The sequence below is a fragment of the Schistocerca nitens genome, chromosome 5 (assembly GCF_023898315.1).
Source record: "Schistocerca nitens isolate TAMUIC-IGC-003100 chromosome 5, iqSchNite1.1, whole genome shotgun sequence".
Classification (NCBI taxonomy): Eukaryota; Metazoa; Arthropoda; class Insecta; order Orthoptera; family Acrididae; genus Schistocerca; species Schistocerca nitens.
The window spans coordinates 192,733,356-193,021,713 of record NC_064618.1 but is presented as its reverse complement, the minus strand read 5'-3'; the positions used below and the strand labels follow the sequence as shown (position 1 = coordinate 193,021,713).

Genomic DNA, 288,358 nt, shown 5'->3' with positions numbered 1-288,358 from the left:
TTTATTACTTTTTTCTTCGAAATTACATTCTTCCTGAAATTTTCTCCATAGTAAGTCGTCTTAACGTCGGACACGCACAGAATTTACTGAAGGTCTTAAATATTTTATACAACCATATCCTGAAAAATACTGAACGTTAATAACATAATTCATCAAGTCACTATAGCTTTATACTGAATTTAATCCGAGAAATTAGACTGTGTATTTGTTTACGTATGTCAGTGCATTCGCACTGAGCGCTCGATCAGCTGTAGACGCGTGACGTAGAAAGTGATTGTTCGCGGTCAACGACTGCCTTGTGCGGCGCGCAGACCTCACTGTTGCTTTGAGTACGCGCCGCCGCCAGAACACAGCGCGGTATCCTTGCATTCTCCGCATGTTTACATGTAGCTGTTAGTTTCTCTAAAGTATGTCATTCCACAAAAATTTTTACGTTCGATATATGATCTATTCCCTTAGAGCGCCGAGATTTAAGAGTTTCTACTTCAACAGTGTTATCATGAATAATTTTGCGAATTCTATATGGACCGTTATAAAGCAGAAAAAATTTGCGACATAAGCCTTTTCCTTTATGAGACAAACGATGAGACTTAATTAACACCTTTTGACCAACTGACAAAATTTTTAAACGACCAGGACGTTTAGCTGATTTCTCTCTTCTAGCAGCCGCAGATGCAATATTTTGCAGAGCCAGGTTCACAACTTCAGAATGCCGCAGTTTCCGTGTAGGCGGAAAAGGAACGATTTCAGAAATGCGATTTGTTGGTACTTTATTTTTTAATATCAATGGAGGCGGTAAAGAAGTTGAGTCATTAGGAAGTTCATTCAGAATGTTTTGAAAAATATGAAGATACTGATCCCAAGTTCTGTGATTCTGATGACAATAAAGACGGCACAATTTATTGATTTCCTTCATCCATCTCTCTGAAGCATTAGATTGAGGGTGAAAAAGTGAAATAAAAATTGGTTTAATCTTACGACGCCGTAGAGTACGAAGCCAAATTTTAGAACGAAACTGTGATCCATTATCTGATATAACTTTATCAACATGACCAACTTCTTTAAGAAAATGTTTGATGAAAGCATTAGATACTGAACGAGCTGTTGCTTTGCGTAAAGGTGTAAAACACACATATTTTGATGTCAGTTCCACTGTTACGAAAATGTACGCAAAACCATTAGTAGAACGAACCACTGGACCGAACAAATCGACTGCAGCCATGTCCTTTAATTTCGCTGGAATGATAGGAAACAACAGTGCTCTGTGAGAAACCGTTGGCGGCTTAGCCTTTTGACATAATTTGCATTTGGCAAGAACAGATCGAATACGTTTTTCCATATTACTGAAGTAGCAATTTTCTCGTAATTTATGAAAGCATTTTCTGGGACCAAAGTGCGCATAACTGAAATGTGTGTACCAAATCAATTTATTGACCCACTCATCAGGAATACAAACTAACCAAACAGAGTTGTCGACCGATTTTCGTTTGAAAAGAATATCATTGCGAACTAAATAATACTGTCTGATCGCTACGCTTTCCTTTCTCCTCCACTTCTCCTTAATGTCCTTCCAGATTGGATCCTTATTTTGCTCCTTAGCGATGTCCTGGAGCGAAGACGAAATAAAATTCTCAAACGCAACACCTTGAATGTACATCAAACAATAATGTTTTTCTTTGCAGTCCTCTTCACCACTTTGTTTCAAACCCATAGGTGCACGTGATAAAGCATCAACAACAATATTTGAAGAACCCTGTATGTAAACAATACTAAAATCAAATTCCTGTAGGTACAACGCCCATCGTGACAATCTTCCATGAGTTAATTTTGTTGACATAAGAAATTCCAGAGCTCGATGATCGGTGTAAACCTTAGTATGTCTGCCAAACAAAAATGTGCGAAATTTTGTGAAAGCCCAAACAACAGCCAAAGCTTCAAGTTCCGTAATCGAATAATTCTTCTCTGATTTAGAGAGAACACGACTTCCAAAGGCAATAGTTTTCTGTACTACAACACCGTCTTCTTCTATCTCTTGAAATGAGTGTGCACCTAGGCCCTTGTATGATGAGTCCGTCGCCAAACAAAAATCTTTAGATAAATCCGGATGTGAAAGAAGTGGAGCAGCAACTAAAGCATCACGAAGTTGTTCAAATTCTGACTGAGCTTCTTCATCCCAACACCAGTTAGATTTCTTTCCAGATAGTTCACATAAACGAGGTGTGGCCAAATTGTCCAATCTAACAAAGCGTCTAAGAAAATTACAAACACCAAGGAAATACGAACATCACGTTTTGTGGTAGGAACAGCATAATTACGAATTGCGTCTAGCTTCTCTGGATCAGGGAGAATACCTTCTGTAGAAATAATGTGACCGAGAAATTTCACCTGAGAACGACCAAATTCAGATTTTTCTAAGTTCACAGTAATGCCAACTCTCGCAAAAATACGTAATAATGAATCCAAAATTTTGTTGTGTTCACTCCAAGAACGTTTAGCAATAAGAATGTCGTCAACATATGAAGTAATATTGTCACGAATATAAACAGGTAAAATTTCATTTAAACTACGAATGAATGCTGCAGAAGATACAGTAAGTCCAAACGGTAATTTCCGAAACTGGTAACAGTTACCAAAGGCTAAAAAGGCAGTGTATTTTCTACAATCAGGGTGGAGTTCTATTTGCCAAAAACTTGCGCGCATATCAATCGTGGATAAAACTTTAATTCCATGGAAATGTTGAAGAAGTTCATCTAAATTTTGTGGACGGTCAGTTTCAGGAATAATAATATTATTTATCTGTCTGGAATCCAGAACCAAACGAATTGACCCATCCTTTTTAAGAACAACGTGTAATGGGCTGGTATAAGGGCTGACTGCTGGCTCAATAATGCCCTGATCTAACATGTATTGAAGTTCATTCTTAACCTTGTCTCTGTAAGCCAAAGGAATAGCGTACGTTTTTCCGCGAAATGGTGTGTGTTCTTTTACTTTAAATAAATATTGTAAGCCTTTTATAGTTCCTGTGTGATGACTAAAACACTGTAGCATGTGAAGTCAAAATATGGTGCAGCTCTTCTCTTGCAACGTCATCTGGCACTTCAGCTTTTTTAACCTTTTCATTAATTAATTCTTCGCTACTAATTATATCCTCCATCGCGTCTCTGTATCTATTGTCATTTTCATGAATAAACACACTGTCGTCATAATGCTCAACGAAAACATCAGAAGTAAGAAACCTTAAACATTTTGTATCTGATTCAGATCTTGCTAAACACCTGAAAAATTTCAAACATTTCGGCATTCCGGCAACAGTCAAATACACACTTCCTTCTTTAAAGTTCAAAATTGCCTTATGTGTGTTAAGAAACTTCATACCTAATATAATCTGTGTACTAAGTAATGGAACAATAATAAAATTAGCAGACAATTCGTATCCTTGACAAATGAAATTTAGGTTGGTCTGTTGTTTGACTTCCACACCTTTTCCAGAAATCGCTCCTCGAATTGTAGTTTTAGAAATAGGTAACACAGGACATGCAATAGTTCTTTCACATGTGCGAAAAACTGATTCACTAATGACGTTCAATGGGCTCCCAGAATCTAGAACTGCAGTGAACTTATTCTTACCCACACATACTTCTATAACAGGATGTAAAAATGCGTCTACATTACTTTCCTTTTCGTCTAACAAAATGTCTCTCATGTCTTCCAGGCGTACGTAGTGTAAAGTCGTAGTGTCATTACTTTCTGAACCGTCTATATTGCTGCCAGAAGCCGAAGCTGCAAGTCATGGTCGATTGTTTGCGTCACGTCTTTGATTATTCCCGTCATTTCGCGGATCAATTTCTACTATTTCCACTTGTCTCTCTGAATTTCTGTCACGCGGAGGATGCCAATTAGATCCTTCCTGTCTGTTAGATGCAAATTCTTGGTTGTGTCTATTATTAAAATTTCTATTTTCCTATCTTTCTGCATAACTACTTCTTGTATAATTTCGACTGTCACTTCTGAAATTACTGTTAGACCTACTACCCTGGTTATTTCTGTAGTAAGAATTTCTATTACTGTATGAATAATTTCTGTCTTGATGATACCGATTACTGTTTCCGTATGATTGATCATTCCGGTACGAATTACCGTTATTATAATTGCCTGTGTAATTTATGTTAGAACGTCTGTTATTGTCATAAGGCTGGTATCTATTGTCTTGTCTGTTACGTCTGTCATTCTCAAAATTACCCATATAACGCCCGTTCCGATCACTATCCCTTTTCTCTGAAAATCTATCGTAATTACTGTTACTGAAAAAGTTACAAGAAGTCCCGTCGTCGTTGTCATACTCAAGTTCTTGTAACAAAGTCTTAAAAGTCTCTAAGTCGTCTTTACATCTTCCAGCTAAAGCAATTTGTCTTATGGATTGTGGCAGCTTAGTTAAACAAATGCGAATTAATTCAGTCGGGCTATAAGGGTTGGACAGGAACTGATTCTTTCGAATCATGTCTTCAAAGTATTCTGCCGGTGTGCGGAACTCAGACTGTTTAAAATTACGCTGCATAATCAGACTATGTTTGACTCTGTCTTGTGTGTTTTCGGACCAATATGCCGATAGAAATGCATGATAAAAATCATTCAGATTATTACAATCTCTAATGAGTGCGCGCATCCGCGTCGCCGGTTCGTTTTCTAAATATCCACACATAAATTCCAGTTTGTGACTTAGTGGCCAATTTGGTGGGAGTGCATACATAAATTGATCTAACCATGTACATGGATGTATGTCATTCTTAGAATTGCGGAAGATCTTAAATTTCCGAACAGTCAAAAAGTGTTTATAGTCAAAGTTTTCGCCTCGTGGCGACAAAGACCTACCGCGTCTGTCCCAGTCCCAATGTTGATTTTTGTCAAGTTCGCGCGCCTGGCGCTCTCTTGTTGCATCCCGTAAATGAAACAAATTACTTTCTTCAAACCCCCCTGGTATCTGTGATTCTAAATTTCTTTTGCTGTCTTTTCCTACGATTTCGCCTTCAATTTGTTTGACTTGCTTCCGTAATGCCTCAACTTCCCTTTTAACGCGTTCATTAAATTTTCCCTGATTTTCAACATGTTTATTTATGTTCTGGTACTCTTCAGTTTCCGCAAATGGCGATGGAGCTGTATCATCCGAATATCTGTCCCCATGTAAACTAAGATTTGTCAATTTATCAGAAATCTCCTCAACTCTTTCCGATAAGTCACCTATTTTTTCTTTCTGTTTACTTACGTCTCCCGTAAGTGTCGCGACTCGGGTTTCAGTGTCGACACATTTGGTAGTTAACTGTTCATATTGTTGTGTTAGATTATTTATTCTGTCATTTGGTACGGATTCCTCGATTCTCTCAAATATTTCTTCCTTATCGTGTGCACGTTGTAAATTTAACTCTGAAAATTTTTGTACTATCACGCGATCTCTTTCTTCCTGTTCTCTATCCTGTTCCCTTTGTCTAATCTCTACTGCAATTAATCTATTATTGTGAGCATTCAAAATCGGTTGTACTTCCTCTCTAATCTCTTTCTTTAATTCATCCTTCATGTTTTTGAAACATGTCCCTATTCGCGAATCTAACCGTGTTTCCATTGTTTTTAATTCAGATCCTAACTGTGATCCCAGTGAGTCAAAACGTGTTTCCATTGTTCCCATATCAGTTTTAATTGTTCCTATATCAGTTTTAATTTCATATCGCAAAGTTCCCATCTCTGTTTTAAATTCAGATCCTAACCGTGTTTCCATTGTTCCCATCCGTGTTTCCAGATTTAATATTGCACCCATCAACTGCTCCATAATAGCCGGTTCGAAATTCTTTTCGCCCCTAACATTTCCCGCGAAACCAACTTCTTTCGTCATAGCTGTAAAGCTATCTGTGTTCGATACTATTCCAGAATCTTCTGTCGTTAATCTCGAATTCTGAAAATTTTCTCATTGCCAAAAATTTTGAAATGGTTCCGGACTATTTTCCCGACTTATTAAATTGTTTTCCACTTCATTATTCATGATACTGTTTTCCTCTGTTTTCGAGTTCGCCATGTTAACAATTTCGTCATTCTGACTATCCATCATTTTTGCCTTTTTCATTGATCGCGTAAACATTTACAACATATACAAAATTCGTCACTGTACGAAAATTACACACAATGCCTCCTTATTTCCAACAATACCATTCACACGAAATGCTTCCCTCAACCACGATTAACGAACAATTGAAATCTTCCTAACTGCACAAAATTGTCAAATCCGTATACAAGACAACAAAAAAATAAATTTTGCAAAATACCATTAGAAGAATGCCAATTACCAAATCTACACATGCAATATAGACTACAATTACTAAACTACAAATTACTACAACAATACTACTGTCTACAATTTTTACAATCAGAAGATTCCAAGGGACGATCCGAAGCAGCGGTCGCCACGTGCATGGGGGCTTAGTTAAAATAAAATGCAAATAATTTTAATTTTTAGTATTTGAATGTTCGTTTACAAAGTCTCGTAAACGGTTGGCCCTGACTAGTTTTTGTTACGCAATCTGACTGCATAGAACAACAACAAAGAATGAAATGAAAATTTTCATTAACACAATTAATTAATTAAGTCCCCAGCAACTATAAAACCTACGAGACCAAAGCACAAGTGTCACTGTTCTGTGTGTGGAAGTGTAACTCAACGTACGCATCTGGCACGGTTCCTCTTCAATAACACAAGAAATTTTAAATATAATTTATACTGAATTAATTAAAGAAAATAAAAATACCATAATTACTCAAGAGAACCAGAATTATACTCTAATCCAAGAACACAAGCCAGATGCTTTGTTGACTGAACCTGTAATGACGCATTATTTAAGACACTACAATAATGAAAAAAAGACACGGAATATTTTACCTTCATATATATTGACGAAAAGCACTCTGATCATTACAGTATTTCCATTCGAACCATCTGCTGTCTAGCCCATCAACAACTGCATAAAACATGGAACAACATCTCGACAAACACTGCCCACTAGCACATCTCAACACACACTGACTACTACGAGTCCTCGACAAGCACTGCCCACTACGACATTTCAATAATCACTGCCTACCACGAGTTCTCAAGAATCACAGCCATTGGAGGCGGCCAAACAAAACTCTCTGGCGCGATCTCTGGCGCTGTGGCTCAGTGTAGCCACCTTTCAAGCTTTAGACGTCTTCCCTAGAACTCGACGAAAAAAATAAGGAAGAGAATAAAAAAGCACATACGTAAAACACACAGACGAAAGAAATGGGAGCACGTTACGTATTATTTGTCTCGCTCGACAAAAATATGGTCCAATAGAATCCACAAACCCAACAAAGCGTCAACAGCTTTTCTCCCAACTTTACCTTGTAGTTAGGTATGCCACCCTGACTTTATATATAGGACGTTAAAGTGCTTTATTTCACATAGTTCGAGTTTTTCCTGGGAGTCATTTTACGAGTATGTAAATTATTACGAGGCCACAAAAGTTGATCGTAATTTTACGAATAGCGTATCAGCTTCATAACTAAACCACGAACTGAGCACTGATTTTTAAATGTAAACTAACTTCAAATGTCAATACTGTCAAAGTATGAGTTGAAAAAGTGTGAGAAACCATTAATTTCAAATTCTCTGCAATTAGTAAGTACCACATCTGAGTCTTCTAGACTGAGAGAAGTAAACACCTCTATGTGGATTATTTACTAACGAAAACTTAGGGACTCCTCCATAGTACTACTCGTTACACATCGGCAACATTCCATATCCGTAAAAGACGACTGCAACTAATCTCAGCTATCTAAAACTTGTGGCACTATTGCATTGCGGCAAAGCCTTATGTTGTATGTTTCATTTTGTTTTGTGTGAGGTGGATTGAGTGCCACAGCCTTATGTTTTTCGGTTTTACAGCCGTATGTAATAGTGAGTAAGGATTGATGGCAATTTGAGAAAAGTGAGTACTTCCTGTAGAACCTCAAAATGTTATCTCAATCGCGAAACGGATGAAATACGTCGAGATTATACTACGCCGAAAGGATTCACCGAAGAGATTGATTCGAATTGTATAAGACAAAGCAATTGCTGAAGTATCAAAGTCAATGGTAAATCGAACATAGTGATCGATTAACTAATGATCCACGAAACGAATGTAATGAAAAATGCGACTAATGTAGAGTTATTTTCATAATTGATTATGTGGAATAAGACAGGTGACTGTAAAAATCTTTTTACATGCATATGTCGTGTACATGTGTAAGTACGATTTGGTATGGTTTGTTACGGACTAGTGGTGGGTGTCGGCTGAGACAATTGGTCTATTCTTGTTATTTTCCGACTCACCAACACCTGGAAGCAAAACATCACAAATCTGAATCAGATATGACAAAAAAAAAATCTGGACTGCTTCAGAAACTTCTGGACTCTGTTTCTGCAGCCATATATAAAATTTGAAATTCCAGCTATGTAGAAAACGTTACTGCAGCTGAACTAGCCTTAACCTACCATCCAATAAAGGTATGGACTGTATTGCAAAAGAAAAATAAATTATTTGTTTTAATTCAAATACAACTTGAAGCATTCGTCTGGCTAGAACCAGAATCGTAGCTCTAGCGACAGAGTGCTAGGACTGTATGCGATTCTATGTTGAATAGATGAGCTAAACGCAGAGAACTTACTTAACTCTTTACGAACTGATGCTTCTGATGAGAAAACATAACACTGTTCCTTTTTTACAGGTAAAACAGCATCCATAGTAAGTCAACTGATTTTTATAAAACTAGTGATTAGTCGGCATGTTTCAGGCAGTTTAAAAATCTGTGGAAAAATACATAACCAAATTTTCAAATTTTTAATATTTTTTTTTTTTTTTTTTTTTTTTTTTTTTGTCATCAGTCTACTGACTGGTCTGATGCGGCCCGCCACGAATTCCTTTCCTGTGCTAACCTCTTCATCTCAGAGTAGCACTTGCAACCTACGTCCTCAAGTATTTGCTTGACGTATTCCAATCTCTGTCTTCCTCTACAGTTTTTGCCCTCTACAGCTCCCTCTAGTACCATGGAAGTCATTCCCTCATGTCTTAGCTGATGTCCTATCATCCTGTCCCTTCTCCTTATCGGTGTTTTCCACATATTCCTTTCCTCTCCGATTCTGCATAGAACCTCCTCATACCTTACCTTATCAGTCCACCTAATTTTCAACATTCGTCTACAGCACCACATCTCAAATGCTTCGATTCTCTTCTGTTCCGGTTTTCCCACAGTCCATGTTTCACTACCGTACAATGCTGTACTCCAGACGTACATCCTCAGAAATTTCTTCCTCAAATTAAGGCCGGTATTTGATATTAGTAGACTTCTCTTGACCAGAAATGCCTTGTTTTGCCATAGCGAGTCTGCTTTTGATGTCCTCCTTGCTCCGTCCGTCACTGGTTATTTTACCGCCTAGGTAGCAGAATTCCTTAACTTCATTGACTTCGTGACCATCAATCCTGATGTTCTGATCGCTGTACTCATTTCTACTACTTCTCATTACCATCGTCTTTCTCCGATTTACTCTCAAACCATACTGTGTACTCATTAGACTGTTCATTCCGTTCAGCAGATCATTTAATTCTTCTTCACTTTCACTCAGGATAGCAATGTCATCAGCGAATCGTATCATTGATATCCTTTCACCTTGTATTTTAATTCCACTCCTGAACCTTTCTTTTATTTCCATCATTGCTTCCTCGATGTACACATTGAAGAGTAGAGGCGAAAGGCTACAGCCCTGTCTTACACCCTTCTTAATATTGGCACTTCGCTCTAGATCGTCCACTCTTATTATTCCCTCTTGGTTGTTGTACATATTGTATATGAGCCGTCTCTCCCTATAGCTTACCCCTACTTTTTTCAGAATCTCGAACAGCTTGCACCATTTTATATTGTCGAACGCTTTTTCCAGATCGACAAATCCTATGGAAGTGTCTTGATTTTTCTTTAGCCTTGCTTCCATTATTAGCCGTAACGTCAGAATTGCCTCTCTCGTCCCTTTACTTTTCCTAAAGCCAAACTGATCGTCACCTAGAGCATTCTCAATTTTCTTTTCCATTCTTCTGTATATTATTCTTGTAAGCAGCTTCGATGCATGAGCTGTTAAGCTGATTGTGCGATAATTCTCGCACTTGTCAGCTCTTGCCGTCTTCGGAATTGTGTGGATGATGCTTTTCCGAAAGTCAGATGGTATGTCGCCAGACTCATATATTCTACACACCAACGTGACTAGTCGTTTTGTTGCCACTTCCCCCAATGATTTTAGAAATTCTGATGGAATGTTATCAATCCCTTTTGCCTTATTTGACCGTAAGTACTCCAAAAAAAAAAAAAAAACGAACTCCGTCTACAGGCCGCAAGCGACCCATCGGGACCATCCGACCGCCGTATCATCCTCAGGTGAGGATGCGGATAGGAGGGGCATGGGGTCAGCACACCGCTCTCCCGGTCGTTAAGACGGTTTGCTTTGACCGGAGCCGCTACTATTCGGTCGAGTAGCTCCTCAATTGGCATCACGAGGCTGAGTGCACCCCGAAAAATGGCAACAGCACGTGGCGGCGGGATGGTGACCCATCCAAGCGCCGGCCACGCCCGACAGCGCTTAACTTCGGTGATCGCACGGGAACCGGTGTATCTACTGTGGCAAGGCCGTTGCCGTAAGTACTCCAAAGCTCTATTAAATTCCGATTCTAATACTGGATCCCCTATCTCTTCTAAATCGACTCCTGTTTCTTCTTCTATCACATCAGACAAATCTTCACCCTCATAGAGGCTTTCAATGTATTCTTTCCACCTATCTGCTCTCTTCTCTCCATTTAACAGTGGAATTCCCGTTGCACTCTTAATGTTACCACCGTTGCTTTTAATGTCACCAAAGGTTGTTTTGACTTTCCTGTATGCTGAGTCTGTCCTTCCGACAATCATATCTTTTTCGATGTCTTCACATTTTTCCTGCAGCCATTTCGTCTTAGCTTCCCTGCACTTCCTATTTCTTTCATTCCTCAGCGACTTGTATTTCTGTATTCCTGATTTTCCCGGAACATGTTTGTACTTCCTCCTTTCATCAATCAGCTGAAGTACTTCTTCTGTTACCCATGGTTTCTTCGCAGCTACCTTCTTTGTACCTATGTTTCCCTTCCCAACCTCTGTGATGGCCCTTTTGAGAGATGTCCATTCCTCTTCAACTGTACTGCCTACTGCGCTATTCCTTATTGCTGTATCTATAGCGTTAAAGAACTTCAAACGTATCTCGTCATTCCTTAGTACTTCCGTATTCCACTTCTTTGCGTATTGATTCTTCCTGACTAATGTCTTGAACTTCAGCCTACTCTTCATCACTACTGTATTGTGATCTGAGTCTATATCTGCTCCTGGGAACGCCTTACAGTCCAGTATCTGATTTCGGTATCTCTGTCTGACCATGATGTAATCTAATTGAAATCTTCCCGTATCTCCCGGCCTTTTCCAAGTATACCTCCTCCTCTTGTGATTCTTGAACAGGGTATTCGTTATTACTAGCTGAAACTTGTTAGAGAACTCAATTAGTCTTTCTCCTCTTTCATTCCTTGTCCCAAGCCCATATTCTCCTGTAACCTTTTCTTCTACTCCTTCCCCTACAACTGCATTCCAGTCGCCCATGACTATTAGATTTTCGTCCCCCTTTACATAGTGCATTACCCTTTCAATATCGTCATACACTTTCTCTATCTGTTCAGCTTGCGACGTCGGCATGTATACCTGAACTATCGTTGTCGGTGTTGGTCTGCTGTCAATTCTGATTAGAACAACCCGGTCACTGAACTGTTCGCAGTAACACACCCTCTGCCCTACCTTCCTATTCATAACGAATCCTACACCTGTTATAACATTTTCTGCTGCTGTTGATATTACCCGATACTCATCTGACCAGAAATCCTTGTCTTCCTTCCACTTCACTTCACTGACCCCTACTATATCTAGATTGAGCCTTTGCATTTCCCTTTTCAGATTTTATAGTTTCCCTACCACGTTCAAGCTTCTGATATTCCACGCCCCGACTCGTAGAACGTTATCCTTTCGTTGATTATTCAATCTTTTTCTCATGGTAACCTCCCCCTTGGCAGTCCCCTCCCGGAGATCCGAATGGGGGACTATTCCGGAATCTTTTGCCAATGGAGAGATCATCATGACACTTCATCAATTACAGGCCACATGTCCTGTGGATACACGTTACGTGTCTTTAATGCAGTGGTTTCCGTTGCCTTCAGCATCCTCATGTCGTTGCTCATTGCTGATTCCTCCGCCTTTAGGGGCAATTTCCCACCCCTAGGACAAGAGAGTGCCCTGAACCTCTATCCACTCCTCCGCCCTCTTTGACAAGGCCGTTGGCAGAATGAGGCTGACTTCTTATGCCGGAAGTCTTCGGCCGCCAATGCTGATTATTTATCAAAATTTAGGCAGTGGCGGGGATCTAACCCGGGACCGAAGGCGTTTTGATTATGAATCAAAGTCGCTACCCCCTTTTTTTTAAATCTCATTTTGCTCTATATTGTTCGTTGAATTTGTTCGTGACGGACGTCCGATTATACTTGATCAGGTTGTTCGTTGATCCGTTTACTCAGTTTTTTATTAAAGAGGGTAGCTAAACCCTCTGACCGAACACGCTGAGCTACCGTGCCGGCATCCTAGACCACGGGTACAGGTGTAACTGTGCTATATGCTGACAACACAGATAAAATTGTCATTTTGGAGTTAATAATTCTTTATTTATAGATATGTAAGATCTTGTACCAGATTTGATTAGGGGAAACTGTCTTGCTCTCATAGAACATAACTGCGTGAGACAGGGTATGAGTTTTTAATCATATGACATCGTAACTTTAGTTTTGAAAATTTGTGCTCATAATTAGTCTGCTGCAGAAAGAGAGGAGATGAAAAAATCACAGAATCAGTGATTGGAACACTGATAATTTGAAGCAAATTTATTTTCGTTTTTGTAGTCACATTTTTTAGCAGTTTAATAAAAACAATCTCAAGAATGGATTATCAAAAAGAAAATAAGAGCCCTTTCTTGGATATGAAACACGTTGAAAAGTGAAACTGTTATCTTCACCTTAAGTGACTAGTGGATTTCTCAAAATTATTTCATTGTTTGCTGGAAAAGCTTTAGAGTACATAATAAGTTGTTTTATTTTAGTGACACAAAGCAGTTATTTACACTAAGCACTCCGTCTTCAGGCCACATGTGGCCCATTGGAACAATCCGACCTCCGTGTCATCCTCAGTTGAGGATGCGGAGAGGAGAGGCGTGTGGTCAGCACACCGCTCACCCGGTCGTTATGATGGTTTTCTTTGACCGGAGGCGCTACTATTCGATCGAATAGCTCCTCAATTGGCATCACGAGGATGAGTGCACCCCGAAGAATGGCTACAGCAAATGGCGGCATGGATGGTCACCCATTCAAGTGCCGACCAAACCCGACAGCGCTTAACTTCGGTGATTTAGCGGGAACCGTTGTATCCACTGTGGCAAGGCCGGCGCGTTATTTACACTAAGCAATATAAATTTAAAAATCAGATTTGAATTGGGTCATTTTGTCAAGGTATTTGAAAATTTAAAGCTGCAAGAACACAGTTTAAATACATTCGTAATTATGCTATGTGTGATGTGTCTTCAAAGAGGGCACCAAAGATGTTAGTAGATGGAAGTAAACGCAAGCGAACTTTTGCATGCTGTATTACTGAAATACCGTGTACAGCCACGGTCTTGATGGTCTCACGAATGCATGACGTGCCACAGTTGCATGGGATGCGGCAATACCCGCCTTATACAAAGCGAGATCAATCTCTACAAACTCTAAGAGTATCCAGGTGTGTCGAAAAACGTGCTTCCCACCATACATCCGCAAAATGCAACAAATCCCTTTGGAAACGATACATCTGTAAGGCAAAAAGGCGGTAGAACTAGGTGCCACTTTGTTATTTTCGTCTCTAATCCGATTCACGGTAGGTCGACAGCACAGCCCGCGTCTGATTATCATCCACTGGAACCGTGCTGGTGATAATTGGCCTTGAGGTGTGCTAACTGAGTTGAAAAACTTTCAGTGTCCGAGATGCCGTGAGCCCTATGCTCAAGGTATGAAGTATGGCTTCACGCTCAACCAGACGGTACCAATTATCAGCCTGAAGATATATTTAGCCGGACTGCTAATTTTGAATAGATTTACTCAATCGCGTGTTTTGAATTGTATGTTAGTAATCAGTTAAAGACAGTTTACTGCGAGATCTATCTTAAATGAGATTAAACTAAAAAACAATCAGTAAACATCCACATAATTTAGCAATTAAGACAGAAATTAAGTTTTCAGTTTTCTTAATAGCTCATTCTGCTTCCTGAGGCAATCTTATGTCAAAATAAGCTAAAAGGCTTACTATTAAGCAATTAACAATTCGTCTGGGTCATCTGGGACGGGAAACGAAAAGATATTCAGTGACCTTGGTTATTTCAGTCAGACTTACAGCGTAAAGTAATAAGAGCAATCAGTACTCTACAAAACCCGCATTACCAAGAACGTTATTTTTCTTAAAAATAATTTCGTAGAACTCTTGATGGGATGATTTTAAATTATGCAACATCATTGTGTTTGCGACTTTGTCGGTTCGCAATTTACTGTGTTTCTTTGTTCATCTGGCGTTTGTGAAAGAGAACATCCATTCGACTTTGGCATTGTGGCTTAGAATTGCAAAGTAATGTTCTAATGGTTTCAATTTGAAGTATCCCGTTCATTTTTTACTCGCCAAAACATTTTTAATAGTAGAATTATCTAATTTTTTCCACGAATTACGTGAAATTTTGACACTTATCCAAGAATATACTAAACATCGAACTTTACTCATTTTCTAGACAAGTAAATCTATAGCCTGCTTCTTGCTCCATTGTTGGAACATAAGGTAACGTCATCCAATGAAAGTGCTTCAGTCGGGTGCTAATTTCATAAGTCCAGGACTTTAGCACAGTAAGGCTGTTACATATTATGTTTGCTCTAAATTGTTCCAACAGATTTTGATGATTCTCTTATAATCGTTTTAAAATTCCGAGAACTTTGACTGGAGAGAAGTTTTCGGTTACGTTATCCACGTTTTATCAACATGTCATTAACTTGGAACGAGCTTTAGTTGGGCGTTCTCAATTTCACTTCTAAATAGCCTAACAAAAGACGGATGGGTCGAACTTGTATACGGAATAATTCACCCGGCCCTACCGATGTCATTTTACGCAACCCACAATGTATACCAGGGCTTCAAAAACCATGTGCGAGATTTTCATTTTCTCTTGCTCCTGCGCGCCAACTATTTATCGTACAGAAAATGAACAGGACCATGCTGAAGGAAATTTGGTGTAGTTAGATTTTGTACTGGGATACGTTTTTACTCGAATCCGTAGGTTTCGAGTTATTCAAGAAAATTTGCAACAGTGATCTTCGAACGCACCCCCCGTCCAACACTCAGACCCACACCGGTATACATTTGTAGTACTGTTGTTCATGCCACTTCCTCCTACTACTGTACAATTTTTTTTTTTTTTTCACATTCGACCTTTGTTGGTGTTCATAGACTGGCCTTGTCACGCCACCGGCTTAGTCGAGCACATACAAATTGTAAAACTGACGGTTGTGTAACTTTCACCGAAACGTTTTGTGAATTTTAACAGCATTAAATAAAAAATTACTGTGTCGTATTTGTCACACTTTGTGGCTATGAAATTACTGTGCTTGTACATTTAGATCGAATTGTCAAGTAATTAGTTTTTGCGTAACGTTTACGGGCACGTTTTTGTTGTATCGTGCCTACTCGTCAAATATCGGGTTCCTAGAAAACCTGCTTTCTCGGATCACTAGACAACAATTCAAGCAAATCGTATTAATGTATTTTATGGCTCTGAGCACAATGGGACTTAACTTCTGAGGTCATCAGTCCCCTAGAACTTAGAACTACTTAAACCCAATTAACCTAAGGACATCACACACATCCATGTCCGAGGTAGGAATCGAACCTGCGACCGTAACCGTCGCGCGGTTCCAGACTGTGGCGCCTAGAACTGCTCGGCCACTTAGGCCGGCTAATGTATTTTATTACAAAAAATATATGACAATGCTTAACTCGGAGAAATACATGTGTGTCGCAAGCAAAGGGCGACAAACAAACAAGAAGCAGCCGAATATTCTGGTGGCGTAATAGACCTACCAATAAAGACGAAAATAAGCTGAACACGGGAATACTTCGTGTAATCGGAAATATTTGTACAGCTGTAGGAGGGAGTGCCATGAACAGGATAGTAGATATCAAGACTTGTGGGTGATGAGTGTGGGGTGGAAGTGCGTTTGAAGGTCACTTTCGTACGTTTCTCTTGAGTAAGTCGAAAGCCGTGACCTCCAGCGAAAACGTATCCCAGTACAGAATGTAACTACATTAAATTCTTTCTGTAGGACTAATTTTGCGCTTAGCGAGCGAGAGAATATCTATGGCATTGTTTTTAAAGGCCAGATATATTATTGTAGGCTGCATAAAACAATTCCGGTAGGGGCAGCTAAATCACCGCCTATATTTGGCCGGACACGACTGTAAAAAGCCGTACATGACCAGCTGAAAATTGACAATTGGCAACCCTAGTCTCGACGCTCCAGCAGTCTCCCTCTTGACCAATGAAGGGAAGGCGGTCACGCTTTTCTTCTGCACAGTGAAGCGAATATTCTTCTTTATTTAATTAACAAGCTCGAAAACTCTGGAAAATCTCACTGCCTTTGTGCCTTGAAAATGACGAGGTGTTTACATATTGACATAATGGCGGTAGCCATAGACGTTACCCGGCTTCATACCTTTAAGTTATTCGAAGACAATATTTGAGGAGATGACATGCAGAGGTGAACATATCCACAATTTAAAATAAAAGAGCTATAAAACAGAACGGTACGAATAGAGTAAAGAACTTCTAAATACATTAGGCAACTTACGTGAATTCAAACGTGTCCGACGATACAAGCACGTGAAAATACAAGGTTCAGAGCAAACACGAGTCTGTAAATACATACATTTCGTGGAAAGACGAAATAGTCCATGACGGCCAATAGGAGGCGCTGATTCGCGTTACGTGATTTCCATTCCAATCACGGCCAGACGTGCACATGCAGAGCAACTGTTAGCATCAGTTAGTGTTTCTGTGCTCCCTTATAACAATAATTTGGCATAGGACTTAGCAAAAATGACTTAAGTTTAGTTGAATTTTATAAATCTGTTGATTTTAAAGATAGGAGTGTGGGAAAAATTTTCTGTGGTGGGTGTCGTGCCCAAAACAAGAACTATATTGTGCTTCATATCCTCATGTATTATTTGGTATACTTAACTGTTGTGTTAAAGAAATTGATGTCACTTGTCCATATCGAGGGTTCAATTACGTAGCTGCTGATAGCATTTCCGGTAGAACAGAGAAACCCCCACGAAAAAGACCGACGATTGTAACAAGTGAGTAGGTGAAGATTGAAGAGTGAGAGACGTGAAACGCCGACCCATAGCCCTACGAAATTTAGATCGCATAATTGAAAGGAAATGAATTTCATACAGAATTACCAAACTATGAGACACACTCATACTGATGTGGAGGCAACTGCATTCTACAGGTACCAGCAAGATGTAGGGGCAGCGGAAGTCTCTTATGAAACGAGGATTTCCGTTACGAAACTCTTTTCGCAATTACGAAATGAAGTACTTCTCAGTCATCCAATCTCGGACGACAAGAAGTCGATGGTTTACTGAAAACTAACTTAGGACAGGACTGACGAAATCAAGAGAGCTTTAGTTAGTACGCATCCATCATTGCCGACATACCAGCGTTGTGCAGCACAGAGGTAAAGGAAACTGCCAGTAACGATTTAGAAGATGATCCTGTTTTCTATGTTCCAGTGTTACACTTACCTGAAAGTACCTTTCTAATACTTAGTAATATCACTGTACATTATTGTGTTCTGCCATGGTGATTTTAAATATTTTAAATAATTGTGAAACAATTATAAAATCAGAACTTTTGGTGAAACACTAAAAGACAATATCAAGTTTACAGTTGTCCATGGTATCACATACCAAAATATTACAAACATGTAATGTGATATAGTGCATCGAACGTTACACAATAATATGTAAGTTATTTCAAGAAAAGAAAATATATTTGCTTTTGAAAAATCATTCAAAGCCGGACATATTCAAATGGTTCATGCAAATGAGAACACGACCAGATTTAAATAAACATTTTAAGGAATATTTTTATGTAGATTTAATTTACAGATGCGAACTGCCTTTTTGGACAAAAGTAAAGATAAAGTTTTATTTCCTCACTCATATACATATTATGTACATCCATAGTAGCGCCCCAGATCACAGCACGAATAATATCTAGACGGAATTCCATGTCTCTCCTGGTACGATAAAGGATCTACTCCATGGCATATTCAAATGCATTGCGAATGCGTACCTCCAAAGTTCTGTAGGTCTCTAACCTCGGTTCGGTATATCAGATGCATTATAAAACTGGTGGTGTCAGGTCAGGGAATCGTGGCGGCCATCAAACTTTGCGTAAATCTTGCGTAGTATATCCACTGCAAACAGTTCGCAGTGAGGTTTGTCCGTATGCTTTAATGCTGCACCTTGTTGGGATATAGCCGTAGCCTCTTGTGCAAGACATTGTGCACTGTTGATCGTCTCAATTGCAACTCTCTGCCCCGGTTTTGTCGGACTCCTTGCAAAAGCCCGCCGTACCTTGACCACGTTGGTGTCTGAAATGGATGAACTACCCGCCCCCATTTTATGTTCCCTGATTCCGTAAATGGCATACACCAATTCTAAACAGTTGGTCGGAACGGTGGTCGCCTTACACACCATGTTTGAAACTTTCCTTGCTGTTGGGTGTCGGACGTCGTCTGTATGAACCAGCCCTTACTTTGAGCTTTCTCCAGTGATGTCCACAAACTGCAGGTTCTGAAGTTCGATTTTGCGACAGCATTGCATCACCTGGAAGGTAAAAAAGAACTTTATTATTTATCTATCACATGTTGAACAGCATTTGTTAATATCCAGCATAGTTTGAAAGTTACTGAAGTCTTAAGTTGTAAAAGTTATTTATGGACATCCCGTATATGCCAGAAATAAGTTTTATCTTGACTGCGAAAAACTTAATTTAGTGGACATGTTCGTCTTTGCTTGTCACTTCATATGACGAGCATCGTTTCAAATCGTATAACGTGCACAGACCGCCATTTTACAGGAAGCGAAAAATACGTTTAGTTTCTTAAGGGGTGATTTAATGTCTGTGGCCGGAAAAAGCATGTTTTTTGAGAATTGCTTTCTCGGGATGTATTATAGGTATCAATGTCAAACTTGATCAAAATGTTTATTGATACTACCTTTACAAACTGTAATTTTTTCAACCGGAAATGTCGAAGAGCAAAGGCGGAAGTGCCGTTGGAACGAAACAAAATTTCGATGTAGACCTCCACGCTCGGTATGTCACAGGTCAGCCGGCTTGTCTGAAATCAAAATTGAGTTGACTTTAGCGAAGTATATAACATTCCTTAGGAGTTGTACCTCGCTTAAATTATGTGGACCATAGAAAACAAAATGGCGGCCTTTAGAAACAAAATAGGGTTTTTTTCATCGATTTTTCGACTTCGTCGGCCAAGTAAAAATATTTATAGATGATGGATGTGAATAAAATGGTACAACTCCTAGACAATTTAGGTTAGCTTCGTCTGAAACAAAGAATCATGCCAATCGGTTCAGTAGATTTGAAGTTACCATACCGCGCGATAAAAAAAAGGTCATTTCGAGAAGTTTTGACTACATATAAATGCCATATTATGCAACTTACGTTCAATCTGCTATTCAGGATCCATAAACTAGTCCTTCCTCTTCCTCATAGAGGGCGTTCTGCTCGATGTGGGCCATCCTGCGCTGTTCCAGAGCCGCTCGTACGGCCGGTGACAAGGCGTTTTCGGCCGCTTGAATCCGGTGGTCGAATGCTAGGTGACGTCCATCGTTGTCATGGTCTTCAGAATTGCTGAGTATCCTTCGTTGAAGCTGCTCACTGCCACGAAATTCGCAATCTCCACAGTCTTCGCTCCAGAATGCAATTGCTTGGGGGCTAACTTCCAAACACACGCGTTCAACCTTTCATTTGAATTTTGTGTGTTTTCTCCCAAGCACCGGTACAATAACTCGTCCTCCGAAAGGGCCTCGTAGATCGGATGAATCACTTTTTGAACTTCTTTGGAGAGCAGCTGGTCGTGTTGATATTCGTCGAGATGTGTGGTAGCCTCTGCAATGCGCCACTTGCACCAACTAGTTTCCCCAGCCGGACAATTTTGGTGTTGTGGGTGGTCATCCGTCGAACATTTTTGGAAATACGTTGCCCACATTGCCTTCTTCATCTCTTCCACAGGATTGGAATGCCGTCGGATTGCCAAGCCGTAGTACGTCGTAAGCTCCTTGATCACTTGATCCTTGGGCAAGCACATAGAATAATTTTTCGCGGCTACAAAGTCGAAATTCCCGAAAAAAACTGGTGCGTATAAAAGGCCGATTTCAGGCAGGTGCATTTTTTTAGTTCAACCGCGAATAACAAACATTTACGTTCCATATTCGGAAAAACCGTTTCACGGGCGGATTCTAAACACTTTAATGAATCCAAAAATTCAATTAAAAAAATCTATTCTTTGAACCAATAGATAGTAAACCTCCCTTAACGAAATGGAATATGTCAAAATTCTCGACGGCAGAACTTAGGTATTTAGACTATGTTCCGCAATTACTCATGACTGAAATCTTGTGCCAATACATAAAGGCACCATTTTAATTTTTAAATTGTGCTTAACACGTTTTGAACCAATTCAGTGAACAAATGCCTTTTGATCCAATCATATTTTCACGTAAGAAGATTTGAAAATGTTAATTTAAATTATTTACTTTTATTTTTATGTACCGTAATCAATGATTGACTTTATTCGGTGTACTGTAAACTTTATTTTTTGCTTTCGTCAGGTAGAATACTGTGATATCTTCTTTGTGATTACAAGGATGCCGGGCGAAGCACCTAAAAAGAAATATATTTCCTCTCGCCATAACTACAGAAAGTAAAGCTCAATCAAAGCATAAAAAATGCATTTATGCAGTCTTTCCCACACCAACAACACATAAATACACCGACATTACAAATGCCATTGAAAATGATTATTCGTAGAATACATAAGGTGTTACTACTTTCTGAGCTATCTGTTTAAGCCATCTTTAGTTTTCTTAGCTGTAATTCTCGTTGTGGTTCCTCTAGATCGCTCTGCCACTGGTAAATAGTCCTCCGTGGTGATCGAAAGCGCATAGTCATGCTATCAACACCACACGGTGGGCACAGCCAACAAAAGAGGAGGCTAATAACACAGGACAGGCTGGAAAACATGCTTCGAACGCTTTGAATCGTTGGCTGTGGTGTACATAACACGATTGGATCCATGTTTTTTCAGCAATAATTTACTGAGGGAAAAGAGAACGAAATGACTGCTCTGACTCAACAGCATTAAGAGCAAACCATAATTGGGATGGAAAAGCATCAAACTGGATTTTGACCGCGTCTGCATCTAATACGTTTTGAAGCAATGCTCCTCATATATTCCCTCCGTCTGGTGAAGCACTGTGTACATTGCCGGCAGTTTGCCAGCTCATGTTGCGACACGTATTTGTGCCGGGCCCAATGCCCACAGTGTTGATTGCTGCCTGCAGTGCCCTAGCCCCCGGGTCACGCCACACAGTGCCAGCTCACCGCCCTCCTCCCCTGCTTACAACCCTCCACCCCCCCCCCCCCCTAGCGCCCTCGTGTAATTGTGCCTCGGCGTCTAATGGGGCCCGCCATAGTCAGCTGAGCTTTGTAGAGCGCCGGATGAGCGAGCTTCCCTCCCAGCCGCCCGGCGCGTCCCTTCCCTCGCCTGACGACTCGCAATTTAGGGCGTCGGCCCGCTGACGGCGACAGTTGAGGAGCGGGCAGTCCCTTCGTTATGCGGCGGCTGCAAGCCGAGAGGCACAAGAAACGCGCCCTGCGCGCTCCCAGACCAACTTCTGTTTCGCAACGGCCTCCCTTGTCGCTCCTGGCCCTCGCCAAAGCCGATTTATTGTTCTATTCCGTCCAGTTTCTCTCTAATTACTCGCACTGCGAAACAAGAAATCTCTTCCCTGTGTTTCTCTTCACGGAAACAAAACCGGCATCAAGTTATCATGTCTGGAGCGACAGAATAATTTCAAGTTCTCGTCAGCGCTCATCTGCGTGCCTCACGCTTCTGTACTCTCCTGTAACAGTTTACAGGCAGGAATGTTCTCAATGTTTCGTAGAGTGCTTTGGTTTAACGCTTATGTGTCAAGCAGTGTGCGATTTGCAGGGGGGGGATGGGGGCGATTTCCCCCCCTGCACCAGACCATCCCCTCCTCTAGTTTTAGTTTATGTATCCCAACCTGCTATGTTTATTTCCCACGCACTGGAGTAAAACTTTACATATAATTTAAATTTGTGGAGCCGAACACAAAGTTTTTAATACAGTCTTACTATTAATACTATTAATATGTTTGTTTATTAATTTTGAAAAAGTGTTATGTAGTAGGTAAGCATTTCAAAACATTTAGAACTAAAGGACAAGCCGACGCACGCAACATTTCCGTAGCATGCCACAATATTGCAAGACGTCGCCCCAGCGTAAACGAGGCTTTAGAGCCAGGTCTGTATTGTATGGTGGATGTGATGTGTTGCGTACGAAACTAAAACCTGCAATCAGATCCATACGTCGTGGAAAACTGTGAAGAGGTGTCATCCTGCAGAAAGATAACGCTCGCCCACATTCTGCCAAACGGACAGCAGACGCAATAAAGGAATTGAGATTCGAGGTGCTGGAACATCCACCATACAGTCCAGACCTGGCTCCAAGCGATTTTTACATGTTTGGACCCTTAACGGAAGCACTACAGGGAAGAAGATTTGAAAGTGATGAAGACGTCATTGCTGCGGTGCATAATTGGTTACAGATGCAACCGATAAACGTATTTTCTGATGAAATAAAAAAAAAAACTCGTAAAATGTCGGGAAAACTGCATTGAAGTCCAGGGGGGTTACGTAGAAAAATAACGCATGTTTCAGTTTTCTATCATCAGAATAAGTACAGCTTTTCACAAATGTACATTTACTTTTTGGATTCCCCTCGTGTACCTGTATGTAGATGATTTTGTAAATAGGCTTTACCTATAATGTACTTTTAAAGATATAACAAGGGATGGCTTTTCTGATCGTGCTTACGCGTGAATAGTGAGTTTCGGCATTAACATCTCCACGGTCCAAGCTAGTAACATATATAACTATACTAACGCCCTAAGACATCCCCCCCCCCCCCTCACTGGTAAAAGCACAAATCGAACACTGGACTGTCGAGTGATGAACCGAAGAACAACAAATATAGAATGTAGCACTTTTCTGGTCATGACCATCTTTTTTGCTGAAGCAGCTGTCACAAACGCAAATGAGCCATAATATTGTGACTACAGCCCACTGCGAGCTTCACTACTGCTTAGCGGAGTTGTGGGTACATTACGTTGGCTGGTTGATTTGGGTGAAGCGAGTTCATCGGTTCCATCGGATTAGATAAGGATTGGTAAGGCAATCCGCCATGCACTTACAGAGGAACCATCCCGGCATTTGCCTGATGTGGTTTAGGGAAATCATGGAGAATCAAAATCAGGATGGCCGGACGCGGGTTTCAACCGCCGGCCTCTCGAATACAGTATGTTAACCACTGCGCCACCTCCCTCAGTGGTAAATTACGTGGAAAGGAAAGCTGAGCAGGGACGAATGATTCTAGAGAAGAAACGGATCGATAAATGCGAAATCTACTGACTGAAGCTACGTTGACAAAAGACAAATTGTTATGGCCCGGCTACTGGGAACAAACATCTCGTAATTCACTGATATATTGCCATCAACCACGAGGTCCGCCCCGCTAGCTGAATGGCACCTACCCCTCCTCCCCCAGCGGTGTCTAAGCCGCCTATGATGGATTCCACCTCTGACCTCTGCGGACGGGAGAGCGCGTCGCAGATTGCGCGGATTTTATTTCTTTTTTCTCTTCCTTTTTCTTTTCTTTTTCTTTACCCAGCATTTCTATTTTTTTTTCTCTGTCGCCTATGTGTTCCACATAATTTCATAACAATAGTGAATATTACCAAAAAATTGCAAATAAATAAACAACAACAACGCCTTCCACATCTGTTGATTCCTGTATCTCCTACATCCCTACGTCCCACAGGCTCGGTGGTGGCGAGGGGGACATTGTGGCCGGGCCTCGGGTTTCGACCCCTGCCCACTTTGCTCCCCGAGCCCCCACCGGTCCACTATCCAAAAAAATTTTTAAAAAGTTGTCAGCGTAACGGACTGCCGTCCTAAGGGGTCAGGGTTCGATTCCCGTCTGGGTCGGGGATTTTCTCCGCTCAGGGACTGGGTGTTGTGTTGTCTTCATCATCATTTCATCCCCATCCGGCGCGCAGGTCGCCCAATGTGGCGTCGAATGTAATGAGACCTGCACCAAGGCGGCCGGACCTGCCCCGTAAGGGGCCTCCCGGCCAATGACGCCAAACGCTCATTTCCATTTTTTTGTAAAGCGGGCAGACGATGCGATTCGGCCAGACGGGTATGGTCAGGCCCCGCATATGTGTGTCAGCTGTCAGTGCTCTTGTTGCTCTTTGTCAGGTGGCCACGCCGATATACTTCTACCGCTTGATTGTAACAGACCGTCTGTAGCGCTGTTGTTCAGAACGCTGGTCGGTTGTGCTGACGACTCCACCGCGGGGAAGTCGTGCTTACGTGCATCATATGGTCACTGTTGTTATTAAGCAAGAAGTCGCTATACAGTTCTTAGAGCTTTACACTGAGGAGACAAAAGTCATTGGTTAGCGATATGCACGTATACAGTGGCGGTAGTATCGCGTACAGAAGATATAAAAGGGTCAGTGCGTTGGAGGAGTTGTCATTTGTACTCAGGTGATTCATAAGAGAAGGTTACCAACGTAATTGTGGCCTCACGACGGGAGCTAACAGACGTCGAAAACGGAATGGTAGTTGGAGCAAGATTCATGGGACATTCCGTTTCGTAAATCATTATAAAATTCAATACCCACGATCCACAGTATTAAGAGTGGGCTGCCAATACCAAATTTCAGGCATAACGTCTCACCACAGGCAACGCAGTGCCCGACAGCCTTCACTTAGCGACCGTGAGCAGCGGCATTTGCGTAGACTTGTCAGTGTCAACAGAGAAGCATCACTGCGTGAGATAACCCCCAGAAATCAAAGTGGGACGTACGACGAACGTATCTGTTAGGACAGTGCGGCGGAAGTAGGTGTTATGGCAGCGGTTATGCGGTTATGGCAGCAGACTACTGACGCGAGTGCCTTTGCTAACACCGCCTCACCTGCAGCGCCTCCACTTGGCTAGGTTGCACACTAAGGCCGGTATTACACTATCAAATTTCTTTGTCAAATATCTTTGCCAAAGATATTTGATGGTGTAATAGGAACTTTGTCAAATGTCGTCCAATATTTGATCAAATCCAGGGCCTCGCTGTAGATTTGATCAAAGAAATCGCTTGTCTTCTGTTCACTACAATGGGACATGTTACCGCACGGAGCGCTAGCATCGCTGCAGCGTTTTGTCGTCTGTAGTGTTTTTATAAACATTGCCGGTAAATACAATTTGTGTGTGCCGACGACTACAAAATTAATAGTTGAGCCGGCCGAAGTGGCCGTGCGGTTGAAGGCGCTGCAGTCTGGAACCGCAAGACCGCTACGGTCGCAGGTTCGAATCCTGCCTCGGGCATGGATGTTTGTGATGTCCTTAGGTTAGTTAGGTTTAAGTAGTTCTGAGTTCTAGGGGACTAATGACAGCAGTTGAGTCCCATAGTGCTCAGAGCCATTTGAACCATTTGAAAATTAATAGAGATGTACGAAGCTGATGAGGCGCTTTACAAAGTAAGGCACCCTGAATACAAAAGTAGATTAAAAAGATTGGAGACCAGACCTGACCTGACCTGACCTAACCTAACCTAACATAACATAACCCTCTCCTGTAGCAAGGAATCGGAGTGTTACAGTGAGCCTGTCTTCTGAAGATGTAGCAGTTCTTAAGCGAATATTGTGCTTTGTGATATGAGAATACACTTCACTGACCACGTACAGAAATGTATGCTCATCCATTCTTAAGTAATTGATGTGCGACTTGACGTCTTCCATTGTAAGCTCACGTAACAAGTTTTGTTGAATGCTTTTATCGTGTCGTCGGAAAACCCACGGCTTCACCCGGATTAGATTAGCTTTTCGTTCCATAGATCCATGCTGAGGAGATCCTCGTGGATGTGGAACATGTCAATTTTTTTAAGCTGAAATAACAATACTAATAGTATGAATAAATACAATACATCATTTGTTTCTATTAAAAATTTCGTCAATGGAGTAGGAGTTGGCCTCTAGTAAGGCTTTCAGGCTCCTTTTAAACTGATCTTTATTTGTAACTAAAAGTTTGCTGGCAAACTATTGAAGATGAGTATTCCTGAGTAGTGGACACCTTTTTGAACTGAAGTAAGTGCTTTTAAGTCCTTGTGCAGATCATTTTTGTTCCTGGTATTGTATGTATGAACTGAGTTGTTTGTTGAAAAAAGAGATATATCATTCAGGATATATAGATACATTATTTAGGACAAATTTCATTAAGGACTAAATATACTGTTAGTATACCCAGTTCTTTGAAGAGATTTCTGCAGGACGTCAGTGTATTTACTCCACAAATAATACGTATTACACGCTTTTGGACTCTGAAAACTTTTGTTTGACTTGAAGAGTTGCTCCAAAATATTATACCATTTGACATTATGGAATGAAAGTAGGCAAAGCATGCAAGCTTTTTCATTTTTATGTTGTCTATGTCTGCTAACACTTGAATTGCAAATACAGATTTATTAAGGCGTTTCTGCAGTTCTGTGGTGTGCTCCTCCCAACTGAATTTATTATCAAGTTGTAATCCCAGGAATTTAAGACTGTGAACCTCGTATGTATGGTTCCTTTTCTTCCCCCCACTTCTTTTCCGCATGTGCACACAATGCAACTGCGGTACGTGCAACTGCTGCGGTTAATAACAAGTTGTTGTCAGCCATCTTGAACTTTGACGAAAAATTTGATGACAGTGTAATACCCCTTATAGCGCTACGTCAAGGATCTTTGTCAAATATATTTGACGGAATATTTGATCACATCTTTGATCAAATCTTTGACAAAGAAATTTGATAGTGTAATACAGGCCTAACCGACTTGAAAACCTTCGCCTGGTTAGATGAGTCCCGATTTCAATTGATAAGAGGTGAGGATAGGGTTCGAGTGTGACGCAGACCAAGCGAAGCAATCGACCTAAATTGTCAATACGGCTCTGTGCAGTCTGATGGTGGCTTCATAAAGATATGGTCCGTGTTCACACTGATGGATTAGGTGATCTGGACCAACTGAACCCCTCACTGACTGGGAATGTTTATGTTCGGGTGCTCAGAGACCATTTTCAGCCATTCATGGGCTTCATTTTTAAGGATGTTAATGCGTCATGCCACCGGGCCACAATTTTTCACGATTGGTTTGAAGAACAGTTTAGATAATTCGAGCAAATGATTTGGGCAACAAGATCTCTCGACATGAATTCCAGCCAACATTCATGAGACATAATCCAAATTTGAGTTTGTGCACAAAATCCTGCGCTGGTAACACTTTCGCAGTTATGAACGGTAGCATAGCTCCACATTTTCGCAGGGACTTCCAACGAGTTTCTGAGTCGATGCAACGTCGAGCTGTTTGCAGTACTCCAGGCCAAGAAAGGTTCGACGATGTTAGGAAATATCCCATGACTCTTGTGACCTCATTGTACAAGGACTTCAAATGTTTGTGGTATACTTCTGACAAGCGGTATTGCAACAGGGATGTTAGAAAACAAGCATTAGAAATCCTTCAAGAGAAATTAACAACAGCTGCAAGTATCTGAAACACAGATGAAGGAAGCAAGCTGTGTTACATTCAGGAAAAGACGTGCTACAGGTAACATAAGAAAACAAGAAAGATTAATGGGGACGTCACAGTCATTACTTTTAGCTATGGGCAAAAAAAAGAAAACATCTGAGACGCAGGGGCGTGCTCATCGCCTACATTTGAATGATGTTCAACGATACACTGCAGAAAAAATAATATCTGAATTTATTTGTTACAGAATATAAGGAAAGATGATTGTATAAACATCTATAGCGTATTAAAATGTTCAAATGAATGTGAAATCTTATGGGACTTAACTGCTAAGGTCATCAGTCCCTAAGCTTACACACAATTTAACCTAAATTATCCTAAGGACAAACACACACACCCATGCCCGAGGGAGGACTCGAACCTCCGCCGGGACCAGCCGCACAGTCCATGACTGCAGCGCCCGAGACCGCTCGGCTAATCCCGCGAGGTTATAGCGTCATAAAGTGATACCATCCTGTGCCCTCGTCGTCACCTTTATCGTCATTCAGTTGTTCCTCCAGCACGTGCATTTCACCTGTTCCTGTGACTATTCTGCTGCATAGTGTGAAGCAGAAGGGCAAGAAACCTAAAGCAGTGCTTACACTGTGAATGGGTTCCCTGCAATTAAATATACTCGTACACAACAGAACGTCTCTTCACGCGAAATAAATTCTAAATAAATAATTTACATTTTGAGAATCTATTCGGTATGTAGTTTGTCAGAAGTTTGCGTATTGATTCGCATGTTTCCGGCGTTGTTTAGGAACTGCTGAGAGATTGGAATATTGTACGAGGGCAGTTCAATAAGTAATGCAACACATTTTTTTTTCTCGGCCAATTTTGGTTGAAAAAACCGGAAATTTCTTGTGGAATATTTTCAAACATTCCCGCTTCGTCTCGTATAGTTTCATTGACTTCCGGCAGGTGGCAGCGCTGTACGGAGCTGTTAAAATGGCGTCTGTAACGGATGTGCGTTGCAAACAACGGGCAGTGATCGAGTTTCTTTTGGCGGAAAACCAGGGCATCTCAGATATTCATAGGCGCTTGCAGAATGTCTACGGTGATCTGGCAGTGGACAAAAGCACGGTGAGTCGTTGGGCAAAGCGTGTGTCATCATCGCCGCAAGGTCAAGCAAGACTGTCTATCTCCCGCGTGCGGGCCGGCCGTGCACAGCTGTGACTCCTGCAATGGCGGAGCGTGCGAACACACTCGTTCGAGATGATCAACGGATCACCATCAAACAACTCAGTGCTCAACTTGACATCTCTGTTGGTAGTGCTGTCACAATTGTTCACCAGTTGGGATATTCAAAGGTTTGTTCCCGCTGGGTCCCTCGTTGTCTAACCGAACACCATAAAGAGCAAAGGAGAACCATCTGTGCGGATTGCTTGCTCGTCATGTGGCTGAGGGTGACAATTTCTTGTCAAAGATTGTTACAGGCGATGAAACATGGGTTCATCACTTCGAACCTGAAACAAAACGGCAATCAATGGAGTGGCGCCACACCCACTCCCCTACCAAGAATAAGTTTAAAGCCATACCCTCAGCCGGTAAAGTCATGGTTACAGTCTTCTGTGACGCTGAAGGGGTTATTCTGTTCGATGTCCTTCCCCATGGTCAAACGATCAACTCTGAAGTGTATTGTGCTACTCTTCAGAAATTGAAGAAACGACTTCAGCGTGTTTGTAGGCACAAAAATCTGAACGAACTTCTCCTTCTTCATGACAACGCAAGACCTCACACAAGTCTTCGCACCCGAGAGGAGCTCACAAAACTTCAGTGGACTGTTCTTCCTCATGCACCCTACAGCCCCGATCTCGCACCGTCGGATTTCCATATGTTTGGCCCAATGAAGGACACAATCCGTGGGAGGCACTACGCGGATGATGAAGAAGTTATTGATGCAGTACGACGTTGGCTCCGACATCGACGAGTGGAATGGTACCGTGCAGGCATACAGGCCCTCATTTCAAGGTGGCGTAAGGCCGTAGCATTGAATGGAGATTACGTTGAAAAATAGTGTTGTGTAGCTAAAAGATTGGGGAATAACCTGGTGTATTTCAATGCTGAATAAAACAACCCCTGTTTCAGAAAAAAAATGTGTTGCATTACTTATTGAACTGCCCTCGTATTTAAGATCTGCATAGTCTCCTCCAGTAGTCAAAAACTTTAGTGGCAACCAGTCTTTTTTTTTTTTCAGCAGTAATTGCTCCTCTCATGACAGTGTTTTGCTTCGAAATCAACGCAGTCACCAAATACAGCAGTTTAATGACTCTCGTTGTCCATTCTCAAATAATTGCGAAAATCATCATTATCCAATTCTCTCGTTAGCATCATACGATGAAACTGTTTTCTTTCCAGTAACCAACTTTTTGGCACACATCGTTCCTTATATTAGACGAGCAGTATCTAGCAATGCTGTCAGAGCAATGCCAACTTCCTTTTGAGGCAAGGTGCGCACGTGCGTGTATTCTCGACAGAAGCCAAGAACCAATCGACAAACTCATGCGTTACGTCATGCCGCGTGGATGCCGCACCTCACTTCGTCCGTTCCGCTGTCTGTCTGACAGATCTGGTCGTTTGTAGCGGCCTTTGAGGTGGACCATCTCGTCATTAAGCAGGCTGTCGTGCATCTACTCCGCAGTCTACCTAATGGCGTGTATCGGAATTTGTACCGGCGGAGGTTCGAGTCCTCCCTCGGGCATGGGTGTGTGTGTTTGTCCTTAGGATAATTTAGGTTAAATTGTGTGTAAGCTTAGGGACTGATGACCTTAGCAGTTAAGTCCCATAAGATTTCACATACATTTGAACATTTTAATACGCTATAGATGTTTATACAATCATCTTTCCTCATATTCTGTAACAAATAAATTCAGATTTGTACCAGTAACTGAGCCCTCCAACCCTGTTCCACTGGCGAATAGCGCATGGGAAGAATGATGGTCGGTAAGCCTCTCTGTATTGGCTCTCGAATTTTCTCCTCGCGGTGATTACGCGAGAGGTATGTGTGTGTGGGTGTGTGTGCGGGGGGGGGGGGGGGGGGGCAAAATGTTGTCCGAGTCTTCCCGGAAAGTTCTCTCTCAAAATTTCTGTAGCAAACCTGTCCGTGATGCACAGTGCCTCTCTTCTAACGTCTGCCAATGGAGTTTGTTGAGCATCTTCGTAACAACCTCACGCCGCCTAAACAATCCCGCGCCGAAACGCGCCGCTCCTCTTTAGATCGTCTCGATCTCCTCTATCAGTCCTACCTGGTAGGAGTCCCAGATAAATGAACAAGAGTCAAGAATCGGTCGAACAAGCATCTTATAAGCCACTTCCTTAAGCTATTTCCTTAAGACTCATCCTATAAATCATAGTCTGGTATTTGCTTCTCCCACTATTAGTTTTATGTGGTTATTCCACCTATGATCGATCTGGATAATTATTCCTTGATGTTTTACCATACATACTGTTTACAGCGGTTTGTCATCAATAGTGTAGCTGTAAAGTAGTGGATTTCTTTTCCTACGTATGCGCATTATGTTACATTATTTAAGTTCAGGGTCAATGGCCAGTGTCTGCATCATTCATTAATTATCTCGAGGTCATTCTGCAAATCTTTACTATCTTCAGGCGTTGCAACTTTGTTATAGACAACCGCATAATCTGCGAACAACCTTAAAGAGCATCCGACGCTTTCTATTGGAGCATTTACTTTCGTATTGTACACAATAACTGTCCTGTCACATTTCCTTGGGATATTCGAGAGATTACCTGCACATCTGACGGCTTCGATCCATTAAGAACGACGTGTTAAGTTGTATCTGCAAGGAAGTCTTGAATGCTGTCTCAAATCTGCTCCAATACTCGCCAAGTCCGTATTTTTTTCGATAAATGGCAATGCGGGGCGGTGTCAAGTGCCTTCCTGAAGTCAAGGAACAAAGCATCAACTTGAATGCCCGTTTGTCTCAGCAGAGTATATTAATAGATTTTCCATTACGCAGGGTAAAAGGCATATACGAGGTTTCTCCAGAATGTAATTTCAGATCGCTCGCGAAATGGACACTCTAGTATGATAAAACTAATTATTATTATTTGCTTAAATATATTTCAGTTCTTTCAATTTAAATCTGTGTTTCATACTAGAATGTCGTGTTCCTAGTTTGGCACAGCTTTGCCACAGGAGACACGAAAGCGGTCGAAGACGTCCGTCTTCTGGTCGGCTCCTGATCGTTGTCAGAAGGAGGCTAGTTTTTGATTACGCAAAGACTTCTATTATTTGGAAAAGAACAACCCGGATTTCTTTACGTAATCAGTATGAATTTTACAGTTACCTAAGGGGCTTTTAACAATGAACAGTAAGAAAAAATTGCAATTGCAAATGAAATCATTAATAAATAGGGCAACTATGAGTTTTATAGAAGACAAGGAGCGGCCTTCTGTCTACGACCAGGATGCCGCAGTATTCCCTGCTGTAGTAAAGGCCGTTTGACATTTATAAAAATAATATGGCATGGAGGATAAAAAAGTATAAATGAAAAGAACAGAATAAGAAGTCTGGTAAACACTAAATATATTCAAACAATTCTCACTAGCAAATTAGGGCTTATTTATAAACAATATAACTTACATAAGTACTTTTCTAACTGTATGGTGCGATCAGATTTCAGCCTGTCCTGTGCTGTCTCCTTGGTTCACGTTTTTGTCACAAATTACAGTCATTACTTTTCTCCTTCGTTAAAGACAATTCTTGCACTGTTCAACACCTTCATAACAATAACTTGCCGATTTACAGTTTCGAACATAAATTACTTGAATTTTATTAATTAATAGTGTTGTCTGCACGCTGGCAAGACCGCTCACTTTTCTAGCTTAAAGTCGACCACCTTTACGTTTTCACATAACAAGCAGAAGTAGATTAAAATCTGAAGATCTACAAAAGTTTTTTTTTTACTGTCATCTATTATTTAGATCGAAGCGGAACGACAGTTCAGCTTCTGTTAAAATGTGTCTTTGACTGCGCAATCGATGTATTAGCGTCCGCGCTAGATGCGCTTCTTTACAGTTCGTAAATTATATAAAACAAATGTCTTTCAAAGAATAGATCTCATCTTATAAGTTGTTCATTTAATTCACAGATAGGTGAAGGCCTTTCCAAGGGTACTCACAGCTTTCATATGACGGAAATCCCAATAATATTACAACACCACAGTGAAAACCCGATGAAGCTTTGCACAGATGTGTTGGGTAGTGTCTCTAGTATGACCATCGATCGCATCAAGACCCTCTTTTCAGTTGTGAGCGCAGTGTGAGTGAGTATAAGTGCCTTCATCAACGATGCCTCCCGCCAAGTCTGAGTGCCCGCTGAGAGGCTTCGCCTTAATGAATGCAGCCCACCTTACACATCTGCCACGCACTTCCATCTTCATGGCAATTCTCAGGCGCACTCTGCACTTTTCGATGGGAAGTCTTCGATCATCCACAACACAGCCCTAATAGGCTCGTCTTGAATATCATCTCTGTTCACATGAAACGCTGGATACGAAGACAATACTTGGACGCAGGTTATGTGCTATAGACCAGCGTAGAGAATTATCAGAGAGCACAGGCGGCTGCCTACTATGACGATGGTGTTGGAAATATGGTATAACGCTCCGACAAATGTCGAAGTCGGAGCGGCAATTATGTAGAGAAGCTTCTGGAAAATGTAGGTAGCTCTTGCAAATAAAATATTTCTTATTTTCGCTGTGGTCTCCATGTAGCGACCGATCGGAACTTAGTTTCTGGACAACCCTCGTATGTCTTTTTACATCAACACAAAAACATTCAAATGTTATGCCTTTATTTTGTTTGGCAAACAATTATGACAACCACACAAGGAACATATGTTTGCAATGCCTGAGATATGGGACTTAGGGAAAGCAGGAAAAGGTGTGGATGGGGCCTAATCAGTTACCATTGGTTGTACAAAGAGCACTACACTTTATTTAAGGAAATAATTTTTTAAAAACAATCATTTAGAAAAAATTGACTGCAGCACAAGCTACACTGACGGCTGAAGGCATTACTAACAAGGGAACCTCCCCATCGCACCCCCCTCAGATTTAGTTACAAGTTTGCACAGTGGATAGGCCTTGAAAAACTGAACATAGATCAATCGAGAAAACAGGAAGAAGTTGTGTAGAACTATGAAAAAAATAAGCAAAAATATACAAACTGAGTAGTCCATGCGCAAGATAAGCAACATTCAAGGAGAATGTGAGCACAGGCGCGTCGTGGTCCCGTGGTTAGCGTGAGCAGCTGCGGAGCCAAAGGTCCTTAGTTCAAGTCTTCCCTTGAGTCAAAAATTTACTCCTTTTTTTCGCAAAGTTATGATCTGTCCGTTCGTTCATTGACGTATCTGTTCACTGTAATAAGTTTAGTGTCTGTGTTTTGCGACCGTACCGCAAAACCGTGCGATTAGTAGACAAAAGGACGTGCCTCTCCAATGGGAACCGATAACATTAGATCGCAAGGTCATAGGTCAACCGATTCCTCCACAGGAAAACACTTCTGATATATTCTATACGACACTGGTGACGGCATGTGCGTCACATAATTGTCTGAAAATAAAAAATTAAAATATTCACTCAAAGGAAGACTTGAACCAAGGACCTTTCGTTCCGCAGTTGCTCACGCTAACCACGAGACCACGGCGCTCTTGACCTTCGGTTCTCCTTGATGTTATATATCTTTCACATGGACTACTCAGTTTGTATATTTTGCCTTTTTTTTCATAGTTCCACACAACTTCTTCCTGTTTTCTCGATTGATCTGTGTTCAGTTTTTCAAGGCCTATCCACTGTGCCAACTTATAACTAAATCTGAGGGGGGGGTGGGATGGGGAAGTTCACTCGTAAGAGAGATTTCAGAATTATTTGTCGGCTGAAGGCCACAAGCAATACTTCAGAACGGTTAATGGCTGAAGGCCTGAATCATAAATGAGGAAAGACAATTACACGTTAAAAATCCCAAAATAACTTTATAAACAATCTTTTTTAAAAACAATTGACTAACACAAGCTACACTGACGGCTGAAGGCCTTATTAAGGAGAATTAAAATTTGTCGGCTGAAGGCCACAAAGGAATAATTTAAACAAAATATTATTTTTAAACAATTGACACAATCAGACCAAATAAAAAAAGGAGTGATCCACAGACAGTGCTCCAAGGATCGAACTGAGAAAAGTTCCTACAGCTGCGTAAGCGGTGACACAGGCAGCCAAGAGTTATGCTCACCTAACAGGATGGCAACTCAAACTAGGGACAGTTTAAACGCCGATCAACCTCTTAGCAAATCCACTAAAGTGAGATACCCAGTACAATGATGGAATAATTCAGGTGAGGGCAAAGTGACGGACAGCAGTGCGTTTTCAGAATACGCTGTTTAACACATCGAATGGCAGAAGGAACCACTACAACCAAGGTAGACAAAAGAAACCACAATCCACACCGCAATCAAGAAGGCTGTCGAACTACACGTGAGGCCGGACAGCATCGGCAATACGAGGAAAAGTACCCTGCCGCAAAAATATGCTAGCCCTCAGGGCAGATAACTGAGGCGTTAGCGGCCACTAGGCAGTAAAATATCGCTGGTTGCTCTTCACCAAATAATAACGCACAATTAAAAAAATAATAACAGGCAGTAGAAGACGGCTAATAGATTCTGCCAACTCGACACGCTCCACTTGCTGCCGTTCGTCTCACGGCGATCCTCGAGCAGTAACGGATGAACAAACGGCGTGATCACAGAATAGTGGAGGTTTCACAAATGGAATAATGTTCACTCAACTCAACATGCTGGGTCTAATGGATAACGAGGTTGTGGCCCTCGAAACTACAGCCCCTCGATCCGGCAATGCCTGCGTGCCGCCAGCGGTCCTGGCATGTCCACGCGCTGCCGGACCTGACTACTGCTCCATCCCAACCGAACTACCGACACACCCGACTCGGAAAACACTTCACATCCTTCAAAAGATAGTACGGGTACTATTTATCGATAAACAATGCTGTTGCCACTCGCAGACAGACAACGCTAGCAAATGTAGTGGCGCCAGTGAACAGAAGAAGAAAACGAGACGCCACTATCCCTGTTACACTACGCCTACCTACCAACCGCACAACGCGAGGCGCACATGGCCTCAAACACTTGGCCGGGGATAACCCAACAAGTGGTCTAACCAAACTTAATTTGATTAAGATGGACCCAGTATTGCTTACCGGCGCGGTTGTCATTAACCAGAATATTAACTGGGCTTAAAAGACGCATAATAATACACGGACCCAGGAAACGGGTAATGAACTTACCAAAGTTTCCAACACGCACCTCCCTCCCGGGAAAATTACGAGCGTACACCCGGTCTCGTGGTTTACCCTAAAGACTCGTCGATTACGGCTGTAACGGTAAAATTGTTTGTTGTGGGCACTGAGAGTATTTCGCTTGGCCCGACTGCAATTTTCTTTGACGATGTGAGAGGTAATATCCACAGGGATGAGATCTTGAATTCCCCATAAGTTCGAAAGTGGGGAACTAACAGGATAAGCAAAGATCAAGGAAACCAGAGTAGCCTTCAGAGCCTCATGGCTGGCGGTATTGAAGGCAAAACTAAGCCAAGGGAGACTAGAATCCCACTTACTGGCGTCTTCTGATGGAAGATAATGAGTGCGGATTTGAGATTACGATTGACCCTCTCTGCGATAGAGCCCTGAGGGTAATGTGGAGTGGTCGTCACGTGCTTCACACCGATTTTAAAACAGAAAGCCTTGAAGGGAGCCGAAAGAAAGGCCGCCGCATTATCACTAACGATTTGCTTAGGAGGTCCAAAAACATTAAATACGTTAGTTAAATGCGCGATGGCAGTAGCAGCAGTCACGTTACGAATCGGAAGAAGCAAGGTAAATCCCGAAAACGCGTCAATAACAACCAATACGTACCGATGGCCTCTTTTGGTGCGAGGTAAGTGCCCCACATAATCGATACAGAGTTTGTCCATGGGGCAAGACTCGCGCTCAGAACTAAGGAACCCCTGCCGAAGAGCGTTATTCTATTTGGCCACACGACACAACTGATACCGAGACACCATTTCTCTAACGTCTCGATCAATAGACGGCTAAGTTAGAAGCTCCTTTATCTTCTGCAATGTCTTGTATGTTCCGAAATGCCCGCCAATCAACAAGTTGTGAAAATGAAACTTCCTGGCAGATTAAAACTGTGTGCCGGACCGAGACTCGAACTCGGGACCTTTGCCTTTCGCGGGCAAGTGCTCTACCAACTGAGCTACCGAAGCACGACTCACGCCCGGTACTCACAGCTTTACTTCTGCCAGTACCTCGTCTCCTACCTTCCAAACTTTACAGAAGCTCTCCTGCGAACCAGCAGAACTAGCACTCCTGAAAGAAAGGATATTGCGTAGACATGGCTTAGCCACAGCCTGGGGGATGTTTCCAGAATGAGATTTTCACTCTGCAGCGGAGTGTGCGCTGATATGAAACTTCCTGGCAGATTAAAACTGTGTGCCCGACCGAGACTCGAACTCGGGACCTTTGCCTTTCGCGGGCAAGTGCAGGAGAGCTTCTGTAAAGTTTGGAAGGTGGGAGACGAGGTACTGGCAGAAGTAAAGCTGTGAGTAGCGGGCGTGAGTCGTGCTTCGGTAGCTCAGTTGGTAGAGCACTTGCCCGCGAAAACCAAAGGTCCCGAGTTCGAGTCTCGGTCGGGCACACAGTTTTAATCTGCCAGGAAGTTTCATATCAGCGCACACTCCGCTGCAGAGTGAAAATCTCATTCTGGAAGTTGTGGAAATGATGGAAACCCGGATGAATTAGGGTGCTCGGTAGACAGCTTTTAGCCGCCTTGTACGTCCCACCCTTTTACACAAAATAGCCTTTCTGACAATATATCCATCCAAATGCTCACCCGTGAAAGTCGTTTCTTAACCGGCCCCCAAGTGGGGTCTTGATCCTGATGGTCGGCAATGTCACTAAATGCCTGGCCTGACAGAATCCGGCCTGCCGCTGCGACGGACGGCGCAGCAGTGGGCCGGGCCCGTCAGCTGCCAGGGACGCCACACAGGCAATGGCCGGCCGGCCGGCCGCAGCGACTCTTGATGCGTCAGCTGTTACACTGTGGAAGGGGCCGAAACCCATTATTAAGCTTGCATGCGTAGCGCGATTGTCTTGCGTTAGACGATTTGGAATCTTCACGCGGGACACGTTATCTTTGTGCAAGTTCTCTCTCTCTCTTTTTTTAATTGCAGAAATGAGTAGCTTGCACTAGCGATACGAAATGGCACCAAGAAGAGAAGATGTTGGGTGCACGACATTAATAGCAAGAGAGAAAGCGTAGGAGAATACCATCGTCTGTGTACTGATCTAGAGTCTGACGAAGATAGGTTCTTCAAATATTTTCGTATATCGCGAGAATGTTTCGAGGAAATGCATCGCCTGATAAAAAGGTAGCACCCAGAAGTGCAGAAGGAACTGGAGAAAGCCAATTGACACAAGGCACAGACTATCCATTTGTTTGAGGTAAGTTTTACCGTTTGTGGCCTCTTTGTGCTTCAAATAGAAGTCATATAAATTATTCCATTTCAGTTTTGCTGTATCATATGAAAGGTTCGGCGAAAGAAAGTGCTATCCCACAACGTAGTTACGAGTGGAGTGATAAATTTATCTGCAGTGTTTACGAATACAGCAAACGATAGTAACATCTAGTTCCGTATGTCCCGCTAGAGAGAACTTTGTACTTAATAGATTGTTTTGTTTCATTGTATTCATAACATTGTCTTTGAATTTAAACAAACATATCTGTGGTCGTTAACTTATCTATTCGTTCTATCGGCATAATTGATTTTAATCTTTTCGAGATACTTGACTACAGGCGACAGTCACCAGACCATAGCTTTTTCTTTTCGGTTAGGACGTTCAACAGTCTCAGATATTGTGAAACAAGTGTGCCAGGCAATATGGACTGTTCTACAGCTCAAGTATTTACCTACTCCTACAACAGAGATGTGGAAGAAATCTGAAGAAGGATTTGTAGAACTTTGGGGGTTTGCGGGCTGCCTTGGAAGCATACACGGAAAGCCTATCAGATTAAAATGCCCGAAGGATAGTGGATCCCAGTTCTTCTGTTATAAACAATTCTTTTAGCTAGTTCTCCTGGCGATCGTTGATCCATACTACCGAGTTTACAGTAGTTGATATTGGAAGTTATGGACGTCACAGTGACAGCACTATTTCTGAGAATTCAGCTTTCTATCAACAGTATATCGAGGGCAAAAGTATTCTACCTCCAAATCAGGATCGCGTGTATCATACAAAAAGTTGTATTCCCTCACCTCCTCTATAAGTCTTTCTGTGTCCATGATGCATGCACTACGAGCTGCAAGACAAAAACCGCCTCGCGCCGCTGCTTCCAGTGTGACCACAGAGCAGTCGAGTGCGCCAACAGAGCCAAGCAGCCGCTCCGGCTTGCGGCGAATCTGTAATCTGTGACAACCCGGCGGCGGCCGGTGCGGCAGGTCGCATGCCGGTGCGTCAAAGCCGCACCCTGTGTGACCGCCGCCATACAACAAAGAGCGATTCAACAGTGCGGCCTGCCGGCTGCGGTTCAAGGCCACACGCCGGACGGCCAGGCCGCGGTCTGTCTGGCCAGGCCTTAAATGAGGAATATCGCCTAACACGACGCAACGGAGATTCCATTCCGCAGCTTCTTGGGCGTCCTCACATGATGGTTGTTAGTTAACATACGGCTAAGGACATCCGCGAGCGCATTCTCAGTGCCTCTAATGTGCTTCACCTCAAACTGAAACGCCGAAATGCGTACTGCCCACCTATCGATACGGCCAGTTTCACGCGGCCTGGCTAGTACGCAGCTCAATGCTTGATTGTCGGTTTCTAGCGGAAATACTCTATGCTCGAGATAAAAGCGATACTTCTCCAGCGCGAACAAGACAGCCATTGCTTCACATTCGTTAACGGAATATGTAATTTCGGCACTGGTTAACCGAAGAGACGCGTACGCTAATGGCTGCCTTTGACCCTCGGACTCCTGTAGGAGGACGGCCGAAATTCCCGCATTAGATGCGTCGGTTCGTACAATAAATTTTTTATTAAAATCAGGCACTCCGAAACGGGAGGAACGGCTATAGCTACTTTAATGTGATCAAACGCGGCCTGTTGGGCAGGTCCCCATTGAAAACGCACCCCTTTTCGACGCAGTTCATTTAAAGGAGCCACAAACTGACCAAAATTAGGGACAAAACGTCTAAAATAATTCGCCAGGCCTATGAACCTAGGAATCTCACATTTGTCAGCAGTGGGTGGGAGAGCTCTCAATGCCTTAGTCCGCTCCTGGTTAATGCGACCGCTCTCGCCTGATACTAAGTAACTTAAGAAGGATACCTGCAGCCTGTCTAATGTCACCTTACTGGATTTAACACTCAAACCGGCCCCTTGCAACCTAGCAAAGACTTGATGGATATGTTCCAAATGCTCCTGAAATGAACGCCTATAAATCACCAATTAGTCTAATTAATTATAAACACAGACTAATTTCAAGTCTCCAAGATTATTATCCAACAAACGAGTGAGAACGGCTGCGCCAGTAACCAAACCAAAGGGAACCCTGTTAAACTCACACATATTCCAATCAGTACAAAACGCTGTAACGTGTTTACACTCTTTGGCTAAGGGAATCTGATAACAGTCTTGGATCAGATCGAGCACAGTGAACCAATTAGCCTCGGCACACCAAGTAAAAGAGTTATGAAAATTAGATAAAGGAACTGATTCAGGAGTACCTTGGTGTTCAGCACTCGGTAGTCAACAACAGTCCGAAAGTCCTGCCCCTGATCCTTAGGAACAGTGAATATGGGGAAAGCATAAGGAGATATAGAAAGCTTAATAACACCTTGCTGGAGCATTTTAGAGATCTTTCCTCTTAGTATCTTCATCTTAGGTGGTGTGAGATGATATGGGGACTATCTGACGGGAATATGGTCAGATGGACGAATATGGTATTCAAGAACATTAGTAACCCCCAGTCTATTACAGAGAACTTCGGGGAACCTGTGCAACAAGTCCCCTAGTTCAAAGGCCTGCTGTGAAGAGAGATGAGTAAGATCAAACTCATTAACCTTAGCATCAACCGCCAGCATGCCGGCATTTCTATGCCTTATTAAGAAAGAATTCAAAATTATTTGTCAGCTGAAGGCCACAAGCAATACTTCAGACCAATTAGCGGCTGAAGGCCTGAATTACAAGTGAGGAAGAGAACTACATATTGAAAATACCAAATAATTTCTAAAACAATCATTAAGAAAATTGATTGTAACACAAGCTACGCTGATGGCTGAGTCTTTATTAAGAAGAATTTAAATTATTTGTCGGCTGAAGGCCACAAGCAATAGGAAAAATTTAAACAAAATATTATTTTTAAGCAATTCACACAATCATATCAAATAAAGAAGGGAGTGATCCACAGACAGTGCTCCAAGGATCGACCTGAGAAAAGTCCTTACAGCTGCGTAAGCAGTGAGACAGTCAGCCAAGAGTTGTGCTCACCTAACAGGATGGCAACTCAAACTAGGGACAGTTTAAATGCCTATCATTCCTCTTACCAAATCCACCTAACGTGTGATAACCAGTACAACGATGGAATAATTCAAGCGAGGGGTAAGTGACAAACAGTAGTGCGTCTTCAGAATACGCTGTTTGAAACATCGAATGGCAGAAGGAGCCACTACAACCAAGGTAGACAAAAGAAACCACAATCCACACCGCAATCAAGGATGCTGTCGAAATATACGTCATGCCAGACAGCATCGGCAAGACGAGGAAAAGTACACTGCTGCAAAAATACGCTAACCTCCAGTGCAGGTAACTGCGGCGTTAGTGGCCGCTAGGCAGTAAAATAGCGCTGGTTGCACGTCACCAAATAATAACGCAAAATCCAAAAACTATTAACAGGTAGTAGAAGGCGGCTAAAGGATTCCACCAACTCCACATGCTCCACTTGCTGCTGTTCGTCTCATGGCGACCCTCGAGCAGCAACGCAGGAACAAACGCCGTGATCACAAATTGTAGGCTTCACTACTGGATTAATGTTCAATCAATTCAACGTGTGGGGTCTGGTGGACAACGAGGCTGTGGCCCTCGCAACTACAGTCCCTCGATCCGGCAATGCCTGCGTGCTAGCCCGTGGCCCTGGCATGTCCATCCGCTGCCGGACCTCTCTGCTGCTCCGTCCCAACTGAACTACCGACACAGCCGACCCGGAAAACACTTCGCGTCCTTCCAAAGATAGCACGGGTACTAGATATCGACAAACGCTTCTGCCGCCACTTGCAGACAGACAACGATAGCAAACGTAGTGGCGCCAGTAAACACAAGAAGAAAACGAGACGCCACTGTCCCTACTACACGACGCTAACCTACCAACGGCACCAACGCGAGCCGCACACGGCTCAATGCCGCCGCTGTTTTTCCGGAAACGAGCAATTTTGCCCCACTATATGAAGATAGCCGTTGGACATTTAAGGTAAGACCGCACTGGGTGCAACTGTGCTGCTGCAGAGCGGCGAGACACGACGCGACCGAACACTGTATATATGAAATCGTATGGGACAGGACGCACTTTGTGGCAGGAGAACTGCACAGTGCACCACTTCATGGCCAATTTGATCAGCTGTCCAACTATGCTGCGCCGTATGGCGTCACATAGTTCCATTGTCGCTAGTGCGATATAGCAAGCGTCGCGACCGTGTGCATCATGACTCAACGTGCTAAACGGAAGTTTGTTTACCGAAATAGGCTTAGGCGAGAAAAAGTTAAATGTATGTATAAATGAATATTCATAGTTACATTACCTTGAAATTGAGCATTATATTAATAGGATTAGAAAAAGTAACTTTTGAAAAGAAATTTCCAAGGAAATGGGATTAAACGTAACGCACAAATATATACAAATTGTATATATTTTTTTTAATTTTCTGAAACCGATGATTAGGTCTTTATTTTTTTACGGCCACATTCTCATTATTATATTTTTTAACTACTTACTTTCTCTTCGAGGACATTACTCGTCTGCCGTGTCGTTTTGCCAAACTGAATACCTCTGCAAGATATTGAAATAATTTTTGAATCTGTCTGTATCTGTACAGTATTAGTTACGAAATTGTCTCCTGTATGAGGAAGGTCTCGCAATTGTATCTCTTCAGTGTCTCTATTGCCAAGCATTTTATCGTTCTGAGACACTGGTGCAAGACACAAGTGGCAAGAATCAAGTTCTCTACAACTTCCAGACTGAGACACTACCTGCTTCATGTATTCCAAAAGCGTTTCCTAAAACTCTTCAGGCTTTGTTACGTCTGTAACCACACACTTTTTTCAATTAGTCCTCTAATCGTCTATCAGGATATGGTCAAATCAAATAGGTTTTTAATGGAACAGCTTTGTCTCAAACAATCACGTGATGCAGTCTGCCTCTTGTGGTGGCTAATTCTTCTGGGCCTGCTATATTCAAGATAATTGTTTCATGTTTTGTTGCAAAATCTGACCGTGAAAAGACACCCACATATCTATTTCTTTCTAAAGTAATCGACGTTTACATATATAAATTTACAGTCTTCACCCTCATATAACAAAGAAATTCTGGAAACAAATTATTATCAGAGACATGTTACTCTCGTCCAGTTTCCTCGCATGTTGCCGAACGATGATACAAAATTTGTTACGAACTGTCGCGCCGTCGCAGTTCATATTACGGTTGTTGATAAAATATCTATATCTCGATGTGTCAGTACTTTTTCCAAAGGTGGCAATATATAACGTCGATATTCTTTTCACTGATATGCCAGTATTTTATTTTATATTATATTTACTTCATTATTTTCGGTAGATGTTTGAAATTGTTCTTTTGAAATTGTAGTAGAACATAATTTTGCTTTCGTCACGTCAAGTCGTTTTCTTTGCCAGTGTGAAGGAAGTACAGGTGGCACAAAGAAGTTATCCGATTGCACTGGGGACTGGCTGTGTGAATAGAATAACGAGATTTCCGTTGTGAAGAAGTAGCACACCATTTGCGTTAAAAAACTGTTTCTAAGTCAACTACTGTGCGATGTCATCATATAGGCATTCTTCAAAGACAGTTCCTGAAATTGATAAACAAACGTCTAAATGACAAGACTGGTCTTTCCGGTAGGCGGAGATACCCGAGGAGAAATTCTGATGTGAGTGGCAGTTGACGTTACCCACAGAAACTGCAATATTGAATTTAACAACGCAATTTTGACACTTTTTTTTTGTCATCAGTCTACTGACTGGTTTGATGCGGCCCGCCACGAATTCCTTTCCTGTACTAACCTCTTCATCTCAGAGTAGCACTTGCAACCTACGTCCTGATCTATTTGCTTGACTTATTCCAATCTCTGTCTTCCTCTACAATTTTTGCCCTCTACAGCTCCCTCTAGTACCATGGAAGTCATTCCCTCATGTCTTAGCACATGTCCTATCATCCTGTCCCTTCTCCTTATCAGTGTTTTCCACATATTCCTTTCCTCTCCGATTCTGCGTAGAACCTCCTCATTCCTTACCTTATCAGTCCACCTAATTTTCAACATTCGTCTATAGCACCACATCTCAAATGCTTCGATTCTCTTCTTTTCCGGTTTTCCCACAGTCCATGTTTCACTACCGTACAATGCTGTGCTCCAGACGTACATCCTCAGAAATTTCTTCCTCAAATTAAGGCCGGTATTTGATATTAGTACACCTCTCTTGGCCAGAAATGCCTTTTTTGCCATAGCGACTCTGCTTTTGATGTCCTCCTTGCTCCGTCCGTCATTGGTTATTTTACTGCCTAGGTAGCAGAATTCCTTAACTTCATTGTCTTCGTGACCATCGATCCTGATGTTAAGTTTCTCGCTGTTCTCATTTCTACTACTTCTCATTACCTTCGTATTTCTCCGATTTACTCACAAACCATACTGTGTACTCATTAGACTGTTCATTCCGTTCAGCAGATCATTTAATTCTTCTTCACTTTCACTCAGGATAGCAATGTCATAAGCGAATCGTATCATTGATATCCTTTCACCTTGTATTTTAATTCCACTCCTGAACCTTTCTTTTATTTCCATCATTGCTTCCTCGATGTACAGATTGAAGAGTAGGGGCGAAAGGCTAGAGCCTTGTCTTACACCCTTCTTAATATTGGCACTTCGCTCTAGATTGTCCACTCTTATTATTCCCTCTTGGTTGTTGTACATATTGTATATGAGCCGTCTCTCCCTATAGCTTACCCCTACTTTTTTCAGAATCTCGAACAGCTTGCACCATTTTATATTGTCGAACGCTTTTTCCAGGTCGACAAATCCTATGAAAGTGTCTTGATTTTCCTTTAGCCTTGCTTCCATTATTAGCCGTAACGTCAGAATTGCCTCTCTCGTCCTTTTACTTTTCCTAAAGCCAAACTGATCGTCACCTAGCGCATTCTCATTTTTCTTTTCCATTCTTCTGTATATTATTCTTGTAAGCAGCTTCGATGCATGAGCTGTTAAGCTGATTGTGCGATAATTCTCGCACTTACCAGCTCTTGCCGTCTTCAGAATTGTGTGGATGATGCTTTTCCGAAAGTCAGATGGTATGTCGCCAGATTCATATATTCTACACACCAACGTGTCTAGTCGTTTTGTTGCCACTTCCCCCAATGATTTTAGAAATTCTGATGGAATGTTATCTATCCCTTCTGCCTTATTTGACCGTAAGTCCTCCAAAGCTAATTCCGATTCTAATACTGGATCCCCTATCTCTTCTAAATCGACTCCTGTTCCTTCTTCTATCACATCAGACAAATCTTCACCCTCATAGAGGCTTTCAATGTATTCTTTCCACCTATCTGCTCTCTCCTCTGCGTTTAACAGTGGAATTACCGTTGCACTCTTAATGTTACCACCGTTGCTTTTAATGTCACGAAAGGTTGTTTTGACTTTCCTGTATGCTGAGTCTGTCCTTCCGACAATCATATCTTTTTCGATGTCTTCACATTTTTCCTGCAGCCATTTCGTGTTAGCTTCCCTGCACTTCCTATTTATTTCATTCCTCAGCGACTTGTATTTCTGTATTCCTGATTTTCCCGGAACATGTTTGTACTTCCTCCTTTCATCAATCAGCTGAAGTACTTCTTCTGTTACCCATGGTTTCTTCACAGCTACCTTCTTTGTACCTATATTTTCCTTCCCAACTTCTGTGATGGCCCTTTTTAGAGATGTCCATTCCTCTTCAACTGTACTGCTAGTTCGCTGGCGCTTGCGGACATGAAAAAACATAGAAGTCGACATGTAGTATTCCTGACAAATCCTATATTTGACGAAACCTAACGACGGACCTATCGGACACACTTACAAGCAGTTACTATTGTTAGCAAAGTTGTTATCACTGAGCTTGAACGTGCATCGTTTTCCTTTCAGTTATTGTTGATGTACGGAGTATCTAATAATAAATCAATAATTTAACATACAGCTCCAAAAATGACTGCATATTTACAATGCGCCGTCGATACTTTTATAGGATTTTCCGTGGATATTTTTTCCGTCGATATATCAAGACTTCGATATATTTTTCAGTTTATCGATGGCCAATAATGATAATTTTATAAATATCGATGTATGAGATTCCCGAGATTTTTAAAAATATCAACAGTGCTAGTTCATACATATTTAATAGCGCAGCGCCTTGGCACGCAGTTCTGCTACAGTGCAGTTCCGCTCAGTGCGGTGTTCTCTGTTAGGTGGCGCCATGTCGGTTGCAGCACCGGGACTTCTACACGGCATGAGGTATACAAGTCCAAGCACCACAATACTGCAATCACAGTGTTAAGACAGAGCTGTTGCCGGATGAGGCAAACCGTATGCACACTCCCATGCCATAAATTTGTGGTGGCGAGCGCAGCTGCAAACAGCGCATTGGCACAAGTGAACCTTGAACGATGATAAATCATAAAATTAATCCGTGAACATCGAAAACAGAATTACTGGTTTTTAATGGTAATCATACGAGGAGGCCAATGAACATCGCATAAGTCGAAAGGTGCTTTGCCATTGATATCCACAAAAACTGTGTGTCCGCAGCCTTCAGAAAAGGTAAAATGAAGCAGACGTATAAATATAAAAATGTTTTCCTCTGTCTCTCACACTGCTACCTACTTCTACCACCTGTAGCAAACAGGTGCTTTAGTAGAAATTACAACAACGTATCGTGAAATCGCATTCTGAGGACGTTCATGTTCAAATGTTGCATATGGTTCATTTGCAGTAACACACGCATACCCAACAGCTACATTGCGACAATCGCTAGGTCGTTAATATCGTTAGCAGTGGAAAACAAAACATCACAGTAACGAAGCCTTTGGGGCCAACATAGACTATACACAAGGTTGTTTATTGACGTCGTTTTTCGCTGACTTTTGTCTAAGAGTAAACGGAACTAACTTGATTTGCCGCCATTACCACAATTTTTAATTTCTTCAGTTCGAGTAGCTACGCTTTCCTTCATTATATGGAATGTATATTTGTTTTAGATTGTCCTCGAAGAAGATCAGTAATAGATCAGACTGAAGGTGAAGACCTAAACACACAGTTTATGGCGTAGACATAGCAGTAGGAGTAATGTGGACATTGACAGTGGTAATGCAATTGTTGTTTTTAAACATGCAGTGAAATGTGCAATGACCGTAACGAAAAATATTTTTAAGGGCTGTAATTACGATTTGGGAATTTACAGGGTAGGACTTGAAATACAAATATTTCGCGTCTGAGGCTGCTTCACGTGATAAAACGGCATACACGCCGAGTTGTGCCGCTGACTCTGACCGCGAGTGGCCATGTACTGCCGATCAGGTGGCAAGCTGCTGCGTAATTCTCCAGGGTCTTCATGCCTGGATGCCGAGGTCACAGCACAGTAGCTTTCAGCAAGATGTCGCCACGCATTGTCCTCACCAAGTGGTGCGAGGCGGTGTGGCCACCACCTCCACTGAGATCCTGCCAATGAGGTCGAATGAGTACCATGTACTGCGAAACAGTTGGCAAGCTGCTGCGTAATCTTCCAGGGTCAGCATGTCTGGATGCCAATGTTAGAGCGTGGTAGCCGACAGCACGATGTCGCCACGCACTGTCCTCACCAAGTGGTGTGAGGGGGTTTGACCACCACCTCCACTGAGACCCTGCTAATGTAGTCGAATGAGTACCATGTACTGCCGACCAGGTGGCAAGCTGCTATGTAATTTTCCAGAGTCAGCATGCCTGGATGCCAATGTTAGAGCGTGGTAGCTGTCAGCAAGATGTCGCCACGCATTGTCCTCACCAAGTGGTGCGAGGAGGTGTGGCCACCACCTCCACTGAGATCCTGCCAATGTATTCGAATGAGTGCCGTGTACTGCCAACCAGATGGCAAGCTGCTGGGTCAGCATGCCTGGATGCCAATGTTACAGCGCGGTAGCCGTCAGCACGATGTCGTCACGCACTGTCCTCACCAAGTGGTGCGAGGAGATGTGGCACCACCTCCACTGAGACCTTGCCAATGTAGTCGAAGAGTACCATGTACTGCCAAACAGTTGGCAAGCTGCTGTGTAATCTTCCAGGGTCAGCATGCCTGGATGCCAATGTTAGAGCGTGGTAGCCGTCAGCACGTTGTCGTCACGCACTGTCCTCACCACGTGGTGTGAGGAGGTGTGGCCACCACCTCCACTGACACCCTGCCAATGTAGTCGAAGAGTACCATGTACTGCCAAACAGTTGGCAAGCTGCTGTGTAATCTTCCAGGGTCAGCATGCCTGGATGCCAATGTTAGAGCGTGGTAGCCGTCAGCACGATGTCGTCACGCACTGTCCTCACCAAGTGGTGCGAGGAGATGTGGCACCACCTCCACTGAGATCCTGCCAATGAGGTCGAATGAGTACCATGTACTGCAAAACAGTTGGCAAGCTGCTGCGTAATCTTCCAGGGTCAGCATGTCTGGATGCCAATGTTAGAGCGTGGTAGCCGACAGCACGATGTCGCCACGCACTGTCCTCACCAAGTGGTGTGAGGAGGTTTGACCACCACCTCCACTGAGACCCTGCTAATGTAGTCGAATGAGTACCATGTACTGCCGACCAGGTGGCAAGCTGCTATGTAATTTTCCAGAGTCAGCATGCCTGGATGCCAATGTTAGAGCGTGGTAGCTGTCAGCAAGATGTCGCCACGCATTGTCCTCACCAAGTGGTGCGAGGAGGTGTGGCCACCACCTCCACTGAGATCCTGCCAATGTATTCGAATGAGTGCCGTGTACTGCCAACCAGATGGCAAGCTGCTGGGTCAGCATGCATGGATGCCAATGTTACAGCGCGGTAGCCGTCAGCACGATGTCGTCACGCACTGTCCTCACCAAGTGGTGCGAGGAGATGTGGCACCACCTCCACTGAGACCTTGCCAATGTAGTCGAAGAGTACCATGTACTGCCAAACAGTTGGCAAGCTGCTGTGTAATCTTCCAGGGTCAGCATGCCTGGATGCCAATGTTAGAGCGTGGTAGCCGTCAGCACGTTGTCGTCACGCACTGTCCTCACCACGTGGTGTGAGGAGGTGTGGCCACCACCTCCACTGACACCCTGCCAATGTAGTCGAAGAGTACCATGTACTGCCAAACAGTTGGCAAGCTGCTGTGTAATCTTCCAGGGTCAGCATGCCTGGATGCCAATGTTAGAGCGTGGTAGCCGTCAGCACGATGTCGTCACGCACTGTCCTCACCAAGTGGTGCGAGGAGATGTGGCACCACCTCCACTGAGACCTTGCCAATGTAGTCGAAGAGTACCATGTACTGCCAAACAGTTGGCAAGCTGCTATGTAATTTTCTAGAGTCAGCATGCCTGGATGCCAATGTTAGAGCGTGGTAGCTGTCAGCAAGATGTCGCCACGCACTGTCCTCACCAAGTGGTGTGAGGAGGTGTGGCCACCACCTCCACTGACACCCTGCCAATCTAGTCGAATGAGTGGTAATAATATTTGTAACTTTTGATGCTCACTGCATAAGCTATCAAATGCCTGCTCCCAGAGCGCCTCGACCTAACGCCACACAGAAACATGGCAGCTAAACAGCAGGACCATATATTCTGCACCCGCCGCCGCACACGTGTCTTTGAAGCCAGAAGAACTCGGGTCCTAGTGAGACAGAGCTCTTAATCATGATGATTATTTCAATCTTCAGTTTTCGAAGAAAAAACTGAGGCACGGTGGTAACAACGTTTCGTAGCCAACCTAACGGTGGTCATTTGCACAGTTTTGGGCAAGCTGCTTAGTTTCGTCAAGTTGCCAGAGGCTTTCTTGTAATGGCCAGAACCAGTTTCCTGGAGCCCCTCTGGTGTGTTCATGCGTGAAGGACCGCTAAAAAATCGTTCAAATGACTATGAACACTATGGGACTTAACATCGGAGGTCATCCGTCCCCTATAACTAGAACTACTTAAATCTGACTAACCTAAGGACATCACACACATCCATGCCCGAGGCAGGACTCGAACCTGCGACCGTTGCAACAGCGCGGTTCCGCACTGAGGCTCCTAGAACCTCTCGGCCACATCGGGCGGCTAAAGGACTGTTAAAACTTGGCATAAGGGATGCCTTCCAAAGGAAAACGTCATCTTAGCTGAAAATGCTAACTTTGTAACTGACTGCAATTACTACCAGCAAAAGTATGGCCGATTCCGTGTCAGCGTCACTGTTCCTTTGGTATGCATTGTCTGCCCTCGTAACATACACAGTCACGAATCAAATTCTAATCGAAACTAATTTCTATAAGGGACAGACAAATGAATATGAGACAGATAGAGTAAAAGTAAGTCAACTGCCTATTAATTCGAAAGTAATGGCCATAACTATTAACACAGTTATCCCACTGTGAGACAGTATAGTCAGTGCCTTCATGAACAATGTTTACAGTTGCCTACAGAGCCATGATTTAACCCAGGTGTGCCCCATGTCGTCAGAAGCAAATCGACGGCCACGAAGGTCTTCGGGCTCCAGAAATATGGAAATCGCATGGAGAGAGTTCAGCACTGTATATAGTATGTGTAAGAGCGTTCCAGCAAAACTTGTGGCAAAGTTACATGGTTAAGTTCTTTTCCCTTTCCGATACGATTGTACAATCAACCACGCCTACGTTGTGCTAAATTAATAATGTCAGGAAGTTCATTGCTCCCACCACATTTCCTTGCTACATAGCTCTGCCCAGCTTATAGGTGTTTATTATAATTTTTGTTCATGTTTCAGTTAAGTGTTCTCCATCGTGTGCTCATCTAAATTCTATGCTATGACCTTATTAATGTGTCCACACCAAGTATTTTGTAGCAAAAATTGAGTTCACTTGGGCTAAGGTTTTGCTTTCATAGTTAGTAAATCCAGTTTTCACGCAATTTATTAGTACTGAATTATGGAAGTGTCAGTATCCAAGACTCAGTACTAGGGTCAGCACTTTTTTAAATAGCGTTATATAGAATACGTTGCATAATATTTTATTGAGTAGCCTATCTTAGTACTTCATGCAGCAATTTGCAGCAGTCCAACTGATGCAGATTATGATACCATTCCAGGAGGAAGGTTTCTCTGAGAAACTCCAGGTTGGTCACGGATGCGGAGACAGGCATCGATTACGCGTTCCTATAATATTTGCACATCATTAATGAGACTTGCATGCACCAGGGATTTTGAGTATTCCCACAACCAAAAAACCAAGGTATCAAGGTCGAGATAAGGTGCTGGCCAATGTGCTGGACGTCCCCAGTCAATATAATGCCCATTAAATATCCATGTGAAGTGTTCCGAACATTCCTGAGACAATGGGCAGCCGCTCCATCATGCGTGAACCACATCTCCAACCCTTGTTGGAGTGGTACTTCTTGGAGCAGGAAAGAGAAGTTCTTTGATAGGAACTTACGATACCTTGCATGAGTCAACCTGCTTGGCAGTGCGTAAGGTCCTACTAGTCTGTCGCCAGTAATTCCTTCCCACACTTTAACTGAAGATCGGAATTAATGCCTGGCTTCTTCAACCTCGTGTGGATTTGCATCAGCCGACTCATGTAGCGTACGTAAATTGACAATCCCATCTAACGCGCACCCAACCTCGTTTGTGCTGTTGAAATGTAGCTGTCTTATTTGCCATTACAATTTTCAAGAAGCTTTGACCATAAATGTAAGGGAATTGTCAATCTGATAAATGTACTCAACCTCTATAACATCTATATAACCATTGTCTCTGTAATTCTGTTCCTGAGACCACAGATTTTGTCAAGAAGATTACTTCTTTTGAAGAGAGTTGCAGGTAGTGTAAGTTGGATAGTCTGGCTATGTACTTGCTATGAGACGGGTGGAAGCTGGCCTGGCGAGGAGTGGAGATAACATTATTTGAAAAAAGATTTTCTAATAATATCTTCTGAGAAAAGTTTTGTGGAAATGAGATTATATGAATCCAGAAATGTCAAAAGAGGGGTATTTAGGTTAATATATATAAAATGTATAAATTCTTATTGTTGCAAATTGCTTATGGTTAAAGTTTGCTATATAAATTTTATAGTAGAGCACATGGAATCGTCTGACAGTTGAAATTAATATCGAGGAAGGCAATTATACACAAGAAAGTTATTAAGAAATGTGTTTTCTAGTTCTGAGAACTTTATGAAAGCGTGTATTGTTGTTATGGCTTAACTTGTTAACTTTGTTACAGGAAATGTTCAAAATGTCCTCCGTTAGCGAGGATACATGCATCCACCCTCCGTGGATGGGCATCTGCCAACTCCGCATTTGTAAACACTGCACTAACTGCAAAACCACGTTCGTGATGAACACTAACCTGTTGATGCTACGTACTGATGTGCTTGATGCTAGCTAGTACTGTAGAGCAATGAGTCGCTTGTCAACAAAAGCACCGAAGTCAACATTACCTTCCTTCAATTGGGCCAACTGGCGGTGAATCGAGGAAGTACAGTACATACTGACGAAATTAAAATGAGCTCTAACATGGAAATTAAGCGTTTCCGGACACATGTCCACATAACATCTTTTCTTTATTTGTGTCTGAGGAATGTTTCCTGAAAGTTTGGCCGTACCTTTTTGTAACACCATGTATTGGCTAGTCTGGATTTCGCACTGTGTGGCCTGCGCTTCAGGTAATTCCGTTCAAAATTTAATTTTAAGACAGGTCTGTTACCCTATGTGAGATTTACGTATTTCGATATCAAAATAAGTTTTATCCATTAGTCAGAGACCAATATGACACAAACACTGGTTTAGATGTTTTTAGCAATGAACTTTCAATCTTCATTGTGAAAAGTGGATCTTCACCAGATTTTCACAACAGCCGCTGGCAGTACAGCATTCCGGCTGGATAATCTTGTGGCCAAAGTGCTTGGACACGCTGTGTAGCTTAATGATGACTAACCCAGCTAAATGCTGAAATTCTACATACATCAGTTCCAAGACCTTCTTCCACTAGTTGCAATACCCACTTACCTCAAAATAAGAGCGAGTAGCGTGAGGTCTGCCACGATCAGCTACAGAGTCCACTAGTCACTGGTGTGCACGATAGGTCGTTGTTGGAGCTGCTGACTCCACTAGATGTTGGTCTGCCACGATCCACCGTTGTTGGAGTTGAGTCCAGAGTCACTGTTCCGCTATGATCCGACTTTGTTGGAGCTACAGAGACCACTAGTCACTGGTCTGCCACGATCCGCCGTTGTTGGAGTTACACAGTCCAGTAGTCGCTTGTCTGCTATGATCCGCCACTGTTGGACCTACAGAGCCCACTAGTTGCGGGTCTTCCAGGATCCGCCATTGTTGCTGCTACAGGGTCCGCAAGTGGCTGCTCTGTCACGATCCACCGTTGTTGGAGCTACAGAGTCCACTAGTCGCTGGTCTGCCACGATCCGCAGTTGTTGCAGCTACAGGGTCCACAAGTGGCTGCTAAAGGTGGGTGACTAATTGTGCAGATGGTACTCTGCATAGCAGGTGTTTTTCAGGGTGGAGCACACAGGCTCGACGGTTGGTTCCATTTGCAAGGAAATGACTGAAGATCATGTCTGCTGTTCCCGTGTGGAATAAAATGCTTGCATTAAGCTGGTAAGTGCAAAGATAAAAATATAACGCCAAAATTCTTTCACAGACTTATCACAACATTAGAACATATGCATGCAATGCACGTATCGAGACATTTTAATCGGTTTATAGTAACAACACGAACAGATCTTTACTCCATTCTATATCCATGGCCAATAACAGAGCATTGTGTCTTCAATTGCTTACACCGTTCTGTAGGTCGTAACAGCAAAGAGCATTCAGTGAACCTAGTAGTAACTTGAAAGTTTCGTAACGAACTATTCATTTCAACAAAATATCGCCAACAAAAATCATTTATTGCATCTTTCCTGCCGCATGTCTCACAGTTGGTATCTACGTCTCATTTTCTTAGAAAGTCAACATCAGATTACCTGTTTAAAGAGAAGGAAAAGGGAATAGAAAAACATTATGAAGTTAAATTATAAAAATCAAACCAACTTCTTCATGCAGCTACGCGTGAATACGTCATAGTATGACTCGTCAGAGAATGCGTTTTGCACTTCTGTGAAAGTACAAGTGAAGAGGCCAGGAGATGCGGTCAAATCTCACAGGTATCTGAGCTCCGATTTGTGAAACTGAAAGCTGCAGTTAACGGCGTAAGAGAATAAAGATTGCTACTCAGTGATCGCAAATGTAAGACAAAGAATACTGACAACATTGTCTTTTTCAAATAACTTCCGGGAATTCAGCCAGGTAACACTTTCAGCAACCGCCGATATTTCGGCGGGAGAACACCCCGCCATTTTCAAGGCAAACTGCAACGGACAGGCGGCGTACATGCAAATTTAATACCTCGGTTCTCCGACAGAAGCAGGAAAGATAACAAACACACACACTGAACACTAGTGCCACCAAAGATGACCAAAGTCAGAGCTATCGATAGTGAGACTATGAATTCGCGGGTGATGCAGCATTGACCCTGATCCTCTGTTTTTTGACAAGGGAGAGAGCCGGATTCCAAACAGAGTTTAAACAGAAACCTCCATCCCTGTTAACGAGGTTGCTCGCTAATTTATTCTCAACTGCCTCCCTAATGACACTGTCCCAATAGCTGGACGTGCATGCCAATATCTCGGTGTTATTATATAACATGGGGTGACCAGTATCCAAGCAATGTTCGGCAATAGCAGATCTATTTGGCTGCTGTAATCGTGTGTGCCGTTTATGCTCAGTACATCTGTCCTCCACGGTCCTGATAGTTTGACCAATATATGCCATGCCGCAGCTACAAGGAATACGATATACACCCGCCTTACGCAGTCCAAGATAATCCTTAACGGAACTCAAAAGTAGTATACTTCGCATATTTTCATACGCTTATGTCATATGGTATTATTTTTTGGGGTAATTCTTCTGATTCAAAAAGGGTATTTTTGGCTCAAAAACGGGCTGTTCGAGCTATGTATGGTGTAAGTTCGAAAACCTCTTGTCGACCCCTATTCAATAGTCTGGGAATTTTGACATTGCCCTCACAGTATGTATTTTCTTTAATGTCGTTTGTTGTTAGCAATATTAGCTTATTCCCAAGAGTTAGCAGCTTTCACTCAGTTAATACTAGGCAGAAATCAATCTGCATGTGGAATGAACTTCCTTGACGCTTGTGCAGAAAGGAGTGCAGTATTCTGCTGCATCCATTTTCAATAAGCTACCACAAGAACTCAAAAACCTTAGCAGTAGCACAAACACTTTTAAGTCTAAACTGAAGAGTTTCCTCTTGGCTCACTCCTTCTATTCTGTCGAGGAGCTCCTGGAAGAGCTAACAAATTAAGGAAATTCCAGTGTTACATTCTTGATTTTCTTTATTTAAACTAACGACTTGTCGCCTGAATATGTTTCTTATATTTCATTTCATCTGTTTCTACAATCGTGTTATAATTTCATGTATTGACTCGTTCCATGACCATGGAGACTTCTCCTAAATGTGGTCCCACGGAACAATAAAAAAAAAAAGTGCTCTAATTTTAGATGGAGGTCGGAAAACACATTTCACATCGTATTTCCGTAAAATACGACCGATCTTATTGGACGTGTTTCCTACGTAAGGCAAAAAGGCAGTAGACGTAGGTGTTGACTCAGAATTATCATCAATCACCCTATGTACAGTTGGTCGATAGCGCAACGCACGTTCAATCTGTCTATCACTATAACCATTTTGACGAAATGTAACTTCAAGATGGGACAGCTCAGCTGGCAAAGTCTCAGCGTCAGAAACGACATGTGCCCTGTGTACCAAGGTACGAAGTACCCCTTCACGCTGAGCCGAATGGTGACAACTATTAGCTTGTAAGTACAAGTCGGTGTGAGTACGTTTCCTGTAGACTGCATGTCCCAATGATCCATCATCCTTCCTCCTAACCAACACGTCGAGAAAGGGAAGGCAACCATCCTCTTCCACCTCCATCGTAAAACGAATGTTCGGGTGGATCGAGTTCAGATGTTCTAGAAAGACATTCAAATTCTCCCTACCGTGAGGCCAAACAACGAAGGTATCGTCAACGTATCTAAAGAAACAGGCGGGTTTTAAAGGCGCCGACTCCAATGCACGTTCCTCGAAGTCTTCCATAAATAAATTTGCGATCACAGGAGACAACGGACTACCCATCGCAACTCCATCTGTCTGCTCGTAATACTGGTCATTAAATAAAAAGTAAGTGGATGTCAACACATGCCTAAAGAGATTGGTTAAATCAGCAGCAAACCTGGCTTCAATTAACCGCAACGAATCAGACAGAGGAACACGAGTGAGGAGAGAGACCACATCGAAACTCACTAAAATATCAGAGTCATTCAGCCTCAGTCCCTCCAAACGACGTAAAAAATCAGCTGAGTTCCTGATATGATGTTCACACCGTCCTACTTGTGGTCTCAACAAAGAAGCAAGATGCTTGGATACACGATATGTCGGAGCGCCGATGTTAGTCACTATAGGACGGAAAGGAACCCCTTTCTTATGAACCTTTGGAAGGCCATATAACCTAGGGGGAACGGCACTATAGGTGTTAAGCCTCTTGATTGTGTCCTTCGACAAACCACTTTTCTTCAGGAGGCTGTTGGTCTTTCTCTCAACACTTTTCGTGGGGTCAGCATCGATTCTGCGATACGCTGAATCAGATAGTAAACGTTGCATCTTTTGTACATAATCACGTTTATTTAAAACAACGGTGGCATTGCCCTTGTCAGCAGGTAAAATAACAATACTGGGATCAACTTTGAGAGAGCGTAACGCAGCCCTCTCTGCTGGTGTTACATTACTCTTGGGTGGACGAGCCCTAGTCAAAACACGGCATGCCTCCCTCCTAACTTCCTCTGCAGCGTCAGGAGGTAGTTTGCAAACTGCCTGTTCAATTGAACTAATAAAATCAACTACCGGCAAATTCTTCGGAGTGGGTGCGAAATTTAAACCCTTCCCCAACACGGAAAAGGTTGCGTCGTCAAAAGATTTCTCTGTGAGATTTATCACAGAACGTCGAGATATAACATTCGACTCCGCGCGATGAAAACGTTCAAACTTTGCCAAATGCCGGGCAGTAACGGAGTTGTACTCCCAGTCGGCTTGGGTCCATGAGGCACCGTCCAACCAATCCCAAGTGAAATCAGACACTTCAGATGCAACCATTAAATGAAAACGATACAATTCTTTGGAAACAGAATCCAAACGTCGACGAGTAAAACGAATCCTTTCGCGAACAAGAGCCAAGCCAGCACGTTGCTTGATACGATTGGCGGCAGGAGAATTAATATGGTGCACAACCTTAGCAAATGTTGAGTTTCGGTTGCTGAAAGTGTTACCTTCTGAATTCCCGGAAGTTATTTGAAAGTTGTATACGCCAGGAGAAACTCAGGTCTCACATTGTTTACCTCTACGGGGAGGAAATGTATCGGTGTTTACGTAAGTTGGATAAACTTCGTAGCTGTCGAGTTAGAGTGCAATGTGCTTTGTCGTTTTTATTGAGGTGTCGTGATGAAAATCATGTCCCAACATTTGCTAAGGTTGTGCACCATATTAATTCTCCTGCCGCCAATCGTATCAAGCAACGTGCTGGCTTGGCTCTTGTTCGCGAAAGGATTCGTTTTACTCGTCGACGTTTGGATTCTGTTTCCAAAGAATTGTATCGTTTTCATTTAATGGTTGCATCTGAAGTGTCTGATTTCACTTGGGATTGGTTGGACGGTGCCTCATGGACCCAAGCCGACTGGGAGTACAACTCCGTTACTGCCCGGCATTTGGCAAAGTTTGAACGTTCTCATCGCGCGGAGTCGGATGTTATATCTCGACGTTCTGTGATAAATCTCACAGAGAAATCTTTTGACGACGCAAACTTTTCCGTGTTAGGGAAGGGTTTAAATTTCGCACCCACTCCGAAGAATTTGCTGGTAGTTGATTTTATTAGTTCAATTGAACAGGCAGTTTGCAAACTACCTCCTGACGCTGCAGAGGAAGTTAGGAGGGAGGCATGCCGTGTTTTGACTAGGGCTCGTCCACCCAAGAGTAATGTAACAGCAGCAGAGAGGGCTGCGTTACACTCTCTCAAAGTTGATCCCAGTATTGTTATTTTACCTGCTGACAAGAGCAATGTCACCGTTGTTTTAAATAAACGTGATTATGTACAAAAGATGCAACGTTTACTATCTGATTCAGCGTATCGCAGAATCGATGCTGACCCCACGAAAAGTGTTGAGAGAAAGACCAACAGCCTCCTGAAGAAAAGTGGTTTGTCGCAGGACACAATCAAGAGGCTTAACACCTATAGTGCCGTTCCCCCTAGGTTATATGGCCTTCCAAAGGTTCATAAGGAAGGGGTTCCTTTCCGTCCTATAGTGACTAACATCGGCGCTCCGACATATCGTGTATCCAAGCATCTTGCTTCTCTGTTGAGTCCACAAGTAGGACGGTGTGAACATCATATCAGGAACTCAGCTGATTTTTTACGTCGTTTGGAGGGACTGAGGCTGAATGACTCTGATATTTTAGTGAGTTTCGATGTGGTCTCTCTCCTCACTCGTGTTCCTCTGTCTGATTCGTTGCGGTTAATTGAAGCCAGGTTTGCTGCTGATTTAACCAATCTCTTTAGGCATGTGTTGACATCCACTTACTTTTTATTTAATGACCAGTATTACGAGCAGACAGATGGAGTTGCGATGGGTAGTCCGTTGTCTCCTGTGATCGCAAATTTATTTATGGAAGACTTCGAGGAACGTGCATTGGAGTCGGCGCCTTTAAAACCCGCCTGTTTCTTTAGATACGTTGACGATACCTTCGTTGTTTGGCCTCACGGTAGGGAGAATTTGAATGTCTTTCTAGAACATCTGAACTCGATCCACCCGAACATTCGTTTTACGATGGAGGTGGAAGAGGATGGTTGCCTTCCCTTTCTCGACGTGTTGGTTAGGAGGAAGGATGATGGATCATTGGGACATGCAGTCTACAGGAAACGTACTCACACCGACTTGTACTTACAAGCTAATAGTTGTCACCATTCGGCTCAGCGTGAAGGGGTACTTCGTACCTTGGTACACAGGGCACATGTCGTTTCTGACGCTGAGACTTTGCCAGCTGAGCTGTCCCATCTTGAAGTTACATTTCGTCAAAATGGTTATAGTGATAGACAGATTGAACGTGCGTTGCGCTATCGACCAACTGTACATAGGGTGATTGATGATAATTCTGAGTCAACACCTACGTCTACTGCCTTTTTGCCTTACGTAGGAAACACGTCCAATAAGATCGGTCGTATTTTACGGAAATACGATGTGAAATGTGTTTTCCGACCTCCATCTAAAATTAGAGCACTTTTGAGTTCCGTTAAGGATTATCTTGGACTGCGTAAGGCGGGTGTATATCGTATTCCTTGTAGCTGCGGCAAGGCATATATTGGTCAAACTATCAGGACCGTGGAGGACAGATGTACTGAGCATAAACGGCACACACGATTACAGCAGCCAAATAGATCTGCTATTGCCGAACATTGCTTGGATACTGGTCACCCCACGTTATATAATAACACCGAGATATTGGCATGCACGTCCAGCTATTGGGACAGTGTCATTAGGGAGGCAGTTGAGATTAAATTAGCGAGCAACCTCGTTAACAGGGATGGAGGTTTCTGTTTAAACTCTGTTTGGAATCCGGCTCTCTCCCTTGTCAAAAAACAGAGGATCAGAGTCAATGCTGCCTCACCTGCGAATTCATAGTCTCACTATCGATAGCTCTGACTTTGGTCATCTTTGGTGGCACTAGTGTTCAGTGTGTGCGTGTGTTATCTTTCCTGCTTCTGTCGGAGAACCGAGGTATTAAATTTGCATGTACGCCGCCTATCCGTTGCAGTTTGCCTTGAAAATGGCGGGGTGTTCTCCCGCCGAAATATCGGCGGTTGCTGAAAGTGTTACCTGGCTGAATTCCCGGAAGTTATTTGAAAGTTGTATACGCCAGGAGAAACTCAGGTCTAACATTGTCTTTCTTGTAACATACAGCCAACACAAAGTAGAAACAAGTTTAAATTGCGTAACTATCGGTGTAATTGCACAGGTATCAAATTAAAAAAAAAATGGTTCAAATGGCTCTGAGCACTATAGCACTCAACTTCTGAGGTCATCAGTCCCCTAGAACTTAGAACGACTTAAATCTAACTAACCTAAAGACATCCACACATCCATGCCCGTGGCAGGATTCGAACCTGCGACCGTAGCGGTCGCTCAGTTCCAGACTGTAGCGCGGGCACTACGGCCGGCTTAACCAATAAAGCAATTTGTTAAAAATAGCTACTACGAAGCGAGTGCAAACCGGCAAGGTGCAGGAAATCCAACGAGAGAGAAAAGAAGAGAGAGAAAGGCTATCATAAGAGATTACAAAACTGTTTGAAAAAGACTTTGTAAAGGAAATGATGTGCGTCCCTTTTTTCTCAATCTGTACAAATTTCAGCGCTAGAATTCTATCCATATAGCTTCCTCCAGTAACAAGCCAGACAACATGAATGTGATCCGTGTGTCCTGCTTTACGGATCCTTTTCTTCCAAACAAGAAATAATAGCTGTTTAGCTCACAGTTATGAAATTTGTATTATTTTTATTCTTGGAAATCATACAGGGTGCCCCAGGAGGAATGCTCAATATTCAGGGATATTAAGGAACGATCATTCGGAGCAAAATAGTCTGGTAAGCATGGGCTCTAAGATGCATACTTGAAGAGCTATCCTTCATCATGGATACTGTGAAGCAAATCTCTTTTATGGCAAGCCCTTTGCTCTGAGAGGGGGTACAATAGACCAATACACGAAAAAAATATCCAGTAATTATCGGCTCTAGTGGATACGCTAAGAGCTATAGGCACTTGTTCATCTTCGCTACTGTGAAACGCTTCCTTCCAATTGAACATGTGCCCATTGTTCTTAACTATGCATCTTAGAGCCTATGTTTAATAGAGAATTTCTTCTTTTTCCGGTCCATAATACCTCCTCCCAAAATAAGGAAAGCAAAGAGCTTGTAGTTATAGAAATTTGCTTCACAGTATCGAAGATGAAGAAGTGTTCAGAGCTCTTAAGGTATTCCCATGTTTACTTGTTTTTAGCTCCAAATGTCGTTCCTGTCATATCCTTGACTATTGACCTATCGTCGTGGGTAAAACGTAGTTTTTGTGACATCAGGGACGATTGTTACTGTGCATTTATCTCCATCTGGCGGTAAAATTGTTACCAAAAGTTCAGCTTCTCTCTGTAAGATGTTACTCAGGATAACGCATCTCTTTCCGTAATACGTAGTAAATTGAAAAAGAAAGAAAAAAAGGTATTATTACGGTCTTATAAACATAAATTCGTACGTACTATAAAAACTGATGGACTTGTGTGTGTTTGTGTGTGTATGTTCCACATATCATCCTAAACCACTGAAGCAATTTCAGCCAAACTTGGTAAACATATCTTTCACTGTCACAACAATCGGTGTGGAGGTAACAGCTTCCTACCTGACATGGTTCAAGAGATATTACGTTATAACAATGTGGTGTATGAAAAACTACCACATGATGTTTAAATGTAATACTTCTGTGCTACTAACTCTATTCGCAGTACATTCTTCCGAAAATGTCTATAACAGACATTTTCAGCGATTCATTAATCACAAGTGTTTTCCCTGAGGCCTGGAAACTGGGACAAATTAAGCCACTGCCTAAAATGGACATCGCCACAGCACCCTCTAACTACCGCCCCATCTGCCTTCTTCCTGCACTATCAAAGGCCTTAGAATATATATTTCATGACCAGCTCACCAACTACCTAACTACTAACAACCTACTAGACGAATACCAATCAGGTTTCCGTAAACATCGAAGCACAACATCCGCTCTGATAAAGGTGACAGATGACCTGAAACTTGCCATGGACAGACAAGAAGCGACTATTATTTGCTTCTTAGATTTCAGCAAAGCATTTGATACTGTCGACTTCGACATCTTACTAGCCAAACTTAGCGGTCTAAATTTCTCACCAAGCGCAGTGCAATGGTTTCGCTCATACATGACGTCTCGTCAGCAACGCGTCCTGTCTGGGAATATAAAATCACAATGGTGGCAGGTAGTGTCAGGCGTTCCCCAAGGCTCAGTATTAGGTCTTATACTCTTCTCTCTTTATGTCAATGATGTGTCATCTGTCCTGCCCTATTGCAAATACCATATGTATGCTGATGACCTTTAGTTGTATCTAAGTGCGAAACCAAGTAATCTCAAGAAATCTATTGAAAATTTCAATACTGACCTCGATGCACTGTCAAAATGGGCACAGGACATAGGTCTAAAACTAAACCCATCTAAAACCCAAGCGGTACTTGTTGGTCACTCTAAGCTCATTAGCCCAAAACATCGGGAATCCGTACCACCTCTTATCCTAAATGGAACAAATATTAACTTCTCTCCCTCAGCAAAGAGTTTGGGAGTAATAATAGATGAAAATCTAAATTGGACAGAGCACGTAACTGCAGTGTGCAAAAAAGCATCAGCATCCCTTCATGTCCTACAAAAATATAAAAAACTTTTCCCTTTCGATCTGAAAAAGAAATTAGTACAAACGCTTATACTCCCAATCATTGACTACAGCGATATTATCCTACAAGACCTCTCTCAGGAAAATTCCCGACGTCTAGAACTGGTCACGAATGCCTGCGTCCGATATATCTGTGACGTTCGACTTTTTGATCACATTTCACCAGCATATGCAAAATTGTCCTGGCTGCGTGCAGACAAACGCAGAGATTTCCATACTCTCTGTCTCTCTACTGCCTTATAAATGTATACTGTCCCTCATATCTCTCATCGTCCCTAACGCTCATGTCGGAACAACATGACAGAAACACACGTTCCCATTATAATAAAATCCTCTCCGTTCCACTGCATCGCTCAGTCACCTTCTCCAAGTCCTTTACAGTAGCGGGAACCCGACTCTGGAATAACCTCCCTCGTTATGTTGGAGAACTTAAAAACATGACCAGCTTCAAAAAACAGTTAATGACGTATCTACTTAAGCAACAGTAATGCCTTCCTCTGTACATGAGTGCACTTCACATCATTACTTCCCTCTTTCCCCCTCCTCAAATCTCCCTTACCCAAAACTCGCTATACTAGTAAACATCTACTTTACACACCAAGATATTAATGTACATCTGCACAAATCTTCATTACTATTGCCAATCTTCCTCATGTTTGTCATTATTATTTGTTTTTTTACTGTTATTATTATTGCTTTCACCATAATCTGTATGTATAGCACCTGATGTAAAAATACTGCCAGCATTTACTTTATTAAGTCTTAGTCATGTTTATCATTATTATTTGATTTTTTGTTTTACTGTTATTATTATTGCTTTTATCATAATCTGTATGTATAGCACCTGTTGTAAAAATACTTCCCCATTTACTTTATTAGGTCTTAGTCACTAGTCTTTATTCATATTGTCACTAGAGTAAGCTAATTTTCTCATTTAAACTATGTTCATGATGTAACTCTGATGTGTGAAATGCTGCATGTGTGGAACTCTGGTCCAATGTAAGAGAGGGCCTGATGGCCCTAATCTGATCAGGTTAAATAAATAAATAAATAAATAAAAATAAAATAAATATCCATATACGCCGCTAAAGGCACATGCAGAAGTATATCATGGTACCAGAAATAATTCATGAGCTACGACATCATGAACACTGAGAAGCATGAAAACCTGAAGCATTTGGCACAAAGTTTAAATTTATTTCCTCTTTTGTACTAACGCTATTCTCAACAAATTTTGCAGACATTATACATATATACCGCTGAATGTACCTACAAAATTATATCATTGCATCACATATACAGTAGATCAGGAGGTATGACCTCGTGAACACTGAGATACGTGAACTGACACATCGTGATTAAATTTAAACTCCTTTCTACTAACTCTTTTCTACTATCTCTATTCGCAGCATATTCCATAGACAGTATCCACGCAATGCGCTGGATGTACCTACACAATTCTATCATTGTATGACGCAGAGTTCAAGAGAGAACGCGTTATGAACAATGAAATGCGTAAAATTTCTAGCATCACCCATGAAGTTTTAATATATTTAATAAATGAAAAGCACCAGTTTGCTTTTGCTCTACAATATTACTTTTATTGTGTTAACCGGTTTTCGGCTTACAAGGCAATTTTCAGACATTTACTGAGTGTTGTTACCAACGAAGTTACAATGTTTGCAAACAAAACTGGAAGAGAAGTAACACTTCTAGACTGAAGCAGAAACATAAAGTAAGTAACATATTTGACAGTGTGGTGGTAATGCAATGTACAAGTAAAAAATTGAAACAGTAAATAAATAAAAATGGAGTAGACAGGGACAGCATGCCAACATAACAGTTCCTATTAATAAACAAAACTAATAAAATAAAATAAAATTAGTAGGTTGACAAGGCTACATCAGGAGGTACCAACATGGAGAATGAAACACAAACTAATTAAAAGAAGAAACAATTATCAATGTACATACGGAACATAAGCAATATCAGTAAGATAAATAGAAATAAATAAATACAGGAAAAGTTAGGCGTTTGAGGGAACATACAGTAAACGCAATCTTTGAAAGTGTGGTGGTACTGCATTTTAACATGAACATTATATTCAAAACAATCGCTATGTAACAGTTTGCATTAAGTAAATGAACAAAGTCTATATGGAATACATAGACAACTTCGATAAAACAAAAGAACTTAATGAATACAGGGAAATGGGAATACGTAGGAACAGACTGTGTGGGAAGTAATGAACAACAAACATCTCTTCCCACACTCTCTGTTACTTCCAACACTGTCCGTTCTATCTGTAAATCGTCTGAATCTTGTTCAACAAAAATGGTTCAAATGGCTCTAAGCGCTATGGGACTTAACATCTGAGGTCATCAGTCCCCTAGACTTATAACTACTTAAACCTAACTAACCAAAGGACATCACACACATCCATGCCCGAGGCAGGATTCGAACCTGCGACCGCAGCAGCAGCACGGTTCCGGACTGAAGCGCCTAGAACCGCTCGGCCGCAGCGGCTGGCTGAATCTAGTTCTGTGTGATATCGTATCTGTTTGTGTAGTGTAACCTCTGAGGCAGAATTTGACGACCAACCCAGCATTTGTCTAAAAGAGCGTGGGAAGCAGCCTAAACATTACACTCAAGACTGGCCAGTGTAGCAGCCCACGGTCATCAATCCGCCGTTCGGATACGATCGTCTTCTTCTTCCCCTCCCAATCCCGAAAACTGCCCGCCCCCGATAGCTGAGTGGTGCGATACGCAACGCTCACGCTCCCTACGGACAAGGGGGAAGGGGGGGGGGGGGACTCAGACTTACGAATGTTCACTGTCGAGTGACGGCGCTCCTTCTAGCCACGATGTACAAGCAATGGCGTAGCGGGGGTGATTCCCTTACATCCCGCCTATTGGATCTCATGGTTCCAGCGTCCCTCACATCTCCGGTGGCGGTGGGAAACATTACGCCACATTTTGCGCATGTATCAACATTTATCGTGTAACTTAGTTATATCAGAGACGAGCTTCCGCGCACGAGACCGCCATGCGCGAAGGACTTTTATGTTCGGCTGCTACGACGGATAAATCGTAATGTCATTGAACTGAAACACCCCAGGTTGCATTGGCCGAAGATTTGGAGACATGTGCACCAAAAATTACTTCCTACCTTCGTTCGGGCACTGTGGTTCTCTGTCGCCTGTGACAAGTTCAACACCAACCAACAGCTCCATGCAATTGGACTAGTGGACACTCCACTATGCCCGAAATGTCGCCAAGTGGATGACGACCATCACCGCTTAACTTGTATCGCGGTGGAGGACGTCTGGCTCCTAGGAAGACAGATGGTGGCTTGCTACCTCCATGAGACCCCGCAACATATTACACCTGCTTCCTTCTTACATCCGGAGAGTGACTACTTTCCGACGACTAAATCACAGTCGATCATCTGGATCAAAGGTTGGACGATCGCGTACCTCTATGGGGAAGCTGTCAAGACATGACTTGGCTTTTGGTATTTCTTGCAGCAAGCCCACAATGAGGTTCATAGATGGTCACACAATCCTAAAACCTCTGCCAACTATCTTCAGGCAGTCTTCCTCGACCCTCCACGCAGTTGGGATGTGCCAGGTGCAGTCGGTGTGCACATTTGACAGCTGATAATGTACCTCACGCTTCTCTCACCACTCAATATGTAATGCACATCCTATACCATGAAATGATCTACATGTTCCTTTTAACAGAGTGATCTTTATTTAAAATAAATAAATGAATAAAAAAAACAACATCCCTGTTCCTTTAAATTTGTGATTTGTTTTACACAGTTTTTTTTTTTTTTTTTTTTTTTTTTTTTTTTTTTTTTTTTTTTTGCAGAGGATGAATTTCATTTAGTGTTTGTGAACGCCTGATTTTGTATCCAAATAGAATACCAATAAATAAATGTTCAAAATAAAAAAAAACAGTGGTCAGCGCGACAGAACGTCAATCCTAAGGGCCCGGGTTCGATTCCCGGCTGGGTCGGAGATTTTCTCCGCTCAGGGACTGGGTGGTGTGTTGTCCTGATCATCATCATTTCATCCCCATCGATACGCAAGTCGCCGAAGTGCCGTCAAATCAAAAGATTTGCACCAGGCGAACCGTCTACCCGACGGGAGGCCCTAGTCACACGAGATTTTTTTTTTTTTTTTAATCTCGAAAACTAACGCGCTACGAGCTGCTGACCTTAAATACATGCCAACGGTATTTATTTTACATTTTGCATCCTATGCAAAGGTACCACCATTAGTCACATCGCCGTGTGTAAATAACAACCAAAATTCCTCCCTGCCGACATCTGGGGTGTACCGCAGAGGTTTCTACGGGAAACGCGCATCTGGCGAAGCCTCACCCTTCTTTCGGATTCCGCCACGGTCTCGCTCATTCGTTATGCACGCCCGACGCTAGCGTGAGGGATGCAGCCAGTGTAAGTCGTGTCCTCGGCGCGAACGAGCCCGGTGGCCACGGCGGAACGAATATGCATGAGAGCCGGCGGCTGGTGGGCGTCCCGAGCCACGAGCCACTCATTATTCGACGGAAACCCCACGCAGAGGCTTAGCGCGTGACTCACCGCGGGGATAGGCCCATCGGATTGGTTCTCCGCTGTAAACACGGCGTCAGTGACGTCATGCTTACCTGCCGACTCAGCACAGCCTGGGCGTGAGCGAGAAAGATATTGCTCTAATGTAATCAGTGGGAAATGAACACACCCTGTCTTGGGAGCTATTGATTTCTCATTCTCGCGAAGCACATCGGGAGACCTTCATTTCAGATCTTTTTGCGTGCAATGGCTGTTACTTCGATAAATATGTAGTGACGAACGGACTTATTCCAAAATGTATTCAAAAAGGGTAACTGGCGCATGCAGCTAGCGAAGCAGTATCATACTCTAAGTCACACAGGAAACAGTTACCATTAATTCCTTAGTATATTCATAATAGCGTCGTAACATTTTTCAAACCAATAGGTACATTGCCAGTTCACTGTCATTAAACTTTGAAAAGACTCACTATATGCAGTTCAGAACTTCCAAGAGATTACCTTCTGATGTGTGTATAAAATTTGATGATATGGAAATAGGAGAAGTTGAGAGGGTAAAATTCTTGGGATTACAACTTGATAGTAAATTCAGTTGGGAGCAACATACAAACGAACTGCTAAAGCGCCTAAACAAGTCAGCGTTTTCAATGCGAATGATGCCAGACATAGGAGATATAACTATAAAAAAAGTGGCACATTTTGCTTATTTTCACTCAATTATGTCATGTGGCATAATATTTTGGGGTAACTCCACAAACAGAGAAAAAAGTTTTTGAGTACAGAAGCATATAATAAGAGTAATGAGAAGTGCAAATCCAAGAACATCATGTCGAAACCTATTCAAAGAATTGGGCACGTTAACCACAGCTTCGCAGTATATTTATTCCTTAATGAAGTTTGTTGTAAATAATGCATCTCTTTTTCTAACTAACTGCTTAGTACAAAGTATCAATACTAGGAATAAGAACAATATACATAAAGATTTAAAATCACTTACTCATGCTCAGAAAGGAGTCCAGTATTCAGCAACTCATATTTTCAATAAGTTACCAGCAACCATTAAGAGTTTAGTTTCAGACAAGGCACAATTTAAACATAAATTAAAAGAATTTTTGGTGGTCAACTCCTCTGTTTCTTGGTGGCCAACTCCATGAGTTTCTGAACAAGTGCAGTAGACCGTTCTAATGAAAATTTATTATACTTTAATTTTTGACAATACTTGGTTGTAACAGCCAAGTAACTACCTACTGTATGAATGATGGATGTATGGAAAACAGATGTAAGACTTAATTCAGTAAATAGTGGGAGTTTAATTTTGAACCTTGTACATAATCTGACTGTTCTTAACTGAGGATCACTGAAACGAATAATTTATTTTTAAGTTTTGACAATACTTGGTTGTAAAAGCCAAGAAACTAGCAAATGTCTGAATGATAGATCTAATGAAAGCAGATGTAAGTATTAAACCAGTAAATATTAGAAGTTTAAATTTAATTCATGTACATAATTTTACTGTTTATCGACTGAAGATCAGTAAATTAATGAAACTCAAATTTTTCTAATTACATTTTTGCAATGTGTTTATCTGACATGTTCCACACCCAGGAGATTTCCCTCTTTTATGGGTCTATGGAATGAATAATTAATCTAATCTAATCTAATCTCATCATTTTTTCATTGGTTTCAGACAAAGCACATTGCACCACGTATGCTTATTGTTCTGTGATGATTTTTTTTATAAAGTGTAAAAGAATATATCACATAGTCAAACTATATCAATGTAATTCGTCTATACAGTACATTAGTATGACTTCATCAAATTTTAATAAAAACCAATTATAACTATATACAAAAATATCTGTAATGAACGATAGACAATTTGACAAGTTAGAAATTCAAGCATTTGAAATTAGGGGTTACAGAAGTTTGCAGACCATTAGATGGGTACTGTAGATCAATACACTAATAAGTAGACTGCGAATCAAATTATGGAAAAAGTTATCTATGAATTCTTTACATATATATTCCTTTCCTCACCGTTTCTTCGGCGAAGATCCTCACCCCTCACCTATCAGTTCATCTTATTTCTAACACTCTTCAATAGCATCACACCTGAAGTGTTTCGATTCTCTTCTGTTCTCATTGTCCACATTTCACTGCAATACAATGTAGTACTCCAAACGTACGTTGTCAAAAATTTTTTCCTCAAATTAAGGCTTATGTTTTATGATACTACTAGGCTTCTCTTGACGAGGAATCCTCTTTTTGCAAGAGCTAGTTTGTTTTGTATGTCGTCGTTGCTCCCACCGCCATGCTTTATTTTGCTGCCTAGGTAGCAGAAGTCTTTCACTTCATCTACTTTGTGATCAATTCTGATGTTAAGGTTATCGCTGTTCTCGTTTCAGCTACTTCTCAATACTTTCGTCTTTCTCCGATTTACTCTCAGTCCATATTCTGTACTCATCAGACTGTTAATTCCATTCAGCAGACCCTGTAATTCTCCTTCACTTCCACTGAGGATAGAAATGCCATCAGTGAATCTTAGTATTGATATTCTTTCACTCTGAATTTGAATCCCGCTCTTCAACCTTTCTTTTATTTCTGTCATTGCTTCTTCAGTGTATAATGTATAGGGGCGGAAGACTAAATCCCCGTCTCGCATCCTTTTTAATCCGAGCACTTCGTTCTTTGTGTCCAGTATTATTGTTCCCTCTACGTTATTGTACCCGTCTTTCCCTCTAGCATACCTCTATCTTCTCATAATTTCGAACATCTTGTCCAATTTTAAACTGCCAAACACTTTCTCCAGGTCGACAGATCCTATGCACGTGTCTTGATTTTCCTTCAGTCTCGTTTCCATTATAAACCGCAACGTCAAAACTATCTCTCTAATGCCTTTAACTTTCTTAAAGCCAAACTGATCGTCATCTGACACATCCTCGATTGCCTTTTCGATTCATCTGTGTGCCTGAATGAATGAGCTGGTAAACTAAGTGTGCGATAATTCTCTTGCTATGTGCGCGATAATTCTGTTGCAATGTTCCCAATTGTGTAGATGGCGGTTTTCCGAAAGTGTGATGGTATATCGCCTGATTTGTACATTCTACACACCAACGTGAATAGTCGTTTTGTTTCCACTTTCCTCAGTGACTTAGAAATTCCAATGGAATATTATGTATCCTTTCTGCCATATTTCATCTTAAGTTTCTAAAGCTCTTTTAAATTCAGATTATAACAGTGGATCCACTGCCCCTTTCTTACTGAATTCTGTTGCTTCTTCTATCACGTTATCAGACAAAACCTCCCCATCATAGAGGTCCTCAGTGTTCTCTTTCCACCTGTCCGCTCTCTCCCCTGCATTTAACACTAAAATTCTCATTACACGCTTGCTGTTATTACACTTGCTTTTAATTGTACCGAAGGTTATTTTGACTTTTTTATATGCTGAGTCAGTCTTTATGACAGTTATTTCTTTTTCGACTTTTTCACAGTTTTCATGCAGCTATTTCGCCTTAGCTTTCCTGCACTTCTTATCTATTTCTGTACTCTTGAATTACCTTGAAACATTTTTGTATTTCCTTTTCTTCGTATAGCAGCTGACGTGTTTCTTCTGTTACCTATGCTTTCCTCGTAGTTTTTATTTTCGACTTCTGTGACTGCTCCATTCGGAGATGTCCATCTTCTACAACTGGTACAAGTTGACTAAAAGAAGGAGTCGTTTGATCGGATATATCTTTCGGTATTAAAGAATAGTTGATGTAGCGATAGAAGTTTGGGAAGTAAAAAGTTCTTGGAGATAGAGGCTTCAATTTAGTAAGCAAATGGATGCAGGTTGCTTTAGATAGGCAGAGATGGAAGAGATTTTCATAGCGTATATTAGTGTCGAAATTGTGTCTAATCAGTCTTCGGACAAGATCACAACAGCAGCAACCTGATACTAGAAAATTGTCTGAGTATCAATAAATACACATACCTATTCGTGCATAAGCGCATTTCAGAATACCTTTCTCATAATAGAACAGAACGGGAGTAGAATATTAATTCGACACAAGATAAATGGCATTGATTCAACTACCGAGAATCAGCAGTGGTTCTCGACATTTAATGTTGCTTTATGCTGTTACATGTTCAATACACATCGACTGGCCTAGTGGCAGCTGATAAGCAGTTAAAGCAGACATATCTCGAACTCAATGGGAAACTGAAGGCTCCTACGCATCCTCACGGAAATATCGTGCACAAATTTTTTGATTGCGGTTAGCAATTAATGCAGTCATATGCGAACTCCCATGTGGCAAGCTTTGAAAACGACCACCACCACTTGTCATTTGTAGAGTCGGTATCATTCCTTTACTTTTCACAGCACAAGGATACAGCTTAAGGTCTAAAAGTAGCCAGACCCTAATACGCTGCGACAGTTAAGTTCTTAGGACCGCAAAAGAGTCTTACTGTATTTCTAAAGATGGATTAGATAGAACTTTTGAAGAATTAGTGTTTCTTTTCCTCTCCCTTACGTGTACGTGTGTGTGTGTGTGTGTGTGTGTGTGTGTATTGGGTAATATATGTAAATGCATTTTAATAAAATATATTTGAAAAATTCACGTGAAGAGGTCCCCTGTCACTTGTTCCTTCTTTTGCGACTCCCAAAGATTTGTGTTAGTGAAAAATGTCAGCATATATCGAAATGTGAGGGCCATTTCATAACGTCGCTCCCTGTGTAACTGGCTCAGTAAGTTAAGTCAATAGTCGGAGGAAGGAAACGGTAATAGAAAAATAAGGTAATGTCTAGTAATGCGCTGATGTTGAAACCAACCGTCCTGTTGAGGATAGCTTTAATCAGTTATAAATCTATGTAAGTGATCCACGATATGCAGTGCAGTGAATTATTTACAAAGAATTTGACGTTCTCGTGAACTTGATCACTGCTGTAAGGAAATGAACACTGTTGTTGTTGTGGTCTTCAGCCCTGAGACTGGTTTGATGCAGCTCTCCATTCAACTATGCAGCTCTATCCTGTGCAAGCTTCTTCATCTCCCAGTACTTACTGCAACCTACATCCTCCTGAATCTGCTTAGTGTATTCATCTCTTGGTCTCCCTCTACGATTTTTACCTCCACACTGCCCTCCAATGCTCAATTTGTGATCCCTTGATGCCTCAGAACATGGCCTACCAACTGGTCCCTTCTTCTTGTCAAGTTGTGCCACAAACTCCTCTTCTCCCCAATACTAATCAATACCTCCTCATTACTTGTCTGATCTTCCCATCTAATCTTCAGTATTCTTCTGTAGCACCACATTTCGAAAGCTTCTATTCTCTTCTTGTCCAAACTAGTTATCGTCCATGTTTCACTTCCATACATGGCTACACTCCACACAAATACTTTCAGAAACGACTTCCTGACACTTAAATCTATAGTTGATGTTAACAAATTTCTCTTCTTCAGAAACGTTTTCCTTGCCATTGCCAGACTCCATTTTATATCCTTTCTACTTTGAGAATCATCAGTTATTTTGCTTCCCAAATAGCAAAATTCCTTTACTATTTTAAGTGTTTCATTTCCTAATCTAATTCCCTCAGCATAACCTGACTTGATTCGACTACATTCCATTATCCTCGTTTTGCTTTTGTTGATGTTATGTCCTCCTTTCAAGACACTGTCCATTCCGTTCAACTGTTCTTCCAAGTCCTTTGCTGTCTTTGACAGAATTACAATGTCATCGGCGAACCTCAAAGTTTTTACTTTTTCTCCGTGGATTTTTATACCTACTCGGAATTTTGCTTTTGTTTCCTTTACTGGTTGCTCAATATACAGATTGAATAACATCGGGGAGAGGCTAAAACCCTGTCTCACTCCCTTCCCAACCGCTGCTTCCCTTTCATGCCCCTCAACTCTTATAACTGCCATCTGGTTTCTGTACAAATTGTAAATAGCCTTTCGCTCCCTGTATTTTACCCCTGCCACCCTTAGAATTTGAAAGAGAGTATTCCAGTTAACGTTGTCAAAAGCTTTCTCTAAGTCTACAAATGCCAGAAACGTAGGTTTGCCTTTTCTTAATCTTTCTTCTAAGATAAGTCGTAAGGTTAGTATTGCCTCACGTGTTCCAACATTTCTACGGAATCCAAACTGATCTTCCCCGAGGTCCGCTTCTACTAGTTTTTCCATTCGTCTGTAAAGAATTCGCGTTAGTATTTTGCAGCTGTGACTTATTAAACTGATAGTTCGGTAATTTTCACATCTGTCAACACCTGCTTTCTTTGGCATTGGAATTATTATATTCTTCTTGAAGTCTGTGGGTATTTCGCCTGTCTCATACATCTTGCTCACCAGATCGTAGAGTTTTGTCATGACTGGCTCTCCCAAGGCCATCAGTAGTTCTAATGGAATGTTGTCTACTCCCGGGGCCTTGTTTCGACTCAGGTCTTTCAGTGCTCTGTCAAACTCTTCATGCAGTATCTTATCTCCCATTTCATCTTCATCTACATCCTCTTCCATTTCCAAAATATTGTCCTCAAGTACATCGCCCTTGTATAAACCCTCTATATACTCCTTCCACCTTTCTGCTTTCCCTTCTTTGCTTAGAACTGGGTTTCCATCTGAGCTCTTGATATTCATACAAGTCATTCTCTTGTCTCCAAAGGTCTCTTTAATTTTCCTGTAGGCAGTATCTATCTTATCTTAGTGAGATAAGCCTGTACATCCTTACATTTGTCCTCTAGCCATCCCTGCTTAGCCTTTTTGCACTTCTTGTAGATCTCATTTTTGAGACGTCTGTATTCCTTTTTACCTGCTTCATTTACTGCATTTTTATATTTTCTCCTTTCACCAATCAAATTCAACATTTCTTCTGTTACCCAAAGATTTCTACTAACCCTCGTCTTTTTACCTACTTGATCCTGTGCTGCCTTCACTACTTCATCCCTCAGAGCCACCCATTCTTCTTCTATTGTATTGCTTTCCCCCATTCCTGCCAATTTTTACCCAATGCTCTCCATGAAACTCTGTACAACCTCTGGTTTAGTCAGTTTATCCAGGTCACATATCCTTAAATTGCCACATTTTTGCAGTTTCTTCAGTTTTAATCTACAGTTCATAACCAATAGATTGTGGCCAGAGTCCACATCTGCCCCTGGAAATGTCTTACAATTTAAAACCTGGTTCCTAAGTCTCTGTCTTAACATTAAATACTCTATCTGATACCTCCTAGTGTCACCAGGATTCTTCCATGTATACAACCTTCTATTATGATTCTTGAACCAAGTGTTAGCTATGATTAATTTATGCTCTGTGCAAAATTCTACCAGACGGCTTCCTCTTTCATTTCTCACTCCCAATTCATGTTCACCTACTATGTTTCTTTGTCTCCCTTTTCCTACTCTCGAATTCCAGTCACCCATGAATATTAAATTTTCGTCTCCCTTCACTACCTGAATAATTTCTTTTATCTCATAATACATTTCATCAATATCTTCATCATCTGCAGAGCTAGTTGGCATATAAACCTGTACTACTGTAGTAAGCATGGCCTTCGTGTCTATCTTGGCCACAATAATGCGTTCAATATGCTGTTTGTAGTAGCTTACCCGCATTCCTATTTTTTTATTCATTATTAAACCTACTCCTGTTTGATTTTGTATTTATAACCCTGTATTCACCTGACCAAATATCTTGTTCCTCCTTCCACCGAACTTCACTAATTCCCACTACATCTAACTTTAACCTAGCCATTTCCCTTTTTAAATTTTCTAACCTACCTGCCAGATTTAGCGATCTGACATTCCACGCTCCGATCCGTAGAACGCCAGTTTTCTTTCTCCTGATAACGACGTCCTCTTGAGTAGTCCCCGCCCGGAGATCCGAATGGGGGACTATTTTACCTCCGGAATATTTTACCCAAGAGGACACCATCACCATTTAACCATACAGTAAAGCTGCATTCCCTCGGGAAAAATTATGGCTGTAGTTTCCACTTGCTTTCAGCCGTTCGCAGTACCAGCACAGCAAGGCCTTTTGGTTAGTGTTACAAGGCCAGATCAGTCAATCATCCAGAGTGTTGCCCCTGCAACTACTGAAAAGGCTGCTGCCCCTCTCCAGGAACCACACGTTTTTCTGGCCTCTCACCAGATACCCCTCCGTTGTGGTTGCACCTACGGTACGGTCATCTGTATCGTTGAGGCACGCAAGCCTCCCCACCAAAGGCAAGGTCAATGGTTCATGGTAATACATAAACGTAGAGTATCTCAATCTGTGTATTAAAACACTCGTCCTTCTCTAAAAATAAAGTGAAGCAGGGAATACAACAGTGACATGACCAGACGGTACGTATGTTAGCCACCAGAAACTTAACTAACAGTGTCATTGCCGGCAGACAAATGCCATTAAGTTTTCTACCGTTTAAGCAGACAGCTGTTCTTCTTTCACTTACGAGTAATTATTGCGCGGGTGTGGACGTAACACCGCGTAACGTTTGAGGGGGTGAATCTCATTAGCCCATTGCAGAGGAGGAGTGCCACAGGGATGGTGTAGAGGGAAACAGCGAACGATAACAGGTCCAGGTTTCACACTGGCGAAAGCAACAATAGTTCTGAGTATCCCTTGTATGGAAACGAAACGAAGCTAAATGGCAATTATTCTATTCTCAGTAGAGCAAAGCCAAGCAGTGGATGTTGCTAAATGTGATCTGTTCCAGAGGAACTGGTTTCGGACAGTTCATCTGTGACAGTTCTGCTGAGCTTTACATACATACCTGCTCCCTATTGGTCATCAATGCAATTCCAGAGTTACACTTTCGTTAACCAACATTGATTACTTCCTGCTCTTAAACTGATCGGTGGTGGGAATGATAACTGGTTAAGCAAGGCGCAGAATTATTAGCTAACATTTACTAAGGAAGCGTTATAGTTTTTAGAATCAAACTTAAATAACTTCATGCCACAATAAATATTTATTAATAAAGTACATATGCTGACTTGACGGTTTACACTAACAAACAACCCTGTTGGAAGAACATCCGCAACTGAGCATTTTAGCAGATGTTGAAAATACCGCTTCAGTTGTAAATTTCTTTATTCTCACACGACCGGTTTCCGACTGTTATAAGTCCATCTTCAGGTGTCGTAGCTGTGCTATGGTCCCTGAACTCCGCGTGTACCAGGCGCGATGTGCTGCTTATGAGCACAAAACTAAATATAATGAGTAGCTCTATTTACTCAATGTAAATGAACTTTGCTCCGTTGAATACAGATACTCACATATGATATTTGCTGACCACTGACTTACATACCGTACGTAGTGGACACTCTGCTCACCTGGAAAACAGATTACATAAATTCTTCCAAGGTATAAGGTATCATGATCTCAGGCATGAGGCAGTTAAATTCCTTCTCCATGCACAAAAATAGATCTGTTCTAATAACACGCTTCCGATTCAGAGGTAAAACTACACAGTCTTGATGGTGAAAAAGCTTAAAACAACGTATGCTAAAGTAACTAATTTGTGCAGCATCACATCAACTTTAAAACGCTAACGATCAGAGATAACCAAGACTTATCAACAGCAAAAGTCTTGCTTGAAATACGTAATTATGAGAGTTATGTTAACATTTACTACCCACCTCTGTGGCCAAAAATTTTAACACAGGAAGCGTAAGCGTTGATTCTTGCCCAGTATATAATTAATTAGAAATGGGCAATGTAACACTCACACAAGACACCCATAGTGACAACAAGATTCATCACACAGACGACCCGAACGCACAGCTATTCTCGTTCGAGCTGATTATAACCAATCTGGAGTGGCGCAGCCAGAGAGCCCTGTTCTGTGCCACGTGTACAAGTAAAGATGATGATTTTTGGCGGAGGGCGCTAAACAGCAAGGTCATCAGTGTGTGTGGAAACAAAACCCGGTGTCTGCCTCACAGAGAAAAGTCCGGGAGCTGTGAAGAAGGGACGCGCCGAAAGCATAGGTGGAAAGCAGTCAGAACGTACCACTTTCAGTCCATATGTGGCTGATTGTAGTGCACCTATCCACGACATATTCCCTGCTTGAAATTCGAGTTTTCTCAAAATGATTCCCCAAGGTATTCGTTCAAAAACTTGATTTCGCACATCCACGGCACAGCGTGTCATGACGAATTCCAGACCAGATGAAAACAGGCGGCGTGCTGCAGTTACCATCGCAGTCAGAAAGACGACTACACCGTCCCTTCTTCTCGTACAGTACAACTGCGTTCTGGGCTTTCACTCACTAACAAATTGCAGCAGTCCGTTTACTGTGACGCCGAGCAAACTTCCCTTTCGGACATTCATACTAGACCAACCCCCCCCCCCCCCCGCACAACGCTCGCTCCCCCCGCCCCCCCCCTCACACAGTCACCACTACGTTCCGACCTTCTTCGTCGTCTTAGCCATACGGGAGCGCGACGCCTCGGAGGCAAATATTGCAATCGGCTCGCGACAACCAAAATGTATTACTGACGGTAAATGTCTCGCTTAACCTCCTCCGTTACATGTTCTTGATATGATCAAGTTCAGTCCTTCCAATTTAACAAACTGGTTGGCAATCCATCCACACTCAGAGGTAACAAAAGTCGTGAGACACCTCCTAATAATGTGTCAGACCTCCCTCAGTCCGGCGCAGTGCAACAATTCGACGTAGCATGGACTCGACAAGTCGCTGGACGTCCCCTGCAGAAATATTCAGCCCCTGTAGCCTTCTATAATTGCGAAAGCGTTTTCGGTGCAGGATTTTATTCATATACTGACATTTCCATGCAGTCAGATCATGAACTTACGATCATGATCAAAGTATTGGGCGACGGAAAATGTTATGATTCTTTTCATCACGTAGCGCACTTTGTCTTTCTACGGTATATTGATAATTTTCACTTATGGACCGTCTGACAGCAACTGAATAAAACACAATTTTAGTGCCATACGCGTTTCGCCTTTATTTTCTGCAAGGCATCATCAGTGGCAGGTTGCGTAGACAGTTTCTTACATATTACACTCCTGTTGCATTTTTGGTGTTGTTCTTCTTCCTATGAGCGCCAATGTCTCTTCAGGATGTTTGCAACTCTGTGTGTTAGTTTATGTGTGTAGGTCATGGTGTACCATCTGGTTCTTTTCTGTGTGGTGTTGTCATTGTGTGTGTTTGTTGAGTGTGTTTGTAAGTTTTCAGCTTGTGAATTCTTTTGTATTGTGGACATGTTGTGTTTGTTTTTTATTTGTGTTTTTATTTTTTGATTGAGCCTGTGTACCACATGTGTGTCATATCCGTTGTTCCTAGCTATTTGTATGATCGTGTTCATTTCTTGTTCATAGTTTCTCTTGCTGAGTGGGATTCTGTTTAATCTATGTAACATGTGTCTTAGTGCTGCAAGTTTCTGGCTTTGGGGGTGGTTGGATGTGGAATGTATTATTGTGTCTGTGGCTGTTGGTTTTCTAAAGATGTTAAATGTATGTTTTCCATTTTCTTTTTTAATTGTAATGTCAAGAAAATTTATTTGATTTTCTTTTTCTTTTTCAAGTGTGAATTTTATGTTCTTATGAGCTTTGTTTATTTCTGAATGGAGTTTATCTATTTTTTCACTTGGCTCGTCTACCAGACAAATAATGTCATCCACGTATCTGTACCAATATATGATTTTGAAACTTTCATTTGTGGTTATTTTATCAAATATCTGATTTTCAAGGTGACTGATGAAAATTTTTGCTAGTGTTCCTGATATTGGGGATCCCATGGGCAGTCCACCAGTTTGTAGATAATATTCTTCCTCAAACTGAAAGTAGTTTTGTTCAGTTGTCAGTCTGAGCATGTCTGTTATTTCTTTTATTGCGTCTGTGGTGAGGTTGCTGTGGGATGAGAGATTTTGTTCTATGATTTCTATTGTTTCTGTGATAGGGATGGAGGTATACATATTTTCTATATCGAATGAAATCAGTGATGCTGTGTGTGGTACCTGTATGTTCTGTATGTTTTCTATTAGGTTTCCTGTGTTTATCACTGTTGTGTTGTTTTCTACTTTATAGTGTTTTGTAACTAACTTTTGGAGGTGTTTGGCTATGCGGTATGTTGGGGCTTTCTTGAAGTTGATAACAGGTCTCATTGGCATTCCGTCTTTATGTACTTTCGGTTGACTGCGGAGTGTTGGTGCTTGTGGGTTTTTCTGTGTTAAGTAGTTAGTTAGTAGTTAGTATTACGCGCAACTGAGGAGGACAGGACCACAAAAGTTGAAGATGTCACTTTGTCTTTTTTTCTGGGTCATTTGTCATATGACTGGTTTGTTGAAGCCCGCTACGAATTCCTCTTCTGTATTACCCTCTTCATCTCAGAGTAGCAATTGCAACCTACATCCTCAATTATTTGCCGGATTCCATTCTCTGTCTTGCACTGCGATTTTTACCGTCTACAGCTCCCTTTAGTACCATGGAAATTGTTCCCCGTTGTCTTAACTAATGTCCTATTATCCTGTTCCTTTTTCTTGTCAGTGTTTTCCATATATTGCTTTCCTCGCCTATTCTGAGTAGTCCATTTAATTTTCGTCTTTCATCTGTAGCACCACATCTCATCCGCTCCGATTCTCTTCTGTTCCGGTTTTACAACAGTCAGTCTTTCGCTACCGTACAATACTGTGCTTCAAACCCACATTCTCAGAAATTCGTTCCTGAAAGGCCATGGCAAGTTCAAGCACAGTCCCTGGGATCAGTCGACAGAGAAAATCAAGACTTTGAAAATATTTTATCAATGTGGAGGGAAACGAGCGAAACTTCAAAACGGTCTGAAGGATTATGGTTTGTGGAAGTAACGAAAAATAGGGCTTATCATGAGAAGATCGTATGTTCGCCGTATGAGCCATATTTCGTATTACAATGAAAATTGGCACTGCCAGCTGTTTTTTCATGTCATTTAATAAATAACGTACACACCGAAGAAGATAACAGTGTTAAACACTACAACGACTGACTCACAAGAAAGGGAAGGTGACAGTCAAAGAATTGATTCCAGTGAATCAAATACTGGAACAGAAGGAACGTTGATAGGAAGTATAGTTGCAGCAGATGAAGACGCAGCTCACGAGCGGGATATGACGGCAGTTGACATCGAGACACCGACACCAACTGGTGGTTACGACGAGACGCAGTCTACTTCCAAAAGTGTTAAGAAAGTGAAGCGGGTCCAAGAAGCTGCCAGAGGAGATATTCAGTTGCAAACCAAGAAAACTGAGACACTCTCATGTAACGAATTTTCAAAACCTTCAGTTGAAGGGAGTGTGAGAATAAAGGTAGCGAATGTAGACTGGGAAAAAAAATTATGCAAAATCAAATAATAGCAGTGTGATAAATATTCAGGCTGACGAATTTCACCAACTTGGTACCAGAGCTGCAAACTGAAGTCATTGTACACTAGGAACGAATTTTCACTGAGCAAGGAACATTTTATCAGCGTCGAAGAAGTAGGAAGAGCAGAAGTGTGAAGGGAGTGGTTGCCAAACTATCGTTCGGTGGAGGAAAATAATGGTTCAAATGGCTCCGAGCACTATGGGACTTAACTTCTGAGGTCATCAGTCCCCTAGAACTTAGAACTACTTAAACCTAACTAAACTAAGGACATCACACACATCCATGCCCGAGGCAGGATTCGAACCTGCGACAGTAGCGGTCTCGCGGTTCCAGACTGTAGTGCGTAGAACCGCTCGGCCACCCAGGACGGCTCGTTGGAGGACAAGGGTTCACAAAGTACCATTGGTTAAAAAGGGTTTAACTAAAAAATACTTGTACAAATCGTCTTCTGTGTTATGTAATTCTAAATGCCACAACACTCAACCATGTCAACAAAAATAGACATTCACAATATAACATTTTTCCATTTATGTTGATCTGTATTCCAATTATCTATGAAGGGGTCCGGAACTCTCGGAACCGAGGTGATGCAAAACATTTTTTGATGTGCGTAAATATTGAGAATATCTGAAAATGCAAACACACATGAAAAACATGTGGACCTACAAGTTTAAAAAAAATGAAAATCGGGGATATAAAGGCTGCGGATTTAAAAAATTTCTGGTTGTTCTTAATCACACCTCGTGAAATCTCAGAGAACTTCAAGCGTATCTCTTCATTTCTTAGTGATTCCGTATCTCATTGCGCACTGATTCTTCCAGATTACTCTCTTAAAATTGAGCCTACTCTTCATCATTACTAAATTATGCTCTGAGTTTATGTCTGATCATGGGTACGCGTTACATATCAGAATTCGGAATCTCTGCCTCACACTGATCTAATCTAACTGAAATCTTCCAATGTCTTGTGGCGTTTTACAAGTATACCTCCTCTTGTGATTCGTGAACAGAATATTCGGTATTACTATCTGAAATTTATAGCATTACTCACTTTGTCTTTCTCTTGTCTTATTCCTACTACAAAGTCCATATTCTCCCGTAACACCCTCTTGTACTCCTTCCTGTAAAACCGCATTGCAATCAACCAAGACTACTATATTTTTAGTTCCCTTTACGTACTGAATCACCAGTTCAATATCCTCATAAACTTCCGCTATCTCTTCAACTTCTGGTTGCGATGATGGTATGAATACCTGAACTTATGTTTTTGATGTTGGTTTGTTGTCAATTCTTATGAGAGAACCCTGTCACTCAACAGTTCACAGTAACTCACTCTCTGTCCTATCTTCCTATTCATAACGAATCCTGCTCACGTTATACCGTTTCCTGCTGCTGTTGATATTACACTATGCTCGCCTGACCAGAAATTCTCGCCGGCCGCGTTGGCCGAGCGCCTCTAGGCACTTCAGTCGGAAACCGCGCGACTGCTACGGTCGCAGGTTCGAATCCTGCCTCGGTCATGGATGTGTGTGCTGTCCTTAGGTTAGTTAGGTTTAAGTAGTTCTAAGTTCTAGGGGACTGATGACCTCAGATGTTAAGTCCCATAGTGCTCAGAGCCATTTGAACCATTTTTTTGAACCAGAAACTCTTGTCTTCTTTCCGTTTCACGTCAATGACCTCCACAATATCTAGAATGAGCATTAGTATTTCCCTTTTCAGATTTTCTAGCTTCTTTACTACATCCAAACTTCTGACATTCTATGTCACGATTCGTAGAGTCTTTTTGTCATGGTCACATCCTCCTTGGCAGCCCCCTTCCAAAGATCCGTATGGGGGGCCATTCCGGAATCTTTCTTTCACTACAGGCCTCATATGCTGTGGATATACATTATGTGCCTTAAATCCAGTTGTTTCCACGTTTTCTGCATCGTCAAGCCGTTCATCATTGGAGATTGTTCCACCATTTAGGGTAGTTTTCCACCCCAAATGCATAAAGGTGCCCTGAATCTCTGTCCGTTTCTCTGCTCTCTTTGGCAAAACCATTGACAAAACGAGAGTGACTTCTTACACCGAACTGTGGTCGGGATCTTGCAAATTCTGGCCAAAAACAGGGATAAGCTTTAGATATAAATGTATATAACGATTATCGAGCTCGCTCATTACAAATTTGGTATCGTGATTTCAAAATGCAAAATACTAAATCCAATATGGCCGACCACTCCATTCAAAATTGCTTGGAATTTCATTTAAATCAGTCTGATTACAAATTCCATATATTGTTTCAAAATTAAAAATAGCAAATGATGATTATAATATTACGATCATGAAATAAAATGCTATTTGCTCTTCTTTGATTTTTATTTTGGGAACTTGTTGAGGTACTGGCTATGGACCGGTTATTCTTCAGTTTAAAAAAATTGTAAATAAGGAAATACTACAAAAATCAGTCGCTCTCACTGTCGGGATAGTTGTCATGTTTGAAGCCGAAGTCAGCATCGCGCTTATCAGGGAGTTTTAGAAAATTTTCAGACTCGTCCTCAGGAAAAAATAAAAGCTCTAGGCCTTCCACTGTCTAATTTTTACATTTTCTCAGTTTCATTTTTCTGAGGCTAGAAATAAGTGGGTCTGAAGATACAAGGAGCCAATAAAATACGTTTTACATTGTATTTGATCCTGAACTCTTCCTGGAAAAGAATTCCATATATTTCTTGACATCTTTATTTCTGGCTTCCTGAGCATCTTCACATAATTGTAGTATTGGTAATTTAGCTGATTCTAGTGTCTGAGCGCCGTGCGTAAAGGCTTTATGAATCTCTGTAGACATGTAAGACCAGGGAAACGTTTCGCCAGTACCATAACAATATTTTCCAAATTTTTCAGTCTTCAGATTATAGCCACGTGACGTGACTTGCAAGATAACGTGAAATCGATGAATGAAATCTCCGTCCAGCCACGGAATTTGAGCAGACACTGATGATTTATTAAATGTACGAAGAGCAGTATTGCCATCATTGGAGTTCCAGTATGCAACTTTTGAGCGATTAACAAGAAGTCCTAGCTGCGGTTGAAACTCCTTTTTAATTGTGTTTTTCCGCATCTCAAAACGCTTTCTGTCTCCAGTTTATCGCGACCACCGTTTTATTATACACTCCTGGAAATTGAAATAAGAACACCGTGAATTCATTGTCCCAGGAAGGGGAAACTTTATTGACACATTCCTGGGGTCAGATACATCACATGATCACACTGACAGAACCACAGGCACATAGACACAGGCAACAGAGCATGCACAATGTCGGCACTAGTACAGTGTATATCCACCTTTCGCAGCAATGCAGGCTGCTATTCTCCCATGGAGACGATCGTAGAGATGCTGGATGTAGTCCTGTGGAACGGCTTGCCATGCCATTTCCACCTGGCGCCTCAGTTGGACCAGCGTTCGTGCTGGACGTGCAGACCGCGTGAGACGACGCTTCATCCAGTCCCAAACATGCTCAATGGGGGACAGATCCGGAGATCTTGCTGGCCAGGGTAGTTGACTTACACCTTCTAGAGCACGTTGGGTGGCACGGGATACATGCGGACGTGCATTGTCCTGTTGGAACAGCAAGTTCCCTTGCCGGTCTAGGAATGGTAGAACGATGGGTTCGATGACGGTTTGGATGTACCGTGCACTATTCAGTGTCCCCTCGACGATCATCAGTGGTGTACGGCCAGTGTAGGAGATCGCTCCCCACACCATGATGCCGGGTGTTGGCCCTGTGTGCCTTGGTCGTATGCAGTCCTGATTGTGGCGCTCACCTGCACGGCGCCAAACACGCATACGACCATCATTGGCACCAAGGCAGAAGCGACTCTCATCGCTGAAGACGACACGTCTCCATTCGTCCCTCCATTCACGCCTGTCGCGACACCACTGGAGGCGGGCTGCACGATGTTGGGGCGTGAGCGGAAGACGGCCTAACGGTGTGCGGGACCGTAGCCCAGCTTCATGGAGACGGTTGCGAATGGTCCTCGCCGATACCCCAGGAGCAACAGTGTCCCTAATTTGCTGGGAAGTGGCGGTGCGGTCCCCTACGGCACTGCGTAGGATCCTACGGTCTTGGCGTGCATCCGTGCGTCGCTGCGGTCCGGTCCCAGGTCGACGGGCACGTGCACCTTCCGCCGACCACTGGCGACAACATCGATGTGCTGTGGAGATCTCACGCCCCACGTGTTGAGCAATTCGGCGGTACGTCCACCCGGCCTCCCGCATGCCCACTATACGCCCTCGCTCAAAGTCCGTCAACTGCACATACGGTTCACGTCCACGCTGTCGCGGCATGCTACCAGTGTTAAAGACTGCGATGGAGCTCCGTATGCCACGGCAAACTGGCTGACACTGACGGCGGCGGTGCACAAATGCTGCGCAGCTAGCGCCATTCGACGGCCAACACCGCGGTTCCTGGTGTGTCCGCTGTGCCGTGCGTGTGATCATTGCTTGTACAGCCCTCTCGCAGTGTCCGGAGCAAGTATGGTGGGTCTGACACACCGGTGTCAATGTGTTCTTTTTTCCTTTTCCAGGAGTGTACTTTCAAATACGTCTCCAAGGTGAAGTAAATACTCAAAGCAATAAATCCATGCGTTTAAGGTTGATAATCTGTAACTTCTATTGGAAACATTAATCTTTTTTGTTATTTTTTTACGAAATCGAGATCATGAAACTGTTTTGACGTTGCTCCGCACAAATAGCAGTGACAAGATGACGTTTTATGTGTTATAGCTTTACAGAGCTTTCCATCACACATTGCAAAAACCATTTGAAAGTATCTTTTTATTTCTTTTCCTCCGAAACGGTTTAACAAGGACTTAGAGGATCACTTTGGTGGTAAATATATTTCTTCTCGTTTGCTTTAGATTTTCATACAAAAATTGTAGCCTTATATGTCTACCAAAACGCGGTGTTGAAGGTGTTGGGTTTTCCATACTATGATGAGAGATGATAGTTGCAATGGAACCAAAAAAGTAATAAAAACACTAGCGTCTGCATCACTCCCACCCGAAAACTTTTGTTTGTGTCACTGTGCCCCGAAGAACTATCAGAAACCCATTCAATATCGTACTTGTGTTTTTTTAAGTTCCAGCTGATAATGTTTTCATACTGTCGTTTTCAACATGTAAAAATTCTTTATGACGTATAATTGAAGAATTCCTGTACGCTGATTACCGCAAGAGTCACAGTTATGTGTACATACACTCCTGGAAATGTAAAAAAGAACACATTGACACCGGTGTGTCAGACCCACCACACTTGCTCCGGACACTGCGAGAGGGCTGTACAAGCAATGATCACACGCACGGCACAGCGGACACACCAGGAACCGCGGTGTTGGCCGTCGAATGGCGCTAGCTGCGCAGCATTTGTGCACCGCCGCCGTCAGTGTCAGCCAGTTTGCCGTGGCATACGGAGCTCCATCGCAGTCTTTAACACTGGTAGCATGCCGCGACAGCGTGGACGTGAACCGTATGTGCAGTTGACGGACATTGAGCGAGGGCGTATAGTGGGCATGCGGGAGGCCGGGTGGACGTACCGCCGAATTGTTCAACACGTGGGGCGTGAGGTCTCCACAGTACATCAATGTTGTCGCCAGTGGTCGGCGGAAGGTGCACGTGCCCGTCGACCTGGGACCGGACCGCAGCGACGCACGGATGCACGCCAAGACCGTAGGATCCTACGCAGTGCCGTAGGGTACCGCACCGCCACTTCCCAGCAAATTAGGGACACTGTTGCTCCTGGGGTATCGGCGAGGACCATTCGCAACCGTCTCCATGAAGCTGGGCTACGGTCCCGCACACCGCTAGGCCGTCTTCCGCTCACGCCCCAACATCGTGCAGCCCGCCTCCAGTGGTGTCGCGACAGGCGTGAATGGAGGGACGAATGGAGACGTGTCGTCTTCAGCGATGAGAGTCGCTTCTGCCTTGGTGCCAATGATGGTCGTATGCGTGTTTGGCGCCGTGCAGGTGAGCGCCACAATCAGGACTGCATACGACCGAGGCACACAGGGCCAACACCCGGCATCATGGTGTGGGGAGCGATCTCCTACACTGGCCGTACACCACTGGTGATCGTCGAGGGGACACTGAATAGTGCACGGTACATCCAAACCGTCATCGAACCCATCGTTCTACCATTCCTAGACCGGCAAGGGAACTTGCTGTTCCAACAGGACAATGCACGTCCACATGTATCCCGTGTCACCCAACGTGCTCTAGAAGGTGTAAGTCAACTACCCTGGCCAGCAAGATCTCCGGATCTGTCCCCCATTGAGCATGTTTGGGACTGGATGAAGCATCGTCTCATGCGGTTTGCACGTCCAGCACGAACGCTGGTCCAACTGAGGCGCCAGGTGGAAATGGCATGGCAAGCCATTCCACAGGACTACATCCAGCATCTCTACGATCGTCTCCATGGGAGAATAGCAGCCTGCATTGCTGCGAAAGGTGGATATACACTGTACTAGTGCCGACATTGTGCATGCTCTGTTGCCTGTGTCTATGTGCCTGTGGTTCTGTCAGTGTGATCATGTGATGTATCTGACCCCAGGAAAGTGTCAATAAAGTTTCCCCTTCCTGGGACAATGAATTCACGGTGTTCTTATTTCAATTTCCAGGAGTGTATGATGGGTATCAGCTACCTTTGGCTTCTACTATCTTTTCGTTAACTGAAGAAATACGAGCATTGTCATTATCCACTGAATTTCTAATAAGCATGTGCTGATATTTAGGTAACGTTCCGTCAGTGGCATCAGACAATGCCTCTTCAGCACACATTTCAATGATTGGACAGGCTGATGATAATAGTGACGCTGCCCTTTAGTTATTAGTCTTGTCGCGATTTCTTTGACAGTACTGGCACCAGAAGAGGCACCAGAAGAGCAAAGGCACATCTTTGTGGCCAATGATAATTTCAATTTGCTTACCGTGTTACGTAAGTCAGTGGCTTTTCTTCTTTTGCTGCGACCACTTATTTTATCTGACTCCACATTTGGTCGATCATGCTTCTTTGATTGCTATTACTTTGATTACTAGGTAGTGGTTGTCGCTGTACTCGAATTTGCAGATTTTTCATCAGGTGTCCAAACGATCTGTAGAGTACATAGTGGAATTATTCTGCGGAATTTGGATGTTATTTTAGGTTCAAAAATGATTCAAATGGCTCTGAGCACTATGGGACTCAACTGCTGTGGTCATCAGTCCCCTAGAACTTAGAACTACTTAAACCTAACTAACCTAAGGACATCACACACACCCATGCCCGAGGCAGGATTCGAACCTGCGACCGTAGCAGCAGCGCGGCTCCGGACTGGAGCGCCTAGAAACGCACGGCCACCGCGGCCGGCTTAGGTTTCACTGCTAATTACAATTATATATCCGTATTTTTGTCTTAAATTTGAATACTCACGTTAATAATCGTGGAAGAAGAAAGCAATTCTTTATTGTTTTGAAGTAACCGTTCAGTTGTAATTTGACATTATTGCTATTGCCATTCAAGTGTTGATAACAACGCCTTCAAAGACTGTCTATTCTCTTCAACCATTTGACAACAGGTTTCATCTTCGACGCAAAATGTTGCTCTAAACATTCAAGTTGCTTGTTTAAGCCGAGTTGAAATTGTTATCTAAAACATTGAACAGTTCTAAAAAAAAAAAATGGTTCAAATGGCTCTGAGCACTATGGGACTTAACATCTGTGGTCATCAGTCCCCTAACATAAGGACATCACACACATCCATGCCCGAGGCAGGATTCGAACCTGCGACCGTAGCAGTCGCGCGGTTCCGGACTGAGCGCCTAGAACCGCTAGACCACCGCGGCCGGCGAACAGTTCTCGATGAGTGCAGATTATTTTATCAATATGCGAATCCATAATACAGACATAATGCGGTGTAATATTAGTAAGTGCTCTCTACCGGGGAAAATAAAAACTATTACAACTATTTCCAAATCCCGCTGAGGTGTAGCATTCTAGAGGGCAGATACTACTCATTTTCACATTACCAATACGCTTCGAGTAAGGCACTTCTTTTACATATTGAGCGGGGCAGTGCAGTGGTTAGCGGCCTGGACCTGCATTCCTGAGGACGACGGTTCAAACCTGCGTCCGGCCATTCTGAATTAGATTTTCTGTGAGCTCCTTCAATCGCTTAAAGCAAATGCCGACGGTTCCTCCAAAAGGGTTAGGCCGCTTTTGTTTTTCATCCTTCCCTAATCCGAACTTGTGTTCCGACTCTAACGACGTAGTTGTTTTCAACGAGACCTTAAATGTTAATCTCATCGTTACTCGTTTTTATACAACTTATAACGCAACAGTGGCAGTGGCGGTCGGCCCTAGTCTATCAAAACAATTGCCCACCTTGGTTCGGCATCGATAATTTCTAACCTTAAAAGTACAGGGGCAGAGAAAGGCAGAATTTTCTTTCACAAGACATCATAATACAGGGTGAGTCACATAACGTTACCGCTGGATATATTTCGTAAACCACATCAAATACTGACGAACCGATTCCACAGACCGAACGTGAGGAGAGGGGCTAGTGTAATTGGTTACTACAAACCATAAAAAATGCACGGAAGTATGTTTTTTAACGCAAACCTACGTTTTTTTAAATGGAACCACGTTAGTTTTGTTAGCACATCTGAACATATAAACAAATATGTAATCAATGCCATTTGTTGCATTGTAAAATGTTAATTACATCCGGAGATATTGTAACCTAAAGTTGACGCTTGAGTACCACTCCTCCTCTGTTCGATCGTGTGTATCGGAGAGCACCGAATTACGTAGGTATCCAAGGGGAACGGTGATGGACCTTAGGTACAGAAGAGACTGGAACAGCACACTACATCCACATGCTAACACCTTTTTATTGGTCTTTTTCAGTGACGCACATGTACATTACCATGAGGGGTGAGGTACACGTACACACGTGGTTTCCGTTTTCAATTACGTAGTGGAATAGAGTGTGTCCCGACATGTGAGGCCAATAGATGTTCAATGTAGTGGTCATCATTTGCTGTACATAATTGCAATCTCTGGCATAATGAATGTCGTACACGCCGCAGTACATCTGGTGTAATGTCGCCGCAGGCTGCCCCCAATACGTTGTTTCATATCCTCTGGGGTTGTAGGCACATCACGGTACACATTCTCCTTTAACGTACCCCACAGAAAGAAGACCAGAGGTGTATGATCAGGAGAACGGGCTGGCCAATTTATGCGTCCTCCACGTCATGGTAATGTACATGTGCGTCACTGAAAAAAAACAATAAAAAGGTGTTAGCATGTGGACGTAATGTGCTGTTCCAGTCTCTTCTGTACCTAAGGTCCATCACCGTTCCCTTTGGATCCCTACGTAATTCGGTGCTCTACGATACACACGATCGAACAGCGGAGGAGTGGTACTCAAGCGTCAACTTTAGGTTACAATATCTCCGGATGTAATTAACATTTTACAATGCAACAAACGGCACTGATTACGTATTTGTTAATATGTTCAGATGTGCTAACAACACTAACGGGTTTCCATTTAAAAAACGTGGGTGTTAAAAAACATACTTCCGTGCATATTTTTATGGTTTGTATTAACCAATTACACTAGCCCCTCTCCTCGCGTTCGGTCTGTGGAATCGATTCGTCAGTATTTGATGTGTTTTACGAAATATATCCAGCTGTAATATTAGGTGACTCACTCTGTATATATTCCCCACGTCGGAAAATCATGAATAACGCTGAATGCATAAAGTTTTTGGTAATATTCGGTAGAAATTATTACGAGGAAAACCATTACGTATACACAACTTTGACATTGGTTGGTACTCAGCAGTATAAATTAATGGAAACATTACATGCACTAATATTCTTCATGCCATCTTTGATATCCTACATCAAACAGAACCAACACTCCAGTGAAAACCTAAACGCAGCTGCTAAACATCGTTAATGCTAAACCTAAAACAGTAATTATCAACCCATGTAGCGTCTCAGGTATCAAATATATTCCACTTTCATTTCGAAGTAACATGTATCAAAGCCTCCTCTCCAGGATTATGTAGCAACCAGCTTATTCGACGGCTATCACTTTTTCCATTTTTGGCCACCTTTTTTCAGTTCCAGACCACTGTGCGCCGGATGTTTTCGCCACTGACTATATGATTTGTATTCCAAAGGATAAAAGGGGGTGATGAATGACACATCAAAATAGTCGCTTCTTCGTCGATTTCTACTTGTATGTTACAGACACGTCCTTGTAAAAAAGATGTCCTTGTGATTTCATGTTCGTGTTCACTACTACATTTCTGTTTAGTAGAACTATTTACCAAATCTCGAAGTACCTCAATTACTTTCCAAGATAAATCTCACCGTTTTTTTAGATTTAACCGACTGTCCTTTCCGTTTCCAGAAATAAGTGAGTGCAGGGCGATGGATAATACATCTGTAAACAGAAAAATATTAATGCTAAATTTACATACCTGACCCTGTTACGATTTCCATAAATCATTATCAAGTGCTGAGAGAGGACATTCTGTTATTCTTGGTGCACGGAAAATACTTTAAGTAAGGATAGAAGACAACAATGAGGCTTGCACCTGCGGGTAGGTAAGCGATATCCACACCAGTGTCTAACCTCGAGCAATTCACTACACTTTTGCGCTTTTACGGTTCGCAGCTGGAGACAGTTTGTAGCGATTGTTTCCACCACTTTCGTCATTTAATGCTACTGGAAAAGAGTGGATCACTCTCGTATTTTGTTATGAGTATCTTTTTAATGAAGTAGAATCATTCTTCATATCGGTATAATTCCGTTTTCTGAATGTATTCTGCAGCTTGTGAGACAGTGGGGGATTTTCGAGATCTTGGTGGATCTCTTTCGAGATCTCGGTGGATAGCTGTTGATTGAAAGTATTATAGATTTATTCCTTGAGTAAAATATCCTGAATATCTGTTTGTGAGTAAGCAGTGGCGGCTCGTAGGTATAGGTTCTGGTTGTTCACAGATTTTTAGATTCAGATAAAGATGAGGGTGCGGAAATGTACAAAATACCTAATTCATGTATTAGCTAACGATTTAACTTCTCTGCTGAAAATCATCCATTCTTACGTTGCACCCACACAACAACTTACGCATATTATACAATCTGATTTCTTCACTTTGTCGATTAACACATATGATCTGGAATACCCTAGTTCCTTTGCGGCTAACTTTTCCTGGTTATTTTCTTTTCCGTTCGCACTTAAAAGAGATTCAACCGAGTTCATATGGACACTGCACACAAAAGCCGATTCCTGCACAGTAAGCAAGCTACTCTAAATACGAACTGCTTTTTATGGAAATGACTAAATTGAAGTAGTTCTTTCTACCAACAAAGTCATTTGACTAGAATACAAATGGGGCTCCGACAGCCATAAGGGCCAAAAACACACCGTATTCGACCCCCCCCCCCTCCCCATATTTAAGTGAATATTAGAGAAACCAGTGAGACAGGTTTCCGCCAGTGTTCAGATGTATGTATAGTGTAGCCCTACAGCACAGATAAACCTGATCGCTCATAACATCAACAGACGTCAGAATCACAAATAAATTATACAGTCTCAGAATCGACGATGATGGTTCTCAGCGCCTCAAATGGATTACTCTATGATAACATCCGAAACTTAAAGTACTATATCTCATTCAGAATCCCACAAAACAGGTTTTCCTATCAGTATAACTATAACATATTGTGATGTGTGATCTAATTTTACTATATAGCGAGTGAATTCGGATACCTGTGGAGTAAATAAACGTTTGCTGCAGCGTGCCACCAGGTGGTGACACTGACATACACTTGCAGTTGAGTGGTAAGGTCTTAGCAGTGCACGCCGTGCACTGTTCATATTGTTCATCAAATCCGTACGTATTTTGCCCATAAGAAAATTACGTCAAGCAAGTTGCGCATGCGCAGAAGCTCCTTAAAACGTGGATTAGTGAAGCTGTGCTCGCGACCCTGATGCCAAATTTAACTGAGTCTAGAGGAGCAATATGTAGCACAGCGCGCTAGATTTAGTGCCATGTATTTCGGATTACCGCATGTACATTACGTGTAACAGCATTCGAAGGAAAATTAACAATAAATCTGCAAGGTGTCAAAAGAGAGGGTGTTCACCTGCCCTTGTGCTCTTATATAGCAGCCTCCACTGTCGGTGACTTGCTACCGTTGCAACTACCGCTGTAAACGGCAGCTGAATACACCGCGACAAGTGGTAGTGTACCTGATGGGATCTGTGCTGGAGGGAGTCTTTAGTACTGGAATTTGCCTACACAACCGAAGAAAACTTCCCTAAAATCTTTGACGGATGTGAAACTTTGAAGTACTTTACATTATTTCTGAGAGTTTGCAACACAGACGAAGATATGAAGGCTTAGTGTGTGTCTAATTACTTACTTTTATAAGAAAGTATGAATGATAACCTGCCTGCCATGTACAGTGAATCCAATTGCAGGCCTAAGCCGACACTTCTTTTTACATTTAATTCTCTTGTGATAGGTTCACCAACTTGCTGGAGCAAATGTAATCTGGATATATTGCTCACTTGCTTGAACGACAATTCACAGGCGCTGCCTGAGACATAAAATATCTTTGCTTCTGTCAAAAGAGAGCTGCAATAAAGTCGCAGGTCAGAGCCGTCTCTGCCTCAGTTACAGTCGGTCACTGCTACAGTGTAGTTGTAGTCTGTCGCTGGTACAGCGCAGTTTATACTTAGTAGTTGTTAAAGTCTCTGTGCAGAACAAATTGTAAAACTTTATTATATGGAACTGAACAATAATTGTGATCAACCGCAAAAGGCACCATGGAATGAGGTGATGATAAACAAATGAATGTTTGTTAATATAATGAAAAATCAACAGTGTTATTAAGTCAACCATCAATTGCAAGGTAAATTTTATTATTTTTATTGGCATGCGTGCACTTAAGTCACTTGTCTGAGATGTTAATATGAATATGTTTCAATCTTTTCTTTTGTGATTCGTCAGCACCAGTTGACCCAGATTTGTAATGGACTGTAGAACTTTATCAATAACGTACAAAATTTTCAGAATATTGTTGTTTTTACCAGTCAACTATAAAAGTATAATTTCCCCTTAAGTCATTGCCAGTCCCGATCCAGTCATTTAGCTAAATTAAAATATTCCAGAGTTTTTGTCAGATCATAGTCATGTGCTCTTTAGTAATCAGACAACCAGTTCTGCAGCTGTGCCACTAAGTAAGGTCAGTTTTTCTAGTAATTCAGATCTCAGACAAATGTTATCCAGTATTAGTAGATAGGGCATTGGTGTAAGCTGTGCTATTTACGAGCAGATATACAGACAGCGTTATTCGGCGACACCATCACGAGGTAAGAATTTTTCAGTTTGTTTCTCACAGACAGATTCAGGTGGATTTCACAGGGCCATGGCGTAGCGCTGCTGACGTCAAAATTTATCAATTTTTCGTGAGTTAAGATTAATCAATTTTCATACTTCAGAATTTAATCATCCAAATTTAATTATTTTTATTTTTATTTTCTGTTTGGGAAGGTTACACATTATTATTTTATATTATTTTATTTATAGGGGAAGGTTACACACAATCTGAAAGACAAGAGAGAGCTGTTAGAAATGAGACCTACTACGCCGTGAACTGCTATTTTCCGGCCGAAGTGGCCGTGCGGTTCTAGGCGCTGCATTCTGGAACCGCGAGACCGCTACGGTCGCAGGTTCGAATCCCGCCTCGGGCATGGATGTGTGTGATGTCCTTAGGTTAGTTAGGTTTAACTAGTTCTAAGTTCTAGGGGACTAATGACCTCAGAAGTTGAGTCCCATAGTACTCAGAGCCATTTGAACCATTTTTTTGAACTGCTATTTGGGAAGGGTTTTCTAGTTCTGGAATATGTACGAGTATTAGAATTTGTGGAACCTCCCGGAGATGGTTCAAATGGCTCTGAGCACTATGGGACTTAACATCTATGGTCATCAGTCCCCTAGAACTTAGAACTACTTAAACCTAACTAACCTAAGGACAGCACACAACACCCAGCCATCACGAGGCAGAGAAAATCCCTGACCCCGCCGGGAATCGAACCCGGGAACCCGGGCGCGGGAAGCGAGAACGCTACCGCACGACCACGAGATGCGGGCCCTCCCGGAGAGATTATCAGGACCAGGCGTTCGTAACAATTATTAATTCCTTGACAATATCTTCAATACAATAATGTGCATCTATATAAGAGTTAATAACTGGCTGATGTCGATGATTCACTCAAAATATGCAGCGTAACTACAGTTTGATCCCTTTCGTTATCTACCGCTGAAGTCAGAACTGGTTGCTTCGATTGTGATCCTATGAGCAGTCGGGTTCTTTACGGACAAATACAATGTCTGATCAGATGTCCCCGGACACCTATTACTCGACGTAAATATCCTGTGTGTCCACCCTTCGCCTTTATGATGACCTGAACGCTGCTACGGATACATTCAGTGAGGTATCTGACTGTCTCTGTAGAAATGACAGCCAATTTTTCAGATACCCAGAAGGCTATGACAATGGCACTGCAGACAGTTTCGAAGGATGAACACCAGAATTGTTTCGAACAACTTTTCGAACGCTACCATTTGCTAATACCTCGTACAGACAATGTGTAGTAACTCACAAGAAACCTACTATGAATAGAAAGTTATGTAAACCAAAAATAAGTATTTTATTTTATTTTATATGAGTCACTTTTCCTTTGAAAGAAACTGTTTATACACCACTGGCCATTAAAATTAGTACACCACGAAGACGACGTGTTAAAGACGCGAAATTTAACCGACAGGAAGAAGATGCTGTGATATGCAAATGATTAGCTTTTCAGAGCATTCACACAAGGTTGGCGCCGGTGACGACACCTACAACGTGCTGACATGAGGAAAGTTTCCATCCGATTTCTCATACACAAACATCAGTTGACCGGCGTTGCCTGGTGAAACGTTGTTGTGATGCCTCGTGTAAGAAGGAGAAATGCGCACCATAACGTTTCCGACTTTGATGAAGGCCGGATTGTAGCCTATCGCGATTGCGGTTTATCGTATCGCGACATTGCTGTCACGTTGGTCGAGATCCAATGACTGTTAGCAGAATATGGAATCTGTGGGTTCAGGACGGTTATACGGAACGCCGTGCTGGATCCCAACGCCCTCATATCACTAGCAGTCGAGATGACAGTCATCTTATCCGCATGGTTGTAACGGATCGTTCCACCACGTCTCGATCCCTGAGACAACAGATGGGGACGTTTACAAGACAACCATTTGCACGAACAGTTCGACGACGTTCGCAGCAGCATGGACTATCAGCTCGGAGGTTTTGGCTGCGGTTACCCTTGATGCTGCATCAGAGACAGGAGCGTCTGCGATGGTGTAATCAACGACGAACGTGGGTGCACGAATGGCAAAACGTCATTTTTTCGGATGAATCCAGGTTCTGTTTACAGCTTCATGATGGTCGCATCCGTGTTTGGCGACATCGCGGTGAACGCACATTGGAAGCGTGTATTTGTCATCGCCATACTGGCGTATCACGCGGCGTGATGGTATGGGCTGCCATTGGTTACACGTCTCGGTCACCTCTCGTTCGCATTGACAGCACTTTGAACAGTGGACGTTACATTTCAGTTGTGCTACGACCCGCGGCTGTACCCTTCATTCGATCCCTGCGAAACCCTACATTTCAGCAAGATAATGCACTACCGCATGTTGCAGGTCCTGTACGAGCCTTTCTGGATACAGAACATGTTCGACTGCTTCCCTGGCCAGCACAATCTCCAGATCTCTCACCAATTGAAAACGTCTGGTCAATGGTGGCCGAGGAACTGGCTCGTCACAATACGCCAGTCAGTCTGCGTAGAAACGATGAACTGTGGTATCGTGTTGAATCTGCAAGGGCAGCTGTGCCTGTACACGCCATCCAAGCTCTGTTTGACTCAATGCCCAGGCGTATGAAGGCCGTTATTAGGGCCAGAGGTGGTTGTTCTGGGTACTGATTTCTCAGGATCTATGCTCCCAAATTGCGTGGAAATGTAATCACATGTCAGTTCTAGTATAGTATATTTGTCCAATGAATACCCGTTTATCATCTGCATTTCTTCTTGGTGTAGCAATTTTAATGGCCAGTAGTGTAATTTAACTCAGGGACGTCATACCAAAAGCTGAATAACTAATGTAGGACACAATGTACATAATTTGCTATGTATGTAGCCTCCTGTGCCGTATTTATTTCCGAGCTGAGTAGGCAGGCTTCAGATCCCACTCAGAGCGTCGCCGAAACTCGTAAGTTCACCGGGGTTAATCTAATCGCAGGGTGGTGATTCACGGCTCGACACGTTCTCCAGTGGTGGCGGCAACCCTGACTTCCGTGGAAGGGCGGGTCGCCAAGTCATGCGTCCCCAGGTAAGCCCCCAACGCCAGCCCCAACCCCTGCTGACTCACGCGCGCACGCAGGTGCCGGTGACGGCAGCACGCGTCCACGCTCAGCTGAATCAGCGGCAGCGTACGTGCTCCCAGCTCCCAGCGTGGCTGAAGGGGCGGAGGGGGCGGTCGCCGCCCCCCGCCCCCGCCGCATCCCTCTGGCCGCGTGGCGTCGCGTTGCGACCGCACTCAATCGCCGCCCGCTCCCACCCCACGCACAGTGGTTTGCTTTGCCCGTCAGCCTGCGGCAGCACACAGCCGGTCGCGTGGTGCCCGCGTGCTCTTATAGCCGACTAAACTCCGAGCGTTCCAGTGCGTAGGCCACCCAGCGGCACAGTGCTACTCAAACTCAAGTTTGTATCCGGTACAGAACAGGCTTACTGTGAATCCCTCGAGCCGATAAAGTGTTAACCGGTGACGCATTTACAGAATCACTGCACACACGAATACATAAAATACGTTTCACCTGTTTATCGGTTAGGCAATGAGATTTATTCGTCGAAAATGTCATTGTCTCATGTTTCAGTTGCTTTATCGAAGTCGATAACTTAGACGTCGTCATTTTTTTCACAGAGTGCTACTGTGTCAGTGATTTCGTCCGCGTGAATTATGCCGAAGGAGTAGGATGGCTTTATCGTCGGTAACGTTGAGTGCAATGCGCAGCAGCAAAATCATGATTGGAGCGAGTGTTCTGTTGGCAGCACTGGCGCTGAACCAGGCATCTGTTATAGCCCAAGGTATGCAACAAATTCCCTATATGTAAGTCCTTAAGTATATAAGTAATGTACACTTTTGTTGTACGTGTGATCTCTGAGGTCTTGGGCGGAATTCAGAGATTATTTCTTCCATAATTTCTGTAGCTACAAGGTTATGTTGGTATAATGTATGAGTACTTGTGGCACGCTGCATCTTCGGCAAGTACGGTATTCTACTCGCGCATGGATTTCATTAGGTTCTTCTTATTGTATAATGCTGCAAACACGTTTGTTTACAGAATTGGGTGTAATCTTCCTCTCTTTAACTGAAAACATATTATTTTATGAACGAGTAAAGATAACTGAGACTGTAATAACATCATTACGTATCACCGCTAACACCTACCTGCAGTATGCGCGTGAGCATAAACAGTCTGAAAAGCTTGCAAGGGCGTGGCGGGGTAGGTTGTGCTGAGATATAATTATTAAGAAACAACTTCCATACGAAGTTTGGAAGGTAGCAGACACGATACTGGCAGAAATAAAGCTGTGAGGAAGGGGCGTGAGTCGTGCTTGGGTAGCTCAGATGGTAGAGCACTTGCCTGCGAAAGGCAAGGGTCCAGAGTTTGAGTCTCGGTCCGCCACACAGTTCTAATATGCCAGGAAGTTTCAATTTCGATACGTTGTGCAACTTCCGAATTAATTAGGGTTGAAGTTAGACAATTAGGCCGTTGCGTGCACAAATACAAGCAGAACGCTAGAGACGCTGTCGTCAAAACATGTTCTTCATTCCATTTCTTCAAACCGAACAAGAGAGCGAACAAAAATTCGGCGTGGGACAGCAGTAAGGATCGAACCCGAGTGAAAGACTGAGCAATCTCGTGGTCTGTTGTCTACGCTATGAGAGCAACTGACACCAATTGTGTCTGGCGTACCGCTTGAATCTGCGCGCACAACAGACTGATTGGCTAACTTCATTGCTAATTAACCCGGAAACGGTGCAACGTATTGAACACTTTTCTGAACAATTATTTCCCAGCACAACTTACCCTGCAACACATTTACAAGTTTTTCAGTCTATATTTGACCATCTTGAACACACCGGGTGTATCTTCTAAGAGACGTCAGACGCGTTTTTTGTGGTGTTTCGGCAGATATTTGCAATTTCGTTTTTGCCTTGTGTAGCTCAGTCAGCCCGCAGAATTACTGTTCCCCACGTGTGTCATGCGACCCCCTATGTCTACAGAATGCGTCGGTTTGTTTCCTGTTTCAAACAAAATTATTTTTAAATCGCTGTTTTACGGGCCCATTCTACATAGCGCTCGTAAATTATTCTAGGCCAGTACTCGTTTTATCGACGTATTAACAGGTGCAGTAAAACGCGAAGAACGACCAGCACTCCTGCAACTAGACAATAGCGGTGCATGTTTGGCGGTATTAGTCTGCAAGGGTCATGGCAGTGACGTAGCTGCTAGATTACTGGTTAAGTTCAAGTTTATCTGTCCCTTTCAATTGATATCGATAAAACAAATATCTCTCTAGATTAATATGGGCACGTAAAATTCAGCTTTAAAAATCATTTTTCTGTAGCGGAACACAAACCGACGCTTCACCGACACGGAGCGTCGTACTGGCACTATAGACTCCATCTTCATAATGCGAAAACGAAATGGGTAAAACTTTCATATCTCCTGAGAGTCGTCAAACAAATTTTCTGTGGTAGAGTGTGTGTGTGTGTGTGTGTGTGTGTGTGTTTGTGTGTGTGTGTGTTTGCTTTCGTCGATATGGTATAGTCAGGAGCAACGTTTTGCTAGACATAATGCACATCTGTAAAGAAATCAATAACTTGCCACTAGGTTTTCGTTGAGGTATAATGATTTTCTTAATTTGTTGGATTACTGACTTACATGAACGGCGTAATTATTTGCACAGAGACTAAAGGCTTCCATAAAACTGTTTATTTAAATCACTACTGACCAGAAGGAGAGTTTCACTCTCCGGCAGAGTGTGATCTGAAATGAAACTTCCTGGTAGATTAAAATTGTGTGCTGGACCGAGACTCGAACTCGGGACCTTTGCCTTTCACCGGCAAGTGCTCTGCCGACTGAATTACCCAAGCACGTCTCAGTACCGGAGAAGAGCTTCTGTGGAGTTTGGAAGGTAGGAGACGAGGTACTGGCAGAATTGAAGCTCTGAGGACAGGTCATGAATCTTGTTTGGGTAGCTCAGCCGGTAGAGCACTTGCCTGCGAAAGGCAAAGGTCTCGAGTTCGAGTCTCGGTGCGGGACACACATTTAATCTGCCAGGAAGTTTCACTACTAACCAACTTCTACTATACAGAGTGGTCCATTGATAGTGACCGGGCCAAATATCTCACGAAATAAGCATCAAACGAAACAACTACAAAGAACGAAACTCGTCTAGTTTGAAGGAGGAAACCAGATGGCGCTACGGTTGGCCCGCTAGATGGCGCTGCCATGGGTCAAACGGACATCAACTGCGTTTTTTTATATAGGAACCCCCATTTTTTATTACATATTCGTGTAGCACGCAAGGAATATGAATGTTTTAGTTTGACCACTTTTTTCGCTTTGTTATAGATAGCGCTGTAATAGTCACAAACGTATATGTACGTGGTATCACGTAACATTCCGCCAGTGCTGACAGTATTTGCTTCGTGATACATTACCCGTGTTAAAATGGACCGTTTACCAATTGCGGAATAGGTCGATATCGTTTTGATATGTGGCTATTGTGATCAAAATGCCCAATGGGCGCGTGGTATGTATGCTGCTCTGTATCCTGGACGGCATCATCCAAGTGTCCGGACCGTTTGCCGTATAGTTACGTTATTTAAGGAAACAGGAAGTGTTCAGTCACATGTGAAATGTCAACCACGACCTGCAACAAATGATGATGCCCAAGTAGGTGTTTTAACTGCTGTCGCGGCAGATCCACACATAAGTAGCAGACAAATTGCTCGAGAATCGGGAATCTCAATAACGTCGGTGTTGAGAATGCTACATCAACATCGATTGCACCCGTACCATATTTCTGTGCACGAGGAATTGCATGGTGACGACTTTGAACGTCATGTACAGTTCTGTCACTGGGCACAAGAGCAATTACGGGACGATGACAGATTTTTTGCACGCGTTCTATTTAGCTACGAAGCGGCATTCACCAACAGCGGTAACGTAAACCGGCATAATATGCACTATTGGGCAACGGAAAATCCACGATTGCTGCGGCATGTGGAACATCAGCGACCTTGGCGGGTTAATGTATGGTGCGGCATTATGGGAGGAAGGATAATTGACACCCTTTTTATCGATGGCAATCTAAATGATTCAATGTATGCTGATTTCGTACGTAATGTTCTACCGATGTTACAAGATGTTTCACTGCATGACAGAATGGCGATGTACTTCCAACATGATGGATGTCTGGCACGTAGCTCGGGTGCGGTTGAATCGGTATTGAATTGCATATTTCGTGACAGGTGGATTAGTCGTCGAAGCACCATACCATGGCCCGCAGGTTCATCGGATCTGACGTCCCCGGATTTCTTTCTGTGGGGAAAGTTGAAGGATATTTGCTACCGTGATCCACCGACAACGCCTGTGAACATCCGACAACGCCTGTGGACATGCGTCAGCGCATTGTCAAGGCATGTGCGAACCTTACAGAAGGCGAACTACTCGCTGTTGAGAGGAATGACGTTATACGTATTGCCAAATGCATTGGGGTTGACGGACAACATTTTGAGCATTTATTGCATTAATGTGGTATTTCCAGGAAATCACGCTATAACAGCATGCGTTCTCAGAAATATTAAGTTCACAAAGGTACATGTATCACATTGGAACAACCGAAACAAAATGTTCAACGTACCTACGTTATGTATATTAATTTAAAATACCTACCTGTTACCAACTGTTCGTCTAAAATTGTGAGCCATATGTTTATGACTATTACAGCGCTATCTATCAAAAAGCGAAAAAAGTGGTCTAACTAAAACATTCCTATTTCTTTACGTACTACACGAATATGTAATAAAAAATGGGGGTTCCTATTTTAAAAAAACGCAGTTGATGTCCGTTTGACCTGTGGCAGCGCCATCTATCTACATCTACATCTACATCTATACTCCGCGAGCCACCTTACGGTGTGTGGCGGAGGGTACTTATTGTACCACTATCTGATCCCCCCTTCCCTGTTCCATTCACGAATTGTGCGTGGGAAGAACGACTGCTTGTAAGTCTCCGTATTTGCTCTAATTTCTTGGATCTTTTCGTTGTGATCATTACGCGAGATATATGTGGGCGGTAGTAATATGTTGCCCATCTCTTCCCGGAATGTGCTCTCTCGTAATTTCGATAATAAACCTCTCCGTATTGCGTAACGCCTTTCTTGAAGTGTCCGCCACTGGAGCTTGTTCAGCATCTCCGTAACGCTCTCGCGCTGACTAAATGTCCCCATGACGAATCGCGCTGCTTTTCGCTGGATCATGTCTATCTCTTCTATTAATCCAACCTGGTAAGGGTCCCATACTGATGAGCAATACTCAAGAATCGGACGAACAAGCGTTTTGTAAGCTACTTCTTTCGTCGATGAGTCACATTTTCTTAGAATTCTTCCTATGAATCTCAACCTGGCGCCTGCTTTTCCCACTATTTGTTTTATGTGATCATTCCACTTCAGATCGCTCCGGATAGTAACTCCTAAGTATTTTACGGTCGTTACCGCTTCCAATGATTTACCACCTATGGCATAATCGTACTGGAATGGATTTCTGCCCCTATGTATGCGCATTATATTACATTTATCTACGTTTAGGGAAAGCTGCCAGCTGTCGCACCATTCATTAATCCTCTGCAGGTCTTCCTGGAGTACGTACGAGTCTTCTGATGTTGCTACTTTCTTGTAGACAACCGTGTCATCTGCAAATAGCCTCACGGAGCTACCGATGTTGTCAACTAAGTCATTTATGTATATTGTAAACAATAAAGGTCCTATCACGCTTCCTTGCGGTACTCCCGAAATTACCTCTACATCTGCAGATTTTGAACCGTTAAGAATGACATGTTGTGTTCTTTCTTCTAGGAAATCCTGAATCCAATCACAAACCTGGTCCGATATTCCGTAAGCTCGTATTTTTTTCACTAAACGTAAGTGCGGAACCGTATCAAATGCCTTCCTGAAGTCCAGGAATACGGCATCAATCTGCTCGCCAGTGTCTACGGCACTGTGAATTTCTATTGGGCCAACCATAGTGCCATCTGGTTTCCCCCTTCAAGCTAGACAAGTTTCGTTCTTTGTAGTTTTTTTGTTTGACGTTTATTTCGTGAGATATTTGGCCCGGTCACGACTAATGGACCACCCTGTATTGCCAATTGAAAGTAGGTAAGTCCATCAATATACGTTATATGAAACTCAGTTATCAATCAGGGCAAGTAATGTAACCAAAACTGGCCGACAGTGTTTTAAATAAATTACATTTACTGGAAATATAATAATAATGTTGTCAAGACAATTAACGGAAATGTCTAGCTGTACTTCAAAAAACTAACTTGTTTTGTTGTAATTGTCGCTTGAAATCTTTTACGTGTGATATATGTAAGAATTATGGCGAATGTCGTTTTCGCTTGATATTAAACAATGGAAATTGAGGAATTGAGGACGTCAAACTTCAGACTTTAACTTTGCTACACTGGCTGAGCTCTTGAGAGCTGCAGTTATCATAAAGTGAATTCCAACACCTTCTCAAACTTCATACGTTTATCACCAGATAGACTTACCCAGAGAATAAGCCACCGTCTGTTATTACAGAGTAAGAACAAGTTTCATTCCTACTCAGGAATAGATTTCCACTTTTCTACGTTAGTCAAACAAAGCAATGATCAGTTTCTATCGCTGTTGCATCCTGCTCGTATTTCAGAATGTTTTTTAAACTTCGGGGACAGAAACTATACTTCGACAAATATTTGTACATACTACCCCTAGCAGTGCATTTGTTAAATTCAATTGCAGAAGTATATCAGAGACAGACCTTCTTTTGGATATTGTCTATAATATTTGCATACGGTCGCCACTAACTACGCACGTAACTAGCAGCCTTCCTTCCATCCTGAAAGTTTTTATAACTGCTGAAAACGTTTGTATACTTGCTACAGTATCGCATGGACTTCAGTCCCCGTTTCTCGCAATGTGTAACTAAAACTTATATTTGGTAGTTGTTGCTTTGTATAACGGCACGAGCACACACGCTGCAACTGATCGCAACCAACAGATATGCTTCAGGGTGATTATAATTGAACTTTGCTAACTGAGCAGGTGTAGACGGAAACCTATTTACCGCATGTGTGCTCAGCTTTATAGGAATGATGTTCAAACTGTGCTCTGTAGTATTTCTATTACTAGTGGTGTTGGTGTAATGACATGCCGTTACAGCTACATCTACATCCATACTCCGCAAGCCACCAGACGGCGTGTGGCGGAGGGTACCCTGAGTACCGCTATCGGTTCTCCCTTCTATTCCAGTCTCGTGTTGTTCGTGGAAAGGAAGATTGTTGGTATGCCTCTGTGTAGGCTCTAATCTCTCTGATTTTATCCTCATGGTCTCTTCGCGAGATGTACAAGCTTCAGTGCTCTTTACAGTTGCAGACACTCAACCTGGGCCTGGACAACATGATCACGGCTGTACTCAAAAACCTGTTTTACCAAAACAACATCAATGATGCTGCTGCTCCTGTCGCGTAACGACGCATTGCGGGAATACGGAGAGGTCCTCTTTTTGCACCGGGCTCGAAGTTCGAATTAACGGGCGATTTGAGAATTGCTCCTGGTAGAGGTCAACGTCAAATTGCACCACAAATTGTTCAGACAGTTACTGTTTACAAGAGATTGATGGACGCACTATGCAGTGTTCAAGCAGTGAACGACAGTTGAACATTCCATAGGCGACCGTTCGAAAAGTGCTGCGAACAGTTGTGAAATGGTATCTCTATAACTGTTCCAGGCTGTCGTGGATGCAGATGGTCGTCACGTTGGGCAACGTTTGTAACGTGGAACGTAAACAAGCTATGCAGCTGACAAATGTTACCCTCTCATGAGAAAATTAAAATGTGTTTTTTTCATTGCTATACGAGTACATTCGTTAGTTCCCTTCCGCACGTCCGTCGCAATGTTTACGCAAAGTTCAGTGTCTTACGATCGTTCATTTTCATTGGGACCCCGTCAAGTAGCGAAAATTTAACTATAAACAAGTACATTTGTGAATCGTGAATTTCCGAATTATGTACATTTCGTTCGTGGATTCGTGCGATCTAAGAAAGAGGAACTCAAGTGTTACGTGACTGTTATTTCTGGAAGTGTCCCATCGGAACACTAATTTCACTAACTCTCTCGCGCTCAACAGAACTATGGCATCCAAAAGCGCAACACTGATTTCTCTTTCTGTGTATCCTCTATCCTTTATACCTTAGGAGGGTCCCAAACGAACGAGAAATATTCCTTCACGTAGGAAATATGTTCACTTAGCGTACTTGCAGTGAATCTAATAGTAACGTACATCTTACATACGATCACATTTAAATTATTCGCGCAACGTAAATATACCCTACAGGTATTCATGCATTTCGTTACAGTTTTCTAGAAATCCACCTACGCTATACGACACTGCATCCATGAACACCCTCATCGTGTGGCTACGAAGGGGTTGCACCGCACGGTATCTGTTAAAAAAGAAATAGAAAGTACTCCCTTTGTCCGTCCATCGTCCGACCACTACGTTACATGTCCCACCTACCTTCTCTTCGTTCTCTTTATAGTCACAACTATGTCTTCCGATTCAGTCTATTCCGATGTTTGTCTAAGGTACAACCATTAGGCTCAAGAGTTAATTAGTAATATCTGACAGTTTCAGCGATCTTAAGTAATTTCAAAAAAAATATTTTAGTGATTTCCCTACATTTATTATCGTCTAGATCGCAAAGAGACAAGTTCAGTAATCGATAGTTGTCTCTTATTCGAGAATATACCAGGATAAGCAGACGATGCGGTAGCACTATTGTATACTTTGACACTTTAGTGTGGTTTTATCGTGATTGGTCTGAAGATGTTGCATGAGTTACCGAAACCAGTTTTCAAATTTAATATTGTATATTGTTTGCGATGCAAACAGTTAAAAATTGTGCACAATGCTTTAAATTTTTTAAATCAAGAGTTAATATTTCTTCATCTTGCGCCATTCGCAGTGTGAGTGCTCGCTAGTATTTTCTATTGCATGAAAAAATTTTCTGAAAATTGTCTCATGTCTTCTTTGAATGCATCCTGCTATCGTCTGCTCCGGTGCCGACAAGCTTCGGCTGCTAAGGAGAAACACTGCGGGATCGACATAGTTTCCGGAAGCTTCGGAAAAAATCTATCTTTTCTCTTTTCTCCGTTATACGCCCCATACCAGCGAGCTCCCAAATTGTTTGTAATAAACTGATCTGGTAGAATGTAATTCACAAATACAGCACAAATCTTCGGGTGTAGTGAGAGTACTACTCCATCGATTTGAAAACTTCCAAAAGCTAGTAGACAATTTTTATCAAATCGTGCCTTATTACAATTTTTATCAAGTCCTGGCCATGTGCTAGATAGTAACTTTTTTTATCGCTCAAGGTACTGGAGCTATCCTGTATTCCGGTGTCGTGCACTTACTGAAATAGTTTGGGAACTACGTTGTAGTGAATCTCTTACTCGTCGTATCTGGTTCTTTGTGAAATATTTCCCTTCAACTGTTAACTGATATAATGTAAATGTGATTCACTTTACGTGCATTCTTTAACTGTTTCCAATATAGTTAAGCTTGCGACAGCCATAATTTTTCAACTTATCTATCGATAAAAGAAGAAGTTAGTGATATAATAATACAGCAACATACTGACTCCCTTTCGTACTGTCTTATGCAAAACATATTTTGGCTTTATTTACTTGACGGTATCAGGCACTGCATTTGTAGAGCTAAACCCTCTGGTGTGGGCCATAATATAGGCAGAAAACATGGAAATTTTCGATTTATTATTGCATTTATTTTCAGTGGCCACTCTACGACGGACTTTACAGTGATACAGAAGTCTGCAGAGGACTCTAAATATATTCTTGGTACTTAGTTCCGTTCAAAAACAGTACCAGTAACAGGTACATATAGTGCCAATGGAATCTCGTAGCTCCTCTGAACACTTCACGTAGTATCACTATGTTACATCTTCACAGAGAAATAATGTTTTACGACTTTAGTGCTTGGATAGCAGTATTCCTATTGGCCAATGACGCGCATACCTAGAGAGGAATTCCTGAGACAAAGATAACCATCTGAAGGTTTCTTCTTCTGTTAATTTGTATGCCGTATACATCTGAACTACGAGAAATGCTCTGTACTCCGACGTCCTTCACCAATGCAACACTCATCGCCGGACGTACGAATACTGTTGATTAATGAGGAAATAGATACGTTTCCTGAAACTGTCATGGCATAGGGAAGAGCTGGAAATTGCTTGTAACTTGGTAACATGTGGAAAATATGATAGGCACAGCCCCACCAAAGACTAAATAAGTTGCTAAGTTGTCAATAACGTAAGCTAAGAAACCTGTAGAACAAGGAATCGTCTCCTTCGAATTGTCTTCACCGGATTGTTTCGAGTCGATTGACATAGCAGCAAATCTAATGAAATATCGTTCATATGTAGTTTCCTGATCGTTGTGCAAATCAATTCCGCTCATGGTCCTCAAGCACAAATTTTTCACTATTTCTTCAGACTATGCAGCAAATTGATAGTCTTTTTTTACACAGGGTGTTCCAGGAGGAATGATCAATATTTAGAGGTATGGTAGGAACGATCACTCGGAGCAAAAGTCAAGTAAACATGGGCTGTAGAATGCATACCTTAAGAGCTATGAGCATTTGTCTATCTTAGCTACAATGAAACACATCTCTTCCACTGAACAAGTGCTCACATAGGAGCAGCTCTTTAGGTACTCGTTTTAGAGTCCATGTCTACTACAGTCTAGACAATCTTTTCCTGTTTTCTCCGTACTGCCTCCTCCCAAAATATAGAAAGCGAAGAACTTGGAGTAGAAAATATTAATTTCAGTGCGTGGAAGATGAAGAAGTTGTCACAGTTCTTAAGATATTCATGTCAGAGCCCATGTTGACTAGAAGTTTTGACTTCAAATGCCTCTCATGTCCCTGAATGTTAACCATTCCTCTTGGCACACTATGTGGGTGAGATGTGGTTGCAATGGATTTATGTTCCACTTTTCCTGATCGTTGCGAGATGATTCTGCGATTGGTATCTTTCAACTGTCCAAGGTGATTGTCGTCATTTATATCCTCCTTTTTATAGAGGGAGCGATTTCATGGACGCTATCGTTCATATAAAAGGTGATTCCTAGATGATGTTGCAGGCTTTGAGGGATAATGCAGAAGAGCAAACATATCACGTCTGAAGTAAGAGTCCCGAATCGAAAGCTGTAAGTGAAATTGGTTCAGATGCCTTTGACAGTGGATCTCTTGTACTTTAAGATTTTTCCTTTCAGTATTTTGGGAACTGCTGATATTGACCAATATAAGAAAGAATTGCCAGGTAAACGTGTGTTCTAAAATCCATACCCTAAGAGCTCTTAGCACTTGCTCGGTAAAAGGTAAGTGTTTCACAGCAGCAAAAAAGAACAAGTGCTCATAGCTTTTAAGACAGGCATTTTAGAGCCATGATTAATGGACATTTTTTTCTTGTTTTGATCCATACTACCTCCTCCAAAAATTAGGAAAGCGGAGAGCTTTCGGTAGAAGAGGCCCGTCTGTCAGTAGTATCAAATCGATTTTCGCTTGTAACATTCGACTGGGTCATTTCCGGATCAGAGACTCTCACCTCAAATTGATACGTTGACAACGCAACATCATCCATTTAAATTTAAAACTTCATATTGGAATCACCCCGTGTATCGTTTTCATTGCTCAGAGCATCATACGGGTCTATGTAACCATTGAAATGTCATTGACCATATTGATTCAGGCTCGAGGAAAAAGACCAAAGATGTATCAGGGGGCCAGCATCCTATTCTTCCGAGACGGGACTCGTGAACTGCGTCCAGGTATTACGTGTAGTATAAAAAGCAGAGCTCGGGCCTTATTTCCTGTTGTGTCCACTAGTTTCCACCTCATCCTCCAAGTGTCTCCAATAAGAAACGCCGTAGTAGCGACCATGTTTCCGCACCAGGCTTTTTTCACATTTTTCACGGTTCTCAGCATAACTAGCGCTAATGCATTTGGTAAAATCAATTAGAAACGCTTAACTTATCCAAGAAAGTCATCAGTATAACGGACTTCATATTTAAGATTCTGGTTAGTAATGACATTATTACCTGCATATAATCTCATATTCTGCAAAATGCTGTGAATTGCGTGTCAAAGGTACTTTCCACAGCACTAGTTGTTAGGACTTCATTCTGTACCATTCACGCATGGATCGCGGGAAAATGATCGCTTAAATGCCTCTGTGTGCACTGTAATTGGTAGGAGGTTGCAGTATCACTTAAAGTTTGCACTTGAAGTTTTATAAGGAGGTTTCTCCATTTAGCTGACGCCTATCTTGAAGTGATTGCCAGTTTAGTTTCCTCGGCACTTCTGTTACACTCCCCTATGGGTCACAAAAACCTGTGATCATTCGTGGAAACTTGGAAATTTGTGCTAAGTTTCTATGGGACCACTTACTTCAACTAACTTACGCTAACGACAACACACGCACCCATGCCCGAGGGAGGACACGATCCTCCGACAGGGAGGGGGCGGGGGCGTGACAATTCGTGGTAGCCTTTTTTGGATACGTTCAGTATCCGCTGATAGTACTACTTGTATATACTACGCGTCCAAACACTTGAGCAGTGTTCTGTAATAGGTCTCACGACTTATTTATAAGCGATTTCCCTTTTTTCGTTTTGGAAAGTGCCCTGTATTTCATTTCTGAGCAATTACATGATAATCTTCGCACCACTTTGGAAACTTATCCAAATATGAATATATGTGAAGCTTTATTCAGAAAATACTTCAATACTGCAAAAAGTCTGACTGTTTTGTTAAAATTGCCTGCTTGGTGCTAAATACAACATGAACAGCAAGTGTCCCAACACAGTTCCCCGAGGCACACCTGAATTTAATTCCACATCCTTAGATGACGCTCCATCCAAGATCACGTGCTCTGCTCTCCCTACAAAGATCTCTTCAATCCACCCATAAATTTCTCCTGAAACACCATGCTATTGCACTTTCTAGAATAACTGTAGGAGTAGGTGCACTACTGGCTAAAATGGCAAAGCCCTTGCCTCGCTGAATACACCGGTTCCCGTCACAGCACAGAAGTTAAGCAACGTTGTGGGTAACTGGATATGGGACCCCTTGTACACCACGAGAGGAAGGTTGGTGAATTTCTGATCACCAGCCATTGTGCTGGATTAAATTCCAAACCTCTCCGCAGTGCCTAATGAAGTGAAGGCATGTGACGCTATTGGTGCCGATCTGTCCATCGGAAGGAGGCGATTAACTCGGCGGTCCCCATTTTCGGAATGCATGTTGGTTGTCATGGAGGAGGCCATTCAGTCATGTTTTTTCTCAGAATATGTTATCAAATTGTACAGTAAATGAATGTCAAGCATACTGGACGGTTGTTTTGTGAATCATATCTGCTACTCCTCTTCAAGACAAGGGTCAGTGGTGCTTTCTTCCAACTACTGGCTAAGGGTTTTTACTCGAAGGATCCACTGCATATTATGACTAAAAGAGTGGCTAACTTAATCGCATCATCCAATATAAACATGATACTACACTGCATGCACCACCATTACAGTTACCTACACTAGCCAAAGACAAACACGCAACTCGCACACATCGCGAAAGGAACGAGCGACTGCGCACGAAAAAAATCTTGTTGCGGGTGTCTTGCAGCTGTCACCGCATCTCAATAGCCAAACGCTTCGATACCGCCTTCTTCCGTTTCCTCTTCTATTCCTGTTGTCTCCATCGCTTCTTGGATACCACTTTACAACATTTTCTGTGCTCTTACTCTTGCCCTCCTTCCAGGAGATTACCATAAAAATGTCAAAAATACTGGACCGTTGTTTTGTGTATCACATCTGCCACCCTTCTTGAGGACGAGGCTGACTTCCGCTTTCTTCCGGCTTCTGGTAAATGGTTTTTGTTCGGAGGATCCTCGGTATATTATACTGAAATAAGCAGATTACTCAGTCGCAAATTCGAAAAAGCTGAAATGATGTGGTATAGTGACGAACTGAGCTGGTAAATAGATTCAGAGCCCCGCTACATCCTCTTCCCCATTTCGAATGACGACACATAATTGGACTGGATTGTTAGGGGGAAGAGATCAAACAGTGAGTTCATCATCAGATTAGGAAAGGACGGGGAAGGCAGTCGGCCGTGCCCTTTGAAAGGAACCATCCCGGCATTTGCCTGGAGTGATTTAGGGAAATCACGGAAAACCTAAATCAGGATGGCTAGACGCGGGATTGAACCGTCGTCCTCCCGAATGTGAGTCCAATGTGCTAACCACTGCTCCACCTCGCTCGGTACGACATGTAAAATCTGTGATTCTGTTCACGGCGAATTCATTTCTGCACTTTATATAGATATGGATTCGATTAGAAACTGATTTCGTATTTACTTTGTGTGTCTTTTTAACAGGAGGAGCAGTCCACATACGTTTGTAAAGTCATGTAGGCGGTTGCTTGGTATAGCTCAACCTGCTTTCGAGCAGTACCACAAATTACGTCATCCATTGAGCAAGTGGAATAACATCATAAATTACTAGCTGGAAAGAGGTAAGATTAATATTTAGCATCCACCGGAGATGAATTCAACACGAGCTCGTATTGAGGATTGTGCTAGGAAATCAGAGTAACTCCTATCCGCAGGTAACTAAATCCGCGCACTCTACCGTTGAACTAAAGGACTACTGATGTAAACTTCTCGGGATATCAGCCGAGTAATAACTTCGTTTCCGAGTGACGTTTGTACAGAGGTCTTAATCATCATCTTCTGGTGACAACGTCAAGAAATGGGAAGTAAAAAACCTGTCGGGACCTGGAGCCGGAAATAAAATATTACTTGCCTGATTTCCCGAAAGAGTTCATGAATGCAGTTCGCCGAGAAAACCTAGATTTCCATATAGTGAATAACTGTTTATTTTACAATGGAATATCTCTCATAGAAACAAAATGTAATAATTTATACCGGGTATGATCAACGCTCCTTCGTTGTCCCAGACAGGGCCTTAGCCATTGTAACACCTCGCAAGCTTCTTTGCGCCTTGTGATAAATTATGACGACACCCCATAAGGGTGTAAACGGCACGTTCCGTATCACCTCACTGCTCAGTAGTTGCTGAGCACCAAGACGTCACATCTGTACTGAACAAAAGCTATCGAAATAAATTGATAGACTGCAGCCATTTTCTGGTTCAAACAGTATTACTAGATCAGCAATCCAAATCAGAAATACTGCTCTTTCGTGCCCTAATTTGTATTCCATTGTGTAGATTGACTTTTCGATGTATGCAGGTGTGTCACCCTCGGAAAGTGAGATACTTTGCAGATGAAAATTCCTCTCCCATTCTTTTTCTTTGACCACCAGTTTGGTCAGGGAATAACGCCAAATTTATCTTTTTATAGGAACGACCCTCAGAAAAGCGGACAGCCCCTCGAATATGTCGAGAGAGACACTCGCGAAGCAAATGTCTATGAAGAAGCATACTGCATTCACGTGTCGTCATTTGCACATTAGCGATGGTCATCAAAGCCAAGACCAGAGGAAGTATCATCTTTCTCTTGGATCACGACGAAACAGTTAGTATATTTTGCGAACAACTTGCGTCCTTTAGATGAAGCAGCGGCATTGAATCTTTACCATGTCATCAGTTTTCGTATGAATTGGGGAAGTCATATTGCCAGCGCCTGCCTCCCTCCAACCTTCGCCTCCCCTCCTCCCCACTCCTCCCGAGTCAGTAAAGAATCGAACTTCCTCGCATAAAAGAGTTGGATTTCGTAACAGAAAACTTGGTCCGTTGTAGGCTGCAGTGTAAACGTTCTTTATTTAAATCGTGTGATTAGCTAACATTCTGAAGTAAACTAATGTGAAAGAACATCACACTGTCTGCATACATCGCTACATGCCGGTAGCTAAAAACGAATACCGACAAATTTCGAGGGGCTCTAGAACGTGTCTTGACGAACAAATTGAGGATAGGAACTCGTGTCCGGAAACGTCCAACGAGGCTACAGAGCGTCGAAGATGTGGCTTTCTAGGCTGACGGATCGTAGGTGGCACGTCGTGCAGTGTTGTTTGTTGTTCATTGACCGCGACTGAGCGCCACGATCGCCGTTAAGATGGATATAGCAACTGGGAAGACAGGCCTTGTCTGCTATGAATGCGATGTTCTGTTGCCTCGGTGGATGATGGTTTCGGACACGGGTTTTCATCCGCAGTTCATATTTCTCTTATTTAACGGGTTACAGGAGAAAAATAAACTACGGTTGGAAGTCCACGTCCGAAACCGTTGTCCACAGAGGCAATAAAGCATTGCATTCATTGGAGGCAAGGGCTACGAACGCAGCACTTAGCTCAAACTTCTCCACTAGCGATCGTGAATAGCAAATAACATTGCGAGACATTCCGCCTACGGTTCGTCAGCGTAATAAGCCTCATTTATTATAGAAGGAGTGGCCTTGAGGCAGGCCGGCCAGAGTGGCCGGGCGGTTCTAGGCGCTACAGTCTGGAACCGCGCGACCGCTACGGTCGCAGGTTCGAATCCTGCCTCGGGCATGGATGTGTGTGATGTACTTAGGTTAGTTAGGTTTAAGTAGTTCTAAGTTCTAGGGGACTGATGACCACGGAAGTTAAGTCCCATACTGCTCAGAGCCATTTGAACCTTGAGGCAGGCGTCGGCGCCTTCATCTTCGACGGTCTGTAGCATCGTTTGATAGCCTTTACAGACACTGTTTCCTATCCTTAGTTTGTTCAAGACATCCTCTACATCCCCTCGACGTTAGTCTGTAGCTATTCGTAACACGCTGTAAAAATAAAATGTTACACAGCTCACATTAACCTAACCACATTACAGTGCAATAATTCCACTCAGAAATGAGATATCACTTATTACATAGTGTAATTAACGGATTATTTTACTTTACACATGTAAAACCAGACGTCATATTCCATAATTACGTTAATATTGAGTCCAAAAAATGGTTCAAATGGCTCTGAGCACTATGGGACTTAACATCTGAGGTCATCAGTTCCCTAGAACTTAGAACTTCCTAAACCTAACTAACCTAAGGACATCACACACATCCATGCCCGAGGCAGGATCCGAACCTGCGTCCGTAGCAGTCGCGCGGTTCCGGACTGAAGCGCCTAGAACCGCTTGGCCACCGCGGCCGGCTATTGAGTCCACATAAAAAGGTTTACAACATTATATGTCACATATTGGTAACTGTACTCTAGGTACCGCAGCTTCACGACTAACAACAACTGCTATGATGTCGTCAAAGATACACTTACATTACATTTTAGAACTATCGATAGCAAAACGTAAAAGGGCATTACATGCATTGCTGGTGTGTCAGACTTAGTTTATGTATTGTATATCAAATACACCACATAACGGCATACAGACAGAAGTAATAAAGTATTTTATGTTAATTTGATCCACTGTTTTTCAGTGTTTCGTCCGCGACTGTTTTACTTTCGTAAAATGAAGAACAAACCGCCTTCAGTCACAAGTTTCGTTTACTTACTGCACTATGCATTTCGAGCCCTGGAGGCTCATCTTCAGGTGCTTTTTAGTGATTTACATCAGGGTTTTTAGTTCTTTGCCTGTTGATATTACATTTTTGTGTTACAACATGTTATATTGTAGATGTAAGTTTAACAGCGTTAATAATATGAAACTAACTTACAGTTTAACATTGTATGATGTCAGCTTCTGTTGTGCAGTTGGTATACACAATACACATCTTAAATTTTGCTGTACATACTGGGATATATACATTGTCATACACTTATTCGCACTTTTTAGGAGCATAACGTAAACATATCTACACTATACCATGTTGTAACACAAAAATGTAATATCAACAGGCAGACAACTAAAAACCCTCATGTAAATCACTAAAAAGCACCTGAAGAAGAGCCTCCAGGGCTCGAAATCCATAGTGCAGTAAATAAACGCAACTTGTGACTGAAGGCGGTTTGTTCTTCATTTTACGAAAGTATTTTATGCAGCACAAGAAAAGTAATACAAGAAACAAGTAGAAATTTCACAAAATATTTTAAGAGGACAAGCTATTAACTGCTTTCTTACCAGACTTAACGAATGTATTGTTTCGTTGGTCATCAGGTACTTATATGTCCTCCTTATATTTCACAAAAATGGGTCAGTAGTCTGTAAGACCTGAAAAGAGAAACACTGCGTCTACAATCAACATTCCTTGTAGAATACATTATTGGATATATAATGATTCCGAAAGAGTCCTCTTAAAATCATGTATATGCGTCTTACATTAATCAGAATTCATGGTAAGACATTGAATTATTTGAAAAAAAGTCTACGGAACCAAGTTGGGTTTTAGGTTTGGACACATCTCAATGTTTATGACATCATACCTCTTGAACTATTCGTCGCACAATAATACAATTTAGCAGCTACATGCAGTTGTATAAGCGGATACTGCTTGCAAACTGTGTTAGTTTGCAGCCGGCCGGGTTGGCCGGGCGGTTCTAGGCGCTACGGTCTGAAACCACGCGACCGCTGCGGTCGCAGGTTCGAATCCTGCCTCGGGCATGGATGTGTGTGATGTAATTTGGTTAGTTAGGTTTAAATAGTTCTAAGTTCTAGGGGACTGATGACCTCAGAAGTTAAGTCCCATAGTGCTCAGAGCCATTTGAACCATTTGTAGTTTGCAATGAGGAAGTAATAAATTAAAGCGTCAATCTGATGCTGAAGTTTTACTGGATAAAGAGTGAAAATGTAGTAACAGATATAGTTTTTCCTTTCGTTCTTGTGTAACAGGTGCAAGCGAAATAAAAGTTGGAAGTCGGTAACTGCTCTGATATTCAAATACTGAGTGAACATAGTCTGAGTAATTTGTGTGCTATGCGTTACGTTGCCTTAAAGTATATATAATGTTCTAAAATTTAATACTTGAGTTATTGTGTTAAATAATTCACGTGAGATCGTACTTCTTAACGATTAGAGGATGTCGACATTTTATAGTTTTAAATTTGGTCAGTAATTACATGAAATATTGAAAATGAAATATTTGTTGATAGGCAGTCTGCAACAGTGATAAGGTAACTGGATCACGTGGTAACCGTTTCAGCCGTTTTGTCTGCAGATTCTGATTTGTCGTTTGTGAGTTACGGAAAAGCAGAGAAAGCTCCTTAAATCCATACATGTTTTAAAAACGGATTTTATGTATCTATGTATGATTTCCATCTTCTCCTAAACCACTGAATTGACTGTAAGCCAACTCGGTGCACATATGAATTGCTCTCTCGAACGAATCGCTGTGGGAATAACAACCACTTACTTTGTATTGGGGACGAAAAAGCAATGTAGGCAAATGACAAGCGAATACTCATACTTTATTCGTTAAGGACCCACACCAAAAAAGGTTTTGCATCATCCTGGTTCCCAGATCTCCTGAAAACAGACGTTGACTGTGGATATTGTATCACAGACACAGTATCTTTGACTGTTCAGAGATGTCACTAAACCCACCCAAAGATGTAAACAACCACACATGAGCAGTGCCTATTAGACAGAGGGGGTCCGACAGCTAATCAGTTCTAGTCATTCCACCAGGAAGGAGGTATACGGCTCGTCTTGTCTGTAGTTCAACCACGCCTAGACGGTCGATATCGCCGTTCGATCGCGTCCGCATTGTTACTTTGTGCCAGGAAGAGCTGTCAACAAGGGAAGTGTCCAGGCGTCTCGGAGTGAACCAAAGCGATGTTGTTCGGCCATGGAGGAGATAAAGAGAGACAGGAACTGTCAATGACATGCCTCGCTCAGGCCGCCCAAGGGCTACTACTGCAGTGGATGACCCCTACCTACGGGTTATGGCTCGGAGGAACCCTGACAGCAACGCCACCATGTTCAATAATGCTTTTCGTTCAGCCACAGGACGTCGTGTTACGACTCAAACTGTTCGCTATACGCTGCATGATGCGATACTTCACTCCCGACATCCATGGCGTGGTCCATCTTTTAATCACTAGACCATGCAGCGCGGTGCAGATGGGCCCAACAACATGCCGAATTGTCTGCTCAGGATTGGCATCACGTTTTTTTCACCGATGAGTGTAGCGAATGCATAAAACCATACAATCGTTTGGAGATGTGTTTGGAGGCAACCCGGCCAGGCAGAACGCCTTGGACACATTGTCCAGCGAGTGCAGCAAGGTGCAGGTTCCCTGATGTTTTGGGATAGCATTATGTGGGGCCTACGTACGCCGCTGGTGGTCATGGAAGGAGTGGTAACGGCTGTACGATACGTGAATGCCATCCTCCAACCGATAGCGCAACCATATCGGCAGCATATGGACATCAATTCGCGCCCCCATTGTGCACATCTTGTGAATGACTTCCTTCAGGATAAGGACATCGCTCGACTAGAGTGGCCAGCATTTTCTCCAGAGATGCTCCCTATCGAACATGCCTGGGATAGATAGAAAAGGGCTGTTTGAGGACGAAGTGACCCACCAACCACTCTGAGTTATCTACGCTGAATCGTCGTTGGGGAGTGGGACAATCTGGACCAACAGTGCCTTGATGAACTTGTGGATAGTATGTCAGGACGAATACAGGCATGCATCAATGCAAGAAGACGTGCTATTCAGTATTAGAGGTACAGCAGTCTGGACCACCACCTCTGAACGTCTCGCTGTATGGTGGTATAACATAAAATGTGTGGTTTTCATGAGCAGTAAAAATGGTGCAAACGATGCTTAGGTTGATCTCTATTCCAACTTTCTATACAGGTTCCGAAACTCTCGGAACCGAGGTGATGTAAAACTTTTTTTGACGTGTGAATATAAGAATACTACCGCTTAGTGACTAGCAACAAACGTTTCCTCACTGACAACCTTCACAACATGAAGAAAAGAAGAAAAGTTTATCGTTTACTACGTTTTCAGTGTTCATGCAGTAATATTGCACACATGATGCGTCACGTTTCAATTTACTATATCTTTATTACAAATTGTATTTGTAACATTTTTACACCCAGTATTCACATATACCACTGAATGTTGTAGTAAAATTATATCACTGTACGAAACGTAGTTCAACAGATATGAGGTCATAAACATTGACATGCTTAAAAAACTGTCTCATCAAGCATGAGGTTTCCGTTTATTACTGCTTTGCTACTGACTCTATTCGCAACACATGTCGCACGCAGTATCCTCATGTGCTTGTGAATGTACCCTCAAAATTATACCATTGTACTACACACAGTTCAGGAGTTACGACGTGCTAAGCATTGAGTTTCGTGAAAATAGAACTGCAAAGCAAAATTCGCTAGGGATACAAATGATATATGTGTACAAATGCGTTAAATGTAAGTGAAATACGTTCGATATGTGTGTATGTAAGCAAGGCCAGAGAAGTTCATCCTAAACCTTTGAAACGATTTCAGTCTAATTTGTTACACGTATTAGCTACACTTGAAACGTCCCCTTAGAAAAACTATAAATGACTGTGCTTAGACTGACAATATTTTTAGCGCAACGCAATCTGACTTTTAATAATCCCTACAAAAGAATGGCCCTGACTAGCAATAACCTATACCTTTCATGAATCACTTACCTCACAAAAATCTTCGTTACTCAAACTACTGCAATACAGCGAGCGCCAATACTGTCAGCTAAATAAAAGATTCTAACTATTGAAGGCACTAACTACTGATAGGCATAGTTAGCAAATGAAAGATTTTGATAAAGAACAAACAATGTATTTACCTTAACAGTGTTCAAAAGTCATAATATATATCAGGTCATGACATCCAGTCTTACAAATTTACTGTCTCTGATGGACATACGTCCAGATCATCCGCTCTCAAAACTCCGCGATCTCTCTCCTCACATCCACCACTGCTGGCTGCTCACCTCCAACTGCGCAACGATACGCGCTTTTAACAGCCAACTGCCCAACACTACAATGGCGAATATTACTCCAGCAATGCAAACGAACCACAGCCTTCACACAGCACAGTTAGTGATTTTCATACAGAGCGCTACATGGCGTTACCAACATAAAAACCTAAACAGCCTACTTACACACTCTGTAAAGAAGTACTGTGGGTGTAAGAACCACCAGTCTCCTATTGTGAAGGAGATGGTAACGCGGAGGGGGAGGAGGAAATGGACAGGAAAGAGGAGGAGACTGACAGAGACTAGCAGAGGAGCAGACGAGCAGAGTTGGGGGGATGGGGAGACGCACAAAGAGATGGAAATGAGTAGATGGTGAGACAGAGGAAGGAGGAGGTGGAGATGAACAGCGAGATGGACAAAGAGGGGTGGGGGAAGTAGGGGATGGACAAATGGGGAAAGAGCAGATCGATAGAGGAGAAGGAGCAAATGGATAGAAAGGGGTGGGGGTGGGGGGGGGAAGAGCAGATGGACAGAGAGAGAGAAGGAAGAGATGGACAGGCTGGGGGTGGAAGAGGTGATTAGAGAGACGGAGTGGAGGAGTTGAATGGGGAGGAGGAGGAGGAGGTGGACAGAGAGTGGGGAGAGAAGAGATGGACTAATAGAAGACTGGAATAAATGCATACCCAGAGGACACCGGGTACTCAGCTAGAGTTGATACATAAAAATAATCGCTCTGCATATCTGCTACCGTTTATGCCCATTGCTTCCCTTGATACTCTCAAATTATGAATCTCTCTGAGGTCTGACAAACAGAAGTAAAGCCACGGATCGCATGACAAGAGGAGTAAAATGCGGCTATTTTGCGGTTTACGTGCATTCTAAATCACCGCCGACGCAGCATACATTAACATACAGAATGGGTAAAAACAGAACAAACATCGAACTCGTCCACTGGCACGCGTGCTCGTGTGGGGACGAACATACACGGCGTTGCGTGTGACGTGTTTAATGGGGGGCCGGCGCTTGGGCTAATATGCGTTTGTATCGCCACTATGACTGTCCGGCTTGGCAAGAGACATGGTTTACGACGGGCATGACGGCACACAGTAAATTAGCAGCGCCAGCTGCTTGTTATCCGCCCGTCGTGTAAGTGCTACTCAGGATAATGTGGGTTTATCGGGCCAGGGTGAGTAACGCTCTGCGCCCTCGTGTTCTGCCTGTTTATTTCAAGTGTTCCTGGAAGGTCTGCTATCGACGGTGTGACTTTCGCTGATTGTAGCAAAATGACTATGTGTAGACGAAGAAAGATACGACTAGTTTCAGAATTTAAGAGCGGAATGTGGATAATGTTCACAAATATTACTTTCACTAATCAGCCAAAACAATACGAAGACCTGTGTAGTAACGTGTTGCCCCATCTTTGGAACGCTAGAGGACTGAGATTATGCGCCGTTTGGATTCCAGAAGTTCTTGGTAGTTTACCAGAGCTATGTGTCGCCGAATGCCTACATATAGATTACCCTGTGGTTTGTGATCGCCGGTCTGGGACCCTATTGCGTCGCAGATATCTTCCGTGAGCTTTATATCAACTTAGTTTGTTGGTTAAGGTATCAATTTAAGCTCAATATTATGCTTCTCAAACCTCTATATCATGTTTCCGGCTTAATGGGACCGACCGTTATCCTCCTGGAAAAAAACTATTTTTGTCGGGTAAGACAAGCATGGAAGAATGCAGGTGATCCAAAAACTGTTTATAGTTCACAGCTGTCATCGTTTAGTCGGTTATCAGACGGATTTCCTGCATCGCATAACAACCCCTCCCCCCCCCCCCGGTCTATCCGCATCGCGGTGCATCTTTCTAGTGGTCGCTGGCCTGTGAGACGCAGTATCCGGGACGACAGTCGACTAGTGCAATAAGAAAATGTGATTCTGCCAAGTAGGCGACACGTTTGCACTGATACACGGTCGAATCTCGGTGATGCCGTAAATGCTACAATTGTATTTTTACGGGAGGCCATGTGGTGCTGAGCACCATGTTGAATAGTTCACGCTGAACGGTGTGTTCCAGACACATGTGCCTGCATCAGCACTGTATTCTCATGACACAGCAGTATGTATTCTAACAATCTGTCATAAATAACCTTTTTTTCTGTTTTTGATGTTATTTTCAATTCGTTTGTCAACTGGCATGTGACATTTATATGAACATCTCGAGTTTTTATTTAGACTACATTTCACTTGAATTTATTGATCAGATTCTCGTTCTGGTTCTTCGTTTTCCATTGGAATAATTAACTTTCATTAACGCTCACATAAATGAAATCGTGAATATAACAGGGGTAAAATACATGGATAAAATTTTATTTACAACTTGTATAGAACACGGACGGAAGTTATTAGAGGGGCAGGACATGAAAGGAAACATTAACTGACAGGGGAGCAATACAGCGCTGCAGCCTATCGCCGATGTTATTCAATCTGTACACTGAACAAGCAGTAAAGCAAACCAATCAACAATGTGGAGTAATAATTAAAGTTGAAGGAGAAGAAATAAGAGCTTTGATGTTTGCCAATGCCACGCTAATTGCATAAGGTACAGCAAAAGACTTGGAAGAGGAATCAAGTAGAATGGACGGTGTATTGAAAGGCGGACATAAGATGAACATCAACAAAAGCAAAACAAACAAGGATAATGGAATCTAGTCAAATCAAATCAGGTGACACTGAGGGAATTACATTAGAAAGAGAGAAACTTAAGGTCTTAAATGTGTTTTGTTATCTCGGCACCAAAATAACTGATTATGGCCGAAGTAGAAAGTATATAAAATGTAGACTGGCAATGGCAAGAAAAGCGATTCTGAAGAAAAAAAATGCAGTATAGATTTGTGTGTTAGGAAGCCTTTTCTGAAAGTATTTGTATGGAGTGATAGAAAAAATTCTGAGACGTCGAGGGATAATCAATTTATTATTGGTTGGATATGGGAGGGGGGGGGGGAGATAAAAGTTGTAGACGGAGGCCAAGAGGTGAATACGGTAAGTAGTTTCAGAAGGACATAGTCGCAATAGTTATCAGGATATGAAGGGCCATACACATGATAAGAGCAGCGTGGAGAGCTACATCAAACCAGTCTTCGGGCAAGATCACATCAACAACACATTTAGAGAATTTATGACCCATACCAGTAGGTAGGCTGACAGTCCCACTTTCCTGTGGAGTATTTTCAATTGCCAGAAACTGATTAATTGAAGAGTTAATTAGCATTCAAGTTCATAAGTAGCCCCATTTTCCATTGCAGATTTCGCCATAATCACTTTGACTACCTACTTCCGTTACCTTAATTTTCTATACAGTACTATATGTAGCACTAATTAATTAACTCTCTTATCAACAGATTCACGTAATTTACCCTAGTTTTCACTATGATTCACATACAGGTAAACGAGGCAGTCCACAATGAGTAAGTACAATAATGTCCACGTACTGTTCCAAATTTCTAACCAGCAAGATTTCCTACAAGCATTAGTTATTGTAGTCCATCCAAAACAATAAAATCCGGCTAGCCTAATTTCAAAGAATAATTTAGGTTACGAAATAACAATATATTCTGATGACTGTCCTTAAGTAGTCGGACGTAAACTGAAATTGTCAGTTCGTGTTTACGAAGCCCATGAGTAAGTCGAGTGCACTCTCAGTGTTCGCTCACCCCGCAGCCATGCACATTCTGTATGTGGAAATACGCGCAACGATATCAGCAAAACTCAAGATCTTTAATGCTTAAACCCTTTCGAGTGGCTTCAGGAACCTAAATTAATGAACGCTGTAGCCGAACTATGTTGTGATTAACAAGTGGCCTGGGAAGTCATTGTCATTCAAACGAGTGATCATTGGACACGGTAATGCTCATAAGGGACTGACTTAATTCAATCGCAAAACTCTCGCCCAGCACAGAGCCTAGTTCTAGTGGGAAAAAAAACGCACATCACTTCTGTATATAAGAAGGAAGAAACAATGGACCAAATGGACCAATATCCTTAACATCGGTTTGGAACATATTCTCAGCTCGAATATAAAAAATTTCATTGAGACGGAGGAGCATATGTCCACGAATTGGCACGGTTATAAAAAGCATCGCTCAAGCAAAACTCAGCCTGCCCTTTTCTCACATGATACCCTGCGAACCATAGACGAAGGGCGACAGACTGATTCTATAGTCCTAGATTTCCAAAAAGCATTTGACACGGAGCGCCACTGCAGGCTGATAACCAAGCTGTGTACATAAAGAAGAGGTTCTCAGATATGTGAGTGATTCGAAGACTTCTTAACACGTTATCTTTGAATGTGAGTGTCTATCGTCAGTAGTGGCTCAGGGAAGTATGATAGAGCAGCCCTTTACGTACGTAAGTGATCTGGCGTTAGGGTGAACAGCAATTCATGGCTGTTTGCTGAAGATGCTGTGGCGTACAGGAAGGTGTCGTCGTTGAGGGACTGTAGGAGGCTGTGGGATCACTTAGACAAAATTTCTACCCTGATCAGCCAGAAAATTATGACCACCGACCTACTATCGATATAAACCCGTCCAGGTGACTGCAGCGTTATCTGGTGAGGAATGAGTGCCAGTCAGAATCACGTACGGTTGATGCATTATCAGTGGGAGTGCCGTCCTTGTGTAGAGTGGGGAAGGCTCGCGATCTATCTGAGTTTGAACGACAGCAGCTGTTATGGCCCGGAGGCCCGGCAAGAGCATTTCGGAAACTGCGTGACTTGTCGTGTGTTCGAGGGGTGCTGTGGTGAGTGTCTTTAAAATGTAGGGAAACCAAGGTGAAACAAGGACCAGACGTGGCTTTGGGCGGCCACCCCTCGGACCTCGTAGGTTGGGCAGACTGTTAAAATAGCACAGGCGGCGAACTGTAGCGGAACTAACTTCAGACTTTAATTGTGGGCAAAATACAAGTGTGTCAGAACACACAATTCACCGAACACTCCTAACGATGGGCCTCCGCAGCCGACGACCTTTGCATGTGCCAAACCACGACATCTTCAACAGCGACTGACATGGGTACACACCATCGGCACTGGACATTTGTGAAGTGGCGGGGCGCTGTATGGTGTGAGGAATCCCGGTAGCTTCTTCATGATGCCAATGGGAGCACGCGAATCCTCCATCTTCGAGGTGAACAGATCCTTGACACCTCCCCTGTGGGAAGAAGACAAGCTGGGGAACATTCACTTGGGCACCCACGGGTCTAGTGCAGTTCGTGCAAGGCACCTTGTTGACCAAGGAGTATCTTACAATGGTTGCAAACAGCGTACAGTCCTTCACATCGATCATGTTTCTCGACGGCAGTGTCATTTTCCAGCAAGATAATGCGCCATGTCATAAGACCAGAAGCGTGATGGAGTGGGTCGATGAGCACGATGGTGAGTTCCAATTGATGTGTTGGGCCGCCCAACCAGATCTGAACCCGATCGAAGACATCTGGGATGTGACTGAACGTGGCGCCAGAGGTAATCGCCTCCTCCCCGGAATTTACGAGAATTAGGAGACTTGTTTATGCGGATGTGGTGCCAGCTCCTTCCAGCGACCTACCAAGGCCTCATTGCTTCGATGCCACAACGCGTCGCCGCTTTCTACCTGTTAGATAGGTGGTCACAGTGTTTTGTCAGATCGGTGTAGTTGGTGTCAATATAGAATAATTGAAGTTAATGCAGATGAGTAGGGGAAATAAACTCATAACGTTCGAATACGGCATTAGTAGAGTGATGTGTGACACAGTCAGGCTGATTAAATATCCAGGCCTGGCGTTCCTAAGCAATAAGAAATAGAACGAGCATGCAGGGATTGTAGTAGGGAAGGCGAATCGTCGCCTTCGAATTACTGGAGAATTTTAGGAATGTGTGCTTGGTCTGTAAAGGAGATCGGATATAGGACAGTAGTGAGACGCATTCTTGAATAGTGATGCAGTGTTTGGGATCAGTTCCCGGTCAAACTGAAAGACGACGTCAAAGCAATTAAGATGCGGACAACTAATTTTGTTACCGGGAGGTTCGAACAACACGCAAATAATACGGAGATACTTCGGGAACTCAGATGGGAAACTGACTTCAGAACAATTCTACTGCCGCGCCAACATACGTTTTGCGTAAGGATCATGAAGATAGGGTACGAGAAATTAGGCTCATATGGAGGCATATGTTCCGTCGTTTTTCCCTCGCTCTATTTGCGAGTGGAAAGGGAAATGAGATGACCTGTAGTGGTACAGGGTACTCTCCGCCACACACCTTAGGTGGCTTGCGGATTATTTGTGTAGACGTAGATGTGGAATTAGCACAGTGTATTTCTCCTCTAATAAATTACTGCAGTATTATGCTACGTGTGGACTGTGACGGCTTCGCTGTTTGTCTTACTGCTATCAGTTCGAATCATTTTAGATTTGCATTGTAAATTTCTTTCACGGGTAGTACCTTGTTGCCAATGTCTACCAACTTGCTTCAACTATGTTTGAAAACTACTTTTATGTTTTAGTTTTATGATGTTCTGTCGTAGTGATGGTGCCATATAGTAGAGAAAATGTAAAGCCGTTAGTCGTGGGCGCATAACCCATAACCTTACAACAAATGTAACATATTTTACTTCACTCTGAACATTATCGTTTTTCTCAGGTTCATCACCAGCAATTTGCAGTCGAATATAAAATGGATTCGTAGCTTGAAAAAGCCGATTCTTTACTTTACACTCCTTTTATAGATCTGCCCAGGATTTAACTTTAGGTATATCAGTACTTTGATCAGGCTTAGAATACGTTACAAACTTAAATCTATTCCTTCTAGTGGTCGATCACTACGGACGGGGAATCCGAATTCGAGTTCCGGTCAGCACAAACTTTCACTGTCGTCATTCCGTTATACAGCTGATGGTTGTCCATATTAGCAATTGCGAATACATTTAATGTAATTCTGAGTAATGTCAACAAGAGTGGGATTTGTTATGACGTGGAATATTGCACAGAAAGGTTATTACTGTGAACAATTCAGTAACTCAGTACGTAAAGGGAAATACAATAGAAGACAGTGGTACAGGAGAAGACAGCCTCGTTATTATAACAGAGGGGAAAGTCTGCTTGAGTCCTGCAACTAATTTCACCTTAATAATAGCAATCACATAATCCAAGAATCGCAATAGGAAAGAAAAGACCTGGAAACAAGGGAGTGTTCCACAAATAGAGCTTTATTACGAGTCCACATATTTTTGATTAAATATGATAAAATGCTCATTTGTAATGCATCTGATGCAGTCGTAATGCTTCCAATACTATCACTAATGACAGACGTAATGAACAACACTAGTATGGCAAGATTGTAAATAAATAATCATACTATGCGGTTTCTGCCGACATTATATGAAAAGTGGACTTACGCCACACATTAAAGCCTCCGAGCACCAGCGCTACAAAATCAAGTTCCAAAAATTGCGACACAGCACACTGCAGAACGCTCCACCCTTAACTGACCTCAGCTCGTGTCGAGCGAGAATGAGGCGACGGGAAACAATATCACATTTCCTTGGAAATGTTATTTGCTTTTAATAACGTAATGGGGAAATGTTATTGCCGTCTGCTGGCCGGAGCCGAGGGCGCGTTAAATCCCGAAAAGGCAATCTGGAGGCCCTTTTTACGGCGGCGGCGAATTTTATTAGCGTCGGCCGCAGCCCCCGTCCCTCAGGCTACCCTGACTCTTCCCAGCGAGTCTGCGCCGAGGCAAAGAGGGACGACACACATGACTGCAGGCCTCGAGGCTCCAAGGAAGCTTTCGCAGCGCTCCGACGATGTCTTCCCACACGATTACCGCTTGACGCAATAACATCTGTGAACAAATATTCTTGATACAGCCCAAGTCACTGTCTTGTTTCTTTCCGTGACACATTTCGGCTAATTCATCTCCAGACTAAAGCGATACGTTTTAATTTTAGCATTCAAAAAATGTCTCTAAGCATTATGGGACTTAACAGCTGTCATCAGCCCCTAGAACTTAGAACTACTTAAACCTAATTAACCTAGGGACACCACACACATCCATGCACGAGGCAGGATTCGAACCTGCGACCGTAGTAGCGGCTTGGTTCCGGACTGAAGCGCCTTGAAGCGCTCGGCCTCCGCGGCCGGCAATCTTAGCATTACCAAAACATTTGTCATAATGAGACTACCATGCGCAGGGGTTGGTGGGAGGGCTACTTTGTGCCCACCACAAGAGAAAAAAATTAATAAAAATAAAAGAATTTCGTTAATTGTTGTCATCTTTTATTTACAACATCCTTTTTAAATAGGTACTGGTGTAGGCTTAAGAAAGTGAAAATATGTTTTAGTGAAATTTAGGAACACCAACACATTTTCCATAATGTGTACACAGAGAGAAGGTGTACTTTACGACGACCGTACAAAAATTTTAACAAATAGAAATTTCGTTAACTGTCGTTGAGGTGTGTGTGTGTATGTGTGTGCGCGTGTGTGCGTGTCCGCTCGCAAGTGCAAGAAGAGCTCTGAAATTGAAAATATGAATATGACAGTTGATGCGAAAAGTTGCGTCACTAATAAGACATAAGTCTTGGGTTGGATTCAACTGAAAAATTCGAAACATTTATAGAATATTGTACAAGAAATTGTTAAAAATTGTAAATAATTTTTTTCTAAATTTTGAAATACAAAGTACATTAATACATTACTAAATTTTGAGAAGATGTTCATAAAGTATCCTCCTCACCTTGTTTTTAATGCGAGGATTACTTTGTCATTGGCACACAGCTGCTAAATGAACCTTGATAAATGTGGCAGCTAACAGGCCACCATGGCAGAGAAGGGTAATGCCTTTGGCATGACAAATGATTTGTTTATTATGGTTACTGCTTCTCAAGCTACTTGCTTGAAAACGATGTTGTTCTGGCGTGCACGTTCTGACATCATATACACAAACTCTTAATGCTCGGTGTATCGAGGAATTCATACCACATACACCCTTTAACAACCGATAAACTGAAACGTAGGGTTCCCGCAGAATTCGGTGGATATCGTCATGATGTCATATATGCTAAAATCTGATGCTATACTTATCTACACTGTGGCGTAAACCATGGGATACCTTCCAAAAACGTGTCAGATGTCCTTTTGCCCGGCTAGTGCAGCAACGCGTCGTGGCATGGAGTCAATAATCGTTGGAAGTCCCTTGCAGAAATATTGAGCCATATTGCCTCTATTGCCTTCCATCATTGTAAAAAGTGTTGCCGGTGCAGGATTTTGTGCACGAACTGAGATCTCGATTTTGTCCCAATAATGTTCGATGGGATTCATGTCGGGGCATCTTGGTGGCCATATCATTCGCTCGAATTTTCAGATGAATTGTGGCTGGGCGACATGGTGCACGGTCATCCATTAAAATTCCATCGTTGTTCTGGAATACGAAGTCCACAGATGGCTGGAAATGGTTGAAATGTTCGAATGGCTCTGAGCACTATGGGACTTAAGATTATAGATCACCAGTCCCCTAGAACTAAGAACTACTTAAACCTAACTAGCCTAAGGACATCACACACATCCATACCCGAGGCAGGATTCGAATCTGCGACCGTAGCGGTCGCACGGTTCCAGACTGGAGCGCCAAGAACCGCTCGGCCTCAATGGTTGGCCGGCTGGAAATGGTCTCCAGGTGGACGAACATAAGCATTTCCATTTAATAATCCGTTCTGTTGGACCAGAGGATCCAGTCCATTCTATGCAGACACAGCCCACACCATTACGGATCCAACATCAGCTTGCACAGTGCCTGAAACGCGGCATTCCCGGCTCACTGTTGACACTGTGGATCTCGGAATATTGAACGATTTCCGAAATGGAGAATCCTATGGGTGTAGCTCCAACTACGATTCAGCGTGTTAATTCCCATCATGCAGCCGTAACTACACCAGAAATCTTCTAACATGAATCGCCTTACTAGAAAAGACAGCTCCTCCTATGCCCTGCCGTTTTACTCCTCCTCTACCCAGAACTACCGCCTTTTGTGTATGTGAATATCACTGTCCCGTGGCCATTATCGCGTCAGTGTGTGTTATTAAGCCACTATCCCGGAACCCTCAACCCGGAGTCCAGAACACGCTACCAGTTGGAGTTTGGCTATCTAACAGCTTTCAGAAGCAACAAAAATGTGATTATCAATACGTCTCGTAATCATTGAACGTATTTAAAAATTTAAAATGCTTTCATAATCTGCTCACTGGGAGGTATAGGCGGGTGGTAAAAATTTAACACACTTTTACAAATATTACATTACAGTGTAATTGATGGCACACAAATTCCAGGTATTTATTCATACATTATCTGAGAATCAGAGAAATTAGTGACTTCCTACTAATATTATACATAGCCTTTACGAAACTTTTGTGACACTCACCACGAAATAATAAGAGGAAAATACTTTATTGCTTACTAAATTTTCGCTGTTCGTGCAGTAAAATAGTAATGTCAGACATATCGTTTTAAATTATTACTTGTTTACTACCGACTCTATTCGCAACACAGTTTGCAGGCAGTGTCTACTTATATCAATGAACGTGCAAAATTATATAGCTGTACCATACATCAGGACATATGACGTCATGAACATTTACATGCTAAAAACCGGATTTTGCAAAAAAATAAATAAATAAAATAAAAAAGGTCCTGCAGTCAAACCTCCGAACCAGGCTTAACGTTTCAATTTATTACTTCTTGTTTACTATTAACTCTATTCGCAACAAATTTTTGTGACATTATTAATATATATCGCCGAATGTACCTGCAAAATTACATCACTGTATGACGCATGGTCTGGAGATATGACGTCATGACTACTGAACGCGTGAAGAACTTATTTTTGTATATCATGGAGCGCAAATTACCCAGACTATTTCCATCTAGTGTTTCGTAATAAGAGCACTTAGGACTTCCAACAAACATTAAGCATAATTTAAAATATTTTTCAAGCTTTTTTTTCGCTTGGATGCTTGACGTCGAATTTTTAACACATTAACTCATTTGTAAAGTAGTCAGACGTTTTAAGCTCTCTTATTCATCGGCGTTCCAGTCTTTAAGGAGTTGGGGATTCATTGTATATAATTAAGAGTGTTAGTCGTAATAAATACACCACCGATGCAAGGGGCATTACCCCGTCATTGCCTGTTTTCGTGTACTACAGTTTTGACATGGGCGCATATGACCCTAGTTTTTCTTGCGCCCTAAACCAAAAAAAAAAACAAACCCAGTCTTTTGATCATAGAATGAAGGCATTCACGACCGGATGACAGCTCATCCTCAGAGGCGCTCCTCCGATGAGTCTTGCCGACTGACCGTTCGGACGTCCGAGAGCCACACACGAGGACTACTCGGAAAGTAAGGAGCGATAGGTCACGAAATGGAAACCATAGTGAAAATCAAAACTGTTTTATATGCAACAGATACCTACCACTTCAAGCTACTTATCTCCATAGTCGCCGATCCGACTTACACGTTTGTCGTAGCGTTGTACCAACTTTCCAATACCCTCGTTATAGAAGGCAGCCGCCAGTGCTTTCCGCCAATTCTCTACACTGGTCTACAGCTCGTTGTCTGTGCCAAAATGTTGTCTTCATAGCCAGCGGTTCACGTGAGAAGAGATGAATCTCAGAGGGAGACAATTACGGACTGTATTGTGGGTAATCAAACATTTCTAACTGTAAACGATGCAGAAGCACTTTCATTGCCCCTGCAGAATATGGCTGAGAATTGTCTTGAAGAAGAAAACGCACGACAGTTATTTAATGTTGGCTGCACAGCTTCAGGTGGAATTTCTCATTAGGCCCTCGTACTTGGCTGGAGACACTGTTGTTCCAGGTATGTTTATGTTCTCCCTGTGTGCTCAGAACTAAAGTGAACGACGCGGCCGGCCGAAGTGGCCGTGCGGTTAAAGGCGCTGCAGTCTGGAACCGCGAGACCGCTACGGTCGCAGGTTCGAATCCTGCCTCGGGCATGGATGTTCGTGATGTCCTTAAGTTAGTTAGGTTTAACTAGTTCTAATGACCTCAGCAGTTGAGTCCCATAGTGGTCAGAGCCATTTGAACTATTTGAAAGACGCGATGCGATCGATGCGCATACTAGAGACACTGCCCGAGACACCTGTTCAAAACGTCATCGCATTTTCACTGTAGTTTCCATTTTGCGGCCGAACGTTCCTTAGTTTCGGAATAACCCTCACATATACTGTAGGAAAGGGGGCGTGGTCGTAGTAACATGTGATGAGCAGAGATAAACCTTGTAGATTAAACTATCTATCGACTGTCGTCAATGATAAAATTGTCTAGCGATTCGGCAGAGCTCCTGTCCTTATACCGCTAAGTTTCATTGCCTCCTCCTTCCTATTAAAATTATCCTTATGCTTATAAATTTCCATGGCTTCTCTACAAAGTCGTGGATAATAATTTGACGTTGTAGATAAAATTTCTGTTTCAGAAAACTTCAATTCGTGGTTTTATAACTGAAGAGCATGCTCTGCTACAGCTGATTTCTCTATTTCTCCTGGTCGGCAAAGACTTCTGTGCTCTTTTAACCGAGTATTTACGCTCCTCTTGGTACTTCCAATACAAATTTTACCACACGTACATGGAATTTTGTATACACCACATGCCGATAGTGGAGGGCGTTTATCCTTCACAGGTCGGAGTACTTGACTTATTTTCTTTGTTGGTTTATAGATCGGTCTGATGTCATGTTTGTGTAAAATCTTACCGATCTGTTCCGTTACTTTTTTAATAAAAGGGAGAGAAACTGTATTTTTCCGTCGTTGTGGTTCATCCTCGTCTTTCGGTCTTCTTTTCCTTGGTGGCAAAATTCTTTTTACCTCTTTCCCTGAGTAGCCATTTTTCTCGAAGGCCTGCCTCAGATGTTTCATTTCAGCGTCCAGGTTTTCCGATGTGCATATCGGTTCGGCTCTATCGACAAGAGTTTTAATGATACTTCTCTTTTGTTGTGGATGGCGAATGGAGATTTTATGCAAATATCTGACGGTATGTGCACTTTCCGAAAAACTTGCATTGTACCGTCTCGTAACTAAAAGATCTAAGAAAGATATTCTGTCATAATTTTCCATTTCCACGGTGAACTGGATTTTTGGCTTAATTTTATTTAGATGATCAAAGAATTCGTCCAAAGCCTCTCTACCACTGGACAAAACTGAAAATGTGTCATCTACAAACAGATACCAGCGAAATGGTTTTCTTGTTTGCTTTGTCCGGAGCCGATTGTTCTTATTTCTCCATATAGAAATTAGCGATCGCAGGAACTAATGGGTTATCCAACACGATCGACCACCTGTTCGTAATGTACGGCCTGTGGCGGAGTGGATTACACGACAATAACATTCCTGCAATAGTCTGGCCTGCACAGAGTGCTGAACTTAATCCTATCGAACACAATTCGGATGTTTTGGGACGCCGACTTTGTGCCAGGCCTCACCGACCGACATGCATGCCTCTCCTAGTGCAGCACTCCGTAAAGAGCGGGCTGCCATTCCCCAAGAATCCTTCCAGCACCTGACTGAACGTATACCTGCGAGAGTGGCAGCTGTCATCATTGCTAAGAGTGGGCCAACACCATACTGAATTCCAGCACTACCGAAGGGTGGCCCCACGAACTTGTAAGTCATTTTCAGCCAGGTGTCCGGATACTTTTGATCACATAGTATATTCTTGAAGGCAATAAAGTTTATATCCTCTTAATACCAAGTCCCAGAAATCGATATGGCATTCTGTGTACGACCTACATAAATTCAGGTAATATCTATTTGATACGTTCCGTTGTTTCTATGATCGATTCGTTCGATCTATCCTCAATCAGTCTATCGAGTCAATATTTGCGCAGAAGAGAAATTGAAGAATGAAGACAACGACCGTTCTCTCCTCACAACTCTATGTTCAATGAAGCGAGCTTCATACGTACACATAATGCCGTTTTTTCGGAAATCTAGTGAATAAATAAATAAGTATAGATATAATTTTAACAAAATGAAGAAAATATATAGACGGTGTTGAAACAGCTCTAATTTTTCGTGGCCACACTCTCGTTAATAGGCATTCTCAAGATTATTGGTAGCCACTGAAACGAAACCGTAATTAAAACTCCACGGACAGCCAGAGAATCTTATTGCCTTCGTGGTGCTTTACAACACGACGTGAGAGGCTTCACTGATTTGTATAGCAGTATATTGAGCTTTCTGCACGATACCGAATCAAATCTGTACATTGCCCCAAATAAGCCGAGGCAGTCATCAGCACAAAGGCTTGCTTAGTACAGAGCTGTACTTTATGAGCAAGATTTTATTGGAGGCGAAAAGACTTTGCTTATCACCAACTGGAACAGACGTAGTTTTTAACTGGAGTCATATCGATGGATGTACTCCACATTTGTCATAATATGTGAAGCATTCGTTTCAGTGTGGAAGTTGTCGTCAGCGTGTGCGGAAGTGAAATGCTCTAAGCCCAGAGACGTATGAGTGAATAATGTAAACCAATTCGAAGAAATATAAGATCGAAAAATTATTGGCGATGTTAAGAACGATGGGAAGCAAGGTCGTAACGTACCAGGCAGCTTTGTTTAACTTTTGTGCAGAAGAAGCAATACACAAAATGCAAGAACTATCGGAACTGGAATAGAACTAGAAAAAGGATATCAATAATAAGTTTAGCATAAGGTACATCGCTTGTGATTGGAACTGATGAAGTCTTTGTAAAGTTCCCTGAATGGAACGAGCATACCAGAGTACGTGAGTTACAGAAACATATATAAGGATGGTGGAATGGAAAGTGACACCCCGTTTAACATCAGATTTAAGAATGTTGGTCTTGTAGAAAACCTGGTAGAAATTTTCTATTGAGGAACCAAAACTGCACAAACAGTGTAAAAGATGTTAGAAGTAGACTGGCGACGGCAAAGAAATATTTCGAGAAAAGATCTCTGCTGCTGTTAAATACATATGAAATTGAGAATTAACTTATTAGAACGGTATATAAGTAGCACAGAATTGTGTGGAAGTGAGACTGAACAACGAGAAAATCTGAAAGAAAATACGTTCCAAAAGTACATTATTGCACCTAATTATAAGAACAGGTCATTGGTCTGAATGCATTACAAAATATAAAACATAATTAAACGAGATAAGGAGTCAACAAAGGATATTGGATGGGACACTTCAAACATATACTCTGAAACTGTGGTGAAAACGTGTAACATCAGTCAACATCAGTTGCGAAAGAAAATCTGAACCTATTAATATCCTGCATTTGTAATCGGTGCGTATCTACAAGGACAGCGAGGGACAGCCAAGGAGTGTCATTTCTGATAAATATTCTTACTTGGTGTGAAATTATATCTACGATACCCTATCTGTATCTAGGGTCGTAGGTTTGTTGTACCCACTGATGAACTTCAAGAAGATGCTGAAAAACTGTCCTGGCAAACAATTCAAGATAGGTGAAAGTTATCCAGTGAAAGCCTTCTTACAAAATTTCAAGAACCAACTTTAACTGATGAACTAAGAAATACAATACAGCTCCCCAAAGTACCGCTGCCGTGGTGATTGCAAACATAAGATTCATTAGATTAATAAATTACAGCGCAGGGGTGGCGTTTAAGCATTTTTTTCGTTCCGTGCTCCATGCTTGAATGGAATGGAAAGCAGCCCTTATGTCAAAACAGAATGCATTGCACAGTGATTTGCAGAGTATGGATGTAGATGTAGAGCACGAACATGCTTACGGCTTAAAAAGAACAGAAGGAATAGCTATTTGCATAATATGCGAACCTAATTTCCCAAAGCACTTGTAAATGATTTACATCACCCCTTCCTATTGCCTGTGACACAATGCAGAATGATTTTGGAAAATGTGGACGAATGAGATTTAAAATGGATAGGAAAATGCGGAAAAGTTTGCTTAATGATTGTGTGAGACTGATTTCGTTTTCATAAACATTTAATTTGAGATTCGATTGCCTGCTGATAAGTAAAACAGAACTAATAACTGGCTTAGGAAAGAGTAACAACGAAGTTACAATACACGACCTCTATTGGCGAGGAACTTTGACACGGCCGGCGCTGGCGCATGTGTTCCAGGTCCTGTAGTTCCACTGACGGCCGTCGAGGGTCGCGAAGCGCTGCTGCCTTGCAACGTGACGCCATCCATCGCCGGCGACGATGTATTCCTCGTCCTCTGGTCCAAAGACGCCGACCACATCTACAGGTGAGACGACGATAGACAGTAAGCTCATAAACCTACACCAAAACTGTTGTCATGCAGCGTGAAAATTTTCTCATTTGAATATTTAGATAAATTAGCAGCTCGTTTGTCTTATTATGTGCTTTGTGCAGTTTTGTGTCAGTTTTCTGTTTCTTCCCTTGGCGCAGTAGTTACTACAAGAAAAGTTTTGGCGATATTTTTGTTCACATCTTACAACTTCCCTGAGAAGACGGGGTTTTAACAGTTACAGTATAAGTACAGTACTGTCTTTCCACAATAGATTTTGAATGGCAACTAATTTGTTTAAATATACTTTACGAAGTACGCCAAACCTGCGCTGTAGATAAACATGGTACAACACTTAGAGTTATTATTCGTTTCACAAGTAGTTTCAGTTAACTTGTAAGATTCCGAAGAAATTTCTTTCGTAACGGTACATCTGCTTCTGTATTCGAAAGCCAACTTTTAATTTGTAACGGAGACCACTTTCACTACAGCTGTTAAGAACCATATTTCCTGATTCACTCGAATAAGGTGTGTTTGTCAATCCGGGTGGTTACTGCTATGTACTCCAAGTATTTTACTCTTTCTAGTGATTCATTACTAGTAACCTAATTGAACCTTACTTAATCTCTTCGCGCATTTACACTCAATACGTCACATTTATTGACATTGAGTTTCAACCGCCAGTACCAGCACAAATCGTTACCATTTTGCAAGTTATCCTTTATTAAACGGAAGAGAGAGTAACAGCTTATGATATATAGCCAGTTGCTCTATGTTTGGCCCAAATCAACCCCTTTAATAACTACAGTGACATCTTAAGTAGCAGGAACAGAAACTGTTACAAGACTTATCATCTTGAAAATAAATAAATAAATGAAATTCTGTCGCCCCTACAGAGAATGAACATGCCTGTGCTGTGGAAGATTCGTTTGTCTTCTTAGATACGCCATTAATGCAAAGAAGTTGTAGCTAATAGAACATCGTGTGTTGTGCTCAGCGGCAAAAGTAAGACACAAGTAAAAGTCAAGTCAGGTGATATACAGAGAAGTGTAAATATGACGGCTAATGTTCTCAATATACGTGTGCCAGTATTAGGTATCATCGTCAGCAGTCTGCGTAATTATTCTCCTTGAGTGATGGAAGTGTAGAATTGTACAAATTTCCACTACGTACACTGAAAAACGCATGAAACTGACGACTCGATGCCTCTGAGATGTGTCACAAGCGGATGCTGAAAATGACGAGGACTACTAAACGTTAAAGAATGAGAAAATTATCCGCAGAATCGGTGAAGAAAGGAACATACTGAAAATATTCACAAGAAGAGGGAACAGGATGACAGGACGTGTTACGATATCAGGGAATAACAATTTCCGTGGTACTAGAGGAAGCTGTCGAGGGTAAGAACTGTAGGGGAAATAAGAGACCGCCATACGTCTAGCAAATAATCGACGGCACTTGGGTTAAGTGCACAACAGTAGAGGATGGCCGGGTCAATCAAGTCAGAGCACTATTTACCCAAAAACGCTGTATATCGTGATCTGCTCTCAGGATTTAAGGGAAGTGCAGAACATCTTCTTAAGAGACTGCTTTTTCAGAGCAACTAACCGAGAATCTTGGTCACAAAGACTATGTTGTTCTCCAGAAACCATGATCGGTAAAATTTTATAATCAGTATCCACGACGGCGCATTTCAGTAGTACCACCGTGCAGTTCACACAGGATCATGAAAAAAAAAAGGCCGGACAGTGTTGCCGAGCGGTTCTAGGCACTTCAATCTGGAACCGCGCGACCGCTACGGTCGCAAGTTCGAATCCTGCCTCAGGCATGGATGTGTGTCATTTCCTTAGGTTAGTTAGGTTTAAGTAGTTCTCAGTTCTAGGGGACTGGTGAACTCAGATGTTAAGTCCCATCGTGCTCAGAGCCATCTGAACCATCTGAAAAAAAGGGCGTGTAGGGGAATCTTTGAAGGCACAAAAAAAAATTTTCCCTCACTCCTATAGAGCGGAATGATGTAGGTTGAAAGCTCTCTCGACCACTCGTAGCTCAATATCCTGAAAATTATATGTGTGAGGGATAGTTATAATTAAATCTTTGCTACTTGAGAGGTCCCCCATGAAAAACAAGTGATCGCAGGACAATGAAACTTCGTTTAAACATTTGTAAACACATGCGGAAGAGGAATTACGAATAAACCATACAGATAAACACACTTTAATCTCTACACGACAGGTAATGCTTGGCAATTGCATACAATGTTTATGTTCCAAGTTGCAAATTTTAGTGTGACGACCATCTGACGACAACCAGGATAGAGGTTTCTCTACTGCTGCCCGAAAGCACAGTGGATCATTGAACGTTCGGCTGTCGTGACACACCTCGTGATCTGCTTAATAATTGCACATTGCGTCCAGCATTCTCAGTCGTGGCAACGGTAACTTTTGCAACAATTTGTGGTGCAATTGGCAGTCGGTGTCTCCGAGAAGCAGTTACCAAATCGCTGGTTATTTCGAACTTCCGAATACTGTTCCTCAAACCCGGTGTGGAAAGAGGACCTCTCTGTATTCCTTTAATGCATCGATACTCACGAAGAGCAACAGTGCTGTTGATGTTGTTTTGATAAAACAGCTTTACCTGTGAAGCTCTGGTCTCCTTGTCCAGACCATGTTGACTGTCTGCAAATGTAATGTACACCAATATTTGTGTTTGAACGCCATCGACGTGCCAATATTGGCGCCTAACGGCGGGTCATGACACTAACACTACTTACAGCACAAATCCTACAGCGCAGTCTTAATAGCATTCCTATAAATTTGGGTATTCGCACGGTAAATAGTTCTTCGTCTATACTGTAGGAAGTTTAACTATAACCACTCTATACAATTACGCTTATCCATTACGGATATTTTAGAACCGTGACTGTATATTGAATGTAAATAAGTTATACACAACTGCAACCAGTCACTTTCCTTTGAATAATAAAGCTTTATTACATGAACCGGTTTTCGAACCTTTTCAGGTTCATCTTCAGATGGTTTCGGGAGGATCCGGGAACCAATAATGTAATTATGCTACTACCAGTAATGATGTAACTTCCCGGATCCTCCCGAAACCATCTGAAAATGAACCTGAAAAGGTTCGAAAACCAGTTCATGTAATAAAGCATTATTATTCAAAAAAAGTGACTGGTTGCAGTTGTGTATAACTTATTTACACTCTATACAATGTATGTAGCTATTCACCAGTGTACAGTATTTAGTATCTTCCTTACTCAATACTGCAGCCATCTGCATATGTGCATATTACTATCCCATGATTTTTGTCACCTCAGTGTACATTCCCTGTTGGTTAAACCTCTTGCCCTGTGGCCGTAGCCATATTTTCACCACGAACACACTCCAATGCTTACCGATAACTATAGAGACAATTTTCGAGGTGCGATGCGACTGTATACGTGAGTAATAAAGTCGTCTCCATTCACATGTCGGTAACACCGTCTGTGGCAAGAGATCCCGAACATGGTCGAATGTGGAGCTGAGTTTCTGCATTTCCTGACGCTTTAAGTTCCTTTAGCTACAGCTCGACATTACCTCTATTACCTGAATCTTTCCCAAATTGTACACAGACGTTTACATTCACCACGGTTTATTGTTCCGCAAACCAAGAATTTGGTTGCAATATATCATTTGTAACGAATATTTTATATACGAGTAGATGCCATTTTGGGGGTTAACTACGGCTATACCATCTAACGGATTCTTTGAAACTTTGCACGCATTCAGAAGAAACATCAAATTTAAAGCACCTTTTCCAAGTGTAAGTAACACTGCTAGACTAACTTTCTTACATGCGATTTACGGCAAAAAAAAAAAAAAACCTACGTCTAAGCACCTGTGCCCCATCAGTTATTGTAATAATTGCAGTTCTTCATCTATGCTGCTACCACTATTGCCGCCTTCGGCGCACAGTTCACTGGGCATCTCATCTCTGTTCCACCACCGGCAGGTCAAGCACTGACGCCGAAATACGGACACCAACTTTCGAACGAGTTCCTAAGCAGTCTCCCTGCAAAAACCACACCAGTCTCCCAGTACCACAGACCAAGGTTGTACGAGAGTCGTCGTCGGTGACGGGGCAGGAGGATACCGAAGTAATACCATGTGGAGCACGTGTTGGTCTCACCGCGGACTTCTAGGCTGAGCTACACACGACTGATTTCGTGAAAGTGTACGGGCCTGAAAATGGCGTTGAAGCAACGCCGAGACTAGTAACGAAGTAAATATAAAATCTTAAGTACAGTTGGAGGAATTACATTTAAAAAAAAACAAAAAAAACAAACAAAAACATACCAGCTGTGTCCCACCTTCATCCAGTTTAAATATGGATGTACGAAGACACAAGCCCTTGTTTTGTCGTTTGGGCCCACTTATGGCTCTTTGGAGTCCAGTGGTTATCGCCAGATGACGCTACGTCGAGCCATGTGGTATGTCCACTGCCTGAAACGCCGCTCTCAGTGTAGGTAAGGGCTGTGACGCAAGTAGTGCCATCTGAAGAACCTTGTGTGCGTCGCGCTCGCTGTCATTGGCGGATATAACACTTGCAGTTTCGGTCGTTTGCTTGCTGGTGCCACCTGACGTACGCTGAACACTCTGCCCGCAGCTACGACGCCCGCGACCGGTCCATGCAGGCAGGCGCGCACTGGCGGGACATGGCGCTGGTGGGGGACCGCGTCTTCTTCCGCACGGCGACGTCGCCACCCGAGTTGGCCATCGGCGAAGTGCGTGAGAGTGACAAGGGGCTGTACCGCTGCAGGGTCGACTTTCGGGAGTCGCCCTCCAGGACCACCCGCATCAGGCTCGACGTCGTTGGTGAGTGTCGCCGAACCATCTCGTGCTCTTCAAATTAGCTTAATGCACTCTACGTTGCTGATGTCTCGTATTGTATAATATGTGAACGAAGGTCCGTGCAGTGCCCTAATATCTATCAAAATCATTTACACGATCTTCACTTTTTAGTATAGTCCGTGTGTATACGCACATGTCGGTCTTCACCGTTCTACAGAAGCGCTCTTTTTGGATGGTACAGCCGATTAATCGGCATTGTCCAGATACTTATTTTTTCCAAGCTCAAAATTTTTACATTTCACTGGTGCAAGAGATAATTAACCATAGTGTTTATCCAGATAGTAACTGACTCGTGCACTATACGGGGTGTTACAAAAAGGTACGGCCGTACTTTCAGAAAACATTCCTCACACACAAAGAAAGAAGATATGTTATGTGGACATGTGTCCGGAAACGCTTACTTTCCATCTTAGAGCTCATTTTATTACTTCTCTTCAAATAACATTAATCATGGAATGGAAACACAGCAACAGAACGTACCAGCGTGACTTCAAACACTTTGTTACAGGAAATGTTCAAAATGTCCTCCGTTAGCGAGGATACATGCATCCACCCTCCTTGGCATGGAATCCCTGATGCGCTGATGCAGCCCTGGAGAATGGCGTATTGTATCACAGCCGTCCATAAACGAGCACGAAGAGTCTCTACATTTGGTACCGGGGTTGCGTAGACGAGAGCTTTCAAATGCCCCCATAAATGAAAGTCAACATTACCTTCCTTCAATTGGGCCAACTGGCGGTGAATCGAGGAAGTACAGTACATACTGACGAAACTAAAATGAGCTCTAACATGGAAATTAAGCGTTTCCGGACACATGTCCACAGAACATCTTTTCTTTATTTGTGTGTGAGGAATGTTTCCTGAAAGTTTGGCCGTATATTTTTGTAACATCCTGTATATGTTAGAAATTACTTCAGAAATTGTATACTTACGCTTTCTATGTCATAGAGAAAGATGTATCTAAGTCAATATGTAAACTGAAGTTCGAGAGGGCGGGGGAGAGGGAGAAAGGAAAGTGAGGGATTACTGATGTGAGTTGTATCAGGACATTACGCGGTATCGGCGGCAACGAGCGAATATGTGTACCAGACCTGGATTCGAACCTGGGATCTCCTGATTACTAGGCGGGTTCGTGAACCAAAGCGCCATCTGGGACATAGTGTTACCACAACTTCGCAGACTATCTGGGCACGCCTCACGGCCGACACACAGAGCGCCACCTACCCTCAGTCCCTGTCAATTTCCTCCGTGCTCGAAAAAATGGCTCTAAGCACTATGGGACTTAACATCTGGGGACATCAATCCCCTAGACTTAGAACTACTTAAAACTAGCTAACCAAAGCACATCACACACGTACATGCCTGAGGCAGGATTCGAACCTGCGACCGTAGCAGTCGCGCGGTTTCGGACTGAAGGCGCCTAGAACCGCTCGGCCACCAAAGCCGGCCTCCTCCATGCTCACTACTACGACGTAACCGCAGGAGCTTGTATGTATTTGTGCATCCGCACTGAACGAGATGGATCCATTGCCCATCTAGGTGAATCAATTACACGAATGCATGGTGTCTGTCTTTCGGACTTGTGTCTTTATATTTTAGCATGTTCGAAAGAACAAACACCACGAATTCGTACAACTATCTGAGATGAACTGAGAGCAGTTTGTGATGGCCCAGAGGCTCGGCACGAGCATTACGGGAACTGCACGACTTGTCAGTGTTCGAGGAATGCTGTGGTGAGTGTCTTCAACACGTAACGACACGAAGATGAAACCGCATCCAGACCTTGTGGGATTGCGCGGCCACTGCTCATTGCGGATGCCGGACGCCGTAGCCTGGGCAGACTGGTAAAACAGGACAGCCCGGGAATTGTGGCGGAACTGACATCAGACTTTAGTGCTGGCCAGAGCACAAGTGTGTCTCAACACACAGTGCACCAAACAATACTAACGATGGACCTCCGCAGCGGACGATTCATGCATGTGCCAATGTGAACACTACGAAATCGGCAACTGTGACTTAAATGGTTACTTTACCATCGGCACTGGACGTTGGCACGGTGGCAGAACGTTGCGTGGTCTGATGAACCCCAATACCTTCTTCATTGTGCTGGTGGGAGCGTGTGAATCCATCTTCCAGGGGGAACAGCTCCTTGACATTGTACTGTGGAACAGAGACAAGCTGGCACCGGATCCAGTATGCACTGGGGAACAATCATGTGGCCATCTGTGTGTACAGTGGAGCTCGTGCAAGACAGCATGACGGCCAAGGAGTATCGTACACTGGTTGCATACCACGTACACCCCTTCTTGTTTCCTGACAACAGTGACATTTTTCAAAAAGATAATGTGCCATGCCACAAGGCAAGGAGTATGATGGAGCTGTTCGGGGAAAATAGTGCCGAGTTCCAATTGATGTGCTGGCCTCGCATCTCGCCAGATCTGTACCCGATCGAACACATTTGGGATGTGATTGAAAGTGATGACTCTGCTTATCGCCGCCCTCTCCGAGGTTTACGGGAAATAGGGGATTTGTGTATGCGGATGTGGTACCAATGCCTGCACCGACCTACCAAGGCCTGATTGCTTCCATGCCACGAAGCGTCGCAGCTGCTATACGTACCAAAGGTGGACATACCGCCTACTAGGTGGGTGGTCAAAACGTTCTAGCTGATCACTGTATATGGTGTTTCAAACCCATTGCATCAAACGTCTAGGCATAAATGGAAGTTTCTCACAAACCTGTAATTGTACATACATTAAAATACGTGAGATTATTCCAAGACTATTGTCCACTATAGTGTATTTAAAAATTTCTGGAGCATTTAACAATAATTTCCTGAAAGAGGTATATAAAAGAAACGAATTTGCGATGTTATTTTACAATTATACAATGCAGACTCGATTATCCGACCCCGAGTTACATTTATTCGCGATTGTCTGGATTGTCAACGGCGAGCAAATGTCGTTGTTGTACAGTCCGTGCATGCACGCAGTTGTCTAGCTGGCACTACTAGTTCAGTAACGGGGCACTTCTTTTTTTCAAAAAACGAGGTAGAACGGTTTTCGTTTTCTAGTGCATAGTCAGATTTTCAGAGGTTAAATTCTACTTCACAGTTTCTGCTCCAGATTCCCGTCTGTCATGCACTCGTTGATGAAATCCTTTTCATAAGGAAACTGGGCTACTGAAACTACGCTCACTTTGATTAATTGTTGCTTTCGGTAGAAAAAAAAACCATGCTTTTCCGTTCGAAGTGATTTTGAGATACTTTCCCACTTGTTTTTTTAAAAAAAATTTTTTTTATTGACGGAATATAATGCAAACCCTTTTCCTGAAAACATAGCCCTCCTTGTTTTTCCACAGGTGCAACCTGCTGCTCAATTTTTCTAACTCAGTATTTCATGTTTCTTGGTCCTGAGGCCCAGTCAATGGACCGTAGTGGTGTGATCTTCCTCTCTTAGCAATTATACGAGAAAAGCTATGAGCATACAAAAACAAAGATATATGTAACAAGACGGTTATCTTCAACTAAGCATGAAGCGTTGATTCATGTGGAAGCAGCTCTGCTAACAGTAACGAAATAAATTTGAATTTCAGCATTTGGAGACCTATTTAGAAGCTTCCTCTCTGATAACGCAGAACTGACGCACTGAAGCGCTTAAATTAATCATTCTCTTCAATGTTTCTGAATTATTGAACGACGAAAAGTGGTTAGTTACTGAATTAAAGCCAAATAGAGTCATTGCTAGGCCATGTGAGAACCATATTAGTGTCTTAGCGCCTTAGACGTCTTGGCTGGTATGATGTCTCCTGCTAATAAGGAATATCGCGTTATACACATGTGTTCTGAACAAAAGAAAAGCAGAAGAGGAAGCACATACAGGAATAGCTGAAAATGATATCGAGAATACGAGTAGCGAAATGAGAATGTCAGAGTGTGATCAAGCGTGATCTTCCTTCTCGAGACGGCATACGAATGAGGTATTAGGGGAAAGAGAATGATATTTTGAAATCTACAAGACACGAAACTAAGTAATGCAAAGGAATCTAATGTGAAGGTGACAACCGAGAGTCGGATAGGAATGTTGACAACGGACTCTGGACACACAGGAATACAGTGGCGCTAAAAGTAGTTGATAATGGAAATTCCTATAAGGTCATCCTGAAAGGACAGATGCAGCACATATGACACATTCATTTAAATTTTTGTTATTTTTGTATGGCAGAAAAGCAGAAAATAACCTGTTATTCTCTCGGTGAGTTACCAGAGATTTATTAAGAATTTGTTTCAGACATGAAATAATGTTCACAGATACCGACTCAGCAGTTGTTCTAGTGTTTTCATATTTTTGACTATGCATAATGTCACACCACTTTAAAGAAATTCATAATGGGATCATATCTTCGCGGAACATGTGTTTCTAAATTAAATAAATGACACATTTGGTTAACTAGTGCTTCATAATCTCCGTTTTGACATCTTTATAGGGTTGCGTTATGGATTCAAGACGGAAAATCTTCATATGAATATTCGTATATTGACACAGTAGCATCTCAGATCCATGAACCACATTAAAGTTATCCTTTCTTAAATACATAATTTGTACGACTACTCTCACAGCTGTCAAGAGTTTTAAATTACCGGAAAATTTCATCATATACCTGACGAAGAATATGCTGTGATAGAAACAATTTTGGGGCACAGATTTAACATTTATCATGCATGATTAACTGTGACATGAAATTAGCTTAGGCACCATGCGAACATAATGGCAAGAAAAAGATTGATGGGTCTCAGAGAAGACGAATATAAAATACCATAAAAACAAAATGAAGTTATTATTCTTGTACTATTTCCGTCAAGCGGAGGAAAGCGGCGCATATATGTTACCTACATTCCTAGATGATAGAAAAGGGTCAAATAACCAGTTATTCTCTCGCTATGTTTCGCGCAATTTGTTGTGAATTTGTGTCGCACAGTAAAAATACATCTATCACTTGTGTGAGAAGCAGTTATAATATCTTTCATGAAACTCAAGACATTTGGCTGCACTGCCATAATTTATTCATTCACTACCTGTTTTGGTCATCGACCATCATCTAGTACATGAATCAACGTTAAACAGATAAAAATGGCAATTGAACAATAATGTACAAAACTTCATTAGGACACGAAAATACGATGTTCAACCATGAAATCGCATTAGCCGCTAAGCTCATGAATGATAACAATAATTTCCTCACATCAGCAACCTTCATCATGCAAACATACGAAACTGGTCGCACATAGTCGGCCGGCCGAAGTGGCCGCGCGGTTCTGGCGCTGCAGTCTGGAACCGCGAGACCGCTACGGTCGCAGGTTCGAATCCTGCCTCGGGCATGGATGTGTGTGATGTCCTTAGGTTAGTTAGGTTTAACTAGTTCTAAGTTCTAGGGGACTAATGACCTCAGCAGTTGAGTCCCATAGTGCTCAGAGCCATTTGAACCATTCGTACATAGTCTGGACATAATATGAATAGAGAAAGTACCCGTAACTCAAAGATAATACTACAAAAATATCTAGTTAATAAATTAATTAATTAATTTTAATATAAAAATAACATTGACAACAACGATTACAGTAAAGCCTTAAGTAATATTTGCAGAAAAGGGGATAACAGGGTGGGTACTTAATCACAGTTATCAAAAATACGTTCATTTTTATTTTTTTGAGTACAATTAACATTAGATACAGATCACAATGTGTTATCTAAATAATCGGTATTAAATGACAATAATTTCAACAATGTAACATGTGACAAAACCACTGAAGTATACTTAATGCACATGTGTCAGTAGCATACACTATACACAATTTCTGAGTACGATACACAGTTCAATGTTATCACATGTGCCAACAGGCAGGGACTCACGAACAAATGATATCTGAGTAAATGATTATACCTGAGGTCTCCAGTATAGTACTGAAAAGCTATATGATCACAGATATAAGAGAAAATTAAGCAGGGCTAGCAACACAAAGTAGATAGTGTTAAATTTCAATGGCGTAATGAAGAGTACCTTAGTGGCAGCATTGCAGAAATATTGTCAATAAAAGCATTATTTCATGTCCATATGTGAAGGTAAAGTAATTTAGCACACGGTATAAGATACAGCCAAGCAGGAATTATACGAACTACATTTCCCAAGACAAATCAGTACGCAATTCCAGAATGTATCAAATCAATATGGTATATCAGAGAAATAGTAAATGAGCTTATAATAGTTGTTAAAAAACAAGGGAGAATGGGCGTGATCTTCTTTAGGCAAGTGAACATTGTACAGAATGGGGCGAAGCGTTTGGCCAACAAATGATTGTCTAAAGTTGTATATTTTGGGAAGTGACTATAAATTAAAGTAACTAAACCAACTCACGAGTTCGTACGTGTTTTGATCGAAATTCGTGGCATTTTTTAGATGCTATTCATGCATGAATAACGGAAGTTCCAGTAATAGTTACTTATTGTATGTCGAATACAATCACGCGCTCGAAATGCGGACCGATCCCCGTACTGGTGTACGTCAGATTCACAGACTCATACTCCGTGGCGAACGTTGATAAGCTTGAACGTTACATTTAGCTTATCAAAATACTCAGATACCTTCAAGTGAACACACAATCAGAAATCAGTTGAATTTGAGCTGGCCAGCCTACACCAAAACACAGAAACCACTTATTAATAAGGATCTATGAGTGCAACTGAGTTTGTCTGTACACTACTGTGCACATGCTGAGGTAATACTCCTGTAAGAAAGCCGCAACTTTATCACAAATGGTGCGGATGTTGCCTCCGTCGGTAATATTTATTCAGGAATATTAGGGTTTAAGCTCTCTCGTAACACATGCTTCGATTCGGGAATTATGGAGAACCAATTTGAACGTGTTCGTTTCAAATTAAACATACCCGTATTTTCTCTAAGCGATTTAGGGAATCCACGAAAAACTTAAATACGGATGGACAGACGGTGATTAGACGAACCACCATTCTCGCGAATGGGAACATAGCGTTTTCCCAGTGCGCCACTTCATCCAGTTAGAATGTGAGGCCTATAACAATTTTTCTTTCTCGATGGGGTAATTTCTTACGTTTCCATTCTTCATTCCACAACGTAAATATACCTTCAGGACTGTACTACCACTGGTGCGTGTTCGCAGTTCCTCCGCAGGCGATGAGGATAATCGACACACACGGCAACGAGCTGCAGCGCCTGACGATGCCGTACGTGGAAGGCGACACCATGAGGCTGACGTGTATGGTGTCCGGAGGTATGTACTGCTGCAGTAATATGCACGTATGCTAACAGCAGTGAAAAATTACAAATATAGGGCGATTTATACAAAGGAGGACGAACTGCAGGAAACAGATGAGGAGCAAAAGAGGTGAAATGGACATATGGCCAGAACTGCGTTCGAAGGGTGGTCAGTGCACTCCAAGGTGTAAATAATAGACCTCTGACAGTCCATACGACCATTTTGCTTCTTATATTCTCAAGGATGGTTTCCTGTAGTTTGTCCCAATTTAACAAAATGACACTTTGTAATGCTGTAGTGATAACCAACAGACTTTACTTGAGTCGGACCTCAATTTGTAACTACCTATTATAGGAAATAATCTGTATCAAGTCCACCTAAATCTGTATATAGTTTTCTACATTTTCATAATTATATTACGATTGCCATTTATTTTTCTGCTTTTACTATATTTCATAAATTTTGCACTATGGCTACAGTCTAATGTTTTCTATCCATCTTGGACTCCCCACCCATCCCACACACCTACCACCTCCCAAACCCTTCCTCCCCGTGTCTTCTAGTCTCTCCCCCATTACCTCATCCCATGCTCTCCACCCTGCCAGCATTCTATACCAACCTAATCTAATGGATCACTCTCGTTCCCCACCGAGCCCTCTCCCCCATTTCCTCGACGCTTTGTCATTATATAACAGAGTGTCTTTTAACCACATCAGCTTACTTTGAGCCTTCAACCACTCGCTTATGGGTAGGTCCGTTGAAGTTTCGTGCCCCTCCCCATCCAATACCCCATCTTTCTCCCACCTCTTCACTCTCATTTTGATTTTTCCTGCTTTAACATTTAATCAAATATGCTCTCATATCCCTACTGCTCTCATATCCCCACTATCATTTTATTCAGCCCCACCTAACCAACTTCTACACATAACCACCTGTGACATTGTTTTTCCCACATTTCCATTTTGCCATTATCCTTTGACATTGCCGTCTGCCCCCCCCCCCCCCCCCCCCCGCTGCATTTGATTCCAAAACCATCTTTCTTTCTTAATTACACTGTTAACCATCTTAATTTTGTTAATTTTATAAGTCTTGGCACAACAATGTATATTCCTATCTCTCTCCCATTCCTCTTCACCAAGCATCCATTTACCCGTCCACCCCCCGCCACCGAGTTTTTAACTCCTATTGTAACTTTCGTATTTTGTATGATCAATGGCACTTACTATATTCTTATATGTGATTCACTGCCTTTGAGTTTTATTTCGTTTTGTTCCTTCTAGACTTTAGTTCCTTATCCAACTTAATGTAGGTTGAAGTATACAAGTTTATCAAAGATGATGACGCACAGTGCCACCCCAAAGATAATTATATATAGCTTGAAGATATTTAACATTAACAGTCATATCTATGACACTTAGTCCTTTTAGTATTCAGTTGCTCTATTACTGACACTCTGTGATTTCACTGCCCTTACGTTTTAAGGAAATGTGCTCATCTTTTATTTACCAGCGTAAGCCTGTTTTTACTAAGTATGACGTGATCCCATGATTATTTACTGATCTGTTAGAAGATGGTGATTTTACTTCTGGCATTTCATGGGGAACAAGTATTTTTCTTAATTTATGGGCAAATTTGAGCTTAAGTGTCCTGCAATATACGTTAAAGATATAAAATGTATGCTCATATTTCTCAATTATACGCTAATTTACATTTATTGCTTAACACAATGTACATATTTTGAAATTTTACGTGAGCTTACTGTGTGCAGTTTTTGCTTTTAGCAAATACTTGAAAATGCCATACAAGGCCGAAACCTGGTTTGTACATAAATAAACAATGAAACAGTCAAACGGCCGTGTGTTCCTTTAAAAAATCAATCTGTATAGTTCGTGATGTTCGGAATCTCTCTTATAAACTGGTCTGCATTCTGCCTTCACTCTATATTTATGGATGAAAATGCGCAACCGCATCGAAGAGGTGGAGGAATTCTTATGACGAGAGGATGTTCAGTGAATGGACTGGCCCAGTTGTGCGCTGTTGGGGTTTCCTGCAGCACGTCCACATGGATCAACAACCATTTAAGGGATGTCAAACTCGTTGGTGGAGGAATCTAATGCCCTGTCACGAAAACTCCTTACCAACTTTGTGGCCAACATGCAAGCATGTTGAAGTTTTATCTGAACCACAATTTTCATAATTTCACTGAAATAAAGTGACTGAAATGAATGGTGGCAATGAAGACAACATGCATAAAACAAAATGGTGTCCTTGAAATGTGTTCGAAAATTTAATGCTTGTAATGTAATGTATACATGTCTTGATCAATGAAAAATTTTCTCACACTCGCATTAGAACTATCATCATCAATTATATCAAGAGGAGCCCCTATGATCTAATTAAACTGCATTCCTTTTTATTTGTCTTACGTGAGCTCATCTTTCTTTTGATTAGTTTGATATGACCTACTGTGGTTTCTCTCCTGTGCCAGCCTCTTCACCTCAAGGGTTTTAATTAATTAAAATATATGTTTTACCTCATGATTTTTACTTTCTGCGGCTACCCCTAGTATCATGGAATTTATTTATGTCTTAACATGTGTGCCATCATCTCGTACGTATTCTACCCAGCACTTTCACATATTAGTTTCCTAATAGATACTGCAGAGAATTTTATTGTTTTATCAATTTATTTAATTATCAGTATCCTTCCGTAACGTTACATTTGATGCAGTACCGGGCTATACCCTCAGAAATTTTTTTCTCAAGTTCAGGCTCTTGTTTGACAAGAATTTTTAATTTTTATTTAATTTTCCACCTGTGCCTATTTTTACTTCTTCAATTTCGAACTAACGTAGTAAATAAAAGAAAGACATAAATAATATACATTTTTCGAAACAGGTTTCTTTGTGTTACCAAAGAATAAAATATAATGCTAGAAGTGCCGTTAAAACCCACACGCATGGAAGTCAAACGCAGGCCTAGTAGCCATTAGACACCGCCACAGTTACAAATAGCTCTATCGTCATGTATCTGCAGTCGATCAAAGTTCCTAATTCTTCGATTCATTAGAAGTATTACTATAACGGCCTGATACATAATAAAATATTCTTATTTTCGTATTTTTTCAATTTCACCTGGTCTGGTATGGGTCTTGCACAGTGAGATACGACTTCCACTTTTTCGCAAATGGAGACAAAGCGACACACACACACGCTGTCAAAGTAGTTACTAACGAGCGGTCGTCGTCTGGTATTCCTACGTTCGTTGCAGTAAGTTGGTTTGCAGGCTGTGGCATCTCCGTACAAGTGTAGTGTCAAAATTGTGTCTCTAGTAGTTTGCTTGTTTTTGAGATCAAACTGAGCTTTGCCTAGTATTATTTGGAATTCGGTCCCATGAAGTACACACAAGGAACGCTCTCCATTGTCCCCTCTCACGTGGTACTTCCTTCATTTTCTGGTAATAACGATTTTTCATATCATCCATCATTTCAAGCTTTCCTCTTCCTCTCCTTCTCTTCATTAAAAATATTGTTTCTCGCAACATATGTCTCAGCAAATATATTATTTGTTTCATTATAGTAACACTTTGGAGAAATCTCCAGATTTGCTGATTTTAATGACTTTATTACAGCCCACTCTCACTCTATAGATTTTTCTCACTTCAGTGATCATTAACAGTTGTAATTCTTATTCTCAGTGCGCCAATGGTGCGTATTCCTCTTTATACTTCCGTTCCCAATATTGTTTCTCTTGCTTTACCTAATGATTTCACTTTTAGTTACTCATTATAAATATGGAAAAACGCTGGTGACAAACAACATCCAATTCTCATCTCATTTGTTCCAAATCATCAGTCATTATTATCACTTTCTCTAGGGCATAGTTCATTTATGGGTCTTCTATCCATCCCGTCTATACCAGCTTGTTTTAAAGTCTTCAGAAGTGTACCTGTCGAACGCCTGTGTTTTGCAGTATGTAAATTTTTTCTGTTCGTTTTTCGTGTGTCAGTCTGGTCTCAAATTTAGGGGCATGACGTACTACACTCCTGGAAATTGAAATAAGAACACCGTGAATTCATTGTCCCAGGAAGGGGAAACTTTATTGACACATTCCTGGGGTCAGATACATCACATGATCACACTGACAGAACCACAGGCACATAGACACAGGCAACAGAGCATGCACAATGTCGGCACTAGTACAGTGTATATCCACCTTTCGCAGCAATGCAGGCTGCTATTCTCCCATGGAGACGATCGTAGAGATGCTGGATGTAGTCCTGTGGAACGGCTTGCCATGCCATTTCCACCTGGCGCCTCAGTTGGACCAGCGTTCGTGCTGGACGTGCAGACCGCGTGAGACGACGCTTCATCCAGTCCCAAACATGCTCAATGGGGGACAGATCCGGAGATCTTGCTGGCCAGGGTAGTTGACTTACACCTTCTAGAGCACGTTGGGTGGCACGGGATACATGCGGACGTGCATTGTCCTGTTGGAACAGCAAGTTCCCTTGCCGGTCTAGGAATGGTAGAACGATGGGTTCGATGACGGTTTGGATGTACCGTGCACTATTCAGTGTCCCCTCGACGATCACCAGTGGTGTACGGCCAGTGTAGGAGATCGCTCCCCACACCATGATGCCGGGTGTTGGCCCTGTGTGCCTCGGTCGTATGCAGTCCTGATTGTGGCGCTCACCTGCACGGCGCCAAACACGCATACGACCATCATTGGCACCAAGGCAGAAGCGACTCTCATCGCTGAAGACGACACGTCTCCATTCGTCCCTCCATTCACGCCTGTCGCGACACCACTGGAGGCGGGCTGCACGATGTTGGGGCGTGAGCGAAAGACGGCCTAACGGTGTGCGGGACCGTAGCCTAGCTTCATGGAGACGGTTGCGAATGGTCCTCGCCGATACCCCAGGAGCAACAGTGTCCCTAATTTGCTGGGAAGTGGCGGTGCGGTCCCCTACGGCACTGCGTAGGATCCTACGGTCTTGGCGTGCATCCGTACGTCGCTGCGGTCCGGTCCCAGGTCGACGGGCACGTGCACCTTCCGCCGACCACTGGCGACAACATCGATGTGCTGTGGAGACCTCACGCCCCACGTGTTGAGCAATTCGGCAGTACGTCCACCCGGCCTCCCGCATGCCCACTATACGCCCTCGCTCAAAGTCCGTCAACTGCACATACGGTTCACGTCCACGCTGTCGCGGCATGCTACCAGTGTTAAAGACTGCGATGGAGCTCCGTATGCCACGGCAAACTGGCTGACACTGACGGCGGCGGTGCACAAATGCTGCGCAGCTAGCGCCATTCGACGGCCAACACCGCGGTTCCTGGTGTGTCCGCTGTGCCGTGCGTGTGATCATTGCTTGTACAGCCCTCTCGCAGTGTCCGGAGCAAGTATGGTGGGTCTGACACACCGGTGTCAATGTGTTCTTTTTTCTATTTCCAGGTGTGTATATTAATTGTCCGGTAGTTTTTCATACTTCATTACGTACTGGATCTAAATATAAACATAGCAATGTCCCGGTTCACTAGGTGCTGTCAATCCGTGGATAATTCGTTTTTTTAAAAAAAAAAGAACAGGGGAACCTTCCAGTTAACTGTTAGAATAAGAACGAATATTTTCATTTAGAAATTATTGGTATGAACATGACTAATGTTTCCCCACCGGAAGATGACCTTCACACATCCCTGAAATATGTCCATTATTCAATTAAATTTGGGGAGTGTGCCCTCGTATCACATTTGCGATTGATTTCATTTCTAAGCGTTGGCCTACCCATTTCCCTAGTAGCTAAACACAGATATTCCCTACGGTTTGTTGCCGGTGAGTTACCCGTAAGCAACACCGTGATCTTTCAAATGCGACGTCCACGAGTTTTGTAAATACAACATGCAGCTGTTGTATTTTGAATTACTGTTGGGTTTCGTTACTAACTCAGATTATCAGGAGCACCTGTATGTAATTATTTACCAAAGAAAAATCACCAAACAGCCATATATTTTCAGAAGCTGGTATTTTGTTTACATGACCACTTTCAGCCTCTCATTAATGCCATCTTCAAGCCCCTATACACTCCACGTATACAGAATCAGGTATATCGATGCAAGCATAACCGGAGCCACCAATGCCTGGTTTTCGCGAATTTTTTTATGGAGTGTGTAGTTCGAAGACTTGACAATAACAAAGGCATGCAGCGATGTATCTGATTCTCTATACATAGAGTGCATACGGGCCAGAAGATGGCTTTACTGAGATGCCGAAACTGGTCGTGTAAATAAAACAACTTCTCAAAACATAGGGTTGTTTGGTGATTTATCATTGGTAAATATCCGACCGGCCGCCGTCCCATAACCAAGATGGATCAACAGCGAACTCAATGTAATTGTATTCAACCGGCGAGAGTTGGTCTATGCCTGAAACAATTCTTGGTACAGATATGGTTGGAAAGGGTGGATGCCTCCAGTACTTGTGCAAGTAACGCCCACAACTCGTGCGTGATCACAGGGAGGCCGCCGCCCACGCTGCGCTGGTGGCGAGAGGACAGCGTGCTGGAGTCCAGGGCGCTGGAGACGGCGTTCCCCAGCGTGCGCGAGCAGATGCTCATCCTGCCGCGGCTTTCGCGCGCAGACCTGCACGCCTCCTTCACGTGCCAGGCTGTGAACAGCGACCTCATCCCGCCCATGACGGCCACCGTGCGTCTCGAGATGAACCGTGAGTACCGGCTACCCAGACCGTATCACTATTTATTTATTTTATTTATTTACATGTCAAGTTCGGTAAGACCAAATTGAGGAGCAAATCTCCAAGGTCATGGAACGTGTCAGTAGATGAAATTACAACATAAAAGTAATAACAGATAAAAATAAATTTTCATGAACCTGAAAAAAGTCAGTCTATAAGTTTAAGTAAACTATATCAACGTTACAATAATAAGCTTAATTTTTCAAGGAACTCCTCGATAGAATAGAAGGACTGACTCATGAGGTAATTCTTCAGTTTCGATTTGGAAGCGCGTGGATTACTGCTAAGATTTTTGAATTCGAGTGGCAGCTTATTGGAAATGGATGCACACCTGTCTTGGCCTCATGTGTGACCATCGTGTCTTTGGACTTACTGGATATCTTCTTCTCTCCGGAATGTACGGGAGGTGGACAAATTTATGGAAAAACCATCCCTAATATGGTGGAGAAAAACCGTTGATATTCAGAGCAGCGCCCAGACGTCTCAGAATGGATAAATGCAGCGCCTGTACGGGATACAAGGGAATCGTGTACTATTCTTCCAGCAATAAAGTGGCAAATTCAGTTATCGATGATGGAACTGGAACCACACACCCTTCTCTCCAGAGAAGACCACAAGGGAATGCTAATATTGAGATCTGGTAACTGTTGTGGCCAGGGGAGTTGCGACAATTCATCGTCGTGCTCACAAAACTAGACTTGAACTACGCGAGCTGTGAGAACAGGGCCCCTTTCGTCTTGGAACACAGGATTACCATTACGAAACAAACATTGTACCATGGATGGACCAGGTCATCCAGAACATCACATAACCCTTGGACGTAATGCGACCTTGCACAGTACCCATGGGTCCCATGAAATACCACGATGTAGATGCCCAAATCATCACCAAACCCTGACTCTATTTCACTGTTGGGACGTACATTTGGCCGGAAATTGTAAACAGTGTGCAACGAGACTTGTATGACCAAATGATTTTCTTCCAAAGCTCCATAGTACAGCTTGTATTGTTTCGGCGCCATGTTTTCCCGTTACCGGCATTTGCATTACGGACTCATGGAGAAAAGCAGCCATATCCATTATTTTATAGAACTTTATTAGTCTCTCTTTTACAGTTTTGGTGTGTAGGCTTTTATTTATTGAACTTAATGTTCCTGGAAGGTGCTTAGTTCTTAAAAAACTCCTTTTGATACAAATAGCTGACATATGTTCCCAGGGAATTAAAACCTGTGACTCGCTACAATAAAGTATTACTGATTAAAGTTTCGGTTCTAACAGTATAACTATCTTTGAAGGCCATTGTCTCTGTTTTAATAATAGTAATTTTAAAACTATAATTCTCACGTAACATCGGTCTGTCGTAATCACGACGGTGATTACGCTATTAGATAGCGCTAAATTCCTTTGTGTCTTTTGCACCCTGTCTTTATTTTTATTTATAATAATCTGATCATCAACAAACAGCATCGTGTTAAGAATAAAATTTAGTGCATTACAAATCCCTCCCTTAATTTTAAACATGCATTCTCTAATCAGACCGCATATAAAAATTGTAAACAACGTACGAGACAAGCTACATCCCTACAACCGTACCTTTCACTTTGGTCTGAGTGTATTCTTTTACTACACTTTCCATTTCGGGGCACAATACCACATAATTTTTCCCTGCTTATTCCGTCGAATGCTTCTTAATAAACAAAAACAGCTATATTTAATTTTCAAAGTTTTATTCCTTTTACTTTTCTGCTTAACTGTAAATGTGGCAAGTGTACAGAATCGTCCCTTTCTAAAGCTATTTTGTTCTTCTAATAATAAAATGTCTGAGATGGCTCGTACTCTTTTACTTAATATTTTTACATATGTTTCATATTCTCTATTCGAAATACTTATTCCATTGCAAATTTCACACCTCTTTGTAGCACATTTTTTAAATATAGGCATAACTTGCCATGCGAACAGGATCTTGAAATCTTACGTCTATTAATTAAATTCAGAATTCTCTCATTTAATATTGAGCCCTCATGTGTCCATAATTCTGCATTTAGCCCTTCTCCTGTAGCCTTCCTATACTTCATTTGATTTAATTTCTAATTCCTCGAAGGTAATGTGATCTACATTTACAAATATCGGTTCATTGTTTTCGACTTTTTTTTCGTGGGAGTGATTAACTCACAAATTTCTAAAATTTTATATACAGTGTTCATCTTCGATTGCATATATATTTACTACATAGCTTTCTTCATTATGTAGATGATTAAGCACTTTTTAGGTCGTCATTTGTCTTTTGAGTTTAGTTCTTGTGGGGATCCACAGAATGAAAACGTACTCGTAGTTCACACAGACTGTGATCTACCTATTTTCTGTGATATTAGCTGATTTCGATCGTCTGTCATTCTTAGGCACTTGTGACGAACCTCAAACCTCAATCTTTAGCAGAAAAATGGGGGATTAAAACATCTCAGAAGCTAGGCAGAAGCGCTCCAGGACGACAAGACGCAGATATTGGGCAATTTCACTAAGTTAAAACTGCTCAGAGAGTACCCTCTTCTTCTGTCAATCCTGCAATAGCAAACTTAATAACATCTTTTTGTGGCAGGAAAATGTTGAACGTAAATGTATTTTGGCTTCGGTCAAGCTGGGTGGTTGGTCTGACGAAACAAGCCTTCATATGCGCAATTCATAACAAGATTTGGGCAGCTAAAGCGTGTCACCTGCCATGAACTCTTGCATGGTGTACAGTCGACTGAATAGTCAGCTGCGGTGTTACTGCAGGACTCCTACTAAAATATTGCCGAGTTTTAAGCCGCGGAAAGTGGTTCACTGCCCTCGAGATTTCGTCAGAGATCTCCTCTGCCGTTGTAAACTACTTGACAATGTCAGAGGAGATCTCTGCCGAAAGCTCGTGTGCATTTAAACACTTGACGCCGCTTGAAACCCGAGAGTATTTCGTTAGTCATATCGCCACGAGAGCATGCATTAGAACAGTACTCCTTTGTTTAGCGAAAAATTAAACACGGTATACAATGAAAGCTTTCGCTGATGAATATTCCGGGGTGTATTGCCGTGGTCGAAGAAACTCTTCCGCTCCTGACGTTTCATCCAGCGTTGCACTAGACATCATCGGAGGTGCTCCTGGCACCGCTGAGTCTTGCCGACTGGCGAGTCGGACGTCGGAGAGCGCCATAAATACTGTGTAAAGTGGGTTTGCTCGAGTTTACATGTGGTCAACCGAGATAATTTTTGTCAGAGATAAAACTTAACTATCGATTGGCATCTGCCAAGGATAAAATAACTATTGATTATCATCTGTCAAGGACAAAAACTTATCTAAAGATTCTGCAAAGCCACTTTCCATAGATCTCTGAATTTCATGGTTTCTTCCTTTCTGTTCGAATTACCACTACCCTTAAAGATTTTGTTAGCTCCTTCATACAGTCATACCGAGCGAGGTGGCGCAATGGTTAACGCACTGGACTCGCATCCTGATTTAGGTTTCTCGTGATTTCCCTAAATCACTTCAGGCAAATGCCGGCAGGACTCCTTTGAAGCGGCACGGCCGATTTCCGTCCTTTTCTTTGTATATCCATCCTTTTCACTGTAGTTCATTCGGGGGCACGGCCGTTCACTATTGTGAGAAAATGAAACACCTACGGCCGTCCTTATGATCTTACTGATTGTGCAGTTACTAGTTTCGACGCTTCAGTGCGCCATCTTCAGGCCTTAGTTGATACTGAAGGGTTTGTCACGATCCATATACCTACTCCGCATCAGTGGCCAACATAACTGGCTTACGCAGACTATCTGTAACTGTGATGTCAGCACTCCAAACAACTGTCAAGTTGGCAGTTGATGGTTGGAGTGATGACATCTTTGTTACAGATAGTCTGCGTAAACCAGTTATGCTGGCCGCTGATGCAGTGTATATACGGACGAATCTAGCTTCACTCAACCTCCACAATATCCATTACTGATCAGAACAAAACTCGCATGTCATCCGTCAATATGGTTTCCGGGAACACTTTGGCATAAATCTGTGGGCTGGAATCGTGGGAAGAGTGCTTTTCGCCCCATACTTATTCCCATACAATCTGAATGCGTCCATTTATCGTATACGTTGCCAGGCGCAGCAGAAAGCATTTCACTTGGTGTTCGGCGACAGCTTAGGTTCAAATGGCTCTGAGCACTATGGGACTCAACTGCTGAGGTCATTAGTCCCCTAGAACTTAGAACTAGTTAAACCTAACTAACCTAAGGACATCACAAACATCCATGCCCGAGGCAGGATTCGAACCTGCGACCGTAGCGGTCTTGCGGTTCCAGACTGCAGCGCCTTTAACCGCACGGCCACTTCGGCCGGCGACAGCTTAGGCTGATCATTATGGTGCACCACTACACATTGGAATGAATGTGCATAACTTTTTAAATGATGCGTTTCCATGGAAACAGATTGGTCGTGGAGGTACCATGTTTCGGCCTCCACGTTCCATGGACCTTAATCAAAGAGGTTTTATCTGTGGGGGCACTTAAAAAAAAGTTTTTAGTATTCCACCAATGGATGTACACGAATTTATAGCTCGCGTGCATGCCGCTTCAGCAGAAGTGGGTGCAGGTGCGTAGCGTAGGGTCCAGCAAAGTACGATCGAGAGAGTGACGAAGTGAAACTTCCTGGCAGATTAAAACTGTGTGCCGGGAAGTTTCATATCAGCGCACACTCCGCTGCAGAGTGAAAATTTCATTCTCGAGTGACGAAGTGTTTGCAAATGCAAGGTGGTCGCTTTCAAAAATCTTCTCTAAAGTGAACATTGATCGCACATGTACATACCGGCTCTGTGTAGACAAGCCTGGACGTCAAAATACAGAATGGAATTATTGTGCGTAGCATAATGTCAGTCTAGTGTAGCCTACTTGTTGTGTGTGTGTGTGTGTTTTGTTGTATCTCGTTGGATACAGAAAAGGTTACCGTATTCAATGTTATTTTATGTTAGCTTCATTTGTGTCATGGACGAAACGTAGTGACCGTTTACGTCTCTAAGAATTTCATGGAATGTTTTAATATTAAAATAAATGTAACATTGACAGGGAGAAATACGCAAGATATAGCATTGTGAATGTGCGTATTGATAAAGTTTGATGCTTTACCCACAAACAAAAATAGTGCAAAAGCGACTCGCACATGTCATTGTCTCGTCTCGCTGAGCTAATGGAACAGTTAGTTTAGAGTTCATATTACCTGTTTATGGTCATGTGGCCTGCAGTTACAACGTTGCCAGAGCCTCGTTTTTTAAATCGAATTTCTATTATACCTGTTGGTAGGACTAGGTTTTGCTAGGTAAAAATGGTTCAAATGGGTGTGAGCACTATGGGACTTAACTTCTGAGGTCATCAGTCCCCTAGAACTTAGAACTACTTAAACCTAACGAACCTAAGGGCATCACACACATCCATGTCCGAGGCAGGATTCGAACCTGCGATCGTAGCGGTCGCGCGGTTCCAGACTGTAGCGCCTAGAACCGTTCGGCTTTGCTAGATACACTTTTGTCTTAAATTGGGATGAAATATCGCATGCCATATAATATATATATATATATATATATATATATATATATATATATATATATATATATATATATATATATATGAGGTTCTTAGCTTTGCAACAGCCTTGGAGTGAAATGGGAGCTGGAAGGAGGTGACATTTCAAAATAAAGTGGGTGATTTTGGCTACAGGAACGTCAGAATCGAAATGCACAAAGATTCACGAAGTAATGACTGGGAACGATCCTTATCGTAATTAAATATAACATACTGCGCATAAGTAGTGAGAAACATCCATTAGTTTTCGATTACGTGGTCGGCGATACCTTTTTGGAAACAGTAACAATCGTAGTTTCTTATAGCAGCAGGCCACAGCAACCTAAAATGAAATATTCCTTGAACTCAGCTTTGTGTTCATCTTATGCGAACGAGATATACATGTGATGGCGGCTACGCGTGAACCTATAAAGAAGGTAGATGTGTTTCTGGTGACGATTGCTTACCAGATGAAGCGGGTAGACTATTATCTATGCTACAGAGTCAGCACTACTGAAGACATTAAAAGTGCACGCTGTAGTTCACCCTTATCAGATCCGTTCACTGGCAAATAAAATCCCCTACTTACTAATAATAAGTCTGTAAATAAAAAAAGGAAGCAACGTTTCTGTGCACTACCTACTTGGGGCGTGGTAACCACTGTTTCAGATTTTTGCCATCTCTAGAATTACGGACATGCAGAGCTGAAAACTACCCGCCGTTGAGGGCGGATTTGTGCAAATGGTCACCAAACTGGTTATTAACTGTTACAGCACACCTTATAAGTGGTGGAAAGTTATATCAACAAACCAGTTTAATTTGCCCACTGTTAACGATGTAAAACAAATAAACTCTATGGCCAATATTGTAGCACACGTACCTTGTACAGAGACTAAAGTGCAACAGGATTATGTCAGCAAAACCCTCGTGTCAATTTGTACTGCGTAAAATGTGGTTTGATAAAACAGAATAGCTACGAATATGTTCCTCCAGTCTTCGAAATACAATTTTATGGCAGTAGGCCTAATGTCCTCATCTTATTTATAGCGTTATTTTTATACTGCACTAACATATGAAAATGGTTGTTAAGTGTTATTTTCTGATACGACAATATTTCCGCTAGCTATTGCAATCGAAGAGTGAAAATGTCAAACGTCCCAACGTCACAAACCCTTTACAGTGCTGTTGGGTTTCCTGTATCCTGCTGCGTGTCCCAAGAGTTGTTCCAGTTGCCACATCATGGAGGAAATCGTGCAAACATTCACTACTGGTCTTTGGCGTCAAGCAGTCCTTTCGTATGGAGTTCTAAGTGCCACGTGTCAATGACTTTTATTCGCAAGATTTACGTAAGATTGTTTAGTCAGTAAAGCTATGAACACATTCCATGTAATTCTAAGGCATACAGTTAATTTTAAAAATGCTGGTGGAACATTGTTCTCAACGCAGGTGTATAATACACTCCTGGAAATGGACAAAAGAACACATTGACACCGGTGTGTCAGACCCACCATACTTGCTCCGGACACTGCGAGAGGGCTGTACAAGCAATGATCACACGCACGGCACAGCGGAGACACCAGGAACCGCGGTGTTGGCCGTCGAATGGCGCTAGCTGCGCAGCATTTGTGCACCGCCGCCGTCAGTGTCAGCCAGTTTGCCGTGGCATACGGAGCTCCATCGCAGTCTTTAACACTGGTAGCATGCCGCGACAGCGTGGACGTGAACCGTATGTGCAGTTGACGGACTTTGAGCGAGGGCGTATAGTGGGCATGCGGGAGACCGGGTGGACGTACCGCCGAATTGCTCAACACGTAGGGCGTGAGGTCTCCACAGTATATCGATGTTGTCGCCAGTGGTCGGCGGAAGGTGCACGTGCCCGTCGACCTGGGACCGGACCGCAGCGACGTACGGATGCACGCCAAGACCGTAGGATCCTACGCAGTGCCGTAGGGGACCGCACCGCCACTTCCCAGCAAATTAGGGACACTGTTGCTCCTGCGGTATCGGCGCGGACCATTCGCAACCGTCTCCATGAAGCTGGGCTACGGTCCCGCACACCGTTAGGCCGTCTTCCGCTCACGCCCCAACATCGTGCAGCCCGCCTCCAGTGGTGTCGCGACAGGCGTGAATGGAGGGACGAATGGAGACGTGTCGTCTTCAGCGATGAGAGTCGCTTCTGCCTTGGTGCCAATGATGGTCGTACGCGTGTTTGGCGCCGTGCAGGTGAGCGCCACAATCAGGACTGCATACGACCGAGGCACACAGGGCCAACACCCGGCATCATGGTGTGGGGAGCGATCTCCTACACTGGCCGTACACCACTGGTGATCGTCGAGGGGACACTGAATAGTGCGCGGTACATCCAAACCGTCATCGAACCCATCGTTCTACCATTCCTAGACCGGCAAGGGAACTTGCTGTTCCAACAGGACAATGCACGTCCGCATGTATCCCGTGCCACCCAACGTGCTCTAGAAGGTGTAAGTCAACTACCCTGGCCAGCAAGATCTCCGGATCTGTCCCACATTGAGCATGTTTGGGACTGGATGAAGCGTCGTCTCACGCGGTTTGCACGTCCAGCACGAACGCTGGTCCAACTGAGGCGCCAGGTGGAAATGGCATGGCAAGCCGTTCCACAGGACTACATCCAGCATCTCTACGATCGTCTCCATGGGAGAATAGCAGCCTGCATTGCTGCGAAAGGTGGATATACACTGTACTAGTGCCGACATTGTGCATGCTCTGTTGCCTGTGTCTATGTGCCTGTGGTTCTGTCAGTGTGATCATGTGATGTATCTGACCCCAGGAATGTGTCAATAAAGTTTCCCCTTCCTGGGACAATGAATTCACGGTGTTCTTATTTCAATTTCCAGGAGTGTATCTCCAGATTAAGTAAGATCAAAGTGTCTCACACTAATGCGTTTCTAATAGCTATTAAGAAATTCTCGCTCTGAAACAGAAGAACAGAAAAATGTGTCCGAAAGACCATTGCTGATCTATGTCTTGCCATACTTCATCCGAAGACCGAGCCATTTTTTCAGTTGCAGAACAGAAAGGCCAGTTGAAGATGCTGACATTCCATTTACAATGGCACAGTGAGTTCTAGGGTAAACTTCGTAGTATCTGGTCACAAGAATCTAGTTGTGTAAGAAACAAAATACAGAGAGAGATTTCTTCACTTAAATTTTGTAATTCCCTTCTAAAAATTTGGGATATGACTAATTCTTGTTGTCTACAGTTTTATTGCTTAAAATATTTCCGCAGTATTTCTGTGATTGTAGTATCACAAGCACAACTTATTGTCTCAGTCTTAATGGCATTTTGAAACACAAATTTTCGAATATTCGTAGTAAATCATTCCTTTGCAGATGTGTCGCATTACTTTATTGCAGCATAATTCTGAGGTATCAGAATACCTTCTCATTTTTCTGGGTACAAATAAGTTACCGGTATTTACAAAATGAGATACATTGTTTTAAGATTTTTCTGACAAATGTTAGATTTGGAACTTAAGATTGGCATCTCCACTAATCAGTTTTCCTTGATTAACCACTGTTGGCTTATTTCGTCTATGATGCCACTACAATGACATAATAGCTAAAATTTGCACACACGAGTGTAATAAAAATAATTACAGACGATAATTTGAATTAAGGTCTTATGGGACCAAACTGCTGAGGTCATTGGTCCCTAAGCCTGCACACTGCTTAATCTAACTTAAACTAATTTAGGCTATGGACAACAACACACCCATGCCCGAAGGAGGATTCGAACCTCCGACTTGGGGAGCCGCACCGACCGTACCAGGCGCCCGAGACCGTGCGGCTACCCCGCGCGGCAGTTACGGACGAGGATGGAAACGTTGTCATGTTAGAAATTCTGATGAACTGCTGTACCTGCGTGAAGGAATTTAAGTTTCATCTTGGTTTCAGAACTGGTAACGGTTAATTTTCTCCAGTAATACAGGACTTTGCAAGGCAGTTGATAGCGGGGGAGCCCCGGGCACGTGCAACATATACTGTATACGAAAGGCATTGAATAAATAATCCAATGTACTTTTTCTCCGCCAATTTCGATTGAAAAACTAAAGACTTTGTTGTGGGACATTGTGGAAATTTTCCGTTTCACCCCCTACAGTTCCAAACGGTTCCGATAGGTGGAGTCGTTATAAGTATCGGCCAAAATAGCTTCCGCAACGGAGGTGTGTTCCAAAGAGGGAGATTTATTTAGACAAAACCGGAGCATTGCAGATATTCATAGCGTAGAATGTGTATAGAGACTTAGCAGTGAACAAAAGCACGGTGAGCGGTAGGACGAGCCGTCCCTCATCATCGCAACAAGGTCGCGCAAACTCGTTCCACCTCGCGCCTGCCGGCTGGCCGCACACAGCTGTGACACCTGCAGTGCTGGAACGTGTGGACACTCTCATTCTAGGTGATGGACGGATCACAATTATACCTAAGGATTCACGCAAGTCCGCATACGAGACCGGAGATCACAAAACTTCATTGGACTGTACTTCCTAGTTCATCCAACAGCACGTATCTCGCACCTCCTGCCTTCCATCTATTTGTCCCAATGAAGGATGCATTTCACGGGAAGCAGTACGCGAATGATGAGAAGGTTGCTGATGTCGCAAGACGTTGGCTCTGACGTCGACCAGTAGTGGAATTCCGAATAATACCAACTGTTTTCATAAAAAAGTGTGCTGCATTACGTATTGAAAGCCTCTCTTAGTTAAATCGTTGGGCTTTCCTCCTCAAACACCTTTTGTGAGTAGCAATGGAAATCGTGGACATGATAGAGCTGTGAGACTCACCCTTCCCCACTAACCACAACCTGCCTCACTGAGTGTAGCTGCGTGCTGGAGTAGTGTGCTAGTTTACCGTGTCTGTTCGACGAGAGTCTGCATCGTAGTGTGTGTGTGTTTTGTTCCGACAGTGCGGGTGACCAACGTCCGACTTGAGCCACCAGAGGAGCCGCTGTCGGCCGGTCGCGTGCACAGCATAGAGTGCCGAGCCGAGGGGTCCAGGCCGGCTGCTCTTATCACCTGGTGGCTGGGGGATCGACCCTTGCCCGACACTCTCTCCTTCCAGCAGGTACGGGCCACATTCCAACGTGTCAGTGTAGATAGTCTGACTATAATTATTTAATACTTACAATTTGATATCTCCATTGAAAGCCCTCAACGGCCCTCAGCAGTGCCGTTGCTAGTGCGCCAAAAGGAAGCGTCAGTTCACTGGCAGTTTTTCTATATTCTGTCTACAGTAAGTTCAATCCTAAAGTAAATCAACACCCGCCCAGCATACTCAGGAAACGGTCGTCGTGGGCAGTGAACAAACGCCTACGCCTGTTGGAAATCGGCTTCTTATTCTAGTGCGAATGACACAATAAGACACGCTGTTTTTGCCTCTCCAGTTTTACCATAACCAATTTTCTTCTGGCAAATAGCAAAACTCATCTATCACTTTCAGTGCCAAATCAAATGGCTCTAAGCACTATGGGAATTAACATCTGAGGTCATCAGTCCCCTAGAACTTAGAACTACTTAAACCTAACTATTCTAAGGACACCATACACATCCATGCCCGAGGCAGTATTGGAACCTGTGACCGTAGCGGTCGCGCGGTTCCAGACTGAAGTGCCTAGAACCACTCGGCCACTGCGGCCGGCCTTTCAGTGCCATTTTCCAATCTAATCCCGTCAGCATTGCCTGTTTTCATTCGACTACATACCGTTACCCTTGGTTTACTTCGTTGATGCTGGTTTTATAATCTAAGACTCTGGCGATACTGTCTAACCACCCTTCCATGTCTCGGTAGAATTATAATGTCATTGGAAAACCTTAAACGTTTTAATTCTTCTCCCTGAATATTAATTTCCTTTTCAAATTGTTCCATGGTTTCCTCTACAGCTTGTTGAATGTACAGATTGAACAGTGGATGGGCTGCACCGTTGGCAGATTCCCTTCTCATTCTGAACTACCGCTTCCCGTTCATATCTTTCATCTGTCATAACGGATAACTGCTGTCTTATTCCTCGTTTTTGATTTTTTTTGTTTTCAGTCATCAGTCTTCTAACTGGTTTGATGTGGCTCGCCACGAATTTCTCTCCTGTGCTAATCTCTTCACCTCAGAGTAGCACTTGTAATCTAGTTCCTCAATTATCTGCTGCATGTATTCCGATCTTTGCCCTCTACAGCTCCCTCTAGAACCATGGACGTCATTCATTCCCTGATGTCTTAACAGATGTCCCATTATCCTGTCTCTTCTCCTTGTTAGTGTTTTCCCCATATTCCTTTCCTCTCCGATTCTGGGCAGTACTTCCTCATTCCTTACCTTATCAGGCCACCTAATTTTCTACCTTTGTCTGTAGCACCACATCTCAAATGCTTCGATTCTCTTCTGTTCCGGTCTTCCCACAGTCCATTTTTCACTACCACACAATGCTGCGCTGCAAATGTATATTCTCAGAAATTTCTTCCACAAATCAAGGCTTGTGTTTGATACTAGTACACTTCTCTTGAGCAGGAATGCTCTTTTTTCCAATGCTAGTCTGCTTTTGATGTCCTCCTTGCTCCATCCGTCATTGGTTATTTTGCTGCCTAGGTAGTAGAATTCCTTAACTTCATCTACTTCGTGAACATCAGTCCTGATGTTAACTTCCTCGCTATTCTCATTTCTCCTACTTCTCATTAGTCTTTCTTCGATTTACTCTCAATCGATATTCTGTACTCATTAGACTCTCCGCTCCATTCACTAGATCATGTATTTCTTCTTCAGATTCACACAGGATAGCAGTGTCATCAGTGAACCGCATCATTGATATCCTTTCTCCTTGAACTGTAATCCCACTCCTGAACCTTTCTTTTATTTCCATCATTGCCTTTTCGATGCACAGATTGAACAGTATACTTGAAATATTAAATCTCTGTCTTACACCCTTTTCAATCCAAGCGTTTCGTTCTTGGTGGTCCGCTCTTACTATTCCCTCTTGGTTCTTGTGCATATTGTATATTACCCGTCTTTCCCTATAGATTACCCCTATTTCTCGCAGAATTTCAAACATATTGCACCATTTTACATCGTCGAACGTCTTTTCTCTGTCAAGAAATACCACAAACTTGTTCGAATCAAAACCAAAGTCGACCTTTGACTAATAACCTAAACATATGGCACAACATATAAGTAGTTGAAGTCAATGGAATTAAGGTGCACATTATCCGATGTAACTTCTGAAGAGAGAACATTTGATCAAATCCCGTCGCTCTGAATTCATGCATTCCTTTGGTTATCCGTACAATAGGAGCCAGCCTAACCTCTACGAAGTGTGCTGTCCGAATGCGGCAACTATAAATTTGTCATCTTGAGACGCACGGTGATTGATTGTCTTCAAAATAATTTATTATCCGGAACAGTCACACTGATTTCAGTATAAATACCGCTAACTGCAACCTCACACGTTATCAAAATTAGTTTATTACGTTAACTTGTTTTCGAAACTGTTCAGGGTCATCTTCAGACGGAACGGATTTCCATCTGTGATTTCCATATCATGGCGGTTAATGCCTTGCGACAGTATGGGTGCCTTTGTAATTGATATCCACCCGGCAGTTTCCATTGCGATTGACAACTAGCCATAGATCACTCAATTTTCATGTGAAGACAAATACACACCGACTGCCAAGATAGATTTACAGTTTCAAAGGAAATAGTCGGTTTCGGTGGCGTTGGCAATTCTCAGCACTGTCAATGAGGTTTCCGCAGAGATGAGACTAAACCACGACATATGTCTTAAGAGGACAGCTGATGGTGGTCCAATCTGATTCTTTCAAGTTATTACGATTGTATCGGACAATAGATTTCATTTGTAAGTTTGCAGGGTGAAAATTATTTGTTCACAGAACTGTTATTGCCAGCAGTGTCAGCTGACTTTGATAGAAACCGCTAAAATTTAGAAGAAACGTCAGATTGTAAAAGGACTCTGTGAAAGTACTCTCTGGCAGTACTGCTTTCGACGGCTCTAACGGCAGTGGGACGCTTTCCTCAGCAGACGCGCACTTCAGCTATCTGCAGGTTGCCCGCTCGCTTTCTTCCTTCCCTTTATCCCTTAGCGCAGACACACGAACAAAGCCCGTATTTCGACAGAAAAGCACGCGGCCCACTTCTCAACTAAAAGCTTCCTTTTGAGACAGAGCCAGAAGAGGCGCACAGAAGGCGACCAGACAGTGCCGTGGCAGCTGCACACGGAGTGACCGTGTCCCTTCCTCACTTTGCGTTTTCAACTTCTCTTGCCGATGCTACAAAAGTTTCAGTTCTACGTCCCTTATTAAAAAGTGTATTACTGCCAACGAATTCATTAAATAATAACAAGGATCTTCAAGACACAATAATAAACGAGTTCTTTCACCGTAAGTAGCTCGTCCTTCAGTCTCTCCGGACACTGGTTGCTACTAAGTCACTTGATAAAGTTTTCCGCCGGTGGGTAGCACTGTATTAGAATTAATATTCCAATTACTAAGTATTCCATGAATACACTATTAAGTAACCCGACGTAAATTTTCAACTACTATATGATTAACTCTTGTAAAAACTTGGTAGTGAATATCTGCAAAAAGTTTATAGGCAGCCATAACAGAGGTTGCAAACACCTGTTACATGTTATCTCTAATGGACAGTGCAGTGTGAGTAAATACACATCATTGAGACCTTTTTTGAGTCCTGAAAATTTCTCTGGTCGTTACAAGGACTACCTTTGAAAATTACGTGCTGTCTTCTTTGATTTATGTTAGCTAAGCAAACAAAAAAAAAATGTGCTTTACCTGTAACTGATTACAGCCATTTTCTCAGCAAGCTCTAATGAAATGAACTCTGACTAAATTTATGAGGCGAACAGTTACCCTTTGCAGGAGCGAAAATTAAGGGGCTACAAAGATGTAATTCTTAGCGTAACGATGGTCGCCGTCTACAATCATCCGTTCAATACACATTTTTGTATACTCTGAAACGGTCCTGAACTTTAAGTTCTTAGCAACAAAATGAGATTTAATCTGAAAATTAGGTGCATATGCTGGCTCCACTGCTACGTTTACACTGTCCAGGCACGTTAATGTCACCATCTGTCTAAGCCTGCATGGTCACTGGACCGCTGCGAGATGTTCTCTAGGAGTCAATAAGGCTCTGGAAGGTATTGAAGGGGATAATGAGCCAGTGCCAATGACTGCAGCCCTCGGTTTCTGGGTTGAGGATCCACGGTGCGTACAGCCCGATCGAGCTGGTCCCACAGATTGATTGTCGATTGGGTTTACATGCGGAATACTGGGTGGCCAGAGGAGTGCGGTAAACTTACCCTTCACAAAGTGAAGAGACCGCACAGAAATACAATCTAAAAACATTCTACGCTCTGTTTTGTCGCCTTCATGGCAAGCCGTCCTGGGATTACATTTCAGCAAGATAATATCCGCCTGCACACAGCGAGAGTTTCTGCTTCTGTCCTTCGTTCTTTCCTTGGCCAACCATGTCGCCAGATCTCTCCCCAACTGACACCGTTTGGAATATCATTGGCAGGGCACTCCAGTCACTTTGGGAGTTTTACGATCTAAAGTGCCAATTGGACAGAATATGGCACGACGTCCATAAGGAGGATATCCAACAACTCTGTCAACTCAATCAGTTCGAAGCCGAAAAACTGCTCGAATAAGGGCCAGAGGTAACCAACGCATTATTGACTTGCTTAGTTTGTAATGCTCCGTCTCTTGAGTAAACCATACATTATTCCTGAAACTGTACTCATTTATTTATCTGGGTATGCACATCATATCTGCCGATTTCCGTCCCATTTGCACGATTCCTTCGTTTTTTTCTTCTTTTTGTCATCCAGTGTATTCTTGTGCAGTCTCTTCTCCTAACTGTTTCTCAAAGATTCTGGTCTGCCGCTGTGTGTGCCATTCGTTACTATTCACAAAATTAAGGAGAATAAAGCCATTCCTATGAGTCGCCACTGGAAGTTACCAATTGGTTATTCGTTACTTGTAATCACTATAAAGCTCACGTGTAAAACTGAAATGAATTTAAAGTTACACTTTTCTCAAAGTGAGTGTTCCGCAAACGGAATATTAGAAATCTGACTGGTGAGTGTAATTCTTCTTAAGCCTATAATATCAAAAACGACAAGCGCAAAACTGTTAAGGCCAGAAGAACCCAAAGTAACTGCTGTCTGACAAATTCGAACGAATACAAAATCACAAATCTGACAATAATCTTATAATATGTATTTCTGTTAATATGAAAGAATTCTTGTACATACGATCATGAACAAGTTATTGAGCGCCAGAAAAGGGAATGCATCTTCACGAACGTGGCGCTTTAAGGGAATGAAACCCGGCTGCTCAACCACCTTTCCGTTCCGATCTGAATCTGTTCTCACTACTGCAAAAACTGCTTTACTGGTACCACCGACTCCCAGTTGAAATAAAGAGTAGTGTCATGCATGCCTTGCCTGCCGTTGTGGCCGAGAGGTTCTAGGCACTTCAGTCTGGAACCGCGCGACCGCAACGGTCGCAGGTTCGAATCCTACCTCGGGCATGTATGTGTGTGATGTCCTTAGGTTAGTTAGGTTTAAGTAGTTCTAAGTTGTAGGAGACTGATGACCTCAGATGTGAAGTCCCATAGTGCTCTGAGCCATTTGAACCGTATATGCCTTTTTGGACTGGGATGTGTATTTGAAGACTTGAGTTCTGTCATCCAATAAGACGCATCAGAATGTCCTGTAGTCAATTTCAGACCTTAATAATTAAATGGAAAAACAAAGCATAGAGCCATTTAAAATGCTTAAACAGGTATAACCTCCGCGACTGAATGACCAACAGGGTTTTTAAGGAGTAATTTAGCTGATATCGACAGACATTACTTAATACAATATATTCAGTAGTTGATCTAGGACTTGTAGACTATGTAGTTTTGGAAAACAAATTTTGACTGATTGAGAACAATAGCGAACAGTGAAGACAAACGTTGACAACAAAATCTTAACACCATCAGGACTCGTGGTGTTGAATGAGCTCCCATTCACCCAAACACTGGTAGAACCACCGAAATTCTCAACGATCGATGTGTTATTCTGAAAGAAACCCACGCTTGTTTAGGAAGAGCATTCACTCTACATAACTAATAATTTCTCAGAAGTTACAAGCACGCTTTCCGACGCTACATACAAACGTGACCCGGAAGGCCGTGTCTTGGTAGGGTCTCAGTGGCTGAAAGTGAAGAGCAAAACGCTGTGGTCAATGAAACCCCTAGAGAGGTCGTCAAATTGCGGCTCACGGGCTGCATGTGGATCGAACCCAGTGTTTGTGTTGATCGCATTGCTCAGCCGTATTTTATAATAATGTGTTTCTAGCAACTAACAGTGGGATCCTAAGATGTCAAGTGATGTTAAGAGCTTCTTAAAAGAGTAGTTTTGTGCTTAGTAACATACAAAGATACTTAGAGATACAAAAATATTTTAAGATGTGCTTAATTTAATTTGACGTTGGTGAATTCGGTCGTGAGCTAGGTAAAGGTTGCTTCTTACGTCAGGGGCAGAGCGTATGTACGCGGCCACTACGGGATTAACAGTAGTGAGAGGGGTAATATTTTATTGTTGAGCTTCCAATGCTGACAATCACCCAGCGTGGGCAACTGGCGTCGACCACCTAGTATTGTAAAAATGTCAAACGGAAGTAACATGTATTCGTGGCTGTGCAGTATAGAGAAGGCCGTCTTCAAATGTGGTACATGTTTGGAGCAAGTAATATGAAATTAAGTTAAGGCTGTTGTTATAAAGTGCAACGAGTAAAAGGAAAATATCAAAAATATTTTCTAAACATTTGTGTTCGTGTCTCATATTGCAATTACTGTTATTAATTAATACAACGCTCTAATATATGCACTGTAACTTACCACTGAATAGTAAGATCGCTCTGGGAAGGTGAGGTAACGTGGCCAGAACGGGTAAAGTGGCCGATGCAAAAAAAAAGGCTATAAGCACTATGGGTCTTAACATCTGAGGTCATCAGTCCCCTATACTTAGAAACTACTTAAACCTAACTAACCTAAGGACATCACACACATCCATGCCCGAGGCAGGATTCGAATCTGCGACCGTAGCAGCAGCGCGGTTCCGGACTGAAGCGCCTAGAACCGCTCGGCCACAGCGGCCGGCTGGACGTTTTTTTTCCCTGAACAGTTCTGCTGCCTGCCGAGAACTGGTTACACTAGTTCTGATATACACTGCTAGTATTGTCAGTGAGAGTGATACAGGAAGTTTCTTCAGTTATTTTTTAGAAAAAACGTTTTTGTTTATGGGCCGTTTGATATAAATCATTGATTTTATTCTCTTTATGTCACTTGTTTAGGGAGTATTAAGTTTACAATATCTATGTCTAAACAGTGCCTTTTCGTGGCTTTTGGTCTACAAATGTAGGTCCTTGTACTTTACTTCAGCCTCATTGTTTCTTCTGTGCATCACTGTTGCCAACATTGCGTGCGGTGGGAAAAGTGGCCACACTACTCGTTAGGAAAATAAATATTTTAATATCGGCCAGAAATATTTTAAATCCTTTTGGAAAGTAATTCCAGTAAGAGTTACTTACTTCCAAAAAACAGACATAATACAACAGGTAAAACTGACTTTCAAACCCACTTACTTACAAAACTATCTTCTATCCCTTTGTGACAAATTTGAATTTGAATTAATTAAATTATATTACTTAAAATCATCACTGTTCTGCCTTATTTGGCCTAATGCAAAAGTCTGATTGAAATCGGTTTGCTGGAGCCACGTAGTATTATCTCAGATACTAGGAACAAGCGATGTGGCGCAGTGGTTAGCACAATGGACTCCCATTCCTGAGGACGACGGTTCAAGCCCGCTTACGGCCATCAAGGTTTAGGTTTTCCGTGATTTCCCCAGATGGGTCCAGGCAAATTCCGGGATGGTTGCTTTGAAAGCGCACGGCCGATTTCCGTCCCTATCCTTGACAAAATTCGAGCTTGCGCTCCATCTGTAATGACCTCGATGTGGACAGGATGTTAAACCCAGTCTTTCTTCCTTCCTTCAGACACTAGGGTGTGAAGATGCTTAGAAAACGAGCTCGGAAATCAGAAACACAAACATGAGACCTGTTGCGACGGCATGGGACCACAGAATCCGCTTAGGTACGAAAAATTGATCATCGGCAAGCCTTCAGAAAAATGCCTGTAGTTTCTATATATTATTTTGCTTTTTGACTTTAAAATAACTGGTGTAATACCCTATAACACGAAGATTCAAAATGTGTAAGTGGTAAGCCTCTATCAACAACAATGGTTCAGTGAAAATTGAATTTCTCTTTGGGTGGCCACCATTCTCCCCAACCCCCTCCCCACGCTTCAGTGCGTCCCGAGATGTCTCCCTACAGCGCCAATATTGGCTCTTAAGCTAAGAAATTTTGACAAACATTACTCTATTACGACTGTGGCTTACCTCCTCCTGACCGCGGCGAGCCGAGGATGTAACCATTGCAAGGCTAAGAGTGGAACATTGCACATGACTATCTCTTGCCGCGGGAGGACTTACCAGTTTATCAAAGATGTGGAACAAGGATGTCGACACAAATTTTAACTGTTTTCTGTGACGACCTGAGAGTAGACCTAAGTTTATAATGGATCTGCTCGCTATTTCAAACGACGACGAGACGAGTGTGGCAAATATTTTAAGGTTTAGTGTTGCCAGAGCTCCTTCTCAAAGTAATATGTTGGAGAGTGGCTGGGTGACACATCGTATCTAAGTAGTCGAGCAGCCACAGTAAAATGCACCCTATGAGTATCTCTACTCGTATTTTATAAATGTTATTGCCTGCAGTTATTCTACTTAGTTTTATCTGTATTTTATGTATTGCCTTTTACGATTTTCACTATACCAGTGTGGTAGTTCACAATTCTTAACTGTAGACACAGCTCGGTGTTTGAATTTATTATTGTTTTAGTAGATTTTAACCACCATCGTCTACATTTATTTCATGCAAGAGGGCTGGTGACCTCGCCATATCAACTTCTAAAACACTAAACAGCAACGAATCGACCAAGCGGACTCTGAGTGGAAAGTTGCCTAAAAGCCACAGAACGCAAAAAATCCGCTCCTCTCCAAAATGGTTTAGACCAGTTCCTAGAAACAATGTGAATACACCACTAGTACGTATATGCGTTGCAGTATCCACAGGTACGGAGAAAAAGACCACATGAATGCTCGCTAAGCAACTCGGTAAGCACTCCTACGTTAAACAAGTGACGCAGGTATAGAAGGTAAAAACTAACGTAAGATAAAATAGGCCATCGGCTAGCCAACAGCTGAAATAATTAATTTGGCTAAAAGCAGCCTGGTTTTCAGAAAGAAAACAGCGTTTAGAATTTGCACACTAAATACGTAATTTCTATTGCCGGTGTAAGTGTGCCTTTACATTTCTTATGCCTTGGAGTTGAAACGATATTTTACTTCTTGATTGGAAAGATACCACCACAAGTCATACCCTATCATCGAATTGGAAAGAAAAGTGTTTTGTGAGATTAAGCTTAATAAGGATGACACTTCCTTATGCCGCGCGGGGTAGCCGACCGGTCAGGGGCGCCTTGTCACGGTCCGTGCGGCTTCTCCCCGTCGGAGGTTCGAGTCCTCCCTCGGGCATGGGTATGTGTTGTCCTTAGCGTAAGTTAGTTTAAGTTTGATTAAGTAAGATTAGGGACCGATGACCTCAGCAGTTTGGTCCCATAAGACCTCACCACAAATTTCCAAACACCTGCTTATCTTTCATTTTTATCATTACGAAACAATACTCATGATTATACAGAGCAGTATTTAACTGTTATCAATTCTACTAATTGATATCCAGCTCCATTTGTTGCTCTTAACTGATACAAGACACAGTAGTTATAAAGAAAAGTTTTATCGCAGTAATTTCAATTTATTTTCACATGTTCCTTTTTAGACCTGAACCGTTACATATACCTCGTCGGTTCTGAAAACTCTTTGATACTAGAAACATAAGCAACAGTATTAACTGGAAAGCATCTTGGTCTCTCAAATGAAATGTAAATGTGCTTCTTTATAGATCGACCCTTTGCTGCGCATGATTGGTTTTCTTCACTTTTTGTTACCTGGACGTGTTATGTAAATCTACACTCCATCTATTGCTCGTATCAACTTATTTTGGCAAAAGTATAGCCGAGTTATAAATGTTTTCGTTATTGCGTAAAATATTACCTTAATCTTTATTTGTGCTCTCTATTTTCAGCTTAATTTCCTCAAAAATAATTGTTTCTCGATCAACAAAACGATGGTTTCCTACTTGCTCTACCGTTAACGTGTTATCAGTGTACCAAACAGATCCGTCTCGTGAAAATAAAGTATTACACTGCACAAATTACAAAGAACTACGACAGTAGACAAGAAGTTTTTCTATTAGCTTAGGCCTGAAACAGTAATGTCAGGACATTATCGATATCTATAGTTTTACAGAAATAAAACGAAACACTTGCATGAGAGAACAGATGTGCTGAAACATTACAGCAGAGAAAAGCGTTGGTGATTTCCAGGAAACAGACCCATAAAGGAATATTACGTAGCAAATACACAATGAAATATGAATATGAACATCCAACAAGTTCCTACTTTCCTGTTCCTATGGCAATTTTAATGGTTGCTAATTTAACTAACTGGACATTAACCATTAACAGATTTTCCTACTGCATCATTTGAAGAAGGGTTACCGTCAAGTCAGCTACAAGATTGTAGGACTTTTTGTTTTGTTTTGTTTTGTTTAGAGAGAATCCGTGTTCCCTCGCAGCGAGTGTAATACTGCAGGCTGCCTCTTAAACGACCCATTTAAAGCACAACAACATAGAACGAAATTAAAGCAGTGCCGTTTACGACAATTAAGACTAAAGTGGAAATCGCTTGAATTCTTTCGACCGACCAGTTCACCGCTCGTGCGAGATAGTACCGTGGTAAGACGTATAAGATTTTTGTATGAAACACAGACGCCTTACTCTGTTATCTAATGTAGGCACTTAAAAATCGTTTCCTATTGTAAAGCTATTTCCCCAACTCTACCTTTGCTTCTCTCAAACGGCGCGAATTCGTTTGCAACGTGCGTTGGTTAGCAAATGAATCAGTTATTTTGAATACGGAAATAGGTGTTACTTTCAGGGCTAAGCAGTAAGGAATTTCATTTCGCTAACTACTAACTAATTACCACTCCAAAAGACCCTTTTTGTGTATTAAATACATTCAGTTTTACTATCAACAGGTTGCCACGCAGTTTTAAAATGGAACCTTCTCGAAGATTTTTGGCTTCCTACTTTTTGAACATTTTGTGATACGCTCTACATCTCTGTACTTTTATGTGAGAAATTCTGGGGTTCTGTGTGAAGAAGCATTCCGTTACATAATCATGTGAATTGGACAGAATGAAGGTAGTTCCAGTAACGTAAAAACGTTGGTAGTTCCGATGCACAGCATTTACTTACTTTCCCTATAAATTTAATCTGGAAATAGTAAACGAAGCACCCGATGTACATTATTTATACTACCTCTACCTTCACTATCGCATTTTTCCGCTGTAGAGGAAAGAAAGCAAGTCAACGCGCTACACGTTGTTAACCTAATCATAACGCGGTGTACTATACAGTAGTTATATGATAAGCTTATAAAACGACAATAAGAAATTAAATAAATAACGGCACCGATATTAGATAGGTCTTAGATTCGACGCAATATTACATTCAAGTTACATTCATCTACAGGAGAACCATCACAGTATTTCTTATTAATAACGGCACCGATATTCGATAGGTCTTAGATTCGACGCAATATTACATTAAAGTGACATTCATCTACAGGAGAACCATCACAGTATTTCTTAATATTTGTATCGTGCGTATATCCAACAATATTAAAAAAAAATCTGTGATTTGGCATCCGCTTACTTTTGACTTAGCAGTATATGGATATTATTTTGTGATTTTTACCTCATTTAGTTATTTGTAATCACGAGGTCACAAACTATTGGAGAAAAAACGATTTCAGCTATTAAATTTCAGTGAGTGTTAAGTGATGAGCGGAAAAAACTACGTATAATTTTTAACTTACGTTTTCTCTTCTTTTCCATCTAGATGATAGACATACTTATTTCACTGATATATGAAGAGCAGGAAATATTTCGTTATGAAGAAAAACAGGTGCTAACCGGGAATCACATATGTTGCTCGAAAAATTCTCGTGAAAATCTGCAGAAACTTAAGAGGTAAGTTTTAAACAATCGAGTAGCAGAAAGTATTACATTTTCCTAGTGAATGTAATTTCAGTCTAGGTTTGTGAATGAATTGAAAAGTTTTTTAGCATATCGAACACACCATGTCGTTAACGGAGAGAATTCTTCAGATGGAGTATCTTCGGTCATATCCAAAGGGAATGATAGGAACTGCTACTGTTCATAATACAGATACAGCGTCTAGTCCATAACACCAGAAGCCACATGACGCTGATGCTGCTATTGCATACATACTAACCTCATCGATAGAAAACTGGAGCGAAATGCAGGGAGATCAGGAGAGGATCAACGTCTTTTGGATGGATTCGTAGTTAACCCTCATCATAACCCAGTGTATTGTATTAAGCATAAATAGGTGGTTTATTCGCTGTTCAGATTAAATGACAGTTTCAGGGACAGATATGGTTTTATATATATAGACTGAAGGCCTGGAATGGAACCCAGGTCACTTGCTTGTAGGACAGATGCTTTAGCCACTAAGCCACTGAGACACAGGTGTTCACACCACTGCACGAATTACCATAACATGCCTCCCTCCTCGATCCAAATTCTCATGCCACAACAGTCCACTTTAAATTCCACCTTACTCACGAACAGAACTGTCGAGGCTCTCCAAGTTCTATAATAGTACCTCAGTGTAGAACGCAAATGGGGGTTCCAGCCTGAAACCCAGGAGCAGGTACTTATAGAAATGAGGCAGTTTCAAAGACTTTATTGGTTTCATACAGCTGTGATTTCATTTGTATAAGTACCTGCACCTTAGTTTCAGGCTGGATGCCCCATTTAAGTTCAATGCTGAGGTGCTGTTCCAGAACATGGGGAGACTCGGCAATCCTGCTCGTGTATAAGTTTAGAGTAGACTGCGGCGGCACTGAGATTTGGATCTAGTAGGGAGGCGTGAACCGCTGTGCCAAGGTGGCTTAGTGGCTAACGCTCCTGCCTAGTAACTAGGAGACCCAGGTTCGATACCCATCCTTGGTACAAATTTTCACTAGCCGCTTCAGTCTATGTACATAAAATCATTACTCTTTATTGTGTGATTATACGCTTGCCGGAAAAATACTGGATACAGTCACACCTATAGTTGCCTGGTAGTATACGTACGAAGCAATTTAAATTAGAACGAACATATTACACTGTTTACAGGAAAGGTAGATGCCAGACTGATGTTCATCAGAAGAACCCTCAGGATGTTTAATGCACTCGATGAAGAGAAGCTTACAAAAATCGCGTTCGCTCTATTCTCGAGTACAACTCCCGTGTCTAAGCTGGTCAAATTCATAGAGCAAACTCAGAAGATCCAACAATAATGCATTTAGTTCTCTCGAAGACTTCACAGAAATGCTCATCCAATACAGCAGCAGATGCTACAAGAAAGGCGATGTTCATCTTGGCGTGGGTTACTGTCGAAATTCCAAGAGAAGATTTAACAAACATATTCCATCGACTTGCATATTATATTTCACGACAATAGTATGAAGGTAAAATTGGATATATCGTGCTTACACAAACGATTACCAAAAGTCGATCTTCCCGAGCCCCATTCGCGCCTGGAAGAAGAAATAAGGTGGTGGCTGAATATAGGTGCAAATTAAAATACAACATGCTTGTGAGCTCACGATGAGCTTCAGCAGAGAAAACGCTAGCTCGGTTAGTGTCGTAGCAGGTATAGTATTCAGTAGAGAAAGAAGGTAATCCGGGTGTGCTGCAATAGTAGCAGTAAACAGACTTAGGTGTTGTAATCGGTGGCTTAACCATTAATAGTAGAAGTATTTTTGGGGAAGGCAAGTAGTACTTTAAGTTAGCTGTAATAGTAAATGTAATTTCCAATAGACATGAAAACATTAACTACTGTTAGTAGAATATGACTACAAGTGACCGTAACCTATCTTCAAATTTTAGGTGACAGGCTACAACGTAGCAATAAGTAAATATATCGATGTCATAACTGTTGAACATTCACAATCAAAGTTGCAATTGTAATATGTTATAATGTTCCAAGGCATCATGACTGCATCCTGTACAGATGTTCTACATTTAAAACAGGGTCGGAGAATTTAACAGAAATTGACCTGAGAGATCACCGCTCCTGAAATTTTCTTGAAATGTTCGATGCATGTAGAAAATTGGATCCAATACGTTTTAAACTTCGACGATAAAATTACCAAGAATTTAGCAACGCTCATACATCGGAGAAAAATAGCCTTGCGACATGATTTTCGTGTCTTATTATAAAGACATAATAAAATAATAAAAAATAATAATAATACAATTTAGAAATAAATACGCTTTTTGCCGACGAATATATAATCAAATGGTTCAAATGGCTCTGAGCACTATGGGACTTCTGAGGTCATCAGTCCCCTAGAACTTAGAACTACTTAAACCTAACTAACCTAAGGACATCACACACATCCATGCCCTAGGCAGGATTCGAACCTGCGACCGTAGCGGTCGCACGGTTCCAGACTGCAGCGCGTAGAACCCCTCGGCCACTTCGGCCGGCCCAACATATAATCCTACAGGACACTGAAGATAAGCTAGAAATTGCGGTAGGTGGATTAAACGACCTAAGCCTCAATTGTAATCTAACGATGTCAACAACAAAAACAACAATGTCCTATCTAGTAAAATATCCGATGAGGACCAAGATAAAGAACACTATGGTAATATAAATGGTGTCCCATTTCCAGTATCTAGGATGTGACATAACTTTCGAAGAAGAAGAGATAGGTATAAACAAGAAAATTAGCACCTATCAACATATTATATGTGGCATGATAAGAAGAACATTGAAGAGTAAAATGAGAAGAGAAACCCAAACTCAATTATGTGTGAAGCAGGAATTTGGACATTAAGATTAAAACACCTAACACGAATTGAAATATCAGAAATGAAGTTCCTTATATCAGTGAAAGGTTGCATAAGAAAAGGGAGAATAAGTAATTAAGAAATAACGAAAGAACTGGGGGACCAGCCTGAGAATCCCTCGACAAGCCATGGAATACAATCCTATTGGAACAAGGAGTGCGGGAAGACCGAGGGAGGACATTGTGACAGAAACAGATGACAAAGCCAAATCCTGGCTTGGCAGAAGAAGAAAAAGAAGAATACATACATTTCTTACAAATATTTTTTTCACGCTTTACTCTAGGTACGCCAGTCAACATTTAGTGAAGAAGACAAACTTCGTTTGTTCCACCTGAGTTATTTCTTTACGGAATCGATTTTAGTTTGTTCATACATTATGAAACATTTCATGCCAGTTACTGCATATGCCTAATAGGACTTTGGAATTATGTATCTGACATACACGATGACTTTCATGACACGCTTGTAAATTGCTTAGCAGCCCTAAAACAGATGTGAAAATAAACAGACCGTGCACAATCTAAGAATTAATTCAAAAACTAAATTCGTGTTCTACATTACTTAGCCCTTGCAAAAATTTAATTTGTGTAAACCTTTGTTTTTATTCCCTTTTCTTTTCTCCCTCCTTTTTCTCCTCCTCCTCGTCATCCCTGTCCTTGTCCTCCTTCTTTCTCCCCCCCCCTCTCTCTCTCTCTCTCTCTGTGTGTGTGTGTGTGTGTGTGTGTGTGTGTGTCTGCGGTTTTAGCACACATATTAATTATTTCTCTATAATAAATAGTCCAAAGTATTTCAGAGAACCTCTCTTGAAGCACTTAAAACAGAAACGAATTGCCAATAAAGTAGTGTTCTTCGCTTGGTAGCTACAGTTGTAGTGCATCAAGGGTCACCAACACAAGTAAGGACTAGTTTCAGACACTCAGACACGTAATTTAGCTTGCGGAGCTTCCCAGGATGTGGATGGGAGCAACGACTCTTCTTTGTCTGCTGTAATATTGGGAGTTAACCGGGATATGTTAAGAACCGTACTACTGAAAATTTGTGGAGGACGCTTCTGAACCTATTGTGGAGTATTTAATTGTTCTACAGACGAGTTTACTATTTTATCAAAATAGCAGGAGGTGAGGCCCATTGTTTGACAAAGCCGGGAGAAAGAATAAATCCGACTTCAACAGACAATAGATAATTAAATAATGAATGCCAGATCAGCATTTCAGCAGCTAATTCCTTATCTTTAGTTTAAATCGCTGATAGACCATATGTTTAAATTCTATTTTGTAGCCTCCACATGATATGTAATTAATATCAACAAATATTTCAGGTCCCTGAAAGGATTCATGTAGTCCCACACTGCAATAAGCTTCAAATAGCACTAATCCTTAATGCCTTGTATGTGGACTGAAAGACGATGAATATCTTTTTTTTTTAAATAGCATTCGAGTTCTCACTATTACGACAGTGTTACATCATTGTTACTGTCATTTGTTCTGTTGTCTGAAGCCTCGCCCTTCATTGGCCGAACCCTCTGTGGCGTCTTCATCCAAAAATGAGCAGTATAGAAGCAGCTATGTTGTAGAAAACTAGATATATCAGTGAGCGACGCTGATTTTCATAGGTGTCACTGGATGGCAGCGAGACCACATCGACGCTGACGTGGACGCCGTCGCAGGCGGATCACGACCAGCTGTTGCGCTGCCTGGCGTCGAACCCGCGCCTCAACGTGCCGGCCATGGAGGACACCCTGGTGCTGAACGTGCACTGTGAGTACCACACTCCTTAACTGATGTCTAAGGCAAAGATCTTACGCTTTTTTAAAAAATGAATACGTTCCACGGTTTCGTTATTTGTTTTCTGAAGTCTAAAGCTATATCTGTTGCTCTTTTACAAGTGTACAAAATGGTTCAAATGGCTCTGAGCACTATGGGACTTAACTTCTAAGGTCATCGTCATCAGTCCCTTAGAACGCAGAACTACTTAAACTTAACTACCCTAAGGACATCACACACATCCATGCCCGAGGCAGGATTCGAATCGGCGACCGTAGCAGTCGCGCGGTTCCAGACTGTAGCGCCTTTAACCGCTTGGCCACCACGGCCGGCCACAAGTGTACAAGTCTGTTTTAATAAGCAGAAGACTGTTTTTCTCCAACGGATGTATTGTGACGTGACACTCAAGTTGACAGTGAAAGGTTTCCAGGACAACATACGAGAGTTGTCGCTTCAGAGTCTGTTAAAAAGACCAGGTTGGACATAAAAAGTAGTGCCACTCTGATCAGTCAATAGTATCTCTCTGGGCCTGCGGTTTTAAATAGGACCACAGAAGGGCAATCGTCTTTACTGTTAATTGTGTCCAAGCAAGAGTATCGGTTTAATTGCAACTGCCAGTAGACAATTACGTCTGGAGCCTAGATCATGGCGTATAAATACAGTAGTTCGTGAGGAAGTGACAGCACAGGGGGGAAGGGTTCATAGCGACGAGTTCACCGTGATCTAGAGGTACCATCTTTGTCTAGTAATGAAAACGTCCTCCGCCCCGGGACCGATCCGCGCCACTGCTTAAACGTGAGATAAAAATCATCAGTAATGGCGGCCGACGACTTTCAGCGTAAGAAGTCAACCTTGGCCTTGTCAAAGAGGGCGGAGGAGCGGACAGAAGTTCAGGGCACTCTCGTGTCCTTGGGATGGAAAACTGCCAATAAAAGGCCGAAGAATCACCAGTGACAAACTGCTTGAGGATGCAGAAGGCAAAGCAAACCACTGCATTAAATATATTTAACGAGTATCCACGGGACACGTGGCCTGTAAATGAAAAAGTGTCATGATGATCTCTCCATTGGCAAAAAGATTCTGGACTAATATCCCATTCGCGTCTCCGTGAGGGGACAGCCAAGGGAATAGGGGGTGGGGGAGAGGGTGAGGGGTGATCATAAGAAAGACATTGAGTAATCAACGAAGGGTAACATTTTACGAATGTGAGCGTTGAATGTCAGAAGCTTAAATGTGGAGGGAAGCTAGGAAATCTCAAAAGAGATGTGGTAAGGCTCAGTCTAGACAGAGTGGGGGCCAGTTAAGTGAAATGAAAAGCAGACAATGATTTCTGGTCAGATGAGTATCGGGTAGTACCTACAGTAGCATAAAAAATGGGAGTAGAATTCGTTATGAATAAGAAGGTAGGACAGAGAGTGTGTTACTGTGAACAGTTCAATGATAGGTTTGTCATCATCAGAATCGAGAGGGGGCCCACAGTGACAACGATATTCAGGGATACATGACGACGTCGCAAGCTGAAGATGAAGAGATAGAGAAAGTATGTGAAGATACTGGAAGGGTAATACACTCCTGGAAATGGAAAAAAGAACAAATTGACACCGGTGTGTCAGACCCACCATACTTGCTCCGGACACTGCGAGAGGGCTGTACAAGCAATGATCACACGCACGGCACAGCGGACACACCAGGAACCGCGGTGTTGGCCGTCGAATGGCGCTAGCTGCGCAGCATTTGTGCACCGCCGCCGTCAGTGTCAGCCAGTTTGCCGTGGCATACGGAGCTCCATCGCAGTCTTTAACACTGGTAGCATGCCGCGACAGCGTGGACGTGAACCGTATGTGCAGTTGACGGACTTTGAGCGAGGGCGTATAGTTGGCATGCGGGAGGCCGGGTGGACGTACCGCCGAATTGATCAACACGTGGGGCGTGAGGTCTCCACAGTACATCGATGTTGTCGCCAGTGGTCGGCGGAAGGTGCACGTGCCCGTCGACCTGGGACCGGACCGCAGCGACGCACGGATGCACGCCAAGACCGTAGGATCCTACGCAGTGCCGTAGGGGACCGCACCGCCACTTCCCAGCAAATTAGGGACACTGTTGCTCCTAGGGTATCGGCGAGGACCATTCGCAACCGTCTCCATGAAGCTGGGCTACGGTCCCGCACACCGTTAGGCCGTCTTCCGCTCACGCCCCAACATCGTGCAGCCCGCCTCCAGTGGTGTCGCGACAGGCGTGAATGGAGGGACGAATGGAGACGTGTCGTCTTCAGCGATGAGAGTCGCTTCTGCCTTGGTGCCAATGATGGTCGTATGCGTGTTTGGCGCCGTGCAGGTGAGCGCCACAATCAGGACTGCATACGACCGAGGCACACAGGGCCAACACCCGGCATCATGGTGTGGGGAGCGATCTCCTACACTGGCCGTACACCACTGGTGATCGTCGAGGGGACACTGAATAGTGCACGGTACATCCAAACCGTCATCGAACCCATCGTTCAACCATTCCTAGACCGGCAAGGGAACTTGCTGTTCCAACAGGACAATGCACGTCCGCATGTATCCCGTGCCACCCAACGTGCTCTAGAAGGTGTAAGTCAACTACCCTGGCCAGCAAGATCTCCGGATCTGTCCCCCATTGAGCATGTTTGGGACTGGATGAAGCGTCGTCTCACGCGGTCTGCAGGTCCAGCACGAACGCTGGTCCAACTGAGGCGCCAGGTGGAAATGGCATGGCAAGCCGTTCCACAGGACTACATCCAGCATCTCTACGATCGTCTCCATGGGAGAATAGCAGCCTGCATTGCTGCCAAAGGTGGATATACACTGTACCAGTGCCGACATTGTGCATGCTTTGTTGCCTGTGTCTATGCGCCTGTGGTTCTGTCAGTGTGATCATGTGATGTATCTGACCGCAGGAATGTGTCAATAAAGTTTCCCCTTCCTGGGACAATGAATTCACGGTGTTCTTATTTCAATTTCCAGGAGTGTACAATACGTAATAGTGCTGGAGGATTGGAAAACGGCTTTAGGTGAAGGAGCAGAAGAACAGATTATGGGAGAATATGGGCTTAGTATTAGAAATGAGAGAGAATTTCTGCAATAAGTTTCAACAAGTAATAGCGAATACTCTGTTCAAGAATCACAAGAGGAGGAGGTATACTTGGAAAAAGCCACGAGATACTGGTTGATTTCAGTTAGATTACAACCATGGTCAAACAGAGATTCAGAATTCAGATACTGAATAGTAAGGCGTACCCAGGAGCAGATATAGACTCCGATCACAATTTAGTAGTGATGAAGAGTTGGCTGAAGTTTAGGAGACTAGTCAGGAATAAAAAAATGCGCAAAGAAGTGAGATACGGAAGTACTAAAGGATGTTGAGATAAGCTTGAAGTTCTCTAGGGCAATAAGGAATAGTTATGCTCTGAGTTACCTGAGGCTATAGATACTCCGATAATAAAATCACAGAGGCCGGAAAGAACAATTCAAGTACAGGGAAGGGAACTGCAAAAGAACTTAGGGACTACAATTACAAATAACCTGATTTGGAATGATCACATAGATACTGTTGTGGGTAGAGCAAACCAAAGACTGCGATTCATTGGCAGAACTCTTAGAAGGTGCAACAGGTCTACTAAAGAGAATGCTTGCACCTCGCTTGTCCGCCCTATTCTGGAGTATTGCTGTGCAGTGTGGGAACCGCATCAGGTGGGACTCACGGATAAACAACGAAAAAGTAGAAAGAAGGGCAGCTCGTTTTGCACTATCGAAAAATAGGGGAGACAGTGCCACAGACAGGATATGTGAACTTATTAAAACAAAGGCGTTTTCGGTTGCGACGGGATCTCCTGATGAAATTTCAATCACCATATTTCTTCTCCCACTGCGAAAACATTCTGTTGTCACCCACCTACATAGGGAGCAATGAGCATCACGATAAAATAAAGAGAAATCAGGACTCGCACAGAAAAATTTAAGTGCTCGTTTTTCCCGCGCGCCGTTCGAGAGTGGAACGGTAGAGAAACATCTTGAAGGTGGTTCATTGAACCCTCCTCCAGCACTTTATTGTGAATAACAGAGCAGTCACTTAGATGTAGAACCATGGGCAGGAGAAGGAATATTTTAACTGATCGACGAAAGAAGTGTGTACAAAAATGTTCAGGGAGTTCAGGAGTACAGAAATAAATAAATAGCAAGTGCAGGAAGGCTAAAGCGAAATGGTTACATGACAAATTTGAAGAAATCGAAAAAGAAATAGTTGTCGAAAGGACTGACTCATCATATAGAAAAGTAATAACTACTTTCGAAGAAATAAAATGTGAGTGTGGCAACATTAATAGTGCAATGAGAATTCCTCTGTTAACTACAGAGGAGAGAGGGGGTAGATGGAAAGAGCACGCTGAAGGTCTTTATGAGGGAGAGCGACATGTCTGATGAGGTGACAGAAGAGGAAAGGGAAGTCGACAGGTAAGAGATATAACATTCCATTGGAATTTCTAAAATCATTGGGGGATTTGACACAAAACGACAATTCACGTCATTGTGTAGAATGTACGTGATGGCTTTATATAAATACCATAAAACTTTTGGGAAAACATCATCCACACAATTCTGAAGATTGCAAGAGCCAAAAAGTGAGAGAATTGTCGCAGAATGAGCTTAATCGCTCTTGCATCCAAAAATAATATACAGAAGAATGGAAAAGAAAATTGAGGATCTGTTAGATAACGACCCCTTGGCCTTAAGAGAGATAAAGGCACCAGAGAGTCCACTCTGACGTTGTTGTTGATAATGAAAGCAAGACTAAAGACACGTTGGCAAGATCTGTACAACTGGAGAAGGTGTTCTGAAATCTCAAGTGATGCAAGATGTTCGAAATTCAGAGAAAAACAGGCATAAACTATAGGTAAGGGTGGGTAATATACATGTAGAAGAACCAAGGAACAATATGAGTGGAAGATCAAGATCGAATTGCTCGGATTAAACAGCGTGTAGGACAGAGATGTCAACTTTAAACCTTACTGTTAAATCTGCACATCTTAGAAGCAATGACGAAAATGAAAGAAATCTTCAGGAGTGGAATTAAAATTCAATGTGAAAGGATATCAACGAAAGTTTCGCTGACAACATTGCCATACTCGGTGGAAGTGAAGAAGAATTACAGGATTTGTGGGGAATGGTACGAATATTCTGAGCACTACAGAATACGTACGTTTCTAGCATTTGTAGACTTAGAGAAAGCTTTTGACAATGTTGACTGGAATACTCTCTTCGAAATTCTAAAGGTGGCAGGGATAAAATACAGGGAGCGAAAGGCTATTTAGAATTTATACAGAAACAAGATGGCAGTTATAAGAGTCGAGGGACATGATAGGGAAGCATTGGTTGGGAAGGGAGTGAGACATGGCTGTAGCCTCTCCCCAATGTTATTCAATCTGTACATTGAGCAAGCAGTAAAGGAAACAAAAGAAAAATTCGGAGTAGGTATTAAAATCCATGGAGAAGAAATAAAAACTTTGAGGTTCGCCGATGACATTGTAATTCTGTCAGAGACAGCAAAGGACTTTGAAAAGCAGTTGAACGGAATGGACATAGACTTGAAAGGAGGATATAAGATGAACATCAACAAAAGCAAAACAAGGATTATGGAATGTAGTCGAATTAAGTCAGGTGATGCTGAGGGAATTAGATTAGGAAATGAGACACTTAAAGTAGTAAAGGAGTTTGCTATTTGGGGAGCAACATAACTGATGATGGTCGAAGTAGAGAGGATGTAAAATGTAGACTGGCAATGGCAAGGAAAGCGTTTCAGAAGAAGAGAAATTTGTTAACATCGAGTATAGATTTAAGTGTCAGGAAGTCGTTTCTGAAAGTATTTGTGTGGAGTGTAGCCATGTATGGAAGTGAAACATGGACGATAAATAGTTTGGACAGGAAGACAATAGAAGCTTTCGAAATGTGGTGCTACAGAAGAATGCTGAAGATTAGATGGGTAGATCACATAACTAATGAGAGGTATTGAATAGAACTGGGGAGAAGAGGAGTTTGTGGCACAACTTGACGAGAAGAAGGGACCGGTTGGTAGGACATGTTCTGAGGCATCAAGGGATCACAAATTTAGCTTTGGAGGGCAGCGTGGAGGGTAAAAATCGTAGAGGGAGACCAAGAGATGAATACACTGAGCAGATTCAGAAGGATGTAGGTTGCAGTAGGTACTGGGAGATGAATAAACTTGCACAGGATAGGGTAGCATGGAGAGCTGCATCAAACCAGTCTCAGGACTGAAGACCACAACAACAATAACAATACAGAATATGGACTGATAGTAAATCGAAGAAAGACGCCAGTAATGAGAAGCAGCAAAAATAATATTACCGATAAACTTAGCATCAAAATTGGAGACCACTTAATGAACGAAGCTAAGGAAGTCCGCTACATTCGAAGCAAAATAAAGCTTGACGGAGACCAGTACTGACCAAGAAGGCATTCCTGGCCAAAAGGATCCTACTAATGTAAAACCTCTATCTCTACGAAAAAAGTTCGGAGGGTGAACGTTTAGAGCACATCACTGTATGGTAGTGAGACACGAACTGTGAGGAAACCGGTAAGGAAGAGAATTATGCATTTGAGATGTGGTACTACGCTGAATCGTCGAAGAATGGAAAATATGATACTTGTTTTGCCAGTTACTAAGAGACGTAAATGGCAATCGACTTCACATCAAATTCACGGAAGGGTGGTTTTATTGATTTTACTGACTGACTTATTCACAGTACTGAGAGAAGATGACAGTAATGTAAATTAATATTCATGTATTACACTAACATTTGTGATTATCAAAGTCGTTCTGCAGGTGGACTCGTCGACAGTGTGACAGCTTTCTGTGCAACGCAAAATGCTGTATATAGCAAAAGTATATACCTATTTTCCATAATCTGCTCTCTATGGCCTAGATGGGCATTTTATCGTCCTTATTTGAAAATGGATTTCGAGGCTGATTCTGTTAGATATACATTGACGAAAGAAAATCGCAACACTCAAAAGTAGTGGATGTGATGTGATGGAATTTCGATAATACATTTCTCCAAATGGTTCAAATTGCTCTGAGCACTAGGGGACTTAAGTTCTGAGGTCATCAGTCCCGTAGGACTTAGAACTACTGAAACATAACTAATAAGGACATCACACAAATCCATGCCCGACGCAGGATTCGAACTTACGACCGTAGCGGTCTCGCGGTTCCAGGCTGTAGCGCCTAGAACCGCTCGGCCACTCCGGCTGGCTCATTTGTCTAGGTAACATAAATTATTTAAATGGCTAATACTGCAAGATCACAGTTTAATGTAAGCACGAGATAAGCCATTGAAAATGCGAAATGCTCTTACATTAATAACCAGTGTAACCGCCAATCTGTTGACTGCAAGCATGCGTTGTGTTGTCAGACGGCGGTAGTCAGCTTGTGGGATGGAGTTCCAAGCCTCTTGCCCTTGGTCGGTCGATACAGGGACGGTTAATGCTGTTTGTGGATGACGCTGGAGTTATCGTCCGATGACGTCCCACATTTTCTCGAATGGGGACAGATCTGTTGATCGAACAGGCCAAGGCAACATGTAGACACTTTGTAGAGCATGATGGACTACTCATCGGTATGAGGGCGAACGCTGTCAGGAATGCTGTTCATGAATGTCAGCACAATAGGTCGCGTCACCAGGCCGACGTACAAATTTTTCGTCAGCGTGCTTGGGATAACTACGAGAGTGCTCCTACTGCGATACAAAATCGCACCCCAGGCCCGCTGTGGCTGGCACGCAGACAGGTTGGTTGCAAGGCCCTCAACTGGCTTCCTCCTAACCAACATACGGACATCACCGAGGCAGAACCACTTTTCATCATAACTCACAACAGTCTTCCACCCTGCCCTCCAGTGAGTTCTCACTTGTCATCACTGAAGTCAAAAATGGTTGTGCCTTAGGGGTCGGTAGAATGCACGCTACAGGGCGTCTGGCTCGTAGCTGTACTTGAAGTAACCGATTTGTAACAGTTCTCTGTGTCACTTTGATGCCAGCTGTTGATCAAATTGCTGCTGCAGATGCAGTGCGATGAACCACAGCCATACGCCGTACGCGATGGTCTTCCGTGTCGGAAGAACCGGGTGGCCGTGCGGAGCGCCGTCTTCTTGCGATCGTACATCCTCGTGACCACGGGTGGCATCAGCCATGTACAGTGAGCTACATACGCGCCAAGTCTTTCTGCAGTATCCAGCTTCTCGTGGCGATTCGAAAATCTGCAATAGGCAGTTTAAGCAGTTACAGTTGGTTGTTGGTAAATATTCCACAAAACCACGAGTTCCCTCACGAAGAGGTCGGTGTATAAAGAAACAATGAATTTACTCGATTATTTAGTTCACGGTGCGAGCGCCGGTTTCAAATAATTACTAAAGACTAAATGAACATCTGTTAGAAGCTGAAACTTTATTACATGACCTACACTACGGCGCTGACTGTTGTCTTTGATTCGCTAAGTTAATCTTCTCTAGACTAAGTCACTGAAGATCATTAAGTGCTGATTAAGATTATTAAACTGCAAATCAATAAAGACTGTTGTAGAGATCTGTTCAAGTTCCTACAGTGGGCCGAGACACAAAGAGACTTAAAGAAACAGATATTTTTTGATAGCAATTTCTCTTTGTTGGACACGCGGTTTGGTGGCTCGTAGGGCTGAACATATTACCAAAACGGCGTCGTAGAATTCTGCATGCTTCAAGGCGCTGCAGCTGCTGTTTCTTGTGATGCTGGAATTTCAAAAAGGGATTCAGCGGAGCATTTCAGGCGGATTGGAGATTACCATGAATGTAGCGCCGTACATGGAGTAGTGATCACTGGTGCGCATAAGACGAAAATTTATACGACGATTGCCCAGAAAGTAACGCACCGCATTTTTTTTCTCAGCCGATAACAATGCTGCAAATGCGAAACGTTACGTAAGTATTATTTAAAGTCTCCTGAGGGAGCGCGCCATGTTTCCGTCACTTCCGACAGATAGCGTAGCTGCAGGACAGTTCCAAAATGGCGTCTGTAGGTGATGTACGTTACAAGCAACGTGCCGTCATTGAATTTCTAAATTCAGGGAAAGAAACTTTACGAAATATTCACAAACGCTTGTTCAAAGTCTGTCGACAGACGTATAGTTAGTCGCTGGACACGGAGGGTGAGGTCTACGATTTGCAGCGGTGGGGGAGACCATCCACAGCTGTCATAGCTGACATGTTGCAGCGAGCTGACGCTGTCATTCGCGAGAACAAACGCATTACGACTCGGCAGTTGGCGCTGCATCTATCAATCAGCAAACGAAGTGTGGTTGCAACTATCCGCGCTCTTGGATATTCAAAAATATGTGCAGTATGGGTCCCTTGGTGTCTAACCGTGGATCACAAACCGCACGGAAAAAAACATTTGTCTTGATTTGTTGCAACGTTTTGAAGCTGACGGGGAGGCCTTCCTGTACTGGATTGTGACAGGTGATGAGACCTGGGTACACCATTTTGAGCCCAACGCAGTCGATGGAATGGCCCCATTCCCACTCTCCACAGAAGAAAAAATTGAAAGCAACTGCTTCCGCCAGTAAGGTCATGATCGTTCATTTACAATTGTTGCGCGAAAGATGCCGCAAATAAGAGTTAATTAAATTGTCTCTCAGGTCTGCTATCTGTATTAACACTATTTTATGTCATTACGTTTTAAATAATGACTAATTAATACACGCGAGTCGCATCAATATATTTGAACTACTGTAATGTAGTGGTGGCTTGTGAAATATATTCGTATATGTAGATGTAAAAATAATACTATCCTTAGACATTTGTATGTATACCATGATTTTTTTATTACACTAAACATGTCAGCATTCACGGCGATGAAACAAACGTATGAGCGCCTACATTGACTGGCGATCTCAGATACCTCTGCTTGACTGCCGCCTCTTTTTACACTTAAAGATATGCACATTCCAATGGCAAATTTTGGATCTCTCCTTACTGTGAGACGCTTACAAGTGTCTGCCGAATGAGATCACCCAGCTTGTGTTAGGCTCTGATACGCACATGTGTTTCAATCAAGTTGACTGCTGAAAATATATTTTTGTCTGAAACACGTTTAGTGTCAGAAATAAAAGCTTACAGCAAATCAACAAGTGTCTGGAGGTGGTGTTATTTGAAGAGTGTGCAGTGTAGAAGGAAGAGAGAGGAGAAAGTAGTATTTTTTTCTGTTTTTTTAACTTCTTAATTTGGCCAGCAGTGGACCGCAAAGGACTTAGGACTTCCTCGCTTTTCTTTTCTTCTCCCTGAACCTCTCCATTCTTTCACTTTTTTTCTGCCCTCCTCGGACATGGTCCATTTGGGCTTCCTGTTTGATGGTTTCTCTTGCAATGATATTGCACTCTTAACTCTGCTTCTGAACTCTCTTCTATTGTGGACCATCTGTGGCGTAATTTCAACTTCCGTTGCAACCCTCTTCACCTCATCTACACATTCTGACGTGGTCTTTAACCCCAAGATATACTTGAAGATCCTTTTGGTCAGTGTGCTTTCATCCAGCCTTAGTATGTGTCCGTTTGGAGCACAGCACTCTATGGTAGTGAAACATGGACGGTCTGGAAACCTGAACTGAAGAGAATCGAAGCATTTGAGATGTGGTGCTACTGACGTTTGTTGAAAAATATATGGACTGATGAGATAAGGAATGAGGAGGTTCTGCGCAGAATCGGAGAGGAAAGGAATATTTGGAAAACACTGACAAGAAAAGAGGCGGGGTGATAGGAAATCTGTTAAGACATCAGGGAATGACTTCCATGGTTCTAGAGGGAGCTGTAGAGGGCAAAATCTGTAGAGGAAGACAGAAATTGTGTGATGATGATGTTTAGTTTGTGAGGCTTTCAACTGCGCGGTCATCAGTGTCCGTACGAAGTCCAATTTGTACACAGTCCCAGTTTTGTTCATAGTCCAATCTAGTCACTGTCATGAATGGTGATGATGATGATGAAATGATGAGGACACACAAACATCCAGTCCCCAGGAAGGGAAAGTTTCCAAACAGGCCGGGAATCGAACCCAGGACCTTGTGATCCAGAAGCAGCAACGCTGGTCACTAGACCACGAGCTGCGGACAAGACAGAGATTGGAATACATCCAGCAAATAATAGCGTTCTTCGTTTTTTCTCTTCTTCCAAATTCCATCAGTAGTCTTCTGCGGTCCGAGTATTTCTTTATTCTCGAGATCTTGTAGCTCCCGTTTTCCATATAAGACACTCTGTAGCGTACAATCCTTCAGATTGAACTTCCGAGTTAGAGTGTCTGATTTTGACCTTGCAGGCAAACGCCCTTTTGTTTTATTTGTTATGTTTAGCTTGTAGGCCAAGCCTAGTGATAATAGAGGAAATAACTTCCTGAGATGTGTCTACGGTCGTAGTTCTCTTCTGGATTTTGTACTACTGATGTCCACGTTTGATATTTCAGTTGTTGCTGGCATCTTTGGATACTATAATTAAGAATGGCACTTAAGAAATAAGAATTGCTCTTAATTACGTCTTACGAAGTTGGCAAAGGGCCGTACATTGTATATGTGAGTGGAAAAATATAGTCAAAGTCTTAAAGCAATCTAGAAGGATCTTCCATGACGAGTAAGAGCCGGCTTAGAGAGATGCTCTGAATAAAATACTTCAAGGAACACTGCATTTTCTCGGTCAGTTTCAAGTGGTTTGAATGGTCTAAACGGTTTGTTCTGTGTAATAAGTTCTTGACGTACTCTCTGGTTTGAAAAATCGTTCTCCTCAAGCTCTACTCAAACTAAGTTCAGAACTACTGGTGTTTCCGAAAGCTACTTAGGAACCACAGGGAAATCGTCGTATTCACTGCACATAAAAAGTAACTGAACATCGGTCTTCGAACATCACAGTATGTCCTATTTTACGATGTGTATATCATCGACTAAGGGGTATAAATGATGGCAAAAATGTTAATACAAAACATTACTAGCGAGAGCACTAAAACAATTGAAAGAACTGACGAGTCTTACAGATAAATCATTTGAATGCAGAAAGTGCACCTTACGCTAGGAATTGAAGCGAAATGCATTCTTATTTGTAAATTGTTTACTTTTTCATGATTATCTCGAAACGACGCTATTTCGTAATCAAAGAATGTAAAATAATTTTCATACAGCGTTCGATATTCTGTAAAAGATATCTTCCATCGAATCTGTATTATGCGGTACATGTTTTCACAGCGTCTATCCTTGTAGAGAAATGAAGACACTGCTTGTATGTTTGCATATCGCAAATAAATCGAGAATTGTGACTACTGCAACATTCCTTTCTATACAAAAATCCTTGGTGAAGAATCTGGAAGAAAGGTAAATAACACGAAGTATTGTAGTTTGAACATTTAAGAATCGTAATAGAGGAAACCGTTTTGTAGAAATAATGAGAAGAATTCGGTGCTCAGAATTCATATGTAATGGTGTATATTTCAGACAAATAATACTTTCAACGTATTGTCATACTCTTTATCGGTTTATCCGCGATTTGACAATGAGAAACCGCTATTTAGGCAAGATTGCCTGGAACCGAAGTCTTGTCTCATGGCGAGTTAGTTAGAAGAAGAGCCGCAGGATGGCGAAGCAAGCGCAGCGCCTGCCAGCAACTACCGCCTACTGCGGCCAAATGCTGAACTAACACCGCTAACCAGCAGCACGGGTCTATTGAAATCAGGCGCGTCCGCACGATTCCTTATTTCTGTTCAAAAAAGGTTCAAATGGTTCTGAGCACTATGGGACTTAACATCTGTGGTCATCAGTCCCCTAGAACTTAAAACTACTTAAACCTAACTAACCTAAGGACATCACACACATCCATGCCCGAGGCAGGATTCGAACCTGCGACCGTAGGAGACGCGCGGTTCCGGACTGAGCGCCTACAACCTCTAGACCACCGTGGCCGGCTATTTCTGTTCAAGTTTGCGTATGTGCATAAATTTCCAACGGCGCATCTACGTATGTAATTTCTCGAAAAAGGAGGCCGAGCGTTAAGAGCAGTGCTTCCCGCCTTTGGTAGAATCTTTGCGCTCTTTAACAGCCGACAGGCATCTAGGGCCCATGTGTGATTCAGTATGTACTGTATTGAGTTATGCTATGAAGCGATACATGTGCAGTAATGTCTGTTGACTCCAAACGAAGCACACTTAAATTTACAGATGATTACAAAGAAAAGTCATATGAAACTCCGTTTCTAAAGATTATTTGAATAAAAATTTGAGATATGACGTCCTAGCGTGAAGTATTAGATAAAATGTCTCGTATCATATTACTGTAAAAGATACTGTAAGTTTCAAAGTAGGAAAACACAGAAGGGTAAGCAAAATAATTAATGGGGTATTTGTAGCTGGTCAACAATCTACTAGAAATAGAAGTGATGGGCACAGATGATGCAAAAAATACAATATTTTAAAAAGGCAACGACCGATGTAGTGGATTTTAGCAACCACGAAATCCACAAATTTGTCGAGTGCTTGAATATTAATCCACAAATCTTTCAAATGTGTAAACTACTTTTTTATTTAAAAGAAAATAAAAATGACGCATTGAAAGTTAATTAACCTTCACATGACGACTAAGAACCTCCCCTAAGTATTTCTCAGTTTCAGAAATAGTCACTGAAATGCGGAAAAGTAGTTCAAAATGGTATATAAGTCGCCGGTTACCAGCTGACGAAATGTTATTGCCAGTCTCATCGCTGCAGTATCCCAAGCAGAAAATCTAAAATCTCGCTGTGACCTCCTTCCGAAATTTGCAAACAAAACGTTGTTGTCATTTTGTATTTTTCGTATCTCTATTATTTAGATACTTCTTCACCTACAGTCGCTTTTGCGCTTTCTTTTGCTGTCGTCTTTTTATCACAGTAAACGCAGTAATGGCAACATGCAAAGAAGGGGGGATCCACAGTAGCGGGATTGCGCAAAGAGGCGTCGTGTGGACAAAAGAAGCACCATGCGTGCACGCTTTCTCTCCACAAATCTTCGTGCATGCCCTTCTATTCCCATGCGTCGGCGACAGCGCAAGAGGAAAGAGGCATTATGTAGACATAACTTATACACCTTAAAGGTGTGTCCAGATGATACCTCTCTCCTCTTACTCTAGCGAAGCTCCGTAGGAACAAAGCGCATGCGGAAAAAAAAAAAAAAAAAAAAAAAAAAAAACCGGGAGAGAAGGTTACGAATGCATGCATGCTCTCTTCTACCCTTTGCTCATTTTCAAGCATTCTGCTGCCCATCCACTTCTTTCTTCGTCAATATGTGCTCCATTTAATGAGTAGCATTTCGTTAATCGGCAACCAGTGACCCACACCAATTTTAATTATTTATTTCACATATCAAAATAAAACATTTCAGTAATTATTCCTGAATCTGAGAACTACATAAGAGTGTTTATTATTCTTATGTTATGGTTAGTAGACTTCCCGTACGTCATTTGGATTTTAATTAATTTTTAAAATTTTTTTAAAGTTTTCCTCAAAAAAGATTATAGGTTAACATACTCAATCTCGACGTTTCTGGAATGTTTTAGAGCCCAGAATCCAGTGGAACCGAGCACAAGTTCTTTTTTAATTTGTGGTTTTTTGCAGAGTTCATCTTTCGTTTCAGTTACTAGTAGTCTGAGAGCTCCTTCTGTCCCATCTTTTTCATTTATTCAGATGTCAGTCTCCTCAAATGTTGTAATATAAAGTCACATAGCATACATATTCGTCCACAGATTTCAAACTGACTTTTCGTAAATGTGTAGTGTGCTTTTTCTCTCTTTTTCCTAGCTGGAGACCTATTCGCTACAGTAATATTATCAGAGTCTTTCTATCTTACTTTTAGTTTTCGCTAAGTCACGTTAATATGTGGCGCTCAGGGAAACACAATTGAAATTTTTATTCAAATAATCTTTATTAGCGTCGTCCTCTATGACTTCTCCTTTTATAAGTTGCACATGTCGCTGGGAGCGATCTGATAATTGGTAAACAAGAATATTTGGCTACCAAGACAGAGTTTGTAATAGTTTTATTTTGGTTTTGTTTCTCCAATGGCCGTTTTCAACAGAGTCTAGCTGTCATCTTCGGATCTTCTGGAAATAATATTACTGTGCATGAACAGCACGAACATAACGAGAGCACACTCCTATATAAAACAGAAGCTCCACATTGGCTCGTCAAATACGTAAAATAGAGTAGAAAAAGGTCTATAGCACCAAACAGTCTGCCCAGAAGTGGAAGCGAGTTCGTCAGTGGAAGCATGCACATTAGGAAAGACTTCCAGGACGTATAAATCATCAAATGTTAAATAACTAAATTGCCTAATTTTACATCCTAAAATGCTCGCAATTGTCTCTTCTTTTCATGCTTTTTACGAAAATATTAATAAAAACAATATACTGAGCATTAATCGGTTTATTTGCAGAGGAATCAATGTAAAAATTTAAAATAAAACAGTGTAAAAGCTTCAGCATAGAGACTCGACCCTACGACTCCCGGACTGCCGTTTTTTTCTTGCGACAGCGCCAACCCCAGTCAGGAAACCACACTTCGATGAACGGCTCAGGCTTCGCCCGACTCGCACCAAAACTGCTAATTTTTTTAAATGCTCGGCCATCTGGCGCTTCCACTTCCGTCATTTCAATTTATGTCCAAGCCCTGCATATACCATAGATCTGTACGAAAACGGTGATGCCTATTAAGTGCGGTTCCCTTCTCCCGTTCTACATATGACCTTATGTTCTTCCAGTCTTTTATTCACCGTTATTTTTGTAGCACCTATATGCATACATCACCACGAATACGCCGTATTCAGTAAAATCCTGCTTTCTCCAGCGATTTGTGAGAATCTATGGCCGGTCGAAGGTGGTGGTGTATGTTTCGTCCGCGTTTGTAGACGATGTGCTGTTTTTCAAGATCTTCAATACGCGGCCAGTAATGTCCGTAATCGGCGGAATGAAAGCTTTGGATTTCGGAGAGGGGAGTAAATCACTGTGAACATTACGTGACGGTGTTAACACCATATTCATTTCAGCGGGCGGATACCAATTATTCAGTTACTCATTGGTGATACACAGGATGTAACAAAAATATATGGCAGAAATTAGAGAACGTGTTCCTCACACGTAGTCAGAGATGTTACGTTATATGAATATGGGCCTGAAAACGCTTTGTTTACATGTTACAACTCTTTTTCTCCAACTCATTTCTAATTAGAAATACACAAGAACAGAAAGCACAAGCATATCACATGCAACCCTTTCTCACTGGAGAGGTTCAATATGTTCTGCGTGGGCATTGACACAAGCAGTTAATAAAATGTTCCAGGCTGTTATGCCGTGGCCGAAAGGGTTTGACCTTAAAACGCGGTGTTTCGTTCTCATCTACGGATATCTTTTTCCGGGGGGAGATCGTAACTATGTTGAATGTCCGATTCACACCCTGGCTCGATACCGATTATAGAGGGGGAGGAAACTTCGGGTTTTAAGGTGAAATTCATTCGACTACGACATAACAGCCCGGAACATTTTATTAATTGATACAACTATTAACCCGCCATTGTTGTGAATCTCGGATGCGCTGTTATATCCCTTGGAGTACTGCGTATGACTTCGCTGCTGTCCACAACACGGGCACGTAGACTCTGAACATCTTCTAGTGAGGATTTCGTACACAAGAGCTTTCAAATGTCTCCAAAAATAGAAGTCTGATATATCGGTTACAGGAGTAACCCGTCCAAATGCAGCAACTGTGACGCAGCATGTGGAAGTTGCAGTATTTTGGAGGGTTACTCCTGTAACCGAAATATCAGATCTGAAGTTGGTTCTAAAGGAACCGAAACCGGTCATATGGATAAACATTTTGCAATCTAGACGGATTAAAAGTTACATTATTCGAGGAAGACTGTGCTTTGCTCGTTGTATATATTTCGCATGTGGGAGTCACGACAATAACAGCTACGGTCGCAGGGTCGAATCCTGCCTCGGGCATGGATGTGTTTGATGTCCTTAGGTTAGTTAGGTTTACGTAGTTCTAAGTTCTAGGGGACTGATGACCTCAGAAATTAAGTCCCATAGTGCTCAGAGCCTTTTGAACCATTTCTTAAGGGCACATCTACTTACAGATCTGTTTGAACATTCTCTACAAAATTATGATAACCTCGCCTTTTGAGCATGAATGGAAGAAAACGAGGCCCTACCAAACAGTCATCAACAGTGCTGACACAAACAGTGACAGAAAATCGTTTCTTAATGACTCGCTTCAACAGTTGCGTGAGGATCGCCGTGTGCCGATACATGCCAATTGTAAAAATTTACAACCTGACCTCTTTGAAATGACGCCTCATATGTGAGCAGCGATATTGCACGAAAATTAGGGGTTGGCATTTTGTTAACTAAACCATTGACAAACGACCGTGCAGGGAAATTATCTACTGATAGTGGCTACACGCTGTAAAATGTATGGCTAAGGCTGCTCCTCGTTTACCACTCGTCAGACAATCATGTCGTTAGCATTCATTGTTGCAGCTACATGTTTTGTACTGACACGAGGATCGTCGTCAACTCCACGAAGAATTGCTGCTCTCCCGTTGCGGTGTCTCGTCCTTGTAGTACTCTCCCAGTCGCGAGTATCAGGCTTAAATGCCCCCTGTTCCCTAAGTCGACGATAAATGAGTTCAAACGTTTTCCTGTCGGGGCACCCTCATCGAGGAAATCTCTCCCAGCACAAAAGCTGAGCGCGAGCGCCATTGACGTCAGCTAATCCATTCTTCAGATGGGCATCCGCAATCTCTGCATTTGTGTACATTGCCATTGCACAAGCCAGGTCTGTGATTAACTCTGCGTAGTGCTTGCAACGGTCGTACTAATTTCTGGAATAGCTGATGTTACCTGTAAACAAGAAATGACGTACGTCGCATGGCAATAGGGACACGTGAAACGAAACACTGGCGGTGAACAATGTAACCAGACGGCACCATGACTCCAGTCTTCTGTTCTTATTTGTTTCCCATAATTAATGAGTTTGAGAAAATGAGTTGTAACACGGAAACAAAGCGTTTCCGACCAGTGTTCATATAAAATAATTTCTTCGTCTAAGTGTGAGGAATGTGTCCAGCTACAGGGTGTTTCAAAAATGACCGGTATATTTGAAACGGCAATAAAAACTAAACGAGCAGCGATAGAAATACACCGTTTGTTGCAATATGCTTGGGACAACAGTACATTTTCAGGCGGACAAACATTCGAAATTACAGTAGTTACAATTTTCAACAACAGATGGCGCTGCGGTCTGGGAAACTCTATAGTACGATATTTTCCACATATCCACCATGCGTAGCAATAATATGGCGTAGTCTCTGAATGAAATTACCCGAAACCTTTGACAACGTGTCTGGCGGAATGGCTTCACATGCAGATGAGATGTACTGCTTCAGCTGTTCAATTGTTTCTGGATTCTGGCGGTACACCTGGTCTTTCAAGTGTCCCCACAGAAAGACGTCACAGGGGTTCATGTCTGGCGAATAGGGAGGCCAATCCACGCCGCCTCCTGTATGTTTCGGATAGCCCAAAGCAATCACACGATCATCGAAATATTCATTCAGGAAATTAAAGACGTCGGCCGTGCGATGTGGCCGGGCACCATCTTGCATAAACCACGAGGTGTTCGCAGTGTCGTCTAAGGCAGTTTGTACCGCCACAAATTCACGAAGAATGTCCAGATAGCGTGATGCAGTAATCGTTTCGGATCTGAAAAATGGGCCAATGATTCCTTTGGAAGACATGGCGGCCCAGACCAGTACTTTTTGAGGATGCAGGGACGATGGGACTGCAACATGGGGCTTTTCGGTTCCCCATATGCGCCAGTTCTGTTTATTGACGAAGCCGTCCAGGTAAAAATAAGCTTCGTCAGTAAACCAAATGCTGCCCACATGCATATCGCCGTCATCAATCCTGTGCACTATATCGTTAGCGAATGTCTCTCGTGCAGCAATGGTAGCGGCGCTGAGGGGTTGCCGCGTTTGAATTTTGTATGGATAGAGGTGTAAACTCTGGCGCATCAGACGATACGTGGACGTTGGCGTCATTTGGACCGCAGCTGCAACACGGCGAACGGAAACCCGAGGCCGCTGTTGGATCACCTGCTGCACTAGCTGCGCGTTGCCCTCTGTGGTTGCCGTACGCGGTCGCCCTACCTTTCCAGGACGTTCATCCGTCACGTTCCCAGACCGTTGAAATTTTTCAAACAGATCCTTTATGGTATCGCTTTTCGGTCCTTTGGTTACATTAAACCTCCGTTGAAAACTTCGTCTTGTTGCAACAACACTGTGTTCTAGGCGGTGGAATTCCAACACCAGAAAAATCCTCTGTTCTAAGGAATAAACCATGTTGTCTACAGCACACTTGCACGTTGTGAACAGCACACGCTTACAGCAGAAAGACGACGTACAGAATGGCGCACCCACAGACTGCGTTGTCTTCTATATCTTTCACATCACTTGCAGCGCCATCTGTTGTTGAAAATTGTAACTACTGTAATTTCGAAAGTTTGTCCGCCTGAAAATGTACTGTTGTCCCAAGCATATTGCAACAAACGGTGTATTTCTATCGCTGCTCGTTTAGTTTTTATTGCCGTTTCAAATATACCGGTCATTTTTGAAACACCCTGTATTTCTGCCGTACATTTTTGTTACACCCTGTATTTCAACTCCCCGTCCAGCAACACCGAAGACTAGCATTTAGACGAAATACAACCTGCCATCTATCTTCTCGGCCTTGGGAAACTGAATCTTTGGATGTCGCGCGAGGTTTGGGATTACTGCTGGAAACGTTTTCTTTCGAAAACATACATATTTAGTTATTCTCACCTTTAGTATACTCCCCTCCTCTATCCGTACTAATTTCCATGCGAATTTCGTACAACGTTCCATGAAACTTTTCCGTTCATGGAAACAGTGCTGGAAGACTTCCTCTGTGAACTCCAAGATGACGTGTGCCGCTTTTACTTTCACTGTTTCGGTTGAATAAAATCGCGTTCTTTTTAATTAAGATTTCACGTTGGGGTATAGATAAAAGTTACCTGGTGCTAGGTCAGGGAAATAAGGCCGGTTATCTAACAATGAGATACTGTGTTTCGTTGGTAACCTCTTAACAGACAATGCAGTATGAGCCCGTGTGTTGTCTTGATGCAGAACCCATGAATTGTACTTCTACAATTCAGATCGTTTTTTTTTTCTTGTTTTCTCACGGAGAATGTTGATTAACATTTGACACTCAGGAACCGAGTAAAGATAACCAATTTCATTGATATCGAGGAAAAAATAATCAACGTCGCTTGGAACCAGAATTTTCTCATTCGAGCTTTCTCCGCTCTCCGTGAAGGTTGGGCACATAAAGTGCATTGGTGCTTAGTATCTGGATCATAAGTGGAAAGAAAACAAGATTTGTCACATGTACTCACTAATTTCAAGAAATGAGGATAATTTCAATGGTATTCACAATATCAGAACAATTTTTTTACGCGCTTTTTTTGTTCGACTGCGAGAACTTCCGGCACCAGTTTCGCACACGTTTTCTCATGTTAAATTAAAAATGTAAAATGTGCCTTACACTTTCTTTGCCCGTTCCCACAGTTTCAGCAATCGTTCGAATACTCAACCGACGCTGAGAAAAAAAATGGTTCAAATGGCTCTGAGCACTATGCGACTTAACTTCTGAGGTCATCAGTCGCCTAGAACTTAGAACTAATTAAGCCTAACTAACCTAAGGACATCACACACATCCATGCCCGAGGCAGGATTCGAACCTGCGACCGTAGCGGTCGCTCGGCTCCAGACTGTAGCGCCTAGAACCACCCGGCCACTACGGCCAGTAGCGGTAGATTATTCCCTATTAGGTTGTGCATTGAATAATTTTATTTCTGCATGAATTCGGCGTAATGATTGGGGCCTCGTGTTTTTGCAGACGCTCCAGTGACGCGGGTACACGTGGATTCTGAGGTGGTGCACGAGGGAGCAGATATTCTGCTGCAGTGCGAAGTCACAGCCAACCCAGCGGCGTACAAGATCACTTGGAGGAAAGACGTAAGTTTACTGCACTTTCTCATGCTCTTACAAACTACCCGACTTTCTCGATTAATGAACTAAAAATTTAATATACCCGCTTTGTATGGAACTTGCTGAGTACAGCGACTGTATCATAAATTAATGGAGTTATTTTTACTGTATCGGACACTTTTTAGTAATATTTATTAGTGAGACTCATTTTGGCGGCGTGCTGCCATTATCAGGTGCATTACAGTCACGCTTACATTACCCTAAAGTGTGATGACGTTTATTAGCTACGTGTGCCAGTGACGTTAGTACGCGTTTAAATATCGTACTATTAAATACTCTGGTGTGCACAACTTAGACGAAAGTGCCTTCCGCTTAATGTGACACTGCTAAGTAACATAGCCCGAGGAAACTTGAACCGTACTTAGAATTAACTGCTACAGTGTAGTACAGAAGGTAAATGGAAGAAATACGCAATGAGACTAACAGAAATGACACTTTCATTGAAAGACGATAATTACAATAAATTCAGCGCGATTTATGATGGTTTCCTGGACATTACAAAAAGCGGGACAGGGGTCTTGCCCAGGGGCGTTTGAGCAAAGGCTTGCAGCCATTCCCGCCACAAACATTTGAGTTAGTTGGATAGCAGCCATTTCTATAACTCATGAATGCAGATACGCACTTCAAGAAATTCTTGGCACGCTTCACAGAAAATCCGCAATGCAATCCACTAGGAAAGAAGCAGGAAACGCTTGATGTTCTATAAAGTGGAGGTAGCGTGAAAACGATACGGGATTTCCCATGCCAGTCTCCATCTGGTACCCATGGACTTCGTGACTCTCAGTGTTGGAAATTTTGTTACCCTGCTCGAAGATTGCAGCTGTGAGATTGCACAATAAGGCCATGAACGACGAACCAATTTAGGACAAAGTGAGATAAAATGAACAAAATTGTTGAGCAGCTGGCAGCCAAGAGAGTGGACAGACCATGAGTGAGAGTCATCAGTGAGGATGCAGAGCAGTGAGTGGGGTGAGAAGAGGACTCGATGATTCAGGGGGACGATCGCTGAGTGCGGAATGAGAAATTAGTGAAAGCAATCTGTGAAGACCAATGAAGTCTGAGTGATCTTTTCTGTCTGCTGGATCAATCGATACATCGAAGAAGCAATCACGAAAATAAAAGAAAGATTCAAGAGTGGGATTAAAATTTAAGGTGAAAGGATATCAAAGATAAGGCTAGCTGATGACATTGCTATCGTCAATGAAAGTGAAGAAGAATTACGAGATATGTTGAATAACAGCCTAATGAGTACAGATTGTGGTTTTGAGAGTAAATCGAAGAGAGGAAAGTAAAGTGAAGCAGCATAAATGAGAATAGGGAGAAAACTTGGGTGATCACGAAGGAGACGAATCTAAAGAATTGTGTTACTTAGGCACCAAAATAATCCATGATAGACGGGGTACGGAGGACATAAAAAGTAGATGATCACTGGCGAAAAGGCCATTCCTGGCCCAGAGAAGTCTACTAATATAAAACATAAGCCTTAATGTGTGGAAGAAATTTCAGAGGAAGTACGTTTGGAGCACAGCAGTCTACGGTAGTGGAACATACCCGGAGCTGATGAGAATCGAAGCTCTTGAGATGTAGTGCTACAGCAGAATATTTAGCTGTACTGATAAATTAGGGAATGAGGAGTTTCTTTGCAGAATCGGCGAAGAGAGAAAGATGTGGAAAGCACTGTCAAGAGAAGGGTCAGGATGATACGAGATGTATTAAGACATCAAATGTTAACCTCCATGGTACTAGAGAGAACTGTTGTAGGTAGAAACTGTAGGGCAAGGCAGATACTGGAATACATCCAGCACATAACTGAGGATGTAGGGTACAAGTGCGACTCTGAGATGTCGAGGTTGGCAGAGGAGAGGAATTCGTGGCAGACCGCATAAAACCACTCGGATGTCTGACAGAAAAGGAAAACAGATAAAAACTGTGTGCCGGACCAGGCAAAGGTCACATGTTCGAGTCATGGTCCGGCAAATTCCAGGTAGATCGGAATCAGCGCACACTCCCCTGTAGACCGAAAATTCATTCTGGAAACGCCTTCCCGGTGTGTCTGTGCCTTGTCTCCGCAACAACTTTCGTCTTTGAGTGCTAGTCTTGCAAGGTTGCAGAGAACATCCGTGAAGTCTGGAAGACAGGTGATGAGGTCCTGGCGGAAGTAGAGCTGTGAGGGTGGGGGGTGGTAGGTGCTCGGCTAGATAATGGTCACAGATTCGAGGGCCACGTCTGCGACACAGTTACAATTTGTCACGAAATTTCGGATCATTGAGGCATCACTCTCAGTGATTTGCTTGCTGTTTGTTCGGAATTTGCCTTCCGCAGGCCCTTCATTCTAGTGTCGATCAACGTTTCAGACTGCGAGTCGGATGCGCCCTTCTTGCAATCTGATGCTTGAAACTGTTAACATCCGACTGCGTTTTCCTTGTCTGACCTCAGGTTCCAGGTATTACGTTGAAGCCATCTCCACGACCTAATCACTGCAGACAATAGACGCCTTGCGTGTAAACAATGATACTGCGCCAGCTGCCGGGCAGTTCTCTACTTGGGTTAGGCCCGTTACCAACCAGCGGAAGAAAGAAGGAGTCTAAGAGGCCAGAGTACGTCCTGAGTGCTTTGGGACACGGAAGATGGAAAGACTGCCAGCGGTCACCTTGAGCCACACAAAACTAGAAGAGATCGATACACCGTGCCAACATCACATCAGGCGCTCATGCCTTTAAGTCACGCCGGCTCCTCAAGTGCTGGTGGTTAATAGGTTCCTTTCTACTTGTCCAATTACTGAGTCGTCCCTACGTCCAGGGGTCTCGGCCTTGAAGTTATACCCATAATGTCGCTCTGTGAAGATGACAAATAATAATAATAATCCATACATATTATAAAAACGGAAGTATGTGTGTGTGTGTGTGTGTGTGTGTGTGTGTGTGTATTTGTATTCAGTTCAACTAAGAGATTCGAGTCATTATGAGGAAATCGCTAACATCTGGCAGCGCTTTTGACAGCTTTGGACTGGGAAGCGCTAACGAATGTGCGCGAAAACAGTAACCGTCTATTTTGGGAGGTATGAAGAGGCGTTTCCATAGAGACGTTTAGAAAATCCTGTGGTAGACACGCAAAGCAGCTGCACCCAGAGTATAGAAACTGCCCGGCACCGTATTTCTTAATTTCGGTACTGTACTTACACATTCGTACACATTCCTTTGCACGACTGTTTCACAATTTCGAAGGTGTTTTCACGAAGACATGTAAATGGCATTTGTTTCGATAGTTCACGAGAAACACAGCTCACTTTTGTTTCCATTTCTAATAGAAAACTGACGAAATGAATACTCGGCAATGCCGGGTTTATCAGTTTGTAATGACATAAATGTTTCTTTCATGACTTTTAATTGATTTATTTCATTTCGTCTCTAAGCGTGGGGCCATTTGCATTTCAGTCTCAATTTCTTTTTGTTTTTACTACATTTTGGCTTCTAGCGTGGCGGGACCTTATTATTGATTATGTTTTTGGTTTAATTTAGTACAAGGGTTACATATAGACTTGGCACATAACTTTCGGTGTCGACGTAATCCAGCATTCCGTTATTACAGTCCACAGTGGTTACGTTATCCAGATATTTACCGCCAGGTGTTCCATTCCGGAAACTCCTCATTGCACCTTGGCCGTGTTAGTCACCGGCTTGAAGTCGGTACCAATGGTAAATCGCTCGGGGGGCAGCAACGCTGAAGAATTTATAAATAAGTGTCGACTCAGATCCGTACTAGGTCTGTCGACCTTAGGTCTCTGCAGATTCTGAGATAATTCCTGCAGTAAGCGTCCTCCTGTTACGCAAATGCGTGGTTTTGAGTAGCACAGTGAGACTTGTTGAAATAAACTTCATATTTTTTGACACGAAATGCTTTTAAGGATTGTATCTACGGTTCGTTTCCACTGCTGGGGTTAAACACATTACGCTCATATACGTGATTACGTAGTCGGCAGGAAACAATACGGGGTTAACAACAGCATTTCTCCCAGAGATGGCACCAAAGGGACTCACCACTTGCAAACGCTGAACACCTCAAACGTCCGACCCACAGTTGACCTATACCCTATTTCTAAGAGTTTGACGCTTGTGCGTTATACCCGTGGTATTCTTAACATGGGGACTCTCCAAGTGTTCTAGGAAAGGATTTCATTGTGGTCTCAAAGGAAAGACGAAGGAATAGCAGTCGCTTCGTATAGTAGGGAATTATTTAGTTTCTTTTATATAGTATAGACACCTGTTAGGCTGACAGTTTTAGTTCAGAGGTCTGGCCTGTATGCGGTGTGTCACAGGTTTATTGCAGCTCTGTCCCTTTTCTCTGGCTGCAGTGTTAAAACTTCCATACTTTTATCAGACTAAAACTGCACAGCCAGTTGGAGAGAATCGTAAATGGAGAGACAGACTACACCAAGGATTCGTACAATTGTAATGCCACTTCCTCGGACGAAAAATTAAAAAAGAAAAAATAGCAACCAATACCCCAAAAATTTCCCCAGAAGAAGTTCCAAATTCCATGAAAAGTGAACAAGTAACCAAAGTTCCATTTAACAGTATTATTTGGATAATAACCAATAATTGAAACAAGAACCTTATACTTAGTAATTTATCAACTTACAAAAGAAAGAATCTCTGTAAACTCAAACTCAAAATCATAGTAAATCGCAAAATCATTATAATTAAAATTAGCAAATTAGAACCAACGATCTCAAAGAATACTTCGCGTGAGTACTCTTTGAGAATCGTGATTAACGGCTAAGGAAAATTTGATCCATAGTCACTACGCTACGAGAGTTAGACGAAGCTGGTCAGACTTGTTTGAATATTTGTATCTGAAGGCGCGATTAGATTGTTTTTCGAGGACTGATATTTGCGATCTACTATGACGCAGTGAAACGAAGCATTGACTTCAACTATAACATTGTTTAGAATTCAGACAGAGGACTACCTTATATTAGATTGAAGTAAAATTTTTAATTAGATAACTCGAACTGACCTCTAGTTAGGTATTGAACATTCGTAATTGCAAATGTACTCTCGAATTTGACAATAGTTTTAAAGCAGATAATTTATAAACCCCCACCACCACCACCACCACCATCACCATCTGGGAAAGCTTCTTCCTCACGGCCTTGTTAAGAAGTGATTGTTATTGTGAAATAAACCACCCTTTAGTGCCATTTTACGCATTTGTGATTCCAAATAACAAAATTGTTTAGAGACATAACTGTGATCTTTGGCGTGCTGCGATAATATTTGACTGAAGCGTCCGGCGCATGTATAGAAACTCTTTGAAGTTAGGAAGCAATCGCAATGTTACGACTCATTAGAGATTTGAAATTACAACCAAACTATGGGGAAGTTGGTGTCGGTGGAACTGATTTTGAATTTATCATTAATATTTTAATAGCAACTGTTAAACCATCGGATATAAACGAGTTAATTACGACGAGTAGCGTAATATTGGTCACAATTGGTGAAGTAAATATCACGCACACGTCGAGAGTTCAGTTCAGCACTGTTTTTTGTAATGTCGTCTTTACCTATAGTATCATCGCTCTACCGACTATCGCCGAGTTATAGCCAGGGCCGATCAATACCAATCTATCAACTTTTTTTTTTTGTCGTCAGTCTACTGACTGGTTTGATGCGGCCCGTCACGAATACCTTTCCTGTGCTAACCTTTTCATCTCAGAGTAGCACTTGCAACCTACGTCCTCAACTATTTGCTTGACGTATTCCAATCTCTGTCTTCCTCTACAGTTTTTGCCCTCTACAGCTCCCTATGGTACCACGGAAGTCATTCCCCCATGTCTTAGCAGATGTCCTATCATTCTGTCCCTTCTCCTTATCAGTGTTTTCCACATATTCCTTTCCTCTCCGATTCTGCGTAGAACCTCCTCATTACTTACCTTATCAGTCCACCTAATTTTCAACATTCGTCTATAGCACCACATCTCAAATGCTTCGATTCTCTTCTGTTCCGGTTTTCCCACAGTCCATATTTCACTACCATACAATGCTGTACTCCAGACGTACATCCTCAGAAATTTCTTTCTCAAATTAAGGCCGGTATTTGATATTAGTAGACTTCTCTTGGCCAGAAATGCCTTTTTTGCCATAGCGATTCTGCTTTTGATGTCCTCCTTGCTCCGTCAGTCATTGGTTATTTTACTGCCTAGGTAGCAGAATTTCTTAACTTCATAGACTTCGTGACCATCAATCCTGAATTAAGTTTCTCGCTGTCCTCATTTCTACTACTTCCATTACCTTCGTCTTTCTCCGATTTACTCTCAAACCATATTGTGTACTCATTAGACTGTTCATTCCGTTCAGCAGATCATTTAATTCTTCTTCACTTTCACTCAGTGGTGTGGGATGCGTGCCAGATAGGGTTGATAGAAGAGATAGAGAAGATCCAACGGAGAGCAGCGCGCTTCGTTACAGGATCATTTAGTAATCACTAAAGCGTTACGGAGATGATAGATTAACTCCAGTGGAAGACTCTGCAGGAGAGACGCTCAGTAGCTCGGTACGGGCTTTTGTTAAAGTTTCGAGAACATACCTTCACCGAAGAGTCCAGCAGTATATTGCTCCCTCCTACGTATATCACGCGAAGAGACCATGAGGATAAAATCAGAGAGATTAGAGCCCACACAGAAGCATACCGACAATCCTTCTTTCCACGAACAATACGAGACTAGAATAGAAGGGAGAACCGATAGAGGTACTCAGGGTACCCTCCGCCACACACCGTCAGCTGGCTTGCGGAGTGTGGATGTAGATGTAGATGTAGACAGCAATGTGATCAGCGAATCGTATCATTGATATCCTTTCACCTTGTATTTTTATTCCACTCCTGAACCTTTCTTTTATTTCCATCATTGCTGCCTCGATGTACAGATTGAGGCGAAAGGCTACAGCCTTGTCTTACACCCTTCTTAATACAAGCACTTCGTTCTTGATCGTCCACTCCTATTATTCCCTCTTGCTTGTTCAACATATTGTATGTGACCCATCTCTCGCTATAGCTTACCCCTACTTTTTTCAGAATCTCGAACAGCTTGCACCATTTTATATTGTTTAACGCTTTTTCCAGGTCGACAAATCCTATGAAAATGTCTTGATTTTTCTTTAGCCTTGCTTCCATTATTAGCCGTAACGTCAGAATTGCCTCTCTCGTCCCTTTACTTTTCCTAAAGCCAAACTGATCGTCACCTAGCGCATTCTCAATTTTCATTTCCATTCTTCTGTATATTATTCTTGTAAGCAGCTTCGATGCATGAGCTGTTAAGCTGATTGTGCGATAATTCTCGCACTTGTCAGCTCTTGCTGTCTTCGGAATTGTGTGGATGATGCTTTTCCGAAAGTCAGATGGTATGTCGCCAGACTCATATATTCTACACACCAACGTGAATAGTCGTTTTGTTGCCACTTCCCCCAATGATTTTAGAAATTCTGATGGAATGTTATCTATCCTTTCTGCCTTATTTGACCGTAAGTCCTCCAAAGCTCTTTTAAATTCCGATTCTAATACTGGATCCCCTATCTCTTCTAAATCGACTCCTGTTTCTTCTTCTATCACATCAGAAAAATCTTCACCCTCATAGAGGCTTTCAATGTATTCTTTCCACCTATCTGCTCTTTCCTCTGCATTTAACAGTGGAATTCCCGTTGCACTCTCAATGTTACCACCGTTGCTTTTAATGTCACCAAAGGTTGTTTTGACTTTCCTGTATGCTGAGTCGGTCCTTCCGACAGTCATATCTTTTTCGATGTCATCACATTTTTCCTGCAGCCATTTCGTATTAGCTTCCCTGCACTTCCTATTTATTTCATTCCTCAGCGACTTGTATTTCTGTATTCCTAATTTTCCCGGAACATGTTTGTACTTCCTCCTTTCATCAATCAACTGAAGTATTTCTTCTGTTCCCATGGTTTCTTCGCAGCTACCTTCTTTGCACCTATGTTTTCCTTCCCAACTTCTGTGATGGCCCTTTGAGAGATGTCCATTCCTCTTCAACTGTACTGCCTACTGCGCTATTCCTTATTGCTGTATCTATAGCGTTAGAGAACTTCAAACGTATCTCGTCATTCCTTAGTACTTCCGTATCCCACTTCTTTGAGTATTGATTCGTCCTGACTAATGTCTTGAACTTCAGCCTACTCTTCATCGTTACTATATTGTGATCTGAGTCTATATCTGCTCCAGGGTACGCCTTACAATCCAGTATCTGATTTCGGAATCTCTGTCTGACCATGATGTAATCTAATTGAAATCTTCCCGTATCTCCCGGCCTTTTCCATGTATACCTCCTCCTCTTGTGATTTTTGAACAGGGTATTCGCTATTACTAGCTGAAACTTGTTAGAGAACTCAATTAGTCTTTCTCCTCTTTCATTCCTTGTCCCAAGCCCATATTCTCCTGTAACCTTTTCTTCTACTCCTTCCCCTGCAACTGCATTCCAGTCGCCCATGACTATTAGATTTTCGTCCCCCTTTACATACTGCAATACCCTTTCAGTATCCTCATACACTTTCTCTATCTGTTCATCTTCAGCTTGCGACGTCGGCATGTACACCTGAACTATCGTTGTCGGTGTTTGTCTGCTGTCGATTCTGATTAGAACAACCCGGTCACTGAACTGTTCACAGTAACACACCCTCTGCCCTACCTTCCTATTCATAACGAATCCTACACCTGTTATACCATTTTCTGCTGCTGTTGATATTACCCGAAACTCATCTGACCAGAAATCCTTGTCTTCTTTCCACTTCACTTCACTGACCCCTACTATATCTAGATTGAGCCATTGCATTTCCCTTTTCAGATTTTCTAGTTTCCTTACCACGTTCAAGCGTCTGACATTCCACGCCCCGACTCGTAGAACGTTATCCTTTCGTTGATTATTCAATCTTTTTCTCATGTGTGCGCAGGACCTGGAGCTGGAAGACAGCGAAGACGTGAGTGTGATGGGGGAAGCCCTGGCGCTGCGCTCGGTGACAAGGGCGGCAGCTGGCGGCTACTCGTGCGTCGCCTCCAACGTCGAGGGCGACGGCCAGAGTCTGGAGGTCGACCTGCGAGTCATGTGTGAGTAGTACTGCCACGCCATAACGCTGCGTGCTTCTGATGCATCCTGCACCCATGTTCGGTCAGATGGAGATGACCGCAACACACATACTTGGGGGTAACTAAGCACGGAAAGAGTTCATTTAACAACAGTAGTGACACTACTTTCTTTTTTCTCTGCAACTGATATAGATAGGGAGAGTGAGAGAGTGAGGGAGTGTGTGGGAGAGAAAGAGACAGAGAGAAAGAGAGAATTTTTGTGTTTGTGTGTGTGTGTGTGTGTGTGTGTGTGTTTGTATCTGTGGGATGGGGAGGTGGATGAGTGGGTGCGTGTTTATGTTGAGATGGGGATGTAGGGAGGGACAGAGAGTGAGAGGGAGCTTATGAGCGAGTTTAAGGGAGAGGAAGGGAAAAATGGAAGGAGAGAAACAAATTGAGAGTAAAACAGGATGATGAAGAGGGGGCAGTGAAGGACTGGGCTGGGAAACGCTTTATTGTGAGGGGAAAGGTAGCGAAGCAGGAAGAGGCTGTTGGGAAAGGAGATGGTAGGTGCGAGGGACGTAGTGCGAGAAGTAGTAGAATCACATCGAACATTTATGGGACATAATCGAGTGGTCAGTTCGAGTGAAAAATCCGGCACCGGCAACACTTCCTCATTTATGGGCGGCAGCATTGCTCACTATTTCTGCAAGGAGCTTCCGACAACTTGTTAAGTCCATGCCATGTCGAGTTGCTGCACTACTTAGGACAAAAGGAAGTCCGACACGACATTGGTGGGTACCCCATGACTTCTGTCACATTAGTGTAGAGCTGATAACGGCTGCTAGAGAGCGCTGAGATTGAAAATAACGTCACCCAGCTCGTCACCTGTTTCGATGGCACTGTTTTGCATGAGTTTCAGTGACGGCCGCGTGCACGTGAACGTTAAGTGCCTAGTCTCCTGTGATGACGGTTTAACATTTCTGAACGAAGCGAGTAAAAGAAACGTTAGAATCACATACAATAATTGAGGAAGAAATTGTAAAGTGTAATTCTGTACTGCTGTGTTAGCCTTTAGAGACGGTGTAGCAGGTGTTACACGGCCAGTGCTTGGTGGCTGCCGCAGTCGCGCCCGTGTGCCGGCCCGGCCAGCGCAGCCTGTACGCCGTGGCGCGCCACGAGGAGGCGCGCGTGCTGTGCGAGGTGGACGCCTTCCCGCCGCCGGCGCAGGACGGCTTCCGCTGGGCGTTCAACGGCAGCGCCGAGACCGTCGACGTCCCGGCCACCAGGTTCACCTCTTCGGGCCGCTCCTCGCAGCTCAACTACGCCCCCGTCACCGACACTGACTACGGCTCCGCTTTCTGCTGGGCCACCAACGCCGCCGGCCGCCAGAAGCAGCCCTGCGTCTTCCACATCGTCCCAGCAGGTACTCGCATTGGCAGCTCATACTAGTGTTGCCACACGTAATGTGTGGATAATCCGGACTTGGGGTTGGTCGCAAAAAAAAAAAAAAAAAAAAAAAAAAAATCCGTGATGACTGGGTGTTGTGTGATGTCTTTAGGTTAGTTAGGTTTAAGTAGTTCTACGTTCTAGGGCACTAATGATCACAGATGTTAAGTCCTATACTGCTCAGATCCATTTGAACTAAAAAAATCGGTGGGACTCTGAAGATTTACATCCTATTTGGTCGCGAGTTACAGGTCAGTCATTAGATTGCACTGAGATAGCCATGGGATAGCAGTAGTATCGCGTACGCAATGTTTGGGCAATGCATTGGCGGAGCTGTCATTTGCACTCAAGGTGATCCATGTAAAAAGACTTCCGACGTGATTGTGGCCACACTACGGGAATTATGGACTTTGAACGCGGAATAGTAGCTGTTGCTAGATCCAGGGAACATTCTATCTACGTAATCGTTAGGGAATTCAATATTCCGAGATCCACGGTGTCAACAGTGCACCGAGAACATCAAATTTTTGTGGTTACCTCTCACCACGGACGGCGGAGTGACCTTCACTTAACAACCGAGAGCAGCGGCGTTTGCGTACAGTTGTCAGTGCTACCAGACAAGCAATGGCGAGTGAAATACTCGCAGAGATCAGTGTGCGACGTAGGACGAACGTATCCGTTAGGACACTGCGGCGAAATTTGGCATTTGTGGGTTATGGCAACAGACGACCGACGTGAGTGCCTTTGCCAACAGCACGGCGTCACCTGCAGGGCATCTCTTGGGGTTGTAACCACATCGGTTAGACCCTAGACGACTGGAAAACTGTGGCCTGGTCACATGCGCCCCGATTTTCAGTTGGTAAGAGCTGATGGCAGGGTTCGAGTGTGCTGCAGACCCCTCTGATTCGCCCTGCTAATCCCTCAGGACAGGACAGATAGTATAAATTGTGGAAAGGGGCCAAAATAAGGGGCTGTCAGTTACACTCGAACATACAACTTTATTATTTGATTAAACGTTATAAGATCGCAAAAAAAAAATTTTTAAACACGCAACTTTAATCCTCGGGACTTAATCACCGGCTGAAAGCCACTTTAATTTAAAAACGGCTGAAGGCCAATAACTTAAAACGCAAACATAATCAGAAATTTAAAAGGCAGACAGGTCTATAGTTAGGTAGAAGTAACAAATTCAAATCGGCTGAAGGCATAACACTTTAAACTCCATAACATTAACTTTTTCAAATACCAAAGGACTTATGTCAAACCGTTCTTTAATGTAGGCTGAAGGCCTTAGAGCAAACAACTCAAACTCAAAATCGGCTGAAGGCCCAAGACTTAAAAAATTCAACAACATTAAAATTTATAAAATGCCAAAGGGTTTACGTGAAACAGTACTTTAAACTAGGCTGAAGGCCTTAAGAGCAAAACAACTCTAATTAAAAAAAATCGTCTAGAAGCCATACTGGTGCAAACAACAAGAAAAAAAATAAAAAAAAATTAGGCAGTACACCTAAAGGAGCTCAGATGTTCGAGTGTCGGCCTGTAATTAAAACACTAACGCTCGCTTACATGAGACAGGCAGTCGGGCCAACTATTGACGATCCGACTAGAACCCAACGGACAGACAGTCAACGGACCAAACGATAGGATAACTTATCTTTCGTGTCCGGGATCGGTGAGGTACGGACCTCGTAGCAATGGGAACAGCCCCTCACACTCCGACCGCGCGTGGACGCCGCCAGGCCCCGGCCAGTCACGCGCCACGGAGACTTCCTCGCTGCACCACGCCAACCGACCAACTGCCCAGACTCGGAAACGGTGAAAGGAGCAAATATACATCGGACGACGAGACGACCAACCGAACGACCAACCAACGGTCGTCCCGCTCCAACCTCCCTCCGTCGGACGGTTCATGTATATTGCCAGCGGTCGGCGTGCACTGGGCTGTCGGCGCCTCACCGGCGCTCCGTTCCCCGACTTCACTGCTGCTGCGTCCCGACTGCACTGCTGGTCAGTCTCCAACTGACTGCCAGACACACGACGATCCGGAAATACTATCGGTCGCTCCAGAGATGGTACGACAGTGCACTTATCGATACGCGCTGCTGCTGCCGCTCACGGGCAAGTAAGACAGGAAGTTAGTGACGCCAGTAAATGGAATAAGAAACGAGGCGGCAGTACCGTAATAGAAGATGACAAACAATACATGGGATAAACGCGAGACGCGCACTGCTCACCCACGAAGCCATGGAACCAGGTTTTCAACAAGGCACCGTGCAGTCTGGTGGTGACTCCATAATGGTACGGGCTGGGTCCTTTGGTCCAACTGAACCCATCGTTTACTGGAAAGACTAATGTTCGGCTACTTGGAGACCATCTGCAACCATTCAAGCACTTCATGTTCCCAAACAACGATCGAATGTTTATGGATGACAATGTATTATGTCACCAGGCCACAATTGTTCGCGATTTGTTCCATAAACATTCTGGACAGTTCGTGCGAGTGATGTTACCAACCGATCACCCGAAATGATTCCCATCGACTTTTATGGGTCGCAATCGAGATATTAATCCGTGTACAAAATCCTGCGCCAGCAACACTTTCGCAACTATGGACGTCTTTAGATGCAGCATGCCTCAGTATTTTTTGCAGGAGACTTCCAACGAGTTGTTGAGTCCATGCCCGCGTCTAGTTGCTGCACTATGTCAGGTAAAAGGAGGTCAGGCACCATATTAGGAGGTATCCCCTGTAATGCACTAGTGAACCCGGTTACACTTTGGAATTATTAAGTAAGTATGGGAATAGGATAAAAGTCCTGATCTGGGCTATTCATTGGAACTGTGCAAGGTGAAAATTGCGGCTCAACCTTGCGCATTAGTCCACTCTGAAGGTATGTAACTCGAAATTATAGTAAATCATATAAAATACACACATCTAAAAATGTTTTGCATCTCCTCAGGTCCCAGAAATCCTGAAGACAGACTTTGACTGTGGATATTGTATCATAGACACAATCCCTTTGACTGTTCAGAGATGTTTCTAAACCCGCCCAAAGATGTAAACAACCATGCATGAGCAGCGCCTATTAGACGGAGGGGGTCCGACAGCCGATCAGTTCCAGTCGTTCCACCAGCGAGAAGGTACGCAGCTCGTGTTGTCTCTAGTTTAATCATGCCTAGACGGTCAATACCGCGGGTCGATCGCGTCCACGTTGTTACTTTGTGCCCCTAGGAACCCTGACAGCAACGTCACCATGTTGAATAATGGATTTCGTGCAACCACAGGACGTCGTGTTACTACTTAAACTGTGCGCAGTAGGCTGTATGATGTGCAACTTCACTGCCGACGTCCATGGCGAGGTCCATCTTTACAACCACGACAGCATGTAGCTCGGTACCGATGGGCCTAATAACATGCCGAATGGACCGCTCAGAATTGGCATCAAGTTCTCTTCACCAATGAGTCTCGCATGTGCCTTCAACCAAACAATCGTCTGAGACGTATTTGGAGGCTACCCAATCAGGCTGAACGCCTTAGACACACTGTCCAGCGAGTGCAGCAAGGTGGAGGTTCCCTGATGATTTGGTGTGGCATTATGTGGGGCCAACGTACGCCGTTGGTGGTCATGGAAGGCGCCGTAACGGCTGTACCATACGTGAATGCCATCCTACGACTGATAGTGCAACTATATAGGCATGATATTGGCGAGGCATTCGTCTTCATGGACGACAATTAGCGTCCCCATCGTGAACATCTTGTGAATGGCTTCCCTCAGGATAACGATATTGCTCGACTAGAGTGGCCAGCATGTTCTCCAGACATGAATCCTCTCGAACATGCATGGCATAGATCGAAAAGGGCTGTTTATGGACATGGCCCACCAACCACTCTGAGGATCTACGCCGAGTCGCCGGTGAGGAATGGAACAGTCTGGACCAACAGTGCCTTGATGAACTTGTGGGTACTATGCCACGACGAATACATGCATGCATCAATGCAAGAGGACGTGCTACTGGGCATTAGATGTACCAGTGTACACAGCTATCTGGACCACCACTTCTGAAGGTTTCGCCGTATGGTACTACAACATGCAATGTGTGGTTTTCATGAGCAATAAAAAGGGCAGAAATGATGTTTATGTTGATTTCTATTCCAATTTTCTGTACGTGTTCCGGAACTCTCGGAACCGAGGTGATGCAAACTTTTTTTGTTGTGTGTATAAATTGAAAACACTCCTTAGTAATTTTCTTTGGTTTTAAGAGTCCTTAAAAAAACGTACACAGTCAAATTGTAGACGACGGTACGAGTGTGAACTGGTTTTTAAAACTAACAGTGAAAGGCCACGTATAACTGACTATAGTAAAACCACTCTGATCGTAAATCAGTTCCAACATATTTGAATGTCCGATACTGAGCCTTCATCGTTGTTACTGCAAACGAAGTCTCGATTCGGTTAAACTGAATGAGTGCAATCGTTGTAATAATTGGTATATCACAGGAGTAATCAAGCTTTTCCATTTGCCGCCAATTTTTGTATCTGTGGTAGCAGTAAAATTTCCTGACCGCCCACGAGTTCCACAGTACATCTGATTTATAACTTACTGAAGCTACTTTACGTTATCATATTTGTCAAACAGATTTACAGAAAATTATAAGATATAATATTACTTACCAAATACCTTAGGTCAAAATTTTAAAACCCTGTGAAAATTTCTTTAGCACCCGACCACATACCGCCTACCATGGAAGCTGGAACTCCCGCTATAGGGCGGTAGGGACTGGTTCATTACCATTAATATACGATGTGGCGACAGACCTTTTCAGCTGCTACCGAGCGTGGCAGAGCAGTGATCAGCACACTGGCCTCACCGTAAGGAGGATGACAGCTCAAACCCGCGTCCGGCCATCTTCGCTTAAGGCAAATGCCGGAATGGTTCCCCCGAAAGGGCACGACCCCTTTCAATCTCCATCCTTCCCTAATCCGAGCTTGCGCTCCATTTCTAATGACCTCGTTGTCGAAGGGACACTAATCTCCTTCTCCTCCTCCTTCTTCTTCAACTGCCAGGTCTGTGAAGATAGTATCTTCAATGACATTATTTTGCATAGTTTTCTTCTGCGCGCAGTTAGTAACACAAAGTGGACCATTCAGATTGCGCAGTGCTGTTCTAATCATTTTTAAGACAATTTTTGTTTAGACTTTTCTTTCTCCATTCCTCGCATGTAGCGGGATTTTCGAAGTTCGGCGGTTGGGGAGTTGCGATTCTATTCAACCAAATATCTGGGAGGCTGATGGTCGGGCAGATGAAGATCCCAACTCAGAAGAAATGTGATGGGATAATCAGTTATGGCATGTGCCTACAACCAAGAGAATCCTTCTGAAAACAGTGGTCGGAACCGGGTGACTGGAACCATTTTAATTTTTTTGTTGGCTGACGTCCTTCGACAAGAACTTTGTCCTAGCCCAGATTGAAACCACCGTGTATCTCTGCTGAGTGGATATATTTTGTGATTTTTTTTCACCTCTGAACGGGATGGTGGGCTGTATTATTTTGCATAGTTTTCTTCTGCGCGCAGCTAGTAACACAAAGTGGACCATTCAGATTGCGCAGTGCTGTTCTAATCATTTTTAAGATAATTTTTGTTTAGACTTTTCTTTCTCCATTCCTCGCATGTAGCGGGATTTTCGAAGTACGGCGGTTGGGGAGTTGCGATTCTATTCAACCAAATATCTGGGAGGCTGATGGTCGGGCAGATGAAGATCCCAACTCAGAAGAAATGTGATGGGATAATCAGTTATGGCATGTGCTTACAACCAAGAGAATCCTTCCGAAAACAGTGGTCGGAACCGGGTGACTGGAACCATTTTAATTTTTTTGTTGGCTGACGTCCTTCGACAAGAACTTTGTTCTTGCCCAAATTGAAACCACCGTGTATCTCTGCTGAGTGGATATATCTTGTGATTTTTTTTTCACCTCTGAACGGGATGGTGGACTGTAGGAGAGCATGGCCCTCTGCAGCCCGTAGTTGTACTTTTGATCTTTTGTGACACCATTTATTTAGGTAATTAGGAGCTTATTTAATTAATTTAATAGGATTTTTAATTGCTAGCAAATGGACAGGTGAGCGGAAAATCTTGTTTAAGTTTTCCTCATTTCAAATCCCGGCATTCGCCTTAAGGATGAGGGAAAAGCCGCTCGGTCAAAAAAACTACAGATGGGATTTGTTGACGGATGTTGTGGCTTATATATCTTCATATTATCTTAGTGGTCTTGAAAATGTGATATTGGAATTTTGTTCATGTTGAGAATTTTTTACTAATTTTGTAGAAGATGAGAAAACGTCTTGGTTTTCGTGAAGGGAATTAGTTGGAAAGTCATAGCTGAGATCTCCAGCTGCTCGAAACATCCTTCGGTCAGCAGTAAGTTTTTTTCTTGTGGTTAGATGACATAATTCATACTTGAAATCCATATTCGAGAATGGGTCGGCCAAAAATTTTGTACGTTAGAAGGACAATTGGTTGTTACACTCCACGATTTCGGAGTTTCGTGAGACGTACTAGGTTAAGTCGACTTTCAGCTTGTTTAATCTTTTCAGAGGTGCTTTCCTGCTGGTTAAAGAGTTCATCCAGATTGATTCCGAGATATTTGCCTTTTGGCTGTGCGCTAATTTCTTGTTCCCAAAGTCGAATGTTATGTCTGCGCGGGTCTTGTTGGCGATTTGTAAGATTTTTACGCCTCAATCTAAATAGAGTAGGTTAACTTTTCGTTGGGTTCGCCTGCATTCTTCATTTACTGAGGCACGCTTCAAGTTTGCTGGTGTAGTTGTTAACATGTTTACTGATTGCATTACAGCTGGATCCATGACACCAATAAGTGATGTCATCAGGGTACAGAACTACGTCTTCCACCCCTTAAGTCATCAGTGTATATCGTAGGAGAGATGATGGCACCCTCAGGGACTCTCACTTGGGTGTGAAGTAAGATGACTTTTGATCTTCAACTCGTACTTGTACTTTTCTGTTTCCAATGAAATTAGGTATTAATTCTACTATTTCAGGTGGGAAGTTGTATCTTATCGTTTTGTGAAGAAGTCCCGCATCCAAACCCTCATTAACGGAGCGTTCTACGTCCAAAGGGAAGACGGCAGTCGCATCTGTTAAGTTGCCGTCTTTTGCTATGCTGCTAATGGATAGATGGTGAAATCATCTCGTTCATGTATGATAACGTTATTGTCTTCGGCTAATTGTTGTCGCTTATTGGAAGTATAGCTACAGATCTCCGATCGATAAGCAGCTTGCTCATGTAGGACAATGTTAGTGTTTTCGGTACACTATTATCACTCATTGGACGTTTAGTTGCAGAATAGATAATACGGAACAGAGTGAACCTAAAATACAGGGTCTTTGATAAAAGACTGTGCGAGAAAGGGAACATCTGGTTACTATTTCACAACACAGGGAAGTATTTTCTTTCTCGCAGTCGATTTTAACTGAAAACCACAATATTACCAAAGTTGTATTCATTATAAACTGTTATTGAGAGAGTATAATTTATGGTAGAGCTTGTTGTCTGCTTTTACGTTTAGTTGTGCTGAATGTTAGACATTTGAACAGCCTTGTCACACGTGTATGCAGTGGCAAGGCATCTCAACAGCTATGGCAGATGTGAGGTATCTGGGTACCAGTGGTGGTTCCAACATTCGTCTGTGGTCACGGGGTTAAACAAAATGTTTCGAACGATAGGAATATTGGACGTATTCATTATAAACTGTTAATGAGAGAGTATAATTTATGGTAGAGCTTGTTGTCTGCTTTTACGTTTAGTTGTGCTGAATGTTAGACATTTGAACAGCCTTGTCACACGTGTATGCAGTGGCAAGGCATCTCAACAGCTATGGCAGATGTGAGGTATCTGGGTACCAGTGGTGGTTCCAACATTCGTCTGTGGTCACGGGGTTAAACAAAATGTTTCGAACGATAGGAATATTGGACGTATTCATTATAAACTGTTAATGAGAGAGTATAATTTATGGTAGAGCTTGTTGTCTGCTTTTACGTTTAGTTGTGCTGAATGTTAGACATTTGAACAGCCTTGTCACACGTGTATGCAGTGGCAAGGCATCTCAACAGCTATGGCAGATGTGAGGTATCTGGATACCAGTTGTGGTTCCAACATTCGTCTGTGGTCACGGGGTTAAACAAAATGTTTCGAACGATAGGAATATTTTTTCATTTACCTAAGGCGTTTGATTGTGTTGATCACAAAATAATGCTCCAAAAGTGGGACCTTTACGGAATATGGGGAGTAACTCACTAGTTCACCTCTTACTTCAGCAGCAGACAGCAAATTGTCACCATCGACAATGTTGAGAATGGCTGTGATGTGGGATTTAAGTGGGGTATGGTCAAGTGGGGGGCGGGGGAGAGGGGTGCCCCATGGATCAGTGTTGGGGCCACTCCTGTTCCTTATCTACATAAATGATATGCCCCCTAGTTTTATGGGCAACTCTAAAATATTTCTGTTTGCTGATGACACTAGTTTGGTAGTAAAGGATGTTGTGTGCAACGTTGGCTCGGTTTCAAATAGTGCAGTTCATTACACAAGTTCATGACTTGTAGAAAATAAACTAACGCTAAATCACAGTAAGACTCAGTTGTTTACAGTTTCTAACACACAACTCAGCGAAACCTGACGGTTTAATTTGACAGAATGGACATAAGTGAAACTGAACAGTTCAAATTTCTAGGTGTTCAGATAGATAGTAAACTGTCATGGAAAGCCAACTTTCAGGACCTTGTTCAAAGACTTAATGCTGCCATTTTTACTAATCGAACGGTATCAGAAGTGGGTGATACTTCGACACGAAAATTAGTCTACATTGCTTATTTTAATTCGCTTATGTCGTATGGTGTTATATTTTGGGGTACCTCTTCCCTTTCTAGAAGGATATTTTTGGCTCAGGAACGGGCAGTTCGGGCAATAAGTGGTATAAGTTCACGAACCACTTGTCGACTCCACGAGTCTGGGTATTTTGACATTGGCCTCTCAATATATATATATATATATATATATATATATATATATATATATATATATATATATATTCCTTACTGTCATTTCTAGTTAACAATATTAGCTTATTCCCAAGAATGAACAGCTTTCACTCAGTTAATACTCGGCAGAAATCAAACCTGCATTTGGATCGGACTTCCTTAAATCTTGTGCGGAAAGGTGTGCAGTATACTGCTGCATTCATTTTCAGTAAGCTACCACCCGAATTCGAAAACATTAGTAGTTATCCACGTACTTTCAAATCGAAACTGAAGAGTTTCCTCATGGGTCACTCCTTCTCTTCTGTCGAGGAGTTTCTTGAAAAACTAAGCTGATTCTTGTTGTATAGTTGATTGCGTTTACTTAAACTTACGGACTGACTTTTTTCTAGCCCATAAACATTTTATTTTTATCTGTTATTACTTTCATGTTGTAATATCATGTACTGACTCGTTCCATGACCTTGGAGATTTGTTCCTCAGTTTGGTCCTACGGAAATTAACGTGTAAATAAATAAATCACTCAATCCATGGTGTTTGACCAGGGGATAGCCACTTCGAATCGTGGAGACGGAAGAAATTTTCATCATCAGTATTTGTTGGGAAAAAGACATTGCATCAAATCTTGCATTAAATTGTTCTCCGCTCTGTACTGTTGACTTAGGCCAGAACGTTAAAACTTTGCGTCCTGTCCCATAGAGGCGACCGCACAGTGGGGGAGTCGCTGTGGTTCCATAACAATAATAGTTTGCCTTAATTGCTTGCTGAATAGAGGAACAATATGTGCGCTGCTAGTGGTGACTAGCGAGTCATGAAGTAATTGATAGTAGGGAAGCATGGTAGATGGACGTCAACACGTACTATATGACATGACAATTCGTTGTTATTCAGTACCAGTCAGTTGTAGTGTTAGTTTTGTTGAATGCACATCGTTTTTAGTTGTTGGTTGTCTTCTGCCATTTGTGCTGATGGTCAGCGCGCAAAATTTTTTAAATGTAAGTGCAAAGCGGAATACTTCAGTTGTGTCATGCAATTCAATGACCTGAATAGACGAAAATATAGGAAGTATGACAAAGGTTATCTGAATTCATGTTTTATATGTACGATTGTTGTAAATGAAGAACATCCACAGTGTATCGTTTGTTTCAAAGTTCTAGCTGCTGATAGCTTACTTTCTAACCAAATGAAACAGAATTTGGAGTCAGATCACGATAGTTTGGTAATGAAATCACTAGCATACCTTTCCCACAAGACAAAAGAAATGGCAGAACAAAAAAATACTCTCACAAACAATCTAAGATTCCTACGAAGGCTATTCTTTCGTCTTAGAAAGCTGCCTAACTTGTACTAAAGAGGAAAGACCTCAAAGCAAAACGGAAGGTCTTATTTTACCAGTTGCTCTGGGCAAAGTATCTATCACCAAAGGTGATCCAGTTGACAAGCAACTGGCAAGGGCGCCTTTGCACAAGAAGCACGAGCGCTGTCCTTCATGAGGTTCTTCAATCATTGGTCGAAGTGGTAAACTTCATTAAAAGTCGGCCACTTAATTCGAAATGTTTTCAAAAAATGTGAGTGTATATGGGGGCTGAGCATTTATCAGCAGTATAACAACTCTTGCTGGCTCTCAAGCGGGAATGCCACGAATGAACCCAGGAATGAACATTACTCTTACCTTGTTCAAGAGAAATATTAGAGCTCCGAGAAGTTCATACAAGATAACTTTGCATTAAAATTTGCGTACCTTTGTGACATTTTTGAGAAACTGAGTTCAGTGAATGTGTCACTTTCACGTAATGGGGCCAAAATTCTGCATCAGTCAGAAGAAATATCAGCCTTGGGAAGAAAAGGTCGGATGATAAAGATACATATTATGTTTCCTCAGCTCTTCACAACGTTTTGGAAGACAAGATCGTTTAACTGAACTCAGTGATTGCGTTCGGAAGTACGAGATCGCTATATTGGATTGGTGCATAAGTTCATAGCGTCTTTCCATAAGTTTAATAAGTATAACAGATAAATATAACAGAGACATTAGTCATGAATAAACTACTGTTTCACTACTTGCAACAGTCCGACAATGCTAGGGCAACTTCTCGTTTTCCACGACTGTAGAATCCACGTGTTTTTGAGGCAATGAACTCGTCGAGCGTGTTAGGACCGCATCTTCATCCGGGAAGGATTTTCCTTGAAAGTTGTTCGATAGAGAGCGGAAAAAATGAAAATCTGAGTGCGCAACGTCGGATGAATACTGTAGTTGCGGAACGACTTCCCAACCCAACTCCTGTACAACCTTTTTTGTCAGCCTGGTAGAATGCGGGCGGGTGTTATCGTGAAGGAGAATCACTTCACAGTCTTCTTGGACGTTGCTCTTGTATTGCGTCTGCAAGACATCTCAGCTGTTGACGATGTACGGCTTATGGCAGCAGTGATGCTTACGCCTGGGGGAAGCAATCAGTAGTACACCACACAATCGCAGTTCCACCAGATACATGAAATTACCTTTTGTGAATGCACGAACGTCTTTGTACGGGGACATACTACTTTGTTTGGGCTCTCGTATCCTTTCCTTTCCTTATGCTAGCATAAAGACACAATTTTTTGTCACCAACAGCAGTGCAGGATACGTATGGTCGGTGTGGCTTACGATCCCATACATCCGATTTTTTGAGCCTTCCCCATTACATACAAATGTCGCACGACGGTGGAAATATCACAGTTCCACATTTTCCAGTTACCGAGTACATTGAAGTGGATTATTGTGGATTAATGCGTTTACATGATCTTCATCAAACGCAAAAGGTCTTCCTGAACGTCGAGAGTCGCTAACGTCAAAACGATCCTCGTTAAAACGAGAAAATAATTTTGTTTCCATGATGTGTCCTGTGGCATTATCCCCGTGCACAGCGCAGATGTGCCGGGCTGCCTCCGCTGCAGTCATCCCTGTACTGGTCTCAAACAAAAGAATATGTCGCAAGTCTTCCGATTTCTTCACTTGGCACTCAGGCACTCAATTTTCTAGTGTCCACAATTCCCCTTATTATCTCCAAATGACAAGAAAACCGCATGTAAACTCAGATCGCGACAGTGAACTACAAATGAAAAATGACAACCGACAAATAAACAAATAGCAACCAGAATATCAACATGCATAACAAAAACGCGACGAACTTATGCACCAACCTAATAATTAAAATTTGCTGCATGAGAGGGCCCACACAAAAAACGAGTGATCGTAGAGCAATGGAAATTTGTGCAAATAATTGCAAGGACTTTGTGGAACATAAATTACGAATAATCTATTGAAAGAAACAAATTGCAGTTCCCACGTGAGAGGGTAACACTCAGTGTGGCCACCATCTGCATCCACAATAGCCTGAAAGTTTGCACGGATACCATTCCTCAACTGTTCTTAGCATTTTTCGAGGGATGAACCATGGAATGTTCTGTAATCGTGACACACCTCATGCACTGGTTGAAGATCACACATTTTGTCCAGATTTCTCAGCCATGGCAACAGTAACTTCTTCGAGAACTTGTGGTGCAATTGGCCTTCGGCGTCTTCCAGGAGCAATACCCCAATCACCAGTTAATCCGAACATCGTATCATTTTCTTCAACCCCGGTGCGTAAAGAGGACCTTCACGTAATCCTTTAATGCGTCGATACTGGCGAAGAGCAGCAGCACTACTGCTGTCGTTTCGATATAACAGCTTGACAAGTACCTGGTCCAGACCCATGTTGACTATCTGCAACTCTAATGCCCATTGATGTCTGTGTTTCAACTCTACGTCGTCGTATCAGTGCCGGCGCTTAATGGCAAATCATTACATGGCCACAACTAACAACGAAACTCCTACAGCGCACAGTCTGAACATCATTTCTATAAAGTCGGGTGCCCGTGAGGTAAATAGCTTTCCTTCCACACAAGCTCAAGTAGAGAAAGTTCAATTATAACTACCCTATACATTCCAGAACAAGTTCATCAACGCAACTAATTCAAAGATCCTTTTAGAGCGGAAATTCCGTCAACCTTTATCTCCGTAAAACAATATCAATTTATTGATATTATTTCAGATTGCATTTTGAAATCGATGTTTCCTCCTCATTGTTTAACCTTGGTTAAGCATAAGGGTCCGTAGCTGGGTAGCTGGACACACGATTTTGGATACGTTTTGTAATATCTTACATACTAAGGTAGGTTTTTCAGCGTTGGTAGTTGCTAACACGGAATACAGATCGCGAATACGTCTGAGTAAGGGATGTCAGTCGCAGTTTCCAATCTTCTGCTGATATTTGAGGAAGTGACGATGAAGAAGCGAGGTCATCCTTCAACAGTTAATTAAAAAACAAATTGTGTGATGCACATTTTTCGAAACTTGACTTTATTTACCCCACACTTCGAGACAGACGCCAAGTGCGAAAGGAGCCGTGGGCGTGTCTTCGTTGGTGGTGGCCCGTCCATTAGATGAGGGCTTTGAACCTTGTGGACTCGATAGCACTGTTCGAGATGGGTTATGTATCAGCATCGGCTGTCATCCTTTCTCTATTGTTTCTGTGGTCTGGAATCGGAAGATGGTTTTGGTCTAGGCCTCTACACTTTTCCATCCCCTTCGTCTCCGGGTGACGTTTGCAACTTTCATCCATTTGACACTGTCTGCTGTATTCAGCTCTTAGCCTCTTTCTGCTACGTTCATCCACCATCCCCCCCCCCCCCCCCCGCACCCTCACCAAACTGCCGATTTATTCATCTGTTGGCGTCATTCTAGTACCTTTATCCGCCCTCTTCCTGCTTGCCGGTTTTTCTTAGGTCAGTATGGTTTAACTCTTACGTGGATAACACCCAGAAACTGGGACCCCGTAATTGTACATCTGCATTGTGAAAACATAACCATTATATAAAATCTGTGCAAAAATCAGTCTCGATCGCGATGGTTATTAAAATGATCGGTTTCGGCTTAGGTATAGGCCGTCTCCAGAAAGCAGCATCAGCTGAAGTTGAGGATGAGTAGAACCCTCAGTTTACCTCAGTCGCTGAAACTGCATTGACTGAGGTCAACTGAGTGCTCCACACATCGTCAGTTTCAGCTGATGGTGCTGTCTGAGATGGCCTAAGCCTAGCCCGGAACCAGCTATTTTAATAAAATAACCATCGGATCAAGAGCGTTTTTACAGCGATTTCATATATATTACAATATTATTGTTTTCCCAAAAATGTTATAAAATTTTTTTAAAGCATTACAAATATGAAGATGGGTCTATACTGACGTGAACCCGGTAGTTGCGCATAAAGCACTTTCATATAGACATGCGCTTTTTGGAAACACGTTATCGTTCTTTAATTTGTAATTGTTATAATTTTTATGATAATTCCAATGATTATTGGATTTTGAGTGATTTTTATTATTATTATTCGATTTATTGGCTGGCCATTAGCTATTCGATCTACAGGCGAGATTTCCAGTTCTCTTCTGTAGCAACACATTAGAGAAGCCCGTACTCCCTTGCTGATTGAGGTTCTTATGGCCTACGTTTCACCTCTGTACCAGCCTACACGCTAAGGACCTTCAGATAAGACTTCTTAAAACCAGTTTATACTTGATCTACGTTTATTTACTTCAGTAGGAGCGACCAGATAAGAAAGATAAACTGCATTTCTTTTTCTGCTAAGTACATGCAATATTTATAAACTTGATGTTCGTAAACCATTTGCAGAACGTTGAACCATCCTTAGCTTTTCAAAAGTATCTGTATAATTCGATAATGAGTGAGGTATGATGACGATGCACACACACTTTTGATGTTTCCTGTTTGCATAATTCCTGTGGTATCGCGAAACTCAGTAAATTACGTAATACAATCTGACAAATCGAAATTGAAATGTAAAACAAGCTTCACTTCGAAAACGATAGGTGTAATCACCTTTCAAAGCGGCAAAATGTCATTAAAAAGTAATGTTGATAGCAGATATTGAAATGGAACCGAAACAGATTTTTACCGCTTCTGTCCCTTTGATATTCGACGTAATAGTCCTGGCTCTATTGACTTGTATAACACGGGAATGAATGCTGTTCAAATTGCATGAGTGACATGGATGTACGGGAAACCGTTGAAATGAGATACTTTTCTTCAAATAGCAAACATAAAAAAATTAAAAACGTTTATACAAGCTATTATAGGTGTGACCTTTGTTTATGAATTTTAATCTAGTGCAATAAGTATGTGTTTACGACCACGCAGTAATGGGGCTACTGCGGGCTGGTGAATGTATAGTTAAAATTACGAGTACGTTTAATATAACTTCTTTCGTAAAAAATGAGACAATTGTAATAAATAAATTTGGGAAGTGTTAGTCTGGCAAGTTCTTGTGTAATCAGCGAACACAGGGAATGAGCTGAAGAATGAAGGCAGGACAAACGTGCAATAAACGTGATTGTATGAGACTAGAGTAGCCTTTAATGTCCCGGCGACGACGGCATCAAAACAGAAGGAGCTCCAACGGGGCTGGGAACGGAGGGTAATAAAATCGACCGTGTCCTTTTAAAAGCATTTTCCTCGAGCGATTCAGGTAAATCACTGAGAAACGAAGTCTGCATGGCAGAACGGGAAATTTACCGCTATACTTAAAAGTGCTACAACTGTGAAAGAGAACTCATACATATCATAAAAATGGATGTATTTATGTGTGTATGTACGTTCCACGTCTCCCCCCTAAGCCAGTGGATTTCAACTAAACTTGGTACACATATCCCTTACTGTCACGCAACAGTCGCTGTACAGTACGAACCACCTACCTGTCATATTTCAGATGATATGACGTCATTAACAATGAAGGGCGTGGAAAACTGACGCATCACGCATGACGTTTGAATTTATTACTTCTGTTCCATTAATTATATTAGTAATAAATTTTGCACACAGTATCCAGATATGCTGCAGATTGTACCTAGAAAATTATATCATTGTGTAACACATAGATCACGAGATATGACCTCATAAACACTGAGATGGAAGAAAAAAATGATGATTTAATACGTTTATTCTTTACAGGTGCATTCAAGTTCTAAGGCCTCCGATTTTTTTTCTCCGGACTGGAAAGAGATAGAAACATGCGCATTGTTTTAATATGAGGCCGCGTTCATTGTCAATACGTCCCAGAGATGGCAGCACCGTACGGCAGATGGAATTTTACCGCCAGCGGCGAGAATGACAACTGTTTTAAATACTTAAAATGGCGACGTTTTCCTTATTTGAACAGCGTGCAATCATTCGTTTTCTGAATTTGCGTGGTGTGAGACCAATTGAAATCCATCGACAGTTGAAGGAGACATGTGGTGATGGAGTTATGGATGTGTCGAAAGTGCGTTCGTGGGTGCGACAGTTTAATGAAGGCAGAACATCGTGTGACAACAAACCGAAACAACCTCGGGCTCGCACAAGCCGGTCTAACGACATGATCGAGAAAGTGGAGAGAATTGTTTTGGGGGATCGCCGAATGACTGTTGAACAGATCGCCTCCAGAGTTGGCATTTCTGTGGGTTCTGTGCACACAATCCTGCATGACGACCTGAAAATGCGAAAAGTGTCATCCAGGTGGGTGCCACGAATGCTGACGGACGACCACATGGCTGCCCGTGTGGCATGCTGCCAAGCAATGTTGACGCGCAACGACAGCATGAATGGGACTTTCTTTTCGTCGGTTGTGACAATGGATGAGACGTGAATGCCATTTTTCAATCCAGAAACAAAGCGGCAGTCAGCTCAATGGAAGCACACAGATTCATCGCCACCAAAAAAATTTCGGGTAACCGCCAGTGCTGAAAAAATGATGGTGTCCATGTTCTGGGAGAGCGAGGGCGTAATCCTTACCTATTGCGTTCCAAGGGGCACTAAGGTAACAGGTGCATCCTACGAAAATGTTTTGAAGAACAAATTCCTTCCTGCACTGCAACAAAAACGTCCGGGAAGGGCTGCGCGTGTGCTGTTTCATCAAGACAACGCATCCGCACATCGAGCTAACGTTACGCAACAGTTTCTTCATGATAACAAGTTTGAAGTGATTCCTCATGCTCCCTACTCACCTGACCTGGCTCCTAGTGACTTTTGGCTTTTTACAACAATGAAAGACACTCTCCGTGGCCGCACATTCACCAGCCGTGCTGCTATTGCCTCAGCGATTTTCCAGTGGTCAAAACAGACTCCTAAAGTAGCCTTCGCCGCTGCCATGGAATCATGGCGTCAGCGTTGTGAAAAATGTGTACGTCTGCAGGGCGATTACGTCGAGAAGTAACGCCAGTTTCATCGATTTCGGGTGAGTAGTTAATAAGAAAAAAAAAATCGGAGGCCTTAGAACTTGAATGCAACTCGTACTACTAAGATACTCCTACAGTCAAGGCAACTAAAGGAATCCATGACATAAGACATCGCTTTTGACAGCTTTCAACTGTGAAGCGCAAACGGTTGTAGGCGGAAACAGTAGCCGTCTATAGAGCTGTTTCGGTACAGACGTTTATCGAAATCGCGTTCTAAACGCGCGAAGCAGCTGCGACCAGCGCACAGAGAATTTGTATCCTGTACGTTATATTTCTTAATTTGGATACTGTACTTACACATCTGTACATTGTGCATATTTTTTTGTACGACTGTTTAATAATTTTAAAGCTATTTTCACGAAATAAGGAAATGAAATTTTTCCATATTGCATTGGAATTACAGTTAATTTTTTGTTTTCGTTTCTAATAAAAAATTGGCAAAATAGCTACTTGGACAGTGACGGGCTCTTTAGCTAGTAATTTAATAAATCAGACACAGAAAGTTTTGTTTTACACTGTTGTGATTAGAAACCTAAGTTATTTGATGTCTCACTGTGTAACTATCAGACTACAGATACTAAGGTTCTTCATTTACTTGTCAGATGGTCCTCTCATTTATTTTGACACTCATCAGCCTTGTTGTCAATGGCAGTGACTTGTAAATGTGAACGATGCTAAGTAGCACTATGGTTTCTGGGTCACATTACAATGGAGGTCTCTTTATAACTAGCTGCAAAGTCGGTCCAGAGGTTTCGGATGCAAGTAAGGCTACACCACCTCAGCAAAATTATGGCTGATAAAGCCATATGCAACTTCAGTGGTGTCAAACGAGAGCTCATCATAGGACAGGGTGGAGGTCTGTTGGTGTTTTTCTGCAATTGATAGGCATGTGTTGGTTAGAAGGAGCTAGCTGAGGGCCTGCAACCATGTTGCCTGTATGCTAGACACACTGGACTTATACCTGGAGTTATAATGTGGGATGCGATTTCGTATGACAGCACGAGAACTCTCGTTGCTATCCCACGCCCCCTGACTGCAAATGTATACGTCAGTCGATTCGACCTGTTGAGCGGCCATGCATAAACAGCATCCCAGTGAGTGTTTTCCCACAGGATAATGCTCGTCCACATACCACTGTTGCAACCCAACATGCTTCCGAGAGAGTGTTGACACATTGCCTTGGCCTGCTGGATCACCATATGTCTCCAAGCGAGCACAAATGGGATATCATCGGACAACTCCAGCGTTATCCACATACAGCATTAAATGTCCCTGTATTGACCGACCAAATGCAACACTCATGGAACTCCTTCCCACAAACTGACATCCGGCATCTGTACAACACAATGCATACACGTTTGGATGCTTGATTCCATATTCTGGCAGTTACACCAGTTATTAATGCGCCATCATTTCACATTTGCAATGACTTATCTTGTCCTTACATCCTTACATTAATATGTGATCCTGCAATGTTATTCAGTTAGTTATGTTACGTAGACAGATGCATACCTGAAACTTAATTACTCGACATTAATTATTTTGTGATGTTGCTATTTTTGCGCCAGTGCATAAAGGGGTGCATAACCTGCGTAACATTTTTGTTATACGTAGTTATCTACCTGATTATTACTAAAAACAAACTATATATGCAGCAAAACTGAAATTGCCTGTGTTTAATTCCGGGATTTATTGGAAAATTGTTGATTTCTTACGTAATATAAAGGAAGTTACAGTAGAAATAAAATATGCAGATATATCGTATGACGCTAAAAAACACAATTTCCCAAGAAAAGGCATAATTAAGAAAAACGCCCCAAAACTAAAACATATGAAACATCGCTTCAAGACTTGTGGAGACTATACAACACATGTTTCTGTTATTTGCAAACAAATTTCACGATTGTCAATAACAACAGAAAACTCTAGCCTTTGATCATGATGAAAAACATTCTGTTGATAACAAAATAGCAACAATGACTCTACTCATTTATTATGTTTGTGCATGTAAACAGTACTTGGTTCAAAAGGCAATGCTTTGCTAACTTAAAAGCGCAGAAGTTACGCGATCAGCTAACTTTTACTATCTATTAAATGCCATTTATGTTTTGTAAGGAGATAAAATACACAGTGGACTAACACAGAATGATGTGCGGTTCTAAGTTTGAGCAAAAAATAAAAAAAACAACAAACAAAACACAGAGGTTGTCGGCTTGACAACAGTTATGTAAGTTCCAAAAACACAGAACTGTAGTTTGCGTAGAGCTCAAGTGTAGATGTTACTGTACGGAGCAGGTAACTTTTTTATATACTTCGACACAGCTGCGCTCTAGTACATCTGTGCTACGGCACATGTTACGAATCGAAACTTGAAATGATGCTCTGTCCACTGATTTGTGTAATTTTTCTGTATGTGGTGTAGTTATTGCACAATATTCTGAAATACTGGAGGTACTGGTGATTGGTGAGGAACCCTCCATTTTGTCTATCAGCCAGAGATGCATTTACGCCCTGTCTCCAGCAAGAGGGAAGAATTTACGCTGTCAGTGTGTAAGGAGATTCACCGTACTGAGCACGCGCTACAGGTACACTTGCTTTCTCACAAAGGCCAGGTACAGTGCCTCCAACTGCAATGAGGTGACAAAAGTCATGGGATAGCAATATGCACATTTATAGATGGCGGTAGTACAGCATACAGAAGGTGTAAAAATGCAGTGCATTGGGGGGAGCTGTCATTTGAATTCAGGTGATTAACGTGAAAAGATTTCTGACATGATTGTGGCCGTACAACGGCAATTAAAAGACTTTGAACGCGGAATAGTAGGTGGAGCTAGGCGCATGGGACATTCCATTTAGGAAAGTGTTAGGGAGTTCAGTATTCCGAGATCCACAATGTCAAGAGGATGACGAGTATACCGAATTTCAGTCATTACCACTGATGACAGACAATGCTGTGGTAGATGGCGTTCACTCAACGACAGAGAGCAACAGCGGTACCGCAGTGCTGTCAGTGCTAACAGACAGCAACAATGCGTGAAAAAAACTGCTTAGATAAATTTGGGACGTACGTTAGAACAGTGAAGCGAAGTTTGGCATTAGTGGTCTATGGCAGCAGACGAACGGCCTGTGTGCCTTTACTAACAGCACTACATCGCCTGCAGTGCCTCTCCTGGCCTCGTAACCTTACAGTTTGGACTCTGGACGGCTGGAAAACCTTAGCCTGGTCAGATGAGCCCAGATTTCAGTTGGGAAGATCTGATGGTATGGTTCGAGTGTGGTGCAGACTCCACGAAGCCGTGGCCCCAAGTTGTGAATAAGGCACTGCCCCAGCTGCTGGTGCTTGCATGATCGTGTGGGCTGTGTTTAAGTGGAATGGACAGGGTCCTCTGGTCGAACTGAACCGATCATTGATTGGAAATGGTTATGCTCGACTACTTGGAGACCATTTTCAGCCCTTCACGGACTTCAAGTTACCGAACATCGATGGAATTTCTATGGATGACAATGCGCCATGTCACAGGACCACAGTTGTTTGCGAATGATTTGAAGAACACTGTGGACAATTCGAGCGAATGATTTGGCCTCCCAGATCGCCCGACATGATTCCTATCAGACATTTATAGGGCGAAATCGAGAGGTCAGTTCGTGCACAAACTCCTGCACCGGCAACACTACCTAACGTAAATTATCCTAAGGACAAACACACACACCCATGCCCGAGGGAGGACTCGAACCTCCGCCGGGACCAGCTGCACAGTCCATGACTGCAGCGCCTTAGACCGCTCGGCTAATCCCACGCGGCGGCAACACTTTCGAGAGTACGGATGGCTGTAGATGTAGCATGGTTCAATATTCCAGCAGGGCATCTCCAGCGACTTGTTGAATCCATACTACTTCGAACCGCTGAAGTACACCGCGCAAAATGAAGTCCGACACGATATGACGAGGTATCGAATGACGTTTGTCCCCTCAGTGCTAGTCGTCAGGCACAAGACGAGTCCACTGGACACAATTTGTATGTGTAAGTGGAAAATTTTCTCTTCGACAACAGGTTCAGCCTGTAAGGAATGGATGGTGTGGTAATTAACCATGGCGCATGGTGTGACGGCAGGCGCCCCCGACCCGCCGGCCAACTGCTCGGTGCTGAACCAGACGTCGCACTCGGTGGACGTGCGCTGCACGGAGGGCTTCGACGGCGGCCGGCCGCAGGTGTTCCTGCTGGAGGCGGCGGAGGCGGCGTCGCTCCTGCCGCTGCTCAACGTGACGTCACGCGCGCCCGCCTTCCACGTGGGCGGCCTGCAGCCCGGCGTGCAGCTGGTGCTGCGCGTGTCCGCGTCCAGCGCCAAGGGACGCAGCCGAACCGTCTCCCTGCGCGCCGCCACGCTGGACGGGCCCGAGAGGATCGCCGGTACGTCTCTGAACTCTCTGCCCACCTCTGCCTGGGGTACCTCACACTACGCACCCTGCTGTTATTGGTAGTCTGGCTACGTAACGTGGCAACGAGAACTAGTATTAAAAGCGTAGCACGGGCCTTCGTAATATTTAAAGGAAGACCGTGATGGCACCGCCAGTGACTGTATTCTGTTACAGCTCTTAGCGGCATACAGTGTGCTCCGCTTTGTAGCTGTAATTTTACTGACACTTGTCAAGTTTATGTCACTTAGAATGTCTGTAATTTTATATAGTTTTAATATCGACTTCTTATGAAGAATTTTGTATTACGACAGCATTTTCCTCTAAAAACTGTTCATCTCTTATTAAATGGAATTGTTTGGATCTATTAGCGTATAAATCCATTGTATTCTACATCTACATTTACATCCATGCTCCCCCAGCCACCTGACGGTGTGTGGCGGAGGGTACTTTGAGTACCTCTATCCCTTCTATTCCAGTCTCGTATTGTTCGTGGAAAGAAAGATTGTCGGTATGCCTCTGTGTGGGCTCTAATCTCTCTCATTTTATCCTCATGGTCTCTTCGTGAGATATACGTAAGAGGGAGCAATATACTGCTTGACTCCTTGGTGAAGGTATGTTCTCGAAACTTCAACAGAAGCCCGTACCGAGATACTGAGCGTCTCTCTTGCAGAGTCTTCCACTGGAGTTTATCTATCATCTCCGTAACGCTTTCGCGATTACTAAATGATCCTGTAACTAAGCGCGCTGCTCTCCGTTGGATATTCTCTCTCTCTTCTATCAAACCTATCTGGTAAGGATCCCACACTGCTGAGCAGTATTCAAGCGGTGGGCGAACAAGTGTACTCTAACCTGCTTCCTTTGTTTTCGGATTGCATTTCCTTAGGATTCTTCCAATGAATCTCAGTCTGGCATATGTTTTACCGAAGATTAACTTTATGTGATCATTCCACTTTAAATCACTCCTAATGCGTACTCCCAGATAATTTATGGAACTAACTGCTCCCAGTTGCTGACCTGCCATATTGCAGCTAAATGATAAGGGATCTTTCTTTCTATGTATTCGCAGCACATTACACTTGTCTACATTGAGATTGAATTGCCATTCCCTGCACCATGCGTCAATTCACTGCAGATCCTCCTGCATTTCAGTACAATTTTCCGTTGTTACAACCTCTCGATATACCACAGCATCATCCGTAAAAAGCCTCAGTGAACTTCCGATGTCATCCATAAGGTCATTTATGTATATTGTGAATAGCAACGGTCCTATGACACTCCCCTGCGGCGCACCTCAAATCACTCTTACTTTTGAAGACTTCTCTCCATTGAGAATGACATGCTGAGTTCTGTTATCTAGGAACTCTTCAATCCAATCACACAATTGGTCTGATAGTCCATATGCTCTTACTTTGTTCATTAAACGACTGTGGGGAACTGTATCAAACGCCTTGTGGAAGTCAAGAAACACGGCATCTACCTGTGAACCCGTGCCTATGGCCCTCTGTGTCTCGTGGACGAATAGCGCGAGCTGGGTTTCACACGATCGTCTTTTTCGAAACTCATGCTGATTCCTACAGAGTAGATTTCTAGTCTCCAGAAAAGTCATTATACTCGAACATAATACGTGTTCCTAAATTCTGCAACTTATCGACGTTGGATATATAGATTATAGTTCAGCACATCTGTTCGACGTCCCTTCTTGAAAACGGGAATGAGCTGTGCCCTTTTCCAATCTTTTGGAACACTACGCTCTTCTAGAGACCTACGGTACACCGCTGCAAGAAAGGGGGCAAGTTCCTTCGCGTACTCTGTGTAAAATCGAACCGATATCCCATCAGGTCCAGCGGCCTTTCCTCTTTTGAGCGATTTTAATTGTTTTTCTATCCCTCTGTTATCTATTTCGATATCTACCATTTTGTCATCTGTGCGAGAATCTAGAGAAGGAACTACAGTGCAGTCTTCCTCCGTGAAACAGCTTTGGAAAAAGACATTTAGTATTTCGGCCTTTAGTCTGTCATCCTCTGTTTGAGTACCATTTTGGTCACAGAGTGTCTGGACATTATGTGGTATTGTATTATATGTTAACTGGGGGCCTAGAAACATTGGAGAGGCTCCGTCCCCGCCGCCGCCGTAGTGGTCCACAACCCCACGACGACTACCGCAGTCCACCCCTCCTCCGCCGCACACCCAACCACTCGTTCAGGGGTTATTGTGCAGTTCGGAACAAGGTGGACACCCCTCCCCCCACTCCCCTAAGTTTGTGTGGTAGAGTAATGGTGGCGTACGCTTACGTGGAGAACTTGTTTGCGCAGCAATCGTCGACATACTGTAGCTGAGGCGGAATAAGGGGAACCACCCTGCATTCTCCGAAGCAGATCCCTGTGTGTCATATCCACATGTAATTCTGTCTAGATCATCGTATTTCAAAAAATGGTTCAAATGGCTCTCAGCACCGTGGGACGTGACATCGGAGGACATCAGTCCCCCAGAAGTTAGAACTACTTAAACCTAACTAACCTAAGGACATCACACACATCCATGCCCGAGGCAGGATTCGAACCTGCGACCGTAGCGGTCGCGTGGTTGCAGACTGAAGCACCTAGAACCGCTCGGCCCACTCCGGCCAGCCATCGTATTTCATTCCACTGTATTAACTCTGTTTTAAATTTCTTAATATTCAGCTTATAAATTGTCTTGAAAATTACCTTAGAATTAATATTACTTTTTAATTGTTCTTTGGCTGACTACGAAAGATTCGCTGAATCTCGCTATTGTAGCCTTGTACTTTATCTCTCGCATTTCGCACGTGAGACAATCATTGAACATTTCTCTGCGTTCAATCAAATATGGAAGTGATCAGGAAGTATGGGACGCTAAATTTATCTACCCACTGAGATCACTATGAATTACATTCAAGTACTCACTGTATTCCAATCAATACCATGTCTCCGTTGACACTGTGCTTCAGGACTCTTTGAAACCCTTGATCATGGAAAGTAGTTGAAATTTTATGTTTCTTGAACAGCTTGCCTGTGTCAGTTGTATAGTTTTAGAGATTTCTTGAATAGCAAAATATTTTGTACTGCAAGATAATTCTCTTTTTTTGGTTTTTCTTTTTTACCGTGCTATTATTAAGATGAAAAGGTGAACTTAGTTGACGATGATCTGTTGACATTCGGCCCGTGCTGTGTACGGTAGACAGCGCACCGTTAATTCAGTACAAAACCTGACAAGCAGGGCGGCGCGGCGGTTGGCGGTGACGCGCCAGTCTGCTGAGCGACTGCTGACGTGCTGGAACTCCGGGCACTGTGACGGCTAGGCAGCAGCTCCCACTGACAGCCGTTCTGATACGCAGTCACAAATTGCGCGCCCTGCCACTCGCCAGCGGCGATGGCTGCATGAGATTGCGTCCGTGGAACGCGTTCCTGTGTTCTGTGTTGGTCGAACCGGTGACACGCTTTCCAAGTGATGGGGATAAGCGTGATATGGGGAGAAGGGGGGGGGTGTTGGCGGAAGGGGAAAATAGGTCACTGCGGGTTGCTCCATTTCGCTTCGGATAACAGGAAATCGCGCATATTTTGTAGGGGTTCATTTCTCTGTCAGTTAAAGTATTCGTTCAGTCATCCGCAAGCTCGCAGCTGTGATAAACAAGTACTTTCTGTCTTTTTAGGGTTCGCAGTTACCGTAATTTAATGAAATCACGCGATTGCGAGACTCGTAGCTCAAAAACTATTCAAAGTAAAACTCTCGAATAAAATGAGTGTAATATTGTATAGTTCCTATGGTCATGAAAGATTTTTACAACTTTAATGCAATATTAATTTTCATCATTTTTCTAATTTTTTTCTGAAAAACACCATATAAAATTGAATGAAAAGTTTGCCATATTCTTCAGCATTTGATTTAAAAACAATGTTAGGAAGCTTCTATAATATGTTGGGTAGAGAGCTGCTAAAAAAGAAGCAAATAGAAACAGAGGCGACCCCAATGACTCATAACAAAGTCGTTCTCGATCGCCTGCTGTTTATGTTTCAATGCAGCCCGTCTCAACCAAAGTGCAGCGCGGGCTCAAATATTTGTTATTTAATTATATTTTGCACTTTTCAGTCAAGTGGTTCTATAAAACCTAAAACTCATCTCAACGTGTAATAAAAATTGGTTCAAGCATATGTAAGTTTAATTTTTTATGGAAATTCTGTTTATGCTTGATTCATGAACCAAAGGTTTTTAAAATTGTTGTAAATTATTGTTATCTTATTTTTGTATATCTTCATCAAAAACAGACGTTCAGCTTCAAAGTGAATCGCAATGCCTTGAAATCCGACGTAAGTTTCTTGAGTGAAACGGTAGACAAATGATCGCGTTCGGAAAATAAGACAAACTTTATCCAATCTTAATCCGTAAATATTTAAGAGATAAGTGACGAAAGTTGTTTTCATTTACAGTAATTGACACATGTAAAAATTATTAATGATGTTAAAAGTGAGTTGTCAGCTTTTTCATTTTTCTTCCGGTCTGAAATGAAATAACGAAACAAGCAGGGGTAGCAAGTAGCTTAAAATAGCATTGAACGTGGCACTGCATCACTTAATATTCGATGGTCTGGCAAAAGGAGGAAACATAGTGGTTTTCCATTGAAATCAAGACGTTTTAAATTTTAACATGGTTTGCACACGTAGAAGAAAATTGGAGAATGTGTGAGACCACTGATAATAATAAAAGTGATTCACTAGTGACGAATAAAGGGATTATCATGAAGCTTTGCACTGAGGTGACTAAGGTTAGGGGCAGCAATATGTACATATACAGAGAGCGGTAGTATCACGTACCAAATGGTTCAAATGGCTCTAAGCACTATGGGACTTAACATCTGAAGTCATCAGTCCCCTAGAACTTAGGACTACTTAAACCTAACTAACCTAAGGACATCCCACACATCCATGCCCGAGGCAGGATTCGAACCTGCGGCCGTAGCAGCACCGCGGTTACGGACTGAAGCGTCTACAACCGCTCGGCCACAGCGGCCTGCTGGCACGTACTCAGGGTACGAAATGTCAGTGCACTGGCGGAGATGTCATTAGTATTCAGGTGATTCATGTGAAAACATTTTCGCCTATAATATGGCGGAACGACGAGGATTAACAGGCTCTGAGCGCGGGAAGGTAGTTGAAGCTAGACGCTTGAGACTTTACGTATTGTAAATCGTTAGGGCATTCAATGTTCAGAGGTAAACAATGTCAAGAGTATCCCGATCATATCAAATATGAGGCATAACGTCTCACGATGCACAACGCAGTGGCTGACGGCCTTCACTTAATGACCGAGAGCAGCGGCGTTTACGTAGCGTTATCAGTGACAACAGAAAAGCGACACTCTGTGAAATAACGGTAGAATTCGATGCAGGACGTATCCATTAGGACAGTGCGGTGAAATTTGGCGTTAATGGGCTATGGCAGTAGACGATTAACGCGAGTTCCTTTGCTAACAGCATGACGTCTCGTGTGCTCTTGACGATATCGTTTGGAGCCTAGACGACTGAAAAACGTGAATGGTCAGATGAGTCCTGATTTCAGGTGGTAATAGCTAATGACAGAGTTCGAGAGTGGTGCCACGGTGCCATGGACCCAAGAATAAGGCGCTGTGCAAGCTAGTCGTGGCTACATAATGATTTGGGCTGTTCTTACAACGAACGTACCGGGTCCCCTGGTCAAACTGAAACGATCACGGACTGGAAATGGTGATTTTCGGCTACTTGGAGACCATTTTCAGCCATTCATGGACTTCATGTCCCCAAACAACGATGCTCCATGTCAGTGGGCCACGGCTGTTCGCCGTTGGTTTGAAGAACATTCTGGACAATTTGAGCGAATGATTTGGCCACCCAAATCGATCGACATGATCCTATGGAACATTTATGGAACATAATCGAGAAGTCTATTAGTGCACAAAATGCTGCCCCTGCAACTCTTTCGCAGTTATGGACGTACATAGAGGCAGCATGGCTCTACACTTTTGCAGAAGATTTAAAAGGATGTGCGACACGATACTAGGATGTATGCTGTTGTGGCGTAACAAGCTAGCTACGCCACACTGAAGTAGCCGAAAGGGCACGCGTCAACTCACGCCGTCTTGCGTGAGGTCTGAAACAGGATACTTATGAATGCTATAAAGAAAAGAACGGAGCTTAGGTTTACTTAACTTTTATTCACTTCTGCGGTACATCGCTCTTGATAATACAAGTGAGACTCTCTCCAGATTTGGTTAATGGCGCCTTGCTAGGTCGTAGCCATGGACTTAGCTGAAGGCTATTCTAACGGTCTCTCGGCAAATGAGAGAAAGGCTTCGTACGTGTAGTCGCTAGCAATGTCGTCCGTACAACTGGGGCGAGTGCTCGTACGTCTCTCGAGACCTGCTGTGTGGTGGCGCTCGGTCTGCGATCACTGCCAGTGGCGACACGCGAGTCCGACATGTACTAATGGACCGCGGCCGATTTAAGCTACCACCTAGCAAGTGTGGTGTCTGGCGGTGACACCACATATGCCATGAATTTTATCACCTCCGTGTAATTATTTCCTACGAATTAAATAGAGTTATGTAATTAACATTTTGTTTGCTTGTCGGTATATGTGTGTAATCTTGTAGCAAGTCTCGCGCCGTAGAAACACAGCACGGGGTTATAGGAGCCAGAACGGCGCAGCCTCTTTGTATAATGGAATGTCAGCCGGTAATTTCTTTCTAACTGTGGCTGTGTCGTACCATTTCAGTCACCCCTGTGGATGCGACACAGCTGCTACATTTCTGCACTATTTTCCGCTTTATCGGTTGGCCGCTCCATTTTGTTTTGGCTCGTGTAGCCGCGAGCTGTGGTACTGTGGAGCAGAGATATCATCGTGTACCAGGCATGTTCACATGTAGAAAAAAAATGTATTCGCAATTGTGAATACGATTGTACTTCAGCTGCACAATTTATTGGTAATTGAAAATTGGTGCCGTAGTGGGATTCGAATCCGGATATCCCCGTTATCGCGAGCTATCGGCTTAACCACTTGGCTGTAAGGGCACGCCTCCCTGACCGACCAAACCCTGGTATGTCACTGTGAGTCCACGACGGGTAATCGCAAAGATGCTGCGGTTTCCGCACAGGGAGACATTTATTTATTATTGCCGATGGCTGTCTAGGCATGTCATGCTGATCAGCCGTGTCTGCGGTTTATGGTGTATTATGCAGTGTTCTTCAAACATGCATGCATTTCTGAAGGCACTGCATAGTATACCGTAAAACACAGACACTATAAAATAGTATTACATGCTGCGGTGAGCGCCACTGGCGTCGTAGCCGGATATGAGAAGCAAGACAGTCCGAGCAGTGGCAACACCGTGCGTGCTACGGCTACCTCAGTAGATATGCCAAACAGATTATTAACAACAACAACAACACATGCAAAGCACACCGGGAAGACTCGCTGGCTGGCCAGACAGACCGACTTCGATACGTCCGACAGAGGGCGAACCATCGTGCATTAGAATCGAGTCTCTCCTTCGGCCAACATCGCTCTTGCGCAGGCTCAAACACTACGCACCATCCTATTTAAACGAGCAAGCAGCCTCTTTCAGCCAGTTCATCTCATTTAGCTCTACTTCACCGTTACCTATGCCAACCATCTGGAATTACGAACACGCTCCGAACTCTGTTCTGGCATTGTGGTATATTCCGCCATTCATGGCCAACGCTTGGATGGACTGACGGGCTACTGTTTATTGGAACGGAATTTGGCTTGTGAACTGGGCTTGAATTTTCGTGGTGTGTGTAAAGAAAACATGCGTCGGTGAGTGATTTAGTGTTCTCTCAGTCATAATACATGCCGTGTCAGGTCGCGACAGTAATAAATAAGTTCCTCCCTCCTCGTGTGGTAATCACAGCAACTGTTCGAGTGCAGAACGTGGACACACGGTGACGAGTGGGGGTTTTGGTCGGTCTGGGAGGCGTCGGATAGCGAAATCTGTTAAGGCGATCGCTCTTGTAAAGCGGGAAACCCGGTTTCCAATCCCAGTCCGGCACAAGTTTTCATATGCCAGCAATAAAACGAAAGAAAATTTGATCATGTAACTTTATGTTCTTGGAGATAGTGCTTAAAGCCGTATGGCTACAAATAAGAAGTTTTCAGAAGCTGCAGTGTATGGTGTAAACAAATTTCACTTTGAGAATGACTTCGTGTCCGCAGCTCATGGTCTCCCGGCGGAGTCAGGGATTGTCACCTGCCTCGAGATGACTGGGTGTTGTTGTGTCGTCATCATCATCATCATCATCATCATCATCATCATCATCATTCATCCCCATTACGGTCGGAGGAAGGTAATGGCAAACCACCTCCACTAGGACCTTGCCTCATACGGCGGCTGGGGTCTCCCACTTCGTTCCCCTTCGCTCTGTAAAGTAGTATGGGACTTCATCATCACCATCAATGACTTCGTATGTTTTTCCAAATATCAACCTCCACTCCGTTACCGCAGATTATTTGTCAGCTTTCCCATTTGCACTGACAAAGGAATACAAGCAAGGTGCCTTGTTGCTCGAGTGAAATGCAGTGGATTTCTGATACAGTTCACCAACCTACCGTCCTCTACGTATGTCCAGTGCGCAGAAGACATCAAAATGGGTGAAATGGCCCTAAGCACTATGGGACTTAAGATCTCAGGTCATCAGTCCCCTAGGCTTTGAACTATTTAAACCTAGCTAACCTAAGGACAGCACACACAGTCATACCCGACGCAGGATTAGAACCTGAAACGCTAGAGCCGCTCGGCCACAACAGCCAGCGCAAAAAAACATCAAGTTGGTCTTACATCCGGTGAATTGAGGCTTTATGAACTGTTACCGAGGTACTAATAGTACTTAAATGATTGATTCTTTCATTTTTTTTTTTTTTGGATTCTGCTTGTGTTTATTCTAGAGGAACAAGAACTGAGAGTTACGATCTCTAACCACGGACTATTTAACAATTTGCAAGTCATTAATAATTTCACAAGTTCGCTGTCGAATCACCAGTAACTGATTACACATTTACTTATTATTTTGATTGTCCGCGAGTGAACATTTCTTTATCGCACCAGACAGTGCCTCTGTGCCTCATGACGGCTCGTTCCGGAGTGATTAGGCAGCGCCAAACATATCACTAGGATTCGCAGTTCAGGTGGGATCCGAAGATACCTGAAGTACTTCGTCTGTCTTTTCATTTAAGTTTTGCTTATTATTATGACTTCAAAAGAAGTGGGCGATGGCCTGCTATTTAGAGATGCCTACGTTTAATGTCGAGAGAATTTAATGCATAGTTTTTTCAATATTTATGATAGAAAACATAGCATTTTGGCGCACTACTTCCGAACACAGCAGCCAGTCACAGTGATGGACTGCAATTCGGGGAATCTTTTACACGAAAGGGTTACCAGTCACACTATCTGCTACCTGCACCACACACTACTTATTACGTCATCTGCTTAACGCTTCAATCTCAGCTGCTCTGAGTGGAGTGGAGAGAATCTTGGAGCAAGCTGTGATGGCTGCTGAATTCAGAAACATTACACGTCCTGGAAGGCACCGTATGTACCCGAAATGCGATTATTGGAAAGCAGTAAGAAACAGAAATCTACATAGGGAAACAAATCTCTGATACACCTAATCGAGGACAACGTTTTTAGTATGCCATATAGTCTAAATCAGTCAAACTGCTAGTCCGTTCACGACAGTAGAAATTTTTGGAATTTATGCTTTTGACACTAGAGGATCGCATCTTGAAACAGAACTCTGAAAACTGCACATACTTTTTATCCCGGAAGTTGTTGTGTGCGACCAAATGGACGATATCGCAGTAGCATCATTAGAGTCCGAGCCTCGTAAGTTTAAAAATAACTTAAGCTGACAAGAAATGTTAGACAGAAAAATGAAGAATGGACGATAAAGTCGTTAGATACGAAGTTTAAGCTCGGACTGCGGAAGAATAGGGGACGGAAATCAGCTGTGTGGTTTGAAATGAACTATCCACACAAGTTGTCTTTTTGATTCAGTGCCGTCTTACCACTGTGCACTTGTCCCGGCTTTTCTTTACTCTCACACCAAGAGCTAATTTGGAATAAGATAAAAGATATAGCTGTCCTCGATCCACAGTGCTGTGTGGGGGAGAGGGGAAGGGAGATAATGGTGTTCGGCGAGCTTAGCCCGTTCTCTCCGAGCATTGAATTTCCTTATACAGCATGTTGGAAAGGATTTAAAATTAAGTTCGGGCTCGAATCCTTGTTACAACTTGGAATTTTATGCACTTAGAAGTAATTCGGTACGCAGTTCAAAAATTTGAGGTTTATTGAACACAAAATGTTTCGGAACTACCAGGCGGTTATAATTAAACTGCAGATATTCACAGAGCTCCACGGGCTTTAACGCTCATATGGCAGCGAAAGTGGGTAGATATTCTGATGCGTTAATTCGGGACAGGTTTATGTTGGAAAAAAGTTAGTTCCGGTTTTGGCCATTAGGTGTAAATCTGGCGCCGTGAATGCATGAAAGATATTTAGAAGTGTTTCAATATGTAATGGAACAGGAACGGGACGTGGTCATAAAGGACCAAACACGTGAGAAAGGTGTAATGTTGATTTCATTATTAACCCAAGTTTACAAAGTTTTTTCACTATGAGCACCGGTGAGATGCTGCATTCATAAAACGGCCTCATCAATAGCTGATCACAGCAGTTCTGGTGGACTCTGAGCAACTTGTTCCTGTCTACTGGCCTTCAGATCAGGTAGAGACCTAACCTGTCCCTGGCAAACGCTTTATTTTAGATATCCCCAGGACGAAAAGTCACCTGGATTCAAATCAGGTGATTTTCAGGCCATGCTTCTGGAAAACCTCTGGAGATAAACGTTCGTGCAAGGTAACATAAGCAGATCTTTCCCTGGGGGAAGAGGAGGAAACACAAGCTGTACAAGGAGGTATCGATATTGTATCTGGGAACCTATGCCATATGCTTGTACATCGTTAACAGTCCGCAGTGGAGCACCGTCTCAAACGCTTTTCGGAAATGTAGGAATATGGAATCTGCCTGTTGCCCTTCATCCATAGGTCGCAGCATATCATGTGAGAAAAGGGTAAGCTGAGTTTCGCACGAACCATCCTTTCTGAAAAGCAGCTTATTCGTGGACCAAGCTTGTCGGTCACAAGGAAATTTGTTACATTCGAACTAAGAATATGCTGAGGAATTCTGCAGTAAACCGATGTTAAGGATATGGGTCTGTAATTTTGCGAATCCTGTCTTTTACATTTATTATATAGAGCTTTCTTCCTGTCGCTTGGGACTTCGCGCTGGGCGAGAGATTCGCAAAAAACGCAAGCTATATGCGTCCAATAGTACGTCAGGAAGCAGCAGGGCCAAACATACACAGCTTGTGTTAAACAATGTTTGCACAATTTAAACATAATGAAACATAAAGTTCACAACCTCACAAGATCTCAATAAAAATTTTTTTTTAAAACCCCTATTAAAATGTGCATAACAAATGCACAAAACATTAAGAAAATATCTGTTGGTGCAAATACTTCATACAATCAAAACTTGCCAAACTCGGAACCCGCAAGACTATCTTGTACAATGACTTGTCTTTTGTAATATAAATTTATACCAAGGTACAACATTAAGGCGTATATAAGTCACACCAATAACAATCACGCAACTTCTAGGTGTTCAACGCTCCGTTATAAAGACGCCGGGCACACGAACTTCTGACTAAGGAATAATCCAACCGATGCCAGTACAATTAGTCGCTAATTACATAACAAACAATTAAAAGAAAACAGCGCCTCAGAATCTCAACATTCCCTGAGAACACACGCACCCGAGACCCTTCTTTATAAAAATTAAACTTCACCATTAGCATTGAAAGTACAAATTTGATTCAAAACGCTGATAAGGAAACACAGAATTAGAAAGACGGAGCCTCCGGCAGTCTGATCAGGCACTAATTACTGAGTGAAACCCAGTTTTACAGGTTTAAATTTATATATCGAGCTAAAGGTGCACCCGCTAAGTCGGCGGAGGAACCACCTACAAAGCTTAACGACCTAACAGAGCCAGGAACAAAGGGAACAGCAATACTCAACTTAGGAACGAGATCGCGACAGAAGGCCAGGGACCTGGAGCCCTGTCTAATGAAACACAGTTCCACTGGCAACGGCCAAGCCGTTAAGCCCCGGTACCACGTTCCACCTTACCGGAAGAAATACATTGCCCTCTGCAGAATTGAAACATAAATCAACTACAACAGCAGACAATGAGATTTTCACTCTGCAGCGGTGTGTGCGCTGTTATGAAACATCCTAGCGGATTAAAACTGTGTGCCGGATCGAGACTCGAACTCGGGACCTTTGCCTTTCGCGGGCAGGTGCTGTACCAACTGAGCTACCCAAGCACGACTCACGACCTGTCCTCACAGCTTCAATTCTGCCAGTACCTGGTCTCCTACCTTCCAAACTTCACAGAAGCTCTTTTGCGAACCTTGCTGAACTAGCACTCGTGGAAGAAAGGATATTGTGGAGACATGGCTTAGCTATAACCTGGGAAATGTTTCCAGAATGAGATTTTCACTCTGCAGCGGAGCATGCGCCGTTATGAAACGCCCTGGCAGATTGAAACAGCACTCTTGCAATTGCACATTCACATTGCACAGAAGAATAAAAAATATCAAAACAGGTAGGCCCGCCCAGATATAATATTTTTGAAACTCAACACTTATGAATTCTTTTAAACACTAAAATACATGCATAAGTAAGATTGTTCCTTGAAGGGTAATGACAGCAGTTGAGTATTACTTTAAATGGGCAGGAACCCACCCGAACTACACTTTCACAGAACCTGATGTAGTTTTACGAGACAACATCGTCCTTCGTTAAGGTGCAAATTTTGGTACTTAATGACAAAGATTACAATAATTTTAGATACACCATTACTCAATAATAAGGAGCTCACCGCGTTTCGTTACATATAGCTGCAGGTCCTTCCTCAAGTGGTGAAACTAAGATGGACACCCCAAGCCCCATTATCATGGCATGTGAACATAACCTCGCCATATCAGACTTGTCACTGAAGACAACATAAGTTAACCATTAATAAATATATATAAGCACACAACTGCACCCATTTACATTGAACACACCATATGCCAAGGCGAACGGTTAATCCCAAACGACGCTCCGGGAAGTTTTTCTTCTCAAAATGCGCTGCGTGGTGCGGAATTCAAATATCACGCCTCGTGCCGGAACCCGAAACCTCTCCGCCGTCTCCGGCCGCAGCACTCCAGTAATACCACGTGCAATGAGCCAACCTTCCGACCGTGCAGTAAACCACAACCGACAGCCCGCGCTGTGAGAGCTGCTACCTCGAATCCGCAGACTTAAATAGCTGAAACCGCGATGAAGAACTGACTCGCAGCCGGCCAAAGCGAAATAGATGCAAAGATGGCAGCACTACAAGAAAGGGTTACTGGCGCCAGCCGCGCGGCGTATCGGTAAGTAAGGGTCTTGAGTTTGGTTGTGACCTCCATTGAGGGAAGTATTGGCGTAAGACCTCTAGATCAGAAGCTAGGGTGACTTCATTTGTTTCAGGGTTTTGAGTTGAGTAGCTACTGCTCAGTCGTTCGTACAGCCAAACCTTCTCCGACTGTGATGGGGAACAAGAGAGGGGCAAGTAGTGCAATGCTACGAAGGAAGAAGCGAGCTTGAGTTGGACAATGCCATTGAGTGGTCAGGCATCACAGTCGTATATCTCCCACAACTCTCAAATCAATTTAATGCGCTCACACACACTCTCTGAAGTTACGTTTGGTGCTTTCCTATAATATAGCACGGTGTGCGGGGGTCATGTAGTGAAGTGCTGGTGGTTTCTGCCGTTGACAGGGGAGCTGCGCCAGTTGGAGCTGTGGCAGCTGGTGACCGTGCTGGCGGCGGCAGTGGCGCTCCTGGTGGGCACGGCCGCAACCATCGTGGTGCGCCGGCACCGCAGGCACCAGCAGAGCCAGCGCCGAGACAACGCCAGCCACAAGCCGGCCTCCGTCTTTGTGCGCGACCCCGAGGACCCCGACGTGGTTCCCCAGAGGACGCCGGCCACTTCCAAGGGCTCACCCACCGTGCCCACCTGTGAGTACCTTCCATTTTGGATGACGGTGATTCAAGCTCCTGCCTTGCCATCCAGACTTTGTTTTCTAATGTTTACCTCCTTCTACTAGACGCTTTTTTAGGGTTCTATAACTGTCTGTGAAACGAAACTCTTTTAGGATCAGTATGTTATCGGTCTTTCAGTTTGTTAAGGCCCACTGATGACGATGAAGATAATGATGTTTGGTTTGTGGGGCGCTCAACTGTGCGGTCATCAGAGCCTGTACAAAGTACCAGGATATGCTCAGCCCAATTTTTTGTAGCAAGCCCAATATAGCCACTACCACGAAGGAAAATGATATGATGAGGACAACACAATCACCCAGTCCCCAAGAAGAGAAAATCCCCAGCCCGGCCAGGAATCGAACCCAGGACCCCATGATTCAGAGGCAGCAATGCTATCCACTAGACCACGAGCTGCGGACATTAAGACCCCTTTTTCTCAGCAATAGGTAGAAGTACCAAGTTAAAATTAATATCACATTCAAAGGACTACGTTCCTTGGCGGCCTGAATAAGCTAAGCATCTAATTCAACGCAATCAAAAGATTTTCCCATTTAAGTCACATATCTCGACACTTGCAACCCGCTCATCAGACCTTATATGATAATTCCCATTCACCTACAGTCTTGAAATTTGACAAGAAGCATGGTGCCACAGTATATGTAAAGGAAAAAAAATCCCAAAATTGTTAATTTTTAATTATTTCACATAAAAATAATCTCTTTTGCTATAGAATTTTGTTCTGTCTGCCTGTCCACCTGACTCAGGAATGAGTACAGGTATCAAGTTGATATCTATATCAGGTACTAAGGTCTACGACCACTTGATAGCATAAACTATTTAAGCTTTTAACTCAGTGCAATCGAAAGACACGGACATTTATGTCATATTTTGATACTCCCAAACTAACTGCTCAAACCGTGTTAGGTGCTTCCTCTTGACCTAGAATGTGAAATTGGACAAGAAGAGATGTTTTATAGTACAACTAACGGAAAAAATCCAAAAATTGTTCTAATTTTATCACTTTTTTCCGTCATTCCGTTTGGTCATCTATATAGGTTTGGAAAGCTGGCTAAAACTGGAAATAAGTTCAGCTAAATTTTTTACAAAAGACCTAACTTTGTTCAGAAAGTATTGATTAAATACTTTTTTTTGGAGGAGTGTTTATTGCTATCAGAAGTAGTTTACCATGTAGAGAAATTGAAGTAGATATTTTCTGTGAATTTGTAAAGGTTGAGTTTGTACTTAACAACTGTAATAACTTAATAATTGGATCTTTTTCCGACCCCTCGACTCGGATGATACAGTTGCTGAACAACTCAAGGGAAACTTCAGTCTCATTTCTAATAGGCACCCCCCCCCCCCCCCCCCCCCATGAACCATGGACCTTGCCGTTGGTGGGGAGGCTTGTGTGCCTCAGCGATACAGTTAGCCGTATCGTAGGTACAACCACAACGGAGGGGTATCTGTTGAGAGGCCACACAAGCGTATGGTTCCTGAAGAGGGGCAACAGCCTTTACAGTAGTTGCAAGGGCAACAGTCTGGATGATTGAATGATCTGGCCTTGTAACAATAACCAAAACGGCCTTGCTGTGCTGGTACTGCGAACGGCTGAAAGCAAGGGGAAACTACGGCCGTAATTTTTCCAGAGGGCATGCAGCTTTACTGTATGATTAAATGATGATGGCGTCCTGTAGGGTAAAATATTCCAGAGGTAAAATAGTCCCCCATTCGGATCTCCGGGCGGGGACTACTCAAGAGGATGTCGTTCTCAGGAGGAAGAAAACTAGCGTTCTACGGGTCGGAGCGTGGAATGTCAGATCCCTTAATCGGGCAGGTAGGTTAGAAAATTTAAAAAGGGAAATGGATAGGTTAAAGTTAGATATAGTAGGAGCAAGACTTCTGGTCAGGTGACTACAGGGTTATAAACACAAAATCAAATAGGGGTAATGCAGGAGTAGGTTTAATAACGAATAGGAAAATAGGAATGCGGGTAAGCTACTACAAACAGCATAGTGAACGCATTATTGTGGCCAAGATAGATATGGAGCCCACACCTACTACATTAGTACAAGTTTATATGCCAACTAGCTCTGCAGATGACGAAGAAATTGATGAAATGTATGATGAAATAAAATAAATTATTCAGATAGTGAAGGGAGATGAAAATTTAATAGTCATGGGTGACTGGAATTCGAGTGTAGGAAAAGGGAGAGAAGGAAACGTAGTAGGTGGAAATGGATTGGGGCTAAGAAATGAAAGAGGAAGCCGCCTGGTAGAATTTTGCACAGAGCACAACTTAATCATAGCTAACACTTGGTTTAAGAATCATGACAGAAGGTTGTATACATGGAAGAATCCTGGAGATACTAAAAGGTATGAGATAGATTATATAATGGTAAGACAGAGATTTAGGAACCAGGTTTTAAATTGTAAGACATTTCCAGGGGCAGATGTGGACTCTGACCACAATCTATTGGTTATGACCTGTAGATTAAAACTGAAGAAACTGCAAAAAGGTGGGAATTTAAGGAGATGTTACCTGGATAAACTGAAAGAACCAAAGGTTGTACAGAGTTTCAGGGAGAGCATAAGGGAACAATTGACAGGAATGGGGGAAAGAAATACAGTAGAAGAAGAATGGGTAGCTTTGAGGGATGAAGTAGTGAAGGCAGCAGAGGATCAAGTAGGTAAAAAGACGAGGGCTAGTAGAAATCCTTGGGTAACACAAGAAATATTGAATTTAATTGATGAAAGGAGAAAATATAAAAATGCAATAAATGAAGCAGGCAAAAAGGAATACAAACGTCTCAAAAATGAGATCTACAGGAGTGCAAAATGGCTGAGCAGAGGTGGCTAGAGGACAAATGTAAGGATGTAGCGGCTTATCTCACTAGGGGTAAGATAGATACTGCCTACAGGAAAATTAAAGAGACCTTTGGAGACAAGAGAACCACTTGTATGAACATCAAGAGCTCAGATGGAAACCCAGTTATAAGCAAAGAAGGGAAAGCAGAAAGGTGGAAGGAGTATATAGAGGATCTATACAAGGGCGATGTACTTGAGGGTAATGTTATGGAAATGGAAGAGGATGTAGATGAAGATGAAATGGGAGATACGATACTGCGTGAAGAGTTTGACAGAGCACTGAAAGACCTGAGTCGAAACAAGGCCCCCGGAGTAGACAACATTCCATTGGAACTACTGACGGCATTGGGAGAGCCAGTCCTGACAAAACTCTACCATCTGGTGAGCAAGATGTATGAAACAGGCGAAATACCCTCAGACTTCAAGAAGAATATAATAATTCCAAGCCCAAAGAAAGCAGGTGTTGACAGATGTGAAAATTACCGAACTATCAGTTTAATAAGCCACAGCTGCAAAATACTAATACAAATTCTTTACAGACGAATGGAAAAACTAGTAGAAGCCGACCTCGGGGAAGATCAGTTTGGATTTTGTAGAAATACTGGAACACGTGAGGCAATACTGACCTTACGACTTATCTTAGAAGAAAGATTAAGGAAAGGCAAACCTACGTTTCTAGCATTTGTAGACTTAGAGAAACCTTTTGACAATGTTGACTGGAATACTCTCTTTCAAATTCTAAAGGTGGCAGGGGTAAAATACAGGGAGCGAAAGGCTATTTACAATTTGTACAGAAACCAGATAGCAGTTATAACAGTCGAGGGGCATGAAAGGGAAGCAGTGGTTGGGAAGGGAGTAAGACAGGGTTGTAGCCTCTCCCCGATGTTATTCAATCTGTATATTGAGCAAGCATTAAAGGAAACAAAGAAAAGTTCGGACTAGGTATTAAAATCCATGAAGAAGAAATAAAAACTTTGAGGTTCGCCGATGACATTGTAATTCTGTCAGAGACAGCAAAGGACTTGGAAGATCAGTTGAACGGAATGGACAGTGTCTTGAAAGGAGGGTATAAGATGAACATTAACAAAAGCAAAACGAGGATAATGAAATGTAGTCGAATTAAGTCGGGTGATGCTGAGGGTATTAGATTAGGAAATGAGACACTTAAAGTAGTAAAGGAGTTTTGCTATTTGGGGAGCAAAATAACTGATGATGGTCGAAGTAGAGAGGATGTAAAATGTAGACTGGCAATGGCAAGGAAAGCGTTTCTGAAGAAGAGAAATTTGTTAACATCGAGTATAGATTTAAGTGTCAGGAAGTCTTTTCTGAAAGTATTTGTATGGAGTGTAGCCATGTATGGAAGTGAAACATGGACGATAAATAGTTTGGACACGAAGCGAATAGAAGTTTTCGAAATGTGGTGCTACAGAAGAACGCTGAAGATTAGATGGGTGGATCACATAACTAATGAGGAAGTATTGAATAGGATTGGGGAGAAGAGAAGTTTGTGGCACAACTTGACCAGAAGAAGGGATCGGTTGGTAGGACATGTTCTGAGGCATCAAGAGATCACCAATTTAGTATTGGAGGGTAGCGTGGAGGGTAAAAATCGTAGAGGGAGGCCAAGAGATGAATACACTAAGCAGATTCAGAAGGATGTACGTTGGAGCAGGTACTGGGAGATGAAGAACCTTGCACAGGATAGAGTAGCATGGAGAGCTGCATGAAACCAGTCTCAGGACTGAAGACCACAACGACAACAACACCCCAATGACATAAATAGCTGGTGGTGAATTCCATCCACCCTCGATATGTTGGCGAAAATATATGTTTACAGTCGGTGATAGGCATAAACCGTCATCCGAAATCGTGGTGAATACTTTCTCGGAACATTGTTTTGACCTTTTAGTTCAGGAGCCCACTCGAAATGTAAATGATTGCAATAACTCACTTGATCTCTTACCAACAAATAATTCTGAACAAATTGGGAGCATCCTGACGGACACAGGGATTAGTGACCACAAGTTTGCTGCAGCGACATTCAGATCCACCTGGCCGGCATAGTGGCCGAGCGGTTCTAGGCGCTTCAGTCTGGAACCGCGCGAACGTTACCGTCGCAGGTTCCAATCCTGCCTCGGGGACGGATGTGTGTGATGTCCTTAGGTTAGTTAGGTTTAAGTAGTTCTAAGTTCTAGGCGACTGATGACCTCAGAAGTTAAGTCGCATAGTGCTCCGATTCATTTGAACCATTTTTGAACCATTTAAACCATTTGAATCAGGTCCACCAACAATAAAAGCGAAATACATATATAAAAATTCGCTTGACGCATTTCGTAAGAGACAGTCTCCACTACTTCCAATCTGGCTATGTAATTGCAGGCCAGATGCGGCTTAAATTCTAGAAATTGTATAGACGGAAATTGAGAGATTTGTACCATATAAATTAGTGAAAGATGGTACTGATCCCCTTGGTACACAAAACAGATGAGAATACTGTTGCAGAATCGACGAAAGAAAGCATACATAAGTTGAGAGATTCTTTGCCGCAAGACTGCGAAACTTTTACAGAAACTCGAAATTTAGCGCGAACTTCAATGCGAGATATTTTTACTAGTTTCTACAACAAAACTATGTCTCGAAATCTGGAACAAAACCCAAAGAGATGCTGGTTATAGGTAAATCACACCAGCGGCAGGGCGCAATCAATACCTTCACTGTGCGATAACAATGGTGACGTTACTGGTGACAGTGTCACTATAGCACAGTTATTAAACAGGTTTTCCGAAATTTCTTAGCCGAAGGAGATGAAGTAAATACCCTAGAATTCGAATCAAGAACAATTGAAATCCGAATAACTGATAACCAGATATCCTTGGTGTACCGAAGCAGCTTAAATCACTGAACAAAGGCAAGTCCTGCGGTCCACACTGTAGATCAGTTAGGTTGCTGATACGATATTTCGAAATTTAGCAATCGTATACAACCAATCGCTCGTCGAAAGATCCGTACCTAAAGAATGGAAAGTTACACAAGTCACACCATTACCCAAGAAAGTAAACTGGAGCAATCCGCTGAATTGCAGACCAATATCTTTAACTTCGACTTGCAGTAGAATTTTGAAGCATATACCGTGTTAGAACATTATGTATTATCGCCAAGAAAACGATTTAACGACAAACAGCCAACACGGATTCAGAAAACGTTTTTGTAAAGCACAACTAGCTCTTTTTTCGCACGAAGTAATGAATGCTATAGACAGGGGATGTCTAACTGATTGTATACTTTTAGATTTCCAAAAGGCTTTTCATATCGTTTCTCACAAGCGACTTCAAATCATATTGCGCGCATTTGGATTACTGTCTCACCTGGGCGACTTGATACGTAATTTTCTCTCAAAAAGGTCACTATTCGACGGAAAGTCATAGAGTAAAATATAAGCGCCATCCGGCGTTCCCCAAGGAAGTGTCGTACGCCATCTGCTGTTCTGCTCTACATAAACAATGTAGGCGAAAAATCTGAGCAGCCGTCTTAGATTGTTAGCAAATGACGCTGTCATTTACCGTCTTGTAAAGACATCAGATGGTAAAAACCAATCGCAAAACGATTTAGATAAGATATCTCTATGGCGCGAAAAGTGGCAGCAGACTCTAAATAATAAAAAGTGTGAAGTCATCCAAACGAACAATAAAACGAATTCGCTAATTTTCGCTTAATCGATAAATCCTATAAATCTAACATCTGTAAATTGAGAGAAATAGGAATTACAATTACGAATAATTTAACCTAAAAGAATCTCATAGACAGCGTTATGAGAAAAACAAACCAAACGCTGAAACTTCCTGGCAGATTAAAACTGTGTGCGCGACCGAGACCCGAACTCGGGACCTTGCCTTTCGCAGGCAAGTGCTCTACCAACTGAGCTACCGAAGCACGACTAACGCCCGGTACTCACAGCTGTACTTCTGCCAGTACCTCGTCTCCTGCCTTCCAAACTTTACAGAAGCTCTCCTGCGAGCACAGTTTTAATCTGCCAGGAAGTTTCATATCAGCGCACACTCCGCTGCAGAGTGAAAATCTCATTCTGAAACCAAACGCTGTGGAGCACTTAGTTAATGCAACAGGTCTAAGTTAATGCAACAGGTCTACCAAAGATAGCTTACACTACGCTTTTCTGCCCTGTTCTAGAGTGTCGCTGTGCGGTGTGGGATCCACATCAGATAAAACTGACGGAGGATATCGGAAAAGTTGAAAGAAGGGCAGTTCATTTTGTATTATCTGGAAATAGGTGAGAGAATGCTACGCGGATTGGGGTTTCAGTCATTTAAAACAAAGGCGCATTCCGTTGCGGCAGGATCTTCTCCTGAAACTCTTAATCATCAACTTTCTCCTTAGTGTGTGAGAACATTTTGTTGGCACTCACGTAGAAAAGGAGGAATGATCATCATATTAAAGTAAGAGCAATCAGAGCTCACACGGAAAGATTTAAGCATTCGTTTACCCGTGCGTTTTCCGACAGTGGAATGGTAGAGAAACAGCTTCAAGGTGGTTCGATGAACCCTCTGCCTAGCCCTTTATTGTGAACTGCAGAGTAATCACGTAGACATAGGCGTAGATGGTGATCACTGAACATCTGACGTTGCTCACCTTACACTGTGTGCTTTACAAAGCCTGGTGACAACATTAAAATCTAATAACACTAGTACACTCTGATGGTCGTTCTACCTGTCACAGTGAGCGGCAACTCTTAATTATTTATCGTACACGCTGATGGTATGTACGCGTTTGATACTACACTCACGTCCGACCGTGTTCTCTGAGTGATTTACTGTTATATCAGCCAGTGTACAGGGATATGTTTTATGAACAACAGTTAAATAAAGAAAGTCACCTATATTAATGCCATTGCTGCTGAAGTAAACAACAAAAAATGGCGCGAGTCCTCGTGCCAATATTAGCTCCTCCTGTCTATACCATTCGCGAAATGGACGATGCAAATGAGCCTGTCCGTATGCCTCCGTATGCGCTTTAATGTCACTCTTTCTCATAATTGTTATGTGAAATATACGATGACGGAGGAAGAATTTTCCTCACTTACCTGTTTTCTGAACCTAGCCAACGGAGTATCGAAAACGAATACATTGCCCTTCTTGCACTCGTTATACCACCATAAGGGCTACACCTTCATGTTAAGATCTGAGCAGCACTTCTAAGAAACTGTCCGATATGTGTTACCAGACCTACTCGATAGCAACTCCAGAATGCTGGAACAGTATAACTGGTACCAGTAATAATAGTGTCTTGCAAGCAATTTCCTTTACAGATGCGCTGCTCTTTCCCAGAACAAATCGAACAAGTTTAAGTGTTCTACATTGCTTCGCTAATGCTAACTTTACGTAATTGTCCTATGTCACATCGATTCCATATATTACCAAAAAATCTAAATAATGTGTCATGATTCAGATTTTCATCATTAATTCTACACACATGAAAACAGTTTTGCATCACTCTAGTTCCCAGAACTCCTGAAGATACACGTTGACTTTGGATGTTGTATCATAGAAAAAATGGTTCAAATGGCTCTGAGCACTATGGGACTTAACTTCTGAGGTCATCAGTCCCCTAGAACTTGGAACTACTTAAAACTAACTAACCTAAGGACATCACACACATCGATGCAGGATTCGAACCAGTGACCGTAGGGGTCGTGCGGTTCCAGGCTGAAGCGCCAAGAACCGCTCGGCCACTTCGGCCGGCTGTATCATAGACACAGTTCCTTTGACAGTTCAGAGATGTTACTGAACCCGCCCAGAGATGTAAACAACCATGCATGAGCAGCGCCTATTAGACGGAGGCGGTCCAACAGCCGATCAGCTCCAGTCATTCCACCAGGAAGGACGTACACGGCTTGTGTTGTCTGTAGCTCAACCGTGCCTAGACGTTCAGTACAGCGGTTCGATCGCGTCCGCATAGTTACTTTGTGCCAGGAAGGTCTCTCAATTAGGGAAGTGTCCAGGCTCTCGGAGTGAAACAAACAAATGTTGTTCGGACACGGAGGAGATACAGAGAGACAGGAACTGTCGACAACATGCCTCGCTCAGGCCACCCAAGGGCTACTACTGCAGTGGATGACCGCTACCTGTGGGTTATGGCTCGGAGTGACCCTGAAAGCAACGCCACCATTTTGAATAATGCTTTTCGTGCAGCCACACGACGTCGTGTTACGTCTCAAACTGTGCACAATAGGCTGCATGATGTGCAGTTTCACTCGCGACGATGGCGATGTCGTTCTTAGCCAACCACGACACCATGCAGCGTGGTGCAGATGGGCCCAACAACGTACCGAATGGAGTGCTCAAGATCGGTATCACGTTCTCATCACCGATGAGTGTCGCATATGCCTTCAACCAGACAATGATCGTAGACGTGTTCTGAAGCAACCCGGTCAGGCTGAACGCCTTAGACACACTGTCCAGCGAGTTCCTCATGTTTTCGGTTGGTATTATGTGGGGCCGACGTACACTGCTGGTGGCCATGGAAGGCGCTTTAACGGCTGTACGATACTTGAATGCCCTCCTGCGACCGATAGTGCAACCATATCGGCAGCATATTGGTGAGGTAATCGTCTTCATGGACGACAGTTCGCGTCCCCATCGTGCACATCCTGTGAATGACTTCCTTCAGGATAACAACACTTCTCGACTAGAGTGGCCAGCCTGTTCTTCAGACATGAACCGTATCGAACATGCCTGGGATGGATTGAAAAGGGCTGTTTATGGACGACGTGACCCACCAACCACTCAGAGGGAGTGGAACAATATGGACCAACAGTGCCTTGATGAACCTGTGGGTAGTATGCCACGACAAATACAGGCATGCATGAATGCAAGATGATGTGCTACTGGGTATTAGAGGTACCGGAGTGTACAGCAATCCAGACAACCACCTCTGAAGGTCTCGCTGTATGGTAGTACAACATCCAATGTGTGGTTTTCATGAGCAATAAAAAGGGAGAATATGATGTTTATGTTGATCTCTGTTCCAATTTTCGGTACAGGTTCCGGAGCTCTCGCAACCAAGGCGATGCAAAACATTTTTGATATGTGTATAATCGAATACTATCGTTATTATTTCTTTGTTAAGGCATTACTTCGCATTTGTTGGTTTCGAAAATACACCTGTAGAATGGGAAAATTCATCAGCCCTAAGTAAATAACTCGAAGTATCCTAACAATCGATTATTGGCACCGTAGGTTCTACTTTGTAACAATCACTAATGTACATTTTTAAAATTTTCGACCCTTATGCTGAAACAGTGAGGCCGAGGAATGGAGGAATGGAACAGCGGCACCCTCGGGTCTCCTGCAACGCCCTGCCATCTAGCGGCTGCCTCTCGAACCTGTTGCGCACCGTTTCTTGTCTCGTAAATCTGAGATGAGTTTCACTCGTAAGATGCAACCAATACGAGTAACCATTATTGATTCCTAAAATTTAGATGTTGTTGCAGAGCAATATAGCATGTGTCAGATGACTTTTACGTTGTATGGGAGAGTAACGAAGATAATGACAGCTGGCAAGCTTACCATCTGACAAAAAAAAGCTACGCACAGAAGAAGGTGCAGTTTTTCCTCTTGAAGACGAGAGATGAAAAGACAAGAAACAGCACTGTATCCATATAGCTTTGCGTATTTGAAAACAGCATTCAATTCGGGCCATTTCCAGAGATTTTACCGCTCCGCGCGGAATTTTCAAGCCTCCCCCTCATCCTCTCCCCCACCCCCCACCCCCACCCCCACCCCAGTTGCATTTTCAGACGTAGTGAACCTTTTTCACAATGTTATTCATCCATGACGTCTTATTTTCGCGTATCACACTTACTGGTACGTGGTACGTGTTTTTGACGTGAATACTGCTGTAGGACCAGAGACAGGTATGGGGCACTAGGTATTAAAACAGAAGTGCAACTTTTCGTTTTGGGTTATAGCTCCAAAACTAATTATGCAACGAAAATTAACTTATGTCACACACAGAGTACATAATTAATTTCTGTCCATTTTTTTTCTCGTTCTCTGAACAAAGGGGAGCGTCCGATGCGAGTCCTGCAGCAACCAGCGCAGCTGAATACTACGTTGTCGACGGTATCGGCGTCACTTCTGCGTACAAACTGGAAGGTCATAGGACAGCGACTCCCTTACATGCAAATGCCCTATTTATTGAAAGTGAGTGTATAAATCGCCAGTGCCTTTTTCGTGCGTCTGTAGTACACAAAAAAAAAAAAACAGACATGGTCGAGTATCGAGAAGGTCTGCTACCCGACGTGCTATTACCATGATTTATAGCTAAAACAAGCGATCTCGAAAGCATCTATTGCGAAAAGTAACGTTCTATGCTAAATTAAGTTTTTGGAACGCACACTATGTTAAATCCGACAAAACTGGATAAACAGTTCTTGAAATGCATTTTAGTTGTTTCAGCTACAAAATGCGGTTGTTGCAGAGGTATTTTGGAAATTCTAGAATTATCAGCCGTCATTTCTCTACGGCTTGGCGCTGAAGATCAGCTGATCTTAATCCACATGGCTTCTGGCTGCTTCTTTGAAATATGTTGTGTGGAATGCTACAATTACGATCGTAGATGAACTGAAGGCACGCATTGCGCAACAACTTCTGAGCGTGTCTATGCGGTTTTTTGGCCCCAGGCCTGTTTCCCATGCGATATGGTTTGACTTTGTCGTGGTGTAATTCATGCACTGATCTTTCATATCAGATAACTTTTCATGTATTTCCGAAAACGAAAATCCTGTGTTAGGGGAGAGAGAGAGAGAGAGAGAAAGAGAAAGAGAGAGAGAGAGAGAAGAGAGAGAGAGAGAGAGAAAATCTTCGTCCGCTTCCACTTCTTTCATAAATAATCGTCGGCCTGTTTGCACAATTATTTTTGAGTTCAGAACCATTTCATACGCCAACGGTCTTCTTCCTTCTTAACTTGAAATGAGATGATGTTGTCCTCGCCGTTTCTGTTTTTCACATAGCTTACGTGGTTTTACCGAGTATCCACATCACAGCATTTTTTTATCGTCTGTGGGTAGATCCCCGAGTCAGACCAGAGGAGAACGTCAGTGTTGTAACTAGTTACCGAGCTCCTTGTACACTCGGCTACGGAGGCAGAAATATACACATGTCTCAATGGAAAATAATGAAGGGAGCGTCAGTTTCCTACACCTTCATCTGTATACGTACATACTCCTCACACCATCGTACGGAACATATCTGAGGGTACGACGTACCACTACTTGTCATCTCCTTTCCTGTTCCACTCGCAGGTAGCGTTCCCGCTTCCCACGCCCGGGTTCCCGGGTTCGATTCCCGGCGGGGTCAGGGATTTTCTCTGCCTCGTGATGACTGGGTGTTGTGTGATGTCCTTAGGTTAGTCAGGTTTAAGTAGTTCTACGTTCTAGGGGACTGATGACCATAGATGTTAAGTCCCATAGTGCTCAGAGCCATTTGAACCATTCGTTCCACTCGCAAATGGAGCGAGCCAAAAACGGCTATCTAAAACCCACCGTATGAGCCCTAATTTCTCATATCTTATCTTAATGGTTATTACGCGAAATGTACACTGGGAGCAGTAGAATAGTTTGGCAGTCGGCCTCAAATGCCGGTTCTCTAAATTTGCGCAACAATACCTTGAGGAAAGAGCATCGTCTTCCTTCGAGGGATTCCAATTTGAGCTGACAAAGCACCTCCGTAATACTCGAGTGCTGATCGAACAGACCGGGAACAAACATAGCAGCCATTCTCTCAATTGCTTCCATGTCTTTCTTTAATCCGATCTGTTGGGGATCCACAACACTCTAACGGTATTCAAGGATAGGTAGCACCAACGTTCGGTAAGCCGACTCATTTATGAACGAGGTACACTTTCCCAAAATTCTTTCAATAAACGAAGTCGAGCATTGCCTTCTCTAATACCACACTGATGTCATTCTATTTCATATCGCTTTGCATCGTTAGACCTACATACACTACTGGCCATTAAAATTGCTGCACCACGAAGATGACGTACTACAGACGCGGAATTTAACCGACAGGAAGAAGATGCTGTGATATACAAGTAATTAGCTTTTCGGAGCATTCACACAAAGTTGGCGCCGGTGGCGGCACCTACAACGTGCTGACATGAGGTAGGTTTCCAACCGATTTCTCATATACAAACAGCAGTTGACAGGCGTTGCCTGGTGAAACGTTGTCGTGATGCCTCGTGTAAGGAGGAGAAATGCGTACCATCACGTTTCCGACTTTGATAAAGGTCGGATTGTACCCTATCGCGATTGCGGTTTATCGTATCCCGACATTGCTGCTCGCGTTGGTCGAGATCCAATGACTGTTAGCAGAATATGGAATCGGTGGGTTCAGGAGGGCAATACGAAACGCCGTGCTGGATCACAGCGGCCTCGTATCACTAGCAGTCGAGATGACAGGCAACTTATCCTCATGGCTGTAACAGATCGTGCAGCCACGTCTCGATCCCTGAGTCAACAGATGGGGACGTTTGCAAGACAACAACCATCTCCACGAACAGTTCGACTACGTTTGCAGCAGCATGGACTCTCAGCTCGGAGGCCATGGCTGCAGTTACCCTTGACGCTGCATCACAGACAGGAACGCCTGCGATGGTGTACTGAACAATGAACCTGGGTACATGAATGGCAAAACGACATTTTTTCGGATGAATCCAGGTTCTGTTTACAGCATCATGATGGTCGCATCCGTGTTTGGCGACATCGCCGTGAACGTACATTGGAAGCATGTATTCGTCATCAGCATAGTGGCGTGTCATCCGGCGTGGTGGTATAGGGTGCCATTGGTTACACGTCTCGGTCACCTCGTGTTTGCTTTGACGGCATTTTGAACAGTGGACGTTACATTTCAAATGTGTTACGACCCGTGGCTCTACCGTCCATTCGATCCCACGAAACCCTAAATTTCAGCAGGATAATGCACGACCGCATGTTGCAGGTCCTGTACGGGCCTTTCTGGATACAGAAAATGTTCGACTGCTGCCCTGGCCAGCACATTCTCCAGATCACTCACCAATTGAAAACGTCTGGTCAATGGTGGCCGAGCAACTGGTTCGTCACAATACGCCAGTCACTACTCTTGATGAACTTTGGTATCTTGTTGAAAGTGCATGGGCAGCTGTACCTTTACACGCCATCCAAGCTGTGTTTGACTCAATGCCCAGGAGCATCAAGGCCGTTATTACGGCTAGAGGTGGTTGTTCTGGGTACTGATTTCTCGGGATCTATACACCCAAATTGCTTGAAAATGTAATCACATGTCAGTTCTAGTATAATATATTTGTCCAATGAATACCCGTTTATCATCTGCATTTCTTCTTGGTGTAGCAATTTTAATGGTCAGTAGTGTATTTAATCATTGTGTGAAGCTGCACTCTACTAATGCTGTATTCGGACGCCATAGGACTGTTTAGCCTACTCATTTTTCTTCATTTATAGCAAGCTGTCATTCATCACACCAAACATAGTTTATCTAAGTCATCTTGTATATACCGAAAGTCGCTCATCGGCGACACCTTCTAGTACACCACAGCGCCATTAGCAAACAGCCGTAAACTGCTGCTCACTCCGTCCGTCAAGTCATTTACGTGTACAGAGAGTAACTAGCCGTAAACACTGTAATCTGAGCACCACCCAACCACAATATTGTTACACTTTGCATACCGCGGTCGTTATCAGAAAGACGCGGTGACTTTGTAGTAAACAAAAACCATATCAAGTTTTTAGATTGTCCTGTGCACTGTGGAACACCGAATAGCTACAAGAACTAGTCTGGTCATTAGAACACTGTGATGGGCTTCAAGTGTCAAATACCGAAGCACCCTCAATCCCAGGTGCAATAATATTGTGGTCAACTGACAGGCGCCACATGGAGTACAGATGTGAGACTGTGTTGTGTTGACAGGGTCGGACTGCCAATCGAGCCAGGAAGACGGCTTGAGCGAGCAGGAGGCGGAGGGGGCGCTGTGCTGCGACAAGCTCATGCAGACAATCGACGAGTGCGCGCTGCCCGAGCCGCGCTTCCCGCCGCACAGATGGGTAGGTAAATGGACTTTCACATAACACTCACTTCTCACGCTGATGGAGTTACTCTCCGAAATTCTGAGGAAGCACGGATATGGTACAGTGAGTGAAAGGTTACCTATGAGTGCCGTTTAACAAGTGATACAACACTTTTTTTTTCATGAAAGCAGATCGGTTTTACTCTGCATTCCAATGTACCATATTCTGCTCCACTCATTTGGCACCATCTCTGTTCCCTGTGACTCCTTTACGCCATCTTACTGTGGGGAGGGAGGGGGGGGGAGATGCTCTGTGCCCACAACGTACCACCCTATTGATCGACATCGGAACCAACGTGTTGCTGCATCAGTAACATCCCCATCATCCACGCACTGCTTGTTGCAGAGTGCATCTTTCTTTGCTTCAAACAAAGTCGGAAGGTTCGAAGTCGGAGCTGTAGGACGGATGAGAAAGAACGGTCCAGTGAAGTTTTTTCAGCTCCACTCACGTGTGCATATCTGTGTGAGGTGTTGCGTTGTAATGGCGATAGAGATGTTGGTTTACATCTCTTTGGCGACGAACACGCTGAGGTCGATTCTTCAGTTTCCTGATGATAGTACAAGACACTTCGTTGCACCACGAGGGATGGCATCAAACAGAATAACCCCTTCAGAATCCCAAAAGGCTCTCGCCAGGATTTTATTGGTTACCTGTGCGGCTTTAAACTTCTTCTTCGGAGGAGAGGTGTGACATCACTCCATGGATTGCCGTTTTATTTCCGGTTGGAAGTGATGAAACCATGTTTCGTGGGATGTGACGATATTCGACAAAAAATTGTCGCGATCCGCCATCAGCCTCGTAACGCGGCAGGAATTTCGCGCAGATGGTTGTTTGGCACTCTTTTGCGAGCGGTCTACTCAACCATTACGCTATCCGTGCACGGCACCCGCACCGACCCAAACTTCCATATGTCGCACTGTTTACATGCCAGTACCATAGCCCCTTACGTTCATTGGTGGTGGTAAGTTCCTATGGGACCAAACTGCTGAGATCATCGGTCCTAGGCTTAAACTATGCTTAATCTAACTTACGCTAAGGACAATACACACACCCATGCCCGAGGGAGGACTCGAATTTCTGACGGGGCGAGCCTCGCGAAGCTTTGCAAGGCTCCGTATACATCGCATCTACTCCGCGCGGCCAGTACATTCATTACTAAATGTCCGATCTATACGGGCAACGGCCTTGCCGCAGTGGATACACCTGTTCCCGTGAGATCACCGAAGATAAGCGCGGTGGGGCGTGGTCGGCACTTGGACGGGTGACCATCCAGGCCGCCGTGCGCTGTTGCCATTTTTCTGGGTGCACTCAGCCTCGTGATGCCAGTTGAGGAGCTACTCGACCGAATAGTAGAGGTTTCGGTCAAGAATACCGTTTTAACGACCGGGAGAGCGGCGTGCTGCCCCCACGCCCCTCCTATCTGCATCCTCCGTGAGGATGACACGGCGGTCGGATGGTCCCGGTTGGCCACTCGTGGCCTGAAGACGGAGTGCCGATGCGACATTCTGTATTCCCACATCAGTATCGGGATATAGACGTTGTGTCATACGGAAGCTTGGGTCAATGCGTAAGGTGTGCACGGGTAGCCTATTGATTTAGCAACTCCTCGCGATAAGTGGGAAACCCGGATCCGTGTCCTGGTCTGTGAAAAATTTTAGAATGGCACCAGCGGTAGCACATAGTTCATTTAAGCAGTACTTTTTTCCAGAATGCTTCGTTTTTATTAAACCTGCGTACAAAAATTATGAAATTTGCACATTGTGAGTAGAAATAATTTCAGAAAGGTGGTTTTGAAAGGTAGGTTGGGGGTTAATGGTGGGCAGCTTTGGCAGTTGGGCCACGGTCTCAGAATCACGTTGTTAGGAAGCCATGCGGCTGTCACGTAGGCTGGGTATGTCCACAGGTGCCGCGGGAGACGGTGACGTACGCGCAGCTGCAGCTGACGCCGACGCCGACGGTGCGCAGGCTGCACACCATTCCGGAAGTGGTGCAGTACGCGCACATACAGAGACGCAGCGGCGCGGAGCCGGCCGCCGCCACAGCCGCCAGTGCTGCCAACACCGCAGAGTGCGCGGTGTGATGGGGCCGGCCGCAACAGCCGGAGGCTGCGTGCGCAGTGGGCAGCTGCACTGCGACACCGACAAGTGCCGCGTTCTCCACCTCAGTCTGTCGTTTGTTATAACATTTGTAATACTGCTTGTCATCGGACAAATTTCGCAGTTCACTGACGACATTTTAATACACAATCCACGCGAATGGAGTTTGCCTTAAATTACTACCGTGTAAGCAGACAAGTTAATTTCTAAATGCATCGTAACACATCTATTAGTCAATTCATGCACACAGCGCCTGACAATCTCGTAAGTCTAACTATACTCTGCCAAGCCAGACTAAAATCTTTTTTTTAATTGGTTAAAAATATGTGTAATCTGTGGCCTTACTAGCAGTGTCCTATCAATAGAGCCCTCGTGTCGAAGAAATGTGAAAATTTAAGAACGTGGGCTTTCTCGGTGAAAATACGTTTCAACGCGCTTCGGGCGAACTGTGTTGTACAGTTTCTGGACGCAAATGCGCATACAAAATACCTATTGATGTGACTACGAAGTAACTGTATATTTATTCTATATCATAAAAATACATAATATTAACGCCAAAGTAAAGGTTTCTAATTGTGGGTCTTCCACACTTATTTTCGAATGTATATTTCCATAACCTCTATCTGTATATGTACTTCATGTGAAATACTACTGCAGTGTTTTGTGTTTATATTTTAAAAATGTTATTTTATGTAGCGAGTGTTGTACTGACATTGTATCATGTGGTGAATGAAGTGAAACTGTTCTTTTTCACGCGATTTGAGTGAAAGAAATAGTGTGTGTTTCTATCGCTGTTTTTTGTAATATACGCTTAATGTGTATGTGATTGCCTTGTTATTTGTGTGTAACATATTGTTCTATAGTGATTGTTTAACGTAATTCAACAACAAAAACGGAAAAGCTGTAACTGCTTTCTCATTATGGAACTTTAAATTATCGTAAAAAAGTATTACATATTCGTTACAGATACAAAAAAGTTCAGGCAAAAAGGATTTTTTGTGGACTGGCAAGACAGCCAATCCACAAGGACGGGAGGCCGAAAGGCACGCGTTAAACTCACGCAGGCTGGCGTGAGGTCTGGCACAGGTCAAGGTCTTATAGTAGCAATAATAAATAGTACGTAGCTTCTGGAATACTTAACTTTAATCCATAATTGGTGAACATCGGTCTGACGGTACATGCATCACAAGATAAATAGCAATTGATAATGGCGCCTTGCTAGGTCGTAGCAAATGACGTAGCTGAAAGCTATGCTAACTATAGTCTCGGCAAATGAGAGCTTATTTTGTCAGTGAACCATCGCTAGCAAAGTCGGCTGTACAACTGGGGCGAGTGCTAGGACGTCTCTCTAGACGTGCCGTGTGGCGGCGCTCGGTCTGCAATCACTGATAGTGGCGACACGGGGGTCCGACGTATACTACCGGACCGCGGCCGATTTAAAGGCTACCACCTAGCAAGTGTGGTGTCTGGCGGTTACACCACAGGATTCCATACGTGTACTGGAATGTGAAGCTAGATGGCGGTTCTCTAAAATCATGGGGTTAACAGCAAAGCTTTTCGTGTATCTTAGCCGAGGTAGCTGTGAATGTCTGGTAATATATGTTAAATGTGATTATGTGCAGTCGTCTGCACCGTTACGGGAGAATGAATAGCCAGGAGTTCTCCCTTCACCAATGTGACATGTGATGGATTCCCATAGCCTATCAGGCTTCCGTTATGTGTTACTTTTTGAGACACCAAAGAAATGCTCTATATTACTGGAAGCAATATAAGTGTGTGTGTTTTCCGTACATTATAACTATTAAATACATATTTTTCCCAAGTAGACAGATCTGAAGTTGGGATACCAATGAATATTTGGAACTACTTAAACGTTTTTATAGCTCATCTGTATTTGTTATAAACCAGTAACTTGTATGTCAAAATTTGCTACAATCTTTTGGCTGGTGAATTCTTCTCGGGAAATGAGACGAAGAATATGGCCGTTTCGCATAAAAGTAAGATTTTCAATCGTTCATTTTTCCTCATCCTATCTCTCGAATCTCTAAATGCCTGGAGATCCGGAGCATTAAACAATTGCTTTCGAAAGTGGTTTCTGCACTAATGATCACTTCATTATCTAACAATGGGATTCGTATCGATAGTTCACGACATGCTGGATCCTCAAGCCAACTGTTTTCCATATAAAGCTAAGTTCTTTCATTTAAGTATCGTTTAACGCAGTACACAACTTATTTTGCCTAAACGGAAGTAAGTACAACTCTATATTGCATTATACAGTTCTTAACCTATAATAAATCTGTTCATCACTGACTTCACAAAATAAAACCTAAATTCCATTATTCGCTCCCAAAGTATTCTGCCTGTCTTATCACAGCACTCAGATCATAAAGAGTGAATCAATTCTAAAGGTCAGTCTCTGAAGCAACGGGCCGATGCGATGGCCAGCATTTGAAACATCCAGTGTTCGGTTACAGGCTAGTATCCTGAACACTCTCAGTTTCAAAGCTCGCCACACGATGTAGCTGTTTCTGTCTATAGCAATGGATTATGCTGTGTCGTTCTCTGTGTAGTAACCTTTCGCCTATACACGACGCTTGGTCACCCTTAACCAATTGTGACATGTGGACTATGTTGCATACTGTAGCCAATTGTTAGAAGCTCTAAGCTAATAACTCGTCCACGTTTCGGTCCCATAGAATTTCTTAAAGTTATAATACACAATTACACAGTAATCTTTTTTAGAAATTTTTTTCTTGGTATTTGCAGTCTGCATCTTAGATATTCCCTTTTTTGCTCATCACTAGTTATCTGGCTGCCTAAATAGCAAAACTCATCTACCATTTTCGGTGTCTCATTTCGTAGTCTAATTCCGTCAGCCTCGACAGGTACATCCAATTATCCTTGTTTCACTTACATTGATTTTCATCTTATGTTCAGTTTTCAGGACACTATCCATTCCATTCAACTGATCTTTTAAATCCTTAGCTGTCTCTGACAGAATTACAACGTTATAGGCAAACTGCAATGTTTTTATTTCTTCTCCCTGGACTTGATTTCCCTTTCCAAATTTCTCCTTTGTTTCCTTTAGTACTTTGCTGATGGATTAACATTGGGAATAGGCTATAACACTCTCACTCCCTTCTCGATAACACCTTCCCTTTTAGGTTCTTCGATAAGGTTTCTGTACAAGTTGTGAAAAAACTTTCGGACCACGTATTTTATCCCTAATACCTATAAAATTTTAAAATGTGTAATCCAGTCCAGTCAAAATGTGTGCCAAATGCTTTATCTAAATGTCTTTCTCTAAACGCATATTGGTGTTTCGTCACCCTATCTGCTAAGATGTAGGTCAGTCAGTACTGCCTATTGCGTTCATACACCTTTCCAGAATCCAATGTAATCTTCCACAAGGTCGGCCTCTACCTATTCTTCAATTTTTCTTCCACGTTTTCTCTTAATTATCATATAGGCGGCGTTTGCCTTTCCCTAGTTATGCATGTGCCCAGAACCTGTCAATCTCATTTTAGGCGCCTATACTTCATTTCTCTGTTTCATTTGGAAAATTTTAATTTTTTTTTTCCTTTCGTCAGTTAAACTGAATATCTCTTGAGATATGGGGTGATTTCTACTAGGCCTCGCTCTTCTACCCCTATGATCGTCTTTTGGCTTTCTTATGTCATCTCTCAAAGCGACTCATTCGTCACCTATTATATTTCTTTCTGCTGTTTCAGCCCAACGTTTCCGAACAATACCTCTGAAGTTCTCAACAAATTATGATGCTTTCAATTTATCCAGGTCCCATCTCCTTTTGTCTACATTTCTGCAATTTCTTCAGTTTTAGTCTGCATCTCTCAACTAATAAATTACGATCAGAGTCCACAGCTGCACCTGGAAATGTATAAGATCTTGCCACGAAATCTGTCTCTTACTATTATGTAATCAATCTGAAACCAGCCAGAGTCCAACGGTCTGTTCCACAGACACAACTTCCTTCGCGATTCCTAAAGCAAGTGTTAGTAGTGATTAAATTATGCTGTGTCAAAATTCTACCAGTAGCCTACCTCTTTCATTTCTTTCACTAATATACCTGGTTAGTTTGATATGGTGTGACTGGTTCGAATCACGGATGTAGATATGTGGACCGGCCCCAGTGGCCGAGTGGTTCTAGCCACTACAGTCTGGAACCACACGACCGCTACGGTCGCAGGTTCGCATCCTGCCTTGGGCATGGGTGTGTGTGTGATGTCCTTATGTTAGTTCGGTTTAAGTAGTCTTACGTTCTAGGGGACTGATGGCCTCAGAAGTTAAGTCCCATAATGCTCAGAGCCATTTGAGTCATTTGTAGATATGTGGTTATTGGCCCAGATAAACCATCCAGAACCACCTCTTAAAATCGTCTTCGTAGCGTCTCGTGGAGTGTAGGAATGGGACACATCAGTGATTATAAACATCTCAAACTGCCCTTCTCCCCTACCATTTTGGTTCTTTTCAAGTGGAGTATATTATTTGATCTATGCGAACAAAGACAGAACCACATCGTGTGGCTAAAGTCATCCCTACCACGCTGTCGAGAAAATAGGGAAGAGATCACGGATTTCCCCGAAAATACGGGCACTGCGGACTAGGAAAACGGAAAAATAAAAGAAATGACCCACTTCTCAACTTGGTGAGCGTAGAGTGTTTTGCAGTTAAGGATGTTACACTTTCTAGCGGACTACCGACTGGTGGCTAATGGTGTCCTAGATGTAGATGAGAGGGCGTACCGATACAGCACCACCGACAAGAGAGCATGCGGCTTCCGCTGAAGCTCTAGCGCGGAACCGCACCTCTCGTAGCGAGACTGCTGTAGACACCAGCTGGCCGAAACACCAACCCAGGTGGGATACGCAGTGCAGCGAAGCGAAATGCGTTAATAGGGGTCGAGCTGCTCTCGCTAGCTGGATACCACAGCAGCAATTCCAGGTGTAACTCTGCCGTCCCCTCCCACACCGCAGTGCAACACAGAGGTGCGAGGGAGCACGGCCCTGGATGCGCACACCTCGACATGCACACACACATGTTTCAGTCTGCGGAAGCGGCAAGGGCAGTGAAGTTAGCTCCGTCACCAGCGCTAGCGTAGGAAGCTGTGCCTAAAATTTCTCACCGAGAGCCTTTCATAAAGACGTCACGTACGTACACTCAAAATCTGAACATCCCACAGCGCCTCTCTCCAGGATACCGAATGAGACAATAATATTTGGCAATACACCCTCATGTTTTTATACTCGCCATAGTTGTTTTCAAAAGTACATGCAGAACTATAAAAACATTATTTCCACATTAACGTTTTGCAATCTCATGGCGTAAATGTTTTTGTACTGTGTTTCTTAAAAGTTCTTTGTCATTTCATGTCTGAATTGTATTAAATAGGCTATAATGGGTTAGGAAGTTCTAGTAGAATGTAAATACTTTAGGATTAAAGGAGATCAGTCACCGAAAAGCAGAGGCGTTGAGACGTGGATAGCCACACACAAAAGAAGAAAAAATTGCTAACTTCCGGACTTCAACGAGCTAGAGAACACATTCTCTCTCTCTCTCTGTCTCTGTCTCTCTCTCTCTCTCTCACACACACTCTCTCTCTCTCTCTCTCTCTCTCTCTCTCTCTCTCTCTCTCACACACACACACACACACACACACACACACACACACATACGGACGCATACACGCGCCTGTGCCCCTACAATGGGGCCGGCTAGACTGACAGTGCAAATTTTATTGGGGTTGGGGTTGTTCGAGGGAAAGAGACCAAACAGTGAGGTCATCGGTCTCATCGGATTAAGTAAGGATGGGGAAGGAAGTCGGCCGTGCCCTTTCAAAGGAACCATCCCAGCATTTGCCTGGAGCGATTTAGGATAATCACAGGAATCCTAAATCAGGATGGCCGTAAGCGGGATTGAACCGTCGTCCTCCCGAATGCGAGTCCAGTGTGCTACCACTGCGCCACCTCGCTCGATGCCAATGTTATTAAAACGCCACAGAGGCATAGGCGCGTGTATGCGTCCGTGTGTGTGTGTGTGTGTGTGTGTGTGTGTGTGTGTGTGTGTACTCTAGCTCGTCAGAGGATAAGTCCAAAAACTAGCAGGTTTTCCTTTTTTGTGTGTGTCTTTCAACGACACAACTCTCCTATTTTCGGTGAGTGACCTCCTTTGATCATACAATAGATATTCTTTATTAGCAGCTTTCATACATCCATCATGCATACACAGTAATAATGTCTGTTTCACTCAGCCGTACATGATATGTTAAACGTATTTGGATGTAATATAAATTTCAAAGATTAACGGTTTATTGAGGTAACATCATATAATGCAACATAAATTAGAACAAGTCTTCAAAATTTCTTGATTGCATACTCTGAGTCAGTCTATAAGCCTCAGTTTCTATGTCAATAACGCAACAAAAAAATAAAACTGAAGTGTCATTAATATCATTCATATACAATCATAATTTATTCAAAAGTCATTATCACGTTCTAAAAACTACTGGTTAGCTTACTATATCGTTGTATTCGCCAATATGCTGTCTCCATGTGTACTTGAAAGTGGATTAAATTGTAAACAAGGAAGAACAGCGTTTGACATTCCGTGGGCAGCGCTGTCATTAGAGACGGAGCACACGCTTGGATTAGGGAAGGATGAGGAAGGAGAGCAACCGTGCCCTTCTCCAAGGAAATAATCGAATTAGAAATCTTTAAATTTGGATTTGGCCGCGCGGTTAAAGGCGCTTCAGTCTGGAACCGCACGACCGCTACGGTCGCAGGTTCGAATCCTGCCTCGGGCATGGATGTGTGTGATGTCCTTAGGTTAGTTAGGTTTAAGTAGTTCTAAGTTCTAGGGGACTTATGACCACAGCAGTTGAGTCCCATAGTGCTCAGAGCCATTTAAATTTGGATTGTCGGACGTGATTTGAACCATCGTCGTCCCGAATGTGAGTCCAGTGTGCAAACCATTGTTCCGTCTCTATTTACCATTTATATAATTTTCCAGCAACCTCGTCAGTGCGTTACCTTGCGTGACATATTACAATTCACGTCACGCCACTTCCGTGTCATGCTGTCCAGACAGGTCCTGTGGTTGCTGGTGCTACGCTCCCGTCCATTTGACGTGGCCGTATCCCCACTTCGCCCCTTCTATGTTTGACTGAGCCAGCCGCCGCAATTTAGCCACTTATAATTATTTGGTGGCATCTGAAGATGAATGTTTCGAAAACGGTGGTGGAATAATTTAAGAAATTACTACAGACTGAAGCTGGTTTTTGTTCTATAAATATGTTCCTCAGTCGCGGATGTTCACTTCGTCGAATACTTTGTACAGCTGATAAAACTGAATAAATTCTGTACTTTCTACCCGACCAGTACTCGAACCAGAATGACGCCTACGGCTGGCAAGATTCATCCTAACGAGCCTGACATACCGTCTGAAGACCTCTGCTAGTGAGCAGAAAGTGTCTTGGTTCGTATCGAGGACCAACATACAGTTTTAACTCCTTACAAATAAATAAAGTTTTAGGTTCGTTCACTCTATGGTAAATATGCTGTAATTTTGGATTCGTGGATGACACGATACTAACATAACACATTGGGACGTACACTTATTCAGTGCCTGAATAGTTGACGTACACCTCATTGTCCACACAGTAAATGGTAAACCGCTTATGTTTCCCTGCTCCCTATGCTGTAGATGCGTACGTGGACTCGTGTGAGTGCTGCGATGATTAGGTTGGACTGTGAATGGCGTGCTTACCAGGCAGCCATGATTTGCAGCAGTTAAAGATGACTGTCACGCACATAATTAGGTAACACACCAACAGAAACGCACTGAATCGCTCCCAGACACTGTACCCCGTGGTGGGTCATCTGAGGAGTGTAACGAGACATAAAGCCGAAATATCGCATCATCTAACCACTCGACTCCGCTAAATAGCCGATAGTAGTTCGAGATGATCCTTCGCCAGGAGAATCTGAGGTCAAAATGAACATGAAAATCGATGGAAGTTGCCGGTTACATGTCGTTCAGCAATCCTAGTCCAACGAGTCCTGTGTGACTCACCAGACAACATGTCAACAAGGCGCATACGTTATTCAACAGAAAAGAAAACGCCTGTCCGATAGCGATACCTTTCTACACGTAAATGCGACCCCCGCACTTTTTACTGTCTGTCTTTGGCCGCGAAAGTGTATCCATTTGATTCATAGTTTTGTCACAAATCGATAGAGAGACTTTAGCTATACACAATTTCCAGCTGCCTGATTTAATACAATTTTGGAAGATCTTCAGTGAATTGATATTCTCTATCGCTGAAGAGAAGCTTATTTCTGTGAGCTTCATTCCGTCCATAACTATGTCACCACGATATAAGAAGAGGAATGTAATTTTTAAAGATTAGTAGCTCAGTGAGACTGATATAAGAGACATGCCTAACATTTTTAGCTAAAAAGGTATGGGAAACAATCACAAAAGCACACTCAGGTCTGCTTGTACTCCAAAGGAAACACCTGCCAGTCCTTGTGCAAATTGAGTTAATATTCGGTTAACACTACGTACTGAACTGTAAGAGCAAGTCACTATTTGCTTCAGAATATCTCGGATCATTTCACTGAATAGTTTCATAAAATCTCGACAAAACTCACGTAAATACAACTCAAGCTATCGTCACAGTAAAAATTAATCTCACGAAACTTTGTCAAAATAAAATTGTGAGAAACTATCATAGGTTGAACTGCTGTGTGAAGAAAGCAATGGTTCAGATAATTTAACTGCCCAACAGTGTGCGATAAACTGTCTGAAATGTTTTACGAGCCAAACGTGGAGTTCTTTCAGTCGTCGCTTTAAATAAATTTTATAATTGGAAAAAAATGTTTATTACACTGATTTCTCACTGAAAAATTGTGTAATACTCAATGTCTTGTTGTCAGAATTATTTTGTTAAATGTTTATTTATCTAGTATTGCAATACTATTCCTATGTGTCATGTCATTTTGTGATAACTTTTCTATAATGTTAAATAAATTTTGAATGAAAATCCTGTTTCTTCTCTATAATTATCAAGTTTGTAATTCTGATTTTACTAAAATAAAAAAAAAATCACTACACTCATATTTATACAGACACAACTGGAGACCAAATGTAAGTCGAAACACGTGAAAAAACGCTACGAAAATCAGGAAGTTCATCTTTTCCAAAATTACCCCAACCACAAATACCTTACGGTATTTCATAGCGGATCCACATCAACAATACATTATCCGATCAAGGCAATAGCTTCGGTCGTGCTGGACCCTCCAAATGATGACCTCAGAAGTTAAGTCGCATAGTGCTCAGAGCCATTTGAACTATTTGAACCAACCGCACACCGCGACCCGCTCGCCAGCCGCACAATACCCAGGTCCTCCCTAGCCAAGTCCGCGGGAAGGAGGGGGGGGGGGGCACCACTAGTATAAAATTTACGGCATCCTCCGTATCTCGACACTCCAGCTGAAACTGATGATTATGGCACTCTTCGAAACGTTGCTGTACGTTAATAATGCCACCTGACTGGAAACATGGGCGGCGAGAGGTGTGAAGCTGCTGTGATGGGGATCACGGGTGCGCATTCGCATCTCTGTATATTCCCGCGAAGAATCCTTGAAATACAGATTCCCCAGAATCTGGTGAACAGTATACGTCAGAAAAGTCTGCATTGAAACACAAATTTTCCTTGCAATATAAAATGAAAATATTTACGTAGCACTGATTTGAAGCACCGTATAATTATTTACTTGAAACACAGATTCACCGCGCGGGATTAGCCGAGCGGTCATGGGGTGCTGCGGTCATGGACAGTGCGGCTGGTCCCGGCGGAGGTTCGAATCCTCCCTCGGGCATGGGTGTGTGTGTTTGTCCTTATGATAATTTAGGTTGTGTGTAAGCTTACAAACTAATGACCTTAGCAGTTAAGTCCCATAAGATATCACACAGATTCACCATAATCTGGCCAACAATATACGCCGGGAGAGTCTACATTTACACACACATTTTGCTGGCAATATCAAATGAAAATATTTACGTAGCACTCATTTAAAACATTGTTTACTTATTTACAGAGATGTATCATAAGTAGGTAAAGGAAGTATTGCTGTATAATGAGCACTAACGTTGTGAGAATAATATTCAAGATCCGTTTATATCTTTCCCGGTAACTCTTTTCCACAGTTACCCTATAAAAGCCAGAGTGATCGTTAAACAACACATAAAATGAAAATATTAGCTTTTGTCTAAAATATGTAACAAAAAAGAGATAACGTAGAATGAACAACAGATCACATGTTTTATTACAGAGGACAAGAATTGTGAGGTAATATACAAGTAACTTTTATTCTGCACAAAAAATTGGTGACAGTATGACAGATGCTGAAGGAATATGATACAGAAGATCTTTACTAAAAGTAAACGAAAAATGCTATGTTCAAATATTTCATATTTATGTGCCAATATACTCACTTTCTCATGGAAGGGTAGACTTCTGGAAAGAATGTGGCTGATTCCGCAGCGTTGTCAGTGTAACCACACCAAGAATTCATTCATTTCCTTCACACGAATTCGAATAAACAACCCAGCGTGACAAAATTTCGAATTTAGACTGTAATCAAAGTATTGTTTTTGAGGATACTCATTCTACAACATACACGTCAAAGCCACTTGTGCTGTAGTGGTCCAACGTTAATCGAAGTTCCATTCTACGTTCGACAGTACATTTGAAGTAGTAATTAATTACACCATATCTACTCACAGCTCTTCTCCACAAGAATTCTGTAAATTATAGTTGATTGAAACCCTCAGCTGCCGACAGGTGTTGTTGATATACCTCGATGGGGACAGCTTAAAATATGTGCCCCGACCGGTACTCGAACCCAGCATCTCCTGCTTACATGGTAGGTGGTCTATCCATCTGAGCCACCGAGGACACAGACCAATAGCGCGATTACAGTGACTTATCCCTTGCACGTTTCCTGCGAGACCCACATTTCCAACCGTCCGCAATCACATACGTGACGCTCCTAATAGGTTTTCAGCTGTCCTAATCCATATCAATAACACCTGTCGGCAGCTGAGGGTTTCAATCAATTGTCATTTATTCTAGAGAAGCTGCGCGGTCATCAATGGTATGTGTTTTTCGAGAACAGTTTTATCTTCATAATTCTGTAAATCATTGTGATTTACCCAGAAGACGTTCCAGTTAGTCAGGTACCGTCAATATGGCAACCTGGATACTGCGAAATTTATAAACTTCACGGTACAGTCACTTCTTTTGAAATATGGTTACAGTGTACTATATAATCCTACGAAATCACTGAATCATTGGGAATTTTGGGGCAAGTACCGAGATAACGTACAGGTGTGTTAACAGAGAACAACCCAGTAACACTGTATGTTGTTACTTTGTTGCTTTAGTATATGCTGTAACGTTTCCCCAGTCGGTCTGGTTGTATTCAAACGTATTACCAGAGTAACATTAAAAGCGTGTAACTGAAAGCCCTTCACAAAGTAATAAGGATTGCTGTATCATCATGGCGTTACGTCAGATGGTGTCACTAAAAGTCTGCTGATGCTGTTGGCTGCCTTTGGAGGATGCGCTCTATAATATTCATCAACTTGACGCAATTTACATACACCTGCAGCTATATATAATCTACAGGGCCTCATGCTTGTGTCAGTAACGCATTGTGCAAGAAAGAAATGTCGATTCCACTGCTCCGAACAATGGTTTGTGGCGCTTTTAAGCCAAGTACCGAATTGGCAATCACCTCCCGAATATTTCAAATTTTGAAGCCCCTCTTACCAACTACCAGCTCATCTGAAGTTCGACCGAAAACAATCGAGTTCTGTAATGGACCAGGAAATGCAAATTGATTGAAAATACTCTAACTTCTGGACTTCATCTTCAGGCGATGATGTCAACTCCACGTGCAAGACCACTGAAGTGAGACTGGTGTGGTAAAGCACGAGTGCGAGTGTGTGTGTGAGAGACTTTATGAGATTTTGATTCGAGTGTAGAAAATCCTATAATTCTTAAATTCCCTTGAATTTAGAAAACAGGTGCAACAAAGTTAGGGCTCCTGGAAAGTGATTTATTGCCGAGCAAAGTTCGCGGGATTAACTACCCAAAAGCTTCGCCATGGTCTCCGTTCTCTGAGACTACATTATCAGAGATAATTTAATTCACAGTAACACAGGATAGACGATGTGGAACCCGATGCCGACCGTGCTAATATCAGAAAGACCAACAAAACGACGCATCAGTGAGTGGATTAAGATGTCACTAGCTCCAGCAGTGCACCTAACGACCGTGTTGACTATACTTTTACAGAGCAGGCTCTTACCAGAAAACGCGCTTTTGGTAGCTGTTTGGTGGATGCGACCGTTAACCTTCAAGTGGTTCCATAATCGTGTAACATATCTACGATCACGGCGTTTCTCAGTGTCCCTAAACATACTAGTTTATAAACATTGTTTTCTAAAAAGCTTTTTCTGTAGTTTATTGGATCTTGCTAGCTGATACATATGATTTCAGGATTACCGAAAAAGTTTCAAAAAAAGAATATGGTACGAAAAATATTGAAAGTTAAGTTTCATAAGTAGTGAGCTTTCAGATTTTCCGAAGAGTGTAGGATTTAAACGTTTAGTTACTATTTCAGAACTCGTAAAAGAAAAACTCCCCATTTAAAAACTAAAATCTTGCATTAAGAACGTGGTAAAATGCATTTAGGATCGGTTAACATAATCTAAATCGCCTCATGTTGTTTTCCGAGCTGAAGAGGCAGTGAAATGAACGTCGTACTACATGAAATATATATCACTAAAGATTAATTTTTTTCCATTGTCAAAGCAAATTTCCTGTAATCTTAAAAATTATTGAAGTACTACTATTTTTAATGAAATAGGCGATGTAAATAACAGAGTTACAATAATACATTACTTTGGGAATGTAGTACAGTTTGTTCGTTTTTGAAAGTATGCTGCTACTAAAACTTTTTTAAACGCAAGAAACCGAGAGTTAGTTTTTTTATTATTTGTTACGTCAGAGCGTAAACTGTGGATTTGTTCCCTTTCCTCTGCTACGTAATTATAAAAATATTGCCTATCTTTTATGTCACGATAATGATGGTAGTACCTTGCTTGATGAGAGGTTTTCTTCAATCATTAGGTACTTCTGACGATCAGATTGAAATACAAGTACGAATTATAAATATATTCACAAGTCTGGAGAGGTGTGTGATATATAGGATCTATAGGCCTGTAGAAACTGCAGATTGTATTGGCGTGAGTTCGATGCAGTTAACTTAATTTTTAATAGATTGTTGACAATGGAAAAACGTGTTGAGATATCACAGATCCGCACTGTATCATATTGGAGACAGTAACTATTTTCATTAAATAGAATATCATAGCATTTTTTGATGGCACGTAGGTGGAGCGAGTGAAGTAATAACGAAAGGAAAAGATGTCAAATGTGTGGTGAAAGAGGTGACAGAAATGTGAAATTCCATTACTTAAGTACGAAGGTTGGATGCTTAGTGGGTGCATGGACAATATTTTAACAAAGAAATTAAAATGGGTTAAAACGAGTAAAATGACCTGCTGAAGATGAAGGAGAAAATACATATGGCACACAGTCATGCAACGAGGAGTGGAAATGTTTGACTCATGAAAAATGTAACTTGCAGCTCATGTTTCACTAGATGTGGATTTTTTGTTTTATAGAGGACACACTGTTGGCTGATTCATGTAGCCTCAAATGAACGGAATGACACGAATGTGCGGACTAAGGCTACAGTCGGGGAGAACAGAATTGTTAAGTCTGTTTCGTCACTGGCTATCCAGAAGATCCAATATCGACGAAATAACGTCAGCATCGGCTTTCCCGTAATCCATTGTCGCCTGCATTTCACCTGAATTTCGCAACTCCAAACTAGTCCATTTAGCTGAAAGCACAGGAAGTAATGTAAAATGATGAAGCAACAACAGAATTTGACACTTGACACTATGTCCTACGTAAGTGCCTCTGATCCTTATCAGGTATTGGACATCAAGTTTCGACGATTATTATTACCATACAAGTGCTCTTCTCAGGGTAACATGTGTATGCACGTCTGTGCAGTAGTCAGTCTTTCCAGTGCTTGTTCAGAATACATGAAACATCAACCACTTGAGTCTGTAGTAAGATACACATATTCCAAGTTGGAATACAATTTTTACTGTCTAACTATAGATATATAGTTTGAAATATACTATTATGATTTTTCTTGAATCAAAAACATATAACTTCATAACAGGGTAATTTAAATTTTTTTACATAATACATAATAATGGTAAACAATGATGTGAACATTAACAGTCATAAAATGTATCTCAAATGAAAAAATTCGAGGTACCAGTGAGAGAATAATAAGCTGTTCAGTTAAAAGAATTACGTCGATTGTGTTGTTCTGTATCAATCTACTTATTGCATTTTCAATTGTTGGGAACAAGTGTCCTATTCACTACATAAATATGCCAAACAACACCACATATATGGCTAAACTCAAGGCGAAAAGGAATAAAGATCACCATGGTCTTGATATGTACTTGATGTGTGCATCATAGTACGTCTATTACAAGTAGTTGTCATCATCGAAAAGAAGGGTCATAGTCAAGACTCAGTCATTAGGTCCTTACATCCTAGTGTAATTAAAGCTTAGTGCTTACTTGAAATGTAATCTCATTCTAGAGAAACTACTTAGACAATATATACCTTTCAGAAAGGATCAGTGATGTACATTGTGTGACAAGAAGGGCTCCTGAGGTCAGTTTAACTAGGCAAATTAATGATGAAGCTGAAGACTGTACACGAAATTTTTGAATCTGTGAAAGGTTAATATTATATACTGACTAGAAGGACAAAAAAATCAACATTTTCACATTTACGTAGCTTGACAGTTTCCATATACAGGTGTTTACGAATATCCAACCTTGCCTCTTTGCTATGTGCTCTGTCTATAGTTCTCCAGCAATACAAAAAAGGGTATAGGTATTTGAAAAACTTCAAAGAAAGAAAATCTGTCATCAAAGAAAAGTCTCATTCATGTACTTGTTTATCACAATAGGCTGTGTCATATGTAACAGAATTGGTATCCTAATCTTCTCTCTAGCCGCGTTATATCTGTTACGAATGTCATACATCAAATTGTCATTTATGATACCGACAGTGGTTCCTCAACTATCTATGGACAACACTCCCATCTGAGCTTCATTAATTGTTAACTGCATCTCCCCATTTCTACCAGTAACCTTACACATGCAATAATAACAATTATATAAGGCCTTCTAAGTCATCAACGTATACTTTCACCTCTCTTCTTACGAAACTTGAAGAAATAGTTGATAAAACCTTAAATATCTTTACATCTCTGCTCAGAAACTCCTGCCATCCTTTGATATCACAACTTGCATGCAACAGTATTTATCTCACATTAAATTCTTGTACTTCCTTAAAAATTCTCCACAGTTCTTTGCATAGTCTTTTCCTTTACATATCTTCCACAAAACACTAGCAACGTACCATCAAAATAACATGTTTCTCAACACTATATAAAATTGTACAGAATTCACTGTGCACATCACTGTAGACAAATAAGACTCACAAAAATACCAAAGGAAGGAACCTTCGGTAATCTTTGCGATGATCAGTGAAGCAAGTGTTAAAACAAAAGAAATAACAGCAGGTAAATTCAGAAATTTGCCTTACCTTATCGTAAGGTCTTAAATTCCTGGTGTTTTACTTACTCTATGACTATAAACATGAAGATAATTTCAAATGATTATTCTGAGATGTATGTTTTGTAATTAGCTACCCATCCTGAAACAGACCCATTCAGAAACAGTACATTATAACAAAGAATGTAGCAAGTAAGAAGATTGCTGCAGGAATACGCTATGGTAAGACGGTGCAAAAGAAGATAATCAACAGTTAGAATACTCACCCCTATAGCACTTGTCTGTTCTAAAATATTGCGTACTATAGAAGCTGACATTGTTAGCTGTCAAAGCTGAGTTTACTTAGATGCTCCTAGACACTATAACCTCCTCTAAGAGGACGCTTATGACCTATGGCTAATCTAAGCTTTTCTGCCTCTCGTGGAAGTTATTTTGAGCATAACTACTCTAAGTGATCAAAAGTATTCGGACACCCCCAAAAACATTCGTTTTTCATATTAGGGGCGTTGTTATTCCACCTACTGCCAGGTATTCCATATCAGCGACCTCACTGAGAGAGCAGAATGGGACGCTCTGCGGAATTCACAGGCTTCGAACGTGGTCAAGTGATTGGGTGTCACTTGCGTCATACGTCTATACGCGACATTTCCACACTCCTAAACTTCCCTAGGTCTACTGTTTCCGATGTGATAGCGAAGCTGAAACGTGAATGGACACTTAGAGTACAAAAGCCTACAGACGGACCTCGTCTGTTGACTGACAGAGACCGCCGACTGTTGGAGAGGGTCGTAATGTGTAATAGGCAGACAGCTGTCTAGACTACCACACACGAATTCCAAACTTCATCAGCATGCACTGCAAGTACTATGACAGTTAGGCGGGAGGTGAGAAAACTTGGGTTTCATGGTCGAACAGCTGCTCATAAGCCACATATCTCGCCAGTAAATGCAAACGACGCCTCGCTTTGTGTAAAGAGCGTAAATATGTAAGTAGGCTATTTAGGTTTTCTTATTGGTAACGCCACGTAGCGCTCTGTATGAAAATCACTGGCTGTGCTATGTGCAGTCTGTGGCTAGTTTGCATTGTTGTCTGCCATTGTAGTGTTGGGCAGATGAATGTTAACAGCGCGTAGCGTTGCGCAGTTGGAGGCGAGCCGCCAGCAGTGGTGGATGTGGAGAAGTGAGATGGCGGATTTTTGAGAATGGATAATCTGGAGGTGTGTCCTTCAGAAACAGTACATTTGTAAGAATGGATGTCATGTACTGCTATATATATATATATATATATATATATATATATATATATATATATATATATATAAGGTAAATACATTGTTTGTTCTCTATTAAAATCTTTCATTTGCTAACTATGCCTATCAGTAGTTAGTGCCTTCCGTAGTTTGAATCTTTTATTTAGCTGGCAGTAGTGGCGCTCGCTGTATTGCAGTAGTTTGAGTAACGAAGATTTTTGTGAGGTAAGTGATTTGTGAAATGTATAGGTTAATTTAGTCAGGGCCATTCTCTTGTAGGAATTACTGAAAGTCAGATTGCGTTGCACTAAAAAAAATATTGTGTGTCAGTTTAAGCACTGTCATGTATAATTTTTCTAAGGGGACGTTTCATATGGCGACCCTGCCAGGATACCTCACTGGAATCTTCTGAATTTTTCTTGTAGTTTGTGTAATTAGAGTAGCTATTGTTTATTGCAGCACATAATTATAGAGAGAATTTCCTTTGTAGTTGTAGTTTTTCATTGTTGTACAGTAAAACACTTGAGGCATGGATGTAGATTTGCACCAAGTATTTCGCAGCTGCGCTTGCAATTAACTAGATATTATTTTCAGTGCTATGTTAATGTGTTTTCTTATTTTGCTCTTCAAATTGTGCTTTTCTGTGTTGTCGTGTGAAATATTGTGACAATAATGGCGTGTGAAAAACGTAATACTAGGCTCCAAAGTAAACTGAGAAATGACAGTGAAGACGAAAGCAGGGTGTTAGCGCCACCATGTAATGAATTAACAGACATTCAAAGTAGTAATTTGGTAATTGTGCATAGGGAAATGGTGCGGGTGGCAAATAATTGTGCAGACAGTGAAACAAGTAGTGAACAGGGAAGCATTATCGATCGATCGGTCGGCAACAGCTCGCCTCAGGAATACGAAATGACAGAACACAATATTGCAAATACTGTAGACTCAGGTTTCGGGTCCTCACCGTTCTCTCAAATAAGTCAAGACACATTTTCTGCTCGTCAAAATGTAAATGTTGCCAGTGCAAATGCACTGCCGAAAAGCATAGAGGAACCGATACCAGACACTAATACATTATTATTGCAATTAATGCAGCAAATGAAACAAAATCAGAGACAAACACAGCAACAGTTAGACACAATGGAACAAAATTTTCAAAAGTTAGACACAATGGAACAAAATCAGAGACAAACACAGCAAAAGCTTCAAAAGTTAGACACAATGGAACAAAATCAGAGACAAACACAGCAAAAGCTTCAAAAGTTAGACGCAATGGAACAAAATCTTAAGTTAGACACCACGCTTGAACAAACACGTTAAGATTTAACTACTGAGTTACATAAAATCGAAGCGAAATGTCAAAAAGTCTGTAATGACGTAAAAACACAAAATTTGTGAGTATTTCCAACCTATTTTTTCGCGTGATGAAAATGCATTACAGAATCACGAAGCAGCCATAAAGGAACTGCAAACTATTGTTCATGAAAATCACGACACCTTGCAAGCTAAAATCGACTCAGTTGCATCTACCGATTTGGTTACGCAACTTGCAAAAACTCAGGAAAACTTAAAGGACACAGTAGATACTCTGAAAATTGGTTCAGAAAGACACATGGAGTAAATTAGTTCATTATCAGAGAAAGTAGTTGAACTTTCGGATCAGCTAAATAATTTATCTACGAAGGTAGATGATAATCTGAATGACACAAAACCGGTAGTCTTTAATGACACAGAAGAGTGCAAACAAATTAGGAAGTTCAAACAAAATCAGAATCAAATTAATACGCAACACCAAAGAGAAATCCGGGAAGTACAAGATCAGTTGACACAGGTAATACAAGAATTACATATTTTAGAGGACAATCGCGCTCCAATACGGTAAGAGGGATATAGAAATACGGACCAGCCACTAAATAATAACACAGCGCATTTCGGAAATTATGAAAGAAATTGGCAAGGTGCACCGAATTTTGAAATGGAACCGCCGAAACGACGTAACAATGACCGACATGCGACTCGCCGACACTATGATTTTGACTATAAGCTGTTCATTACTACACGCAAATTCAAAACATTTAAGAATTCTGGCAATGACATTCATCCACAATCGTGGCTTCAACAATTCTCTCATTGTTTCCCCCCCAACTGGTCATTAGAGCACAGATAAGAGTTTATGTGTGGCTATTTAGAGAATGAAGCAGCTGTAAGAATGCGATCGGTCATTCACGATTGCCACAGTGAAGGAGAATTTTATCATGCCTTCCTCTCAGAATATTGGTCTCAAGCTACACAAGACCGAGTATAACATAGCATCATAATGATGAAACATTTCGAGCAATCTTAATTTTCAGTCTTGTGAAATATTTTGAAGACATGTTGCACAAGAATCAGTACCTGTCAAACCCATACAGCCCCTCAGAACTCATCCGCATTTGCTTAATCAAATTACCTGAACATTTACGACATATTATTTTGGCAGGACGTTGCAAAGACGACATTGAAGCCTTTCAGGGACTCTTACAAGAATTACAAAATGACACTGACAATCACAGAACGCGAAAACAGGATCACAACAATTACAGGGCGCATCCATCGCAATTACGCGATGAAAGAAATAATAACTGGAGACGAGAAGGCTATTCTCACAACACAAATCGTGACCAAAACAGACACCACCAGTATGACAACCGTTGGCAGAATAATAGTTACAGAGAAAGATCGCATTTCCGTAGTAATGAATATGACAGAGATAACCACAGAAACAGACAATATGGAAACCAAAACAATTATTATCACGGGAGACAGAATAACTTCAGACGCAACAGTTCAGTGCGCAGTTACGATTCAGGGAGAAATTCTCCACCACATGACCGACAAGAAAGAAACCATGGTATCTACCGACATGACGACAGACGATATATTCGTAACGACAGACCTGAATTGCATCAGAACTGGCGGGATTCAAACAAGGCAGGGCCGTCTGCACAAGGTGAATTTGTAGAAGTTAGGTCTCCTAATCCTAATAACGACGCGCGCCAACAAAGAGAAAGACAATGACTCGCACCGCAGGTAGCCACGTGCGCCGGCTGGCTCAGAGAAAAATGACACAGACGCTAACCTTGAGAGAAATTTTGGCATGCCTTACCGAAGTATGCGACATGATAATTACATTCAAGTTGAAACTCTGAGTACTATGAAGAGTAAACGATTGCACCACATTTCACATGTAAATCCGTTTATAGAGAGATAATCTGCTTTTTAACGTAGTCTTTGCCATAAAATTTTTACTTCACGCTACTAGTACAATTTGTCACACTGAGAAACTGTTATCATGCAACAATGTTTTGAAGCTAACTATCGAATCTAGAACCTAGGGAACATATTTTGAGAGTAATTACCACTGCATTGTGATAGTGAACAGAGGACACAGTGTTACTGTGTGTGTACATTCTTGCTTGTTAATTGCACGATTACGTAACGACTATAAGGCTTACATACTTAGAACATATACTGCTAATGAGACTTTAATGCAACATTTTGGTTTACTTGAAAAGACATTCTGTAAGTACTTTCTGTGAGATTAAAGATGACTTAGTATTTGGTTTTTTTGACAGCTACACGATTATATCACGATGCTACTAATGTGTGACACAATTTACATTGTTGCTTTTGCGGTGTTTCTGTTTTATATCTGCACAGTGTTTCTGAATTCTTCTGGAAAGTAAAACATTGTTTAGTAGTAACTTTTGTGGTATAGCTACAATGAGACAGCCTTTTTTGTAGCACAACAATACGTTACATTATAGTACTTTCTTGATCACGGTAAGGTTCGTAATAACTATCATATCAATACACAAAGCATTTCACTTTTGGTTATCATGAGGTAAGTACATTGACTTCTGCAGAACTTAACTTTCGGAGGACGATAACTACGACACTTCCACAGAGATTATCTTACAACAAGATGCACAGTTTAGCGCTACAGTACACGTATTTGAGTGATTAATTTTGTACTTAAAACATTTATTTTTAAAGATATTTGAAGTACAATGATACAAAGGTTTTCCGTGATACATTTCATTCCAT

The 288,358-nt window shown here is 42.6% G+C and overlaps 1 protein-coding gene across 1 annotated transcript; it reads left to right on the top strand.

The window, feature by feature from the left end:
• The first annotated feature begins 128,538 nt into the window (after positions 1 to 128,538).
• Positions 128,539 to 267,233, top strand: LOC126260339 (synaptogenesis protein syg-2-like). Its single transcript, XM_049957664.1, has 14 exons — positions 128,539 to 128,551; positions 135,862 to 135,988; positions 140,651 to 140,859; positions 148,088 to 148,198; positions 154,698 to 154,904; positions 165,446 to 165,603; positions 182,332 to 182,476; positions 203,508 to 203,626; positions 212,617 to 212,770; positions 213,855 to 214,154; positions 235,647 to 235,943; positions 249,889 to 250,128; positions 264,996 to 265,129; positions 267,057 to 267,233. Exons 1-14 carry the CDS (start codon positions 128,539 to 128,541, stop codon positions 267,231 to 267,233), a joined length of 2,391 nt encoding a protein of 796 aa, XP_049813621.1.
• The last annotated feature ends 21,125 nt before the right edge of the window (positions 267,234 to 288,358 follow it).

Bases quoted from the DNA above. Each gene is read 5' to 3' on its own strand.
- LOC126260339 (XM_049957664.1), top strand. The intron at 250,129-264,995 runs GTGAGTACCTTC...TTGTGTTGACAG, and splicing joins CTCACCCACCGTGCCCACCT to GGTCGGACTGCCAATCGAGC. The intron at 265,130-267,056 runs GTAGGTAAATGG...GTATGTCCACAG, and splicing joins GCTTCCCGCCGCACAGATGG to GTGCCGCGGGAGACGGTGAC.